General features: G+C 38.5%; 2 protein-coding genes and 1 non-coding gene across 21 annotated transcripts; 2 read left to right on the top strand and 1 right to left on the bottom strand.

Annotated features, from left to right (window-relative positions):
* Window positions 1-50522: 50522 nt before the first annotated feature.
* Window positions 50523-128708, bottom strand: KIF20B (kinesin family member 20B). Of its 12 annotated transcripts, none has more exons than XM_067025064.1 (33): window positions 128676-128708; window positions 121624-121771; window positions 113022-113108; window positions 112805-112921; window positions 112195-112333; window positions 111085-111269; window positions 109265-109301; window positions 108577-108804; window positions 106914-107025; window positions 105820-105891; window positions 105587-105733; window positions 104798-104960; window positions 103947-104237; window positions 101161-101300; window positions 100740-100878; window positions 99423-99651; window positions 98593-98645; window positions 95346-95499; window positions 84698-85934; window positions 84170-84308; window positions 76813-76932; window positions 74486-74546; window positions 69524-69601; window positions 68122-68247; window positions 67363-67490; window positions 65709-65864; window positions 62043-62219; window positions 60172-60282; window positions 58582-58779; window positions 55918-56019; window positions 55361-55511; window positions 51945-52087; window positions 50524-50773 (listed from the first exon to the last, which is right to left on the bottom strand). In XM_067025064.1, exons 2-33 carry the CDS (start codon window positions 121768-121770, stop codon window positions 50696-50698), a joined length of 5445 nt encoding a protein of 1814 aa, XP_066881165.1. In that variant the 5' UTR covers window position 121771; window positions 128676-128708; the 3' UTR covers window positions 50524-50695. The 12 variants fall into 12 exon arrangements, with proteins under 12 accessions (XP_066881170.1, XP_066881166.1, XP_066881175.1 ...); XM_067025067.1 differs by lacking the exon at window positions 128676-128708 and adding an exon at window positions 125048-125140 and having other exon boundaries at window positions 99423-99531; XM_067025063.1 differs by lacking the exon at window positions 128676-128708 and adding an exon at window positions 125048-125140.
* PANK1 (pantothenate kinase 1) lies at window positions 125268-233798 on the top strand. 8 transcript variants are annotated; one of them, XM_067025077.1, is made up of 8 exons: window positions 125268-125764; window positions 131085-131231; window positions 207754-208106; window positions 217047-217300; window positions 222592-222768; window positions 223269-223392; window positions 229158-229283; window positions 232322-233798. In XM_067025077.1, the coding sequence occupies exons 3-8, from the start codon at window positions 207771-207773 to the stop codon at window positions 232379-232381; spliced, it is 1077 nt and encodes a 358-aa protein (XP_066881178.1). In that variant the 5' UTR covers window positions 125268-125764; window positions 131085-131231; window positions 207754-207770; the 3' UTR covers window positions 232382-233798. The 8 variants fall into 8 exon arrangements, with proteins under 8 accessions (XP_066881178.1, XP_066881179.1, XP_066881181.1 ...); XM_059054560.2 differs by having other exon boundaries at window positions 125311-125415; XM_067025078.1 differs by lacking the exon at window positions 207754-208106 and having other exon boundaries at window positions 125275-125764.
* On the top strand, window positions 215106-215213 carry LOC131751763 (U6 spliceosomal RNA). The gene has a single exon (XR_009334320.1). It is a non-coding gene; the product is annotated as a U6 spliceosomal RNA (small nuclear RNA).
* Window positions 233799-262575: the final 28777 nt, after the last annotated feature.

Below are 262575 nucleotides of genomic sequence, written 5' to 3' on the forward strand. Positions count from 1 at the left end.
CTCATCCACTAGGCACAATAGACACAGTGTCAAGGGCCCATGATACCTTTAGGGACTTACAAAAATGTTTTCTTTTTAATTCTTTTAAAATTATGAAAAATTTTAGTAACAGTGAAATACATAATAATGAATCCAGCCTAGATTATATTCATTGTTATATCAATGCAGTTGTAAAGTATAATTTTTATTTTTTATGGAGGAAGGGGCTCACGAAGGCAACACTGCCTAGGATCTACAAAAGTCATAACGTGGCCCTGGCCTCCAGGGAAAACAAGAAATTGGGTAGCTTTATTTGAACAGATGGAATGGTGATTTAGACTTCAGTCAGAATTTGGCAGAATGGACTGGTAATAAGTACACAGAAAAAACTAAGCAAAGAATAAATAAGACAATACATAGTAAAGGGAAGACAAGTCTATAAGAAAGGAGTTGTAATCTTAATATATACTAGATCAGCTGTGAACAATACATTGTCAAAATAAGCACTGAAAATTGATATAATACACATTTCTAGATTAGGAAGACGGGAAAGGGGAATGTGTGTCCAACTGTAAGAAAACCAACCCCTCATCTTCTACGGTAGGAAGGAAAGAGAAAAAATGAATGGAAAAATTAAGGAACAGTATTAGACAAATGAACTTATTTACAAAACAGAAATAGACTCACAGATATAGAAAACAAACTTACGGTTGCCAAAGGCGAAAGGGGGTGGGGAGGGAGGGATAAATGAGGAGTTTGGGATTAACAGATACACACTACTATATATAAAACAGATAAAAAAAAACAAGGACCTACTGTAGAGCACAGGGAACTATATTCAGTATCTTGCAATAACCTATAATGGAAAAGAATCTGAAAAAGATATATATATATACACACACACACACATATATATAAAACTAAATCACTTTGCTGTACACCTGAAACTAACACAACATTGTAAATCAACTATACTTTAAAAACTAAATAGTATTAGAGACATGTTATAGAAATGTGAAGCTAAATAATAGAGGAAACAGTTTAAAAAGAGGTGTAAGTTGTTGCCTTTGGGGACTGAGAATTGCTGGTGGTGAAGACTAGAACAGGGTGTTGGCTTGCATTATGACTTATATAACATTTTACTTCATGATGGAGAACATATGCTACTTTAACGAAACTAAAATTAAAGGAACTACAAGCATTGCTGAGTGTTAATATACTTACTTGAAGAATTTTCTATTTTTCTAAGTATTTGTGTCTTAAATTTGTAAAAGTTTAGAAAGTACAAAAATGACTGAATTGCACATTAGAACACTTAGAACCCATGAAAGATGAGCTCGTGGGACATTAAAGAGACTGTGTAGACTGTGAGGCCAAAATGAAATTCTAACATGATGGAGATGAAGAGAAATACTTCAAAAAGAGGAAAATGACTAAAAATGAGGACAGGGAAAAACGCTGAACCTAATCAAACAGAAGTGCCAGAAACAGCCAATATATTATAGTCAGTATGGAAGAATATAAAATAGGTTATAAATATGAGCTCCCCAAAACAAGACACTGAGGGAAGAGCAAAACAAGAGAATAAATACCATTAATATTTTATGAATGACTATTATGGTCTGTTAAAATGGCATATATTAGGTAGGATATAGTATATCAAAAACCTTGAAGATATTTGAAAATCTATTCCCAGAAAATTACCCTCCCCCCAAAATTCAGAATGTGTCTTTCATGGATTCTTTGAAGTCCTTAACAACTTTCCAACAACAGCATGTTCATACCACAATGCTGTGCACTCATCCATGGATGGGTGGTGAGCTGTGTGATTTTGAAAAGGAAATAAGGAAAAAAGATACTCTGAGCCAAAACAAAAGCAAAGAAAATGGTTCTTCTCTCAGACATGAATAAATAGTTATGTATAAAATAACGAGTGTTTAAAGAAGTCCACGCCACTTTACATAAGTAGGGAAAGAAAATTCTGCACATCATAGCATATTGAAGAGGAAAAAAATCTAGGAAAAGCAGAGAAGAGTTATGATGAAAGTATCAGTGAGCAGTGAGGTACGAGCCAGAAATTTTCAGACCATGCTACCTACAGCACTCAAGGCAATTTGGGACTTCCCAGGGACTGGAATGAATTTAGAGGCCCAGGAGACCCTCAAATGCCGACCAAAATATTAAAAAGTAGTTTTCCTTAATAACCTTTTTTAAGCCAGATAGTAAAAGTCAGTTGCTTATGTACCTTCTTTCTCAGGCCACACCCTCATATTTGAGAATCTGAGGACTGGGTAAATAATAGGCTATCATTAATTGTGTGCTAATTATGGGCCAAGTACATGTATTAGGTCCTTTACTAGTTCAACAAATGTTTATTGAATTTCTTCTAGATGCCAGGCACTGGTACTATAGCTGTGAACAAAACAGACACTATGCCTACTTTCCCGGAGTTGACGGTCTAGTAACTTATAGAATTAGAACTTACACAATAATAGAGGAGCTGAGGAAGGAAAGTCCACACTGAGGAGGGAGAGGAACAGAGAAAAGCCACTGTTGAGTCCTCCCAAAGTAATCACGTGAGGGGCAAGTCAGCACTTGCAGGAAAATCTGGGCAACGGCACATCCAGCTGTAAGAATGGGACACAGACGAGAGCTGGTGAAGAAATCCAACGAAGGCTGTGGCCTCTGCATCTGATGGCGGACTTGGGGTTGCTGTTGGCCAGCAGGGCAGACTGAGAGGAAGAAGCTGGAAGCAAAACAGAGGAGACGGAGAACAAGCTAGAACCCGCTAGCACATCTGCCTCTACCTCTCACTACATCGAAGCTCCACCTACAGCCACTAATGGCTGCGGCTCCACTTCCTCCTCCTAAATCTCGCACAAGTATCTCTCTTGCCAACTCGGACACGGAACCTTAAAGAAAATGTAGTTCCAGCTTAGGCCAGTTGACCATACAATACCAGTGCTGTTCACCCCTTGTCAAATTGGCATCTTACTCACCCCTTTTAGCCATATTTAACTTCCAATAGCAAAATCTAGCTTTCCCCTAAGAGGACGCAGCTATTCTTGATGCAACCAAAAGCACATTAAGCCTCTCCCCAGATTGAGGATATGAAGTCCCACAGGTTACTTTATCTTTAGAAAATGTCCATTCCTTTTCTAGATAAATCACACTCCCTTTTAATATCCTACGAGATAAGCTGAACTACTGTTAACACATTTTATGTTTAATAGGAGAATGGAGGGTGGAAAAAAAGAAAAAGTTGGTATTACATAATTTGCAAAGTAGGTACCCAAATAAAGAACAAATTCTTCTCCCGCAACATTTTATTCTTTTCTGAAAGAAGTTCAAATCGTGACTGGCTTTCGAGACAGCGGTTTGGTAACGTACCAGCATCCTTAACAGCCGCGATGGGCGCCAGTGATGGGGCTGCAGGGCTGTCCACAGGCCTCCAGCCTCGCGCCCACGCCCCCGAGGCTGCGCTTGGAGCCGCAGCTCCCGGTACTGGAGAAGTTGCCAGAGGCCTTGAAGCGCCAGGAGAGACTTTTGCGCTACGACCTACAAGTATTATTTTGAGACTTTATCCTAATGAAATTACCATGAATGTGTAGCTAAATATTGGTTTCTAAAGATGGAAATAACCTAAACAACAGTAAGGGGATCGGTTAAATTATGGTACCTCCAAGTGACAAAATCATACATGCAACCATTAAAAATGATTTTTTAAAATATTGAATGACATAGAAGGATTTCCATTATTAAGTGGGATTAAAAGCAGATACCTAAATAGTATGCATGGTGTGAGCACGTTTTGTAAAATTATGTAGGCAAAGGAAAATAAGGTTCAAAGCCCCAGAAAGTACCTATATTGAATCTATGTAATAAGAAGCCATTACTAATAAAGAGAATAACATTCAGCCATAAAAAAGAAGGAATCCTGCAATTTTTCAACAACATGGATGGACATGGAGGGCCTTACGTTAAGTGAAGTAAGTCAGAGAAAAACAAATAATATGATCTCATATGTGGAATCTAAAGAAAAAACCTCAAAGATACAGAGGACAGACTGATAGTTGAGGGGGGCAGGAATAGGTGGGTGAAATAGGTGAAGGGCGTCAATAGGCCCAAACTCCCAGTTATACAATAAATAAGTCCTGGGGATGTAATGTACAGCATGGTGACTATAGTTAATAACACCGTATTGTCTATTTGAAAGTCACTAAGAGAGTAGATCTTAAAAGTTACATCACAAGAAAAAAATTTGCAAATATGTGCAGTGAGGGAGGTTAACTACACTTACTGTGATTATCACTTTGCAATATATACATATATTGAATCATTATGTTGTACAGTTGAAATTAATATAACCAATTATATGCCAATTATATCTCAATTAAAAAATAATAATAATCTAATTTAATTCAGAAAATGGAATTTACTGTGAGGAAAACAGAAGCAATAAAAGAATAAACAAACTGAGGAAAATATTTGCAAAACGTAACAGATAATCTCTTTAATATATCACAAACTCCTTCAAATCAATAAGAAAAGGATTAACAATGCAATAGCAAAATTGAAGGCATCTATAGAAAAGGAAATAAAACTGATTTTTAAACATATGACATGTTTGATCTCACTCAAAGTAAGAAACACACAAAATGAAACCAAATCTAAGTATGATTTTTTAAGCTATATGCTTGGCAAAGATCAGAAAGTTTAACACATTGAGTTGGCAAGAGTATAGGAAAATAAGCATTCTAATATACTGTTGGTGGGAATATAAATTGCTTAAACCTCCATGAAATGAAAAAGGCAAATCAAAATTTCAAATGCATGTGCCTTTATACCCAACAATTTTACTTAAAGGAATTTCTCCCACAATTATATTCAATCATGTGGTAATGACATGTAAGGACATGCATTACAGCATTTCAGCATTTTTCATAATAGGAAACAACTAGGAACAACTTAGGGACTGGTTAAATTATGGCACAGCTATACAGTATAATATTCTGTGATGGTTAAAAATAGTAAGGTACCTCTTCATACACTTACATGGAAATATCTCTAAGATATATTAAGTGAAAAATTCAAGGTATATAATGGTGTGATAATTGAACACTACCATTTCATAAAAATAAAATTAGAAATGAATGTGCACGTATACTAGTCTAAGTAAGTATGTATACACACAGGTTGTATACACGTTGACACCCACACAACTGTGTGGTCACAGAGCACATCTGGGAGGGTACAACAGCAACAACAAACTGATAAACTGCTTCCCTACAGTGTTGAAGTCAGGGTAGACAAGCTCCCAGAAGTTAATTCTAGTTCTTTGCCTCAAACTTGCCCCTTCTTTCATTTCTTCCTATTCAAAAAGGTGCTACCACTTATCCCACTGATAATGTCAGGAAAGTGGAAATCAGTCTTCTTCCTTCTCTTTCTGTCACCTTCCCTGCATTAAATCAATCATTAAATCCTGCTAATTTTACCTCCAAAACATATCTCAACTTTGTATACTTCCGTGGCAGAAGATGTTAGTTGTCTCCATTGTTCATTGCTCCCTTTGTTCTTAGTCATAAAACCCCAGGTTTTCAACTAGGCCTGTAGTCCTAGAATAATCATTTTATTTCTCAACACTCCTTGCAACCACATGGGGCCATGTGACTAAGTTCTGTCCAACGATCTGTAACTAAAATGTCATGTGTACTTTCTATAAATGCCCTTAAAGGGAGGGGACATAACCTTTTCTTCTCTTCCTCATTCATGTTGACTGTAATTAAAATAACATGGCTGGAATTAGAGCAGCATCTTGGACCAGGAGGTAGAGACTACATGTTGGAAAACAAGATGGAAGGATCTAGTCCCCAGCGATTGGGAAGCCACCAGTCTAATTCTAGGCTAACTATGGGCAGAGTTCAATTATGTGAGCAAGAAATAAACATCTTATCTTCCCAAGCTACTATAATACAGAGTTTTCAGTCACAGCTACTCCTAATTTCAAATGATAAAACATCTCTCCATTTCAACCATCAACCACTTGGTCCAAGCCCAGTCCATCTCACCTGAACTACTGCAATAGCATCCTAACTGTTCCTGCCACATCCAATCTCGACCTCTCTCCATTCAATTCTACACACTCCAAACAGAGTATTCCTATAAAAATATATGTATGACTAAATCACTTTTGTTGACAATCCTTTAATGAATTCCTATTCATTTTAGGACAAGTTTAAAATTCTCAAGACAGCCTATTCAGTCTCACATTGGTCCCTAAAACTTCAGCTCATCCCTCGATATTTCCCATCCCACAATCTGTGCTACTGTTGCATTCATTGTAAATCTCTCCCCAATCCCTATTGCTTAACTAACTCTTACTAATCTTGCAAGTCACTGATAAATTGAAACTTCCTCAGGAATTATAGTGAGGAGCCACTTCCTCATGATATCTTGCACTGTTCTTTTTTTTTTTTGCGGTACGCGGGCCTCTCACTGTTGTGACCTCTCCCGTTGCCGAGCACAGGCTCCGCACGCGCAGGCTCAGCGGCCATGGCTCACGGGCCCAGCCGCTCCACGGCATGTGGGATCTTCCCCGACCGGGGCACGAACCTGTGTCCCCTGCATCGGCAGGCGGACTCTCAACCACTGCGCCACCAGGGAAGCCCTCTTGCACTGTTCTTGATAGTCTTTTTCTCCTTTCCACCTACAGCATTATTTGTGCAATTTTCCTTTAATGTAGAGGGTTCAAATGGTGGATGGGTCTAAAGTGCCTACAGAAAGGTACATCCCATAGAGCACTTTCTTTTTCATTAAACTTGAAACACTTCAGTCAGTAAATCCTCTTTTTGGTTTGTCACAGGTTCCAACAATTCATGTCATGTCACTGACTTAGGTCCCTCTCCTCTATTATCTAGGCCTTTGAATCTCGGGCCTGTCTCCCCCACTGAACAAGAAGTTCCATTAGGGTAAGGATGGTGCTTGTCTTCCACATCATTCTATGCCCTCTACCTTAATATGTTTGGGACATATAGAAATCCTTGTCCAGTGATTGAAGGCAATGAATGAACCACCCTTGCCACCATTTTTAATAGACTTTTTTTCTTTCTTTTTTTTATATCACATACTATAGGGAGTTAAATGTGGGAAGCATCCATTGGGTAATTATTGCATACCAAATTTTGAACAAATTTAGCATTCTGAAATTTAAAAGAAACTTTTCCCTTCTTTTCTACTAGTGGATTAAATAGAAAGTAAAATCATATATTTACACTCTTGAAAGTTTTGAGAAGGACACAAGAACATTTCATCTGGGCCGTTTTAGTTCTGCTCTCAAGCAGTTAGGCACTTGGATGTCAGTGACCCAATTCCACATTGGCTTTTTAAACTCAAGATACTCCGAAATGTGTGTTTCTATAAAGAGTCTGTCCTTGCCAATGGCAACACCAAAAATAAATCCAAATCACATTGCTGAAAATCCTTACCACATCAAACATGGTGCTAAATACAAAACAGGAATTTTTGCTTTATATCAATAGTTTTAAAATGAAGATACAGAATAACACATCCTTGTACTGTCTAGATATTTTATTTTTATGTTTTCTATTTCCTCATCCCTTGAAATGGCAAAAGTTTAAGGATTTGTATTTATTTTCTTATTTTTTGAGGTTACAAAAACTAGAGACTCTTCTAAAGCCCTGGGTCTTCTACATTTTGACAGAGAGCATTGGGGATGAGTTACTTCTAAAAATTATAATTCCATGTTCTACACCCCTACACATCATTATGCATTTTCATTGCTCTGAAAATTTCTTATACCACCTTAACACACACACACACACACACACACACACACACACACACACACACACATTTTGTTAGGTTTTCCTCACTTGGTGAAGTCTGTAATCCTGTTAATATCTCTAAGCATTGTAGAGTTATCTAAGCTCTAGATAAAAATACCAGAATCCTTTTAAAAATTTTCCCCTGTACAGGGGAGGGGGGGAGGAAGGGAGAGAGAGAGAAATCAGTTTAAACTTATAATGTTCAAAATCAAAATTTTAAATGGAATATAAATAGTTTCTTAAAAGATCTGTATAGAAAATATTTCCATAAGCAAAATAGTAAGAATATTTTCTTCCAGTAAAACAAAGTAAATCTAGTGATGTTTATGAAAGTCAATCATAAATGTGACAACTGATGTCATGAGTTGTTTTTTTCATCAGTGTAATATCTTACCAACTATGAAAACCAAAACATCAGACCACTAGTTTTGTTCCATGCTTGTACAAACAGCTAAATGATTTGTCGAAACATTATATATTTTTCTATTTCTCTCCCTCTCCCTTCTACTCATACTTTTTTTGATTTGAAGACCAAAAGTAATCATCTTCTGTAACTTCAGCTCTCCATTTAAAAATATTTCTGGTGGGCCTTCCTTCAACTCATTGGAAAGACAAATCACATTGTCTACAAGTTATAGATTGTGTGCTGCTGTAGCTGTTTCTTTTTTGCTGAGAGCAATCTGCCCAACCACCCTCTGCCCTTCAAAAATGAGTTTCCACAAAACTCATAGGTCTCTAAAATAGCCTCACGACATTTTTCAGATGATTAAGTTGTTCCATATTTCCATTAGATGTCTCAGAAAATCCCAAATCGTTTTGAGTCTGTCACTGATGCAATCACTGGTAATAATAATAACAGCTAGTATTTATTAAGCACTTAGTCTCCTCCAAGTGATGTGTTAAGTATTTTATATGTGCAGACTCATTTTATCTTCTCAATAACCCACCATTAGTCAAGAATCTTTGGGTTGCAAATGGCAAAAGTCCACCTCAAAAATTTTTAAGGAAAAGAAAAGGCATAGGCTTGCGTACCTGGAGGTCTTGGAACATAGTTGGCTAAAGACATGACACAGCCTCACTGATATCATCCAGACACTTTTTTCTCTCAGCTCTACTTCCTTCTAAATTGTTTTATTCTCAGGCTGTCTCTATGTTATTTTGAAATGAATGCCATTAGCTCCATGTTTATATCCTATCAACAAAACAACCTGCTGTGAACTGTCTTGTGTCCCTCCCAACTAAATTCATATGTTGAAGCCCCAACCCCCAATGTGACTATACTGGAGATATAACTGGCTTTAGGAGGCATTTAAGGTTAAATGAAGTTGTAAGGTTGGGGCCCTAATCTGATGGGATTGGTGTCTTTATAAGAGAAGATGAAGACACCAGAGAGTTTGAGCTCTCCACCATGTGGGGACACAGTAAAGAGGCAGCCACCTACAAGCCAGAAAGGATCCTCACCAGACACCGACCCTGCTAGCATCTTGATCTTGGAAGTTTCAGCCTCCAGAACTGTGAGAAATAAATCCCTGTTATTTAAGCCATCCAGTTTATGGTATTTTGTTATGGCAGCCCAGCTGACTAATACACAACCCTCGAAAGGTTTCCCCAGCAACCTCAGCAAAAGTCCCAAAATTGATTCTGATTGGCCTTGTTCAGGTCACAGTCCACCACTGAAACAATCATTGCAGTGAGTGTTCTCTTATTACCGCATCTGGGTCACCTGCTGACTCTTTGAGCTCATTCTGTGAGATAGTCTTGAACTATTCGGATCAAAGTTAAGGGGAGATTATTCTCTATAGGAAAATTATTACCAAAAAAAAAAAAGCAGAAAGTGATACAAAGAAAACCAAAACAGGAGTAGATAGCTGTACATACACTATGGAAAAGGTTATTTCCACTTTGTATAAGAGGAAACAGGCTGAGTTTGATGAAGTTACTTGCTGAAATATTCAAGTCTCGCACATATCAGAGCTGGGTGGGACTCAGACTCTCAAGTCTGAACTCTGAGCCACTGTACTCTTCAACCTTCTTGATGTTGAAGACCTTAGGGAACGATATATAACGCTATTTGAGCCCTCTTCATGGCCACTGCCCTGCTTCCCTTATCACAGGGAAATTTAGCAAGATGCTAAATAAGTAGTATGCCTCTTTCGCTATAATTTTTATCAAAATGATAAAAACAGGGCTTCCCTGGTGGCGCAGTGGTTGGGAGTCCACCTGCCGATGCAGGGCACGCGGGTCCGTGCCCCGGTCCGGAAGGATCCCACGTGCCGTGGAGCGGCTGGGCCCGTGAGCCATGGCCGCTGAGCCTGCACGTCCGGAGCCTGTGCTCCGCAACGGGAGAGGCCACAGCAGTGGGAGGCCCGCGTACCGAAAAAAAAAAAAAGATAAAAACAAAACCCCACAATCCAAACAAAAACAAGAAATGATAACTTTTCTGGATAGGATCAATGGTCCATTTAGTCCAACAGCATCTTCAGCAATACATTTGGGATGTAATTTGCCCCTGATTACAATTTTAACAAGAACAACATTTCCCAAGCATTTCAGGGTCCTTTAATCATGGCTCTTTTAATGGTGAATGTATCAAAATATTTGTAATCTCTTTATAATATTTCTCTCAACTCACTGTCCACCGCAGGAAGTAGTATCTCCTTTTTTTATCCTAAGCATGTCTCACTTAAGCTCCAAAGGAGGCTGCTCTCTCTTGTGTTCAGGATTTGATGAGACAGTTTCTACTGACACCCAGATCAGACTGTTGATCTTATAGATTAGCTGGGATTTTACTTCCCTATGCGCCTCTCCTCTTTCCAGGTTAGATCTTGGGCAGTTAAGCTCATCCTCATGAGCCATCCTCCCATGACATCTTTTCTGAAAAAATGCACTTAGCATTTGAGATATGGCTCATAATCATTTAGGGAAAAGCATGCTCCAAGACAAGGCACCAACAGAGGCAAAGACTAAGCCATCTCAGTCCCTGGTCCAGATCAGAAAGGAACAGAAATCACTGTGCAGTGAGGGAGACAATGGAGAAGCAGGAAAGTGGTTGGTAAGCAGTAGGCAGTTGAAAGAATCCTCATCCATTGGATTTATAATAAAACTAGATTCCACAGCAGACATGTGAGTCTAGAGTGTTCATGAAAACCCTTCAGGCTATGTACTTATGGCCACTGTCACAGTTTATTACAATCTTGCTGCAAGGGCAAAAGCCTTTAGCAAGGGGATCAAAAATGCATTCTTTATAGGAAAATGTTACAGGGAAATACAAAAAGAAAAGAATGTTTGCTGAAGATGCTAGATTGTTGAGGGTCAGGCAGCAGGGTGGATAAGTGACAGGTTTCCCAGAACAAGAATTTGTTCCATTAATTTTTACCAGAAAATTACTTAAGCATTTTATTGGGAATGTTCATTTCTTCCCAGAAAGGAGATTGCAAATTATTATGTCATATACAAAGATTCTTTCCTACACCAGGTTTGGGGCAACTTCTCTTTTATAGTAGCCAGCGTGTTTAAAGGTAACGGCCGTGGGAATTCACGCGACAGTGTTAAGAATTGGAAGCTATATAGCAGAGGGGGGTCTGAGTGTGGGTTTTGCAGCCAGATGGACCTGGGTGTTCAACCTTAAACCTTAGTTTATTCACATGCAAAATGAAGGTGATAATCACTACTTCGTTGAGAAGGGAATATTAATAAATACTATTTTATTCTTATTTTTTTCTCTGAATGTTTATAATTAATCACTTTTATATTGATCATATTCATAATCATTATCATAAACAATAATATTTATTATTACTGTAAAGTCTTCATAGCAACCAGGACCTGTGTTTATATCTACCATGGCCCCTTTCAAGGCCCCGGGGTAACTTGTAAAAAGTTAGAAAATTTGGGCACCAGAATCTTAGGGAATAGTGAACACTGAGTTTTCCGCACTACGGGAATCAGGCAAATTCCTAGCCCAAATCCAATTCTGAGCAAAGTTTTCACACACACACAAATTTGTAAGTAGAACTGTCTCCTCCCAATAGCCCATTGCCATGGTAATCCACTAAATAAAATAGGCTCAAAGGAAATATTTTTAATGCTTTCTTGTTCAGAGGCCTTGGTTCAGAGATCTTGTCTTCTAAATGGATCATCAGCAAGTTCCTGTTGCCCTCTGTCAAATATCAAAAATCCAGAGCAATTCAGGTTTACACATCACATAAGGAAACATACCTTCATCCGCTTCTCCACCTTCAAACTTGTGTCTGGGGACCGCAGCAGACCTGAGGTTTGGTGGCCTGCTTGTTCAACAGTGGAGTCCTCTCCAGCATGAAGGAACAAAGGGAATCCATCTAGCCATTGTCTATTCATTCTGGGAGCCCCCTGAACAGCCAGGACAGAGGCATGGCAAGCCCCCCTTCAAATACATCAGGCCTCTGTATGATTAGTCATATTGCTCCTTGGCAAAAGCAATGTCCGTATTTTAAGATGTAAATTAAAGAAGCATTTAATGAGAATGCAAACATTGCATATTTCAATGCTGGATTAAACCTTTTCTGTTTTACAATCAATAATGCACTTACATCACCTATCTCGGTAATCAACACACTTTAGTGTAATTCCTTGTTTAATCATCTGATGCCCTTACTGGACTGTGAATTGGGGGTTCCGGAGAGAGCTACATCTGCCCTGCTTAGTGCTATACATCTGAAGCCCAATACAGAGCCAGTACATGTGATGAGCCAATGTACAGAGGATAGGTGACTGAATAAAAATTTCAGTTGATTACTTGAAATCGTGAAAAACAAAATGTACTGGACAATTAAGGAGATGATGATTTTATCTAGGTTACTGCAACAGGGAGAATGTTCATTTTGTCAGAGAAAGGGAGGGGGTCTGGGCTTTTACAGAGTTGGATAGAAAAGGGCGTCATCCTCAAGTCTCATGAAGAAGGATGGAGACAGGTCCTACTTTGGCATATGTGAGGGCAGTTAGCCATTTCCCAGAACACAAGATGGGGGGATTTCTCTACTGGTGCTGCTCTCCAGGAACACGGGGCTCAGGTAAAGTTCCACATTGTCAAAATAAAGTAGATAAAGCATTTAGAACAAAGTCTAAAAGCACATAGTAGGCCCTTCTAAGTGGCAGCAATTGTATCAAATCAACAGAAGAGTAAAGGGTATCCTTCCTAAGACACCATCACTGTTTGCTTATCAGCAGCTGTTCCCACCAGTGCCTGAGGTTCTTGGCTGCTTTTCACTCTAGGCTCCTGGTAATTTCAAGGAGCCTCACTGGTTTCCTCCCAACACTTTCATTTATCAGATGAGGCATACTTATCAGTCCATCTCCCTTGGAGGCCTGTTCCTATTCAGCACAGTGCCGAACACACGTTTCGCATAGTAAGTGCTCCATAAACACATAAATCAATGCATGATCAAGAGCCTGAGCTTTAGAAAATCTAACGTCATATTTATGATAACAATTGTCCTTGTTTTCCCTCTCAATAATGCACATATTTGGCTGCAGAAGCTTGTGGGTTTATGTCATTAGGCAAAAATTTACCACGACTCTAGAGTCCTTTTCCTGTCACTTTTTCCTCTCCCGTCGCGGAGCACAGGCTCCGGACACGCAGGCCCAGCCGCCACAGTTCACGGGCTCAGCCGCTCCACGGCACGTTGGATCTTCCCGGACCGGGGCACAAACCCGTGTCCCCTGCATCGGCAGGCGGACTCCCAACCACTGCGCCACCAGGGAAGCCCCCTGTCAGATTTTAGAATCATTCTTTAAAATTTTTTGAATATTCCTGTTCTAAATGCATTACGTTGCCCTTGTCCACACTTAAACTCATCTACCACTTTCCTGCCCATTAGCACAGCCTCCTAAGTCTTCCCTGCTCACCAGGGAACTGGTACTCATCAACTTGGTTTTTCCCTATTCAGAATAATTCAGCAGCATTAGCTGTAGACTTGGAGATTCACAGTACAAACCCTTCTGCAGATCATTTATAAAGGTATTAAATAAGACTGACTCAGACCAACCCCTGAGGAACCCCACTGTGCTTATCCTTTTCCTTCTAAATAAATGTGCATTACTCCCTACTCAGTTTGCTTCCCATCTCTAAGCCAGTACTGAATCTGAGACAAAATACCCTTACCCAATCTACGGTGACAACAGTTCCCATTAAACTGTACTTTGGGGTCTCATAAAGCACAAATTATCACCTGAGGGACAGAGGCAATTCATAGTTTGCCAATATGACAATATCCTCACCACAGTGCCATTTAAGAACTATTTAACCCAAAGGTTAAATGCTGTCCCCATAGAAATTCAGGCACAACAGATGGCCAGCAGAACTGTGGTGCAATGGAATGTTTGAAACCCACATTTCATCAAGAGCATTTATTAGTAGATGGGGTTTCCAAATCCTGAAGACTTCAGCATGAAAATGTGCCCATTTAGGAATGTTGCTACCTTTGAAATGAGGCTTTGTCAGTTGTTTCACAGAAACCTTGAAGGGTTCTTTGTGAACTTAAAATTCTTAATATACATGAGCCAAAATTGCTCTCTTTGGCTCAGTTTGCACCTATGCTAACTTTAACATCTGTTAACTTCAGGAGTCACTAAGAAGGACTCAAAGAGCTCCTCCTGTTCAGAGCCTTCTTCTACTCCTACTGCAACAAGAATGCCTCTCTATCGTTAAACTTCTCACACTGTAATGCAATTATCTGTTTATGTATTTCTTCACTACCAGAACATGACTTGACTTACAGTGGGGATCACATCATATTCATCTCTATGTCACAGGAGCCTAGCACATAGTAGGTACCTACCACATATTCCTTGAATCAATGAATGAATGAATGAATGAATGAATAACCAAACAAGCCACACAGCACTCTTCCCCATCCCCAGCCACTCTACTTGAAACAGGAGCCATGAAATGAAAGCAAGGCTTATTAAGGAAACCAGGCAAGTAGCCAATGTGTTTCACCCCTGCAGAGTGGAAAGAGCACAGGGACCTAGGCAAAAATCCCAGTTAGCACATGACTAAGTTTCAAGCCCATTTTTCTGCCCACTTCCCCTTTTCTCCTGCCAGTTCTACCCAAGACAGGAGCAAAAACTCTCGTGCAAAATACTACCTGTCTGCTAGGGCTGCCACAACAAAATACTATAGACTGGGGGACTTATATAACAGAAATATATTTCTCACATCTAGTTTTGGAGGCTAGAAATCTGAGATCAAGTTGTTGGCAGGTTTGGTTTTTCCTGAGACCTCTCTCCTTGGCTTGCAAAAGGGCCACCTTCTCACCATGTCCTCACACGTCCCTTTCTCTATATGCACACATTTCCTGGTGTCTCTTCCTCTTGTAATGACACCAGTCCTATTGGATTAGGGCCCAACCCTCATGACGTCATATAATTTTAATTATATCTTTAAATGCTCCATCTAAAAATATAGACACAATGGGGATTAAGGCTTCAACATATGAATATGAAGGGGACAAATTCAGTCCATAACCACCCCATGCCCAACTGTGGCCCCAAGGTGGCCTGGGCTCCAGAATGACTTCTTACCCTTTTCCCCCATCAAAGGGTTCCCTCCCAATCCAAATCAAAGCTCCCACTTTCAGGGCATTTTTTAGTCCATTTTCATCCATTCATTCAATAAATATTTATTGAATACCTATTGTGTGCTTGGCCTTTGAAATATATCAGTAAATAAAACAAAAAAAATACCTGATCTTGGGGAACTGCCATGGTGGATAGTGATGACAGACAATAAATGATAAACATAGTAAATTACACAAAATGTTAAAAGCTGTAATTGCCCTGAAAAAAAGAAAAAACAACAGGTAAGGGAGGTTGAGGGTGGAATGAAGAGGCAATTTGAGTATTAAATAGGTTGGTTCAGGTCGGCCTTATTGAGAAAGTGATATTCAAGTAGACATGAAGAAGGTGAGTGATTAGTCCAAGCATACATCTTGGGTGTGAAGAAATGCAAAGGAGACAACCAGGCAAAGAGCCACAGCCAGCATATGCCAGGACTGGAGAAGTAGCAAGAGGCCAGTGTGGCTGGAGAAAGAGATAGGAAGAGTAGTAGGAGATGAGGTCAAGGAGGTAAGAGGTGGGAGTGGGCCATTATAAGCCCTTTGACTTTTACTTTTAGCATAACTGGATTTTGAACAGATAAATGACTTGATCTAACTTTTGTTTTAAAAGATCATGCTTGACATCAAAACATAAAATGTGGCAAGGGGGAGTAGTAAAAGGGTAGAGTTTTTGTATGCCATCAAGGTTAAGTTTTTATCAGCATGAAATAGACTGTTTTATATCTATCTATCTATCTAGATAGATAGATATAGATATATAGAGATATATGCTCAAAGAAAAAACTATCAACCAAGAATACTCTATCCAGCAAAACTGTCTTTCAGAAATAAAGATGAGATAAAGACTTTTCCTGACAAACAAAAGCTGAGGGAGTTCACCACCACTAGACTTGCCTTACAAGAAATGCTGAAAGAAGTTCTTCAAGCTGAATAAAAGAATGTTAATTAGTAATAAGAAAATATATGAATATATACAACACACTGGTAAATGTAAGTATATAATCAAATTTTAAATACTCTAATACTGTAATATGTTGGAGTGTTAAGCACTTAACTGTAGTACAAAGGTTAAAGGATTAAAGTATTAAAAATAACTAGAGCCATAATAATTTGTTAATTAATACACAATATAAAAAGAGGTAAATTGTGACCTCAAAAACATAAAAAGGGGGAAGGAGTAAAAGGGTAGAATTTTTATATGTGATTGAAGTTAAGCTGTTGTCATCATACAACAGACTGTTCTGTCTATAAGATATTTTATGTAAGTTTTGTGGTAACAACAAAGCAAAAACCTACAGTACATAAACAAATTTTGAAAAAGAGAAGGTACTCAAAGCACACCACTACAGAATCATCAACTCATGGAGGAAGGCAACCAGAGAGGATCAAAGGAACAAGGAAACTACAAAACAGCCAGAAAATAATGAGTAAAGTGACATTAGTAAGTTCCTACCTATCAATAATTACTCCAAATGTAAGCAGATTAAATCCACAAATCAAAAGGCATAGAGTGGCTGGATGGATAACAAAACAAGACCCAATTATATACTGCTTCCAAGAGACTCATTTCAGCTTTAAAGACACATGTAAGCTCAAAGTAAACCAATGGAAAAAGATATTCCATGCAGATGGAAACCAAAATATAGCAGGGGTATCTATACTTATATCAGACAAATTAACTTTAGGTGAAAAAAATGTAACAAGAGACAAGGTCATTATATAAAGATAAATGAGTCAATTCATCAAGATGAAGTAACAATTGTTAAATATATATGCACCTAACATTGGAGCACTTAAATATAAATATTAAGCAAATACTGACATATGCAGGCAGAAATAGACAACAATGCAATAACAATAGGAGACTTCAGTATCCCACTTTCAACAATGGATAGATCATCCAGACAGAAAGTCAGTAAGAAACATTGGACCTCACTATACTTTAAACCAAATGGACCTAACAGACATATATAGAACATTTTATCATACAGCAGCACAATACACATTCTTCTCAAGGGCACACAAAGCATTCTAAAGGATAGATGATATGTTAGGTCACAAAACAAGCCTTAAAAAATTTCAAAAGATTGAAATCATGCCAAGTACTTTTTCCAGCCACAATGGTATGAAACTAGAAATCAATAACAGGAGGAAAACTGGAAAATGCACAATATGTGGAAATTAAACAACACACTCCTGAATAACTAATGGATCAAAGAAGAAATCAAAAGAGAAATTTTTTTTAATCTTGAAACAAATGAAAATGGAAACACAACATACCAAAACTTATGGGTTGCAACAGAAGCAATTTTAAGAGAGCTGTTCATAGCTATAAACAACTATATTACTAAAAGAACAAGACCTGCAATAAACAATATAACCTTACACCTCAAAGAATTAGAAAAGAACAAACTAAGTCCAAAGTTAGCAGAAGTAAGGAAAAAAACAAAGGGCAGAACAGAAATAAATGAATAGAGACCAGAAAAACATTATAAAAGATCAACAAAACTAAAAGCTGGTTTTTCAATAAATTTGACAAACCTTCATTTAGACTAACCAAAAAAAAAAAAAAACATAAAAAGAAGACAAATAAAATGAGAAGTGAAACAGGAGACATTTTAACTGATACCACAGAAATGCAAAGGATTATAATGAACTAGTCTAAACAATTTTGTGCCAACAAATTGGATAAACTAGAATAACTGGATAAATTCCTCAAAACATATAACCATACAACCTAGAAACATACAAGACAGAATCATGAAGAAATAGAAAATCTGAACAGACAAATAAAAAGTAAAGAGATTGAATCTGTAATCAAAAACCTATCAATAAAAAAAAAGTCCAGGTCGAGATGATTTCATTGATGAATTCTACCAAGCATTTAAAGATGAATTCAGGGCTTCCCTGGTGGCGCAGTGGTTGAGAATCCGCCTGCCGATGCAGGGGTCACGGGTTCGTGTCCTGGTCCGGGAAGATCCCACATGCCGCGGAGCAACTAAGCCCGTGAGCCATGGCCGCTGGGCCTGCGCATCCGGAGCCTGTGCTCCGCAACGGGAGAGGCCACAGCAGTGAGAGGCCCGCATACCGCAAAAAAAAAAAAAAGATGAATTCACACCGATCCTTCTCAAACTCAACCCAAAAATTGAAGAAGAGGGAACATTCCCAGTCTTATTTTATGGAGCCAGTCTTACCCTGATACAAATCCAAATAAAGACACAACAAGAAAAGAAAACTACAGGCCAATATCCCTGATAAATATAGACGTAAAAATTTTCAACAAAATACAAGCAAACCAAACTCAACAGCATATTAAAAGGATCATACACCATAATCAAGTGGGATTTATCCTTGGGCTGCAAGGATGGTTCAACATACATAAATCAATAAACATGATATACCACATTACTAGAATGAAAGATAAAAATCATCTAAATACATGCAGAAAAAGTATTGGACAAAACTCAACATATTTTCACAATTAAAAATACTCTCAACAAGTTAGGTATAGAAGAAACATACCTCAACATAATATAGGCCCTATATGACAAGCCCAGAGCTAATACCATACTCAATAGTGAAAGGCTGAAAGCTTTTCCTCTAAGATCAGGAACAAGACATGGATGTCCACTTTCACCACTCCTATTCAACATAGTACTGGAAGTCCTAGCTAGAGTAATTAGGCAAGAAAAAGAAATAAAAAACATTAAAATTAAAAAGGAAGAAGTAAAATGGTCTCTATAGATGATATAATCTTGTATATAGAATAATCCTAAAAACTCCACCAAAAAAACCTGTTAGAACTTCTAAATGAATTCAATAAAGTCGTAGGATATAAAATCAACATACACAAATCAGTTGCATTTCTATATACTAACAGTGAACTATTTGGAAAAAGAAAATAAAACAATCCTATCTACAATAGCATCAAAGGATAAAATACTTAGGAATAAATTTAAACAAGGAGGTGAAAAATCTGAACACTGAAAACTACAGGACATTAAAAAAGACACAAATGGAAAGATATCTCATGTTCATGAATTGGAAGAATACTGTTAAAATGTCATTTTACCCAAGGCTGTCTATTAGATTTGATGCAATACTCATCAAAATTCCAGTGGTATTTTACACAGAAAAAGAAAAAACAATCCTCAAATTTGTATGAAACCACCAAAGACCCCAAATAGCAAAAACAATCCTGAGAAAAAAGAACAAAGCTGTAGGCATCACACTTCCTGATTTCAGACTATATCACAAAGCTACAGTAATCAAAATTGTATAATACTATCATAAAAACAGACACATAGAACCATGGAACAGAACTTAAAGCATAGAAATAAACCCATACATATACTGTCAACTAATTTTGACAAAGGAGACAAGAACATGCAATGGGGAAAGGATAGTCTCTTCAACAAATGGTGTTGAGAAAATTGGATAAGTACATGCAGAAAAACGAAATTGGACTCCTATCTTACACCACACACAGAAATTAACTTGAAATGGATTAAAGACATAAACATAAGACCTGATACCATAAAACTCCTAGAAGAAAACATGGGAAAGAAGCTCCTTTATATTGGTCGTGGCAATGAGTTTTTGGATATGACACTAAAAGCACAAGCTACAAAAGCAAAAATAAACAAATGATACTACATCAAACTAAAAAGCTTCTGCACAGCAAAAGAAACAACCAACAAAATTAAAAGGCAATCTATGGAATGGAAGAAGATATTTGCAACTACATATCTGATAAGGGGTTAATATCCAAAAATATAAAGAACTCATACAACTCAATAGCCAAAGAATACAAATAGTCTGATTTTTAAAATGGGAAGAGGATTGAATAGATATTTTTCCAAAGAAGACAAACAAATGGCCAACGGGTACATGAAAAGATGCTCAACATCACTAATCATCAGAGAAATGTAAATCAAAACTACACTGAGATATCACTTCACACCTGTTAGAATGGCTATTATGAAAAAGACAAGAGATAAGTGTTGGTGAGGATAAGGAGAAAAGAGAACGCTTCTGCACTGTTGTTAGGAATGTAAATTGGTGCAGCCACTATGGAAAACTGTATGGAGGTTCCTCAAAAAATTAAAAATAGAACTACTATATTATCCAGCAATCCCACTTCTAGGTACATATCTAAAGGAAATAAAATCATTATCCCATAGAAATATCTGTACCTCCATGTTCATTGCAGCATTATTCACAAGTGCCGAGACATGGAAGCAACATAAGTCCCCATCAATGGATGAAATTAATGGGTAAAAAAACGTGGAATACATATACATTGGAATAGTATATATAATGGAATATTATTCTGCCATAAAATGAGGGAAATTCTGCCATTTGCAACAACATGGATGGACCTGGAGGGCATTAAGCTAAGTGAAATAAGTCAGACAGAGAAAGACAAATGTTGTATATTTTCTCTTACATGGGAAATCTAAAAGAACCCAACTCATAAAGAGTAGAAGAGTGGTTGGCAGGTACTGGGGGGGGGGGGTAGGGGAAATATTGGCTAAGTACAAACTTCCAGTTACAAGAGGAATAAGTTCTGAGTGATCTAATGTATAACATGGTGACTATAGTAAACAAGACTGTATTATATACTTGAAAGTTGCTAAGAAAGTAAATCTGAAATGACCTCACTCCCCCCCAAAAATTGCAATTATGTGAGGTGATGGAGGTGTTAACTATCTTATTGTGATAATCATTTCATAAAACATATGTGTATCAAATTATCATGTTGTGTACCTTAAACTTACACAACGTTATATGTCAATTATATCTTAATCAATCTGAGGGGAAAAGATCACTCTTGCTACTGTGTTCAGGAAACTTTAAGGAGGTATGAGCGGTGGGATAATGCAACTGAATTACTAACTAGCAGCAATTTGGGCATTTACTGCGGGTCTCCTATGTGGGTCAGGCAGCTTGCTAAGAGTCAAAGATTCAAAGGTAATAAGATGTGGTCTCTGACTTCACAGATCTGGTCTTGTGTTGGCTGCGGATAGTTGATTACAGTGCGGAGCGATGCAGAAGCCACGGAGGATGCAGGATGCATAGGAGGAAAAGCACGCCCATGTCTGGAGTCAGATTAGCCCAGGTTTGAATCCTAGCTCCACTCCTTGCTAGCTGGGTGACTTCCCACAAACTGACCTTCCTGAGGTCAGTCCTCACCTGGAAAATAACATCACTTCAGTGCATTCCAGAGATGGTTAAATGAGATCATGCATTTAAAACACCCAGAAAGACACTTGACACAGAGGACTGTTCTCAATAAATGAGGTCATTCCTGTTTCAGGGAATAAGCAGTACACTAACGAGGCTCAGAGGAAGGGGATCCACCCCGATAACCTTCTAATCCTGCCTGGGGAAGAGGGGAAAATGTCGCAGAGGAGGTAACATCTGAGCTGGGTCATGCAAAATTAGAGTTTTCCAGGTAGAGGAAAACAAGATGCTCCAGAAAGAGATTTCTTGAGCTTAGGGTGTCATTTTGAATCCTGCCCAGTCTACCTTCTGGAACAGCTTTTGGCAGTAGCTCGGGGTTTCAGAAAGACCACCTACCTCAGAGGTCAAGAGAGCCAGGACAGCAAAGGTCTTCCTTCCACACACTCTTCAGTATGCAGGAAACACACCCACTGGCCAAAGAGGAGGGGGAGGTTGAAGTAGACATTGGGAGAGATGAAGAGCTGCAACCTTCACCTTGAACAACTCCAGGGGGCATCATTCTTGTAGTACTCTAAGTGCATAGCACCCCCTTGTGGCAGTACAAGGAATAGCCCCTGAGGTGAGGAATACAGCTGCTCTTCAGAGGAGCGCTCACAGCCACCAAGACTCAGAGAAGCCAAGCCATGGGCTCCCTCTGTGCCAAAAAGGTTGAGACCCAGACCCCTGTAGGTCCTGCGCAATGCAGAGCTTTGCAGCAGCAGTGACTTCACCACCAGGTGCCAAGCATTGTGCCTGTGGATACCAAGGTAAACATAAGGGAGTTACACCTAGGAAAGGGAAGAGCTTCACTGGATCTGCATGCAGGTGTGCAAAAAAATGGAATGCTCTAGGCTTCTGTACGTTGAAGGCAAATTTTCACTCAGAGCACACTTCAAAAATGTTTTAAAACCATCTTCCTTTACCCCTTCAAACATTTCCCCTCCCAGCTTCCCTGAGATGGCCACTTGTGTGGGGCTCTTTCTCCACCTTCCCTTTGATCCATTCACTGCTTTGTTTGCAAAGTGGACTGGGTGGGGAGGGTAACCCTACACCTACACCAGAGGAATGAATCACTTTCCGTGTGATTTCCATAGGTGTCTTACCTGTGACAGGGAATTTTTGAACAGGGACTCTTCCCAGTATAACCCAGCTTATGTCAGTTGACACACCTGCATCTACCTGCTTCCAGACCTCAACCCCCTTAACCTGCCCCTCAGCTTGACTAACCTTTAGACTGGTTACTTTCTGACTATAGACCCATTACTGAGCTCCCTTTTCTTAGAGCATTAACTTTAGAAAATTTGTATTGTAAATCCTCTCTGCCCCTTTGCCACTTAGCTCCTGCAACCTAGGAATCATTCTCTAGGAAGCAGGGGTGGGGGGCAGCCGGGAGCAGCCCTTGGAAATGTAATCATCAAAAAAGATTGGGCTCCTGGGCTTCCCTGGTGGCACAGTGGTTGAGAGTCCACCTGCCGATGCAGGGGACACGGGTTCATGCCCCGGTCGGGGAAGATCCCACATGCCGCGGAGCAGCTGGGCCCGTGAGCCATGGCCGCTGAGCCTGCACATCCGGAGCCTAATCTATGGGCAGTAGGAGGCTAACGTCAACAAGCAAACACAGATGGCCTAATCACATCAACCAACCTTCTCCTAACACTCTCCAGTACTTTCCCATTGGCACACTTCAATATTAAAAGCCCTCCAGGCTTTTTATTTTCCCATGGAGTTGAGTTCCCTCCCTTGTTGCATAGTCTTGACCCCTATTGCAATAGTCTCAAATTAAGTCTTCCTTGCCTGTTTAACTCCACCCAGTGCAATTTTTCTTTGCCAACCTTTTCTCTTTTAAGTAGACTCCCTCCTTTTGAGGCTCTGACCATCACCCAGCCTGTTCGCAGCAGGCCGAGGGAAGTCTCAAGCATAGCAATGTTTCCCAGCTGCTACTTTGCAACTTAACAGCAACAGCCTAGGAGACGCGCTTGAGTTCCTTTTGTTATGAGCAAACTGGAGAACATACGCCAAATTGCATTATCTGCATGAGGATGCGCTCTTCCTTTATTTCTTTTTATCCAAACTGTTCCAGTTACCCAAGGCTCAATTTTGCGTACATGTAGAAATAAAATTCCTTTTCTACATTCCTATATCCTAGTCAAAACAAACTGTTTTCTGCCAGCCAAAATCTGGCCAAGGGACAGCATGAAAAAGAGGAAAGAGCATCAAATTCTGGCCACTAACCAGCTGGTTTAATCTTAGGACAACCTTCTCCCTTCTCCAGATATTCTTTCCTCTGAATAGTAAAGAAGCACAACGAGATGGAGGATACTCCATCTTTCATCATTCGTATTCCCACTAATTACCAGGTCAAATACCGTGACTCCCACTGTGAGAGGAACCCAAGGCAACTCTCTCTGAAGAGGATATTTATATAGTTACAGGCCCCCTGTTGCTCTATTTATCATCTTGTGTGTGTTTAAACATTGCAGTGGTAGAGCTGAGAATAATTTTTTTTGCTATCATTTCTAAGCACAAGAAAAATAGTAATTCCATTAGTGGCTGAAATTTTGTAATAATGCCATTAGCATATATGTTATTACTACAGTAAATCTAAAACAAACAATATTTTTAATTGTAGTAGTATTATGTATAGTAATGGGAGGGGAGTGATTAATAGCAATAGGAGATCCAAAATGAATAATCTGTATATAGAGATGTCTTACTGATCCATGAAACTGGGGTTTAAGTTATATAACAGGTGGGAAAAAAATATATTCACATTCTTTTCCCCTCCCCCAACAATTCTGACCATGGCCCTGCCTTTCTCCCTAACTCCCCACCTACCTCTCACTTCTGTGCTTCATTAAGCTGATGGCAAGAATGGTGAGAAGTCAGCAGGAAAGCCTAGATTTCCACAAGAAAGGGAAAAAATAATGATGTGAGAAAAGAAAAGACAGGAGACAGAGAAGTGAGTCTGGATTTGGAAGAATATTTAAAGTTGTGAGTTGAGAGAAAATGAGAGCTTCTGGAAGCAATTTCTGTCCAAGAGGAATATTTCAAGAGAGGCAATGATTGGGACAAGTATTTTAAGTTCTGCTATACATTAGGAATGTTCTTTGCCACCTCGTTAGACTGAGAAAAATTTTTTTATGTTGTTGTTGATATGGGTTTTCTTAAAATCACTACCATGTATGACTGGTGTACTACACCAGAAAGAAGCACAAGAATGCCTTGCTTTATTCCAGTTATGATTACAGACTTTTTTGTCTTAAATCCTGAGTTCCACTATCCTGCAGTCTGTAATTTATATTAAGTGCTTGGCATTATAATCCTGAGGGGTCCATCACCCTAAGGGGAACACCACTCCATAGTTGGCAGCTAGTGTTTGAAAGACTGTGACAGAAAGTGACGCCTCACAGGTGGCTCCTACGATTGTCTCTACCATCCTTACCAATTCCCGGTAGTGATAATGAGGTGTCGTTTTCCACTAGTATGAATGGTCTTCAAGACCGTGGCTAAAAGTATTATGGAATCTCTTCCTGCCCTAGCATGAGCAGTGTAAACAAATCTAGCAAGTGCAGTAGTCTGTATCCTTTGAAATGTACCCCAAGCTTGATTGCAGACAGAACAGTTACTGATTCAGGGGATTTTTGCTGTCAGGGTATAACTGTAAAGTTAGCTGAGTCTAGCCACATTTTCCTCTCACAGAGATATGGTGACAAAGATTTTCTCCTTGACCAAACTCTAATTGGTATCCTCTGAGATCCTTTTCAACTAAGCCCCATCCTTGGGCATGTCCTCAAGAACAAGAATCCTACTAAGTCAGTTTAGTCAGAATCCCCCATCCTCCACATCTAATTAGGGTCTCCAGTCACCCCCATTCCCCAGGTGACATCTGGTCAACCCAGTCTGCCTTCAGCAAGAAGCCCATTAGATCAATTTAGCCAGAATCCCTCCCCTCCCCTTGATGTTTCCTCTTAATAATTTTCCATGCACCAAGTCCTGCACACACACTGTTTCTTGGCTATAAATTCTCACTTTGCCTTGTTGTTTTAAGAGTTGAGCCCAATCTCTCTCCCTTACAGCAAAGCCCCATTACACTAGTCCCTATACCTACCTTCATAGTCCTGAATAAGTTCTGCCTTATTGTTTTAACAAGTATCACAAATAATTTTTTCCTTAACAATAGTCAAAAGACCTCAAAGATCAGATCTGATCATTTGGGGGCCTGCTGGCTACTAAATGTATGTGTGTCAGGTTTGGTCTGAAACTTGCCTCCATCATAATCTAGTAGAAAGTTATATGCAGGAGCTTCTAATCATTGAGAACTACTTACACTTGCCAAAAAGAACCTAATGGTTGTATCAGAGCAAATTAGTTTGGGTCATTTCACAACACCTACCTCAGTGACGATGCAGATTGAGGGAAGATCAGAATCTCAAAGATCTCTCCAGCTACAACATTCCACAATTTCCCTGCAATATGCACAGCATCTACCTCCCATGCCTGGAAGCAGTTATACAACCATGAAAGCGCTCCTTGTCTTTCGATCTTCATTTTCATGTTGATAGAGTCTTATCAAATCCAGAAACTTCAATTACTGCTACACCAATAATTGACCAAGCATGTGATGGGCACTCGGCAATTTTGGAACTGTTTAGGACAAGACTTACTCTGGCAATCCATATGCTTTAGTTTCAAGGAATGTCTATAACATTCCTGATCCTTGAACAGAACAGCAGGGGGAAAGCAGGGTTAATGTCCATGTATCCATGAATAATATATATATTTTTTATCCAGTTTTTCAGTCTTCTGGAAAGTTCATTTCTCCAAAATTACTTATTATGTTGATAGTTTGTTTGATTCTACAATTCCTGATAGGCTCTGAACTTCCAGAGGGCAAGCACTTTCTCATATTCATCTCTGTATCTCCAGTTCTTGGGCATATGGAATCACACTTAACAAATCTGGGCTGGGAAAATGTTATAAATATTAATGGATGCCTCACTTCTTTTCCCCACCAGTTATTACCTGTGACTGCTGCCCTCTTCCTTTGGACAGCTGAGCAGTCTTTCTTGATTTGCTCATTGAACAATGACGAAGCAGATCATGAAAACAAGGAAAAAAAACCTTGAGTCCTGAGATTCATGTTGATTTCATGTTGATCTTTTCCATCAAAGTAAAGAAACTAACTAGGTTTTTCCAAAACCAGCAATTCCTATTTTCAAAGGTGCTATTAAGTAATGATGGCATAATTGATGTTAGCAGTCACTGGAACTCAACAATAAGGCTCCCAGAGAGAGTGAAGTGCATTTGTTCTCCCTTCTACCTGTCCAAGTAGGCTTCTCTCTAAGTCACGCCTCCTGAGGGGAGGTGTTGTTTGAAGAATGAAGCGTCCACTCCTTTCCTTTTTACTTGTCTGGACTGAAAGCCTCTTACTGATGTCTCCTACTGCTCTTTTAATGGAGGGTCCTTTCTCCTATAGCAGGAGTTCTGCCATTGCGGGACAAAACTGGCTGGAGACCAGGAAATGGAATTTTAAACTATTTTGGGTACCTGGCACTGACAGGTAGAGGTGGCTACATGGACTAGTGGTAGAATTTCCATAGAAACATGTAGCAGTTTGGACAGGCAATGTTAGCATTAAGCAGCACTGTTCCATGGACAAGCTCTCTCTCTCTCTCTTTTAAAGAGGAGTCCCAAATTCAATTCAAACCAATATTTTACTGAACACCTACTATGGGCCAAGCACTGTGCTGCTGTGAGTACAAAGGTAAATGAAATAGACATAGTCCTTACCAAAGGCGGAAAGTGGGGCAGGGGGTGGGCGTGCAGTGATGGTGGTGGGATAAATTGGGAGATTGGGATTGACATATATACACTAATATATGTAAAATACATAACAAATAAGAACCTGCTGTGTAATAAATAAATAAATAAGAAAGAAAATATATAGACATAGTCCTTTGCCCTCATGAAACTCCAGTCTAGCAGACTGGAATGTGTTCTGAAAAGAAAGATCCAAGGTATGATAAGAACATAAACCAATCCGATTAAACCATTCCCAGTGTGAGATGTGAAACCTAAAAGATGAGTAGGCATACTAGAGGGAGAGAACTTTTAAAATAGATTCATATACATATGTTGATGATATATATTAAAAAAATGTTTTTCGCTGTTAGGGCTGAGTGGTCAGAAATATATGATGATTCTGCCCGAAAGCAAATGAACCCCAAACCTCACTTCATACTAGAATTTCCCAAGGTGCTTATTAAAAGGACAGATTCCCAGTCCTAAGCCTTAATAATTATGTTTGGTAGATTTGGGGTGAGGTCCAGGAAACTGTTTAATAAGCACTCCAGGTGATTTTGATGAGTCCTGCTCTGCAGACCAGTTCCCTAAAAAACTAATTTTTCTCTGCCTCAAGTCCAGAGGAGGTCTTTGAGCCTAGCCTATATTTCAACTTTGGGTGGGGAGTAGATTTTCTTCATTTCTGTGTTTCGGTGGTATTTGATTATTTTGCTTATTGGTTATTCAAAGTGGCCTCAGTGACCTCCCCAACTTCTGGGTTTCCCCAGTAATTGAAGAGTTGAACTTTGTGAGTCTGGGGGCCAACTTTAAGCAGCCACCTCCCTACCTGACTTCCCTTACTCCTGACCCCAGTCCATACCTCTATAGTTCATTGAGGCTGCCTCTTTCTCAGTGATTTTTCTTGGTCTTTTCCAGGAGGATGACCAACTGTCCTGGTTGGTCCAGGACAGAAAGGTTTACTAGAACTCAGAACTTTCAGTGATATAGCCAGGAAAAGTCCGTCCAGGTAGATGGGCATGAGTTAGTCATTGTAGCAAGAAGCTTGGCTTTCAATAAACAGCTGTGCATTTGAAGAGCTAGAATGGCTACAAATGTGAAAAAAAAAAAGTTAATGCTTCCTAGTAGGGCTGGTTTCTTCACCCAGCCATTTCTAAGCTTTCTTTGTTTTCATCCATCTAACTTCCACCTAGTTCCATGGAAATAGAACTAGAATTTGAAACTCTTGCCAATTTTAGCTGTTGGCTACCTGCAGAGATTTGGAAATGCCAAGTCTTACCTGACCCTCATGCTGTTTAAAGGGGGACAGTAATTAATAAACCAGTGTCCATGTTCATAAGTGTTGTCAGTCAACCCAATCAGCTCCCTCTCTCTCTGGCTCCAGATCATTAGAAGTATGTGCCTTCAGGCCTGTAGCCTGAAGGGTTGCATCGGATCCAAATGACAGTCCTCCTGCAGAGAACTGCTCCGTTCCTTGTAACCTGTGTTAAAGCAAGAATAAGAAAGAGGGTTATGTGAAATCCCTTTCCCTCCAAGTTGAGTGCAGTCCCTGAGAGCCCCAAGCTTGCTAGATTACCCAGAGGGAAAGTGTTAGTTTCTGCTCAAGGAGGAAGAAATGAGCCAATAGTCACTGAGAACCATCTACGTGTTAGGACCCACCATAGCTCTTTTAAAAGCCCATCTCCCTTCATCCTCAAATCAACCCAGAAAGAAGGCATTTAAATACAGTTCCCCTTGACAAATGAGGAACTCAGTACACAGACAATTTTGGGAGCATAGTCAAGGTTACACAGCTATGGAGTGTGTGGAGGTAGAGATCCAAGCACTGGAATTGGACTGAGCAACAGCTTCTCCTTCACCTGGCACACTCTGCTTCTCCCTACAGGGTTCCTGCTCCTTTCCCATGTTCAGTTTAATTAACATGGAGCCAGCAAGGAGGAAGTTTTGCAAAACCCGTATCTCAACAGTGGAAGCTCCCAGCATCCCTCACTTCCTCTGTGCAGCATGCACGCTCTCGACTTTGTCTCCCAAGCAGCAGCCCATTTTGACCCTGATGTTTCCTGACTCCCCAGGGTCTCCTCACTGCCTTTCTCACAGGGTGATCTTCCCCTTGCCTACACTTAGTTTCCTCCCCGCCCCCCGCCCCACAGCTGCTCTCCTAGCTTTTTCAGCAGCTAGATGTTTCCAGAGTGTTCTAACATGGTTCCTCTGCCTCTGAGATGATTCACTTAGAGGCTCCCCATCCATGATGCCTCTTCTTTTCATAAGACTTAAGAAAAAAATGGCATTTCTATCTAATTGACTGATGTGTAGAGAAGCTGATGGGTCTTTCTGTAGCTCACAAGCCATGTACCGTTCATCAGGCTCTAGAGTTTAGTCAGGAATTAAATCTATGCAACCCCACAAACACCACATCCACAGGCTTTCCCTGGCTCTTCATTAGGTAGAGCTTTTGTCCACCAACTCTGAAACTTTCGGTTCACTAACACACTCTCCAAGGAGCTTATCCTCTTCCAGCCGGAAGCCAAACTCAGATACCCACTAAGGAACCTAGAAAACGTTTCCACCTCAGATGTTCCATATCCCTCTTTCCCCAAAAAGCTGAGGCATAATGCAATGGAGGAGGAGCTCTGAGTACCTGCTTATTGTCCCCAGGTAAGTAGGAATATTTAATTTTTAATTATTACCAGAGTTACAATGAAATCAAAACATACATACAAGGTCTTTGTTTCAGTGGTCTCTTTTCTGTCCAGGTTAGATCCTGGGCTTTATAATTAGATGGAGAGCAGAGATTTTCAGATTCTTACTTGTGAGGGCCATGGAGAAGAAAGGCAAGATAAATCCCTACTGGCAAAAATAGAGAAGAAACAAGTATTTTAGATCTCTTTGTTTGTGGACAGTTTATTTTCTGTGATAACATGATAAGGCAGGAAACTAGATGTTAAACCTAATCTAACTCTTAACTCACATTGTTCAAATTTCTAAAAAACAACCTGGCCTTCCCTCTCCCAACACTTGGCAAAAACAATGGCATCAAATTACATGTTCACTATAAATTATCTGCCCCTCTTTTTAACTCAGTTACATCTTTATTAAAGCTGATTGTTTGTGTTAGCAGAAGATGCCCCCAAGGCATATTTGATCTACAAATTCCTTCCTCAGATACATCATCTGCCTAATGGACAGCAATGTTTTATTTCAGACAGCATCCAATTCAGCAAAGATGGCAAAGGCCTACATCCTTAAACCTGCCCCCAAATCACCTACCACAAACCCAAATCCTATAAGTCCATTCTACCACCTCCCCTCTCCCTGCCCTGCCACGTTTCTCCATGACATTTATTCTCCCTCATTGCAAGTCAATAAGCCCTATTCTGTTCGGCAACAGTGTGTTCCTGTGACTTTCCACTGCAGGCACTGAGTAAGCACAGGGGCTCCAGGACCAACACTGCTGCTCAATAACTACATCCTTGAATAAATCGCTCCCTTTCTCTGGGCCTCATTTCTCACCTGAAAGATAGAAGAGCAGATGTGACTTAGACAGCCATAAATAACTATATGCAAGAATAAGATCCACTTTATTTTTATAAATACTTGAATTTTTCTTTCATGAGTTCTCATTCGTTCTCAGAAAAGATGAAACTAAATTTAAGCCAACCTGGAAAACTCGACTCAATCTAGTTATTTTCTTTCTATCATTTCAGGTTTAAAATGTCGCTTTCTTAAGTAACATCATTATCATCAGCCACCATGGACTCCTAAGTCCTCTGCCACCACACCCGACCCCTCCCAGTCTGTGTGTCAGCATCCAGGGAGCTCACCCCGACCCCCATCCCACAAGTCCAAGTCTTGTGGAGGACATCCAAACATCTGGGTGCACAGAGGTGATAAAGACGTTACTCATCAGATTCTTGGTTATTCTTCTGCTAATTTTTTCCCACCTGGTGAGGTGTCCTGGGTGATCCTACAGAAACAGGCCTGTTTCCTCCCCCATCAAACCCTGTGAGCGGCCCTGGCTTGACCCACTGACAGCACAGGCCTCCAGCAGTGGAAAAGTGACCAAACAGTCCCTGCTCCCCACTCACTTCCCAGATCATTCAGGGCCCACAGGAGAACTCAAGTGTGTCTGCCACGTCATGCAGCAGGGACACAGCAGTCCCCTTCCCTCTCTCCCTCGCTCTCTCAGCTGTGCCTCTGCCCGGTCCTCCCCGTCCAGCACTTACAGGGCTCCAAATCAGAAGCAAGCACCAGCCCTTATCTCCAAGTCAACTCCCAACATCTGGGGGATTTTCTTGGGCCCTCCCCATGCCCAGAAGCTGCCTCTTCTCAAAAAGGAGAAAAAGACTGGGCACTTTGGGTTAAGACATGACCTCTGCTTACTTCCGAAAGCCCCTATTACGTTGAGGAAGAATCCAAGGGTCTCACAGAACCCAGCTTGAAAAACTACAGTTTTTCCCTCCTCCACCAAAGAATTTTTATGTCATAACATGAAATGAGCCTTAAGACTTCCTGAAATGACACCCCTTAGTGCCCGACTTTCTTCTCACAGCCAGAGACAGGAACTAGCTCCGCAGTGCTTGATCCAGACTGGCTCTCTGTGCGAGCATCGCTGGGGCCTCGGGGCTGAGGTGAGGGTCTGAGCGGTGCAGTGTGTGTGTGTGTGTATGAGATGAGTCACGCAGCGATCGGAGAGGCTTCCCCAGCACCACCTTACGTGAAGCTCAAGTGGTTAGGGAACTTGTTCATCCTTTTATGTTCCTAAGAAAGAGGCAAGAAAAACAATAACATTGGAAAGAGAAAGGAGTGGGTGGCTCTACTTTCCTTCTACCTGCAGAACTGAAAAACTGAGCAGTGTTCATCAGGTGAAATCTGCTAACACGGGTGTGGTGTAAAGTGAGAGGTGTGTGACTGACAAGGAGGGAAGCAGGTTTTAGGCGGCCAGGAATTGGGTAGCTGCACCATGAGAAAGTTTGACCGAAACACCGAGTGAAATCTGGCTATAAGGTGGGTTAAGTGTAAATACTTCCTCTATGAATTGACCAAAGGGAAAGATAAGTTTAATACATTTCACTGATGTATGTTAAACTTTAGCTCCAATACTGTTCAGGGCAGCATGTTTTTAACAGGGGAAACCTGGGAAACCCAGATGACCAACAAAGTCGGGTAGGCTAAATGAATCATAGCACATCCATCTGATGGAACACTACACAGTCTTTAAGGATATCAAGGGAAAAATATTTAATAAAATCAGAAGATGTTCATTATATATTGTTAAATGAAAAAGCAAGTTACAAAACAGTATGTACATTTTTTTTTCTGTTTTTGTTGAGGAAAAAAATATATAGGCCTAGGGAAAAACATCCAAAAGAATATACCTTAGACATGTTCATCTCCCCCACCTCTCCTCCTGCCCTGGGGAGGTAGAATTACATATGATTTGTATTTACTTTTTTAAAACATTGGCACATGCTTAAATTTTATCAACGGATATTTTGTAGTCCATGGAAGAAAAACAAAAATGTTTTTTAAATACCAAAAGCAAATGAAAAATAATACCTGGCTATTGAGAGCCATGTTAAAATGTTAACATTTGTTCAGATGTGCACCTGGGAATTTTCAGTAGCAGAAAGGCAAGGAAAAAGCAGTGGGTTCAAACAGCTTGCCTTCAGGTGGCCAAGAAGAACTTTTGCTGAGCCGTGAAAAATATTAAAGAGAGGAAGAAAGAGACTTGGGAGAAGACAATAGCCGTGAGGTCAATGCGAGATGACCAGAACTTAAGTGAGGAAGCAGGCCTGGCAGAGGAAGAAAGAAGGAGAAAGCCAGGAATTCTAAAGAGCAAGAAATGGCGAAATTTGATAAGAGCCTCGGCATGTGGATGGGTGAAGATGAGAAGGATGTCCAAAATGACTTCTTCTATTACAGACCCGGGACACGGCATGCTATGGGAGGAGGCTGGCTCTCTGGAATTCCTTTTTTTAAAAAAAAAAAAAAACACATTATAACTTCATCATCCTACACTTAGCAACGGCAGGGCTTCTTAGAAATATCCTAAATCAGGCAGGCAAATTCAGAGGTAAAACAAGTAGAGGAATCATCTCCTCATAGAAAACTATTTGAAAGGAAATAAGGTTGTGATGAAAGCAGGTGGAAAGGAACAAGAATTGTGAGTCAGCCCAATGTTCACGGAAATACTTTTTTAAATTGGAAGCAATAAATGCCTATCACATAGCAAATCTTAATAAGTGCAGATATAGTTACCTGTCACAAGTTTTAGCTCTCCTACTAAATTGAGGCCCTTCTAAAGTTTTCTCTTCATAGTCTCACTCCAAAGTGCCTAATACATGGCCTTGCCTGTAATAAGTACTCAACAAATGTCTGTGGAAAGAATAAATGAAGGCAGTTAATAGTTCTAGTTTGTCCTTCCTAAGTGCCAAAGAAAAGGACAAGGTATGATTAACCACAAACTTGATGATTGCTTCCTGTAAAATGAATTCACCTGGACTCACAGACTCTCACAGGTAGAAGGAATTTTAGAAATCAAGTCCAGTGGTTTTCTACCGCCTTGGGATGGAGAAAGACCCATACTCAGCATCAATCAGAGCAACTCAGCTTTTATCTGTTTTATATATTGAGCTTCTGAATAAAATTTCACTTGTGCAAAGCTTTTGAAGACAAGCAAATTCTCAGAATCTCTGAATCTGAAACCCTCTCATTTCATAAGGTAAGGAAACAGCAGAGGAAAGACGCAGAGCCGTGGCTAGAAACCAGTTCTTCTGACACTTTTCCCAAAGTTCTTCCTAGCACATCAAATGAGCCCCTAATTTGGGGTATGTTTTTTCAAGCCATTTCCATGCAGAGTTGCCAAATGGAACACCTGATGCCCATTACATTTGAATATCAGATAAACAACACAAAATTTTTTTAGTATGTCTCAAATACAGCTGCACTTGTTCAGCTGTCCAAACACCAGGGTCCGTAAATGCTTCATCTTTGAAGTTGCTACATCACCAAGGCTTTCAGTGTATCGCTATCAAAAGACTACTCTCGGACTTTCCTGGTGGCGCAGTGGTTGAGAGTCCGCCTGCCAATGCAGGGGACACGGGTTCGTGCCCCGGTCCGCGAAGATCCCATATGCCACGGAGCAGCTGGGCCCGTGAGCCATGGCCACTGAGCCTGTGCGTCCGGAGCCTGTGCTCCATAACGGGAGAGGCCACAACAGTAAGAGGCCCGTGTACTGCAAAAAAAAATTTTTTTTTAAAGGCTACTCTTGGGCTTCCCTGGTGGCGCAGTGGTTGAGAGTCCGCCTGCTGATGCAGGAGACACGGGTTCGTGCCCCGGTCCGGGAAGATCCCACATGCCGTGGAGCGGCTGGGCCCGTGAGCCATGGCCGCTGAGCCTGCGCGTCCGGAGCCTGTGCTCTGCAACGGGAGAGGCCACAACAGTGAGAGGCCCACGTACCACAAAAATTTAAAAAAAAAAAAAAAGACTACTCTTTTTTTAAAATTTATTTTATTGAAGTGTAGTTGATTTACATTGTGTTAATTTCTGCTGTACAGCAAAGTGATTCAGTTATATGTATATTCTTTTTCACATTCTTTTCCATTATGGCTTATCAGGATATTGAATATAGTTCCCTGTGCTATACAGTAGGACCTTGTTTATCCTTTCTTTATATAATAGTTTTCATCTGCTCATCCCAAACTCCCAATCTATCCCGCACCCACCCCCCGCCCCCTTGGCAACCACAAGTCTGTTCTCTACGTCTGTGAATCTGTTTCTGTTTGGTAGATAAGTTCATTTGTGCCATGTTTTCGATTCCACATATAAGTGATATCATATGGTATTTGTTGAGAGACTATTCTTTAATTCCCAGTTTGAACAATAAAAACCCAGCTCGTAAATCATACTCTCCATGTGCTATTACGGATGCAGCAGCCATTACCTCAACAATCCTGACTTTCATTAGGGTAGATGAAGGCTTTCCTGTCGAAAGTGGAAGACACAACTGGTCAGTGTTACCTTAAAGATAATGACCTCCACATGTTCACAATTCAGTGGATCCAGCAGAATTTGGGACTGATGAGAACATGTGTTTGTGTAAGGGAGTTGTAATATCTGTGTTGCTGACTTATAGGGCCAACTAAACACTCAAGCCATAAATCAGTTGCTTCCTTGTCTTGGGGCATCAAATTATCAATACATTTCTTTCCAGGTAAACAAATATCTTTTCACTCTGATTCCATCCCGTAATGAGCTCCATCACATATGGCATTTACCAAGCATGCTGTTAGACACGAACACAGGTAAAGTAAGACCCCCACACACACACTTGACGTGCCCACATTTTAGAAAGGGAGGTAAATGGGAAATATAATGTAGATCCTGAGTGCTGTAATGAGGGTAAAGAAGCATGAACCACTATGAGCAGAGGAGGGACGTGAGATAGAAGCAAACTGGAAGTTAGGCAAAGATGAGAGGGTGAGTTGCAACCACAGGGACGGGACAGCATGATCAAAGGCACAGAGGCATGAAATGCCAGTGTGCTCAAGGAACTAGGAGTAGTCTGGTGTTGCTCAAGCATAAAGTTCAAGATGAGAAAAAATGACAGGGTTAAAAACCTGACTTGACTTTATAACATAAAATAGAAAACCACTAGGAAAGCTTTAGGCAGGAAAGTGACATGGTCAGGTATAGGTTTGGGGTAAAGCTGTCTGGAGGCAGTATAGAAAGGGATGCAGGGTGAGTTGAAGGGCAAGGGAGAAAATGTAGGAAGCCTGGCATCAAGGAGTCATGCCCGGTCCACATCGAAGATGGAGACAGTCTCAGCTAGGGTAATGAGGAAGGGAAAGAGGAGGTGGGGTTGAGAAATATTCAGGAGGTCAAAGAGGCAAGATGTGGCGGTTGGTTGTATGTAAATGGTAAGAGAGGGAAAGGAGAGGATGATGCCCTGGTGACCAGGTGGGTAATATTCTGCCTAATTAGACAGCAGTCCCCCTGTTGACTCTCAGATATCCCTCTGGTGTCCATTCCTTTGTCATCACAGATTGAAATATGTACTCATTTGTGTGCTTGTTTAGTGGCAGTCTGCCCCTCTAGATTGAAAACACAGTGGGGTAGAATCATGTCTGGTTTGGCTCATCCTTGTACCACCAGCACTAGCAAAGTGAGTGGTACATAATCAGCACTCAATAAATAGTTGTCAAAGAGGAAGACAAATACTGAATACTGTATGGTATTGTATGTGTGGTATATTTTTAAAAAGCGGGGGAGTCTAACTCCTAGAAAGAGACAATAGAAAAGTTATCAGGCTGAGAGGTAGGGAAAATAGGGAGAAGTTGATAAAAGAGTACAAACCTTCAGTTATAAGAAAAGCTAGGTCTAAGGACTTAATGTAGAACATGGCGGCTATAGTTGACAGTACTATTGTATAACTGAAATTTTCTAAGAGAGTAGAACTTAAATGTTCTCATCCAAAAAAAAATTGTAAACATGGGAGATGAAAGATGTGTTCATTAACTTGGTGGGAGGAATCCTTTCACAATGTATACATATATCAAATCATCACATTGTATACCTTAAATATCTTAGTACTTTGTCAATTATACTTTAATAAGGCTAAATAAATAGTTGCCCAAAAATATAGAATGAGAGAATATATAGGAAAAAAGACACTTTTAATGAGTTCCTTTTTGGACACCGTGAGTTTGAAATGACTGCAAAACTCCAGGTGTAGATAACCAGGAAGCAGCTAGAAATGAGTTTGAAACTTGGGGAGATTAGGTTTGGAGATAAAGACTTGAGAGATACACACATATAATAAAAGCCGAAAAGTGAGAAGAGCATCAGCAGCAGACCTGATGAAGTTCAACATTTAAAGGGATTTACTTCCTCCTACTTCTTAGTCAATTACCTTTGCATTTGTCTTCTGGAAGTACACTGTCACCGTCCCCTGGGCAGCTCACAGAGGGAGCATATGGCAGCTCCAGGGGACATGGTTCTATGCTGTGATCCAGGGAGGGCCCAACCTTTATGACCTTTCCAAGGAGACATCATATGCCTATAATATCTTTCCACGTTTTTGCAACTCAGTTCTCCCAAATTCTTTAAACAACCCCCGATTTCCAGGAAAGTCTCTTCCATGAAATCCTCCCACATTGGACCATAGAAAAGCAACTATCCTGAATATCCTGGCCATCAAATAGCAAATTGCCACGCTGCTTTGTTTTTAATTTTTTTTAAATTTATTTTATTTTTGACTGCATTGGGTCTTCATTTTTGCACACGGGCTTTCTCTAGTTGCAGAGAGTGGGGGCTACTCTTCGTTGCAGTGCATGGGCTTCTCACTGCAGTGGCTTCTCTTGTTGCGGAGCATGGGCTCTAGGTGCACAGGCTTCAGTAGTTGCAGCACACGGGCTCAGTAGTTGTGGCTCACAGACTTAGTTGCTCTGCGGCATGTGGGATCTTCCCGGACCAGGGCTTGAACCTGTGTCCCCTGCACTGGCAGGTGGACTCTCAACCACTGCACCACCAGGGAAGTCCCACCACTCTGCTTAATCAAAATGTAGAAATCTTACTCTTTCCCAGTTCTTTTTCAAATTAGATACCTTTTTTTGACTCTACCTTTAATATCAGATTCAGCCTGTCTTGATGTCCTGTTGGTCTATTACTATCTGGTTTCTTGTTTCTAGTTGGTTGACTGTGTTTTGGGCCACAGCAGGGGTCTGTATGCTTTGACCTAGTATGGACCCTAAGAAATCACAGGCTACGTCATTTAAGGTGACCAGACCTCCTGGATTTTTGAGCACCATCCTATTAAAAATATTCACCCTATAGCCAGGTGATACGTCAAACTATGTATTTTGGCTCAGAAAAGGTGGTTGGGGCAGGAATGCTTGGTAAATTGCCTGGTATTTATAATTTTTATGCCTTTTTAGAAATATATATATGCTTTTGAGAAATAACAACTGAAAAAGGAAGTTGGGCTTCTAAATTCCTGGCTTTGTCTAAAGCCCACAGAGCTTCTTTAACTTGAATTTAAAAATACAATAACTAGGGCTTCCCTGGTGGCGCAGTGGTTGAGAATCCGCCTGCCGATGCAGGAGACACGGGTTCGTGCCCTGGTCCGGGAAGATCCCACATGCCGCGGAGCAACTGGGCCCGTGAGCCATGGCCGCCGAGCCTGTGCGTCCGGAGCCTGTGCTCCGCAACGGGAGAGGCCACAACAGTGAGAGGCCCGCATACCGCAAAAAAAAATAAATAAATAAATAAAAATACAATAACTAGAAAGGATAATACCCAAGGTCAATACAATAAATATATTTATGTCTATGTACCACTATATAACTTTTCAGTGATGGGTCAGTTAGGAATGAATTTATCTGCAAATAACAGGAAGCCCTTTTCCCCTTAACAAGTTCAGAGATAGGCAGTCCCTCGCTAGCGTAGCAGCTGCCCAGGACCCATGGAGACCCAGGCTCCTCCTGCCTGTACGCTCTGCCATCCTTAGCAATACTGGCTTTATCATCACACTTGTCATCTCTTGGACGGGGATGGTTGCTCCATCTCCAAGTTTAATGTCCCCAAGAAGATGGAGAAAATGGGGTGATGAAAAGAGAGAAAAGAAACTTCTTTGTCATTTTATTCATGAAGGGAAGCCCTCCCCAGTGATTTTCACCTCCATCTCATTGACCATTTCCAGCTACAAGAGGACAGAGATCAAATTTGTAGCTTTTATGGCTTCTATGATGGAAGTAGGCATGAGATGGGAGAAATGAAAATTGGGAGATGCCAATCAAGTACTTGTAGACTTAAAAATATTTCTAAGTCACATTATTATATCTGCATATTTCCTAAAATCTTGCAAGCATATCTTAAGCTAATTTATTTTTGCTGATGTTGATTTCTATTTGCGAGATTCTTGGAGTGATCTTATGTCAAAATTTCCCACTTTATATGAACAATATTACCCTCTTCTATCATATAGTCTATTTTATCAAAGTGAGGTAGGAAAGGATTGAAAATATTTCTAGATGCTAGTCCAGGTAATTGGGTGAATAAGATATATTTTTAGCCACATTACTTTTAAAATTAGTTTCTGGAATTTTCCCCAGTGATAGCAAGAACTTCTTTGGTTGGCAAGCAACAGTACCAAAGATAATTTTACCTATCTTCCCACATTTTTGCCCTGCTTGGCACATTACATAAATTGGAGTTGATGCAGCTGTGAAGTCAGAGAATGGGTTTTGTTTATGTGGGGGCTTTTTCCTAAAGAAGTGCTTTGTCTCCCTCTGGTGAACAAACTTATCTTTGCAACATCAGCTGTAGTTCTCTGGCCCGGGTACACTTTAGGATCACCAGGATTGCAATAATCCCAATACCCAGGCCCCGTCCCAGACCAATTTAATCAGGTCTGGAATAGGACCCAGCCATCAGTATTTATTTTTAAGATACGTAGGTAATTTTAATGTGCAATTAGGGTTAAGAACCACTGAGTTAAAAGAAGCTCTAAATCAATGATGAATACTGGACATTCATTCCTCCTCTAAGATTGCCACAAAGGAAAAAGAGCGATCTATGTATGCAAATTCTATAATCTTCCAAAGGCCCCTTTACAATTTCTAGAGGGGAAATCACCAAGGACTTGTTAAGAATATGAGAAATTTAAATCTGCACTTCCCTGGTGGCACAGTGGTTAAGAAGCCGCCTGCCAATGCAGGGAACATGGGTTTGAGCCCTGGTCCAGGAAGATACCACATGCCATGGAGCAACTAAGACCGTGTGCCACAACTACTGAGCCTGAGCCCTAGAACCCGTGAGTCACAACTACTGAGCCCCCGTGCCACAACTACTGAAGCCCATGCACCTAGAGCCTGTGCTCCACAATGAAGAGGAGCCACGGCAATGAGAAGCCCAGCACAACAACGAAAAGTAGCTAGCCCCTGCTCACCACAACTAGAAAAAGCCCGTGCACAGCAATGAAGACCCAATGCAGCCAAAAATAAATAAATAAATTTCTTTTTAAGAAAAGGCATATATACAACTACAGAAGTTCTTACACATGTAACATGGAAGCTACATCTTATTTATTCCTTTTTACATATCCTAGAAGACTTCAAATGAAGATATATAGATTGAAACTGGTTGCTGTCTTTTTAAAATTTTGTCAAACTAATTCCCACTGATAATGGCTGTTTTCATCATAATACATACATTATTGGTACAAAATTTAGTTATTAAAAAGGAGACCAGTTCTATTTCTGGTAATATTGGACTAGATGGTTCTGATCAACTCTCTCACTAAGTACTACTTAAACATTATACAAAATATGTATCATTAAAAGAGTGAGAAGAGTGAGAAAAAACATTTGCAACACATGTAAATGACAAAAGAGCTCATATCTAGAAGATACAGAATTCCTAAAAATAAATAAGGAAAAGACTGACAATACAATTTAAAAATGGACAAAGGACTTAGTAAAAGGAGATAGTCAGAGTCAATAAATATATGAAAAGATCTCAACCTCATTAGTAATCAAAGAAATGCAAAATAACACCATAGACTACTAAGTGATTGTGAGCAACTGCAGCTCTCATACCCTGCTGGTGATAATGTACTTTTCTACAAACGTTTTGGTAAACTGTTTGGTAGTATCTTCTAAAGTTGAACATACAAATATATCCTATGACTTAGCAATTTCAATTCCAAGGTATACCCCATAGATATGCATGTTTATGGCAGCATTATTTGTAAATAACAAGAAACTAGAAACCTAAATGTCCATCAATAATAAAATGGATAAATTGTGATATATAATGGAATACCACATAGCAATAAAAGTGAAAAAACTATAAAGAAAAATATGGATAAATCTCACAAGTATAATTTAGCACAAATGGCGTCAGACAGAACAAATGCATACATTTCTTTGCATTCTGTGCTGTTAGAAATTAAGATAGTTGGGACTTCCCTGGCGGTCCAGTGGTTAAGAGTCCTCACTTCCACTGCAGGGGGTCTGGGTTCGAGGATCCCTGGTTGGGGAACTAAGATCCTGTATGCCGAGTGGCACGGCCAAAAAAAAAGATAGTTGGTTACCTTTACCTTTTTTTTTTTAACATCTTTATTGGAGTATAATTGCTTTACAATGTTGTGTTAGTTTTTGCTTTATAACAAAGTGAATCAGCTATACATATATCCCCATATTTCCTCTCTCTTGTGTACCTTTCAGTAATAGGGAGATGTCATGCCTGGGACAGGGAAAGAAAGTAATGATAGAATTTTTTCTTTGAGTTTTCATTAGATAGATGTATTCACTTTGTGATAATTCATTGAGCTGTATATTAAAAATTTTGAAGTACACAAAACTGTATACGTTTTGTGTACTTCAAAATTTTTAAAGATTTTTTAAAACCAGGGTATTAAAAAATAGTTTCGCTAAGAATCAAGTCTTCCTTGTGCTTTTCTCCTTAAGTAGGGGAGTTTTAGTTGATGAGATGTAACTGGCAGTGCTCCTTCAACTTTACTGTACATGACTTATCTGGAGATCCTGTTTAAAAAGACAGCCTTCTTTCCAGGAGTCTAGAGTGGAGCCCAAGATTCTCGCAAGCTTCCAAGTGATTCCTAGGCTGCCGGGCCATTGACTGCACTTTAAGTAACAAGGACCTCGGGCAGTCCTTCCAAACTATGTTCCTCAAAAAGTAATGCGTCACAAATCATTTATAGATGTTATTAAAACTATTAAAATTTTAATCAAATTTACTTTTAAAAATATTACTAAGCACTTTTAGGCTCTTCCTCTTATTTATGATGGACAAACATGTTTGGCACCTTGCGGGATATGTACCAGCTATCAACTGGCATTAGGTATGTTGGACTGTCTACTACAAGAGCCAACAAACTTTTTCTGTGTAGGGCCAAATGGTAAACATTTTAGGGTTTGCAGACCACAAGGTGTCACAACCACTCCACTCTGTCACTATAGTATGAATATAACTATAGATATATAAGTGAAGGGTGTGGCTGTGGTCTACTAAATAGATCCCTGGTCTACTGGATCACTGGTCAACGATATGTACCTTGTCTTCAAATTTCCACTTAATATGTTATCTGAGAGAATATTTTTAATCTCTCATTTATTTTCTATTAAAATCTTCAAAAACTAGTTTTAACTTTTACCACTAATCCATGTGCATATTTTATCTCAAGAACATCATTTTGGTGTTGTAAATGATTATTCATGGTCATTCGTTGCTAAATAAGTTTTAAAATGGTCTTCTAAGGACAAGCAGAGTCCCAAAACAAATGATAAACAGAATGATAACACAGGGGGGCTAAGTGTTAATATATAAATTGTATTCTTGAAGCATACACTGCTAGACTACTGGCCTAACTGCACTAGTTTCGTGGGACTAGCCATCGGTCATCATATTGCTGAATTGGTGTACACATTGCACAGAAATTATATATCTCAATTTAGATTGTATATAGAACCTAGTCATGCCGAGTCCATAGCACGAGGCCCATCTTCCATTTTACATAATCTTATGTTCTCGATGCACATGGAAGGTATAATCAGAGAAAATAAAAAGTGAGTTTTAGAACCAAAGACCAAATTTTTAGCTAACTGTTAATTAGACTAGTCTCTGCTAGCTCAAGCCTTAGGTTCAAAAAGCCACAATGAAGCCTCCCATTTATGAAAGTATAACCTACTTGGCCATGAAATAGGTCTAAGCAAAGCCTAAACTTCCTTTTTATTGCGGGGGGGGGGAAATGTAGATATTTTCTAACTGATTTTAATTTCTAAAATTTTTATTGGAGTATAGTTGATTTACAATGTTGTGTTAGTTTCTGCTGTACAACAGAAGTGCATCAGTTATATGTATGCGCACTCTTTTTTAGATTCTTTTCCCATATAGGCATTACAGAGTATTGACTAGAGTTCCCTGTACTATACAGTAGGTCCTTATTAGTTACCTATTTTATACATAGTATTTCCTTAATTAGTTCCATATTTGGGGAAACTAGGGACTTGACTGTGTGTGCGACACTGAGACAGAGTTCAGATATTGGTTCAAAGCTGCTAGTCACCTATAATAAATGAAAAGCATTGAAGATTCAAATTAGCCAGTAAAATTCCAGTCTAGTGCCCAGTCTGGTCATTCTTTGGAATTTGGCCAAAGCAGATATACTGATAGCTACTATGCTTTACCAGATATGTGGAGGGGCAGGAAAATGCCCGTCTTGACCAAACTGCAATCATAGCAATTACATCTGCAGTGATGGTTGTAGGCAGAGATCAAATATGTAAAGTACAGTACTTTTATCTTGCTCCAAAGTAGTGAAGACGACCAAGATTAGGGAAGCTGGGCAGCCGGGAAGTGAAGCACAATTTGGTAGGGTGGATTATAGTAACCAGAACATCACATTTGTGGGTTCCTCCTTCTGGCTGAGATTCGAGACTCAGATCAGTGAGAATATTCAGAATATTGGACTACGACTTTGCAAAAACTGGTATAATTGGATCAAGTGATGAACAAACCTCTAAAAGCCATAGGGACAAAATATAACAGGCTTGTTTAACATACTACCAATAATATTTTACTAAATTTCTTTGAAGTTGTTCTGTTAACTTTAATATAAAGTCTTTATTTCTCTTGAATGCTACTGAAGACGAAAAAGAACTGTATCCAAAAGGATAACTCAGCAGTATACATCCTCTTTCTATTTTTAGATATATAACATTTGGCTTTCTTCAGTTATGCTTTTAAATAGTATTTATCATCAGCTTTTGATAAGCATTTGCTAACCTGACTTGTAATCACAAATCCGGTATAACTTTACATAAGAAAAATATTTAAACTTATAAAACACATAAATTAGAAACTGATTACCCTAAGTATTAACACTTATTATTTCCTTTACAAAAGGCTTCACAACAAGATTCCTCTAATGATCTCCCCTAGGGCATTTAGAATTAATTCAACTTACACTTGTCTTATATTCCATTTTGAATTCCATCTACACATTTTCAAACTGTCCCTCAAATCTGCTATCAACCACTTCATCAAGTGGAATTATTAATACCTGTATTCTAAAGTGAGCTTTAATAAAATGCTTCAATTATAATTCTATTACTTTTAAGTCACGATACCTTACAGCTCTTTGTCAAAATATGCCTCCAAAACATTTTCCAAAGTATGATCTCTTGCCACCATAAAGAACAAGTGCAGTTACTCTACAGGGGAAAAAAAAAATGTGTTCTTTTAAATATCATGCTAGAAGCCAAAATCTTTCACTTGGTATTGTCCATCTTTCTAATTTTAGCTATTCTAGTCTCCATGGAATGATACCTCATTGCAGTTGTTTTTTGGGATTTTTTTAAACACCTTTATTGGAGTATAATTGCTTTACAATGGTGTGTTAGTTTCTGCTTTACAACAAAGTGAATCAGTTATACATATACATATGTTCCCAATATCTCTTCCCTCTTGTGTCTCCCTCCCTACCACCATCCCTATCCCACCCCTCTAGGTGGTCACAAACCACCTAGCTGATCTCCCTGTGCCATGCGGCTGCTTCCCACTAGCTATCCACCCTACGTTTGGTAGTGTATATATGTCCATGCCACTCTCTCACTTCGTCACAGCTTACCCTTCCCCCTCCCCATATCCTCAAGTCCATGCTCTAGTAGGTCTGTGTTTTATTCCCATCCTACACCTAGTCTCTTCATGACATTTTTTTTTCTTAGATTCCATATGTATGCATTAGCATACGGTATTTGTTTTTCTCCTTCTGACTTACTTCACTCTGTATGACAGACTCCAGGTCCATACACCTCACTACAAATAACTCAGTTTCATTTCTTTTTATGGCTGAGTAATATTCCATTGTATATATGTGCCACATCTTCTTTATCCATTCATCTGTCGATGGACACTTAGGTTGCTTCCACGTCCTGGCAATTGTAAATAGAGCTGCAATGAACATTTTGGTACATGACTCTTTTTGAATTATGGTTTTCTCAGGGTATATGCCCAGTAGTGGGATTGCTGGGTCATATGGTAGTTCTATTTGTAGTTTTTTAAGGAACCTCCATACTGTTCTCCATAGTGGCTGTATCGTTTTACATTCCCACTAGCAATGCAAGAGTGTTCCCTTTTCTCCACACCCTCTCCAGCATTTATTGTTTCTAGATTTTTTGATGATGGCCATTCTGACCAGTGTGAGATGATATCTCATTGTAGTTTTGATTTGCATTTCTCTAATGATTAATGATGTTGAGCATTCTTTCATGTGTTTGTTGGCAATCTGTATATCTTCTTTGGAGAAATATCTATTTAGGTCTTCTGCCCATTTTTGGATTGGGTTGTTTGTTTTTTTGTTATTGAGCTGCATGAGTTGCTAATAAATTTTGGAGATTAATCCTTTGTCAGTTGCTTCACTTGCAAATATTTTCTCCCATTCTGAGGGTTGTCTTTTGGTCTTGTTTATGGTTTCCTTTGCTGTGCAAAAGCTTTTAAGTTTCATTAGGTCCCATTTGTTTATTTTTGTTTTTATTTCCATTTCTCTAGGAGGTGGGTCAAAAAGGATCTTGCTGTGATTTATGTCATAGAGTGTTCTGCCTATGTTTTCCTCTAAGAGTTTGATAGTGTCTGGCCTTACATTTAGGTCATTAACCCATTTTGAGTTTATTTTTGTTTATAGTGTTAGGGAGTGTTCTAATTTCATACTTTTACATGTACCTGTCCAGTATTCCCAGAACCACTTTTTGAAGAGGATATCTTATCTCCATTGTATATTCTTGCCTCCTTTATCAAAGATAAGGTGACCATATGTGTGTGGGTTTATCTCTGGGCTTTCTATCCTGTTCCATTGATCTATATTTCTGTTTTTGTGCCAGTACCATACTGTCTTGATTACTGTAGCTTTTTAGTATAGTCTGAAGTCACGGAGCCTGATTCCTCCAGCTCCATTTTTCATTCTCAAGATTGCTTTGTCTATTCGGGGTCTTTTGTGTTTCCATACAAATTGGGAAATTTTTTGTTCTAGTTCTGTAAAAAATGCCAGTGGTAGTTTGATAGGGATTGCATTGAATCTGTAGATTGCTTTGGATGGTATAGTCATTTTCACAATGTTGATTCTTCCAATCCAAGAACATGGTATATCTCTCCATCTATTTGTATCATCTTTAATTTCTTTCATCAGTGTCTTCTAATTTTCTGCATACAGGTCTTTTGTCTCCTTAGGTAGGTTTATTCCTAGATATTTTATTCTTTTTGTTGCAGTGGTAAATGGGAGTGTTTTCTTAATTTCACTCTCAGATTTTTCATCATTAGTGTATAAGAATGCCAGAGATTTCTGTGCATTAATTTTGTATCCTGCTACTTTACGAAATTCACTGATTAGCTCTAGTAGTTTTCTGGTAGCATCTTTAGGATTCTCTATGTATAGTATCATGTCATCTGCAAACAGTGACAGCTTTACTCCTTCTTTTCCAAATTGGATTCCTTTTATTTCTTTTTCTTCTCTGATTGCTGTGGCTAGAACTTCCAAAATTATGTTGAATAAGAGTGGTAAGAGTGGGCAACCTTGTCTTGTTCCTGATCTTAGTGGAAATGGTTTCAGTTTTTCACCATTGAGGACGATGCTGGCTGTGGGTTTGTCATATATGTCCTTTATTATGTTGAGGAAAGTTCCCTCTATGCCTACTTTCTTCAGGGTTTTTATCATAAATAGGTGTTGAATTTTGTCAAAAGCTTTCTCTGCATCTGTTGAGATGATCATATGGTTTTTCTCCTTCAGTTTGTTGATATGGTGTATCACATTGATTGATTTGTGTATATTGAAGAATCCTTGCATTCCTGGAATAAACCCCACTTGATCATGGTGTATGATCCTTTTAATGTGCTGTTGGATTCTGTTTGCTAGTATTTTGTTGAGGATTTTTGCATCTATGTTCATCAGTGATATTGGCCTGTAGTTTTCTTTCTTTGTGATGTCTTTGTCTGGTTTTGGTATCAGGGTGATGGTGGCCTCATAGAAAGAGTTTGGGAGTGTTCTTCCCTCTGCTATCTTTTGGAAGAGTTTGAGAAGGATAGGTGTTAGCTCTTCTCTAAATGTTTGATAGAATTCGCCTGTGAAGCCATCTGGTCCTGGGCTTTTGTTTGTTGGAAGATTTTTAATCAGTTTCAATTTCAGTGCTTGTGATTGGTCTGTTCATATTTTCTATTTCTTCCTGGTTCAGTCTTGGCAAGTTGTGCATTTCTAAGAATTAGTCCATTTCTTCCAGGTTGTCCATTTTATTGGCATACAGTTGCTTGTAATAATCTCTAATAATCTTTTGTATTTCTGCAGTGTCCGTTGTTACTTCTCCTTTTTCATTTCTAATTCTATTGATTTGAGTCTCTTCCCTTTTTCTCTTGATGAGTCTGGCTAATGGTTTGTCAATTTTGTTTATGTTCTCAAAGAACCAGCTTTTAGTTTTATTGATCTTTGCTATCGTTTCCTTCATTTCTTTTTCATTTATTTCTGAGTTTTTTTAAAATCCTTTTTCCCAGCTTTTTATTGAGGTAAAGTTTCATACAATAAAATTCATTCATTTCAAAGACAATTTTATTTTTAGAAATTGCATACAGAATATAAAACAATCAAGGCATAGAATATAGCCATTTCCCCAAGAAGTTTCCTCATGTCCTCGGATCCCATCTCTTGACCGCAGCCTCAAGGCAATCACTGATCTTCCTTCTCTCACTGAAGTTTTCCTTCTACTTGTGGCTTTAATTTGCCTTCCCATGATAACCAATAACCTTGAGTATCTTTTCATATGTATAGTGACAATATAAAAATACATACAGTATACTGATCACTGCCTGTATCGTCTTTAGTGGAGCACCTATTCAAGTCTTTTACCAGATTTTTGTTGGGTTGGTGTGTTCTCACTAGTTTTAAGAGCTTTTAATATATTTTTAAATATACGTTCTCTGCCTGTACGTACTCCAATATTTTCTCCAGGTCAGCGGCTTACCTGCAACCTGTTGTATTTCTCAAGACTTTGCTTGTTCTATCAAAGTTTTCTCTTTATTGTTGGTTTTTAGTAGTTTGACTATGATTTTCCTAGGTGTACTATTCTTTGGTTTTATCTTCATTGGAGCTCATAGTGCTTCAAAGCCAATGTTTCCTCATAAAATTTGTAAAATGTTTGGCCGTTATGTCTTCAAGTATATTTTTCTGCCCTATTTTCATTCTTTTTGCCTTCTGGATCTCCAGTTACACCTGTTAATCCATTTGATATTGTTCCATAGGACCCTCAGGCCCTGTTCTTTCTCCAATCTCCCTTCTTACCCTCAGATTGGACAATTTTAATTGATCTGTTTTCACGTTCACTGATACTTCCTTCTGACACCTCTAATCTGCTGTTAAATCTATCCAGATTGTTTACATCAGTTATTTTTGTTTTAAAAATTCCACTTGTTTTCTCTATACTTTCCACCTCTCTGCTGAGATTCCCTTTGCCTTACTCATTGAGACAGCATTTCCTTTAAATCTGAACATGTGCACAACAGCTGCTTGAAAGTTTCTGCAAAATTCAACAGTTGTGCCATGTCAAGGTTTATTTTCATGTTTTTTCTTTACTATGGGACTCATTTTCCTGTTTCTTTCCATATATACTAATTTTTGACTGTATGTCACACATTATAAAAGATGTTAAAGAGAATCTGTGCTACACCTTCCTCTGAAGTGTTGATTTTTGTTCCAGTAGGCATTACTGACTGATTGCTTTCAACTTATGCAGACTTGATGTTATGCTTTGTTAGTATAAGCATGTGGAAAGCCCAAGGTATTTCTCAAGCCCTTCCAATTGTCAAACTCTGTCTCCTTTGCAGATGTTGTTGAGGCTTGATTTCAGTCTACATTCTGGGATGTAGACACTTGTTTACAGTATGAGAGCTGAAACAAGAAGCCAGTGTAATCTTGTTCAACCTTAGCTAAGAACATGCATGTTGGGTGACTCAAATTTTTTGCCACTCTGGGGATGTCTGAGAATGACTACAAAAGTGCCTAGGTACTGATTTGGGGGTGACAAATAAATTTTAGCAAATAAGCAAATTTGTAATCATGTAATCTGTGAATAATGAGGATCAGTTATATATATACACATGTGTGTATATATATATGTTATATATATATATATTAGCATGAAACCATGTAGCATAATAAAAACATGTTCATGCTTAAAGAGGTTTTCAGTTTTAAATTAACTATTTTGATGGAAATTTTCCCCAAACACATATAAGCGTCTCCTAAACAAGACACCAAAGATAACTTTTATTCCTGTCTCAGGGGCATGATTAAACAATGCTAAAATCGAATGAAACCTTAAAGGTTTCAGATGCATAAATGTGTGCTCTTAAAAAGACCCAGTTGGCAACAATTCTTGAGGCCTCTGCTTTGTTTTTTGTTTCTTGTTGGTACTTTTTTTAAACCAAAGCTTAATATACGTTAGTTGTGTGATCTTGAAAAAGTAAATTTTATGGGTCTCAGTTTTCTCATCTATAAAATGAGGAAAGTGTATTTCTAAGGTCTCTCCAGGTCTAAAATTCTATCTTCCCTAGATAACAGTATAATTTTTTGGCCTCTAGATGTTATTGCCTCTTCCCTTCTAACTTTTTGCTTCTAATCTTCTGTGCCTTGGAAAAATAAGAAAACCAATTCTATTCAATTATTTAAAAATAAGAGACATTCTAATTAGAGGCCTGAGATCTTTTCTAAATTATGTGCATACATATTTTAGCAACTAGAAGACCTGTACACACTTACTCCCTGAATCTTAGCTATAATCCAAACAGATATGTAAAATTACCTGTATTTTCTAATAGATACAGTAAAAGCAATTCCTAAAACACTGTTAAATATAAGTAAACCAAATATCTGACCTGTGATATCCATGTATAGAAAAACAAACAAAAAATAACAGCATCGTTCCTAGGTTCCTCACTGGTCCCATGCCTGGGATAACAGGAAAATACATACAGTTTGAAAAGAAGCTATTATTTAAAAGCCTTCGAAAAGTAGACAAGCAAACTTACTGTTGACTTATTTTCTTTATTGAATTAAAATTACACTATTATAAAATAGCAATGTACATACAAAGGGATTTGATGCATCATAGTATATACAATTATCTTTAAAAAAGTCAGGATGCAAGTTATAATGATTATGAATATAAATTTTATATTAAAACATTCTCCATAAGTGATTTATTTGACTGTTTTGGTTCGAAGTCGTCGTTTGAGAATCTGATGATCACTTTCTTTCACTCTATGGTCCAGCAAAATCTGAAATTAACAATTTCACAATTTTTTATAAATAAAAATAAAAATGAAAGCTTACTTACAATTAATAAGCTATGTTCATGTTCTTAATAATTGAAATAAGTACATGACAGTACTTTTTTTCCTCCTGGACTGAAGAAATATAATCTTCTATAAAAAAAGCATGCCTAAGGTAGTAGATTTTATAAAAGATTCTTTCAACACTACCTAATTCTGGAATTAAAATAATCCACACTTTTACTGAATTCATAGCTTGAAATAATTACTAAAATATTTGGAGACAAGTGCCTCAATAATTTTTAGGAAATGATTCTTTGTAGTAACAAGTATATAACTTAGAAAGTAGAAACAGCATTATTTTGCAACTAAGAAAAGAAATAACTTCCGCCAAAGGAGAAAATTATGTACTTATCAGACAGATGGAGAAAAGTAACCAAGAGAACAGTATTTCCAAAAGTATGTCCTAATGATCCTAATTCTGTACTACTTGCTTCAAGTGTCTATCTTATATCTGATAGCTACTGTTGCAAAAGGTCTCTCCCAATTTTTCTTGGCCATTTTCTGTTGAAGGCTTTTTCTTTAATTCCTTTTCTATCTTCACTTCCATCCACTAGGCAGATGCAAGCATGATAGAAAATTAGAACGTTCCCTGTAATAGAACAGCCTGTTCTGAGTAAGGAGAATGAGTCATAGAGTCAGGGTGACAAACTATAGTCTTTTCTTAAGAAATTCTGGAAGCCTTAGAGGGAAAGTGGGAGGAAATGACTGAATGTCAATTCTATATTTTTAGTAGGCAGACTTAGGCCCAGATTTGTACAACTCTTGTGATAAAGATAATAAGAAAAATAGATGTTAGAAGCCAATAAATTATTAAATAGTGATAATTCTACTGATGGAATTAAAATTCCTCTTATGACTTTATAAATGCAGATGCATGTGACACTTGTATACTTTAATGTAGCATTTATATTCAATTACTATAAATTTAACACATCCAGTACCAAACGTACATTTGGTACGTACAGTACCAAACAACATTTAAAGCGTGTTTTAAGAGATATGGTCTACAGAATAAAAGTTCAAACCATTATATAATTCAAATTGTTATGAATACTTCAGTATTAAAAAGAACATAAACAGTTTTACTTTTAAGAAAACTTAAATAGTAGCTTACCACTTGGCCAGATATATCAATAGGAGACGAAATTTCATTTGTGTATAATTTCCGTTTGGCCCGTTTTGGTCGAGACACATTTTCGTTACTTACTTCTACATTTGAGAGCTTTGAAGAGCTTATTGTTTCAATTATCTTCTTTGCTATGAAAAAAATACATTAGTTAAATCTTGAAATAATTTTCTAACTGCAAATATTTGAAATCCTTTAAAAAGAAAAGCACTGCAATTTATAAATGGTAAAAGGACACGAATAGAAAACTCACAAAGAAAAAAATTAAATGCCTAATAAACACACAAATTAATGATAAACAGCAAAAATAAAAGGGCAAATAAATAAAATATCACTTCACCTATGTTAAACATATTGAAAAGGTTTGGTAAATTATAGTGCAACCAGTAAAACTCAGACATCTTTAATGACTTGGAAGAGGTTTATACTACATTAAGGTAAAGATCAGGATACGTATATAGTGGACCATGCATCACTAAGAACAGTAAGGTGGTAGAGCTAGCTCAGTACTCACATGTAAAGATGTCCACAATGAATATTAAGTGAAAGTAACTCGTGAGCCCTTTACTTCTAGTTAACAAACGCGTGCACATGCACACATAGAGTAAAAGAAACCAAACTGTTAACAGTTGATTGCTTCTGGTAAGGTGAATAGGAATTTTAAAATTTCTTACTTTGTACATATGCTTTATTTTTTTAATAGACACATAGTGATTTTAACAGAAAACATACTTCCATTTGGGAAAACTTCTGGATAGAAAATCCATGTACATATGATATCAACTATATATTTTTTTTTAATAGAAAACACATTTAAGGAAATATGCTGAACTGAGGTCTACTTGTCAAGGGCTGAGCTGAGCCTGAGAGCTGAGCTACCAGATGTCAGGGTGGCTAATTAAGACAATACGTCAAAATGAAAGTTAAAGCCTTTAACCACTTAACTGCAATTGAATAAGCAAGAGGCTAAACCTGAGAAAGTGCCCACTCCCACCGCCCTTCTACATTCCCCTATGGAATAATGCACAGTCTGGGTCAGGTGGATCAGCACAGAAGTTGGGGTGATCTTATTGCCAAGTGAGCCCTAAACAAAAGGCTTTTGCACTGTTTTATGGACCTTGGTGCTGGAGACCAGGGGGGAGGGCTAGGAGTGGAAAAGTAGAGTCAGAGTGGAGAAAAGTGTCTTCAAGTGTTCCTCCACTTCCCCGTCATAACGTCTTTGGCAGAGATGCCTGAGGACGTTCTCTACTGAAGGCCCCCAATTAACAGGATACAAATGAAGGCACCTAGGCTAGAAATGCAGATATGTGTAAGAGTATGGCTGGCAAGAGACCTGAGTCCTTGACTAACTCCCTTCACAGACTGAGATGCATTGGCTGTGTATCAAGTTTGATGTGGGGGTGGACGGAAGCTTTCCCTCATGAGACCTAACAGGTAAAACCTCTGTAATTGCCTAAGGTCAGCCTGAAACAAATCACGCATAGGATTTTGACCTGGAGCTTCAAAATTCCTCACTACTGTGTGCCAACCACTATACTAAGAGCTGAGTATGTAAACTAGACAGACATTTTGCACTTGTAGAGCTTATATTCTACTGGAAAAGATAATAAGAAAACGAAAAATTATATAGTTTAAATAATTCATTTTGCACTTTGAAAAGATCACTCTGGCTTCCATGTACTGAATGGATAAGAGATAGACAAAAGGGATAAACTGGGAAACCAGCGTTACTGAGTTATGGATTAACAGTAGTTATCAGAGCAGCAGAATTTTAAGCACTAATCTCTGTTTTCTTCTTTCCTCCCTTTATTTCCAAGTGATCAACAACAGACATGTATTGCAGTTACAGTCCCAAACAGGGATACTTTATATTACTAGAAATAAGTTTTCAAAAATTCCACACTGGGTATATAGGTAGGGAAGCCGTTAAGAAGCTGAGTCAACCAAGCAAGGGAGTCATTACCAGGTGGGTACCTCCCTCTCCTTGAAAACATATTTCTTTTTATTATATAAGCAACGGTCAACATAATTTAAATAAAATACAGAAGCATCTAAAATAACAAGTCCCACCTCTCCAAATTTAGACATTTAACAGTCTGCTGTTTGTCTCTCCAGATATTTTCTATGCTTATACAAACAATACCTTTCAAAGAATGCATATATTTTTTGAAAAATATATACAAATGGGTCTAAGTCTGAAGTTCCCAAACTGTGTACCAAGACATGCTGCAGCAAATTCAAAAGAGCAGCTCAGAATATTTTAAATTTTTGAGGAAAACAGTGACAATCAGTAACTCAGGGTAGTTCAGTTTCAAAAAGATATCACATTACCTTCCTTCTGATGATGACATATTTTGGCAACCTGGATTTTCAGGAGCTGAATTTTCAGTGATTGTTTGGCCTTAAGTATTAACGGATGGGACTATTAGGTGTTTCTTTGGGTGAATGGACACAATGAAAAAAATTACTGAGACATTAAGGGCACTGTGAACCAAGAAAGTTCGGGAAGCTCTGTGGTTAAGCTTTTACAGAAAGTATTTTTACACAACCAGTCTGACTAAATTCAACTGTCCCTGCTTTCAGCCCCTTTCCCTCCTCATTCTCCCCACCTCTAGTCTCCAATTTATCCTATTGCTACCATTCAGGTAATCTAATGAAAACTCACTCCTTCCTGCCCCCTTCCTCCCAATAATCTCTCCACATTCTAGATGCCAGATGCATATTGCTACCTGTAATTGCCTGCACATTCCCTACACTTTCCTGGTACTCTATTCGTGTTAAAACTGTTCCCTCTGGTAGATGTGTATATAAATATATATTTATGTCTATGTGTATGGAGAGAATATATATCTTAGCACATATTAATACAAAAGTATTAGTATATCTACATTATAAAGAAAAAAGCATTAAGCAATTAAACCCAATACATATTTATAGAAATATATGCTTTTGATATATATGATTAGGTAATGTTTATACATGCAGAGAAAAAAACAGTAGAAGAAAATATACCATAATACTAACAGTGGTTATCTCTAGGAGGTATAATCTTCCAACATTTCAACATCCATGTTAAATCCCATCTCTTCTATAAAATCTTCCCATAGCCCCCAAACAAACAGCTCTCTTCCTCCAATACTACCATGCACTTTCCTTGTATCTCTACAACTATTACATTAAGCAGGCTTCTCTGCATCAATTACTTAAATACAGATCTTTCTCTTCCATTACACAGTGAACACCAAGGCATATCATCCTTTCATGTTTCCTCCCTAAATACCTAACATAAGACACTTGTTTATTGGAAATATAATAGTCACTGTTGTTGAGTTTATACACCAATCAGATATTAGAAAACACCATATATCTAATGTAAAAGGTCATTTAATTAATATTCTGCAAACCTTTTGATTGAAGAATAGTTGGAGAATGTTGTAAGAAATCTCCAAATTTCTGTAGCGTTCCTTCTTTTTTCTTAGTAGGCACGTTTATACTAATTGTGGATGCCTGACTCCGTAAAGAATACGTTTTCTTAGATGATGGGCGTGTGGAAACCTAATAAACAAACACTTCTTGTTATTGTTGATTAGAAATGTTAGAAGGAAACAGTTATAGCCATAGTTGAATTAAAGAGGCCAGGTACAGGTTATGAATTCTCAGGCAGGGAACTTAGGATTAAGAATATAAGGAGAGGGATGAAAGGGCCAGAGAATGAGTATGATAGAATGACAAGTCAGAGGTGAACACATCAAGGGGTACCTGCTACTTGCCAAATGCCAAAGGTTATATATTCAGAGTTAAATTAGATGAATAGAAAATGAAAGATAAATAAGTTATAACTGGACAAAACCCAACTTCTGAATAATTATTACTAATCAAATTTGACATTTTTATTTTCATCTTCTACTTTATAAATGTAAGTTATGAAAATGGTCAATTTTGGACAAATTAGAAGACAAACCTTTTGTTCCTTTTTGACAGAAGAATTTCTATGCTCAGAAACAGGGGACTTCAAATTAGTTCTGGGTGTAGCATTCTTCTTATTTTCAAATTTCACAAAGTCCTAAAAATAATGAATTTCAGCACTGATTAATTCCTTGACAGTGTTTTCTTTCTCTCTCTAGACTCCAGGGGAGGAAAAAAAAGAACAAAAGCAAACTAACAAACAAACAACAACAAAACAAGAAAATGGTTCTTAACCAGGGGCAGTTCTGATGCCAGGGGACATTGGCATTGTCTGAAGACATTTTTGGCTGTCACTGCTGGGGATAAGGGGCAGGTTTAATGGAAACTAGTGGGTATAGGCCAGGAATACTGCTAAAAACCCCTTAAAATGTATAGGGCATTGAACTCTCCAAAACAAAGAAATACCTGGCTGAAAATGTCAATCACGCTGAAGTTGAGAAACCCTGACTGAAGGTACAATGTTTTTTGCCAACTTCACTGAAATATTACTCATATATAACATATGTAAGTTAAGTGCACATGATGATGCAATACATGTTTTTATCACAAAATGATTGAAGGTATGAATTTTTAACATGCATCATGATGAAATTACATTAGTTAAATGAAGGGATAACATCTTTTATTTGAACCCCATCTTGACAATGCAACATAGCAATATATTTATCTACCCTTTTCCCAACTCCCAAATAATGCTGAGCATAACCTCTAATTGATACTTAGTGACACTGAAAACAAAACAAAAATCTGCAGTATAAGCACAGGTAAAATGTGAAAGTTAAGAAATACAATCTGTTTTTGCTACTAAAAAGGCATGACATCTCACTCTTCTTTTCCCCACTTAATCTTAAGACAAAGTCTTTTGTAGTACATTAACTGAACTGAGCTTGTGCAAATACTAATCATACTAAAGATTATAAGCATAAGAGGAAAAAAAAAAAGGCAAGAACAGAAGCAGAGAGATCACGACTGAACCTCAGAATTCAAGTTACCAAGTAAAGTCTTAAGGATCACACGAAGAAGATTTCATAAAAGAGGAAAGACAGATAGATGGTAATCAGGGGAAGCAAAGGAAGAAAGATTGTAACTCCATCATACTTGTAGTGTTCAATAAAGAGCTCTTTGGCATCTTCACTAGATTAGAATATAGCACTGTATAAATTATTTTCCTGAGGACTTTACAACACTCAGTTTATTACAGCAGTAAAGAACTAGCAAAATCAGTTAAAACTTTTAAGTTTCTACATGGTTTACCCTAAAACAATCTGTGTATCTATTCTGAAATTGGGAGTATATGCTGGCAGTAAAATGAATAAAATAATTTTATCTTATCCCTTTGAGTATACAACCAATTTTTCCTTTTCCTTTGAAAAAAATGAATCAAGTCAACATAGATGTTAGTCACCATGTTAACAAAGATGATGAAATTAAACTACTTATAGTACAGTTGGCCCTTGAACAAAACAGGTTTGAAATGCATGAGTCTGCTTATACACTGATTTTTTTCAATAGTAAATACTACATAACTACATGATCTGTAGTTGGTTGAATCCCTAGATGAGGAACCTCACATATTGAGGGCCGACTGTAAGTTACACAAGATTTTTCTGCGCTGCGGCTGGCACCTAACCCTCATGTCGTTCAAGGGTCAACTGTATCTTAATGGTATCTAAAGTGTACTCAATATAAATTAAATAAATATAGACTAAAAGTTAACTAAGGCTCTCCAAAACAATCACTAAAGGTGTTCTATGTGTAGAAGGAAATATGCTAAATAATATTCATTCAGCAAATGTATTACCTGACAGAGAGCCTCAGGAGTATGGTTAATATTATATCTGCTCTTCCAGCAACTTGAAAATATACTACTCTTTAAAGGAGTGAAAAAGACAAGTTGGGAAAAAAGTTATTGTGCTAGAGAGTTTATAATTATAGTTTTAAACATAAATATTTCTGTTAACATAAACATTGCCATTTATTATGTATCTACCACATGTGGAACAAAAGCAAAACATTTTAAACATATTATATCTAATTCTTTATTTCCAAAAGGAGGAAAGTGAGGATCGGAAAGTTTATGTGACTGGCTAGAATATGATGGAAGGTTTATGGTAACCCCACGATCAGAAAGCTGCAGCAGGAAGAAGTAAATCGTTCTTGGCCTACCACTAAATTGAGACCCAAATTTTAATACTGGCTCATAGAAAAAGAATTTCTCTTCTGAAACCTACTATGATCATAGAGACCTAAGATTTTAGTTAAATGACAAAGATTATATTCAAGCAAGTTAGTTGTTTCAGTTTCTCTAATTCCTTTTATCAACCCTTTTTCTCTTCCATTGGAGGGAAAGTGACTAAGTTTGAACAGGACTGGTATACTGAAATAGCTCGCTACTAAAATTCACCACCATTTGACCTGTCATAGCTTCACTAAAAAAAGAATAATCTATATTTTAAAAATCTATAAGCTTTTTGTTTGAGGACTATTCACCACAGTAATATTCTTAAAACAGTATTAAATATACCATAAACTATGATTTTGGTCTCTAATAGCAGTGCTTATGAAGAGGAGGGCAATGTAACAGAGTTTAACTATATATTATCACTGAGCTTAATAATAAGGTTTACTTGTTTAATTCACTTAATAGTTAAGTATTTACCTCCTCCATTTCATTACTCTTCCTCTTCCGGGCCTTGGGAATCTTAACCGTCACTGGTGAGGTACAACCCAGGTGTTTCACTGCCATTTTGTTTGGCTGTAAAGGTGTAAATTGAATCTCTAACTCAGGTTTTGGAAATCGAGTACTTTGATTATTTTCTGTTGACACTTCACAAGAGTCAAGGACTACAGATCCATCCTACAACAGAAGTTAAAAGGAAAACAAATCTTATTTGCAGAATATGAATTTCTAAATTGCCAAAAATTAACTCTCTCACATACCTACTAAAAACAATAAATTGGAAAAGATAAAAAGTCTGCTGGATCAAATTTGCTACAGCAAGGACAGAAAGACTCAGTTATCGTCTACTTTCTCCAGGTTTATACATGGTATGTTAAAATTGAGAGAAACTTAGAGATCAGTATTTCCCAAACCTGTGTCATCATAATTATCTACAGAAATGGTTTAAAAGATTCTTGGACCCTACCACAAACCTACTAAATCAGAACTCTCCAAGGAAAGAGTTAAGGATTTTTAATAAGCACCCTAGTTATGGTAAACTGAAGATTGCTGTAAATTCTTTACTGTTCTTCCCATTGAGAGATAGAGTCTCATTCCCCTTCCTTGAATTGGGGCTGGCCTTAATAGCTTCCATGACTAATAGCACGTGGTAGAAGTAACATGATTCTTCTGAAGCCTTGTTAGGAATGGCTTGTGTTATTTCCCCAGATCAAAATGCCCTTCTCTTCCCATTCTCTGCTTGGTAAACTATTCACCTTCAAGACCCAGTACGATGTTACTTTTTCTAATCCACGTCCACAACCACTCAGGCAAAATTCATCATATCCTCCACATCAGTGTTCCTTCTTAGCACTCTCTTTATAACACTTAGTCCATAAGGTGAAACAAGATAGTCATTAAATACCTGTCTTATTAGACTTCTTATTCCTTGAGGATGGTGATCATATCTTACTTATGACTTTATCCTTAGTGCAAGGTTCCCAACAATGAATGCTCCCAATAAATTTGTTTATAAAATAAATATTTTAAAAGTAATTTTATTTTTAAAAAGTGACATAGAATTTTTATCTATTTCATAGGCAATCTGAGAAACTATGTTATCCAATGCAAGTCACAGAACCCTAAGCCCACTTCAAACTAAGGAAACTCATTGTGAGGTTATTGGGATTTGGTGATAAAGTTATAAAATGGGTAAAATTTCCAAAAAATACTATTTACTAGAATGCTTATTAAATGGACCACTTATGAGGGAGAATAATCATCCATATTTTATCTTTTGTAGGATTTCCTATTTCTGACCATCAAACTTGTTTATAATCAAAGATCTGTTTGAGATCAGTATCATTTTGAGAGGAAATTAATACCATTTGGGGATCAAATTTCCCCCAAAGAATTGCATCTCCCCTCAAAAGCTTTCAGTTTTCCTTTCCATAGCCAAGAGCACACACAACTAACTGTACAGCAAGATACCTACAACAACTGATTAAATTATACTTGCAAGTGTTATTTAGTAATTAATGGTCATTGGTAAAGAGGGTTAAAAAGTGGACTGTGTTATTAAATACCCACTTCTACTTCATCCCTGGAAATTTCAAAACTTGTTGACTGAGGTTCAGTTTCAACCCTGCCAGGATCCATTGAACTCATATGTCTGGGCTGGATATCCATGGTCTGTTTTTCCTAAAGTAAGGAAATATTAGAGTAACAAGCCACCATAACCGAATATACATTAAAATACTTCACCTAAAGAATATAATATCAAGATTTGAGTGAATTAAATAGTGGAAGTAATTAAAGACTTCTTCAATGACCAACTAACTCTCCTTATTCTTCTCTTTCAGCCTCAGAGTTAGGAAAAGCTGGGCAATTTTCCGCCTCTTCTGAATCTGATCTCAAGAGAAATTTGAAAGATTACTTTCAACTTCCAAGGTGTTTTACATATATTCTCTCATTTTACTTTCACTGCAACTCTGAGATTTGGCAAGAATTGTTATTCCTACTTTCCAGATGAAGAAATAGAGAGAAATTAAATAACATGACCACGGTCTGTACTGACTTGGAGCTTGAACCCCCCAAATCACTTTGATAACACAATTTTGAAAAACTAGAGGTGTCTTAGGAATGCAAGTACAGCATTAGAGTAGAAAAGACCATACTGATAACTAAACCTTTCCTTGCTGCACACTCTTCATCCCACTTAATCAGTCATAGGGTATGCTCTATTCCTAAACCCTACTTAAGCGATCTATAAAAAAATCAGAATACATTTTTAAACTTGAGAAATTCCAACGTGCACCTTCTAATCACTACCATCAAAATCAAAAGTCAAATACACCTCTTATGTCACCTACCCATAACTGTCAAATAAAAAAGATCCTATTGCATTCATAATGGGGAAAGCAACTAGCATTACTGACTTCCACTGTGGTAATAACTGTGCCAATTGTTTTACAAATGCTCTCGATTAATTTTCACAATTCTATTAGAAAGACATCATCATCTCTGTTTTAAAGTTTGGAAATGTTAAGTAATTTTCCTAAAGGTCCCAAAACCACACTGACAGCAGTTGATACCTAGTTTTTCTAACTTTCTATTCTGCGCAATTTATACCACATGCTAATACCTCTGTTTTGAGCAGTCTTTCTCTTAGAATCATGAAGTCTTTTGATGTAAGAGACATAGACACAAAACACATTTAATTTTATTATTGTCTGAAGGCTGTAGAACAGCAGATTTTCAAATGCAGATTATTTACTCTGGAAAGACTAGCTTCAGATGTACCCTGATTCAATTTACCTGGGAAATAGCTATCTGTAAAATGCAATACTTTCTTTATCTAGGGTTCCTAGCCCCGATGCAATATTACAAAAGTAGCTCCTGGGCATTCCCTGGTGGTCCAGTGGTTAGGACTCGGTGCTCTCACTGCCGGGGCCTGGGTTTGATCCCTGGTCGGGGAACTAAGATCCCTGCAAGCCGTGTGGTGCAGCCAGAGGGGGTAAAAAAAAAAGTAGCTCCTGAATGACTCACATCTCCTCACCATTGTGCTTATTTTCAAAAACAATTTGTATCTTTATCATAAATTTAGGATGGGTTCAAGTATTTAAATATCACTAAGCATTCAGGCTGAGTCACATTTCCACATTTTAAAGGCAGATTAGGGACTAAATCATCAGTTGTTTATTTTTTAATAATTCTATCTGAGAGATATGACCAAAATATTGGAGAAAGAACTATTTCTCAATTAGTCATTGATGAGTCAACCATAATGATAAACTCTGAAAACTCAAAATTCATGACAAATATCCAAATAATTTTTTCAAACTATGATTCCCCACTGATCTACTTACATTTTTATTCTTTAGAAGTTAATCAATTAAATAATTTTGAAAACTTCCTATTTTTAATTTTAAAAGGCATAGAAAGAACATGGTTCTACTGACTGTTTTAGAAGTTTCTGATGTGATCTTTTTTAATTGTTCAATTTCATTATCTTTCTGTATGTTACTGGAGATCAGTGTTTTCAGCTGTATTTCTAAAGCTGCAACCAGCTGATCGCGTTCTTCCCGCCACTGTTGGAGGTTACCATCTTTCTCAGCCAACTGTGCTTTAAGCATTTCCTAAACAGAATATGGACAAAATGTTAAAATAAACCTTGCAAAATTATGAATCTAATAATTTTTTGAAGTTATTATAAATAACACAATAAATACAACTGTGAACAGGATATATAACAAATTACGTAGTCAAGTCTCGATCAAATATTTACTTATAAAGCCAAACACATAATGCCTTCATATATCTTAAATGTCCACATTGGGCACTTCTTTCAATAAAAAATTACAGCTTTTAAACTAATTCTAGCATTTCCCCCAATTTTTGAGAAATGAGATGGTAAAATTACAATAAAACAAATGACAAAACTAATAGCAACAAACAATAGAGAAATGAAAATTTAAAATACCATTTTCACTGGGTTCAAAAATCATGAAATAGTTAGTGGCAAATTAAAGGAATTATGTGCAAGACCTAAACATGACAAACTACAAAACACTGCTGAAAGAAATAAAAGAACATTTAAATAAACAAAGAGAGAATCTGTGTTCAAGGATCAAAAGATTCAATATTGTTAAGATGCCAGGTCTCCCCCAAAAGATCTAGAGTCAAAGCAACTTCAAAATCCAAGCAAGCGCATGCACATGCGTGCATGTGTTGATAGAACTAAAAAAGCTGACTCTAAAAATAACATGAAAATGCAAATGACATAACAGTCAAAATTATGTTGAAAATGAAGAACAAAGTAGGAGCAATCACACTACATCATTTTAAGCCTACTATAATAATAATAATCAAGACCGTGATATTGGCGTAAGGATACACAGACATCAGAAAGCAGAGAATAGCATCCACAAATATTATGGTCAATTGCTATTCTATAAAAATGCCAAAGAATTTCAATGGAGGAAAGGACAGTCTTTTCAACAAAGAGTGACGGAATAACTGAATAGCCAAATGGAAAAAAAGAAAAAACCTAATCTTAATCTCACACAATGTATGAAAGTTAACGCTTGGACAACTGATTTATGACAAAAGTTGCACAGCAGTACAAAAGAAACAGTTTCTTCAATATGTTCTACCAGGTCGATCGTTAATACACATTTACAATGACAACAACAGCTTTTACCCCATCTCACTCCAACACAAAAATTAATTCTAGGATCTAAATATGAAAGGTAAAACCCCGAACCTTTCAGTAATAATGTAAGAAAACATCTTCATGCCCTTGAGGTTTATAAAGAAAAGACTGGGAAAATGAATTAAAATACCTAAGAATTTCTGTTCTAAAAAGGCAACAGGAGAGTAAAACAGTAAACCAGAGATTGAAAGAAGGTAACTGCAACACGCTCCTATCCAGAAAGTATAAGGAACTCCTATTAAAAAAAAAAAAAAAAAAAAAAGGTAGTCCAATAGAAGATAAGCAAAGGGACTTGGATAGGCAGAGCCAATAAACTAAACATCCAAAAATACTAGTTGGAGTATAAATGGATACAACTATTTTGAAAATCAGTCTGGCATTCTACTAGAGTTCCACATATGTTTACCCTATCAACTAGCAATTCTATTCTTGGTTATATAGGCAATAGAAATGTATGCACATGTGCACTAAGAGAAATATATAAAAATGTTAACAGGAGATCTTATACATTAACAGCCCCAAACAGGAAACAATCCACATCTATTCAACTTTAAATTGAATAGACTGAGGTATACTTATACACCAAAATATTCAGCAACGAGAATAGACTAACTCCAACTACCTGCAACAGTATAGATGATCCTCACAAAACATAAGCCAGCCACAAAAAATGCATTCTATATATTTATCCATTTTCATTTATATAAAATTCATAAATGAGCAAAACTGAAGTTTAACATTAAAAGATAGAACAGTTATTACCATTCAGAAGAGGGCTCTATTTTTTAAACTCGGTGGTAGTTAGGTGGGGGCTGGCTTTATAATAATAATTCATTGAACTATATGTTTATTTTGTTTACTTACTGTGTTAGGTACGTTACAATTTTAAAAGCTTAAAAAAATCAACAATTTATTTCTTCAATATCATAGACATATATCCTAGATATGATTGTAAAGAAATATATGGGAGAAAGGAGAAAGCTAGCTTTCTCTAGGATTAAAAACTCAAAGGAGGTTTACTTGCTGGCACTGCTGCTAGAGGGACTACTGATTAGGAAAAGAAAGTAGGCCCATTCCTGGGTTGGAGGTAGAGTGACTGACTATGACAGCCAACAGCTTTGATTTCACTTCTTGCCTCTTATTACTGTCCAGGAAGGTTGAATGGGCTATGGACAGAAAGAGAACCAGCAGCAACATTTCCTCCTTTTAAGATAAATGCAGCATTACAATCTTGCTCAACCCAACACTTCCTGAAGGTACCTCCAGCCATGTGGAGTTCGCACATGAAGTGAAATATATTGCCATCTCATTGCTGTAGTAATGACAAGTATTAGTCTCATATAACTCGTCACATGACAGAGAGTCAAGACTCTAAGGAAACACAACAACTAAATGGAACGTAGTATCCTAGATTAGATCCTATATCCAGAGAAAAAAAACAGTGGGAAAGCTGGTGAAATTCTAGTAAGGTCCATAAGTTAGCTAACAGTACTATAATAATATTGATTTGTTGGTTTTGATCATTGTACTGTTGTTATGTAAGATCTAACATCAGAAGTTGGGTGATAGGTATACAGAAATTCCCTGTACTAGTTTTGTAACTTTTCTGGAAATAAAATGATTTCAAAATAAAAAGATAAAAAATTTTTTTAAATCATTGGAAAAAATCATCCATAACTTATTGAAAATTAACATTCCTGTTTGTACAGGAAAGTTTAGCTGGTATAAGTAAAATTCTGTCATTAACAAAGGAAATGCCAACAGATGACAATGTGATACTGCCACGTTACTATTACTGTAAATAGAGAACTAGTTTTTCATTTAAAAATAATGTTAATGTATTACTCAACAGCTTTCCTAGGATCAATGATGACTTTAAACTTCTTTTTCCTGATTGAGTGTCCAACAGACTAAGTTGTCAATTTAAATAGGAGGAAAAAAGACAAGCTAAGATAGAATCACTTAAGAACTAGAGCCAGTCAATGTAAAACTGAAAGTTATTTCTACCTATAGTCTTCTAGAAACTAGTTAGTCGACTTAAAAAAAAAAGACCTGATAAAATCAGCTTATGAGGTAAAATATAAACACCATGTTAGTAGAATCTACAGTTCAAAATGTAAATGTTTTACAATACAGTAGGGATAATCCTGTGGCAGTCAAAAGAAGAGAGTTTTAAGTTCTGAATCTAAATATTGAGATATAATTATTTTCCCAACAATAAGAACTTCAAGATAAAATGGGCTAGAAAAGTCATCTTACAAACAGACAAACTGCCTTTGAAAAAAAAGACACAAAAAACAAAACCACGCAACCATGTAGATACCAATAAAAATATAAGAATCCCAGGGAAAAATTTAAGAAAGCAAAGAAAGCAGGCAAAACACATAGAAGAGAAAGTATAATTGTTACCGACCATTTCATTTTGTTGCTTCAAACAATGCTCTCTGTCTTCAGCATATTTTTTCATCTCTTTGTTTCGTAGATTCTCAGCTTCTTTTGCTTGAGTGAGAAGCATCATTTTTTCTTCTAACCATTTTTTTCTATCAGCTTTATATTTCTGTTCAGATTCCTATATGTATAAATAGTGTAAGTAACTATCATATGCTTCAAAAGCAGTTAATAATTCTTTATTTATAACATTTCCATGTAATCCAGCACTTTTCATTTTACCTCTTCAAAAAGTTAAAAACAAGTGTTTTTCTTTAAATAATGACAAGATTTGAGTTTATTTCAGATTATCAAAAGAACATTGTTAGTTTGCTTTCCTAAATAGTTACTTCATTTATAAACTTTATTTTGCTATAAAGTGCATTTGAGGACTTTCCATCATCAGTGAGCTTAAGAAGAATCAGCTGAAATTTCTGAAAGAGTTACAGAGAACCAAGCCTTCTTAAATGCCAGATTTTTTTTAAAAATTGGTTTATGGTAGTCATTTCTAATTGTATGGTTCCAAAAATAAAATTTTCCTGGGTATACAGGATGCCAAATAAAGAATAACTTGTGCAACAGGGCAAACATTTATTAGTTTAAGGAACATTGGGAACAGCTGGACAGAAAATATAGTTGATCAGTAAATTTCAAAGAGGTTTCCATAGATCCTTTGGGTTCAAAAATGTCTAATTTATACATTCAAAATTCAAGTAAAACTACATTTGAAACAAAAACAGTAACACCACATTAAAAGCTATGTATTTAAAAATCCCATTTATTATCTAAGATATGTGATCACATTATTTTAGAACAATGTAGAACATACCGGTATTCCTTAATATGAACATTCTCAATGTAATTAACATTATTTTTTTCATAATTAATGGAGTGGAAAGGGTAAATTCTAAAGTATATAATTAATAGTTACAAAAGAAAGTAACTGATTTCTTTTGTATTTGTTCAGTATCTGATTATATACAGCCTGCATTTAAGAAAATAATTTAGATGCAGTCTTTTCAAAATCACTGTTTTCTTCAATCCCAAAACTACAGTTGGATTGCAACTTCCAATAAATAAAAATACTACGTAAAATTTTGTACATTTTAAGTCCCATTAAAAAAATATTTCCCCCATATGTTGTATTCTACACATAGTATGTGAAAGTTAAACATGGAAAAACATATAAACACAAAACAGAATATCTTCTCTGTAGTAGTATAGTTTCAAATGTATTCCAGTGGTCAGACATTCAACTCTATTCTTTTCCAGATTAATAATTAAATTTAAAATAATTTTCCTAATAGTCATCTCCTCCACAGCAGTATTCGATGAGTTAGAAGTTTAAAGTGTAGAAAAATAGGTACAAAGACATAAGAAGTGATGATTTAAAAATTAAATACAAAAAACTGAAGACCCAACCACTGCATTTTCATTGGCACTTACTTAGTAGCTTGTATCTTGGGAATTTCTTCCCTGTGTCACTTGAGTATATACTGAAAAATTATATATTAACATTTCCCAGCTATTGGTTCATCCATATCTAAATTAATTATAACATATTTACTAAATTATCCTTTTATGAGAAATATAATGAATATATATAAAGATACAATTATATATATAGATAAAAATCATACCTGTAACTCATCTTGAAGCTTACTGAGCTTTATATTAAGTACATCTGTGTTATCCTCAAGTTCTTTATTTGACCTTTGATTGCTTTTGGTTTCCAAATCTTTGCATTTTTCCTTCCATTTTTCCAATTCTGATTTGAAAACATTAAATTATTTTTAAAGTACATGCAAAAGTTATACCACATAGAACTATATGTGGCATGGGATACAGACAAGAATCAGCAGAGCTCAGAAGCAGAAGTACACAGACCAAGATAGAACCGAGACCATTCTAAGAGCTTACCAAATTCTTAAAGAACTACAAAAACCTCAATAACCCACTGAATAGTATTCTGAGTATACAGTATAAATGCATGCCAATATACAGGAAACTTCATGTTCTCAAAAATTAAAAACAAGAACAACCCACTGATGGTATTCTGAACGATAGAGTCAGAGTATTTATTGAGATAAACATGTAAGATGATACCAGTTGCTATACAGAGGTGAAACTCAGTTGAAAGTTTATTCTTAACATCTGGGGAACACTGCAAGCTATCATCCACTTATTATGAAAGTGTCCTTATTCCTTCTCTGACTTAGGTACAACAATTTTCATTATAATGAAAAATGACAAGTGACAGGATGTTCCAAAAACACACCAAATACGTTTTCATTATGAATTATTATAAACACTAAACTATGTTTAAAAAGGAAAGAAATCTAGGAAAATAAAGAAAATGAAAGAGTATGCTTTGAGATATTTAAGCAATCTTGTTTCACCTGTGGCCAGTCTTTCAGTTTCCTTTAATTTAGCCTCAAGCACTTGATCTTGTTCTACTTGAGTTTGTTCTTGTTCTTCTAGGGTCATTTGCATGTCTTCAATTATTTTCTCTTTAATGCTTAGATCTAAAAATTTGGAAAGAACATTTTAAAAATTACTAACATCTACATCTAGATATCCAACTTTTATTTTGAGTTCTTCTAAAATTAAAATACACTTTTATTAACTATAATAGAATATGAGTTCCACATAGACAGAAACTTTGTCCTGTTCACTGCTATATTTTCAATGTCTAGAACAGTACTGGCATATATGAAGGATCAAATAAATAACTAATGTACAGATGGATGCTTGGATGAATGCAAGAATAAATGGATGGAAAAGGAATCTTTTCAGATACAACTTACAATTTTAAATATAATTAAACTATTAATAAAAATAATAAAAACTATTATTTTACTGTACTTTGCTTTATTGTGCTTAACATATACTGTGTTTTTTACAAATTGAAGGTTTGTGGCAACCCTGCATTAAGCAAGTCTATCAGTGCCATTTTCTAACAGCATTTGCTCACTTCCTGCCTCTGTATCACATTTTAGTAATTCTTGCAATAATTCAAACTGTTTCATTATTGTTGTATTTGTTACAGTGATCTATGATCACTGATCTTTATGTTACTCCTGTCATTGTTTTGGGACACTATGAACTACACCCACGTAAGACAGCAAGCTTAATCCATAAACACTGTGTGTGCTGTGACTGCTCCAATGACCAGCTGTGCCCTGTCCCTCCCTCTCCTCGCGCCTCCCTGTTCCCTGAGACACAACAATTCTGAAATTAGTCTCATTAGTAACACTACAGTAACCTCTAAGCATTCAAGTGAAAGGAAGAGTCACACGTCTCTCACTTTAAATCAAAAGCTAGAAATGAAAGGATTAAGCTAAATTTAGTAAGGAAGGCATGTCCAAAGCCGTGACTGGCCAAAAGCTAGCCCTCTTGCACCAAACAGCCAAGTTGTGAATGCAAAGTAAAGTTCCTGAAGAGACTTTAAAGTGCTACTCTAGTGAATACTCAAATGATAAGAAAGCAAAACAAACTTATTGCTGATATGGAGAAAGTTTCAGTGGCCTAGATAGAAGATCAAAACGAACCACAACATCCCCTTAAGCCACAGCCTAATCTAGAGCAAGGCCCTAATTCTCTCCAATTCTACGAAGGCTGAGAGAGGTAAGGAAGCTGCAGAAGAAAAGTTTCAAGCTAGCAGAGGTTAGTTCATGAGGTTTAAGGAAAGAAGCTGTCTTCAAAACAAAAGTGCAAGGTGAAGCAGCCAAGTGCTAATGTAGAAGCTGCAGCAAGTTATCCAGAAGACGTGACTGAACTGCTGCAATTTCATGATAAAACCTGAACAGATGACGAGTTGCTTCTTATGGATGAACAAGGAAAGTGGTTTCTTGAGACGCGATCTACTTTTGGTGAAGACTGTTGAAATGACAACAAAGGATTCAGAATATAGCATAAACTTAGTTGATAAAAGGATTCAGAATATAGCATAAACTTAGTTGATAAAGCAGTGGCAGAGTCTGAGAGGCCTGACTCCAATTTTGAAAGAAATTCTACTGTGGGTAAAATGCTATCAATCAGCATAGCATGCTACAGAGAAATTGTTCATGAAAGGAAGAGTCAACTGATGCAGCAAATCTCCTCATCTTACTTAAAGAAACTGCTGCAGCCACCCCAACCTTCAGCCACCACCGCCCTGATCAGCCAGCAGCCTTCAGCATCGAGGCCGGGCCCTCCCTCCATCAGCAAAAAGATTACAACTACCTGAAGGCTCAGGTGATGGTTAGCATTTTTTAGCAATAAAGTATTTTTTCATTAGGTATGAGCACTGGTTTTTTAGACATAATACTATTGCACTCTTAACAGACCACAATATAGTGTGAACATAACTTTTTTTTTTTTTTTTTGCGATACGCAGGCCTCTCACTGTTGTGGCCTCTCCCGTTGCGGAGCACAGGCTCCGGACGCACAGGCTCAGTGGCCATGGCTCACGGGCCTAGCTGCTCCACGGCATGTGGGATCTTCCTGGACCGGGGCACAAGCCCATATCCCCTGCATTGGCAGGCGGACTCTCAACCACTGCGCCACCAGGGAAGCCCTGAACATAACTTTTATATGCACTGGAAAACCAAAAACATATTGTGCGACTTGCTTCACTATGATCTGCACTTTATTGTGGTGGTCTGGAACCAAATATGAAACATCTCTGAGGTATGCCCGTACTAATAACACAGATCTTGGGATTTAGAAAAAACATTATTTGTCAAAGCACTTATTTTTAGTGTTAATATTCTCAAACCAAAACTAAAACTTCTACCTCCTAAAAACAATAAATTCTCAATCCCAAATTTAATTTTTAAATCTCAAGTAATTATTTTTTCTAGAAAAATTTTCAAAGCCAAATATTTACTTCTAGTGTTTTTAAAACCAGCTCATCAGGAATAACTGTACTATTATTACCTTACCAAAACTGTTTCTGGCCCTTGAAAAATGACTACAATAATGGCTTATAAACAATTCGATTCTAATCCTGCCTGATAGAAAGAGATAAGGAGGAAAGATTGGTTTATCGTCTCTGGTGATAGACACATAGTAGCAGGGCTCACTTCTGACACCTCTTACCAAGACTGCTATAAATGTCAGAGGTGATGAATCTATAAATGCATAGCTCAAACTCGGGGCACTAAAAGTGACAAAAAAATGACACAAACATCAAAAGATGGTTCCCTTAAAAATGCTTAATATAAAGTAATCTTAAAACAAAACAATGAGAAAAAATTTTAACGAGTAATTTTCAGTATTTCTGTTCACTGATGTAAGCTGCCAGGAGAGCTAATGAAACAGAATTCCTCTTTAGGATTAAAGGAGTACTGGTAGTCTATCTAAAACTTTTCCTTTCAAAAAGCATGATTTGCAAATATATTCAGATTATATAATTAATTATAATTTTATTCAAAGAATCTGTTCCTTTTACACCCTATCTTTTGCTCTAAATTAGAGGGCTCAAAAGAAGGAGTTTAAGTACCTAGATAGCAATCAGTAAAGCCCCAGGACACCAATGTTAACTTCGCTAATGGCTATCCACCTATTATTTGAAAGGTAGGAATAGTAAAAGAAACAAGAGCATTATTATATCAGTCATTGCCTCCAATAACTTACATTTTATCTCAGGAAAGAATCCAGAAATATGCAACAAATAAAACAGAAAAAAAAGCAACATAAAGACAGGAATGAGATATCTCATCAAAGCTATCGAAAGATATCTATGCACTACCATAGCTAAATAAATGCCTGGCAAATGAACAAGCAATCAAGTGTTTAACATTCAGGGGAGAGGATCACTGAAAGCTATATAAAGAAATGACACACGAATGTCAGGCAAAACTCTGGATTAGAAATACTCAATGACTGGGAATTCCCTGGCGGTCCAGTGGTTAGGACACTGCACTCTCACTGCCAGGGCCCCAGGTTCGATCCCTGGTTGGGGAACTAAGATCCCACAAGCCACCTGGTGTGGCCAAAAACAAAACAAAAAAATATTCAGTGATAGTTCAAATTTATTTCAGAATACCAGTATACCAGACATGCACAAGTACAAAAGATTGAGACCATGTGATACCTTGTTTCACTTATCACACTGGCTATAAGTTTAAAGTGTGATAACACCTAATACTGGCAAAAATGTGGGGAAATGGGCACTCTGTACACTATTATTGAAAATATAAACTGGTACAATGACTTTAGGGAGCAGTTTAGCAACATTCATCAAAATTTTAAACACAACATTTGGGCCAACAATTACACTGTTAGGAATTTCCCATACAAATACATTTACATGTGTGCCCAAAGACTTTTATACAAATATATTCATGTTAATGTCTATAATAAAAAATAATGTCTGAAATAACCAATAAAATTCTTTGTTAATAAAAGGGGTCATATTACTGGAGAGTAGATTAGAAGATATGTTGATTGTCACTCCCTGTGAATATGACCTTACTTGGAAACAGAGGCTTTGCAAATATAATCAAGTTAAGAATAAGGTCACACTGGATTAGAGTAGGCCCTAAATCCAATATGACTGGTGTCCTTATAAGAAGAGGGAAATTTGGACAGAGACAGATAGGGTGAAGACACAGACACATTCAGAGGGAAGATGTCCATGTTAAGACAGAGGCAGAGATTGGAGTTATCGCAGAAGTGTGAATGGGGAGTGATTGCTAATGGGTACAGGGTTTCTTTCTAGGGTGATGAAAATGTTCTGGAATTAGATAGTGGTAGTGGTTGTACGAGCTTGTGAATTTACTAAAATCCACCATACTGTACACTTTTAAAGGGTAAATTTTATGGTATGTATATCTCCATTTTAAAAAATTAATAAGATAGCTAAGTGAATGGCATTCAGTATTTAAATAGAAATGTAGGGCTTCCCTGGTGGCGCAGTGGTTGAGGATCCGCCTGTCGAGGCAGGGGACACGGGTTCGTGCCCCGGTCCAGGAAGATTCCACATGCCGCGGAGCGGCTGGGCCCGTGAGCCATGGCCACTGAGCCTGCGCGTCCGGAGCCTGTGCTCCGCAACGGGAGGGGCCACAACAGTGAGAGGCCCGCGTACCACAAAAATAAATAAATAAATAGAAATGTAGAATCCAGGGAAAGCCTCAAGAGCTAAAAATGCACTTTTTTGTTTGTCAGGGAATGTCTCATACATACTTAAAATCATAAGAGTGAATGAACTCTCAAGAGAGAAAATAAAAAGAAAAAAAACGATGATGGCTTAATCAGGAAATTTGTCAAAGTGGCTGAGGCTCATTCTGAGAGAAAGGCAGTAACCCTAAGAATAGATCAAAAAAGCCGAGGTAAGAGTTTCAAAAGAGGGCAAGCTACGCCTTACCTTTATATTTAGAAAAATTATGGTCATACACAATAAATACTACTTAAAAAATGAATATGAAAGAAATTGAGTAGACAATAATTCAAAATAATTAAAAAATAAAGGAAAGATTGCAAAAAGCTAAAAGATTTGAAAATATGTAGGTTACAAGTGATCTGGGAGAAAGTTTAAAGAGCATGGAGAAGATGGAAGATTAAAAGTACTCAAGATGGGCCTATGCCACACGTCTCAATATCTGGCAAAGAAAGAAAAAATTAAAATACGATAAAAACTATATCCTGGTCCAAAGAACGCTTTTCAGAATATCTATTCACATCTACCAACAATGACAAAGGAGCCAAAGTAAAGGGAAACTGCAAAAAGATTATGGAAATAGGAGATGTTAGAGGACAGTGGCCTAAAAAGGTAGGAGAAAATAGGACTGTGTGCAGAGATTTATTTTCACATCCAAGTTACTGATCCAAGTGAATCCCACAAAAGTCCAAGTCATCTAAATAAGTAATAATCTTGTTGTCTTACACCTGCTCTTTAGTTGGCCAAGTACAAATGGCATGAATTAGTGAAGACAGTCTGGAACTTAAGACTGAAACAGACATGGGTTCAAATCCCAGCTCTACTACTCACACAGCTAAGAAGTTAAGTGGTGACTGATGGGAAGGAGAGAAATCTGCATAATTTTATGAACAGAAATATGTATATATCATCTACAAAGATTATTTTGTAATATTTCAAATTAAAAAATCAATACAAATTGAGAAAAAAAAATTTAGCACATACAATTAGAATCTAAAGTATTAGTTTTTAAAAACATTTTAGGGCTTCCCTGGTGGCGCAGTGTTTGAGAGTCCGCCTGCCGATGCAGGGACACGGGTACGTGCCCCGGGCCGGGAAGATCCCACATGCCGCGGAGCGGCTGGGCCCGTGAGCCGTGGCCACTGAGCCTGTGCGTCCGGAGCCTGTGCTCCGCAAAGGGAGAGGCCGCAACAGTGAGAGGCCCGCGTACCGCAAAAAAAAAATAAAATAAAAATAAAAAATAAAAACATTTTAAAAATATTTTTTAATGTTAAAGATATTTTAACTGAAGTATAACCTTTATATTATTTTGACTAGAAACCCATTCTATTCATTGTGACCTATATAACTTTAATTTTATTTTTCACAAAATACTGGCCATTACCTAGAAATCAATGTTGCTTTGACTGAAAATTTCTTAATGTTTTACTTCTCCAAGGATAAACTTTATGGTACTAAGTTACTCTTTAGAATCAATGCTTTTCTCTTTTAATAAAGTTACATCTTATGCTGCCCTTATTTAACTTTACAATTTTCAACTGAAAATATTAAACCAATTGTTATTCTAACTACTTATTTTGCAGTCATTTTAGTACTGGAAGTAGAGGTTTGTTTCTCACCTTTGCACACTCTCTCATACTGCTGTATAGCTTCTTCCACTTTCTGATTACTTAACTGCTCCTGCAAAATGAAAGAACACGAATTAAATGCAAATGTAACTTAACTACACACCATTATTTAATAGTGGGACTTGAAAACAGGGCTTAATATTAAGTTTGAAATCTGTCTCCTAGAAGGCTAATAGTCAGAAGCTCCCAAGTTTGTTGCACCTCAGAGAAAAGGGCAGGGTGAGAGTGGTAATAAGAAAAAACAAAACAAAACCCCCAAACTTTAAACCTTTAATCTACCAAAAATGCTAAATCATCTTCTTCACTCAACATTTCAAGCTAGCATTTATGTTCTCTTACACAAAACAAAAAGCATAAAGAGAGAGAAATGAAAGTTTACTATGTATTTAATATGGGAAGAACAAAGAAAACCATAAATAAATTCCTTAACAGTAAACTCAAAATGAAGACAAAATAGGATCCCCACATGCCCTATATGTAAAAAGTAGTTGGGAGGTTTGAAAAGGACGCGAAGTTAATTTCTGGGCACTGGAAATCCTTCAATTCTAGTTTTAACCTGCCAGGTAATCCAACCTTCACTCCTCTCATCTAACTTCAGCAATATCTTCTCATTTTATAAGTTTTAGAATAATCATTACATAACCTGGAAATCTCTGAATACTATTAGGAAATAAGCTGGAGATGGAAAGACGGTGAAGAGACAAAGAATGAAGGAGGAAAACGACGACAGAGAACTACGGACGTGGACGGACAGAGACGGAAACAGACGGAGAACGAAGGAGGTGGACGGATGGGGACAGAAAAAAAGAAGAAACAGAGGTGGACGGACGGGGAGGGAAACAGACGGAGAGCGACGGAGGTGCTCGTACAGTGATGGAAAGAACCTATCAACACATGGTGTCTGGCTACATAGGGGTGCACTGTAACAGGTTTTCAATCTGTTTTGAAACCTGACCATACCTTTGGGTTGACACTGAAATCATGTTATCACCAAGTACTCATAGCTGTTCCCCAAAGTCCCCAAAGGTGTTGGAATTGTGAAATAATTGTCTTCCTGAAAGTAGGATTTTTTTTAAATTAATAATTTTATTTATTTTTGGCTGCATTGGGTCTTTGTTGCTGCGTGGGCTTTTCTCTAGTTGCGGTGAGTGGGGGCTGCTCTTCGTTGCGGTGCGCGGGTTTCTCATTGCGGTGGCTTCTCCTGTTGTGGAGCACGGGCTCTGCTGCTCCGCAGCATGTGGGATCTTACTGGACCCTTAAGTCTCTAGGATATTTTTAACAGCTTTTTTTCCTAAAGGCTTCCAAAAAGTCTCCTGAAAACATCATGACTCTTGTTCTGTGGGTGTAGGGGAACATGCAGGCAGACTAGGAGACAGTCCCCCAGAAACCCTGCTCCCGAGGACTGGAAATCTCCCTAAACCTTGGGACGTCCTATTGCAGCGACAGATGGAGAGAGGGTTGGTCTGAGACCCAGAAGCAGGGGTTTGTGGAGTCGGCTCCACTGAGGAGAGGGTGCGGTGCTTGGGAGCCGCAGCCCACACTTTGCAGCCACCTGCTGTCCAGACGGTGCCCAGGACACCGAAATCCAGGATGGGTGGGGGGGCCTTGAACTCGGGCACTGTGGGCAGGACTCCACAGCTAACCCTGATCCCGGCAGAGCTGGGGCTGTAGGGCCCTTCCCTGACCGCAAATGCAAACGCACCTCCGCTGCAACCCCAGCAGTGCTGTGCAACCTGACCGGACAACTGGGCTGGGTTTACCACCTGAGAGTTCTCACTGAGTTGTGATAAAACAAAACATTTTTAAGGCAGGATAAGGAAAAAAAAAATTTTTTTTCAAATATAAAGTTCTCTCTGTGCCCACCCCCTACCCCACTTTAGTGTGCATTATGCATCTGCATTAACCCTTCCTTAGAAGACACAGCAATGCCTGCTGGATTGTAAAGAGCTATTTTCTCCTGGTGCCAGCAAGATAACCCTTAGGAGATAACCTTCCTTCTTATGGTGAAAGGGGCCATGACTACCCACTACTCCCTTTGTACTGCAGATCTGGATTGTGTAAACTGTCAACAATATACCATTTGATGTATAACCCTTTGTCTCAAAAGGTTATGTAAACCCTGCTTTGATCTCTAATGGGTAGAACAGGCTTAAGAGCTTTCTGAAAGACTGTCTCCCAGGTTATAATCCTCAGATTGGCTCAAATAAAACTATCCATTTCTTACTTAAAAAAAACAAAAAAGAACTGATATATTTAATTAAACACTAAAATATACCAACAGAATCTACTAAAATCACCTTTAAAAACAAGACTGTTACCTTAAGTTGCTGAATCGTTCGCTGTTTCATATCTATTTCCTGAGAACACTGGTTTTTCTTTTTCTCCAGTTCATTAATTTTAATCCTCAACAATTTCTCCTCATAACGCATTACAGATACCTACAAAGTAATAAATCAAATTAAATATTTCTAGAAATACTAATTGCTTTTTGTTTAAGATTCATGGCCACTCGTTCAAAGATTCAAGTCCTTAAATCACATTAGAAAAATTACAGATTCTAACATACATGATATGGCTTCACATTATCAGAAAATTTCTTGATATGATATGGCTTCAGATAATCAGAAAATTTCTTGATACTCCAAGGGAGATACATATGAAGAAGCCACTTTCTTTTTACAATATTTTAAGACTCTCAAATCCTGTAAGTGCTCTCAAAAAAGAAACAACATAGGGGCTTCCCTGGTGGCGCAGTGGTTGAGAGTCCGCCCGCCGATGCAGGGGACGCGGGTTCGTGCCCCGGTCCGGGAAGATCCCACATGCCGCAGAGTGGCTGGGCCCGTGAGCCATGGCCGCTGCGCCTGCGCGTCCGGAGCCTGTGCTCCGCAACGGGAGAGGCCACAACAGTGAGAGGCCTGCGTACCGGAAAAAAAAAAAAAAAAAAAAAAAAAGAAACAACATAGACCCTTGCATGCAACAGCAAAATCATTATCATGGAAAAACCAATAGAAATACTCTAGGGGGAAAAACACTGGCTCAGATTTCCAAGATCTATTAAGTAACGTGATCCAGTAATATAAGAAATACTTCAAAAGCTAATAATGGCACATAGAGAATGAAAATGGAACAATTACAAGATCAAAAGGTACCCATGCAAGTGAAGGTCAATTGATTTTTGCTATTACTGGTAATTTAATTCTATAAACCTATTAAAGAAATCAAAAAGCACTATGAATTAGTATGCAAATATTAGAGGAGAGGAGGAGAGAGGAGGGGAAAGGGAAGGGGAAGGATGGAGAGATAGCAGGTAATCTATGTACACCTTTAGTCCAATTTCCATGATACCAATCCTAGAGATCTCAAAAACTGAAGGAAGTTAAGTGAACAAAGTTCCCCTTCATAAAAAGCATGGTATCTCCATGCTTTTTATAATAATAAAATAATAAAAATAAATAATAGTAGTTCTGAGGGGTTTGGTTTCAGGTGATTTTTACACCTCTTTTTAGGCTTTCTGTATATTCCAAATTTACTACAATAAATATATATTCCTTTTATAATCATACATTAATAATATTTATTTTTATTGGCTTATTTTGTTCAAAAATATGGGACTTCCAGTAATAAACACCATCTTCATCAATTTTACAGATATAAACTGTCTGCCAATAATATACAGAAACTATGTGTTGCACCAAGATGCACATAAGGACTGCTTCAGTTTCCATCCTGGCTCTAACATTTACTGGCCAAGTGAACCTGGACAAGTTCTCTCTCAATGCCTACTTCCTTAGTCATAAAATGGAAATTTTTAAAATGCCTATCCCTAATATTTGTGTGAAAATTAAATGAGATGATACATGTAAACTCAGAACAACCAATCCAGACTATGCTCCTATTATTATTAGCATTGACATCATACATTGCTTATTTTGAAAAACAGAAAACACTATTAATACCCACCCTTAGAGGAATGTTAAATAGTCATCTATACAATAAAACATTACTTAAAAAGAGATACCTCCTAAATTCTGCTATAAAAAAATCTTAAAATTATAATATATTTTAAAAGCAATTATTTATATATAGTTGATCCCATTTATAAAATTAAAACCATACAAGCACTATTTACATATATTTATTATGTAAAATGCATATAAAAAGATCTACAAGAACACAGAAGGACTGACTGTCAAGAGTGGTCATATTTAAGAAGAGAGAAATGAGATTGGGGAGGAGGCTTTCACTTTTACCTTCATATCTTAAAAAATATTTCCTGGGCTTCCCTCGTGGTTCAGTGGTTAAGAATCCGCCTGCCAATGCAGGGGACATGGGTTTGAGCCCTGGTCTGGGAAGATCCCACATGCCATGGAGCAACTAAGCCCGTGTGCCACTTTGCGCTCTAGAGCCCGCGAGCCATGACTCCTGAGCCCATGAGCCACAGCTCCTGCAGCCCACATGCCTAGAGCCCATGCTCCGCAACAAGACAAGCCACCGCAATGAGAAGCTCGTGCACCACAACAAAGAGTAGCTCCCGCTCGCCACAACTAGAGAAAGCCTGCGTGCAGCAAGGAAGACCCAACGCAGCCAAAAATAAATAAACTTTAAAAAAATTTCCTAATAATGTATTATAATGAAAAGTTTTTAATTGGAAAAAGAACCCATTTTTAAAGAACTGAGTAACTAGCTCCATATGAACACAAGTCAATTATACCATGTTTGATAATGCTTACTGATCATCATGGTGTTCAGAAATAGTATCTTAAACCAGGAAGTTTCTATACTCCAAGAATCTTCAGCCAGGATATCACTTAACAGAAAAAAACAACCTACATTATAACAATCTAAGACAAAAAACATTTTAAGAGGACTCCCCCAGGGGCTTCTCTGGTGGCACAGTGGTTGAGAGTCTGCCTGCGGATGCGGGGGGCGTGGGTTCGTGCCCTGGTCCGGGAGGGTCCCACGTGCTGCGGAGCGGCTGGGCCCGTGAGCCATGGCCGTTGAGACTGTGCTCCGCAAGAGGAGAGGCCACAGCAGTGAGAGGCCCGCGTACCAGCAAAAAAAAAAAAAAAGAGGACTTCCCTGGTGGAGCAGTGGTTAAGAATAAGCCTGCCAATGCAGGGGACACAGGTTCGATCCCTGGTCCAGGAAGATCCCACATGTTGCAGAACAACTAAGCCTGTGAGCCACAACTACTGAGCATGCATGCTGCAACTACTGAAGCCCGCGTGTCTAGAGCCCGAGCTCTGCAACAAGAGAAGCCACTGCAATGAGAAACCCACGTACCGCAACGAACAGTAGCCCCCACTCACCACAACTAGAGAGAAAGCCCGTGCGCAGCAACCAAGACCCAACACAGCCAAAAAAAAAAATGTTTTTTTAAATAGATCAGAAAAGACAAAGGAATGGTGTTCTAGGCTTTCCTGTAGTAAAGTCAAGAGAGGTAGACCAGATCTCACAATCAGAAATTCAAAATCAAACTGCACAGGCCTTGCTCATACATTACATTTGATAGAAATGAGGAAAATGTATGAAGGCTTAAATACAGCCTAATGGTTATTTCCTTATTTGTTTTGTTGAGGATACTGTGAACAACATGTGGACTGATAATAGGAATGTAAATCCAAAGTTCCCTCTGGACTACTTAGCTAAGTGAAAGGAACCTAACAAAAGGCAATAAGGTGCATAGGGCTAGGACTGCAGTTTATATTTTGGAGTAATTTAATCCATTTACCTGTCATTTGCCCAGAATTTATAAAGCTTTCAAACCTATCTACCACCTATAGAAACTCCAGTCTTGATCCTGAGGTGTTAAAACTGCAATGTCATTCGAAATTTATTTTACAAGTTCAGAATCTACACTAAATCTACAAAGGTAAGTAAACTATATCCAATGAGGGGAGAAACAAAGGCTATTCTGGCCAAAATTACATCCCTAGAAAGCAAACAATCCAAAAATTACATTCCTAGAAAGCAAACAATTCAGGCTTCTGAATGACACACAAGTGCTTTTCCAAATTATGATTAACTTGCTGATCTGACTAAACATTTTCCTATGCCTAATTACAGTTTAGGTCATCTTTACTGTCTTACATTTCTAACCTAGTCCACTTTGAAATACTTGTTGAATGGCCTGGAAACTTTTTGTGTATAATTATCAGAAAAAACATATATTTTGCATTTTATCTATGGTGGTATTTTTGGATTTTTCTTCCATTAATCAAAAATTTTATTACATTTCCCTTATTATGAATGAATACATATCCATTATAAGAAATAATGCAATAAGTAGACCTTTTAAAAAATTACCTAGATTGCCATTACCTAAAATAATCAAAATATATATTTTTATATTTCCTTGCAGTCTATATTATTATACAAATTGTTTGCAAAAATTTAATCCTATTATAATATAAAATTGGGTCTGGTTTTTATTACTTAACATTATAACACAAGCATATTCCCATATTATCATAAAAACTTAGTACTTATCACTGTACTTAAATCAAAATCCTGCTAAATATATACACTAACAATGAATCAGGAACTTAACCACTAATAAAACAGTGGAAAACACAATTTAAATGATCTGTACAAATCATTATAAATGATAAAAAGGTCTTAGGCCAAAGCTTCCAGGTATCAGAGTGCTTAAGAAGCTGGCAGGGAAAAAAAAAACCTCTGCTCACAGAAAAAGGAGATGGACGCAGAGGGTACCAGGTCCACAGCAGGAGCTTCTCCTTTACCAGTATAGGCCTAATAGTCATGAAAATTATAATTTATTTAATCAAAAAGTTCATACCCATTTTTTCCATTCATTTTAATTTACATTAATGCTATACTACTGTGAGAGTTTTCTTATGCTAAATAAAAAATTATTCCAGGACTTCAGTGTCGGGTAGTTTAGAAGAAAGTAACCAATCCTCTGTTGAAAACAACAAAAAATGCTGTATAAAAAAATGTTTTAAATCTTTTTAAAAGCACCGAGGAACTAACAAAAAAATAGGAAATACTGAGATAACAAAAAAATTAAGTGAAAAAAGAATCACAGGAATAAGTGGAGCACTGACTGGCTTTTATTTTGAGGACATTCATAGAAAGAGGAGGCCTGACTTTCAACAGGTAAACTAGAAGGTATTTGCAATATATTTTACTGACAAAGAATTAGAACCAAGAATAAAGAAATCCAACACAATAATAAGTTTTTTAAAAGGACAGCAAAATTAAAAGAAAATATGAACAAATGGATTTCACAGAGTGAAAACTGGAACAGACATATAGTGAATAAAAACATAGACACTCCATTTCATTAATTATCAGAGGAATACAACTTAAAACCATAAGATACCCATTTACATTCTCTGACCCAACAATTCCACCCCTTGTTATACAAATTCTTGCACATGTGTACCAAGAGCATGTATAAAATAGGATCACTGTTTCTAAGAGCAAAGAACGGAAATATCTAAATGGTCAATAGAATAGATAACTAAATTGTATAGTCACAAACGGAGTATTACACAGCAGTGAAAGTGATCAATTATAACCATACATAAATGTCAGGAATATGATGTGAAAATGTCTCAGAACACGACATAATGTTTAGAGATAAAAAAACAAATATGATTTAACTTATATTTTCAAAAGATTAATAAAAGATAAACACAAAACATTCATTACAGTAACCTCAGTGGGGGTAGGAAACATAGAAAATGAATGAGACCCACAAGCATTTGTTGTATCAATATTCTTCAGAGCTTACACATTTTGTAACTAACTCAAAGTAATGAAAAATATTTAAAATTACTTCAGCTTTTTAAAAAAGTCTAATTATGATACAAAATCCAACAGTCATAAAAGAAAAATAAGTTGCTCCAAGGCCAAAAAAGGAACATAATCAAAATTAAGAAAAATGTCAATGTGGGGGAGAGATAGGGGAATATCTACAATTAATATCCTTCAAAAGTTAATTTCCAGAAAATATACAAAACAATTTTCACTGCAAAGTAAAGGAGCTGTTACAGTGGAGGATTACTGGACTGAATGTCAATATTATGACATAGAAAAAAATATATATATATGTATGTGTCAACTTGGGCATGTTACTTAACTTCTTGTCTCATATGTAAAATGGGATATAGTAGTATTGTTGAGAAATTATGTGAGATAGTATACGTAATGTAAAGCACTTAGAATGGTATATGGTTCAACCAAAGACTATATATGTGTTTGCTTTCTTCATGGTATTTTATTGTGTACATGCAATATAATTAATTTAACTAGTTTCCCATTGATCAATGTATAGCATTTTCAATTCCTCTGCTATTCCAATGTTGTTGTCAATATCCTTACATATCCATTACCACTGGGAAAAAAATAAAAAAAGATAGTCTCCTTATTTTTCTCCTAAAAGATTAGCTTTTCATATTTAGATTTTCATTATTCTTATGGTTGTTTGATTTTTGTATTTGGTTTGTATTAGAAATCTATGACTATTCCCACTGCCACCCTTAAGTAAAATAAATCATCCTTAAATAAAAAAAAAAAGTTAATTTCCTAAGTATGCAACAAGCTCCCACAAAGCAATAATAAAAAGAAAAACAATAACCCAAGCTAAAATACAAAGAATATGATATACAGACCACAGGAACAAAAAATACAAATGAATTTTAAACCAAAAAATGTTTACCCATAATTAGAGATATGCAAGTTAGAATTATAGTTGAGATACACTATTTACATGTCAAATTAGCAAATATCAAAGAAATATGATAAAATACTACTTTGTGGATAAGAGTATAGAGAAAAATACTCTCTTGTTCTCATACATTAGTTCTGGTGAGCAAACTGGCATAATCTCTAAAAAGCATAAGTATCAAAATTATACATGTACAAACCAGTGAACCATAAATTCCACTTTTAGGGATTTATAACCAGAGGAAGACTTGCATATGTTCAAAATGACATCACTGCATGATTAACAGAAGACTGGAAATTACCTTAATTGTCCAACAATATGGGGCTGATTAATGGTAAATAAATGTTCAGAGTCATAAAAAAGAAAAAAGCTCATCTGGAGACTGTATCCTGAGATGGAAATATTGAGTGGAAAAAACCAAGGTTCACATAGTGTTTATAGGATGTTTCCATTTTTTTATAGGAAGAGAAGGAAGGAAAAACAGGGAGAGGGAGAAGTGAAGAGAAAAAATATAGTTGGTAACATCTGACGCTTTGGAGGAAAACTTGATGGCTGGGAGGCAGTTTTTTCCCTCACTATACATATTTTCATATATTTTAAATTTGGAATCATGTGATTATATTTCCTATTTTTAAATCAAATTATAATAAAAACTTGTTACAATTGCACTACATACTCTCCTAAATACTATCTGCAAACAAAAGTTTGCTATTTACTTTTCTGGGGGGACTTGAACTTAGCAGCCCTTAAAAGAAAAAAAAAGGTTCTAATCTTACATAAGGCACATTATTTTTCTTAATATTAGACATCCTTCAGTTTGTTTAATCTAAATTTTCTTTTGTGAAAGAACTTTTCTCATCATTTAAGAAAAAGTATGGAGTTGACAAATGTTCTGGTCAATACTAAGTGTCTAAACTTGATATATAAGGAAAACAATCTTTATCATTTTAATTGGCCACACACCTTTTCAAATAACCTACCTCTTTCTGTACTTGCTCAATTTGCTTTTTGGCATCTGCCAGTTTCTCTTTCAGCTCAGCATAATCTTCTTCCTTCTTCTGAAGATCAGCTTTCAGATTCTGGGCAAGAGCAGTGCTTGCAGAGAGCTCCTCTTTCAACCTAAAAAAAAAAAAAAATCACTTATCTATAGTGACATATCACTAATCACTTAGAAAAAAATCACTTATCTATAGTGACATATCACTAATCACTTAGAATCATATGCATGAACTACTAATAATCTACAAAATTAGATCTTTTCACAAATTTGGAATGTCCAAACCCTGAAGAAATCCTTCAAGGAGGATCTCAGGAGATTTTATAAACAGATCTTTGCATATAACATTTGGTTCCAAAGGTTTATATAAACAAAATTGAAGTTCTTCAGTCATCATACATGTTATACTTAACCAGATTAAGATATGCCCACCCAAATTCTTTAAAAGCTACACAGAAAAATCAATAAATGATTTCCATATTTTCAAATATTTTAATAACTTTTAGCTTACTTTTCTGTTTCTTGCCAGTTTGTTTCTTTTTCTTCTTCCTTTAATTGAAGTGAATGCTTTGCATCTTGCAAATTGTTTGTTAATTTTGTGATTTCTTCTTTCAGTGTGACTTCCCTTTCACTTAAATCTTTGGCGTTTTTGATAGAATCTTGAAGATTTGCTTGAAATTCCTTCAGATTTCTTTCTTGCTTTAAAATAATAGATTCCTTTTCCATAATTTCTTGTTCTAACTTGGCTGAACGACTACATTCATCTTTCTGAGTTTCTAATATTGCTTCAAGTTCCTTTATTTTCACCTTATAGCAAGTAACATCTTGTGTAAGTTCTGAAAGTGCTCTCTTTCCTTCAACTACATGCTGTACTTGAATATCAAGACCAACAGTTTTTTCTCGCAATTCTTCCTTCAGCTGCTGTATAAGACTTTCTTTTTCTTTTAGTAGATCTTGATTTTTATTCTCCCTCTCCTCTGTTTTTAGTCTATTGTTTGCATCTTTACAATCTTTTACTTCTGCCTGTAATTTTTCAATTTGTTGTTCCAGTTCCTGGATCTGATGTCTTTTTTTGGAGGAACTCTTTACAATCTCCTTACATTCTTCCCAAATGGCTTCAACAGTAGAGTGGAAAGACCTTTCCCTACCAAGTTCTTGAATACCATTTTCTTTCACTTGCTTACTTATCAAATAATCATTATCCAAAAGATGTAACTGTGTATTTGGCAAATTATCCTCTTGAGAACCATTTGACAGATCCCTGAGACTGAGTAAATCTATGTTTGAGATCTGAGAAACTGAATCAAGTGTACGCAATTCATCTATTTTTGCTTGCATTAATTTTATTTGTGAAACATTATTTGTGATGTTTCTTCTAGCAGTTTCTATCTCCTTTGACAATTTCATAATCCTCTCCTCCTGTTCTTGATTTATACCTCTCTGCACATGTAATTCAGAAATCGCATTGTCATAATTCGACTGAATTTGTTGGACCTCTACACTAAAACTACAACTCTTTTTTTCAGAAGAAGAGAGTTCCTGCTGCAAACTAACAATGTGTTTATTTAACTCTGCTTTTTCTTCCTTTTCACTTTTAAGTTCATTCTCAACAATGAGTAAACGTGTTTTCAGCTCTTCATTATTTTCTTGTAAAACTCTAATGTTTTCCTCATCTTCCTCAATGCTCTCTTGCATTTCTTCAGTTTTCTTTTGGTCTTCAGTGATGGTTGGACTAACATGTGTAGGTCCTTTAAAAATAAAACCAATTATTATTAATCTAGCAAACCTTAATAAAAATTTAAAAGTTATCATATAAGCCAATATTCAAACATAGGAAACATATGAAAGCATACTTTTAATGAAAAACAGAAATAAGCTATTGAGTAAAAAAGAAAAAAATCAGGTTGCAAAACATACATAGCACACACCAATTTATGTAAAAATTGTAGTTCCATTAAGTCACAGCAGAAAAAGTTAGCAAAGGATGTGCAAGAAAATCCTGGTAACTACTTCTGAGTGGGATTACTAGTTACTTCTACTTTCTTTTTATAGCTTTTGTTATTTAAATTGTCTACCACAAATCTTTATTATTACTATGAGATAGAAGGTAGGGAATTGTACCCTAAGGCAGACTAAAGAACAGTTTTAAAGTACAATTATACTATACATCTACTAAATTAGTGATTTGCAAACTGAGTACCTTATACTTTCACAGGTAAAATTAGGAGAAAAATGGTTAAATTTACGCCAAGTCTAATGTAGCCCTACCCTTCCCTAGCTGCATAACTGTCAATAAACTGCTTGACCCCATGGCTGCTTCCTCATATGGAAAATGGAAAATAATAGCAATAACGCACCTATCTCAGAGTTATTGTGAAGATCAAGATAATCAACGAGTTTAGAACACTGTGCTTGGGATATAGTTAGATATTATTAGAAACTGAAAATTTGTACAGAAGAGTTCAGCTAATTAAAAATAAATAAAAGTTTGTCTTTTTCAGCCTTAATATCTACATTTCTAAAATAAGGATATTTCTACCTGACCTAGTTACTACAGGATAGTGTTAAGAGGGCCAAGTAAGTTAATATGTAATGTATGTTAAAGCATTTTGTAAATGTTATATAAGTACAAGAACATAGTTGGTATAGATTAAACTATGTCCAGAGAAGATGCACTATTAGCTAAAACTTAATTCTTAATATTTGACAAATTAACTCATCTCACACAACTGTCCAGTATAAACTATGTTCAAATTTTTCTCACAGATTACATGATTAACTCTTGAAACATAATTCTCAATTCTCCAGATACACAAATTTATCTTTTTATGTCTTCATACAATTTCCATTGATATAATAACTGATATGATGAGTGTCTCATATCCTAGGAAAATTACTTCAAAACATATAAGAATCTGATTCTTTGGTTTTTAAATTTTTTTCCTGTTCTATTTCACTTCATGGTTTGATGTTTATATGTGTGAACTTTATATACACAACTCTAATACAAGTTTTATGAATTTTCTACACAATACTGTACTGATATAATCAACTCAACATGTCCTTTGACCTTCATTCACTCCCTCACTGGCCACTTATCTGTCAATTTCACCTATATTTTTATTTGGTAGTCTCACTAAGCACGTTGAGAATCGAATTCCTCATGCTTAAAGGCCCCAGATATAATATGAAATCCATAAGAGCAGAAGACAGTTATAAGGGAGAGATGGATTGAAATTCTCACTAAAAAACTTGTTACTTTCAGTTGGTAACTGTCCAATGAATCTTTAAAAAGTGTATTTTATAGTTTTCTTTTTAGTGCGTGCCACCATATTATCTTATGCATCTGAGCACATTAGATTATACTGAAATAATATGTTTACTTGCCACTCTCATTTACTAGATTCCAAACTTCCCGACAGCAGACTCTCTGCGTCTAATGCATCTTTATATACATGAACAATAATCCTAAATGAACTTTTAAAAATATTTATTTATTTGTTTTGGCTGCGCCAGGTCTTATTTGCAGCATGCAGGCTTCTTAGTTGCGGCATGCGGGGCTTCTTAGTTGCAGCATGCGGACTGTTAGTTGCAGCATGCATGCAGGATCTAGTTCCCTGACCAGGTATTGAACCCAGGCCCCCTGCATTGGGACTGCAGAGTCTTACCCACTGGACCACCATGGAGGTCCCTATAAATGAATTATTTTTGAAATTTAGCTACATCGCTTATGTTCTCCTTTTCTACCTCTAAGACATATCATTATATCAGAAAAACACAACTTTTGTCAACAGTAAACTATTCTGGTTCTAGATATGTGGAAATTTATAATCTAACATGCCTTAGTTATATTAACTCGGTTACTTTAGTGCAATTTTATGTTTTAAATTTTAAGCTTTTCTCTTTACAGTGCCTTTTTTATAACAGTGGTTCTCTAGTTTTAGAGAACTGGCCAAAGAGTTTATAATGTAGATTCCTGAGAACAAATACCAAACATACTGACTTGATAAATCTGGAATGTATTGTACATGCAAACACTTTGAGGGTACATGCACACTGCTCCAGGAATTTATTTTTCTAAATTTCTGGAAGAGCTTGACAGTCACCCCTATAATAACATTTGGGATCTAAACATATCAGTTTGCTTCATTACTAAACCCCTATATGGCAGCCCTACATGTTACTGTTCCATAAAGAGATAAATGTCAAATCTCACATAGTAATGACATACAAGCCCTTACGTTTTTCCTCCTGCCTGTGGCAGGCTCTCATGCATCCTAGATGAGAGATGATAGTACCCTATGTAATGAATCTGTTCAATTAAGAAGGCATTTTCAAGATCATAAAAAGATCTTTAAAATTAAATCTACTATCCTACATACAAATAGGTTTCTATCTTCTTATATGCTAATCACAGTTGACATTGTGAGAAAAATAAAGAAAAAGCACAAGCATTTATGAAAGGTCTTTCAGATACTATTATATAATGTGGGGAAAAAACTTAAGTGACTGTACAAGATTTTTAATCTTATGATCCTATTTGATAAATTAAAATCACAGCTCTCTCCCAGCATTACCCAGATAAAAAAGCTAGACAAGGACACTAGAAAAAAGAAAATTACAAGTCAATATCACTGATGAACATAGATGGAAACATCCTCAACAAAATATCAGCAAATCGAATTCAACAGCACATTAAAAGAATCATACACAATGAACAAAGGGGATTTATCCCAGGGATGCAAGGACAGTTCAACATATGCAAATCAGTAAATGTGATATACTCTATTAATAAAATGAAGAATAAAAATAAAGAATAAAAATCATATGATCACTTTACTAGATGCAGAAAGATTATTTAACAAAATTCAACATCCTTCATGATAAAAACTCTCAACAGACTAGAGAGGGAACATACCTTAACATAATAAAAGCCATATACGACAAACCCACAGCTAATGTTATCCTCAACCATGAAAACCTGAAAGCTTTTCCTCTAAGATCAAGAACAAAACAAGTATGTCCACTCTCACCATTTCTATTTAACATTAGTACTGGAAGTATGAGCCAGAGAATCAGGCAAGGAAAAGAAACAAACTGTATCCAAATTGGTAAGGAAAAAGTAAACTGTCCATTTACAGATGACAGAATTTTAAATTATAGAAAACCCTAAAGACTCCACCAGAAAACCTTTAGAATACAGAAATTCACTAAAGTTGGAGAATACAAAATCAATATACAAGAAACACTATACAAAACAAAAAACTGTACACTAACAACAAACTATCAGAAAGAGAAAATAAGAAAAAAAAAACCTATTTACAATAGCATAAAAAAGAATAAAATATTAAGGAATAACTTTAACCAAGGTGGTGAAAAACCTATACATTGAAAACTATAACACACTGGTGAAAGAAAATGAAAAAAGACATACAAAATAAGGAAAGATATTCCATGTTCATGGATTATAAGAATTAATATTGTTAAAATGTCCATATTACCCAAAGTAATCTACAAATTCAATTCAATACCTATCAAATTTCCAATGGCATTTTTCACAAAAATAGAACAACAATCTAAAAATTCACATGGAACCACAAAAGACTCTGAATAGCAAAAGCAATCTTGAGAAAGAACAAGGTTGGAGGCATCACATGTTCTAATTTCAACTATACTATAAAGCTACAGTAATCAAAACAGTATGGTACTGGAATAAAACCAGATTCATAGACCAGTGAAATAGTTTCAAAAGCCCCAAAATAAACCCCCACACACATGTCCAACTTATTTAACAAGAAAGCCAAGAATACTCAATGGAAAAGGACAGTCTCTTCAATACTGTGTTGGGAAAACTGGATATCCACATGCAAAAGAATAAAATTGAACTCCTATATTACTCCACTTATAAAAATTAACTCAAAATGGATGAAGGACTTAAAACATAGCACCTGAAACCATAAAACTCCCAGAAGAAAATATAGGGGAAAAGCTCCTTGACACTGGACTATGCAACAGGTTTTAGATATTACACCAAAAGCATGAGCATCAAAAGCAAAAAATAAATAAGTGAAACTATATCAAACTAAATTAATCAGTCAACAAAATGAAAAGGCAACCCATGGAATGGGAGAAAATATTTGCAAACCATCTATCTGACAAGGGGTTAATATCCAAAATACATAGGGAACTCATACAACTCAACAGCCAAAAACCAAACAATCCAATTAAAAAATGGGCAGAGAAACTAAACAGACACTTTTCCAAGGAAGACATACAAATAATCAACAGATACAGGAAAAGGTGTTCAACATCACTAATCATTAGGGAAATGCAAATCAAAACTACAGTGAGATATTACTTAACACTTGTTAGGATGTCTATTATCAAAAAGAGATAACAAGTGCTGGCAAGGATGAGGGGAAAAGGGAATCTGCACACTGTAGATGGGAATATAAAGTAGTACAACCACTAGAAAAACAGTATAAAGGTTCCTCAAAAAATTAAATATAGAACTATCTTATGAGCTAACAATCCCACTTCTGAGTGTATATCTAAAGGAAATTAAATTACTATCTCAAAGTTCATGCAAGTTCATGCTCTATATTCATTGCAACATTTTGTACAATAGCCAGGACATGGAAACAACCTAAGTGTCCATGGATGGATGTATGGATTTTAAAATGTGGAATAAATATGTATACAATGGAATATTATTATTCAGCCTAAATAAGAAGGAAATCCTGCCATTTGCAATGACATGGATGATCCTGGAGGGCATTATGTGAAATAAGTGAAATAAGCCCCACAGAGAAAGAAAAATACTGTATGGTATCAATACGAGGAGAAAAAAAGATCCAACTCATAGAAACAGAGAGTAGAACGGTGGTTGTCAGGGGATGAGGGGTGATGGAAGTAGGGAGAGGCTTGTGAAAGGGTATAATTTTTCAGTTTAAGATGAATAAGGTCATAGGATCTAAGTATAATATGGTGACTATAATTGATAACATTGTATTGTATAATTGAAACTTGCCTAGAGAGTATAACTTAACTGTGCTCACCAAAAAAGAAAAAAGAGGGGGAAAATAGGTGAATAAGTGAGGTGACAGATGTATTAATTAATGGTGAGAAGGTGGGAAACTTTTTACAATGTATATCAAATCATGTTAAACATTTTAAATATATTACAAAATTATTGGTCAATTGTACCTCAATAAGGCTGAGAAAAAAAATCCCAGTCCTCTCAAGATACTGATGTCCCCAGTGAGAGTATCCCCTCACTCCCAAAATCACTATATAATCTGGGAATCTCAGCTCCCTACTCTATCCAAGAATTTATCCAGTTTTACATTCAGTGGTATAAATGTAAAAGCAAGCTTTATTTGTAAGTTTCCATTTTTCAAATACAATCCATATTCTTTTCCTTCACCCAATTGTTTAAATGCTCTTGGGCAGCAGTAATTGTGTAATCCCATAACAGGATTCCAAGATTTCTTTAACAGAATAACTTTAAAAGTTCATTGGACAAGGTTTTATTACTTATAACTAACATTGTCTCTCCTGCCTCAAAAAGGAGAGGAAAAACATGGCATTACCCCTGTTCTATAGCCTGCTTTCTGAACAGCTGATGAGTTTATTTTTGATGATTTTCCTATGTTTGTAGTTACATTTTCCTAATTTAGTTCCTTCAGATTCTCCGTTTATTCTAAGGAGTCCATCTACTCTGGAGACTTAGAGATTTACCCCTATTTACATTTACAACAAACTTGCCCATTTACCCTTATGAATTTTTAAAAATAATGTTCAACCAGTGCATTATTTTTTATCAGATTGTCTCCTAACATCTTACAAAGCTGTGGAAAGTCATCCCAAAGTGGAATAACTGGCTTTTCCACTGATTCATACCTCTGTTCTACTTTCCCTTTAAGTAATTCTGAACTTATCATGTAATTTTCTCACCTATGACTTCATCAGTGGAAATGACTAATCCTTTTGCCCTTTACGAAGACAAGTTATAAAGATGTCTGAACCCTTTATCAGGAAAGATGGTATCTAAGCAAGTTAAAAATGACAACAATCAGAAATTCAGAGCTCACAAATAAATCCTGAATATCCTGAAAGAAGAGATTTGAGTCATGCATACTATATGGATATAGTCCCTAAACCCTGAAGTGAATTACAGTAAGTGCAAAAAAGCTTTTGTGATCAAGTAATGTTGCTATCTTAATTTTACTGTATTTCAATAACCAGGATAGGACTTCCCTGGTGGTGCAGTGGTTAAGAATCTGCCTGCCAATGCAGGAGACACGGGTTCAAGCCCTGGTCCAGGAAGATCCCACTTGCCGTGGAGCAACTAAGCCCGTGAGCCACAACTACTGAGCCCATGTGCCACAACTACCGAAGCCTGCGTGCCTAGACCCTGTGCTCCACAACAAGATAAGCCACCGCAATGAGAAGCCCACACACCGCAACTAGAGAAAGCATGTGCACAGCGACAAAGACCCAATGCAGCCAAAAATAAATAAATAAATTTATAAAAATAAAAACTAGGGCTTCCCTGGTAGCGCAGTGGTTGAGAGTCCGCCTGCTGATGCAGGGGACACGGGTTCGTGTCCCAGTCCGGGAAGATCCCACATGCCATGGAGCAGCTAGGCCCGTGAGCCATGGCCGGTAAGACTGCGCGTCCAGAGCCTGTGCTCCGCAACGGGAGAAGCCACAACAGTGAGAGGCCCGCATACCACACAATAAAATAAAAAATTTAAAAAATTAAAAAAAATAAAAACTAGGATAATTACATAACATAACGTACTTCTGATAATTTGTTTTGCACCTGATTTTCTTGTGCAGATATTCATATTATTCTTTCAGAAATTTTTATGTTTATATTAAAAGATTCATAGAACATATTCAGAACAGCCTTGTCAGTGAGAAATTAAAGCATTAGTCTAGCAATAAAGATGAAATAGGTTTTACTGTATATAAACCTAATATAGGTTAACTTATAAAAAGTAAACATAAATAGAAAGATAATTACTTTAATTCAATATTTCTATCACATTCAACCTATACATATACTGCTTAACCTATATTTTGCTACAAAAATTAGTTTTGGTTGAAAAGTTACAGGTAAGCAGATTGCAGCATATCTCTGGTTTGTCTCCTTTATCACTATTCTGAAGGCTTATTTCTTGAACCATTTATATGGTTATCAGCTTCCCAAAGTACAGATACAGTGATCTCAAACAAGTAAATTCACTTTCATAGGGAAATGGCTTTGCATTCCCTTTAAGAACAGAAAACATACATCCAGTAAAACTATCACCCCCCCTAATCCTATCCTAGTATTTATAGGAGTCACATATTTTGTTCTGGAGATTTTTTTAGTAGCAAGTAGAGGGGAAGAAGGGTGGTTATAGCTAACAATTTTCTTATGATCCTTTATGTAGTCCCTTTAGTCTCTAACAACAAATAATTGAGAAATAGCCACAGTGGTTACTCATTTAAGGAGGAAAATATATATATACTTTGTTACCTAAACTTACTTAAATCTACCTACAGCCAAATTATTTGTCGCTAACAACTAGAGTTACTATACAATCATCTTCTTCATGAATGGGTTACCCTTAGGATTAGTCATACCATGTAGATCACTCGCTCCTGCCAACTTTCACTTCCACTTCCTAGTGATCTACTGTTCCTGCATTCTCAACTACCCTATATTCTCAACAACTCTATGGCACCAATCAAGGTGAAAAAATAGAGTAACAGTGCTATGGAAATCATAACAAGGTTATACTCCCTGTAGCTAAGGCGCCACTCCTTCAATGATAACAGAAGGTGACCATGCATATTAGTCTCAATCTATTAGCTCACACTTTATTGGATTAATATATCTAGCACTATATTATCCTTTAAGTTATCTACTTTTGAAAACATTAATTTTCCTGAGGTTCTATGAAGTGTTTATTATATTGGTGTATGACCCAATTGTTTTTATTCTTAACAACCTCAGGAGGCAGGTATATTTAACTTATTTTACTAATGACCAAAGAAAGACTTAATTTATCCATTTTTCTCAAGGTGAAGCAGCTAAATAGGTTTTTTTTTTTTTGGTTCATAATTCATAATATATTATTACTCATAAATATTAATAACATTCTAAATCCATCTTTAAAAAATTATTGGGGTGTAGTTGCTTTACAATGTTGTGTTAGTTTATACTGTACAGCAAAGTGAATCAGCTATATGTATACATATATCCCCTCTTCTTTGAATTTCCTTCTCATTTAGGTCACCAGAGAGCACTGAGTAGAGTTCCCTGTGCTATACAGTAGATTCACATTAGTTATGTGTTTTATATATATAGTATCAGTAGTGTATATATGTCAATCCCAATCTCCCAATTCAACCCACACACCCCTTCCCCCTTGGTATCCATATGTTTGTTCTCTACGTCTGTGTTTCTATTTCTGCTTTGTAAATAAGGTCGTCTAGAGCAATTTTTTCAGATTCCACATATATGCATTAATATACGATGTTTGTTTTTCTCTTTCTGCTAATTAGGTTTCTAAAGCTAATGCACCTTCTCTTAGAAAGGCCTCCCTCCCTATATCAGACTGTAAAAGTTTTCCAAAACACAGAATGAATAGCTTAGAGACAAGGTGAAAGCTGCCATGTTCTTCCATATAACCAGGGATGTATAGTATAGAGAAGCATGTGCCCACTTTTTTTTTTTTGGAATTTCATAGAAAACAAAACTTGACCACATTTGTCTTTAGTAATGTTTAGCTCAAAGTCTTACTGTCAAATGGCTTTTTCTTCAAATGAAAAAATAATGTGGAGAAATTTTGGCAGAAAATGTACTATAATCATGAAGATGAAAGTGATGACTTTTAACTACTATAGACACAGAAGTAAAAGAATTATTGTCATGTTAAAGTGATAAAAGCACAATATCTTAAAACATACTTATTAAAATAAAGGCAGCTTTAAATATACCCATCCTCTAGAGAGTTTATAACATGTTAGTGTAAAACTTAAGGACATTTATATTTTCTGTTTTTTTACTTAGATGTAAATTTCCTTCTCTTTACAACTCTTCTGTTTCCTGGTTTAGGAGTTAGCTTTCTTAAGAAAGCCTCCTGCTAGCAGCTGAAGAGTACCTTTCTTTGCTGGTGGTTCATCTTGTTGAAGTTCAATTTCATTTAATCTTTTTCTTCCTGAATAGGTTTTAGTTTTGCTGTCCTTAGACATTTCAATCATTTCATTACAAACCAATTTATTCTTTATTATTAAAGTAGATGTACCAGCACTGTCCTAAAGTAAAATAAATTACAATTAGTTCACATATAGAAAGCTATAATACATTTAAGAACTATATAAATTATGATTCAATACTGTATCATAAAAATTTTATTTTCAAGTTTATTGAAACATTTTCTAAGTTATTTCTTAAATCTCACCCTAAAATAACCAATGACTCTAGGAAGTGAGCAATATTAACTAACTTGTACATTCACTAAGGAGGACAAAAAAAAAACTTAAGTGTGTAGTTTCACCCCATACTAAAAACAAATTCATCTTTAGATTTTCTAAGGGAATCAGGTGGGTTAGAGACTTATTTGCAGATAACCACAGAACCCTAAAACACTTACCTCTAAGTCATAAAATATGCTTTGAAAAGAAAAATATATGAAAACACTATGACAAAATTGTTTCTTATAGGTACTTTTACTTAAAATCTTGAGTAATCTTGAGTAACTGGAGAAACTCATCGTTTTACAACCAAAGCTTCTCAAAGTAACAATGTCTTTGTTACTTTGTTCACAAGTCACAGAAAAGGTTCTAGCCTTAGCTTCTAGCTTATGTATATCAAAGATACACAGTCTACACACAGCTTTAAAAGTGAGCTCCTAGCATTACCTCCCATGACAACACCTTCAGGAGCTCCCGAGGCACATGCATCTGTGAGCCTACCCCTGGGCTGCCTACCCAAGGTCCACCTCTTCCCACAGTCCTGTATAGGAGTCAAGCAAACAGGATGTCTCTGGGCCCTTGTCTCCAGCGAGCTGGCCGAGGGTTGCCCGCCAACCTGGCTCCATCAACCCTGCATGACCAACTGATAGCTGGCAAGCTCTGCTACCCAGTCCCTCTGCTACCTCCCACCCTACCACCTGGCAAGGGATGGGCCCTCTTCTGTGCATTGACTACCTGTGGAAATGTGACCAGGTAGTATAAAATGCTTGTTTAGGAAATGTTAGGTACTGTATTTGAACCAATAAATGTGAATCCTTCTGCACGTGGAAACAAACAAACAAAAAAACAAAAAAAAAATGAGTTCCTAGTTTATCTAGATGATAAAAGTCATTTAGATTTTTATATTTTAAGGCAAAGACTATGCCTTCCTAAAAGGACAGCAGAAGAAAATGTACCCAGAAAGAGGAAGGGTGAAACCTTAGCAGTTAAGTGTATGTTTATAAAGTAATTAAAGGTATGGTAAAGGCAGAGATTTTTTTAAAGGCAGAGATTAATTAAATCCCTACATACTGGTAGCAATCCATTTTGGGGGGGAAAAAAACAATATGAGAAAACAAAACATCATTTTACATCGTAAAATCAGCAAATGTTCTTAAGAGATATAGATAAAATGACTTTAAGTCAAAAAGTAATGGATTATTACAAAAAAAAAAAAAAAAAAAGCAGTCTTTTTAGATATCCCTAAACAAAGGGTATCATGAAGAACAACCTCCATGCTTTTTCACAATTACTCCCTTGGTATCACTGATAAATGACAAAATTCTGGGATAGAGGGATCAGAGCTCTGACCAAGTTTGAGTTTTCAAACAGACCATGACAATTTCAAGTTGTCTCCTCTTCCACTCTCAGACCTATCATAATCACCTAGTCATTTTTTTCCTCCTTCAAATTATATAATCTTCACCAAGAAAATCCATCCTCCACAAATCTCAGTTATTTAAAGAAATGTTTTCTGCCTAGGGTATGCTTGGTAGGAAGGATGCTAAAGAACCATGCAAAACAAACTTTTTTTTTTTTTTTTTTTTTAAAAACAAACTTTTAATCATTAAAAGAGTCTGCTTTCAAAACAGTTAATCTGCACCATGTAGTTAAGTTCTCTTAACCCTAGGCAAGTTATTTGACACCTCCATAAAAATAAAAAATAACAGTATCTACATCATAAGATTATTCTAATATTTAAACAAGTAAATATATGTAAAGAACTGAAAAGAGTTCATAGTAAATGTTCTATAAAAATGCATATATATAAAAGTCTCAAAGAGCTACCAGCCAAGTTGGTTTTGTTTTTGATGTAAGAGAGACATTATGGGGTAGTATTGTACTTCTACTTTACACAGTCTAATATAGCTGAATTTTTACAACTAGCAGCTATTTTTGTAACTAGAAAAAATAAAGGAAAAGATCACGAATTGTCTAAACAATAGCTGTAATGTCTTGTACTAAGTACATTATTTTGGTTACCTTTTTAAGTACTGGGTATTAGATACCACGATCTTGAATTATTTATGTCTGATCATATGTTAAAATATTCAGCTCTTTAGAAGGACAAATGTAAGTTAAGAGAAGGTCAGAAAAAATATTAAGTTTAGAATTTTAAATTCACTTCACCTCTATGTATACCTGCAGTTTCATATTTAGATCTATCAATGTCAAATTCATCTACAACCATTTAGAGTAATTATCCGATCTGAAGGTACAAAGTGCTACAGATTTTCAGGATTCCAATGCTGCACACTGCTCAGGCCATGTCCTAAATTTTAAAACACTCAGTAACTTCAGAAAAAATAAACACCATTTAAATATATCTAATCAGGGCTTCCCTGGTGGCGCAGTGATTGAGAGTGCGCCTGCCGATGCAGGGGACACGGGTTCATGCCCCAGTCCAGGAAGATACCACATGGGGCCCGTGAGCCATGGCCGCTGAGCCTGCGCGTCCGGAGCCTGTGCTCCGCAGCGGGAGAGGCCACAACAGTGAGAGGCCCGCATACCGCAAAAAAAAAAAAAAAAAAAAAATTAAATATATCTAATCAACACAATGCACCTAGTAAAAGAATGACATAGATCTGTATATGCTGCCATAGAATTATCTCTAAGATGTCTTCTAAGGGAAGAAAACAAGACACAGAACTACACACACACACACACACACACACACACACACACAAATCTTTTCTGGAAAGACTAAAGAAACTTTCCAGAGGCCATCTTTGGAAAGAGGTATGAGGGTGAAGGCATTTATGCTCGTTAATTTTTTTATCATAGTCATTTATTACTTTATTTTTAAAATAAACATACCTAGTCATAATTCATGCTGCTTATTTTATTTAATTATTAATTTCCTTATCAAGACAAAATAAAGCTTAAAAGTATTACCTTAATAGATTTCTCAAGCTCTCGAACCAATGAATTTAAATTAATTTCTGATTCTGAAAAAATAAGAATATTTAAAATAAATATCTAAGCACCTAAAAAAATATATCACTGAATAATCATGAAACATAAGCTGCTATAGTAGACACTTTATTGTTATACTCAGGAAAAAGAATTTTCACAGCACTAGAAGCATACAAGCACTTAGCTACAAATTCTACCACCAGAGAGTAATGTTTCTGAAAAACCCACTTTCAAAACTCAGGGTAAAAATTAATGATGTATGCTCAATAGTAAAAAAATTCTGGTATAATGTCAGAAAAGAATTAGCTGGTACCTTTCTGATACACTTCAGAATGAGACATCACTTACCTGTTATTTCCACCCATCTTGTTTCGCACAGAAAAGGGCAGAGTACTTCATCTAACACTTGAAACCCAGATGTGACAAACAATCCATATATTTATTTATTTATAAAATAAATGTATAATATATATATTTATATATAAGTAAATATATAATATATATATAAACAAAATTTACAGCTTTACAAATTCCTATGAGATTTCTTAATTTGCTGATAAAGCTATACTTAGTTTTTGGTTTTTTTTGAGAAGTCTGTTTTCTAGTAATATTGGTCTAAAAGTAAAGAAAAGCAAAAAAATATTTTTACTAGTAAGTTACTATAAACTCACACAAATGGTAAAATATTAAATACATTACCACCATCATTTTCTGGCCACTTGGTAAATAAACTGCATAAATCTCATACTTACCAACTGTCTTTTTATGAATTTATAACATCTACATAGGGGTAAAATACATCCACTTACCATTTTCTCTCTTTTTTAACTCTTCCTGGGTTTTGATTAATTCTTCTTTGGTTTTAGCTAATTCAGCTTTAACTTGATTAAACTTTAATTCTAAACAAGCAATAGCTTCCTGGGGGTCAGCAAGAGATGCAATACATAAGTGAGCAATTTCAGCCTGTTTCTTAATATCAGTGACATCATCTTGAAGAGAACCAATAATATCTTCAATTCCTACATAATTCTGTCCTTCCTAAAAACAGCAAAAACCACATACCTAATGTTAACAGTGGCTTTCACTATTTCAGTGTGGTATCATCTGATTGAGATAGTTCTAAAAATAAACAGCAAAAAATTTCACAACTTAAACATTTTTAAATAGATTATATAGAACTACCTCCACTTATGAAAAAGTTGTGCTCCATTACTCATTTTCTGTTCTATGGAACATGAAACATTATGTGTCCCTGACATAGTTTGGGGTTTGGTCTGAATTATGAAAATGGGAATTTGTTTCCTCAGCTAGCCGAGCAAAGCCTTTAAAGGCTCATTATATAACTGAAAGTATACCTGAACTAGGTAATCGTAATTGTTCTGTAATGACTTATCATAGTTTATGACATTGTTTTTATGGAGAAATAATGTTTCAGGTATACTTTCAGTTATATAATGAGCCTTTAAAGGCTTTGCTCGGCTAGCTGAGGAAACAAATTCCCATTTTCATAATTCAGACCAAACCCCAAACTATGTCAGGGACACATAATGATAGTTTGAAAGCAAGAGCCTGGACATCACCATCCCAGACCCCCTGAACTGAGTAATTAAAAAGCCAAGGAAAACAAAAACAAACTTTCCAAAAAGATGAGATTAATTTCCGCTTCAGTAGGAGCAGCAGGAAAGAATAATGTTTCCTCAACAGTAGGGAATGGTCAGTCAGCCAAGCAAGAGTGATCTTTCTCTACATAAATGTTTTTGTTTTAATCATAACAGAACTAAATGACCCTTTAGGTCTCTCAGCCATTTAAAATTTTTTAAGTTTAAGACAAATCTGAGAGGGATATCCCATAATCAGACAAAAAGGAATCTACCTACAATTAACACAATGACTCAATCAATACCAAACTGAGATATAAATGTAACAGATATATATTTTTCTAAGTTTAATAGCTGTATTTAAACTATTTGTGCTTACATTCCTAACAAAGCATGCTGAATTATAATAAAGCTACATATTAAGTTTTTTGTTTTAATTCTAAAGTATATTAATGTTTCTCATCATTGATGTGGTACACTAAATCCTGGTACCTAAACCTCATGGATTTAGTATTTCAGTTAACATACTTCAGTTTCAGCTTTCACGGCATGATCTTCATTGTTTGGTTCTTCCCGAGTGTCACATTTACCAATCAAATCCTTGAAGATAGCCAAGCGACATTCAGCATTTTCTTCTAATATCTCTCGTTCCTGAAGTAGAGTTTCCCTTCATAACAGAAATTAATCCCATTAAGAAACAGAAAAAGCACTACTTTGTGTTTTTATTTTAAATTTCTAAGATTCAGTACATTATAAATTAAAAGTCAGTTTAAATAATCATTCATGTATAATTCACAGTCACCATGGGGATTAGTAACAGCTATTTTCAAGCCTGCATGAAGGTCAGAATTCAGAAGTCACCTAATATAAAATAAAAAGCCAAAAAAAAAAATTTAAACAAGTAAAGAAAATTCTCAATTTTTACCAGGACATGAATGAAAAAACTTACTTAAAGTCAGCTTCCCGTTGAGCCAAATACTGAGTAAACTCCTGTGTAACTTCTTCACGGATTTTAAATTCCAATGTTAACTTTTCTTTTCTTTCATTTATTAGTTTTTTCTTCAAGTCTTCTATTAAATCCAAAAGTTTCTAAAATATAAAAATTTAAAAAACAAATATATTCCAAGAGAAAGACTGTCCAAGCGTTCAAAAATAAAACTGTTTTCATTTAGATTATAATTATGCACACTTTTATTAGAGATGATATTTTCACTGAAGATTATGTATTTGCAAAGATTCACTAATCTGAAAAATCAAGTACGCCTCTCCACATTTGAGAAACAGACATACAGTAATTCAAATGTCTCACTAGCTACACAAAGAAAGAAGAGAAAATAAAATTTGATCATTATCTACCAGAAACTACTTTGGGGAGTTCATATTTTATTTCATTTAATCCACATAACCCTCTGTAAGCTTGGTAGCAACATGCACATTTCTTAGGTGGAGAAAGTAAAGACCAGGTCTGTGGTACATGCTTAAGTTTGAGTTTAAAATTAGTCTGTCAAAATATAAAGTTGGAGGCTTCCCTGGTGGCACAGTGGTTGAGAGTCCGCCTGCTCATGCAGGGGACACGGGTTCATGCCCCGGTCCGGGAAGATCCACATGCCGCGGAGCGGCTAGGCCCGTGAGCCATGGCCGCTGAGCCTGCGCGTCCGGAGCCTGTGCTCCGCAATGGGAGAGGCCACAACAGTGAGATGCCCGTGTACCAAAGAAAAAAAAAAAATTAGAAAAAAACTTCGATGAAATTTTAATTTTAAAGTACCTAGTCATAAAATAAATAAAGTACCTAGTCAACATTATAAGATATGCATTTACACTATATAATCCTTTATAAACTACAGCATTATTTTTCCCTAATAAATTCTGAAATTCTACTAACATTTTAAGTTTAATGGACATTCTATATAAACTTCAGTTTTGAGAAGATCAATAAAAACTAAAATAGGACTATTAACGGCTCATTTTGTCACTGAGGGAAGTACTACATTACAGAGATCCAAGGTAAACAAGGTCCAATCACATAGTAACCAGATAAATTGAGACTAGTGGCATCTGAAGCTTTTATTTTCATTTCCAAACAACACAGGCACAACTATAGCTTTCAGGTACACTGAAATGAACTATTAAAATGAGAGTATTTAACTCAATACATCATCCATCTACTTAGACTTCTACAGTCCAAGAGAGTACTAAGATGTCAGATGTGGCAATACCACTGAAGCACATCCATGAGCACAGGGTTACCAGTGTTCCTGTGACACTGGTAAGAAGACTCTATGTATACATACGTAATAGTTATGACCAGTTAATGAGGGGAACTGGTACTATGGATATGATCTACATTTCAGGATTAATACAACTTAAATATATGTGTGAATTGTATTTGGACAGAGGATAAAAGAACTGCCACTGGGCTTCCCTGGTGGCGCAGTGGTTAAGAATCCACCTGCCAAGGCAGGGGACACTGATTCAAGCCCGGGTCCGGGAAGATCCCACATGCCATGGAGCAACTAAGCCTGTAAGCCACAACTACTGAGCCTGTGCTCTAGAGCCCGTGAGACATAACTACTGAGTCCGTGAGCCTAGAGTCCATGCTCTGCAACAAGAGAAGCTACCGCAATAAGCCCACACACCACAACTAAGAGTAGCCCCCACTCGCCACAACTAAAGAAAGCCCACATGCAGCAACCAAGACAAAACACAGTCAAAAATAAATTAATTAATTTTTTAAAAAAAAGAACCACCATTAAATCTTATTTGTTTACCATAAATACAAGACAACCAAACAATTTTTGTTGTTGAATAAATAGGATAATCGGTACTGGGCAGACATTTTGCACAATTGTACTTAAGACTGAAAAGTAAAAGTTTGGTGGAGTATGCTAAAATCACTGGGTGAAAGGATACTAGGGAATAAGATATTCATTCACATGGTGTCAAAGCATCTTCACAGATGATACGCTTTTACAATGAAGAGAGATCTAAACACAAAACCTTAACCAAATGAGCAAAATTTAGCATCACCAAAAATGGGGAAATCAGACATCAGCTGCCTCCTGATGTGATGTAATGGGAAATTCACGACTTCACCTATATAATAGGCTTACCTAAAGTGTTAAACCTGAATCAGGAAATAAGACAAATCCAGACTGGAGATATTCTACAAGACAACTAACCACAATTTTTCAAAAACATCTACACTAGATTAGAGATTAACTAAAGAAACATGATAATCAAGAGCAATGTATTAACTTTGGTTGTAGATCAATAACAAAGTGGCTATAAAGGAAATACCACTGGATAAATCTCAATATGGACAATATAACATTATGTTATTGTATCAATGTGAAATTGCTTAGGTATGAAAATGGTCTTTTGATCATGAGGAAAATGTTCACGTTCTTGGGAAACATGCTGAAGTAGTTATTTGTAAGGTGTCATTATGTCTGCATCTTGTTTTCAAATTATGTACCAAAAAGATGTGTATTCACACACTCACAGAAAGAAAGTAAATACGGTAAAATGTTAACAACTGGCAAATTCAGGTGAAGTGCAAATGTGTATTCATTGTACTATTCTTTTTGTGGATGTGAACATTTTCAAAACATGAAGATGAAAGACAAAATTAGTGTATTGTTAAAAAAAATGAGAGAAACAGCCTTAAGAATTATTAACCCTAACTTCAGAATAATAAATAAGCCAACTTTAGAAGTATGAGTTCTTAATACATACTCTCTTCTCCTCTTGGCTACCGAAAGCCTTATCATCCTCTAATGTTTTATCTAGATCTTCATCAGTAAATTCACTTTCCACATTTTGCTTTTCTTCAGCTTCTTCTAGATCCTCAACCAAATCTTCATCTTCCACCACATCTTCTAGACTACTTTCCCATGAAATTGTGGATCTTTTTTCATTTAGTATTTTATTATCTGAACTATTAATATCTAGTGATACATCTTGAGAAGATTTGACAGGTCCAAATGATTTCTCTTGAGAGGAATTTAAAGTGTCTGGAACACAAACCTGTTAAAATATTCAATGTAACTTTTAAAACAGAAAAGGCAAAAACTGTCCACACAAAACAAAAATTTTATAAATTTAAGTCAAATGACAACTTGAGAATTAAAAAACAAAAACAATGCAAACAAACATACAAGAATGAATTAGCATCCTTAAATAAATATTTGATAATAAAAAAGCTAATTATATATGTATACTACAGATAAATTTACTTTCCTGGGTTAAGTTCTTAGTATCAATACTATTCCTAGCAGAGGGTTTCCTGATTAGTGGCCTGATTAGCCACTAAATGAACCAGATGGACAGCAGAGCTGACAATTTGCTGCAAGAACTACTCGAAATTTGTAATGGGTAAGTTTATTTATTACTGAGGTCATTTTAAGCAGGGGTTACTTTCAATATTTTTCCTATGTCCTACTACTTGATCAAATATTACATTTTAAATTTTCAATTATTTTCTAGGTTTAGAGCTAGTGCAAAGTGTATTACCTACTCCAAGAAAAAAATAATTAATACTCTGATAAGAAACTTAATAAATTGTGCAGAAATTTAATTATATTTACTTTTTGTGCAATGGCTGAGAACTTCAACACATTGAGCGTCTCGTCATAGGCAAGAAAACATTGGCTGATGTTGACAATCATACATATTTTCCCTTTACCACTGAAAAAACTTTGAAAATAGTGGGTCAGTTTACTTTCCCTGAAAGGCACATGCTGTTGAAACCTATGGAAAAATTTTTCAGAAAATTATAAGTTAAAACAAATCTCATGAAGTCAGTATGCTGGTAAATTTTACAAAGAAATAATATAGCTATCATGGACTTATATTCTAGGTTAATAATTAGTTCCACCTATAATAATCATTTTCTGTTTATTCATGTTGTTTTCTTTAAATACTACTACTAGTTATAATAGTAATTCTAATACTAGGCAAAATGTAAAGAAAGTCACATTGAATTGGGTTGTGTTTTCTAGTGTAGGCCAATTATGCAATACAATATATACACCTTAACTAGAAATGGTATCGGCTGATTCATAATTAATGCATTAATAAGAATAACATGATATTAGATGCTAAACCAGCATCATCAGAAGCTTACTATCCAAGATGTCTGTTAATATGTATTTGCTATGGAAAATATTGTGTTTACTTGATGAGCCACTGGCATTGACTGACATTTTTTTTTCTATCATTTTTTTTAATCCAAGATCTCTAAGTAATTTTAATTACAACCCATATATAGTCATAAGAAGCAAGTTAAAAACAAGAGAACTTTCTAAAACCAGCAAAGCTGAAGGTCTAAATATTGTAATACTTAATATGCTAATAACATGTTCAGCAACTCTTACTTTGACTTTTCACTGTTCTTCAAAACATTGATACACTTTCCCAGAGTCAATAAAGAAGTGTTGATGTTCCCAGTCTCTCTTAACCTTTCACCTTCATTCTGTGTCTTCATGCTTCGTTCTGAACCAGCAAGATCACATAAAGACAATCTTAAAAAAAAAAAAAAAAAACTTTAAAAAATTCTTCAGAACAAAACAATTCAGAATAATTACAATTTAAAGAATGCTTAACTTACTCACTGACTCGCATTACACGAGGCATTTCCGATTCTTCAATCTGTAATATTCTAATAGTGAATACGCTGTGACTAAAAGAAGTAAACAAAGATCAAATATTATCATTCACTTTTAATTTCTGCATTCTAAATAGGAAAGACAAGCATCTAAATCAACATCTATTTATATCCTAATACTAGCCATAGCTACAGGGCTGCATTCTCCAACTAGCTGTCAGATATTTCAATTCAGTGCTCCGCTATCACCTACATACCACCCAACTACCTAAAACCAAATATCTTATCTTTCTTGCACTTAGCCCCAAATCCTTCAAACCTACTCCTCTTCTTATTTCTATTAATGAAATCATTTATAATAAAGTCTCAATTTGCTTGCAAAGATATTACTAGTTAAAATGGTATTATTTACAGGTAATCTACTTTGAATATATACCTAAAGCAAAGTATACATCTGGCCTAAATACAGGCTTATCTGGATTATATATTTATTACCTTCACTCCACACATGGGGGACAGGGCTCTTTCCCCCTTAAGAGAAAACCTGTTTTAAGTATAAACTTAAAATTATTTTCTTTTGTCTCTCATCCACCTATCCCTTCCATCAAAAACATCCTTCCTTTTTTTTTTAGCTATACATAAACATATATCATACATATATATGATATGTATATCACAAATGATATATGATACATGATATGTATATATCATATATCATAAACATTAAAAAAAATCCTTCCATAGCCCTTTGAGATTTTGGCCCAACTCAGTATGCATACAGTGTCTGTGTTCATGCGGTAGGTAGGAAAAACACAGAGAAAAGTCCACCGTTACAGGCAATTAAAATACTGAGCTTAGATATTTACATACAGAAAGAGTAAAGATACCTCAGACTGAGTGTAAATTAGTAAATCTTATGTTAGAACAAGAAACAGTCCTGATAATCTTATGTGTTTAGTGCTCTTCAGTTTACAGAATGTTTTTATGCCTATGAATTCATTTAATATATCAGAGAACCTACTATCCACTTTAATCTTAAATTAGTTGTGTTTAAATTAGCACACCTCAGGCTTACACCACAGGGTTTTACTCCTTACCTTCTACTGGAAGCATTGTTCAGTTTTGTGAAAGCAACACTCTGGTGCTTTATTCCTAGTTTTAAAAGTCTATACGCTTCTTTGGAATCAGATACTTGAACCCACTGTAGATCTTTAAAAAATAAAGAGGACACATATCAATTTATAAAAACACAGCATTTGCAGTACAATGTAATCTCTTTGAAGATATGTAATCTCTTTCCCAAAGACATATAATAAAATCTTTCTTTTAATAACATGCCCTAGGTATAGTCAACTCAGCTATGCCATACTCCATTAGAAAAGAAGTACACAAGGGACTTCTCTGGTGGTGTAGTGGTTAAGAATCCACCTTCCAATGCAGGAGACACGGTTTCGATCTCTGGTCGGGGGACTCAGATCCCACATACCATGGGGCAACTAAGCCCGCATGCTCTACAGCCCACGCGCCACAACTAGAGAGAAGCCCACGCGTTGCAGTGAAGATCCCGCATGCTGCAACTAAGACCCAATGCAGCCAAATAAATAAATAAATATATTTTAAAAAGAAGTATGCAAAAAGAGGATATTATAATGATTTTCCAGTATTTAAGTAGTACAAACACAGAAAGTAACTGTTCTTAAACAGAATCTGCCAAAGGGAAAATTAAAAATAGGTAAGATTCCTTAGAATTAGACATCCAGAAAAAAAAAAAAAGACAAAATACATTACAGATTAAACCTAGAAAATTACCTAGCTATGAGACATTATAGACTGCAACTCATTTGTGAGTCATGAAGTCAAATTTATTGAGTCACAACTAGCATTTTGTAAAAATGAAGTACAAAATAGAAAACAACAAAGCGCATTCCTTGTAGTAAGGGTAAGTATAATTAATGAAACTTTTCAGTTGTATACATGCATATATATACATATGCAGGTACAGTATCATGATGTTATTAATATGTATTTCCTACTGTGGGGTGTAGTGATTTTTAAAAGGTTGGAAAAACAGCACTATGGAACAGAAACATTTATTGATACATGGCTCCGAAGTTTGAATACTGTTACAAAGCAGCAGAATAATGTGAATACCCACACACACAGCTTTTCCCATCCCCGAAAATCCAATCATTAATACTCTAGCAAATACAACGTTAAACTAGACCCCTTTACCTTCAAGTTTAATTAACATACCAAAACATACTTTCAAAGCACAAACTATTATCTTCATGTTAATAATCAGTATACAGGACTTCCCTGGTGGTGTGGTGGTTAAGAATCCGCCTGACAATGCAGGGGATACGGGTTCGAGCCCTGGTCCGGGAAGATCCCACATGCCACAGAGCAACTAAGCCTGTGCGCCACAACTACTGAGCCTGTGCTCTAGAGCCCACAAGCCACAACTACTGAGCCCGTGTGCCACAACTATGGAAGCCCATGTGCCTAGAGCCCGTGCTCTGCAACAAGAGAAGCCACCTCAATGAGAAACCCATGCACTGCAACGAAGAGCAGCCCCTGCTCGCCACAACTAGAGAAAGCCCGTGCACAGCAACGAAGACCCAACACAGCCAAAAATAGATAAAAAAATAAGAAAATAAAAAATAATTAGTATAAAAATTTTCAATTTCCAGTCTGCTTTCCTATAACAAAGCCTAGAAAGGAATTTCAGAGCAATAAAGTAAAAAATACTCATTAGTATACCTTTTATAAAAGAATAGCCCTTTACATCTTGGGAAAGGCGTAGCATCTTTCTCTTTTGGAATTTAGATGAGACAGGAACAAACAAATCATAAATACATTCATTGTAAATCTCAAAGAAAGAAACCCACACAGAAAATTTTATATTATTATCCATATTCAAGCTCGCATTTTCACAGTCTCTCATGGACTCTTCCAACTCTGGGATATTCAAAGAGTTTGTTAAACTTCCTACAGAAAATAAAAAAGATAATCACAAAATTAAATGAGACAATAGGATAGATCAAGACTCCTGGACTTGAAAAACTAAGTATCCTTAATCTTTTGACCAGCAATGTTAAAAACTTTTTGGACCAAAGCAGATATAAATATTTGCATTAACCACAATCCGCTTATTTTTCTTTTCTTTTCTGCAAATATGCTAATAAAACGTAAAAATAATTTTACGTAAAAATTAAACATAAAGGACAAAGGAAAAATAGTGTCTCTCTCGAAACAACATGAAAGTTAACAACCAGTGAAAGGCACTTATTTATTAAGTCCAATACAACGACTGATATTTCATATAGTTATGTACCATTTTCCAAGTATTACTGTTTATTAAAGAAATTAAATCACCAGAAGTGATTCAAAAATTAAAAGCTTTTCAAATAATCAACATTTTAAAAGTAAATGAGAAAGGAAACCTTACCATAAAGAGTATCATAACTGTCATTATGCATAACAACCTGAAAAAGATTTTTTTTTAAGTTAAAAAACATTGTTAGTTAAGATTAAATAACAAGTTTTTTAATTACTTATCCAAGTAAGTCACCTGCCTTTCATCTACTCAATTCAACGACCTCTATTAATTTCCTTCCTAGTGAAATAATACATTCTAATAACAGGAAATTTGGGAAACTACAGAAAATATTAAAAAGAATATCATCATATATAATCACTGCCACTCAGAGGCAATTCCTAGTAAAATTTCAATGTATTCCCTTCTATATTTTCCCCCATACTTATTCCATTGTAAGCTTTTTCTCTCTATTATTAAAAATTATTTGTAAACATTTGGTGGCTGCCTAACTGAAGAGATGTGATGTGAAATGACTTAACTAAATAATACTAAGATAAACATCTTAATATATTATTTTTTTCTTCTGTAATTTAATTGTTCCCTTAGGCTATATACCTAAATCTGAATTGGTGGATGAAAATATGAACTTTTTTTAAAGTTCTCACTCTTAGTATAGTATTGCCAAATTGCTTTGGAGAGACACATTGTACAATCAATATATGAAAGTGAAAGTGTGTATCTCACATCGTACACCTGAAACTTCTATAATATTGTACATCGACTATACCTCAATAAAAAGAACTTTTTAAAAAGTGCATATCTCAAGTTTTTAAAATTTTAATAATTTCATAGGCAAAATAATATTTTGTTTTAACTAGGTAACTTGTTAGGGAACTTTTTTTCATTATTAATGACTTTAATTTCCTCTATGAATTATCCATGCAATTATCCACCAATCTCCATAAATTTTGTTAAAATACTCACTATTTTACTTGCAGAGACCATAATCATGGATTCTGAGGTTTGCTCTCCACTGAGCAACGATATTTTACTACCTTGAAACACTGATTTCTAAATTACTTTAAGAAGAAAATCCCCATCAGTGTTTTTGAATATATTTATAAAGACTGTTAGTAGTTTTTAACAATTTTAAATAGATAAAATAAATGTCTGAAAGCATAACACAAAATCCACAAGGCAAAGAAGGAATAAATAGACACGTATACTTTATTAAAAAAATTTTTTAATAAAAAAACTATTAAAAAGAAGAAAGAAAAGAGGAAAAAACATAACCTAACAGATAAGACACGTGAATTAAGGTAGTAAGAGATTTACGACATGTTAAATGAAAGAGCAAGTTACAGAATGTCTGTATAATAAAATCTCATTTTTGTTAAAAAAAAAAGACCATATCCTACATATAGAGAAAAAGATATGAAGACATATGCAACTATATATGACTATGTTTGTGTGTGTATATATAGACACATACAGAAAGCTCTGTACATAGATTTTTTTGTGTGTACAGAGAGAAAAAGATCAAAAAGGATATTTCATATCTGCTAATATTGGTTTTCTCTTCAGGAATGGAATTATAGGAAATTTTCACTTTTATTTTTCACATCCTCTTGTTTAGATTTTGTGTATACATGTTACTTTTACGATTAGAAAAAAGAATTTTTAAAAATCATTATATAGAAAGTTGCTGTTTCTACAGCAACCAAAAAAGATTTAAGAACCATTTACATTTGTATTGTTTAAACATTTCTGCTGTTTGTACAGTATGAAATAAGAAGAGAGGACTTCAAAAAAGCTTTTAATACTTTTCTCAAAAAGAAAAGACAATAGCCACAAGCACCACAAAACAGTCCAATATAGGCTGAAACAAACTAAAGAGATACTAAAAGGTCAGGATTATGTATATTTTACATACTAAAATACTCCCATACCTCTTTAATTTGCCGAAGCAATGCAATTTTGCTAGCTACTTCTTCTTTCTCTTGGTCTGGTGATAAACGTAAGTATTCTCTGGACCTATGTGGTTTAAGGGTCATCTTTGTACACAGTCTTTCCTTAAGACTATCAAATAATACATTTAAAGTTCGAGGTAGAATGCCAATATTTTCTTCTGTGCCTATGAAAAGAATTTTTGTTTTATACTCTCTTAGAGTACAAGAAAAGAGGAAAAAAACATTCTTGAACTACCAAGGCTCCTTTTATACCACTAACAGGCAAGAGTAAAAAGCTGAGACAAAAGTGAGAGAAGTTGAAGAATGATTACTCCGTTTTCCATCATTTTGGTCTTCACTGTATAATTGACATTTTATCAACTATTATTCTGATGCAAAACCTGAAATTTTACATTCAGATCAGGTTTTAAGATTGGCTATCATTCACTATCACAAAGTATAAAAGTAAAATAAAATATAAAGTGTTTCCCTGGTTATCCATGCTTAATTCCCTATGTCACATCAATCCTTTTTCTGAGGTTTTTTTTAAAAATTTATTTATTTATTTATTTTTGGCTGCGTCAGGTCTTCGTTGCTGCACACGGGCTTTCTCTAGTTGCAACAAGAGGGGGTTACTCTTCATTGTGGTGCGTGGGCTTCTCACTGCAGTGGCTTCTCTTGCTGCAGGGCATGGGCTCTAGGCGCGTGGGCTTCCGTAGTTGTGGCACACAGGCTCAGTAGTTGTGGCTCACAGACTCTACAGCGCAGCCTCAGTAGTTGTGGTGCACAGGCTTAGCTGCTTCGTGGCATGTGGGATCTTCCCAGACCAGGGCTCGAACCCGTGTCCCCTGCATTGGCAGGCGGATTCTTAACCACTGCACCACCAGGGAAGCCCCCTTCTGAGTTTTTATCATCATGTAATTCTCTACATATGGGTAAAGTAGTCAATCTGAATTAAAAACCATTGGCAATACACATTCAATATGCTATTACTATTGAAAATGGAGCAAATGTGCTAGGCAATGGAAACATAACTATAAGAAGTATTATGAAAATGAGTACATTATTAGTGCCTCTTTTTTCCTTTCTAGCAAAAATAAAACTATTTACCTTGAAATGTATAAGTCTTTCCTGAATTGGTTAGCCCATAAGTAAAAATCAGCCGACTTTGTCCTTTCAAGAGGTCTTTAACTGGCTGTAGAATGCAACCCTGGAAGAATTCCTTCTGTGTAGTTTCTGGGCCAAAAACCTAAATAAGCATTTTTTTAAAAAACTCTTTTTAGAATATTCAAGTTATTATTCACAATGAGTTCTACCCTTTCATGTTTTTAATATTTAAAAGATTTGTCCTACAAGATTAATTCTTAAAATAGTTGCCATATCCCCAATTCCTACAAATACACCTGCTAGTTTAACTACTTTCAAAAAGCTTTCAAGATAGAAATCTGACCCAACGAATAACTTTTCATCTAGATTTTGAAAAGGATACTTCCCTCCACCAAAAAAAAGATTTCAAGAACTCTACAAAGATTTTCTCACTTCCAATTACACACCTGAAATTTGAGTCCTACCATTGAGAAAAAAAATATCAGTACCTAAGATCTAAGTTTCACAAGCACAAGATGTATATAGTTCATTATATACAGTTAGGTAGCAATTTAGCCTAAGCCAAGTTTCTTTTCCTGAAAAGAAAAATCTTCCATTTCACATGGGTACCTACCTTGGAAAAACTGAATGTCTGTGCCATCTGCCCAGAGCTTTTCTCACTCAACCGACCAAGGATACTTTGAGGATCCTTCAGCACAACGGTCTGTGAATCCTGAATATACACACAGCCCTAGAACACAAATAAATAAAAACTAACAATAAGTAAATTAAAACAATGGTATTTTGCCCATTTAATGGAAGTAAAACATAATATTAAATTCAACACAAACCTCAGACTCATGTTCTTTTTCTGACTGTGTGAATGGTCTTACTCGAAGACAAACCTGGAGATAATCTTTGGATTCCAAACTGTTTGCCTTAAAAGGAGAAAATATTTTAAAAATAAAAAATATGGCTTTTCAGAGATCATCTTTCTTTAAAGTGCCTGATTGCTATAAAACAATCTGAGATTATACAAAACCTCTAAGCAAACAGTGACTCTTCTGTTTTTAACCATTTTATATGTTTAAAGAAAAACAAATCTGTTTTAAAATAACAAAAATACCACTAAAGACTCAATTTCCTCTGCCTTCTATATTTATACTTGAAGTTTACAATATGCTTCTTTGTCATAAGATACTAACCTTTAAAACCAATACAAATATCAAGGCTCTAAGTCACTAAAACACAGAAGTGTAGAATAAATCACAAGTAACCAGAATAGTCTATTAACCCAAATGCTCAATTCCATCATGCACTTAGAATTTTTTTTGCTGTATGGCATTCTCTTTACTGCTTCCTTTGAGGAAGAAATGAGCTTAGTTCATTTTAAAAAAATAATTTTAAATAAATGTTTTAATGGTTTTTTTAAAAAGGAAACAATGATTTGAAAAACACAACTCACCAAACAAGACACAAGAAGTAGACAATTTGAATAACCCTATATCTATTAAAGAAATTAAATTTACGTTCAAACAAAATAATCCCACAAAAAAACTCCAAACCCTGGTAATTCATTGGTAAATTCTCTCAAACATTTAAGGATATAATCACACAAATTAAAGACAAACTGTTTAAGAAAATAAAGGGAGAGAGAACACTTTTCAGCGAATTTTGAGTTTGCCATAAACTGGTCACCACAACCTGACAAAGATATCCTCAGAAAAAAATTACAAAACAATATCCCTAATTAAGATAGAGGCAAAATGTTCTCCAAAGTGGTTGTACCATCTTCAATTCCTAAAAGCAATGGACGAACATTCTAGTTGCTCTGCATGCTCACCAGTGGGTGGTGTGGCCAGTCTTCTTCATTATAGCCATTCTAGTGGGTGTGAGGGTGGTATCTGATTGTGGTTTTAATTTATGCATTTCCCTTTTGACTAATGATGTTGAGCACCTTTTCAGGTGCATATTGACCCTACGTATATCTTCTTTTGTGAAGTGTCTGTTCAAATCTTTTGTCCATTTTTATTAGATTGTTTTCGTATTATTAACGTGTAATTGTTTTAAATATATTCTGGATAAAAATTCTCTGTCAGAATAAAAAAGAGGCAAAAATCCCCTAACAAAATATTAGCTAATATGTAAAACAGGATAGTACATCCTAACAAAAAATGGTTTATCCCAGAAAAGCAAGGTCAATTTGGCATTCAAAAATCAATTAGGGGGGCTTCCCAGGTGGCACAGTGGTTGAGAGTCCGCCTGCCAATGCAGGGGACACAGGTTTGCGCCCCAGTCCGGGAAGATCCCACATGCCGCAGAGCTGCTGGGCCCATGAGCCAGAGCTGCTGAGCCTGTGCGTCCGGAGTCTGTGCTCTGCAACAGGAGAGGCCACAACAGAGAGAGGCCCGCGTACCGCAAAAAAATAAATAAATTAGGGTACTCAAAAACATTAAAAGAATGAGAAGAAACTTTTATCTCTAATAGATGCAAAAAAAGTGCATTTGAATGATGACATGAATTTGATATATGAAATCAACATCCATTCATAATAAGAATTCTTAGCAAACTGGAATACAAGGGAAATTCCTTAGCCTGATAAGGCTAAGGAATTCCTTAGCATTTATAAGAAACCTATAGGTAACATCATACTTAATGATAAAAGACTGAATCAAAGATGAGTAGCAAGATGAGTAACAACCCAGGGATTTCTGCTCTCACTTCTATTCAACACTGTACTAGTGGTTCTAGAGGTTTTAGCCAATGTAATCAGGTGAAAGGAGGTGGGGGAAGAGGAGGAAGGGGGGGAAGAGAGAGACAGGGAAGAGGAGGAGGAGGAAAAGAAAAAAAAAAAAAGGAAAAGCAACCAGAATGGGAAGGTAGAAATAAAATCATCTTTATTCACAGACAACATGAACATCTACATACAAAAATCTGACATCTTCAACTAGAACTATTAAATGAGTTTAGCAACGTAGCATGATTGGAGATCAAAATGCAAAAATCAATTGTTTTTCTATATGCTGGGAAGAAATAGAAGTTGATTTTAAAGGGCAATACCATTTATGATAACCTCAAAAATTATGAACTACTTAGAGAAAAATCTTACAAAAGATATGAAACACCTATATACTGAAAACTAAAAAACAGTGCTCAGAGAAAGTAAAGGAGACCAAAATAAATGGATATACACCTTGTTCATTATTTGGTAGACTCAATGTTGTTAATATGTCAATTCTTCCAAAACTGATCAATAGATTCAATGGAATTGCAATCAAAACCACAGGAGGCTTTTTTTTTTGGTAGAAACTGACAAGCTCATTTAAAAACTCATAGAGAAATACAAAGTACCTAGGACAGTCAAAACAATTCCGAAAAAAGAAGAAATTTGGTAGGCTAACACTACTACCTGATTTCAAAACTTATTTTAAAGCTACAGTAATCAAAACAGTGGTGTATTGGCAGCCAGACAAAAAGATCAATGAAACAGAATACATAGAGTATTCAAAAGTAAACCTCCACATACAAGGGCATTTAATTTATGACAAAGGTGCAAAGGAAATACAGTACAGAAAGGATAGCTTTTTCAACAAATTGTGCTAGAACAACTGGATATCTAGATGCAATTAACAAAATAGGAATTTTGCTAATTTTGTTAAAATTTTGTTAATTTGTCACATTATATAAAAAATTGATTCTAAATGGATCATAGACCTAAATATAAAATTAAAACTGTGAAACTTCTGAAAGAAAACATAGAAGAAAATCTTTGTGGCCTTGAGTTAGGTAAAGATTTCTTAGATACACCACAAACAGCACAATAAGTAACAGAACAAACTGGTAAAATGGATTTCATCAAAATTAAAAACTTCTCTTCCAAAAACACTTAAGGGATGAAAAGACAAGCCATAGAGGAAATGTTTGCAAAGGATATATCTGACAGACAGATGTATCTGGAAAACATAAAGAACACTTAAGATTCAATAAGAAAACAATCCAATTTTATTTAATGGGCAAAAGATTTAAATCAACATTTCTCCAAAGATATACAAAAGGCAAATAACCACATGAAAACATATTCAACATCTTTAGACATTAGGTAAATGTAAATATCAATTTGATACCAATACATACCTATTAGAATGACTAAAAATAAAAAGATGACCCATAATAACCTGCATAAAATTGAAAGAATAAAGTTGGAGGACTGACAATACCCTACTTCAAGACATATTATAAAGCTACCGTAATCAAGATAGTGTAGCACTGGCAAAAGAACAGAAGCAATGGAACAGAAGAGAGCCTAGGAATAGATCCACATGAATATAGACAACTGATGTTTGACAAAGAAGCAAAGGCAATACAATGGAGCAGACAGTCTCTTCAACAAATGGTGCTGGAACAACTGGACATCCACATGCAAAAAAATTAACCTAGACATAGACTTTACACCCTTCACAAAAATAACTTAAAATATCTGGATGACCTTGGGTTTGGCAATGACTTTCGTGATTCAATGCCAAAGGAATGATCTATGAAAGAAATATTTGATAAGTTAGGCTTCGTTAAAATTAAAGTTTTCTGCTTTGTGAAAGACATAGTCAAGAGAATGAAAAGACAAGCCACAGACTGGGAGAAAATATGTGCAAAAATATATATCAAATAAAGGACTATTACCAAAATATACAAAGAACTCTTAAAATTCAACAATAAGAACACAAACTGATTAAAATGGGCCAAATACCCTACCAGACACCTTACCAAATAAGATATACAGAAGACAAATAGCATATAAAAAGATGTTCCACATTGTATGTCATCAGAAAAATGCAAATTAAAAAGAGATATCACTACACACCTATTAGAATGGCCAAAGTCTGAACACTGACAACACCAAATGCTGTTGAGGATATGGATCAACAAGAACTCTCATTCACTGCTGGTGGGAATGCAAAATGTTACACCCGTTTTGGAAGATAGTATGACAATTTCTAACAAAATTAAACATATTAGTACCATACACTCCAGCAATCACGTTCCTTGGTACTTAACCAAAGGAATTGAAAACTTAACATGAACACAAAACCTGCACGTGAATGCTCATAACTACTTTATTCACAGTTCCCAAAACGTGGAAGCAACCAAGATGCCCTTCAATAGGTGAATAAATAACCACATGAAAACATATTCAACATCTTTAGACATTAGGTAAATGCAAATATCTATTTGATACCAATACATAAAAATATCCATACAATGGATACAGTACATCCATACAATGGAATATAGTTTAGAACTAAGAGCAAATGAACCATCAAGCCATGACAAGACATGGAGGATGCCATGACAAGACGTTAGATGCCTATTGCTTAGTGAAAGAAGCCAATCTGAAATAGCTACTGTATAATCCCAGCTATATGATACTCTGGAAAAGGCAACAATTTGAAGACAGTTAAAAGATCAGTGGTTACTGGGGGTGAGGGAGAGACAAACAGGTGAAACACATGAATTTTAGAGCAGTGAAAATACACTGTATGATACCATAATGATGGCTACCTGTCATTACACATTTGTTCAAACCTACAGAATGTACAACACCAAGAGTGAACCACAATGTAACTATATAGCAAGGACTCTGGGTGATTATCATGTGTCAAAGTAGATTCATCAGTTGTAACAAATGCACCACTCTGGTAGGAGATGTTAATAATGAGGGAGGCTATATGGGGGTAGAGGGTATATGGAAAATCACTGTACCTTCTGCTCATTTTTGCTGTCAACATAAAACTGTTCTAAAAAACAGTTTGTTTAAAAGCAAATAAATAAATAAATAGATTGACAACACCAAGTGTTGGTGAGGACGTGGAGAAACTCAACTCTCCTACAGTGCTGCTGAGAATATAAAATGCTATTATTACTTGGGAAAAGTTTGGTAGTTCCTTAAAAATGATCCAGCCATTCCAATCCTAGGTATTTCTCCAAGGGAAAAAAAATAAAGGAAATATATGTCCGTATAAAGATTTGTACACAAAAGTTCCTAGAAGCTTTGTAATAGCCAGAAACTATCAACACAAATGTCCATCGGCAAGTGAACGGATAAACGAATTGTGGCATATCTAAACAATGGACAATAAAAAGGAATTACCTATTGATACATACAACACGCATAAAACTCAAAATAATTATGCTTAGTAAAAAAAGAGTACATACTTTATGATTACATTTATATAAAGCTCTAGAAGTACAAACTAATGTTTGATCAGCGGTTACTTGGAGGTGTGATGGGAGGGAGGGATTACAAGGAGGCACAAAGACTTTTAGGAGTAATGGAAATATTCACTATCTTGACTGTAGTGACAGTCTCACAAACATATGCATTATGTCAAAACTTGTCAAAGACGATACTTCAAATATGTACAGTTTATTGTATCTTAATTTTACTTCAATAAAGCTGTTAAAAATATAATTTACAATAGCATCAAATGCCATGAAATGCTTAAGAATACATTTAACAAAAGATATTGAAGGCCCCTACAATGGCCTTCAACAAAAGAAGTATAAAACATTGCTAAAACCTTAAAGACCTAAAGAAATTGAGAAATATACCACAATCATGAATTAAAACTCTCTAATATTATTAAAATATCAATTCTCTCCAAATTGATTCATAGATTCAATGCAATCCCAGTCAAAAATCCCAGTAGGCTGTTTTGTAGAAACTGGTAAGTCAATTCTAAAATTTATGAATATACTTACAAAGAACCTAGAAAAGGCAAAATATTCCTAAAAAAGAAAAGCAAAGTTAGAGAATTCATACTACCTGATATCACGTATTATTATAAACCTACAGAAATAGACAGTATAGGCATAAGGATAAGCAAATAGATCAACGAAAAAGAATAATCCAGAAATAGATCCACACATAGATACCCAGCCATTTGATTATCAATAAAGACACCAAAACAATTTAATGGGGAAAAGAAAGTCTTTTCAACACATAATGTTAAAGTAACTAGATAAATGGAGGTTAAAAAAAAAAAATCAACCAACCAATCAACCTGGATCCCTACATCAACTATACACAAAAACTAATTCAAGATGGATAACAAATATAACCATTAAAACAAACGCTCTAACCATTTCTAGAAGAAAATGTTTTAAAAAACCTTCACCACCTTGGGCAAAGATTTCTTAGGACTTACAAAAGAAATCACTGTAAACAAAAAAAAGTTAAATTAGACTTCTTTAAAATTAAAAACCTCTATTAATCAAGACACTATTGATCTGATAAAGGATATGTATCTACAATGCATGAAGAACTCTCACAAATCAGTAATAAGACAAACAACCTAATTTTTTTAAGTAGGGAAATTATTTGAAGAGACATTTTACAAGAGAAGGTATAGGAATAGCCAAGAAATACTTGAAAAAGTGCTTATTTCGGGACATGCAGACTAGAACCATAACAAGGTACTACTACACACTCATAAAATTACCAAGTGTTGGCAAAGAGGTGGAAGAACTGGAACCTGCATACATTGCTGGTACCGGTACAGTCGCTTTGAAAAACAGTTTCAGTTTTCTTATGAAGTTAAATATGCACTTACCATGTGACCCACAATTACTCCTAAGTATCTACCCAAGAGAAATGAAAACATAAGTTCACAGAGAGGCTTGCACATAAATGTTCAGAGAAGCATTATTTATAATGGCCCCAAAATGGAAATCACTCATATGTCCATCAAACTGTAAATGGATATGTGGCATATCTGCACAATGAACTACTATTCAGCAATAAAATGTAACAAATTACTGACACATGATGCGTGATGAATCTCAAAAACGTCATGCTAAGTAGGGATCAGCAAATTTTTTGTGTGTAAAGAAACACTTAATATTTTAGGCTCTACAGGCCCTACAATTTGTCACAACTACTCAGCTCTGCCACTCTGTTGCAAAAGCAGACCTAGAAAATAAGTAAACCAATGAATATGACTTGTGATATTTGAATTTCATATAATTTTTACATCATGAAACATGATTTTTTTTTGATTTTTTTTCTTCAACCATTTAAAAATATAAAAACCATTCTTAACTTGTAAGCAATACAAAAACAGGCAGTGCAAAACCAGGCCATTATTTACCAACCCTTGTAGTGTGAAGGAAGTCTACTAATGTATAATTCTAGCCTAGTAATGTATAATTACGAGTAATGTATAATAATAGTAATGTATAATTATATAGTAATGTATAATTCCATTTATATACCAAGAAGCATTTATCCCTTCCTCTCTTCTTTTCTTTATCTATGATTAAATGAGCTGAAGTAAAAGAGCCTAGAACATGATGGGTATTAAATAATTATTATCCTTTTACCTATGTTCCCTATACTCCTCTTTCCCCCTCCATCTTTCTTTATAAAATGGGTTAGTCCATCTCTCTAAGGCATCGAAATTAATAATCTAATCTGTAATAAATAGAATATAAATGGATTGAAAGTAAATGTATAAGAAAAAGTCTATAAACACAGCAAACATAGTGACAGTGGGTACGGTAGTAGAAAGACTTATTTCTTAAACACTACTAAGTTAATTTTTTTAATCTGCATTATTTTTTAAACTGAGGCCTGCAATTCCTAGGGCCATAGTGGAATATTTTACATTTCTGAGGGGACCACAGCAGTACTTGACCCATGTTGAACACCACAAACTATTAGCTTGAAGAAGTTCAGTTTCAACCTTAGATCACACTATTTCTTTTGATGATGTCATATCTTAGTGAAGCTGGATTTTCCAGTGGTGGTTGTTATAAAAAGCAAGTACCGGGGCTTCCCTGGTGGCGCAGTGGTTGAGAATCCGCCTGCCGATGCAGGAGACACGGGTTCGTGCCCTGGTCCGGGAAGATCCCACATGCCGCGGAGCAACTAAGCCTGTGAGCCATGGCCGCTAGGCCTGCGCGTCCGGAGCCTGTGCTCCGCAACGGGAGAGGCCACAACAGTGAGAGGCCCGCGTACCGCAAAAAAAAAAAAAAAAAAAAAAGCAAGTACGACCCCAAAACAATGAAGAACAGGAAATGTAGGTGGCAGTGTCTAATTTGATTCCAAAGCTTGAGAAGTTATGCAGCACCCAAATGCACACATAGCCCATTAGTAAGTAACCATGGTTATTGAAAACTAATATTTAAAAATTTCATAAGTTATTTTTTTCTCAAATGGCTACTAGGTCAGGGCATAAATAGTCATTAAGATGTCTGCACCTACTATGTGAAAAGGAATTGTTATGTATTTAGGGCACCATGAAAAAATTGCTGAGATAGAAGTTTGCCTTAAACCTACAAAGTTTGGAAAGCTCTGCTTTAGTTGTACCTGTCCACGTGTGTGTGTGTGTGTGTGTGTGTGTGTGTGTGCCCATTTGCACTCAATCATGATAATCAGCATACTTTTCTTGTACTTACCTCAGTGCTTGAAGCAACTAAGGAAAATTCACGAGAGAGGTCAAGCTTAATGCCATCAAAATTTATTTCCGAAGGCCTTGCAACTGGGTCAGCACTGAAAACGTAAGATGGCCTAGGCACCCCATCTTGATTTACATTAGATTCCATTCTGCAAGAATAACAGTAACTTCCTTAGATAACCTTAATAAATCAGCATATAAGCTATTCATAGTTTATAAAGGCTGTGAGTCCAGACCACTACTTCTTGACATGTAACTACATTTCCAAAAGGAAAACATTAGACTATTTCATCTATAACATGATGACCCATGGAAAAGACAAAAGACAATTATTTACAGATTCTAAATCAAATAATACTGGATATAGCCTACCACTACTATTCATGTGCTGCAACTTATGGGTAGATTCAGCCAAAGGGATTTCATGAGTAAAGGTAACCCATAAAGTAAGAGAGTATAAAACATTCAGACTCTGTCTGAAATCCTCTCAGAAATCATATAGTAAGGGCGGAGTAAATTATAACCCTGTGTTATTTTAGTTATTTAGTGTCTTCTGAAGAATGTTACTTACAGACTTTGTAATGTTTTAGCAATTAGGAGTCAGTAATCTGGACAATTACTTTCAACTGAATTCTTCCAAATAATGCAAGTAAAAAGTTAAATAACGTATGTGAACATATTCAAAACAGTACCTTATACATCACAGGTCTTAAAAATTAAGGTGAACATGGAATAATGCATCAGTAAACTATTACAACCAAATTAAACATCAAGTCACTAAAATTAAAGGTAAACTTAGGAGTAACCTTCACTGATAAAATATTAACAGTAAAATATTTACTGAGAATCTACTAGGTGCACAATACCAGGGGAGAAATGGAGAGAGCACTCTATTCTTTGAATATTATGAAATATTCAGAACAGCGACTGCCCACTAGAGTTCCTGGTTCAAGAAGGTAGTTAGTAATGGGCAACCATGGGGGTTAAATAAATGAGCCAAAGACGGCCCCTGTATACTGGCCCTGCATTTACTTCTTCACAGCAGGCCAAGATCATTAGTTCAAAAACCCACTGAGGCGTCAAACTCAAATTTTTACGCATCTGTTTGCTTTACATATAGCCAAAATAAGCTCATTTTTAGTCATTTAGAGCCCAACTGGTTCCCACATCCCATGAAACTGCACCCAACCATCTGCTAGCCACAGATAAAATCCAGGACTATAAGACCCCAAGCCACTGCTACCCTTTGCAGTTCTCTCACATAGTGACTCCCTACTGTGCTGCTGAGCAATATCACTTACACAGAGCTCCCTCTCCTATTACCCCCACCCCTCCCCAATTCCCTTACCCTCTTCCCCTTCTAGGTGACTGGCCCTTCACTCTAGTCTCTGGAAAGTCTCATGCGGTGGGCAACTTCCCAAGCACGCAATCCTGTCAAAGTGCTACCCCAGTAAAGCTCCACGTATGTTACTGCCACCTTGCGGTGTATCTTTTTCCTTGATCAGTCCTGAAACCCCCATATTCAATACAACAGAGCTGTTTTTGATTTTTTCCTAAATTGCAAAAAGAGTTAAAGAAATTACACATTTACCTTCAACAAAACCCAGCAAACTACAAGATCACCCAATCATATAATTAAGTTTAATATCTTTATTGTTTTTATTGTACAATCAGTGATGTAATCAAAATGAGAAAATTACTTAAATGCAGTTTGATAGAGTATTTCAAACATGCAATTTATGGGTGAAAATTAAGAAAAAAGGTGATAGAATAAAAAATAATCACTGATCTAGAATATGGGAGAAAAGTGTGCAAAAATAGGAAAGTACTGCCTTGACATTTCATAACTCAAATTACATAGAAATGTCCAGGAAACTGGAAGGTAAGCTTCAATCTTTGCCTTCAATTAATTTTTGGTTAAAAAGAAAACATACTGATAAATCTTTTATGAAATTACTAAGTTAAAAAGAATATTGTACCTCCTTAAAAAATTAAGGTCACAGTAGTTTGTACGTGCTCATATGTTCAGTTTTCAATGAATAAACTGCCTCTTAACAATTATAAAATTAATGATGTACTATCACTTCCTGTACTTTTAGTTAACATCCACTTATGTGTGGCCTCCCTAACTAGACTAGAAACTTCTTGAGGGCAAGGGCCTTGTCTTATACTACTCTGTATCCCCTACAACAAATTCAGAGATTTATGTAGTGATAAAAACTCCCTGTATAGTGGCTTAATAATAATAAATAAAATCCTCTCTGCAAAAAAAAAAAAAAAAATGGTCTTACTCTTTTCTGATATCATTTTTAGCAACAGCAAGGTTCAAGACCTCATTTCTCATTTCGGAAGGCTGTTCCCACGACTGAGAAACAGAATCTTTTATCTTCTCTCCAGTGAGATTTCATGGTTGAAGACGGATGAAAAATAAAATCTGCTACTGAATGACGTTTCTGAATGTCATCCACAGAATATAGTCTCAAAAAAAGTCTTCACAACTGATAAGTCCTTTACATTATTTTGCAAGCTAAAGTCTCAGGTCTTGGATATCTAATAAAAAGTACACACTGTTATGCTGCTTCGGGGTGAACATGCTACCTTGTTTTAAGAACAAAAACAAACCTGAGTTTGATCACCTTGGGGATTAAAAACAAGCTAACCTATAAGGCATGACCTTTTGTCAATTAGTCCTTCAGTAAGGAATATTAAAGAGCTACACCAGGCAGGAATCACTGAGCCAAAAAGTAGAACGAGATGGGGGAAACCTCCCAAACTGGGGGATGACAGCAGTCATTGCACTCGTCACACACACACCCTTCCGCTTAGCACTGCAAAGCCCAAGAAGGACGAGCCCCCGGGCACCGGCAGCAGCCTGTAAATAACCGCACAGACGGCCACCACAGGGCCCCAATCCCTCCCAAATAACAGCACGTCACTTGCCGAGCAAACTGTTCACCTTAGGGATTCAGGACACCAGATTTGGCAATGGAGGCCTGATCCTCCACGCTAACAGCAGCAACGATAATAAAAATCTTAATGATTGCAAATACTTAGCGCCTACTATACACCGGCACTTTCTAACAGGTTTACATATTATCATTTTATCTTCATAACAGCCCGAAGAGTAGGTTCTATTACCCCCTCTTACAGATGAGGAAACTGGCCCAGGAAGATTAAAGACGTTGCCCTGCGTCACACAACCAATAAGCGGCAGAGACCAGATTTAAATCCTAAAGCGAGCACAACGGCTCAACCCCCAAAGCGCAGCCGGTGGCCGAGGCGTCTTCATTGCTCCGCAACCCAGGTCCTGAGAGTAACCTCAGGGGTGTCCCGAGGCCCGTCGGAAGGTGCTCACACTGCCTGAGACCTTTCCTCACCTCACCTGGTATGTGCGCAGTCCCCCACCTCCTTCCGCGTACCCTCACCTGCAAACGCTGCCCTGCCCAACCTGGGAGCAGCACCGAGTTATTTTCGTTTTCAAATTCAAACGGAATGCTGGGAGTGGGCGGAGCTTCCGGAACGACACCCTGGAGCGCCGCCGGCTAGAGCTGTGGGCTTCCCACCCGCTCCCGGGAGAAGCTTTCAAATTTGGGGGCGGGTCTCGGAATGCCGGGCGACCAATGGGCGGAAGCCGCCTGGTGAGCGGCCAGTGGGCGGAGCTCCCCTGGGGCTCTGCTTGCAGGGCTGGGTAGGGCGCTTCCTCGGGGCTGCGGTGGGTACCACCCTCTGTAGGCGGCGGCGCGGATCTCGGATTCCATCCTGGAGACAATAAAGACGTGGCGGAGGCTCCGAGGTGAGGTAGCTGCCACACTTAGCCCCGCGACTACACTAGGGACCAGCCAGCGAATGGCGGGCCTTGTCCTTGCGGGCCGGAATGGGCTCCGCATCGGGAGAGTCACTTAGAATGAGCGCTGCCCGCCCTCGGATGGTCACTTCCTTCGCTGCATGATCCTACCTGTCGTCCACAGCGGCCGTCGTGGACGAGATACATTTTTCCCAGAAAAGATTTTCAAAAGCATTCGTTCTATTTTTGTTTTTTTGTTTTTGCCATTCTGAAAATATAAAGCAACTACCGGCGTGAGGCGCTGTATTGTGACAGTCTGTCTTCCATGCATAGGCAAGGTCTTTGCAGTACCCGAAATGTAAGTGCCAGTACATCTTATCTGCTTCTTTAAAAGTGATCCTCTTCTTTTGATGCGGTGTTATTACAGTCTAATGACAAGTATTTACTACTTAGGCCATCTCTCCCTGCTGTACTTCATTTTAAAGAAAAGTAACTGCTAACGTTAACTGAGCATTTACCTTGTGCCAGTCATGGTGCTAAGCATTTAAAACTGATTGTCGTACTGATCCTGAGAACAACCCTGTGAGGTAGGTACTGTTATTATGCCCCTTTTATAGGTTTCGAGGAAACTGAGTCCATATGATTAAGTAATTTGCTCAAAGGCATACAGCTATTAATGGTGGAACTGGGATTTTAAACTCAGCTGAATGACTTCAAGACCCACCCTCTCACATGTGATCTTATTTTTGACTCTTTTACTTGGTTAGTAGCATTTGTAGAATAGTACCTGGTTTGATGAGCTTACCGTCTTCCTTTTCTTATTCTATATTTATATTTCCCATAACCCCCCCTTCCTTCTCTAACTTCCCACTGGCTACTTATTCAGTTTGCCTTCTTTATCCACAAAAAAAATCATATTTGTGGTGAGCCAGTTTGGAGTAGAGAAGAGGATGCAGGACCAGGAGTAAAAATAAACAGAGAAAGTAGGTGTAAAAGGGAAGAAAAGAGGGAAGATAGAATAAAACTGTGTTTTACTGTTCAGGTTGGAATTTAAGTCTTTAGGGGCCTCTGTGTCAAAGTCTCCATTTCTCCTTCAGGCACTTCTACCCCTAAATCTGCCCTTCCTGCCATACTTCATAATGCCTTTATTGCTTTTACTAGCTGTTACTGATTTCCAGCTCCAGGTGCTACATTTATTTATGTTCAACAGATAGTTATTGAAAACCTTCCATGTGCCAAACACTAGGCTAGGAGTCAGTTGAAACAGTGGAGGAGAGCTAGCAAAACAGACCCTAAACCTCCAGGAGCTTATATTCTAATAAAAAAGACAAATAATTGAGAAATTACAACTGTACTGAGTGGTTTGAAAGAAATGTTTAGAGCTGTAAGACTATGTCACAGGGGAACCTGAGCAAATAATGTTTGATCTGGATCTCCAAGGGTCATTCGGCATTAACTAGGTTTAAAAAAAGAGAGGAGTAAGCACTCCAGGCATAGAAAATGTAATACCAGGCACAGGGGCAGGATAAATACTATACAAAATCCAATGGATTCTCTGTCTTATTTCATTCTAGCTCCCGGAAGCATTCCACACAGTTTGTTTCATCCACACAGTTAAATGTTTCAGCCTTGAAACTTCACTTGGCCTCTGGGTCAGCAAAAGGTCCTTCTCTCCTTGTTTACTCTTAACCTTACTAGCTGCCCAGCTTAGTCTCCTTTTCTGTCTCTTCTACCTAAGCTCTAAATTATGGGAATCCTCAGAGCTTGGTTTTGAGCTTCCCCTCTCCCCCACCTTTTTATCTCCTCTACAGTATTCCTCTTGGCAAACTCATCAGCTCCCATGGATTTAAATATCTTTATACTGATAACTCCTAAATTCCTTATCCTCCCCAGACCTCTCCTCTGAACTTCAACCAAATGCAAATATCTCATTATCCACTTACCATCTCCACTTGGATGTATAGCAGACATCTCTAACTTAACATATTCAGTATGGGACCTTGATTTTTCATTCCAAAACTTAAAGCCTCTCCTCCCAAATCTCTGTCTCAGTAAATGACACCACCATGTATCTATGCAGTTACTCATGAGAAAGAATCATTTTTGAGTCCTCCTTTTCCCTCACCACTCTCATCCAGCTCATAAATGTATCTGTTGTACTTTTGTGTTATAAGTGAAATAAATACTCCTTTCCCTTTTCATTGCTCCGACCACTGCAGCCTCCCATCTGGTTTACCTGCTTCAGGTCCTGTTCTCCATTCTTTATAGGGTAGGGCAACGAAACCAGTCTTAAAATGGAAATGATCATGTCAGTCCCTAGCTTAAAGCCCTTCAATGAATTTTTAGAATAAAATGATATTTATATGGTTCAATGAAGAAAAGGTGCAAAGAATATACAAAGTATATTTTGTTTAAGCAAGAAGGAGAAATGAGAGTCTACATACTTATATGTATGTATACCACACACCCATTTTTGGCCTATTTTTGAAGGTAGAAATACAAAAACTATAAAACAGAAAATTAGGGCTTCCCTGGTGGCGCAGTGATTGAGAGTCCGCCTGCCAATACAGGGGACACGGGTTCGTGCCCCGGTCAACAAAGATCCCATATGCCGCGGAGCAGCTAGGCCCGTGAGCCAGGGCCACTGAGCCTGAGCGTCCGGAGCCTGTGCTCTGCAACGGGAGAGGCCACAACAGTGAGAGGCCCGCGTACCACAAAAAAAAACAACAACAGAAAATTAGTTGAAAATGGTTATCTATAGGGGATGGGAATATTTTGCAAGGATTAATGATGGGAGTGTGGCTCTCTGAATAAACTTCTTTTTTAAAAAAAGAGGACTTCCCTGGTGGCGTGGTGGTTAAGAATTCACCTGCCAATGCAGGGTACATGGGTTCAATCCCTGGTCTGGGAAGATCCCACATGCCACAAAGCAGCTAAGCCCATGCACCAAAACTACTGAGCCTGCGCTCTAGAGCCCGCAAGCCACTACTGAGCCCATGTGCCACAACTACTGAAGCCCGTGTGCCTAGACCCTGTGCTCCAAAACAAGAGAAGCCACTGCATTGAGAAGCCCAAGCACTGCAATGAAGAGTAGCTCCTGCTTGCCACAACTAGAGAAAGCCCACGTGCAGCAACGAAGACCCAATGCAGTCAAAAATAAATAAAATAAATTTTTAAAAAAGAATTTTGCCTTTTCAAAAAATTAAATCTAAAACAATGGAAATAAAAGCAAGCCCTAAAATTTAACACAAAGAAAGAGATGAACTTACCTGTATATCAAATTGTCAGCATAGCCACACAGAGAGAACTTGTTCAATTAAGTTGAGCGTAGTACTCTATATACTGGAGTTAGGAGTTGTGGGATCCAATGTAAGAGCAAAAGAAGTGCAAAGAAATCAATAACTTGGTTTAGTAGGTTTGATGTTGAAAGTGGTATTGGTTTAGTAATTTTGAATCTGTTATACATGTGTTATAGAAAAAAATCAAAGGAGTAAATATATTCATGTTGTTTGATACCAGGGTTCTCACTGTGGGAGAAGGGAAATAACAAATATGGTATGACAGAAAGTAAGGAAGAACCTCATGATAATGGATTTGAGTTGGTAGTAGAATGACATTATTATTATTTTTTTTTATCTTAATTGGGTCCACTGAGAGGGCCTGAAGGTCTGGAAGCCCTGGCACCCCAGTAACAATGAGCACCCCTAGGACCAAGCCACCCAAATGGTTTCTAAATACCATTTATCACTAAAAGGAACCAGTACTCCTTGGAGAAAAGGCTGATTCCAGGACTGGAGCAGGGAAATTATAAAGTGAGCCTAGAACATTCTTGTCAGAAAGCAAAGAAGTCCTTAGAGATTAATAGGGTCATTTCCAAAGGACACTGGATCTGGCCTAAAGGGGCTTCCACTAACCATGCTTGGAACAATTTGAACATCAAAAAGAATAATGATGGTAATAGATTAAAACAGGTTTACTTTTTTAAGTCCTCTTCGTTAGTGGGGTCAATGGGGGAGAAAAGGACTAACAATGAAAAGCTATTCTTTACACAAGAATGCCAGATAACGAATGCAAAAATAATAATAAAATATTCCCCATATTGCAACTCCCATTGTAAAAACTGACATAGATTAAGCTTATCAAAGAATACTAAAACAATGGATAAAGAATGCTAAACCATTGGCTAAAAGGTTGTTGAGGAGCAGGATATTAACACTATCACAAAGAATCACCCTAGAGATTAACTCTTAATTAGGGGAAAAGGTAACTTTACAATGTAGAGATTTATTTATGAGACATACCTTAATCAAGTGAGGAAACAACATCACCAGTAATGAGACTATCTGTCACCTGGTACTATTTGTGCCAGCAATGTTTAACCTGAATCTAATCATGAGGAAACAATCAGAAGGTAGAGCATCTTACGAGACAACAAACCCAGGCTCTTCAAAAATGTCGGTGTTCGGGAAAGAGAAAATCAAAAGGTGGTGGATTGCTTTAGTCAGGAGACAGATGTTGCTAAATGAAATTCATGAATCTTGATTGGTTCATAGATTTTTTTTAAAGTAACTGCAAAAAACAATTTGTGGACAATTGTGGAAATATAAATATGGACTACAATGTAGATGATACTGAATCAGTATTAAAATTTGGATGTGTGACAATTTGGGACTATGTAGAAGCATGTCTTTGTTTTGGGAATATGTGTGCTTCAGTATTTAGCAGCAAAGTGCCACAGTGTCTGCAACTACTTACCTTCAGAATATTTGGGGAAAAAAATAAAACAAAAACAAAATAGAAAGATGTTAGGGAGAACAAAAGAACAGAGAACAGAGAAAATAGAACCAAAAAAGCAAATGTGGCAAAAGTTAATAATTTGTGGATCTAAATAAAGGGTATAGTGATGAACATTGTGTCACTCTTTCAACTTTTAAAAACAGCTTGGAGCTTTTCTAAAATAAAAAGAAGAGGGAAAAAACTTCCTAATTCTTTACAATGGCCTACCAGTCCCTACAGGACCAGGCGCCAGCCAATCTCACTCCCTACTTTCTTGCCTTTGTGCAGTGAGTTGATCTACTCTGGGTACCTCAAACACACCAGCCTGTTTCCAGCGTATGTGAACCTTTGCAATGGGTTCTGTCCACCTGAATTCTCTCCTCCCCATTCATCATGTTGCTCACTTCTCTTCCTCCTTTACTCTCATCTATATAATATTACCTGCTTAGAGAAGACTTTCTGTCCATCTTATCTCAAATGACCCTCTTTTTTTAATTTACGGGCTCAATTCCATTTTCCTACGTTTTACAACCAGCAATTATTATATTTTTATATTTTTTATAATAATTATTTTATGTCTGGTTTTTGTTGCCATTGTTGTTCTCCCACCTCCTAAAGGTAAGTTCTATGAGTACAAAAACTGTGTTTCTCTTTGTCACTGATGTATCCTCAATGACTCCATAAATACATGGTGATCAAACAAATATTTTCTGAACAATGAACAAAAGCTGATGTGCCTGGGGTGGGTAGATACCACGGAGAGGGACAGGCCAAGGCTAGATCCCACAAGACTTAGTCAGCTCAGTTACTGATTTGGGTCCTTATTCTAAGAACAATGAGAAATCAATGGACTGTTGTAAGCGTGCTCACTATACGATACAATTTGCCTGTGTTTTGAAAAGGTTAATCTGGAACAGAGAATAGAGGCAGCCAAGGAGAATGCCGTTGAACCAGCTAGGAGGCTATTGCAGGCATCCCAGCAAGAGATGACAATAATGTGGACTTGGGAGATGCCGGAGCAGATTCAGAAGACTGGACGGATTTCAGAGGTATTTTTTTCCTATGTTTTCCATTTCAGCACCAGCCACGGGGTTTTCCCGGAGAAACATAGAGCCAGCTTGACTGGGAGATGCTTAAGATTTAATCCCCGTTCCCAGTAATTCCCTTGAAGTGAACATTAGCATAAGATGAAAAAATTGTCAAGTTACGTCAAGCCGATGGTCACAGCCTCTACTGGTAGTAATAGCTAACTTTTTATGTGCCAGATACTATTCTAAGCACTTTACACTCATTCAATCCTATATACCCTATATTTTGTTATTAGTATCCTGCATTTAACTGAGGAGAAAACTGAGACATGGCACTATTGAGGAATAGTAAAGGTATCTGCTACATGGAGGTGTTAGGTTTAGTTCAGGTAATGTTTGTAAAGTACTTATGAAAGTGGCTGGCACATGTTAAATAATAATTTCTTGTATAAACAGTAAACAATGGAATTGGAATTGGATTCTGGGTAGTTTGGCTGTAGAGTCTGTGCAATTAACCACTGCATTCTACTGCCTCTTAAAGTTTGGACTGAACACCCTTGGAATTCTATTAAAAAGACTGGGCTTCCCTGGTGGCGCAGTGGTTGAGAGTCCGCCTGCCAATGCAGGGGACATGGGTTCGTGCCCCGGTCCGGGAGGATCCCACGTGCCGCGGAGCGGCTGGGCCTGTGAGCCGTGGCCGCTGGGCCTGCGCGTCCGGAGCCTGTGCTTCGCGACGGGAGAGGCCACAGCAGTGAGAGGCCCGCATATCACAAAAAAAAAAAAAAAAAAAAGACTGAGTGCCTAGCTCCTGCTGCAAAGCCACCTTCAAACGCAGGACTAACAGGTTTTCAACCCCAAAACTCAGTATGTATTGATTACAAAGGTTTGAATAACAGGTTCAGTGAACATTTATCGAGCACCCGTTACACAACCGGTATCTCTACCCTTAAGACGTCTTCAGTTTAGAGCAAGCCTTTCTCAGTCTGAGATTTCAAGAGTTAATCCCTAATTCCCTAAGGCACCCACTGTATGTAATGCATTAACTTCACTCCTGTGTCTCTAGAATGGTATTACTTCTGTACCATCCTGAGAAAATTGAAAAAATAGTCACACAAATAATTCTTTTATGTCCTGTGGTTTATGTGGGGAACTCCATGCACGGTTTCAAAACAGTATGACAAATGTTATGGTAGAAGTGTACAAGGAGTAATAGCTGAAGAATGAGTATGATTTAAGAGTGACACCTCTGAAGTTAGACAGGTTTGAGTTTGAATGTAAGCTCAGCCACTTACAGGAAGTGACCTCAGGAAAGATATTTAACTTCTTAAAGTCCCATAAAGGTGTGAGGATTAAAATAGCATTTGTGAGTTATTTAGTATAGTCCTGACACATTGTGTGTTTCATCATGGTGGTTAATTTTATTAAGTCTGCTTATTAAGTCACTGGAATGCAAGCTCATGAATGTCTGTCTAGGACCACTATAGCCCTGATACCTAGAACAGTGCCTTGCATATAACAGCCATTGAATAAATATTTTTTGTATTTAATTAATAAATGGCGTCCAGCAAGGAAGATCTCATAAATTGGCATGTAGGCTAAAATGAACGAATGGGATTTGCCAGTGAATTGCAGAGGGAAGCCCTTCCTGGCAATGAAAACATATGAGGCAATGAGAAAAAAGACAAGAGCACACAAAAGTTTACAAAAACTGTAAGTACATAGTTCAGTAAAACTGTGAGTATAGCGAAAGTGGATAATGTCAGGAGATGAAAAAAGTAGGTGGGACCTAGAGCATGAAGAGCCCTGTATAACTGCTAAAAAGAGTTGAACTACTCAGGTTTATAGGGCATAGGAGGCTGTACCCAGCAGAGACATGGAGGGAAAAGTGGAGGAAGAGAAGCAGCAGAAAGAATTAGGTCTGTAATATCTCAGTTTCATGATCTGGGAGTCAAGATATGAAGGGACAAGACATAGAGGTTTATTATTTATAGGTGCAAAGGTAACCAGTAGAGGCAGAAAAATAACCATAATTCTCTTGGCTAAATGCTTCTCTGTCATTGTAGGAAGTAAATAGATAATATCTATAATTGATACATGAAGAAATAACATTTAGGAGCATGCTATATTCAAAGATACGTCAAAAGAACCAAAAGTAAATTATTAGGGTGATTGCTTCAAGGAAGCAGGGCTGGAGTTGGGGGCAGGGGAAGCTTTTCGTTATAAACTCTTTTTAAATTTGTAGTAAACATTTTCTAATGTAATGTGTCAGAGCAAAGACACATTTCTTTATTAAGCACTTACTCTGTGTCAGCTGTAAGACCCCATCATCTTAGTGAAGGAGGCTCCCCACTCCTGAGTCTGCAGAGGTTGCATCTTTTGCCATCTTTCTAAAACATGCTAAACTACTATGTGCCTGAGAGCTTCTGCACTTTCTGTTCCCTCTATCTGTTCCTTCCAAATGTCTCTGCATGACTAAGTCCTCCTCATTATTCAGTGTTACCCTCCCCAAAGAGGCTGTCTTTGCCCACCCTCCCTGCAGTTACTCCCTTCACCCTCCAACCAGTCACTTTCTATCCAATTGGCCTCTTTTACTTTCTTCATGACACTTGCAGTAACTGAAATTTCCGTATTTATCTGTTTATACTATGTCTTCCCCCACCACAGTGCAAGCTTATGAGACAGAGACCTCATCCATCTTGTTTACTATGTCCCTAGTACCTAGGACAGTGCCTGGCACATAGTAGGTGCTCAATAAATATTCATTAGGTATTCAATAACATTTTATTAATTAGATGTATAGATGAATTAGTACTGTGCATTTTCCTATATGCCATCTCATTTAGTCTTAAGACCCTAATACTTCTCCAGTATAAATATATACACACACACACATACACCAGAGATGGGTTTCCCAGTCCAGACTCTTCCAAGTGCCAAAACTGTGGCTTCTCTTTCTTCTTCATTTTCAATGTCCTCTGGTGGTGAAGGATCACACATTATTTTGAAAAGATGTTTTGTGTCCTGTTAACAAGGGTAAAATTAACAGACAGCAGTTCATGTGGGAGGCTACCAAAGTCGTAGGACACAGGTGGACATCCTTCACCTGGATGAGCTAAGAGGCCGAGTGCAGGTGCTGTGATGACCTGACGGTGATGACAGTAGCACCTGTGGCTCTTCTACACAAAGAAGCATGCTCACTTGAATGGTGGGGATGGGCTGCAGTTACTGGCCTCCCTTCCACGTAGCTCTCCAGGGTTGGTCAGCAACCATCTCACATGGGCTCCCTCCCCTACTCTGCCCTTTTGTGGAAGTCAGTCAATTGAATACTAAATGTCTCTTTCCCTTTGAATCCCTAACCTAACAATCTCAGTTGTCCACAAGTCAGCATGGGTACATGTAACTACACGGAAGTGTGGGGCAAGAAAGAACAACACAGCACTAATATTTCAGGACCTTTTCTCACTGCAAATACGAAAAACCACAACATTCTGTTACCAAAATGGAAATATTTAAAACCAAAATAGTACTATTTATACATCATATCTTGCATTGTTTTATAAATAGCACAAGGCGGTGCTAATGGACCTCACATAACATATTTTTTAACAACAATTATAGCCTTTCTGGTCAACTTTTCTATTCTAAAGACTTCTGTTTCTGATGAGCTATTTCAAGATTCTAGCTTCCTCAAAAGGAGGAAGCAGGATCGTGCCAATATCATCTTTATTATATGCTTTTCAGATTTCAATTACTAGGGAGAGTAATGATGTCATGAATAGTTTGATTATTTTTTGGTTGAGGGAAGCCAATGAATTACTGTAATTAATTGATACGTAATGAGACCAATTTTAGTAAATCCCTCAAAACATACAATCTTTGCTCTATGCCAACAGGGCCTTAGTGATATTGGGAGGGAAGAAGGAAAATGAGAAAGGGGAAAAAGAGGAAATGCATATTTGGATACTTTTCGTTTTCAGTCATCTAAAGGAATATTTCTGAGTCTTTAGTCACAGAGTTATAGAATATTAGAGACGTAAGGGGGCCTGCAAATGATGTGGTTCAACTTTCACATTTTATAGGGAAAAAAAGAAACCAAGGCCCTGAAAAGTTAAGCAACATATCCAAGCTCTTATCAAAGGTGAGTGGCAGAGCCAGAATACGAATACATAGAACGTAGAATACAACCAATACATAGAGTATATAGAACATAACCAATTTTTTAAAAATAGATGCACAAGAAAAAATATCATGTTATAAATAATTAGAGTATGATCGCATGTTAGCAACTTTGAGACTAGCACACATTTTTTTAAAATACATGAACTCTTCTTTAGCAATCAGAAAATAAGCGTTGTTTCTTTTTATTTCCTGAACTCCTTTGCATTCCATTTCCCCCAGTTTTTCACCCTAATATAAGTTTTTTACCGTAATGTAGAAGTGTTTATGCTCAAGAAGTCTTTCATTGATCACCTTATGATGTGTCTCAAGCAAAAGTACTGATATAGATTTTAATTTTTTTAGTTCCCTCTAAGTTAAAAAGAGTACTTCTGTAGTTATAATTATTATTGTTAATACAAGTGGTAAAACAATATAAATATATTAAATATTTTTTATAATTGCCAAACACATAAGTAGAAATTTTCAGGGATGTACCTCTTATTGAAATTAATGGGGATTTATTTTTCCATTAGTTCAGGTACTCATGGAAGAATATTAATTATGTCTAAAATGGGACAGAGTACCACTTCTATTCTATTGCTGTTTTTCACAATAATAATATAAGAATAGAAAATTTAATTATGGAAATGTCACCCAATTCTTTGAAATTTTGTCAAATTAGATGTCAAAAATAATAGAGTGATTTATTATCCAGAATTACTTAAAAGATTTATCAGCTAATAATTCAATTAGGTCCTCTTTTCAGTTTTGTTGAAAGCTATGAATTAGAAGCCATCTGACTTATAAAGGGTTTAATTAGACAGACATTAGAGTCTCAGTCTCTGAAACTGTACCAAAAAGGCTTTGTCACAAATTATCAAGTGAATATTAATTATATCTTCTATTCTTTCACCCAGCAGCACTTCATTTAAATTTTTACTCAGTAAAAATTGGAGATATTTATTTCAGTATCTGTGGTAGTACAATATTTTTTACAAACTTCTTTTATCATGTTTTAAATATAGTTATATCTAAACTTAAAGCTTTCTTTCATTGAATACATGGAAAGTGTTTCTATCCTGTGGTCAACCAGACCACAAATGACAAAACCATATGACCTAATTGACAAAGCCAGTCCACATTTGCAAGCTAATCACTAAAATCTGACTTACTTTCTGTCAAAAAAAGTCATTTTATTTTTCAGTTCAGATGTGTTAATATTTATTTTAAGGAATAGTATCAAAAACACTGAGAAGTAAGTTATAGAATCCATGTTGTACAATATATTTCTAAAAGCAATCAAGATTAAAATGATATAACACATATAATTAATCTTATATTAGTTAAATGAAACAAAGTAATACATTTTTCATTACTTAATTTGCAGTAATACAATGTAGTATCCAGCTAAGAGTAGAAGTTATGTATGAGTCAAGACCTATGAGAGTAGGTATGATATTCTTTAGGAAACATACAATACATGATTCAAAATCTGAAATGCTTAATAAAAGTATACACTGTTTATATTAATCAGGGTAATTAAAGCTAACTGCTGTAAAAAAAATAAAATAACTCCACACTGGTTTTTTTCTTAATTTTTTTAAAAATAAATTTATTTTATTTTTGGCTGCTGCTCACAGGCTTTCTCTAGTTGCAGCGAGCAGGGGCTACCCTTCACTGCGGTGCACAGGCTTCTCATTGCGGTGGCCCGTTGCAGAGCACGGGCTCTAGGCACATGGGCTTCAGTAGTTGTGGCACGCGGTCTCAGTAGTTGTGGTCGCGTGCTCTAGAGTGCAGGCTCAGTAGTTGTGGCGCACGGGCTTTGTTGCTCTGTGGCATGTGGGATCTTCCTGGACCAGGGCTCGAACCCATGTCCCCTGCACTGGCAGGTGGATTCTTAACCACTGCACCACCAGGGAAGCCCCACACTATTTTATTTGTCATTCATTTCATAGCCCCAGTGAGAGTAGGGTGACTCCGGGGCAGCTGTCTTCAAAACAGCGTCTTGGTTCCTTTCATCTGGTAATCTGCAATATTGACCTCCATGGGCCCAGCAGAAGGGAAAGAGAGAGCTTGAATAATGGTGCTGGGGCAGTTTATAACTAGGCCTGGAAAGTGGTGTCCATTACTTCTGCTTATGTTCCTGTGATAGGAACCCAGGCACGTGGCCTCAATCTAAGTGCAGGGGAGAAAGGGAAATGTGGTTTCCTACACACTCAGGAAGAAGAAGGACAGCTGATGATCACATAGCCCATCCCTGTCACATAGCTAATAACTAATTGGTCCAGCAGCTAGCAAATTCACGTGTTGTTATTAGGAGATAGTAAAATAATTCAGAAGATGAAATAAAAAGGGAATGTACTATAATCGGAATAAATATCTCATGATCTAGATTTGATAAAATAGGGTTTAGCTCCCTTATTGGATGATATACAACTAATCTGAGAAAAATCTTACCTGTGGGTGTTAATCAATGTGTCTTTAGAAAGTTGGTATTCCTAAAAAATCCAGTTACACTGAAAAATAATCAGCATCGCTACCACCACTGTTCATAGGCTATTTGAAGGTGCTTTTCTTCCTAGCTAATGACAAGTGCCAGGATGAGTATTTTTTAAATAATCTGAAAAGAATTGCTTTCCTTTAAAAAATTTTCGATGCTGTGTTTGCTTTGCTCTCATAGAATTTTCAAGGGCATAGCATTCTTTGATTGCAGTCCAAAAAGGGCAGAAGTACAGTCATCCCCACTACCCATTCTGATTTAATTCAGAATATCCCAACATCAGCTAAAATACCCTGGTTCTAAAGCAACATTTTGCTCTTACCAGAAATATGTATAAGGAAGACAAGCATTGGGCAGTTTTTTTATGTGCTTTGATTAATTATTCAAGGAGGCTTCCCCAGTCATTTGAATTGTCCCTGTCTTAGGTAACCAGAAGATTTTTACTTCTTGGGACAATGCACCATAAGAAGATTCCAGATAAGTGAGTGTATGCCTTTCTTTTCTAAAGTAGGAGAATGGACCATAGTAAAGGGAGAGGTGGGAACATAGAATGTATGCTCAAGACAGAGGAAAGAGTATGTTTAAGTTGGGGGAAAAATAGGGCTTTATGGTCAAGTAGATGGGTCAGTTCCAGGCTCTGTCACTTAGAAGTTTGTGATACTGGGCAAGGTCAACGGACCTTTCTGAGTCTGATGCTTCTTTCTTTTTTTTTTTTTTTTCTTTTCTTATTGGAGTATAGTTGCTTTACAGTGTTGTGTTAGTTACTGCTGTACAGCGAAGTGAATCAGCTATACGTATACATAAACCCCCTCCCTCTTGGAACCCCCTCCCACTCCTCCCGCCATCCCACCCATCTAGGTCATCAAATGCCAGCTTCTCTTGGGTACAGAAGGTACCAATAAATGGTAGTTATTATTACAATCTTACAGGAGAGAGCAATGTAGAAAAATAACGAGAATGGCCTAGATCATAACAAATATGATCTTTTCCTCTCCTGAGGGAGAGAATCCCCATTGGATTTTATACATTTCTCATATTTATTTACTAGATTTTTTTTAACATCTTTATTTGAGTATAACTGTTTTACAATAGTGTGTTAGTTTCTTCTTTACAACAAAGTGAGTCAGTTATACATATACATATGTTCCCATATCTCTTCCCTCTTGTGTCACCCTCCCTCCCACCCTCCCTATCCCACCCCTCTAGGTGGTCACAAAGCACAGAGGTGAACTCCCTGTGCTATGCGGCTGCTTCCCACTAGCTATCTAATTTACATTTGGTAGTGTGTATATGTCCCTGCCACTCTCTCACATCGTCACAGCTTACCCTTCCCCCTCCCCATATCCTCAAGTCCATGCTCTAGTAGGTCTGTGTTTTATTCCCATCCTACCACTAATCTCTTCATGACATTTTTTTTTTTTAGATTCCATATATATGTGTTAGCATACGGTATTTGTTTTTATCCTTCTGACTTACTTCACTCTGTATGACAGACTCCAGGTCTATCCACCTCGTTACAAATAACTCAGTTTCATTTCTTTTTATGGCTGAGTAATATTCCATTGTATATATGTGCCACATCTTCTTTATCCATTCATCTGTTGATGGACACTTAGGTTGCTTCCATGTCCGGGCTATCGTAAATAGAGCTGCAATAAACATTTTGGTACATGACTCTTTTTGAATTATGGTTTTCTCAGGGTATATGCCCAGTAGTGGGATTGCTGGGTCATATGGTAGTTCTATTTGTAGTTTTTTAAGGAACCTCCATACTGTTCTCCATAGTGGCTGTATCGTTTTACATTCCCACCAGCAGTGCAAGAGTGTTTCCTTTTCTCCACACCCTCTCCAGCATTTATTGTTTCTAGAGTTTTTGATGATGGCCAATCTGACCGGTGTGAGATGATATCTCATTGTAGTTTTGATTTGCATTTCTCTAATGATTAATGATGTTGAGCATTCTTTCATGTGTTTGTTGGCAATCTGTATATCTTCTTTGGAGAAATATCTATTTAGTTCTTCTGCCCATTTTTGGATTGGGTTGTTTGTTTTTTTGTTATTGAGCTGCATGAGTTGCTTATAAATTTTGGATATTAATACTTTGTCAGTTGCTTCATTTGCAAATATTTTCTCCCATTCTGAGGGTTGTCTTTTGGTCTTGTTTATGGTATCCTTTGCTGTGCAAAAGCTTTTAAGTTTCATTAGATCCCATTTGTTTATTTTTGTTTTTATTTCCATTTCTCTAGGAGATGGGTCAAAAAGGATCTTGCTGTGATTGATGTCATAGAGTGTTCTGCCTATGTTTTCCTCTAAGAGTTTGATAGTGTCTGGCCTTACATTTAGGTCTTTAACCCATTTTGAGTTTATTTTTGTGTATGGTGTTAGGGAGTGTTCTAATTTCATACTTCTACAGGTAGCTGTCCAGTTTTCCCAGCACCACTTATTGAAGAGGCTGTCTTTTCTCCACTGTGTATCCTTCTATTTACTAGATTTTAAACACTTCCGGGTTTACAGGAACTGTGCTTTACTCATTTTTGTAAACTCCTCAGTCCTAAGGACTGCTCTTGCACCTAATGGAAAAAGACGAAAGACTTGGGACTGAATCAACAATCTTCAGTTCATATTAGATGTTCGATGAAGATCTGAACAAATATGATGAGAGGATGATAAGAATGAGGGAGAAAAGCTGGCTCTCCAAAAAGAACTCCTAAAATAACACATGGTATAGGGCCCAAACCACAAACGCTTAAAAGGCATTCAAAATTCTAATGAATTATTTCTAAGTTGAAGGAAATATTTTAGTAGAATGTCTAAAATACGTTTTTAATTCTGAACTTGATTAACAATAATTCTGAGTCACAGTTGGGATGTACAATTTGTGGAGATGTTAAAAAAAAAAACCATTCAAATGAGTGGATATTTAGGGGATATTTGTAGGAGTGTTTGAGACAGATCTGAAATGGGTTGTTTTATTTCATTTGTTCTGATTACTCATTGTGGGGCAATAACTAACTAGGCAGATTAAGTACCAAACAGATCATTTGGAACAAAAAGAAACATCTATATTTTAAAAAATTTTTAGAGAATCAACAGCAGTTGAGCACCTACTAAACATACGCAGGCACTCTCCCAGTCCCTCACATGTTAACCTGGTTTAATCCTTACAGTGATGCTATGAGGCAAGTGTTTGATCTCCAGGATATAATGAAGAAATAGGAGCTCAGACAGACATAGCAGGAATATACACAAATTCAAATGAGTAAGAAATGTCCAGTTATTTTATTTTCTTAAATTTAATTAAAACTAACTCCTAGCATGACTCCACTAGAATGGCAGGAAATGACATGTCAGCTATTCAGGGACCTGACTTGGGAGAGGGCCTGTCCTGTCCTGTCTCTTGCAACTGCGTGTATATCTGCTGGATGCCCATTTTCTGAACTAGAAAAGTTTCCTCTGGAGTGAGCCACTCCGTGGCTTCTGTGTGACTTGCGATGTCGAGGATCTTTGAGGGGTTGGGGCAGGTCAAGGTACATCTCACCTCACAGCTGTTCTCTCTGAGCACTAGCGTCCTCCTCTGGCCACTGCACCGAGGCTACTCAGATCTCAGGAATCCTCCCATCCACAGACCCCTGTTTTTAGTGACAGGTATATTTGTCTTTTTCTTCTTGCTGCCCTGAAGAGTCTCCCGTTCTCTTTCTAAGAATCCATAGGGGGCTTCCCTGGTGGCGCAGTGGTTAATAAGACTCTGCGTTCCCAATGCCAGGGCCCAGGTTCAGTCCCTGGTCAGGGAACTCGATCCCACATGCATGCCACAACTAAGAGTTGGCATGCCACAATTAAGGAGTCCTCGAGCTACAACTAAGGAGCCTACATGCCACAACTAAGACCCAATGCAACCAAATAAATAAATATTTTTTTAAAAAAGAATGTGTAGAAGACTCTAGCAGAGTTTGAACTTTAACAAAACAAAAAGTGATCCATAGAAATGTCTGCTTTCCTTGCGCAAAAAAAACCTCAAGGCAAGAAATACCATGAGCCTTTTGCTGAGAAAGGGAGTGGCGAGCACAGGATATAGGGAATATGAAAAATTGATTCTCAGTAAGTTTTCCTGCCTCAAAAATTAAGTCACTGATTGACCCAAAGCCCCACAGTAGTAAGAGGCAGACCAACACCACCTGACTAGGACATGCATGGGTAGACCAAGCTCCAGTCGCTGCAGGGCAGGTGCTCCTGGGCAGGGGAGAGCAGCAGCTGCAGATTCTAGCTCAGAGTGGACCTCTAAGCACATTGATGGAGATCACAAGTGGATGAGACCCAGGGACTAGAGTCTTAGCAGAGTCTGCAGTCCGAGCCAAGAGCTGACTCATCTACAGGGACATTCCATCATCTTACACTAGACAAACAGTGTGTCCCAAGGATAGAATCTAAATTATTCTAATCTTAGAATTTCTGCATCTTTAGGCTTATGTAAAGCTTTGCTTGCCAGAAACAGAATGACAACACTATTAAAAAGCATTTAAATGGAACAAACCCAGGCACTTTCTCAGATTTTAGTTACATGCATCATGTAAGGGAGAATTAAAAGGAAATGAATTTTTTACACATAAATGTGCTTACAGATGTTTGAATTATATCCCTTTGAACAATAATTTCATATTTTTAGATGAAAGACTTTTAATCCTTTTTCAAACAACCAAGAATTTAATTTTGTTCTAAATTAACTTACTTGCAATGCTAATAAGAATAGTTTATCATTACTCAGATATAAAATGTTAAATGGTCAAGGAATTAAATCACAGAGAAAACTGAACAACTTAATTTTGGATCTATCTTTATTTTTATGTATACAGTGGTATTTTTATATTGACCTCAACTGTCAAAAACACATTAAAAATAAAAAAGCAGGGATGTGGGAGGTGGTACAATTCCTCTGACAGCCAAAATAGTGGTTATAATGTTTATGGTTTCATAAATGAGACCCTTGGACCCACGATTTTTGTGTTTACCCCAGTTCACTTTTCCTTTACTGAACATTCTAGATGTGTTGTAAATTATGGAAAAAACAGACAAACAAACAAAAACAAGAAAATTGAAAGTTCAAAGAAAAACTCTCCTGAAGATGCACCAGCCAAAGGCTACCACCGTTAACATTTTCATCGGTTTCTTTTGGGGTGTTTTCCTATACATGTGTTTCAGATTCCCACTATTGTTACTGTAACTTCTTTCTTTTATAATCATGGTCAGCATTGCATTCTCTTTTTTCTTTTTTACTTATTATTGTAAAATAAGTATTTCCCCCATTTAAAAAGTAGACTCTTCATAAGCCTTTTTAATGGCTAATAGTCTATCATATGGCTGCATTACAATTCACTTAAGTAGAGGGATTGTCTTCCAGAAAATCCATTCCTCTGGATTACATAACTTGCTTCTCAAATGTGGCTAAGTGCCAGGGGTTTCTGGATGCCACAGGATAAATACCTTCTTAAAGTAACCAATTTCTGACAAAATTGGAAGAGGAGATTCATTCTAGATAAACCCAGTCCAGACATTATGGAATAGAACAAGAAATGTATATGATTCTTAAGATAAAGCAGGAAAAGGATTTTTAAAATTAAATGTGGTAGAAGAGAAAGTATTAACATTTGTGAAATGTCATTGCATCCTGCAATGTGATGGTCTTTTGTGATGCATACAATATTTGTCTTTTTGCAACTGGCTTATTTCACTTAGCATAATGTCCTTAAGGTTCATCCATGTTGTAGCTTGTGATAGGATTTCCTTCCTTTTTATGGGTGGATAATAATATTCCTGTAAACCAAATTTTGTTTATCTATTCATCCATTGATGTACATTTGTGTTGCTTCTACCTCTTGGTTATTGTGAACAGTGCTGTCATGGACACGGGTGTGAAAATATCTCTTTGAGATCCTGCATTCAACTTCTTTGGATATATACCCAAATATATATCCCAGTGGGATCGCTGGATCATATGATGGCTCTATTTTTAATATTTTGAGGACCCTCCATGTTATTTTCCATAGTGGTATAACCCATTTAAAAAGGAAGAAGACACACAAAGAAACATCCTATTTGTAGAAGGTCATGTTGGACCAACATTCTTGATTCACAAGGGGCAGGAATTCACTTCCCCACGTCAACTGTCCCCATTCCTTTCCCTGACAAAGCCTGGGTTTTTGTTCAGGTATCCACTCTTTCTTCAGAAGGCCCATTACTCAAAGAAATTTAACCTCATCGCCAGCTTTGGGAGTATATCTTGCTTACTCTAAACCACTCATGGGAATCCCACAACCTTGCCACTAAATGGTTTAGGAACTCAGACTTCAATCATTCACGGCACAGCTCTTTCTTGGGGAGTGTTACTGGCAGAGGAGTGGGTATGTGACCTAAGTTGGCCCAGTCAGACTGAAGGGAAAAGTTTCTGTGGTGGTACAATGGGTAAAAGGTCTTTTTCTCCTACAGAACATGAACAAAGAAATGTGTGTCCCTATTTGTTCCTGTAAGCCATTTATTAACAGTGAACACCCTGATCTGGAGACAAAACTGATACACAAAGGAATACTGAACCAAGAGAATATCAAAGAAATGGATTGCAGCCCTTATGACATTGGGCCTGGAGCCCTTTTGAGCTCTGGACTGCCTGTTAATAAATTTCTTCACAGTGTAAGCTAGTCTGAACTGGGTTTTCTGTTACTTGCAGCCCAAAGCATCCTACCTGATATAACTCTTCTCTGCTATTCAGGAAACTTTGGGGAAAAGTTTGAGAATCACCTATCCATCTTACAACTCTGAGGTCTAACTGCTCCTGCTGCATTTCCTCTTTACACATGGGCTGGTCAGTGTCATCTTCCCACCACCAACCTGGGGATGTCGCACCCTGGGACATTTTAAAATCTAAGAGAAAGTTCCATTTTGTAGCTGAAGGAGAGATGAGGAAAGGGGATATACCTCCTTCAGGAGATGGCCTATGACTAGATCTAATCTAGAAGAGAGGTTGTACCCTGCTGGTGACTTTGAAGGGAATGGAGTGCAGGGCTACTGCTAACCCGTACTATGAATTAGAAAAAAAGTGCCCTTCCCAAGACACTTTACTTCCGTATGGTGGTAAACTGTCACAATATATTGATTGTGTTAGCACAAAATATTTTTCTCTCATTTGCCAGAAAGTTGTCATAATGAATATACAAATGTATGCTATCTAGGGTGTAAATAGTTCTCTCTTAGATCTGGCACCACTGAGCATGGTACCATCTGGACAAAGAGCAGGGCATCCTCTTAGAGACAGAACACAGAATGCCGAGCAGATGAGAAAGCTGGTGGAGATGTACTTGCAGTCCATTGACTTGTAGTTCAGACATAATTTTGATAAGTAAACACCTTTACCAGGTGAACTGGGATAGATAAGGGTTTTTTTAATTTTTCATTTTAAAATAATTTCAGACTTACAAAAAGATGCAAGAAAAAGTCACCAAGAAACAAAAATCAGTTATATATCCTTCACCTAGTTTCCAAATGTACACAATTATGTAATGATAGTACAATTATGAAAAACAGAAAATTTACTTGGATACTATACTATTAACTGATATATAGATCTTATTCAAATTTTCCTAGTTGTCACACTAATGACTTTTTATGGTCCTTGATCCAATCCAGGATCACATATTTCATCTAGTTGTCATATTTTCTGTCTTCTTCAGGCTAAGACAGTTCCTCAGCTTTTCTTTGTCTTTCATGACATTGATACTTTTGGGGAATATTGGCCAGTTACTTTGTAGAATGTCCTTCAAGCTGGGTGTGTCTGAGGTCCTCATGATTAAATTTAGCTTATGCATTTTTGGAAAGAATACTACAGAATTGATGCTGTGTCCTTCTCAGGGTGTCATTTCAGGAGTCAGGTGATGTTGGTGTATCTCATTACTAGTGACATTAACTTTGATTACTTGGTTACGGTGTTGTGAGCCTGATTTCGCCCTAGCTGCGCCGCGGCATGTGGGATCTTCCCGGAACGGGACATGAACCCGTGTCCCCTGCATCGGCAGGTGGACTCTCAACCACTGCGCCACCAGGGAAGCCCCCCCCTTTTTTTTTTTTTTTTATTTTATTTTTGGCTGTGTCAGGTCTTCATTGCTGTGCATGGGTTTTCTCTAGTTGTGGCGAGTGGGGGCTACTCTTCATTGCAGTGCGCAGGCTTCTCATTACGGTGGCTTCTCTTGTGGAGCAAGGGCTCTAGGCATGCGGGCATTAGTAGTTGTGGCACGTGGGTTCAGTAGTTGTGGTTCACGGGCTCTAGAGCGCAGGCTCAGTAATTGTGGTGCATGGGCTTAGTTGCTCTGGGGCATGTGGGATCATCCCAGACCAGTGCTCGAACCAGTGTCCCCTGCATTGGCAGGGGGATTCTCAATGACTGTGCCACCAGGGAAGCCCCTGTTATTCTCTTTATAATTAATAAGTATCTCGTGTGGAGATACTTTTAAAATATGCATATATCCTGTTTCTCATCAAATTTTGTCCCACTAATTTGATGAGTCTTAACCTACAGCAATTATTACTGTGGTATTGGCCAAATGTGAGGCCAAGATTTGGGCTTTAGAATAAAATTGGAAAGAGTCTCCAGAAGTAGGTGAGGAATATCTCGCAATCTGACAGGTGATAAAGAGCAGTTTGGAATCAGACAGATTCACATTCAAATATTGGGTCCACTGTGTATTAGCTGTGTGGTTTTAAGCAGTCTACCTTATAGAGTTTTTATGAGGGTTATAATGAATAGAAATAACTTTGCACAGTCTCTGGTACACCATAAATGCTCAGTAAATTTTTAGCTATTATCATTATGATTTGGGTTATTGTAAGAATCTTCAATAAAAAGAAAACCCAGAGGTACTTTCTTGCCATAGTTCCTTACGTAAAAAGTGCCCTTTCTTTTTTCTTTCTTTCTTTCTTTTTTTAAAAAAATTTTTAGCCTTTTATTAAATCTCACTGGGAAGAAAATACTTCTGATGTAATAGTTAAATGAGCAAGAAAGCACACTGAATATACACACACGCGTGCGCGCGCGTGCCATATGCCCAGCACTTTGGATGTAATGACAAAGGAGAGAGACTAGCTGAGATTAAAAGTATTATAAACATAATATCCAGGATTATTGAGCACTTTAGCAGATACTGCTGGGTTTATTAAAGCCAGGAGCCAATCTCCCATTCATAGTAGAACTCTGCTGTATGAGTATGTGGAAATGTTATGGGCTAAAAAAAATTTATTTCCCAAGTTCCCTTGCAGTCAGAGGTGGCGAATATGGCCAGTAAACAAAAGTCTGCTAGAGGTGACTTCAAGGAAAGCTGCTGATTTTGATAAAAGAGACACAGCTGACATGTGCCTTTTCACCTTCATTCTCCCCGCTTCTTCCTGCCTGGAATTCATAAGCAATGCTTGTAGATGCAACAGCCAGCTTGCAAGCTAGGGGCAGAAAGCCACATACTAAAGATGGCAGGGCAGGAAGATTAAAGGAGCCTGGTTCCTTCTGCACCCGGTCTTCTCTTTTTATAAATGAGGAAACTGAAGCTCAGAGATGTTAAGCAAATTATCCATGGTCAGTTAGCTCTTAAGCAGTGCAGCTGAGATTCAAATCTATGTCTATATGACTCCAGAGGCATCTATTTTCTACTACAGTACAAAGCTTCCTGAACATATTCAGATCTCTTTCTCCCCACATTCACACAGTATGATGGACAACGCAAAGCGTGATGGGCAAAACAAAGCGTCCAATGTCTGACGGCAGAGCCACAAATATTACTTACTCGTTCTCTTCGTTGACTACCAGCAACCCCAGTCTGATAAGCAAACATGACCACTGATACTTCATCTTCTACTCATGCCAGTAAATAAGGCATCAAACCGTGATAAGCAACTCCTGATGAGTGTCACCAGCAAGTAGTTGCAACCCACAGAGCACATCCGAAACATCATGGCCTAATAAGTCAGAGGTCGCAAAGAAATGGTAGGTGTGTTTTGATTAGTCAGCTTGGATGCTTAATTAATTGCCTGAGCTAAGAAATATCCCATAATAATTGAGATTTCTTGCTGCTCTTACGAAACCGTGGCCTGAATTCCTAGATGGCACCATTTGACTGGAGGTGCCCCTACTCCAGTACACCATTCCATTCCATACTGCTTCTCTGATGCTAAGCCAGAGTATCTGTTTGCAATTATCATCAGGTTTGTTCTCTTCTTAACGTCGACTGAAAAAAAAAATGCACGACATGAGAATTGTGAGTTAAGTTTTATCTGGGGCAAAATGAAGACTGTAGCCTGGGAGACAGCATCTCAGATAGCTCTGAGGAACTGCTCCAAAGAGGGAAGGGGGAGAGGTCAGTATATATATATATGTGATTTTGGTGAAGAGGGATACATGCAGTCAAGCACACATTTTGGCAGAAGGTTACTGCTGGTCACAAGGAGGTTGCTGCTCGTCACAAGGAGCAGATGTCTCCGGTAATGATTTTACTGCTTTTCTAGATATGAGGAGATGCAAGAAATCAGGCTCATAAAATCTCCTGAAAATATCTAATTATGGGAAGACCTGTTCTGCCAGTTTTTCCCAAAGCACAGAGTACCTCATTCCTGATCTCCATGCTGAACTCCTTTCAGGGTAAGCAGGTCAACGACTGCAGTGGCTGGTGACCTAATCCTTGCAGAGGCAGATGGCAAGTGACAATTTTTAGTTGGCATTATAATAAAAAAATTTTCTCTCTATTAAATATTTGATCTTTATCTAAAACAAAAATTGATAGATAGAGCTGTTCCTTATACCTGGCCCACTTAAGGCATTTCATTTACTTACCAGGAGGCACAGAACTGAAAGAACACTCAGACGTGTGCTTTCTAAGTCTGTTTTCAGATTAACACCCCTTCTAGGTCATTCACGGTAACCCCATTCCATGTGTGTTACTTTAGCAAGCCTTACCAGCAACTGTCAAAGTATTATCTTTCTTATCAGGATAGGATAGGTTAGATGATTTTTCAGAGACCTTGGGTAATTACTGTGTCGGTTAGCATTTTGACTGCTATTTTGTTGGTTTGCAAAGTTGTTTTCTCTGAGTACCCTTTTTGGAAAACAGGAATGGGTGAATAGGTAGACCAGTGGACCTTTGTTTCATCTAAATTGGTGACATCATTGCTTCTTCACTACCCTCTTCCTTAGCATTATAAAATGAGCTAATTATTATTATTTTTATTATTATTATTATTATTATTATTATATATTTTTTGCGGTACGCGGGCCTCTCACCGTTGTGGCCTCTCCCGTCGCGGAGCACAGGCTCCGGACGCGCAGGCTCGGCGGCCATGGCTCACGGGCCCAGCTGCTCCGCGGCATGTGGGATCTTCCCGGACTGGGGCACGAACCCGTGTCCCCTGCATCGGCCGGCGGACTCTCAACCACTGCGCCACCAGGGAAGCCCGAGCTAATTATTATTGAACACTCTGTGTCAGGCACAGTGCTAAGGGATTCACATGCATTGATTTGTTTATTCATCATAACAACACTCTGATATCTGTCAAAGGGTAAATTTTTTTAAGTTGAATCATGACTCACATACAAATATAAAATAAACATATGTCTCTGGTTTTATTTAACATATCAATTAATGATATAATAACTAAGATGTTACAGCCAGTCCAAATGAGAATCCACAGAACAAATACATTAAGCCATCAGGAATGCTTAAATGAACTTAACTTTATTGGTGTAAAACTGATCTGTATCCATGGGACAGTAATCAGTTGCGTACCAGTAGACACAGTTTGCATTTCTATGAATAAGAACATTTGCATTACTCTGTTTTCTACAAATTATAGAGTTGTGAAATAACTCAAAGACAGTGAAATGCAGAGATAATCTGGATGAATAAACTAGATAGGACACCCACTAATCTTTTCTTCTGTTGTTATTCCTCTTTTCCAAATAAGGAAATTGTAGCCAAAAGAGGGTAAGTAAATTTTCCAAGGTCTCATAACTAGTAAGTAGTGGAGTCGTGTTTGAACACAAGTCTTCCTGAATCTGGCAAAAGTAATGCAGTTTATTAAATCATTTTTCCTCTTGGATTTATGATGCTTGAAAAGTTCATTTCAAAGCAAGCAAGAATCAGAAAATGGAAGCCCACTGTTTCTTGCTTTCTTCTCTATAGATATTATAAACTGGTAGCCTGAATTCAGCAGAAGGAAATTTTTTTATACACAATGTTTAACTTTAAAAAAATTTTTAAGTGAGTTATGAGCATTATCAGTTACCTACTGCTGAGCAACAAAATAAATTAATAAAATAAATTAATAAAATAAATTTAAAAAATAGTGGCTTAAAACAACAATAAGAATCTATTATCTCAGTGTCTTAGCTGGGTGGTTCTATCTCATGGTCACCTGTGAGATTGCAGATGTAATGTTGTCTGCAGCTGTATCATCTGAAGGCTTGACTAGGGACGGGTGATTCACTTTCAAGGTGGCTTACTCACATGATTGGCATGATGGTGCTGACTGTTGATGGGAGATCTCAGTTATACCCCATGTAGACTGCTTGACTGTCTTCATTTCACAGTGGCTGACCTCCCCCAGTGTGAGTAATCCCAGAGAAAGCAAGACAGTCTTTCATATGTTTTATGACCTAGCCTTGGAAGTAGGTCACATATCATCAATCCCGTCATATTTTATCGGTCACTCAGACCAGCCCTGACACAATGATATACATTGTGTAAGTGACTACCCAAGGACATAAATACTATAGCCAGAAGATCATTGGAGATCATCTCAGGGACTGTCTATCACATGAACATTTAAACATCACAAGACTTCACATAGGAATCTGGATTTCTGGCTGCTCTAGAAAGATCAGATCTGGCAACCCTGCATTCCCACAGGACAATAATTAGTTGGAGTTGAATGGCTACCACTCACTTAGAAAGAATATGCACTTCCTGAATTCATCCTGGTTCCCATTCAACTCACTTATGTAACCTACTGAGCTCTTGTGCCATATCACTGATATTTGACAAATGAAACGTATGCAGAGTGATGCACCGCTTACAGACCTAACTCCTAAAGCATCCATGTGATTGTCCACGCTCTCTGCCCTCTTCCAGCTGCTGGCTGGATAGCCATACTCAGAGCACCTTTGGGAGTCATGCACTGAAGACGGTAGAGCCTCTGTTAGCCTCATCTCTGACTGCACGGTGCAGAGTTCCCTCTGTCCACACTCGCCCTCACCCCTACTCTGGACTGTGGAGTGAGAAATGAATTTGATTGCGTTTGCTGTCTTAAGGTATTGGGATTGAGATTTGGAAGTTCTTTTTACGCAACTAGCAATAATACTATAACAAAAGCCACAAATGGGACCTTGAAATGGGGTACTCCTAAAAAGAAAACCCCAAAACCTAAAATAAGTGGCACTGGCTTAGCATGCCAGTTGTGGGAAGAAAGGAAACTGATCCCAGAGGCAGAAAAGGTGGCAATCCATGCTGTGCATGGCAAAGCACTTGGCAAAAATTCTCGCTTGAGAGGCAGGCCATATGCTTACAGACGGCTGGCTCCAAGAGAAGCAGTTGGAAGGAATCAAACTGTTAGTGCATTTTGGCCACAAGTGACTGGCAAGTTTTGGCAGTTTGCAGCAAGAAATGAAAGAAAATAGGAAAATTACATAAATTGGGGGTCTTGAAGTAGACTATTTCTAGACCCCAAATAGTAGAAAATAAGAGTGACAAAGCTGTGAGCAACACAGGACTGCTCAGTCACCACTACCTCTTGGCACGAGCCACTTCACACGTGGCTTTCCCTTTCAACCTGATAGCATCAAGGTGGCTACCAGTAACAAGAGGGAGGCATGAGGTTAAGGGAACAAAGACAGAAAGGATATTGAGAACTATGTCTAGGAAAGTGTTTGGGCTGTAGTTTGTGGCATAGGAACTGTCTAGAAGGAAATCAATGGGAAGCCTGTTAGGTTTCTGAGGAAATAGTATTTCCAAAGAAAACAGAAGTCTGGGACAAAGACCAGTCAAGGCAGGAAACAATAACCAGCTTTGGACTCCCAGGTTTCCATGAGAAGGAAGCAGACTCCAAAATCTGCATAGTCCCAGAGATAATTTACCCCCTATCACCCACTCCAGATATTGCCACAGAGGATAATGAACAACGAAGAGAATTCCTGAAGAGTGGAACCAGGGGTCACAGAAAAATATGGACAAAACAATGCCTCTCATAGAGGAGAAACAGAGTCCAGTCAAAGACATTTCCCAGTGCTTCCTGGTCAGGGAGATATCACAGTGCCTGACCTACTGCTTTGGACCACTGTCAGCTTTCTTTTTTTGTTTGTTTGTTTGTTTTTTTGTTTTTGTTTTTTGCAGTACGCGGGCCTCTCACTGTTGTGGCCTCTCCCGTTGTGGAGCACAGGCTCCGGACGCGCAGGCTCAGCGGCCATGGCTCACGGGCCCAGCCGCTCCGCGGCATGTGGGATCCTCCCGGACCGGGGCACGAACCCGTGTCCCCTGCATTGTCAGGTGGACTCTCAACCACTGCGCCACCAGGGAAGCCCCACTGTCAGCTTTCTGTCTTTCATTTCTTCCCTTTCCATATGGGACACTGAAGTTCCTTGTCTCTGCTTACCAGTGTATATTTGGGGATGAGAAAGGAGCAGGGGGCAGATGACTCCTCTTTTTAGTTTATAAATTACTCAACCAAAAAGAACCACATGTGAACCAGATAGAGCTGACTGAGCATCACCCAGGGCTTTGAGCTGGATTCAGTGACTTCGGATAACGTTCTAGCAAGTGGGGTGGGGAGGAGTTTATTCTAAAAGTGAGAGGAAAAATGAAATGAAAAGTTATTGGCCAAAAGGGAAAATAGTGGCAAAGACTGACCATGTGTTTTCCAAGGTCATTTCTTTTTCTTCCTAGGCATTAATTTAAACTATATTTCTCAGTCTCTCCTGCAATTGGGGTGGGTGTGCGGAGGGGCACATGACTGAGTTCTGGCCAATGAGATGTGGACAAAGTTGATGTATGCTGTTTCCAATCTTGGTTCCTAAAACATCTCCACAATCCTCTCTGTTGTCCCTCATCTGCTAGCTGATGTCAACATCTAGGGCAACACCAGTTTCCTAATTCACTGCACAGAGCAGACACCCCCAGCTGACAACATTGAACTCTTTGTGAACAACAAATACACTTTTATCGTATTAAGTCGCTGAGATTTGGGGTTTATTTATTACAGAACCTAGTATTAAGTATGCTGACTAATAAAATTTCCACTGTACTAATTTAACATGCTAAATGTTATTATGACCAATGGGCAGCTTAAGGTTTATTCGGAGATTCCAGACCTTTTAAATACATTATTCCAGCTGTTGGATGACTGCAGACGAGCTGATCTGATAAATAAATTTTAATTTTCTGGGGGTTGCATTGATGACACAAATATGCATTGATGACCCATCCGTAATGGAATAATGAATGTCATATTTAAACATTCCTGAAGGGTGGACCAGAAACGGATGCCAAGGAAAGTGGTTAAAACTATTTTCAGGTATGGTCCTAGGCCCCATCCTAAGTCAATATCACAGATGGTCTATCGTGAAACATCCCTCAAAAGAGAGGGTTGGTATAGGAAAGAAGAGGCAGAGAAGCTAATCAGAGGACAGCGAGGCAGCACAGACTTTAGCAACAGCAAGAAGCCACCACCATCCTTAGGCTGGCAAGACGCAGGGAGAAGGTGGTATCATCAGATCCCAGGAGTTACGAGCAGCCAGCAGAAGACAAAGTCAAGGCAGGCATGTCCCATACTTGCTGGAGACCTCAGAAGAGGGGCAGCAGCTTTGGGGAGATGCCTCCCAAGGCAGCAAGGGAAGGAGAAGACAACTCTGCTATTCTCACCAGCGCCTCCCATTGACTAAGCCAGCTGGAAGACAGCTGACCCTGGATCCTGAGAGAGCCAGCCTTCAGGAGCCAGCAGCAGGGTAGAGGTACGGCAGGCAAAGGATCTGAGCACATAAGCATAGGACCCACAGAATCTGGTAAGAGCAGGAAGAGATATAGAACATTCGATTCTCAATAAAATCAAAGCTCAAGTGTTAGAGCAACTTAAAAGAGTGTTGCAATCAAAGGTGGGATATTTTTAAATTTCTTGCTTTTCAGAGGTCCTGTTCTAGTTGTGATTTGAGTCATCACTTTTTTTCATTTTTTATTTTAGGCCATGGAAGACCCAGCATGTGGGGGAACTTCTTTATTCTGTGTCCAAATATGAAATCTGTACAGGTGTAGCTTCTTTCTCCCTCAATTTTTGTAAGCAAATTGGATTAAGCATTTGAAAACTGCAGAGGTAAAAGGTGGAAGAAATTCTGCCTCTGCCAATTGGCAGCTCTGTGATATTGGACAATCCATACAACCAAACTATGCAGGTATAAATCCTCATATCTAAAATGGACACAGTAATATCTTCTTACTTATCTCACTGGCTTATCGAAATGATCATAGTTTTTGTTTGCTTTATTGAGAAAATGTATGTGAAGATATTGGTATACAGAAAAGCATTATATATTGTTGAAACATTATATATATTCATATGCCTCCAAATCTGTCCCCCTACTATTCTATCCTTTATAATAGGGGGTTGGCTTTACTGAGATATAATTTGAATACAAATACATCTAAGTGTACAATTTAATGAGTTTTGACCAATATATACAGTTATGTAACCACTACCACAATCATGATATAGAATATATCCATTACCCCCCAAAATTATCCCTCATCCCTCTGTGCATTTTTATACTTTGAAACTCAATATGAGGGAATTCCCTGGCGGTCCAGTGGTTAGGACTCCGCGCTTTCACTGCCAAGGGCCAAGGTTCAGTTCCTGGTTGGGGAACTAAGATTCTGCAAGCCACGGGCCCAGCCAAAAGAAAAGTCAATAGGTACCCACACAAAAACTTGTGCATAAATGTTCACAGCAGCATTATTTGTAATAGCTCAAGAGTGGCTATTAAAAAAATAAAAATACTATTATACTATTCTATAATATGAATATAGAATATACAACATGAATATACATGTTTCAAGCCAGCCACCACATAAGTCTGACTACCCTGAGACTGCCATGTTGTGAGGAAGCCCAAACCAGCCCAGCAGACTTATGTGGAAAGAGAATGATGACCAGCCAGCCCAGGCTGCTCCATCCACCCCAACCTAGGTGCCAGACATGGAAGTGAGGAAGTCATCCTGGACATTTCAGCTCCAGCAGACACGATGGGGAGAAAAACTGAGGAGCTAAACTGCAATCAGAATTAAGTCCTCCCAATCATCGAGTCATCATGAAATAGACAAGCTATTTTCCCTGAGCCCTGTCCTACTTCCAGATCCACAAAATCAGGAGCATAATGCATGCTCTTTAATGCCACTAAACAAACGAAACCTTCTTTTATCCACCATGGAATTTGAAAAAGGTATTTGAATGAGAAACACTGGCTGAAAATAAGGGCCATCCCTACCCTAGCTGCTGAATTGGCTCCTATGTACAGAAACATAGTAGCTCGTTATTGGCATTGACTTTGATTCAAAGTCATATGTGTGACCTCTGCAGAGCAGCAACAGGGATGGCATCTGAAAACTTACCCTGGCAGAATTTTCTTCAACTGCTTTAACTCAGAGGATCAGGAGTGATTTGTGAAAGCTGGTGTTCCTCCAACGTCCAGAGGGTGCTCCAGACATTCTACAGCTAGATATGACAACGCTACCTCAGCTTACCTGGTTTGGTGGGGGAGGCTCTGGCTTTTATGGGTACCCAGTCTGGGTTCAAATGCCACTCCACCGCCTAAACCAGTGTATGATTCTGGACAACTTAATGAATTTGGGGACACGGAATTTTCTCTTTGAAATGAGGATAATAACACCTAACTTTGTAGGTATGTTGTTAGGGTTAAATGAGCCTTACTTAACTGGCATTTTAGAATAATGATAGCTTGTATTTACTGAGCATCTCACAAATAACTTTAAATCCTTCATCACCATCCTCAGGAGGTCTGTCAACACTGCCTGGCAATTTCAGAAGTAAGCTGAATTTGCACTATTTTATACCCTTCCTCTCTCTTCACACCTTCCCCAGACCCTCTTTCCCTCACTTTAAGCTGATGACTTCACATCATATTTCACCGATGAAAGAGAAGGACACTACGTCATCTTTTAGTCACCAAATCTAGACTTCTCCCTGCATCTCCATCTACTTCTCCATTGCTCTTTCAACCATGGAGGAAGTGCCCCTCCTCCCATTAAAGACCAGTCCTTCATTTGTGTTCTAAATCCCATCACCTCTTACTCTCACTAATGGATCATTCTATCGGCATTCAGATAGGCTCCACTATCTCTCTGTCTTTGAAAACTTTACCTTGACACCTAAAGTCCCTCCAGTTACTGCCTTGTTTCTCTGCTCCCTTTATGGCAGGTTCTCAGGAAAGTTTCTATACACACCATCTCTCCTTCGTCACCCATTTACTCTCAGCTCATCCAGATTTGGATTCCAGCTCCACCACTCTTCTGAGATTGTTCTTGTCAGGCTCACCAATGACCTTCTTACTATCAACAGCAGTGTCTCTCCTTTATTGTTTTCTTCTTTTTTCACTTCTCAGCAACATGAGGCCCACTTGGACTATGAAATATTCCCTGCTCTTAATTTCTGGGATACCTTACGGTCAACCAAACCAGATTATCACCTGGTTTTCCTTCTCCTTTATGAGAGTCTCCATCCTCAGTCTTTTTTCCTTTCTCAGCTTCATGTGTCAATGTTAGTATTTCTCAAGATTCGATCCTGGGTCCTGTTTTCTTCTGTACCTACACTGTTTCCCTAGGTAATCCCATCCATCACAAGCTTTAAATGCAATATTATGCTGATGGCTTCCAAATGTATATCTATAGTTCAGGCCTCTCTTACCATCTCCATACTCAACATCCCTACTGCCTAATTCCCATACCTACTAGGATATCCAACTGGCATATGAGGTTTACCTCTTCCAATTCTACTTTATTGCTAAAACCAGAAAACTAGGAGCCACCCTTGACTTTTCCCCTTTCCTAATTTTATAAATTTATTTAATAATTTCTGTTGATTTTACTTCCAAAATAGGTCTCAAAACTGCCCACTTCTATCCATCTCTACTGCCAGACTTCCATCATCTTTCATCTGGATGGCTGCCTCCAGGCTTTCCCACTTGCCCCTGCCCTTGTCCTTTCTCTGTATAGCAGCCAGTTATCTTTCTAAACATAAATAAATCAGTTACTGTCACGTGACTGCTTCAAAACTGTCACGGGTTTCCCATTATGCTTAGAATAATCCAAAGTGCTTACCAGAGACTACCGTGCCTCAAGCCTTCAAGCCCTTGTCTACACCTTCAGCCTCATCTTACCCTACTCTTCTTCTCCCTCATCATGCTGTAGTCACACAGGCCTCCTTTGAATTCCAAATTCTTAACTATCCCAGGGTCTTCTGACTGTGATGCCCTCTGCTTTGCTCTTCACCTAGATTGCTCCTTCTCATATTTTGGATCTTAACAGTATGATCTAAGAACGGTCTTGCCCGCAAATCCAAGAGGGGTTGAAACATGCAGAGGTTTGTTTATCTCTTATAACAAAATTTCCAGAAGTAGGCATTCTAGGGCTGGCACAACAGCTCCATGAGCTTATAGGGACTCAGCCTCTTTCTATCTTTCAGCTCTACCATCCTTCATATATGGCCCTTCTCATGTCTGACCTCATACTTGCTGCCTCATGGTCACAGATGGCTGGTACACCTTAAGGCCCTAACTCTATCTTCAAGGCAAAATAAGAGGAGAGTAAAGGAGCAAAGCCCACTTTTGCTTTAACTTTTTATTATGCAGAATTCCAAACATAACAAAGAGAATGATGTGAAGACACTCCCCATCCGTGGATCCATTATGCAACTACAATAATATCAATCTGTGGCCAGTCATATTTCATCTATACCCTCTGCACACATGCTCCCTCTCCCCTTATTATTTTGAAGCAAATCCTAGACACTATCATTTTCCCCAAATATTTCACTATGTATCTCTAAAAGATAAAACTCTTCCTTTTTAAACAAAACCACAATAGCATTATCACACAAAAATTAGCAGTTCATTAATATCATCAAATATCCAGTATTCAAATTTCCAAGTGTCCCATAAAAGTCATATTTTTTATAGTTTAAAGTATCCAAATAAGACTACTACTTATAATTGATACATCCTTGAAGTCCCTTTTGATCTGTAGGATCCCCTTTTGTTTTCTCTCAATTTATTTTTTAAAGAAACCAGGTCATTTGCCTTGTAGAGTTTCCTACAATCTGGATTTTCCTAATCGCATCTGGATGGTGTCCTCTGTCTTCCATATCTTATAAGTTCATAGTTGGAACTACAGATTTGATTAGATTCAGGTTTGTTTTTTGTTATGTTCTGCTATCTGAAAGCATCTAATGTCTGATTGTTTCTCTTTGTGATAATAGCAGCTTTTGATGATTACTGCCTAGGTCCATTAATTATGTTATAAAATGGTGATGTTTTAATTATATCATTCCTCCTTCATTTATTAGCTGGAATACTTCTATAAAGAGAAACTTCCTGCCTTTATTATTAGGTTACTCAATGGGTACAGAAAATAAAGGAAAGATAAATGCTTGATTCTTTTCCTAAGTTTACCAGTTTTCAAAATAATGACTTGATTCACACTAGTGTCGTCCTATGATAACCAGTCAGCCTTTTTAAAAATGTTGTCTTTATGAACTTTTGGATTTAAACGTATTTGATGAGTTTCAACACATTGCAGTTATTATCCTTATTAATGCTCAAATTGTCTCATCTTTGCCCTTTGGGAGTGTCCTCAAATTGGTTCACCAGTTCCTTTGCTATGAAAAAAACCCAAATCTTTGATGAAACATCGTTTGGCTCATTTCCACTTCTGTCCCGCTGGCCAGAGTTGTGTCACATGGCTACACTGAGCTGGAAGGTAGTGGTAGTTTAGATCATTCACCATCTCTTGAAAGAGGTTTCCTCTCATGCCTCATCTAAAGAATGCACCCCCTATTATTCTGTAAAGCTCTATCTTGCTTACTTCCTTTATACTACTAACTGTAAACTGTAGTTATTTTATTTGTTCACCTGTTAAATGGGTCTGATTGCCTTACTGGTTGTAAGCTTCATGATGTTCTCCCTAGCACAATACCTGTAGGTGCTCACAGAAGATACTCTGTAAGTATTTGTTCAATAAATAAGTAAATGAGGTAGACACCACTGTTATCCCCATTGTATACATTGCTGCCCAATACGGTAGCTAGTGGCCACATGTTACTATTTAAATTTAAATAGTACAGCTACTATGGAAAACAATATGGAGGTTCTCCAAAAACTTAAAAAACAGAACTACCATATGATCCAGCAATCCCGCTTCTGGGATTATATATAGAGAGGAATTGATCTCAGGATCTTGAAGAGATATCTGCACCCCCATGTCAATTACAACATTCTTCACTGTAGCCAAGACATTGAAGCAACCTAGATGTCCATCAATGGATGAATGGATAAAAAAAAGATGTGGTATGTACGTGTAATGGAATATTATTCAGCTTTTATAAAAGAGGAAATCCTGACATTTGCAACATATGGATGAACCTAGAGGACATTATGCAAACTGAAATAAACCGGACACAAAAGGACAAATACTACATGATACCACTTATATGAGGAATCTAAAATACTCCAACTCATAGAAGCAGAGAGTAGAACCGTGATTGCCAGGGGCTGGAGGGAGAGGAAAATGGGGAGGTATTAGTCAAAGGGTACAAAGTTTCATTTATGCAAGCTAAGTCTTTGAGATCTACTGTACAACATAATGCCTATACTTAATAATAGCGTGTACTTACAAATTTGCTAAGATGGTAGATCTCATGTTAAGTGTTCCTATCATCATCGTCATCATAATGTAATAGTAGGGAAAGAGAGCAAAAGGAAACTTTTGGAAGTGATGGATAAGTTTGTGCCAAAACTTGTGGTGAAAAATTGTGGTGATGGTTTCACAGGTATATGCTTATCTCTAAACTCATCAAGTGGTATACATTAAATATATACAGTTTTTTATATGTCAGTCATAGCTCAATAAAGTGGTTTTTAAAATAAGTTAATTTTTTAAAAACGTAAATTAATTAAAACAAAAATACAATTTAAAATCCAGTTCTTTTGTCACATTAGCCACGTCTCAAGTACTCAAAAACCACTCATGCTAGTGACTGCCACCGCAGTGTAGATATAGTGCATTTACCCCACCACAGAATTCTGTTGGAAAGTGCTGGATAAAAGAAGAAGCTGGCTAAGAGGAGGAGCTGGGATTCAAACCTATGTCTGAGTGACTTCAGGGATAGAACTGTTTTATTTTTTTTTTAGTTAATTCTTATCGGAGTATAGTTGCTTTACAATGTTGTGTTAGTTTCTAGTGTATAGCAAAATGAATCAGCTATACGTATACATATATCCCCTCTTTTTTGGATTTCCTTCCCATTTAGGTCACCACAGTGCATTAAGTAGAGTTCCCTGTGCTGTACAGTAGGTTCTCATTAGTAATCTATTTTATACATAGTACCACTAGCGTATCTGTGTCAATCCCAATCTCCCAATTCCTCCAACCCCCCACAGATAGAACTCCTAACAACATATGGTATGTAATATCATTGTTGTTATTACTTGCTTAGTCCTTTCAATTTCAGCCCCTCTGAAAGAATTTACAGGGAGCTTCAAGCCTGGCTACCTCATAGGGTAACCAACTGTCCTAGGGAGTTTCCAGGATGCAGAAAAGTCCCGGGCAAACCATGCTACCTAATTTTCAGAATTCTCTATTGAGTTTTGTGGTAGGCAAATAGATGGGCTCACTTAACTCCATTTCAACCCCTTGTAATATGCCATATTGTGCACTACACATGAGAAAACTGCATACTTCATTTCCCAGACTCCCTTAAGAACTTGGGTCCTGTACAGGGCTTTGCCCAGCCAAGCAGATGCACCTGGGCAGCATCTGGAAGGCCAGATTGAGGAGGAGGCTGCACTTCCGCTGTTTTGTCTGGTGGGTGGTGCCATGGCAGCAGGGGTCCCAGTGTCTTGTCTTGGACATCATAGATTTGGAGAGACAGAATACAGGACAAGAATTTTGTAGGTTTCCATTCAGCCTGAGACAGTCAGTCCTGGACCCGGCGGTAGGAGCAGTGACTCCCTGATTTCTTGGTTTACTGTTGTACAAGAAGTAGCAGTTCCCTTACAGAAGTTCCCTTAGGAAGCTGATCCTGTGGTGGGATTCTGGGATTCATTACTGGGAGCCCAGCCTAGAGGCTGTTCCTTCAAACTTTCCAGTGATTTTTATTTACCCAATTCCCTGCACTAATTCATTTTATGAGGAGATGAGTTAAAGTGGCTTTTATCACTTGCAGCTGAAGAAACTTCAGTATTCATAGGGGACTTCACCCAGAAAACAGGGAAGCTATATGACAAATTTGAATGCCCTGAATGCTGAGACCCTAATCGAAGCCTGTCCCTTCCACTGATATCATTCCCAAAGGAATGTGCATACCCCCTCTTCACCAGCATCCCCCCAAATATTGGAACTTTGGTGATGAAGAGATGAATACATACACACACACACACACACACATACACAGAGATGTAGATATGGATATGGATATAGATACAGATATAGATACACATTTTTTTTTGCCTCTTCCATATGCTGGAATGCTCTTCCAAATCTCTCTACATGATACTTCACACCTCAGACTCTCAACCTTCAGGAACCAGTATCAATGTGGTTTCCTCAACTACCCCCATGTAAACTGGTTCCTTTCTTCCAATATTTCTCTTTCACATCATTTGATTTGATTTTTATGTTACTTAACACAGTCTGTATTTATTTATTTAATTGTTTATTTTCTGACTTCTCCTGCCCCCTTCCCCAGAGGAAGGTGTGCTCCAGGATGGGAGGGACTTTTTACCTTGCTTATCACTGTAACTGGGAACAGTGGATTATACGTGGTAGCATCATTTAAAAATATTAGTTGAATAAGTATATAAAATAGAGAATGATAATAACTAGGACTTTTTTTATAAAAAGGGAAACAAAGACCCAGTGCAGCCAAAAAATAATTAATTAATTAATTTTTAAAAAGAAGAAGATGTGGCACATATATACAATGGAATATTACTCAGCCATAAAAAGAAATGAAACTGAGTTATTTGTAATGAGGTGGATAGACCTGGAGTCTGTCATACAGAGTGAAGTAAGTCAGAAGGAGAAAAACAAATACTGTATGCTAACACATATATATGGACTCTAAGAAAAAAAATGTCATGAAGAGATTAGTGGCAGGATGGGAATAAAACACAGACCTAGAGCATGGACTTGAGGATATGGGGAGGGGGAAGGGTAAGCTGTGACGATGTGAGAGAGTGGCAGGGACATATACACACTACCAAATGTAAATTAGATAGCTAGTGGGAAGCAGCCGCATAGCACAGGGAGTTCACCTCTGTGCTTTGTGACCACCTAGAGGGGTGGGATAGGGAGGGTGGGAGGGAGGGTGACGCAAGAGGGAAGAGATATGGGAACATATGTATATGTATAACTGATTCACTTTGTTGTAAAGGAAAAACCAACACACTATTGTAAAACAGTTTTACTCCAATAAAGATGTTAAAAAAAAAAAAAAAAAAAAAAAAAAAAAAAAGGACAGACTTCCCTGGTGGCGAAGTGGTTAAGAATCCGCCTGCCAACACAGGGATACGGGTTCGAACCCTGGTCCAGGAAGATCCCACATGCTGCGGAGCAACTAAGGCCATGCACCACAACTACTGAGCCCATGTGCCTCAACTACTGAGCCTGCGTGCCTAGAACCTGCGCTCCGCAACAAAGAGAAGCCACCGCAATGAGAAGCATGCGTACCGCAATGAAGAGTAGCCCCTGCTTGCCACAACTAGAGAAAGCCCGCGGGCAGCAACGAAGACCCAAAGCAGCCATAAATAAATAAATTTTTAAAATAAAAAGGGGAAAAAAGGCTCTTTGGGAGTCAAAACTCTAAGATACTAGACTGCAAAAACATTTCAGTGAGAAATAAAGGGACCCAATAATTGTTATGAAGAGCAATGCTGTGTGGGCAGTGGAATACTGTATCAGGTATTCGCAACCATGGCGTAAAGTCTACAGGTGACCGGAGATACGCCACCTTTTGGGAGGCACTGTGGCTGAGTTATGAAATGTGCAGGTTCTAGGGCCACCCAGACCTGACTTCAAATGTCTGTTATACATTTCCTGCTGTGTTAAAGTGGGCAAGTTAACCTCTAACCTCTAGTTCTCTCCTTCAAAATATGAGGATAATAACAGTACCCAACTCACGTGACTACTGTGCTAATTAAAAAAGATGACAATAGTGTGCTTAGTAGAGTGTATGGCATGTAAGAACTCAATAAATGTTAGATAAGAAGACTACTATCATTTTGCTAAACCCAGCTCCATTCCTAAACTTCTGCCCAGTACTTGGGGTCGCTCTGATTATAGCTTATCAAATTTCTAGGCAGCCACACTCCACCTCCCTTCACCAAATCATAATTGGTAGCTGTTCAGAAAATATTAGTGACTGACAGGAAGTTGGCTCATGTGAGGTGTGCTACATTCCTGTACACACGGTTATTACTGGTAGTGGCAGCTGCTAATGATATGTTTTTCCACCTCTGTTGACCAAAAACAAAACAAAAACAAAAACAACCCAACAACAAAAAACTAAAATAGGCAACAATAGTACCGAGTAGAAAATGCTCCATCAACCCATATAGAAAAACAGTAAAGAGAATGGGATTGGCCTGAACCCTCTCCAATGGTTTGTTCCAGTGAATAATAATCTTCCTTACTTTTGATTTGCCCTATTGAGAGGGACAGGGTCAATTCATCCTGTCAGTCAGCAAGTGCCTACCATATTTATGGTAAGAATACCTCCTCCACCTCCACCCCCACCTTAGTTAACTTCGATTCGATATTCAGAATTCAACTTAAATATCATTTCAGCTACTAAAGTTTAAGACTAGGCCAGGTCCCCCTGGTGTGCGCCCTCATGGCACTGGAAATCTTACCCTTTTTTTTTTTTTTTTTTTTTTTTTGCTGTATGCGGGCCCTTATTGTTGTGGCCTCTCCCGTTGCGGAGCACAGGCTCCGGACGCGCAGGCTCAGCGGCCATGGCTCACGGGCCCAGCCGCTCCGCGGCATGTGGGATCTTCCCGGACCGGGGCACGAACCCGTGTCCCCTGCATCGGCAGGCGGACTCTCAACCACTGCGCCACCGGGGAAGCCCCGTCTTACCCTTTTTTTGCACTTCACGGGAAGCACTTACAGTTTTGCTCTTGTGGTGATTATGTGCCTAAGGCTTGTCTTTTCTGTAATCTAGATAAGGACAGGGACTTGGTTTTTTCTTAAGAGTGTATCCCTGGTACTTAGCTTGGTGCCTGCTGTGTAGTAGCTGCTCAATTCTGAAGAAAGGAAAAGAGGGAGGCGCTGATGCAGGGGTCATCAGGATCTCCCCATAGTACATTACTCACCAGAGCAGCGTTTGTTTGCTTTTGCTGGCCCCTGACTGCCTGGGGCAGCGCTCCTCCCCAGGGCCCTGAAGAAAGCAGCATGAGAAACAGGGTCATTGAGAACAGCGCTGTCCTCGAAAATAGTGTCTCATGTGAGGTGCCCCATGCAAATCTCTAAGAAAGGTACCAATGCCGATAGCAAAATGGCAAAAAAGCAAAACAAGTCATTTTGGGTCGATATAATTCTGGCAGTTAAAGTTCTAGTAATTCTTTTTAAACTATGTCTTGAAGAGTACCCTTTCTCCGAGCTCATACTGTCATCCGTGTGGCTATTAAGGGGGTAGAAACTTGGGCAAATTTGGCTTTATTTCCATTTTAGCAAGGAACTAGAATTTCTATAGTGATAATGTGTAATGATGGCATGGTGGACAGGTTTTATCTGTGTCTTCAAAAAATAACAGTAAATTACAAGTCTTTAATTTAGAGTAATAAAAAACTAGTACTGATGTCCCTTTTTATGGGAGGGAGGGAGGGAGAGGGAGAGAGGAAGGAAGGAAGGAAGGAAGGAAAGGGGAGGAGAGGAAGGGTTGAGTTAGACAAATATTGATATGGCTTACATATCAATGTAAGTTTAAGTACAAGAATGTCATGATAAGATCTATATTTTTAAAGGATCACCCTTTTTAAAGTATAAAACCCAAAGAGAATATAGGCAGAAAATCGCTCCTTTTCTGCATATTTTATCTTGCATGCTGAAACCACCACATTCCCAGTTGCCCAAACTAGAAACACAGAAATTATCCTAGCCTTACCTCTCCCTCACCCTGCAATTAGCCACTAAATTCTATAGATTCTTTAAATAATTTTTAAATCCACCCGATGATCTCATTCTGAATGGTGTGTCCTTCACTCAGTCCCTTCTCACCTCTTTCCTGGTTGTTTCCAGTAGTCTTCCATCCAGTCTTTCCAACTAGGAACTTCCTCTCCTATTTTATTCTCCAGACTGCTGCCAGAGATCCTTCCAGGATGCAAATCTAGTAGTTTTTCCACAACCTAAAACTCTTCAGTGGTTTCTCATGGCCTTCAGGAAAAAGTCCAAATTGTTTCCTGTGGTGCAGAAAGCCATATGAGATTTGGACCCCATCTAACCTTTTTGGCCATCACTCACCTCCTCCCTTCGCAGGTTGTGTTTCAGCCTTGTTGAACTCCTGGCAGGTTCCCAAACATGCCAGATGGTTTCAAAAACACCGGCAGATCTCCACTCCCACAGTTCTGAATGGAATTCCTTCCACCTTCCATGATGAAATCCCATTATTGTTCAAAATGCAGTTTACGGGTCATTTCCTCTCTGAAGCATGTCTTAACGTCCATCTCAGCACCATCTTCCTCCTCTGTCCTCCTATTCCATCATTGCTCACTCTCTGGAGTGCTCTGGAGTCCTCTAGAATTCCCTTCCATGGCATTGGTGACATACTTTGTTTCATTCATTGTTGCTCCAAGGAAGGACCATCTGCATTTTTTTTTTAATCCTGTTTTTAAAAAAGTTACTGTTAGTGTTTTGTTTCTTTAATTTAAAAAATCTTTATCATCATCATCACCATCATCACCATGCAGACTCCTGTGCTCCAAACGTACTGAAGTTCTATGAACCTCGGCCCAAAATTGGCTCTTAAAAATTCTCCTAGGTGACTGGTCATGTCCTGTTTGTTGATCAGGTGCTGGCTACACAGCATGTTCATTTGTGCAAAATTCACTGAGCTCTACCGTTAGGGTATGTGTACATTTCTGTATGTATGTTATTTTCAACACTAAGTTTAAAAGGAAAAAGCTCCCTAGGTTATTCTTATGATGGAGAACCATTGACTTTCCTCTCCCTCTCTCTCTGAATTGTAAGCCCCTAGAGGACAACGAAGGCATTTATTTTGGCTTTGTACTCCCTGCATTTGTTTTACTGCCTACAATATAGTACATGCTTAATAAATGATTAGTAAATTTTAAAATGAACAGAGGGAGAGAGTGCCTTGTGGCACTCTCCTGCCTCCTTCTCTTCAAAACATTATCTGTTCAACTCCCCTGCTGGAGCACATGATAGCTCATGCCTCAAAATTACTCCTCCGAAACCACCCCCTGCCCCCATAAACCTGTGAGATGCCTCCTGGCATCCTCTCTACCACATTCAGGGTGTAACACATCCAGGGCACCAGCCTGATGACGATGAGAGAAAGGAAGCAGGTGGAGGACTTTCTGTCCCCAAACCAGTACTTCTGCCCTACCTGGGTCTGAGCCACCTGGCTCAGGCCTTCCTCACCATGCCTGGGAATCAAGCTAGGGAGAATATGTCCTTGGAGATACTGCATTGCTAAATCTTCTATTTGCATTTCTGATGTAATGTGCTTCCTAAACTACTCGGCTTAAATTATGTAGGAATTTGAAAACTTTATGTTTGAATATTTAGGTGTAACAATGGAGGTTTTTGTTGTTGTTGCTTTGTTGTTTATAGCAAATTTACAGTAGAAAGTGAGAGACAGCCTAGGTGAAATATCACCAAAGTCATTTATTCAGTCACAAATGATTACCAAGAGCTTCCTAGGGATACAATGGTGAATGAGAGTCATCTGCCTTAATGCAGATTACAGTGTAGTGGAGGGAGACAATCAAATAATATCTAACTTTTTCATAGCACCTATGATGTGCTGTGGACACTTTACATATGTATTCATTTCATCACTGTAACAACTCAGTGATGTTCTATGATTACCCCCATTGTAGCATTGCAGACCTATAGAGTCATGAAGGTCAAGTGTAGGAGGAGAGAGCCCTAATCTTGTCCTAAGGATCAGGGAAGATTTCTTTAAATATAAGCAGATGAAGCAGAGATTTGAGGATTGAGCTGGAACCTAGTAGACAAAGAGGTCTGGGAACAGGCAATGGAAACAGCAGTTGCAACGGGATATTCGTGTGTTTGAGGAACTGAAAGGTTTCTCTGTAGAGGGAGCATCAGGAGCTCAAGACGAGGCAGGGAGGGGCCAGATCACCTAGGTTTTTTCTCCACATCTTCAAAAGTATAATAAGGTCAGGGAAGCAAATATAGGAGAATAAGGTTTATTTTTAGCTTTGTTCTTAATAACTTCAGCCATCCCTCTGTGGCTTCGTTTCCTTATCTGAAAAAATGTGTGAATGGACCAAAGCACCCAAGTGGTCATGGGTTCTAAAGCTTTGATTCTAGGTCAGGCTTTGCTGGAAGGAATTCCGAACAAGGTGCAGGCCCTGGCTGCTGCTGAATGCACCGAGGCCTCTGACTCCTCGGTAGATTAAGTAAGTAACAGATGATGGAGAACATCACACACAATAAGTTACACAGTAAATATGGCTGTGAGTATGGTGTATTCCCCTTGTTAGAAATGAAGGGTGATCTGCTAATAATAACAGTATAATAAGGATAACCACCTCTTGTGGGCATTTAACTGTGTGCCAGGACTCTACCAGGTACTTTCAGATAGATTTCGCATGACAGCTCCTAGTTAGATTCAAAAGCTGAGGCCTCCACAGGATTACACAGCTTTAGGAAGGTCCTCACCACCCAAATTTGTCCTGCCTACTGAGCGTGTCCAGTCCTGTTCCCTGTCACCAGGTGTGTTAACTTGAGCAATGGCTTTCTCTTGGTTTGATCAGGGGCTGAATTGGAATTTGAACCCAGCTCCGACTCCAGAGCCTATGGGTGGGGTCGTCTACCCTGCGATGCTGCCTTCCCTTCTTAAAACACAGGCAACTCCTTACTCTATAAATAGAGTGACATTGTCTCTTAAACGTCCTTTCTGGGTGAGGAAAGTGCTGTTTATAGCTTGGGACTGCTTCTGTTTACTTGGTCTCTTCCAGCACTGGTTAATCCCGCCTACATCTGTGACCTTCACTGTCCTTACACTGAATTCCTAGGTTTCCTCCCTGCAAAAGACAACTCCGCGAGGCCAGTGGTGTCTGTGAGTGCCAGCAAAGAAATTACAATCCTCTCCCTCTCCAAATCCGCCTACCTTTCTATAAATAATCGTTCTCCTTCCCCTCAGGCCTGTGAGTAGTTGGTCACTTCACTAAACACACACACACACACACACACACACACACACACACACACACTCACAAAGGTTTCGGGGAGGAGGGCACGACGTGAATGACCTTGCAAAGGTATCTAGCTCACTGGGGACAGGATTAGCAAACCCAAACCTCTCTTGTCTTCCCCCTGCATTCCTCCCGAAGCTGCTCGCTCCTCTCGCGCCGGCCTCGCCCAGTCCCCTCTCGGCTCGCTCCGCCATACAAAGCCCAACCCGCCCATCTCTCCTTTGCAAAGCCAGAGAACTTCAGTCCCCATGTTGAAGCTCGGCGGTGGCGGGCAGGACTGGGCATGCTCAGTAGCGGGGACAGGTCTGGGAGGCGAGGAAGCCGCGTTTGAAGTCGCGCGGCTGGGGGATCCGGGGAAGGCGGGCTGCCAGGGCCCCGGCTGGGGGTGCGCTGGTATCCCCGATTCCGCGCCGGGAGTGGGCATGCTCCAGGCCGGCGCCGGGGGGCCGGCGCGCGGGGGGCAGGGCGTGGAGGAGGTTGGAGCGCCGACGGGAGGAGGGGAGGAGCGCCCGGCTCGCCATCCCCCGGCGCCGGCTCTGCGGCTGTTGAATCGGAAGCCGCAAGGAGGATCCGGGGAAATAAAGACGCCCGAGAATGACCTCCAGCGAGGCCGCCTGAGCCGGGCCCCGCGCGCCGCACCACCAGCCCCTGGCATGGGCGACCACGGCGGGCAGCCGGAGCGCTCGGCCCCGCATGCCCCGGGGACGTCCGCCAGCGCTGGCGCTGCAGCCGTGAACGGAGTGCTGCACAACGGCTTCCACCCGTCTCCCATCCAGCCGCCGCACCTCTGCAGCCGGAGCCTCCCGGGCGGCGGCGACGCGGCACCCCGGCGCCTCCCGCTCCAGCCAGAGCTCCAGCCACAGCCGCCGCCCCCTCTGCACGACTCCCCGGCCAAGAAATGCCGGCTGCGGAGGAGGATGGACTCGGGGAGGAAGAACAGGCCGCGTAAGTCCCTCCGGGAGGGGAGCGCGGGCGCCAGGCAGGCGCAGCGCGGGGTCCGGCACCCGGGAGCGGCGGGCCAGGCACGGAAGCTCGCGTCGTGCACACCAGCGCCCACCGTCGGCGGACCACTCTGAGGGGGCGCAAGCACTACAGATCGTTGCCCTAAGCCTGACCCTTGCTTGCTTCCATCTGTAGAATAGGCCGATTGGACTCGGAGTCTGATCTGCTCCTCAGGTCACGGCTCTATGGAAGGCAAACGCACTGGCCACCTTACTAATTTGTCGGTGGGGAAATGCACGTGTGTCAACATTTGGTGGGGTCCGGGAGTAGGGGTAGAGCAGCGGCGGGTGGAGAGCCTGAGTTACCCTCGTTCTTCTCCTCGCCCCTTTCCCTTATGAGAGCTCGTCTTTCTGGGTTGGCGCTCAGGCAGTCAGCTTGCCCTTTGAATCGCAGAGAAGCCGCCAGCTCCCTGGGCCTATTCGCAAGCGCGAGGTCTGGAGGCGTGGAGTTTGACAGCCCCGGAAAATCACAGCCTATTAAACGCTGTTTCCTCGCAGCCAATGAGAGCACCTGTGGGGAGGGACACACCCACTGATACCATGTGGGCCGGAACTATGTGGACCAATGAAGATTGGAGGTTAATTTTTTCGCGGAGTGGGGAGGTGGAGTTGAGGTTTCTAATAGTACTGTACAGTGCAGAATGCTGAAATGCGTTATTTCACAATCTAAAGCTTGTATATATGTTACTTTGTGAAGAGTCCCTTCCCCGCTGGAATTCGATGCAAATTGTAGATCGAGTTTACAACAGGTTTTTCTATCTGAGCTGAACTTAATTCAATTTGTTACCTCTTTCTGGGTCTCCTTAATGAAGCTTATAAATGGCAGAAAGCAAAGTAAGTAGAATGCATGCTAATAAGTGATTGCATTCAAACATGCACCTTTTGCATATAGGTTATTCTGTTTCACATAGGGAAATTGCTAGATATGCTTTGGATTCGTCTGTAGAAGCTTGATATTTGGCAAACAGCTTCACTTTTTTCTGTTTCTGTTTATCAACTTAGACTCTTAGCTTTTCTGCATTCAGTTAAAGTCTCTGAGACTTTGGAAAGCATTTTAACTCGACTGTGGGACGCGGTAACTCTGATACTTGTGTTTTGTAGGTCTGAAATATTTCGGTTGAAAGTTAACGTGTTGTCGGGAACTTTGAACCCATACAGCAGATTGGCTACGGTTGTAAGGAAGGCATCTAACACCTGAATTTCTGTTTACTTTTGTTTTTGAGTCTTGTTAGAAAATGACTTTCTTTATGGATTTAGCATTGATTCCTAATGATTTATTAACCTGTTTTGCTTCTTTTGAAGCCACATTTTAGTTATTTCTCTGATTTACATTAACAAACTGTATGAGAATTCACAATGTAAATAGCTAAAATATAACGAAAGAGAACTGCTTTGAGTATTTAGTATTGCTAGCTTAAATGATCTGTGTTTAACTGAGTGTATAATACCTCTTGAAGTAATTTTTGAGGAATTGAAAATACACTCTATTAACAATAGCATGAAGGCAGAAAAAAAATAACCTTGAGCCTTAACTTTTGCTTGCAATCTACAGGAAGTATTATTCTAGAATACAAGAAAGTATAACTTTATGCCTGTGTGCTTTGTCAGGTATTAGTGTTGTATTTTCTTAATGAAAACCATAGTTATTTTAAGTTTAGCGATCATACTTATTTATCAACTTTTTAAAAGAATTCATCAAAATTGACTTTTCAATATCCTATCATGTTTTTTTTTCTCAAATTTGAACAAACATTTCTGAAATAAATTTTACATGTTCTGAGCCACATCTACTGTGTTGACTACCAAAATCTCTGTTAAAACTAGGCTTAATTTAGTATCTTTATACCTTGCCTATTAGCATTCAAGTATCTTCTTACCAAAAAAAGAAAAAAAAAACCTGCCCAATCAGTTGATATTTAGGTAATCTAAGACAACTCTACTTAGACTCAAGCACATCCCTATTTTCTGATGACTGATAGGTTTTTACATAAGCAATTATTACAAAGAGTGTTTACATGCTTTAAATGAAATTTGAGTATGTGATTTATAAAAGCATCAAAGCTGGACAAATAATTAAGTCCTACTTACAGTTTGCAACTTCAGACTCCTGCTTCTGTCCAAACCAGAGGTGTTTTAGGGCAGCCAGATATCACTTCTGTCAGATAGGCACCTGGATTGCATATATGAGTAGGTATGTTTCTATTTGCTAATATTTTGGGTAGAGCGCAATAAACATTAAAATACTTCATGTTTAAAAACAATGAATGGAATGAAACAAACAATTCAGTAGTTTTTTATTATTTAAAAAATTTAAATCTTTTCCCTCAATGCAAGGACTATTCACAATCTTGTAATCTAAAAATCAGAATAGTGGCAGGTTGATTTTGCTAAATCAGGAAATCTTGTCCGTCCACTCTTTTTATCAAAAGATCACCTCACTCACTGTGCTTATCCTTGGAAAGCTTTTCCAAGACTTAATTGCTTCTTCAAGCTTTCTTGGTTACTTTAGCAACTGGGTGCCCTCAACCAAGTTAGCTCTCCTCTTGGAATGCTGGAGTCGGCTAGATGATCTTCAGTATTGTTTCTTATACTGTACCTTCAGATTCTAAGGTACTTCAGAGCTGACGGTTCTTTCTACATGACTTCTACACTAGTTATCCAGTCTGCCACATAGCTTAGCATTTTATTATTTTTTTTTTAAAGTTTTTATTTTTGCCTTGTGCTGATTGTTCCATGTATGTTATTGGTCTTTTCTCCGCAATTAAGTTGGAAGTCTTATTAGAGATGGTAGTTTTTTTCATACGCTGTGCAACACGGGTACAGATATTTGAGTGTTTGATTGATGTTGATGAAAAAGGTACAGATGACATCATCACCACCTCATTGAAGTAGCCATTTCCATCTGTACGACAGATGATGGCGATATTCCTTCAGTGGAGTTTCCATGAGGTCTCTATAGGGAGATTCCTTTTGCATGCTCCTTGGTACTCTGATTTTTTTGAAGCATACATAAGTAGCTGACTCCGTATGGAGTCAGCTCATATATCAAATATTTCTAAACTAATGATAGTCCTAGTAAAATGCCAAGAGCCTAATGTTTGTAAATGGTGTAGTTATTCAAACTCTGGAGGGCTTGAGTTTGAATTGCAGCTGGATGACCTGGGGCCATTTATTTAACCTCTATGCTTCAGTTTCAGTATTGGTAAGATGGAGCTAATCATACAACCTCATCAGGTTGATGTGAGGATTAAATAAGATAATATGTACATAAAGAACTAGATTCCTGCTTGGCATATAGCAGTTATTCAGTAAATGCCAGCTGTCATCACCGCCATACAGAACACTGTCCACCACTAACCCACAGGACAAGACGACTGAGCTGGCAGAGACACCTCAGAATGACTTCCTTACTTAAAAAGGAGGGAGGGGCTACAATAAGAAAGACCGAAAAGTTTTATTTGATTAGCTATGACACTCCTAGCCCCACAATTACCTTTTCCCCCCTTCCCCCCCAAAATATTGGGTAATACGAAAATGGAGGAAAAAAGCAGGAAAAAGTACTCACAGTACCGTCACTCAGAGAAAATGACTGTTTAAAATGTGCTAACGGTAATTTTGGATCACACTAAGATAAGATTTTGATAACTTCTTTTCATTGGACTGTATTTGATTCACAATGTTGTATTAGTTTCAGGTGTATAGCAAAGTGATTCAGTTATACATATACATATATCTATTCTTTTTCAAATTCTTTTCTCATTTAGATTATTACAGAATATTGAGCAGAATTCCCTATGCTATACAGTAGGTCCTTGTTGATTATCTATTTTAAATATTGTAGTTTGTATATGTCAGTCCCAAACTCCCAATTTATCCTTTTTTATTTAAAAATTTTAGCCAAAGCATTTTCTTACAGCATTAAAGCATCATTTGTAATGGTTGTATTATATTCCTAATGTTCCATTAAATAGATATACCATAATTTATTTAACCTGTCTCTCATAGCTTTAGGCTGCAGCTAGAGTCTCTAAACATCATAAACAGTTCTGCAGCAACAACTTTGTACATAACTCTTTATTTTTGATGAAATTGGTGAATATATACTTTTTGGAGAAGAAACAGAAATGGCACAAAAGAGTATATAAATGTTGCCTTGAAATCCTGGATATTTTATTCATTTATTTATTTTCTTTTTTCAGCTTTATTGAGGTATAATTGACATTTAAAATTGCAATATATTTAAAGTATAGAACATGATGATTTGATATATGCATGCATTGTGACAAGATTCCCATCATCAAGTTAAGAAATACATCCATCACCTCATATATTTACTTTTTTATGAAAACACTTAATTCTGCTTTCTTAGCAAATTTCAGTTATACAATACAGTGTTATCAACTATAGTTACCATGTTTACATTAAATCCTCAGAACTTATTCATCTTATAACTGAAAGTTTGTACCCTTTTACCGGGCTCTCCCTATTTCCCTCACTACCACCACCCCAGTCCCTGGCAACCATTGTTATTCGACTCTGTTTCTATGAGTTCCACTTATTTTTTTTTTTTAAGTTTCCATATATAAATGATACCACACACTGTTTGTCTTTCTCTGTCTGGCTTATTTCACTTAGCATAATGCCCTCCAGCTTTATCCATGTTGTTGTAAATGACAGGATTTCCTTCTTTCTCATGGCTGAATAATATTCTATTGTGCACATATATGCCACACTTTATTCATTCATCCATCAGCAGACACTTAGGTTGTTTCCGTACCTGGATATTTTAGACTCTAAGGATACTTGGAGACAAGCCACACTAGTGAAGAGAGGAGAAAAATGCAAAGCAGGTAATTGTTTGAGCCAGCAAACACTATGCTGCAGAAAGGTAAATATCTGAGTACCATCAGAAGACTCAAGGATGTGAGCTGTGCTCTTCCTTCCCAGTGTGTGGCAACAGGCAAGAATAAGGGCTGGATCGGTGCCTGCAGCCTCCTGGTGGAAGTTCCGAATTCTGAGATTCTCCAGATAGAACACTAGCAGAAGATGGGTGAGAGTTCATTATGCATGTAACGCATTCGTGGGTACAAACTGAAGAAACCCTAACCTGTTACCGGTTTTAGCTAGCCACCATTGTCAAAGTGTAAGGCTTCACTTTTCTAAATATTGGGATATTTACCTTTGGCACTTAGAATTTCCCCTACTTCTGAGTCAGGCTAATTAGAAAACCCAGGATAAAAAGATAAACAGGTAGAATTTTCTGGTTGTATCTGCATAGAGTGTGAATATATATGCATTTTTAAAAACATAATCAGAACTTCTAGATGGACAGGGAGCTTTGCGAATTGAGAACAAAAGACTAAAATGGAAAGCGAGGGCACATTCTAGATTGCTCCCTTCTAGGGTGTGGTCAGATTTCTAAGTTTGTCCATGAAGTTATGAATTGTACAATTGCACATTTGAACTGAAGATTTAAGAATTTAACGGCCCAAGTGTTCAGTGTCTAAGTGGTTAAGTCAGGTATCAGGATTTATTAGGGACATGAACACCACTTTTCCCCAAAAGGCCAGTAATTGAATTTCAACGTTAATACAAAGCATATTTTGTTTGGCATAGTAACAAAAGATGGAAAAAGTACTGTTACTATTTAACATGTGGGACATTCAACAAGTGAATAAAACAGATTCCAGCCTGGTGTTTGGAGACAAAATTCGTAGGGAAACAAAGAGAACTGGTTTTAATTAACAGATTTGGGGTTGGTTTTTTTATCTGTCTAATAGCCTGACTTTTAATAGTGTGTATTATGTTTTCATACAAACCAATTACCATGAAAATCAATCAAGGTTTGACTTCCATTTTATTCAATTATGTGCTTTAGCTTTACTGTGTAGGCCAGTGTTCACCTTGAGATGACAATATTCTGAATCACATAAGGCACACAGAATTTCTTTAGTTTTTTTTAACATCTTTATTGGAGTATAATTCCTTTACAGTGGTGTGTTAGTTTCTGGTTTATAACAAACAGAATCAGCTATACATATACATATATCTGCATATCTCCTCCCTCTTGCATCTCCCTCCCACCCCTCTAGGCAGTCACAGAGCACCGAGCTGATCTCCTTGTGCTATACGGCTGCTTCCCACTATCTGTTTTACATTTGGTAGTGTATATATGTCAATGCTACTCTCTCACTTTGTCCCACTTTACCCTTCCCACTCCCCGTGTCAAGTCCATTCTCTACATCTGCGTATTTATTCCTGTCCTGCCCCTAGGTTCCTTATAACGTGTTTTTTTTTTTTGATTCCACGTATATGTGTTAGATACGGTATTTGGTTTTCTCTTTCTGACTTACTTCACTCTGTATGACAGACTCTAGGTCCACCCACCTCACTACAAATAACTCAGTTTCGTTCCTTTTTATGGCTGAGTAATATTCCATTGTATATATGTGCCACATCTCCTTTACCATTCATCTGTCAGTGGACACTTAGATTGCTTCCATGTCCTGGCTATTGTAAATAGAGCTGCAATGAACATTTTGGTACATGACTCTTTTTGAATTATGGTTTTCTCAGGGTATATGCCAGTAGTGGGATTGCTGGGTGGTATGGTACTTCTACTTTTAATTTCTTAAGGAAGCTCCATACTGTTCTCCATAGTGGCTGTATCAATTTATATGCTTACCAACAGTGCAAGAGGGTTCCCTTTTCTCCACAACCTCTCCAGAATTTACTGATGGTAGATTTTTTGATGATGGCCATTCTAACTGGTGTGAGTTGATACCTCATTGTAGTTTTGATTTGCATTTCTCTAATGATTAGTGATGTTGAGCATCCTTTTATGTGTTTGTTGGCCATCTGTATGTCTTCTTTGGAGAAATGTCTATTTAGGTCTTTGGCCCATGTTTGGATTGGGTTGTTTGTTTTTTTGATATTGAGCTACATGAGCTGCTTGTAAATTTTGGAGATTAATCCTTTGTCAGTTGCTTCATTTGCAAATATTTTCTCCCATTCTGTAGGTTGTCTTTTTGTCTTGTTTATGGTTTCCTTTGCTGTGCAAAAGCTTTTAAGTTTCATTAGGTCCCATTTGCTTATTTTTGTTTTTATTTCCATTTCTCTAGGAGGTGGGTAAAAAAGGATCTTGCTATGATTTATGTCATAGAGTGTTCTGCCTGTTTTCCTCTAACAGTTTTATTGTGTCTGGCCTTACATTTATGTTGTTAATCCATTTTGAGTTTATTTTTGTGTATGGTGTTAGGGAGTGTTCTAATTTCATCCTTTCACATGTAGCTGTCCAGTTTTCCCAGCACCACTTATTGAAGAGGCTGTCTTTTCTCCATGGTATATTCATGCTTCCTTTATCAAAAATAAGGTGAGCATATATGCGTGGGTTTATTTCTGGGCTTTCTATCCTGTTCCATTGATATATATTTCTGTTTTTGTGCCAGTACCATTCTATCTTGATTACTGTAGCTTCATAGTATAGTCTGCAGTCAGGGAGCCTGATTCCTCCAGCTCTGTTTTTCTTTCTCAAGATTGCTTTGGCTATTCGGGGTCTTTTGTGTTTCCATACAAATTGTGAAATTTTTTGTTCTAATTCTATGAAAAATATCATTGGTAGTTTGATAGGGATTGCATTGAATCTGTAGATTGCTTTGGATAATATAGTCGTTTTCACAATGTTGATTCTTCCAGTCCAAGAATATGGTATATCTCTCCATCTGTTTGTATCATCTTTAATTTCTTTCATCAGTGTCTTATAGTTTTCTGCATACAGGTCTTTTTTCTCCTTAGGTAGGTTTATTTCTGGGTATTTTATTCTTTTTGTTGCAGTGGTAAATGGAAGTATTTCCTTAATTTCTCTTTCTGATTTTTCATCATTAGTGTGTAGTAATGCAAGAGATTTCTATGCATTCATTTTGTATCCTGCTACTTTACGAAATTCATTGATTAGCTCTAGTAGTTTTCTGGTAACATCTTTAGGATTCTCTATGTATAGTATCATGTCATCCACAAACAGTGACAGCTTTACTTCTTCTTTTCTGATTTGGATTCCTTTTATTTCTTTTTCTTCTGATTGCTGTGGCTAAAACTTCCAAAACAATGTTGAATAATAGTGGTGAGTGGACAACCTTGTCTTGTTCCTGATCTTAGAGAAAATGATTTCAGTTTTTCACCATTGAGAATGATGTTGGCTGTGGGTTTGTCATATATGGCCTTCATTATGTTGAGGTAAGTTCCCTCTATGCCTACTTTCTGCAGGGTTTTTATCATAAATGGATATTGAATTCTGTCAGAAGCTTTTTCTGCATCTATTGAGATGATCATACAGTTTTTCTTTAATTTGTTATTATGGTTTATCACATTGATTGATTTGCATATATTGAAGAATCCTTGCACTCCTGGGATAAACCCCACTTGATCATGGTGTATGATCCTTTTAATGTGCTGTTAGATTCTGTTTGCTAGTATTTTGTTGAGGATTTTTGCATCTATGTTCATCAGTGATATTGGCCTGTAGTTTTGTTTCTTTGTGACATCTTTGTCTGATTTTGATATTGAGGTGATGGTGGCCTAAAAGAATGAGTTTGGGAGTGTTCCTCCCTCTATTATATCTTGGAAGAGTTAGAGAAGGATAGGTGTTAGCTCTTCTCTAAATGTTTGATAGAATTCACCTGTGAAGCCATCTGGTCTTTTGTTTGTTGGAAGATTTTTAATCACAGTCTCAATTTCAGTGCTTGTGATTGGTCTGTTTATATTTTCTATTTCTTCCTATCTCAGCCTCGGAAGGTTGTGCTTTTCTAAGAATTAGTCCATTTCTTCCAGGTTGTCCATTTTATTGGCATATAGTTGCGTGTAGTAATCTCTCATGATCCTTTGTATTTCTGCAGTGTCAGTTGTTACTTCTCGTTTTTCATTTCTAATTCTACTGATTTGAGTCTTTTGCCTTTTTTTCTTGATGAGTCTGGCTAATGGTTTATCAATTTTGTTTATCTTCTCAAAGAACCAACTTTTAGTTTTATTGATCTTTGCTATTGTTTCCTTCGTATCGTTTTCATTTATTTCTGATCTGATCTTTATGATTTCTTTCCTTCTGCTACCTTTGGGATTTTTTTGTTCTTCTTTCTCTAATTGCTTTAAGTGTAAGGTTAGGTTGTTTATTTGAGATGTTTCTTATTTCTTGAGGTAGGATTGTATTGCTATAAACTTCCCTCTTAGAACTGCTTTTGCTGCATCCCATAGGTTTTGGATTGTCATGTTTTCATTGTCATTTGTTTCTAAGTATTTTTTGATTTCCTCTTTGATTTCTTCAGTGGTCTTTTGGTTATTTAGTAGTGTATTGTTTAGCCTCCATGTGTTTGCATTTTTTACAGATTTTTTTCCTGTAATTGATATCTAGTCTCATAGCGTTGTGGTCAGAAAAGATACATGATACAATTTCAATTTTCTTAAATTTACCAAGGCTTGATTTGTGACCCAAGATCTGATCGATCCTGCAGAATGTTCCATGAGCACTTGAGAAGAAAGTGTATTCGGTTGTTTTTGGATGGGATGTCCTATAAATATCAATTAAGTCCATCTGGTCTAATGTATCATTGAAAGCTTGTGTTTCCTTATTTATTTTCATTTTGGATGATCTGTCCATTGGTGAAAGTGGGGTGTTAAAGTCCCCTACTACGATTATGTTACTGTAGATTTCCCTTTTTATGGCTGTCAGCATTTGCCTTATGTATTGAGGTGCTCCTATGTTGGGTGCATAAATATTTGCAATTGTTATATCTTTTTTGGATTGATCCCTTGATCATTGTGCCCTGTCCTTCTTTGTCTCTTGTAATAGTCTTTATTTTAAAGTCTGTTTTGTCTGATATCAGAATTTCTACTCCAGCTTTCTTCTGATTTCCATTTACATGGAATATCTTTTTCCATCCCCTCACTCTCAGTCTGTATGTGTTCCAAGGTCTGAAGTGGGTCTCTTGTCAACAGCATATATACGGGTCTTGTTTTTGTATCCATTCAGCCGGTCTATGTCTTTTGGTTGGAGCATTTAATGCATTTACATTTAAGGTAGTTATCGATATGTATGTTCCTATTCCCATTTTCTTAATTGTTTTGGGTTTGTTATCGTAGGTGTTTTCCTTCTCTTGTGTTTCCTGCCTAGGAAGTTCCTTTAGCGTTTGTTGTAAAGCTGGTTTGGTGGTGCTGAATTCTCAAAGCTTTTGCTTGTCTGTAAAGGTTTTAATTTCTCCATCAAATCTGAATGAGATCCTTGATGGGTAGAGTAATCTTGGTTGTAGGTTTTTCCCTTTCATCCCTTTAAATATGTCCCGCCACTCTCTTCTGTCTTGCAGAGTTTCTGCTGAAAGATCTGCTGTTAACCTTATGGGGATTCACTTGTATGTTATTTGTTGCTTTTCCCTTGCTGCTTTTATCTTTGCAATTAATTTTTGATAGTTTGATTAATATGTGTCTTGGTGTGTTTCTCCTTGGATTTATCCTGTGTGGGACTCTCTGTGCTTCCTGGGCTTGATTGACTATTTCCTTTCTCATTTTAGGGAAGTTTTCAACTATAATCTCTTCAAATATTTTCTCAGTCCCTTTCTTTTTCTGTTCTTCTTTGGGACCACTATAATTCGAATGTTGGTGCGTTTAATGTTGTCCCAGAGGTCTCTGAGACTGTCCTCAATTCTTTTCATTCTTTTTTCTTTATTCTGCTCTGTGGTAGTTATTTCTACTATTTTATCTTCCAGGTCACTTATCTGTTTTTCTGCCTCAGTTATTCTGCTATTGATTCCTTCTAGAGAATTTTAAATTTCATTTATTGTGTTGTTCATCATTATTTGTTTGCTCTTTAGTTTTTCTAGGTCCTTGTTAAACGTTTCTTGTATTTTCTCTATTCTGTTTCCAAGATTTTGGATCATTTTTACTGTCATTACTCTGAATTTTTTTTCATGTAGACTGCCTACTTCCTCTTCATTTATTTGGTCTGGTGGGTTTTAACCTTGCTCCTTCATCTGCTGTGTGTTTCTCTGTCTTGTCATTTTGCTTCACTGACTGTTTGGGGTCTCCTTTTCGCAGGCTGCAGGTTCATAGTTCCCATTGTTTTTGGTGTCTGCCCACAGTGGCTAAGGTTGATTCAGTGGGTTGTGTAGGCTTCCTGGTGGAGGGGCCTGGTGCCTGTGTTCTGGTGGACAACGCTGGATCTTGTCTTTCTGGTGTGCAGGACCATGTCTGGTGGTGTGTTTGGGGTGTCTGTGACCTTATTATGATTTTAGGCAGCCTCTCTGCTAATGGGTGTGGTTGTGTTCCTGTCTTGCTCATTGTTTGGCATAGGGTGTCCAGCACTGTAGCTTGCTCGTCATTGAGTGGAGCTGGGTCTTAGCATTGAGATGGAGATCTCTGGGAGAGTTTTCGCCATTTGATACTACATGGAGCCGGGAGTTCTCTGATGGACCAATGTCCTGAACTTGGTTCTCCCACCTCAGAGGCACAGGCCTGACACCTGGCTGGAGCACCAAGACCTTGTCAGCTACACGACTCAGAAGAAAAGGGAGAGAAAAAGAAAGCAAGAAAGAAACGACAAGGAAAGAAAAGAAAGTTATTAAAATAAAAAATAAATTATTAAAAATAAGAAAAATTTAAAAGTAATAAAGTAAAAGAAAGAAGAGAGCAACCAAACCAAAAAACAAGTCCACCAATGATAACAAGCCCTAAAAACTATACAAAAAAAAAAAAAAAATGAAAAAAAACAAACAGACAGAACCCTAGGACAAATGGTAAAAGCAAAGCTATACGGACAAAATCACACAAAGAAGTATACACACTCACAAAAAGATAAAAAGGAAATATATATCTATATCTGTATATTTTTTTAAAAAAAGAAAGAGAGCAACCAAATCAATAAACAAATCTACCAATGATAATAAACTCTAAATACTAAACTAAGATAAACCTAAAACCAGAAACAAATTAGGTGCCGAAAGCAAACCCCAATTTACAATTGCTTCCAAAGCCCACCACCTCAATTTTGGGATGATTCATTGTCTATTTAGGTATTCCACAGATGCAGGGTACATCAAGTTGATTGTGGAGATTTATTCCACTGCTCCTGAGGCTGCTGGGAGAGATTTCCCTTTCTCTTCTTTGTTGGAACAGCTCCTGTGGTTCAGCTTTGGATTAGCCACACCTCTGTGTCTAGGTCGCCTGAGGGCATCTGTTCCTGCCCAGACAGGACAGGGTTAAAGTAGCAGCTGATTCTGGGGCTTTGACTCACTCAGGCCAGGGGGAGGGAGGGGTACTGAATGCCGGGCGAGCCCGCGGTGGCATAGGCCAGCATGACACTGCAGCAGCCTGAGGAGCACCGTGTGTTCTCCCAGGGATGTTGTTCCTGTATCACGGGACCCTGGCAGTGGCAGCCTGCCCAGACTCCTGGAAGGGGAGGTGTGGATAGTGACCTGTTCTTGCACACAGGCTTCTTGGTGGCTACAGCAGCAGCCTTAGCATCTCATTCCTGTCTCTGGTGTCTGAGCTGATAGCCACAGCTCGTGCCCGTTTGTGGAGCTCGTTTAGGCGGTACTCTGATTCCCCTCTCCTCGTGCACCCCAAAACAATCATCTCTTGCCTCTTAGGCAGTTCTAGACTTTTTCCCGGACTCCCTCCCAATTAGCTGTGACGCACTAGCCCCCTTCAGGCTGTGTTAACGCAGCCAACCCCAGTCCTCTCCCTGGGATCCGCCCGAAGCCCAAGCCTCAGCTCCCAGCCCCCACCTGCCCCAGCGGATGAGCAGACAATCCTCTCGGGCTGTTAAGTGCTGGTCCGCAGCGATCCTTTCTGCGGGAATCTCTCTGCTTTGCCCTCTGCACCCCTGTTGCTTTGCTCTCCTCTGTGACTCCAAAGCTTCCACCTGCCACCCCCTGTCTCCGCCAGTGAAGGGGCTTCCTAGTGTGTGGAAACTTTTCCTCCTTCACAGCTCCCTCCCAGTGGTGCAGGTCCCGTCCCTATTCTTTTGTCTCTGTTTTTTCTTTTTTCTTTTTCCCTACCGTGGTATGTGGGGAGTTTCTTGCCTTTTGGGAAGTCTCAGGTCTTCTGCCAGCATTCAGTAGTTGTTCTGTAGGAGTTGTTCCACATGTAGATGTATTTCTAATCTATTTGTGGGGAGGAAGGTGATCTCCACATCTTACTCCTCTGGCATCTTAAAGGTCCCCCCAGAATTTCTAAGTAGACCTTTTCTCTAGATCTTGCAGCTGTCAATGGTAATGTATCTCATTACTTAATTTATGACATCTTTTATATGCTTAGAGTTGTTTAATCTTACATGTGTACATGTGGGACTGTTTTTTGTCCTTGGGAATGTATTTGAACACAGCCGATGATTCTACGGCGTAAGAGAATGTTATTTTTAGGGGCAGTTACATCAAAATAATGATCTGGGCCTCTAACAGATTTCTCTGTGGTTTGGAAAGAGGGTGAAAAGACTCATGACAGTAGTGGGTACTTATGGTAGTCACTTTGATTGACCGAGTAATTAGCATAGCTATTATTTTGCAACTATGTGTCCCATTGCTCTTTACATGTCTTTACAAAAACATGTGATTACCACTCCCACACTCCATCTTACAGATGGAGAAAGCAAGGCCCAGAGAAGTGAAGCAACCTGCCTGAAGTCTGAATGGCAGAGCCAGAATTCAAAAACAAGTCTAGGGCTTCCCTATTGGTGCAGTGTTTGAGAACCTGCCTGCCAATGCAGGGGACACAGGTTTGTGCCCTGGTCCGGGAGGATCCCACGTGCCGCGGAGCGGCTGGGCCTGTGAGCCAGGGCCGCTGAGCCTGCGCGTCCTGAGCCTGCGCTCCGCAACGGGAGAGGCCACAGCAGTGAGAAGCCTGCGTAATGCAAAAAAAAAAAAAAAAGTCTAACTCCTTTGCCAGCTAGCCAGCTTTCTTTTATGCCACATTCAGCCTATCATTTTGTGAAAAAGAAGTGCATTCTGTAAAACTTGTAAAAGAGATAAGTGTGTGCAATTGGTACTCCTTTGGCAAAAAGCTCATTCATGTATTTGTGGAAGTAACAGTAGCCGACATTTAGAGATGCTTACTCTGTGCCAGGAAGCTAAATACTTTACATGGATTATCTCATGCAACACTCCCAGCACCCTGTGAGATAGGTACTGCTCTAGATTGAATGTTTGTGTCCCCCCAAAATTCAGATATTGTAATCCTAACCCCCAAGGTAATGGTATTAAGAAGTGGGGCCTTTGGGAAGTAATGAGGTCACGAGGGTGAGACCAGAGAGTTCTCTAGAGGTTACAGCAATAAAGAGACAGCTGTCTAGGAATCGGGCTCTCACCAGACACCGAATCTGCCAGTGCCTTGATCTTGGATTGCAGTACTGTGAGAAACAAATTTCTGTTATTTATAAGCTACCCAGTTTCTGTGGCAGCAACCTGAACAGCCTGAGACAGGTACCATCATGATCTTCCTTCTGCAGATGAAGAAACTGTGCGAGGGCTCCAGGACTTGGGAAAACGGAGCTCAGGTTTGGACTCTGCTGGGCCAGGGCACCAGATTCAGGACCCTAGTGGATTCCTAGGATGTATTGGTAGTGTTTTGTAGTGGAAGGAGTTTTGGAGCCACCAGATCTGTATTCAGAGCCTCATTCTACTACTTACTAACAGTGTAGCCTCAGTTGAGATGCTTAACTTCTCAGAGGCTCACTTTGTTGACTAGAAATAACTGGTGTCCATCTTATCAGTCGTGAGGACCAAACATCGAAAATGTAGATAAAGTCTATAGGAGAATGCCTAGACCCTGATATGTGCATAGTAAAAGATATTTTACTATTAATACTAGCTGCTATTCATAAAGGGTATTTAATATTAATATTTTTGCTATTGTTTAGTCACAGAAGCTTTCAAAACTTTCTGAAATCTCAGGATTTTCATCAACTCATCTTGCTGCAACTGAGAACTTTTGGGGGGCTTCCCTGGTGGCGCAGTGGTTGGGAGTCCACCTGCCGATGCAGGGGACACGGGTTCGTGCCCCAGTCCGGGAAGATCCCACATGCCGCAGAGCAGCTGGGCCCGTGAGCCATGGCCGCTGAGCCTGCGCGTCCGGAGCCTGTGCTCCGCAACGGGAGAGGCCACAACAGTGAGAGGCCCGCGTACCGCAAAAAAAAGAGAGAACCTTTGGGTACTGGGTTTCAGGGTATCCTCCAACCTAATCTGACATCACCTCCTGAATGGAAGCTTCCCTAATTCCCTCTGAGGTTTCTGGAGGCAGGACACATGGCCTGTGTGTCGGGTCTTTATCTCATTGTCACTTTCATAGATTGCTCCATTGCAACTCCTGAGACCAAGTACAAGCATGCCCTGCCTGAGAGTGATGTTGGCAATTTTGTGAATAAGAAAACTGTGTAATTTATTTTACTGCTAATCTAGTGTCAGGACAAAGTTATTTTTAAAACAGGAAGTATTGGGGCTTCCCTGGTGGTGCAGTGGTTGAGAGTCTACCAGCCAATGCAGGGGATACGGGTTCGTGCCCTGGTCTGGGAAGATCCCACATGCCGCGGAGCGGCTGGGCCCATGAGCCATGGCCTCTGAGCCTGCGCGTCTGGAGCCTGTGCTTCGCAATGGGAGAGGCCACAACAGTGAGAGGCCTGCGTACAGCAAAAAAAAAAACAAAAAAAACAGGAAGTATTTTTCTTCGATCTTTACTGTTTGATATCTCAGCCCTTGAGTAAGGCAGATAGGCACTAAAGAGAGGAGAAAGATTAGGAAAGGGAGCCTTTTCCTTTATAAAATCTGCATGAGTTGAACTAGGCTTCAGAATTCAGAACAGCCACATCTAGTTCTTAGGGTGTTTTTTTTCTATTTTATCTTTTTATTTTATTTTTTTTTAAACATCTTAATTGGAGTACACTTGCTTTACAATGCTGTGTTAGTTTCTGCTTTATAACAAAGTGAATCAGCTATACATATACATACATCCCCGTATCTCCTTCCCCTTGTCTCCCTATCCAACGCCTCTAGGTGGACACAAAGCACAGAGCTGATCTCCCTGTGCTATGCAGCTGCTTCCCACTAGCTATCTAGTTTACCCTTGGTAGTGTATATATGTCCATGCCACTCTCTCATACTTCGTCCCAGCTTACCCTTCCCATTCCCTGTGTCCTCAAGTCCATTCTCTACGTCTGTGTCTTTATTCTTGTCCTGCCTCTAGGTTCTTCATATCCTTTTTTTTTTTTTTTTAGATTCCATATATATGTGTTAACATACCATATTTGTTTTTCTCTTTCTAACTTATTTCACTCTGTATGACAGACTCTAGGTCCATCCACCTCACTACAAATAACTCAATTTCGTTTCTTTTTATGGCTGAGTAATATTCCATTGTATATATGTACCACATCTTCTTTATCCATTCATCTGTCAATGGACCCTCAGCCTAGCAAACTTTGTTCTGGCAGATGATAAAATGGATATTTCTGGGTGCTTCTTGCCCTCAAGATCAGCACATGAACCTTCTGCTGTGCCTAGCCTTGACTCTACACTGAATCTGAGGCCACAGAACTTTAGATAGAGATTCAGGACAGTCTGGACCTGCATGGACCTCTGTGAGCTGAGGCCAGTCTGGGCAGTGCCAGTTACTGGAAATCCTCTGGGGCTTCTGGACAAACAACTCCTTTGCAGCCTGATGTAGGCAGTTCAGGAGTGAAAGAGGCAGAGATGGACTTAGTTGGCTTGAAACTCAGTATGTGTCAGTAGGATGGTGAATCTTCCATCAAAACATCAGCACTCAATAAAAATTATGGGAGGGTTTCCTTAGATGTCCTTCCTTATACTAAATCAAAATCTGCCTCATAATTTCTACCGTGTTCTCTGACAGTACAGTACATCTAATTTATCTTATATATGGCAGCTCATTAGATATTTAAAGACAGCTATTTTATTTTGACTTTTCCTTGGGGTCCTACCCTCTGAAGAACCAAGAGCCGTGCTCTCACCTGCCAGACTCCATCACCCATGTGATTCAGTACAGGTTGTATTGAAATACTAGAAAGTATTAGTTTAGACTGCAGGGTGGCTTCTTTGGGTTGTCATAAAGGACATCAGGTAAGTATTGACCTGGGTGACCTTGAACACTGAGATTTAATACTCCCCGTGGGTCGCACAGGGGCTAGTCAGTTTTTATTCCTTTGGGCCAAGGCACCGTGCTAGACCCTGGGTGTAATACTTGGTTTCATGCGATTCCAAGCTGTAGTGTAGCCTGAAGCCAGTTACATGACTTGATTTTACTCAAATGCTATGGCAGTTCCTTTAAGTCATTAAATGGGATGTTTGAGTCAGAAGCCTTGAACATAGTTGAGGCTGTTTACCATTCATATTTCCCCTACTACCTACATTTGATGAAAAACACCTAAAGAAATACTATATGTTTCGGGGAAGGAAGGTAGTATTAGTTTAGTCAAGGAGATATCACATCTTACCTTTTATGGAAGCTTTCTACTATGAAGAAGTGGCCCAAATGTGATTTATTCTTTGGAGTGACCACATAGTGTTGTATCAGCAATCTTAAAAGGTGGTAGAGGGTAACATTAATAATTATGCCAGGACCATCTTGGGCAAACCAGGAGTTCCAGTGGTGTGCTGGATCCGGCTCCTACAGGCTCTGGGAGCTGGTTGTACACATTACTTCCCAACTCTGCATTTGATGTCCTTGTGTTGGTAGCTTGAAATTGGCCACTGTGGGTGTATTTACACGGTGGAAATTGGCAAATGCTGAAAATCAGGGGTTTATTTTCAGAGTGCTAATTGTGAAATACTTACCAGTGCACCACTGTGGCCTGCAATACATGTCACTTGTCACTCATAGAAAAGTCCCAGAGGGCATCAGTAATACAAACTGAATTATTAAAGCATTTGGGGCAGAGAATGGGAGAAAAAGCTCAACATACCCTCTGATACGTAGGACAGTGCCAGAAGATGAGATGTTAGATGATGGAGCCTCATTCTCAGGAAAGAAAGTATCCTACAAATTTTTGAGAGCCCACTCTAGTATAAGGGTAGAATTTAGAATCACATTACTTTCAGCCCTCTGTATCTGCTGATTCTGCATCTGCGGATTCAACCAACTACAGATCAAAAATATTTGAAAAAAACATTCCAGAAAGTTCCAAAAAGCAAAACTTGAATTTGCCATGCACTGGCAACTATTTACATAGCATTTACATTGTATTATGTATTATAAGTAATCTAGAGATGATTTAAAGTATATAGGATGGGCTTCCCTGGTGGCGCACTGGTTGAGAGTCCACCTGCCGATGAAGGGGACACGGGTTCGTGACCCAGTCCGGGAAGATCCCACATGCCGCGGAGCAGCTGGGCCTGTGAGCCATGGCCGTTGAGCCTGCACGTCTGGAGCCTGTGCTCCGCAACGGGAGAGGACACAACAGTGAGAGGCCCGCATACCGAAAAAAAAAAAAAAAGTGTGTATATATATATATATATATATATATATATATATATATATATATATATATATATATATGCCGCCAGCCGCGGCGGGTCCTCAAAGTACAGCAACAATCGACGAGAGGGGGTAGGGAACGGAAAGCACCAAGGTATGGGATCAGAAGGGCACAAGCAACTGATGGTTGCAAGGCAAATTTAATAACAAAGCACAGCCATATATATACCCCTAAAGCAGGGACTTTGCATAGTCATTGTTCTATAGAACTAGTCTTTCATCTTAGGCTTAGTCGCCACCATATCTGCATCAGCGGGTTTATAGTCTCTCGGTTTAGTTGCCACCTTATCTGCATCAGCGGGTCTATCGCTTGTTCCACTAAGGCACCAATTTCCCCTCCACGGTTGCTTTTCCTAGCTTTAGGGAACAACCAGGGACTCTGATTAACTGAGCAGGTCCCTGGAGCGATCTGGCCAAAGGCCATCTCCTTTTTTACGTTCATACCATAAAGTCCAGGATGCATACCAAGGAGGGTACAATCGGGCCCTGAGGCTTATGAGGGTCTTAATGGCTTATTCCTCAGAGGGCAATGTTCGCCACATATATATGGGAGGACATGTGTAGGTTATATGCAAATACGATGCCATTTTACATAAGGGACTTGAGCATCCGAAGATTTTGGTATCTGCTGGGCGGGGAGGGGTTCAGGGTTCTGGAACGAATCCCCCTCGGATTTTGATGGACAACTATTATCTGCCACCCTTTTTCCCTCTAAAATTCCTACACCAGGAATAGTTGGGCTCAGTGCTGGATAACCCAATAGGTAGAACAAACAGGTGTTAGTGTACCAGCAATCCAGCATGGGAACCACGGAAAGGAGAAGATAACATACATGTCTTTATATGTGTGTATACACACATACACACACACACACACACACACACACACATGGTTTCACCCAAGTATTAATCATAGGAAAATCATAACCTTGGACTTCTTTATACTTATTTCACAATTCACTATTGTTTTTATTTTGAATGACAAATTATTTTGAGTTACACTCATTGCTTATAGATGGGGGAACAGCATAATTTTTTCTTTAAATAGGTGTAAATCTGGCCCCAGTTGAGCCTTGCAGCTTTGTAAGATGATTTAGAATTTACTGCTGCTGAAACAGCAGGGTGGAGTTGCCAGAATATCTTCATTTCATGTTTATGGTTAGGGTGGGAAGGTTGAGATTTGTCCCAGCCAAGAGGAGAAGGAACTTGGTGTGTATGTTTGTTTCCAAAACAGGATCTCTCAGGAGGGCTTCCCCAGTTCATACCCCTTTGCATTTTACTCTAAAGGTAACTCATTCTTCTCCATTTATTCTCTCACTGTCCTGAAGAAATGTTCAGAGAGTGTTGGGATTTTTTTTAAAAATCTTTTTATTTGGAAAATTTCAAACATTATACAAAACTAGGGTGTATGGTAAGACTAACTGCTAATTACTCATCACTCAGCTTCTATAATTATCAACTCATGTCCAATCTTATTTTATTTTGCCTATTACATGCAAACCTTCCCCTCCCAAACTGGATGATGTTGAAGCAAGTCTCAGATATCATAACATTTCAATGGTAAATATTTTCATATATATATCTAAAAGATAAGAACTCTTTAAAAAAACATAACCATAATCTGTTATTTGTTAAAAACATTAACAACATATTATATCCAGTTGAGACAATAGTATTTTATGATGCACAATTAGATGTAGAAATTCAGTTATCTAACCACAGTTAAAATTGTTACATCCTGTTTGTTGATAGATGAAAATCTGATAACATGGTGCCCTGGAGGATTCCTTTGTTTGCCAGTACCTTTTATTGTTTGTTTATGATTAATTTTCAACCATTTCTTTATGGTCTGAGATTTTGAAACCTCATTCTTGTAATGAAATGGTCCTGTACCCCAAAATAGGTGCTTTGGGATCACCCCAAAATCTCTGAACTAGAAGCGATTGTTATCTCCTACACAGTTTTTGTCTTGAGATTGAGAGATTAGGAACAATCTTAAAAGAATTCCACCCCTCTCCTTTCCTCTGGAGTCAGTAGGGTGGGAACAGGCAAGCTAGCATTCAGTTTGAAGATGAAGACAGTTGGGATGTAGTTCTGGACTCAGGCCTGGGAATCTGGAGGTGCTAGATTCAGGGTTGAACCAACAGGGTTATTGCTGAAATTTGTGAGATATTCGGGATTCTCCACAATCGATCTACCTATGACTCTGTATTTCAAGTTAACCATAAAAGCAAAGAAAAAGATCCTGAATCTATCTAATACCACTCTTGTTTTGTCAGTTTTATGACTTTATCAGTTCTATGAAAAAAGTGCTTCAAATGCATTTTATATGCCCCTGCCTTCTTTGATGGAGTAATGAGTGTCATTTAATATCTTCTAACAATCTAGGGACATTATTAATATCATTTTTTATGCTGAGTTGTAAAAGTAATGGCATACGAAGTGTTTGCATTTGCTCTTTTGTTTTTCAGTCAATGGATGTTTGTTATACATCAGTTTTGGGGTTTTTTTGGGGGGGAGTTTTGTTTGCTTTGGTTTTTGGGTTTTGGTTTTTTTTGCGGTACGCGGGCCTCTCACTGTTGTGGCCTCTCCCCTTGCGGAGCACAGGCTCCGGATGCACAGGCTCAGTGGCCATGGCTCACGGGCCCAGCCGCTCCGCAGCACGTGGGATCTTCCCGGACCGGGGCACGAACCCGCGTCCCCTGCATCGGCAGGCGGACTCTCAACCACTGCGCCACCAGGGCAGCCCATACACCAGTTTTATACAAGACAGAACTTTTAGGGGATCCAAATATTTCATTCAAAATTCTTCTTTAAAAATATTTTTGTCTATTTAAAAGCTGTAATTCAAAAGGTGGAGATCACCCAACTTAATGTTTGGCTAGGTTCCTTAACCTCTCTGAGCCTCAGTTTCGTCATCTGTAAAATGAGCAGAATAACAGTGCCTACCTCATTGGGTTATGGGAATTAAATTAAATATTACCTGTGAAGGTCCTAGCACAGCACCAGCCACAAAGTAAACCCTTAATGTTAGTTGGTACAATGCTGCTGCATTTTTTATAGACCCTGGAATAAGCTTCTTCTGAATTCTTATAAGCAGTCCCTTGATTGGCAGTTGTGCAGCTCTGAAGTATTTTTTGAAGTTTGGCCTGTGCCTCTACATCCACATAAACTTACACAAGCTAATACATCACTTCAGCACACGTTTACCACACTCGATTAAATTTTGGGCAAGGCTTAGGCATATTTGCTTTTGGCAAATGCTCTAACAAGTAAATGGCTAACCTGTCAAGTCCTGATTATGTTGTCTTAGAAATTTTAGCACTTCTTATAACGTTTTGATGCTTTTTGTTTGATTTTTATATTTATTACAAGCAAACTGAGGAGTTGTTAGATATTTTAGTATTCAGCTTTCTGTGAAAATTTTCCAGTAAATCTTTTCAAGCTACTGCATCCGTTTTGATTCAAGAAATCTCTGAGATTGTGAGGAAAGCTATTCAAGAAAACAGGTAGGATTTGTACCTACTCTCTGCGAATCAAGCTTGTCTCCATATTGTGTAACCCAAACAAGGTACAGAAATAAATTGGATGCTGAGGTTTGAAACTGCAGTTATCGTCCATAAAAGACAGTTAACCAGCCTTTATGTTCATCGAAACAGCATCATTCTTACTGGTTAACTTTACATTAAATGTGTGATATGTTTTTAAAATAAACCAATTTAAATAAGATGTTGCTTTTATCTCTTTCAAATGTGAGGTCCAGAGTTAAAGTGTAAAAAATAAAGGTTCCAGTGCTAAAGAGTTTGAAAATCTCTTAGTGATAGAGAAGGGCAGTGTGCCCCCAGACTAAATGGTGCCAGATAAATAAAATATTTTGAATACTCATATTTATATTTGTAAAGTTTTCATCTCTTTTCCCAATTAGATATTAAATCTGGCTGTGCCTTTGATAAAAATTGTTACAGTAAAATAAACAGTTGTTACTAATCACAGTGATCATCATTTCTGGCATCTTGGCAGCAATAACCCAGAAGGCAGCTGAGAACCTAGAGGGAAGCAAACACTTCTGAGCCACCAAAAATCACTGTTGGAAAGTAGATAAAATTGGAGATGCTCATGCATTTTACACTTGGAGTACTTCCTGGGCTCTCTCTGAGTCTATTTACTCTTACCAAAGTCACAGCTTTACCAGACTTGATTTTTCTGGTTTCTCTGCAATCATACATAGCAAGTTCAGGATAGACATCGCAGTACACTGACAGCAGCCAAGAAATTAACAGTGTTAGCTTCTAAAAAGCAAGGCACAGAAAGCTATAACAGAGACAGAAGAATACGCAAACCTAGCAGCCTGAGAAGCACAAGTTTATGTGGTTCCTGAGGGCATCAGTATATAGTGGGTACGGTAATTGATTCTTACATGACTCCAAGTCATCAGAAAGAGCTAAGATTTTCTTCTATTTTCTTTAAGAATATGAGAAGGTAGGTCATGCATTTTAGGAAGATTTCCTTCAAAAACAATTTATAACTTGGCATTTATATCTTAAAGGTCATTTATAAAAGGCAGGGATTGGGCCAGAGCTTTATATATGTTATAAATTCTTCTTTACTGAGATGTAATTCACATAGAATTCACCCATTTAAAGTGTACAGTTCAGTGTTTTTTAGTATATTCAGAGTGCAACCATCACCACAATTAAGTTTAGACTACATCATCACCCCCCAAAGAACCTTATTAGCAATCACTCCCCTTTTCCCCCATACCTGTAACTCCCAACCCTAGACAACTACTAATCTTTTTGTCTCTGTAGACTTGCCTATTGTGGATATTTCATATAAATGGAATCATATAATACCTGGTCTTTTGTGATTGACTCCTTTCACTTAGCGTAGTATTTTCAAGGCTCACCCATGTCTTAGTATGCATCAGTATGTCATTCCTTTTTACTGCCAAATAATATTTCATGTTATTTATCCATTCATCAATTGATGGACATTTGTATTTTTTCCACTTTTTGGCTATTATGAGTAATACTGCTCTGATCATTCACATCCAAATTTTTGTGGGGGCATATATTTTCATTTCTCTTGGGTGTATACCTGAGGCTGAACTTGCTAGATCATATACTAGCTTATGTCTAACCTCTTGCAGAACTGCCAGACTGTTTTCCAAAGTGACTGTACTATTTTATATTCCAACCAGTGGTGTAGGAGGGTTCCAGTTTCTTCCATCCTCACCAACACTTGTTATTTTCCGTGCTTTAAATATAGTCATCCTAGTGTGCTTGAAGTAGTACCTCATTGTGGTTTTGATGTGCATTTCCCTAAAGTGTGTCTTACATCCCTCAAACACTAACATCCTTGCGATTTTGAAACTTTCTGTAGGTTCAAACTTTATATCCAGTTTAATTAGAAGGTTCTTGAATGGGGACTTCCCTGGTGGCACAGTAGTTAAGAATCCGCCTGCCAGTGCAGGAGACATGGGTTCGAGCCGTGGTCCAGGAAGACCCCACGTGACACGAAGCAACTAAGCCAGTGTGTCGCAACTACTGAGCCTGCGCTCTAGAGCCTGCAAGCCACAACTACTGAGCCCACATGCCACAACGATGGAAGCCCACACACCTAGAGCCCATGCTCTGCAACAAGAGAAGCCACCACAATGAGAAGCCCACACACTGCAACAAAGACGAGCCCCCACTCGCCGCAACTAGAGCCCACGCGCAGTAACGAGGACCCACCACAGCCAAAAATAAAAACTAACTAAATAAATAAATTTATTTTTTTAAAAAATCCCAGGACTTTAAAAAAGAAAAAGAAGGTTCTTGAATGGCTAGGAAGTGGTGTCAGGCTTTACTTTGTGATAGTTACTGTGCTCAGAAGGGAACCCTGCAAAGAGCTGCTGCCATTTGTAAATATTAAAGGATTGTTTTAGCTAAGTAGTGTCTGGTACAAGGACAATGTGAATTTAACTCATAGCAGAGTTTTCACTCCTTCTCTTCAGACTGTTTTGGTTTTTTTTAAACTTTTTATTTTATGTTGGAGTATAGTTGATTAACAGCGTTGTGTTAGTTTCAGGTTACAACAAAGTGACTCAGCCATATATATACATGTATCTATTCTTTTTCAAATTCTTTTCCCAATTAGGTTGTTACAGAATATTGAGCAGAGTACCCTGTGCTATACAGTAGGTCCTTGTTGGTTATCCATTTTAAATATAGCAGTGTGGACATGTCAATCCCAAACTCCCTAACTATCTCTCCCACCTCCCCTTCCCCCCTGGTAACCATAAATTCATTCTCTAAGTCTGTGAGTCCAGACTGTTCTTGATTAACGATCAGTCCTTGCAGACGAGAATGTTAGTGCCAGGGGAGCAGGTTCATTGCTGCGTCCTCACTCTGCCACAGTGGCTCCCACTGTCTATAGGAACAAAATATCTGATTAATGATTCATTGGAGGCATAAGCATGTGGCTTGGTCTCAGATTATTGGAGGAGGGTCGTTGTGATCTCTTTATTGCAGCTTGCATTGCCATGTGAGCAGTTGGCACATCTTTTCTTGGTCCCCACCCATCTTGACTTGAAAGATTTGCCAGGCTTTCACAGCTAAAATAAATGAACAAAGCCCATTTCTGGTAGCCCTGTTGTTCTGCCCTGCAGTCCCGCCTAGCAATGCTGTTCTCCCTGAAGCCTCTTTCATTAACCACTCCCTGGTATTAAATTGTCAATAGCATCCCTAGAGTAAGTAAGCATGCTCTGGTGGCTTGTCAAGACAGAAAGCTAAACCTCTTGGTGGTTTATTCTGGGATTTGTTTAAGTAGGTAATGAGATTACCATCTTGAGCCTCGGTGCAGGGCATTAGGTAGCTGGAAGAACCATTCCTGGGTGGATGCTGGGATCAGCTCTGGTGGCTGAAACTCTCACACTGGTGACAGTCGCACAGGTGCACTGTACTCAGGTCCCCGTGGCATATCTCTGCATGGTCAAAACGGTGGAATCTTTTTAGTCCACGGACTGTATTTCTTATGAATAAGGTGGTGTAGTTAAAGGTGAGAAGCACATGGAAAGTTGATACTCACCTTCCGTTGCCTCTAGACTGGGCGGGACAGGCAGCTTCTGGGTGAGAAATAGGGACGATGACCGTAACTGTCTGTAATTGTGTTTTCCTCACCCCTCACCCCTGCTCCCCTGCTTAACCTGAGAACATTGCTGTGGAATGGGAAACAAATTTCATCTGCCTCTCATTTTCCCTCCTTAAGACCTGGAACAGAAATTCAGGGGTTGACTGCAGGAGTGAGGGGGAGAAGATGAGCTCGGTGGTCTCTCTGCTCTGATTTCTCTCATAAGAAGTTGGCACAGAGAGGCTCCGGGACCTTGGGAAAGAAACTGCACCTCACTGAGCCTCTCAGGGACTTGAGGAAAAGTTTGTTTTAACCTCATGGCTTTGACATTTTGGGTCCCCTCATGTCTGCCTCCAACTTGGCCCTGCTAACTCCTGGCCCAGACTCAAGCTAAGAATACATTTACTGGTGCCACCAGAATGGCACCCTGCAAGACCTTTTGTTCCTCCCAAATCTTAACCTACAAAAAAAAAAAAAAGTGACATAGCTTTTATGTCGATGTATCTGTTTCTTCTTCTGATTTCATGTGGTTGTCTATGCCATGGGTTGCAAATCAAAGAATATCTGCCTGCCTGACCCAAATACATGAGTACTGTTGCCAAAGCACACTTCTTTATGGAAGAATGCCTGGTTGCCCTTAAATGGGAGTCACTGGGAGAGATTGGTTCAAGATGGCGGAGTAGAAGGACGTGCACTCACTCCCTCTTGCAAGAGCACTGGAATCACAACTAACTGCTGAAGAATCATCAACAGGAAGACACTGGAACTCACCAAAAAGATACCCCATGTCCAAAGATGAAGGAGAAGCCGCAGTGAGATGGTAGGACAGCCGCAATCACAATAAAATCAAATCCCTTAACTGCTGGGTGAGAGACTCACAAACTGGCGAACAATTATACCACAGAAGTCCACCCACGGGAGTGAAGGTTCTGAGCCCCACGTCAGGTTTCCCAACCTGGGGGTCCAGCAACAGGAGGAGGAATTCCTAGCGAATCAGACTTTGAAGGCTAGTGGGACTTGATTGCAGGACTTCCAACAGGACTGGGGGAAACAGAGACTCCACTCTTGGAGGGCACACACAAAGCAGTGTGCACATCGGGACCCAGGGGAAGGAGCAGTGACCCCATGGGAGACTGAACCAGACCTACCTGCTAGTGTTGGAGGGTCTCCTGCAAAGGAGGGTTGTGGCTGTGGCTCACCATGAGGACAAGGACACTGGCAGCAGAAGTTCTGGGAAGTACTGCTTGGTGTGAGCCCTGCCAGAGTCTGCCATTAGCCCCACCAAAGAGCCCAGGTAGCCTCCAGTACTGGGTCACCTCAGGCTAAAAAACCAACAGGGAGGGAACCCAGCCCCACCCATCAGGAAACAAGTGGATTGAAGTTTTACTGAGCTCTGCCCACCACCAGTCCCTCCCATCAGGAAGCTTGCACAAGCCTCTTAGATAGCCTCATCCACCAGAGAGCAGACAGCAGAAGCAAGAAGAACTACATTCTGCAGCCTGTGGAATGAGAACAACATTCACAGAAAGATAGACAAAATGAAAAGGCAGAGGACTAGGTACCAAATAAAGGAACAAGATAAAACCCCACAAAAACAACTAAATAAACTGGAGATCGGCAACTTTCCAGAAAAAGAATTCAGAACAATGATAGTGAAGATGATCCAGGACCTCGGAAAAAGAATGAAGGCAAAGATCAAGAAGATGCAAGAAATGTTTAACAAAGACTTAGAAGAATTAAAGAACCAACCCCTAGAAGAATTAAAGAACAAACAAACAGAGATGAACAATGCAATAACTGAAATGAAGAATACACTAGAAGGAATCAATACCAGAATAACTGACGCAGAAGAACGGATAAGTGACCTGCAAGACAGAATGGTGGAATTCACTGCTGTGGAACAGAATAAAGAAAAAAGAATGAAAAGAAATGAAGACAGCCAAGGAGACCTCTGGGACAACATTAAATACAACAACATTCATATTATAGGGGTTCCAGAAGTAGAAGAGAGAGAGAAAGGACCAGAGAAAATATTTGAAGAGATTATAGTCAAAAACTTCCCTAACATGGGAAAGGAAATAGCCACCCAAGTCCAGAAAGTGCAGCAAGTCCCATACAGGATAAATCCAAGGAGAAACATGCTGAGACACATAGTAATCAAACTGGTAAAAATTAAAGACAAAGAAAAATTATTAAAAGCAACAAGTGAAAAATGACAAATAACATACAAGGGAACTCCCATAAGGTTAACAGCCGATTTCTCAGCAGAAACTCTACAGGCCAGAAGGGAGAGGCACAATATATTTGAAGTAATGAAAGGGAAGAACCTACAACCAAGATTACTCTACCCGGCAAAGATCTCTTTCAGATTCAACAGAAAGCTTTACAGACAAGCAAAAACCAAGAGAATTCAGCACCACCAAACCAGCTCTACAACAAATGCTAAAGGAACTTCTCTAAGTGGGAAACACAAGAGAAGAAAAAAACCTACAAAAACAAACCCAAAACAATTATGAAAATGGTAATAGGAACATACATATTGATAATTACCTTAAACGTGAATGGATTAAATGCTCCAACCAAAAGACACCAGCTCACTGAATGGATACAAAAACAAGACCCATATATATGCTGTCTACAAGAGACCCATTTCAGACCTACGGACAAAGACAGACTGAAAGTGAGGAGATGGAAAAAGATATTCCGTACAAATGGAAATCAAAAGAAAGCTGGAGTAGCAATACTCATATCAGATAAAATAGACTTTAAAATAAAGAATGTTACAAGAGACAAGGAAGGACACTACATAATGATCAAGGGATCAATCCAAGAAGAAGATATAACAATTATAAATATATATGCACTCAACATAGGAGCACCTCAATACATAAGGCAAGTGCTAACAGCTATAAAAGAGGAAATCGATGGTAACACAATAATAGTGGGGGACTTTAACACCTCACTTACACCAATGGTCAGATCATCCAGACAGAAAATTAAAGGAAACACAAGCTTTAAATCACACAATAGACCAGATAGATTTAATTGATATTTATAGGACATTCCATCCCCAAACAGCAGATTACACTTTCTTGTCAAGTGCACATGGAACATTCTCCAGGATAGATCATATCTTGGGTCACAAATCAAGCTTCAGTAAGTTTAAGAAAATTGAAATAATATCAAGCATCTTTTCTGACCACAGTGCTATGAGATTAGAAATCAATTACAGGGAAAAAAATGTAAAAAACACAAACACATGGAGGCTAAACAATACGTTACTAAATAACCAAGAGATCACTGAAGAACTCAAAGAGGAAATCAAAAAAAATTTTGATTATAATTGCTGGAGACAAATTATAACAAAAACACGATGATCCAAAACCTATGGGATGCAGCAAAAGCAATTCTAAGAGGGAAGTTTATACTAATAAAATCCTACCTAAAGAAACAAGAAAAATCTCAAATAAGCAATCTAACCTTACACCTAAAGGAACTAGGGAAAGAAGAATAAACAAAACCCAAAATTAATAGAAGGAAATCATAAAGATCAGAGCAGAAATAAATGAAACAGAAACAAAGAAAACAATAGCAAGAATCAACAAAACTAAAAGCTGGTTCTCTGAAAGGATAAACAAAATTGATAAATCTTTACCAGACTCATCAAGAAAAAGAGGGAGAGGATGCAAATCAATAAAATTAGAAATGAAAAGGGAGAAGTTACAGTGGACACCGCAGAAATACAAAGCTCATAAGAGACTACTACAAGCAACTCTATGCCAATAAAATGGATAACCTGGAAGAAATGGACAAATTCTTAGAAAGGTATAACCTTCCAAGACTGAACCAGGAAGAAATAGAAAATATGAACAGACCAGTCAAAAGTAATGAAATTGAAACTGTGATTAAAAATCTTCCAGTGCAAGGCTTCCCTGGTGGCGCAGTGGTTGAGAGCTCGCCTGCTGATGCAGGGGATGCGTGTTCGTGCCCCGGTTCGGGAAGATCCCACATGCCACGGAGCAGCTGGGCCCGTGAGCCATGGCCGCTGAGCCTGCACATCCGGAGCCTGTGCTCTGCAACGGGAGAGGCCACAACAGTGAGAGGCCTGCGTACCACAAAAAAAAAAAAAAAAAAAAAAAAAAAAAAAGCTATAGGCACCGAGCCTATTGTGCGTAACAGTTAATTTGGGCCTGCACGGCAGAGGTGGTGAAATCCAGAAGTTAGTTCTGGAGGCTGATGTGATAATACTTGTCTCAGGAGTTCTGAAAGGAGTCCTCACTATCTTTTTTTTTTTTTTTTCGGTGTGCGGGCCTCTCACTGTTGTGGCCTCTCCCGTTGCCAAGCACAGGCTCCGGACGCGCAGGCTCAACGGCCATGGCTCACGGGCCCAGCTGCTCCACGGCATATGGGATCTTCCCGGACCAGGGCACGAACCCGTGTCCCCTGCATCGGCAGGCAGATTCTCAACCACTGCGCCACCAGGGAAGCCCCTCACTATCTTTTTGCTCTTTCTCATGTGAGACTATGATCAGCCTTTTTGTTCCCATCCCCCCCCCCACCTTGTCTGGGTGAGAGGGAGAAAGTTGAAGGGTATCTGAGGCTGTGTCACTGGAAGAAGGGTTACTGTCACACGGGGGTATGTAGCCTTTCCCATGGTGATCCGTTCCCACAAACGTACTTCCTTAACTGTGTTTTGAATTGCCAAGTTTAACATACAGGTTTTGCCTTGACAGTAAGGGAGTAATTCAGGTCTCTTCCTACTTGAAGGAGCCCTGGTGATGTCAAGCATCTAACTGGCTAAAGGACTCTGCTCTTGGGTGTCAGGCTTCCCCTGTCATTCTTTTTTTTTCTTTTTTAAACTTTTTAAATTGAAGTATAGTTGCTGTACAATATTATATAAGTTGCAGGTATACACTATAGTGATTCACAATTTTTAAAGGTTGTAGTCCATTTATAGTTATTACAAGATATTGGCTATATTCCATGTGTTGTACAATATATCCTTGTAGCTTATTTTATACCTAATAGTTTGTAGCTTTCACTTCCCTACCCCTGTCTTACCCCTCTTCCCTTCCATCTCCCCACTGGTAACCACTAGTTTGTCCTCTATATCTGTGAGTCTGTTTCTTTTTTTTATATTCACTAGTTTTATTTTTTAGATTCCACATTTGATAGCATACAGTATTTGTCTTTCTCTGTTTTACTTATTTCACTAAACATAATACCCTCCAAGTCCATCCATGTTGTTGCAAATGGCAAAATTTAATTCTTTTTTTATGACTGAGTAGTATGCCATTGTATATATGTACCACATCTTCTTTTTTTTTTTTTTTTTTTTTTTGTGGTACGCGGGCCTCTCACTGTTGTGGCCTCTCCCATTGTGGAGGGCAGGCTCCGGACGCGCAGGCTCAGCGGCCATGGCTCACGGGCCCAGCCGCTCCACGGCACGTGGGATCCTCCCAGACTGGGGCACGAACCCGTGTCCCCTGCATCGGCAGGCGGATTCTCAACCACTGCGCCACCAGGGAAGCCCACCACATCTTCTTTATATTGCCATCTTGGATTTCAGTAACAGGCTTGAGATGGGCAGAATATTGCTTGAGAAAGGAAGAAACTGTTGAGATGAGGAATGCAGACATACTTTTTTTCATGGGCAAGACCACAGATCTGCTCTCTGCTCACTGAAGCAAAATTAAAACAGTTTTTTCTTTTGCATCATTACAGAGAAGTGTTTGATTGAGAATTCTAAAATAACTCTGATTATGAAGATTCAACATATTGACTGTAAAAAATTGAAAAACATCATATCAGCAAAGCCAGAAGAAGAAAACAACCTTAATCCACTATACATAATGCCTGTTAACATTTTGGCCTGAAGTTTCTAGTCTTGTTTACTGCAAACAATAGCTGTTTAATTTTTATACAAAATTGTAATCCTACAAAATGTACCATTTAATCACCCACACTTTTCACCTAACAATATATGATGAACATTCTCCTTACATCATTAATTGCCATCCTGCAAAATGATTTTAATGGTGATGTATTGTTCCTTTGTGTTAGTGGGTAATCATTTATTTAACCAGCCTTCTATTTTTGGACATTACATTTCACATCCTCATTATTAGTAGTAAAACTTTAATGATTTTTGTAAGATAAATTTTTAAATGCATGCATAATTATTTCTTTAGGGTAAAGTGGAACTAATGTATCAAAGGGCATAGGAATCTGGAACTTTTTGCTGTATATTTCCAAATGGTCCAGAGGAAGGATTGCAACAGTTTATATTCCCATTGGTACTCTGTAAGCACTTGTGTTCTTGTATCCTTGCCATGTGACTAAACTATAAACTAAAGAAATCTGGTATGCATTAATTTGAAAGAAACCATGATTCAGGTTTCTTTGCATAAGAGTATTTAATGTTTAGCAGATTGCTGTGTGTGCAGTAATTATGGGTTTCTTCACAATGTTATGGAAACCCTTTTATTAAATTTTACATTTACCATTTTCTTCAAGGTCCTTAAATAGTTCAAAGGGTCTCAACTGTTATGTTTTATGCTGTTAAAAGTACTGTTTTGGAGAACTTTGTGTGTGTGTATTTAGGATGATAGAATATGAGAACCAGACAGAACTTTAGTTAGTTGGGTTAGTCTACCTCCATCTTACAGATTAGTAAATGGCTCAAGAAAGAAACTTGCCCACAATCATTCTATCTCTTGCAAGTGACAGACAACTCAGACTAACCGAGCGAAATGGGGAATTTGTTGCTTATGAAACTAAAAATAGGTTCTGTTACCTGCTGTGGCTGACCTTGGGTAATTCCTTGATCTTTCTAAACCTTGATTTTCTTATCTGTAAACAGGGTGTTGGACTCCACCAAAGGTCCCTTCTACCTCTTAAAGTTCAATGTTTCTATGAATATATTAGCAAAGAATTTCATTATACTATCAACCAAATTTAGACACAGTGAAGGGAAGGCTAGCGCTCAGGAAATTTTTAAAGAAATACAGTTTGTATTACACACTTGGATCTAAGTTGAAGTTGTTGTGGTTGTTTTTTTGTTTGTTTGTTTTGTTGTTTGTATTTTTTGCGGTACGCGGGCCTCTCACCGTTGTGGCCTCTCCCGCTGCGGAGCACAGGCTCCAGACGTGCAGGCTCAGCGGCCATGGCTCACGGGCGTAGCCGCTCCGCGACATGTGCGATCTTCCCGGACCCAGGGCACGAACCCACGTCCCCTGCATCGACAGGCGGACTCTGAACCACTGCGCCACTAGGGAAGCCCTGTTGTGGTTGTTTTTAATTTGCAGAGATCCTTAGGCAACTTGAACATAGTCAGTATTCACATAGTGTAAAAATATCTCCAAAGTGCTTGAAAAGTCTCTTTTCTCTGTTGATCACACATCATCTTCAAACATGTTTTCCACCTATTTATTAGTTTGCTTAACAAAGCAATTAACAAATAGTGGGGAAAGAAATTCAGGCCGTTTACTCCCTGTTCACAACTGTTATAACAAATTTCAACTTGGTGAACTTAGGGAGAACTGTCCATGACAGCAGCAGGTTGCTGAGTTAGACCCGTGCACAGGGGAGCTAATCTTGAGCACTGGGCACCTACTTTACACACAGGAAGACATACCGATGGTAGGGAAACTTGCCACACTAGGAACACCCTACAGCTCTGTGGCTGGTTGTTTGAGAGGAGGTAGATTTTCTCATGTCAGGCTCCCTTAGCTCTTTAAGATTGTTTCCTTGACTGGTAGGAAACCTTTTCTCTCTGTTTGTGAGTGGTTGTTTCGTTTTTGATTTTGGTTTTGGTTTTTTCTCAGTCTTTACTCATTTATGCTATTTGGAATTCACTATGTAACCCTTGAAATTTACTGCAAGAAGCATAAGTGTCCCTCATTGTGAAGCAATTATACTCCAGTAAAGATGTTATATATATTTAAGTGCCCCTTAGAGACTATTCTAGTGTTCTGAAAAGGTATTTAAGAAACAGGCTTTGTCTTAAAGCCATTGACTACCAATAAAATTTTTAAATATTTTCACCACACTATGTAGAATACAGGTTTATTTCAGGGTTTTAACTACTATCAGATTGCCAATTCAGGTTTGTGTTTCCAGAAATTTTTACACAAATAAATGCAACAGAGCCTACGTACCCTTATATTAACACTCAGCTACCACATGATTATCAGCGATACTGGCAGTCCCTGGATCTGGTTCTGCAGGAGAGGGAAGGTTCCAGGGGAAAAAACAGCCAGATTTTAATGGAAAGTATACTAGTCAGGACAGGCAAGATCATCCTGCAGTAACAACCTCCAAATCTCAGTACCTTAAAACCACAAAGGTTTATTTCTCCTTCACACTGTAAGTTCATTGGTGGGCAGCTGGGGTTCCAATACGGCTCGTCTTGACTCTGCATCCTGGCTGATGGAGCAGTCATTATCTTTAATTTTGGTGGTTACGGTAACAGAGAAAGTTCTGCAAGGTCTGACACTAGCTGTAAGTGCTCTTGCCTGAAAGTGACACACACCATTTCCGTTCCTAACTCACTGTCCAGATTAAGCACATTGCCCAGCTCCATTCACAAATGGCCAGGAGCTGCAGTCTGACCCCATGGGCCAGAAAGGAAGGGAAGCAGCAGCTCTAGTGACTACCACAATTTGCTCTTCTGATTACCAGATACTTGGCTCTCTGTCCCTCCTGCAGGTGAAATACTCATCCCCTCCCCAAAGGAGAGAATCCCGCAGTCCCACCCAGTCACAGCATCTGGATGATGCACAGTTGGCACGAAATTAGGGGGTCATTTTGACATTAACCCTGGATGTGGGTCCTCTTGATCAAGAGACTTCTGAACTAAAAAAGGCATCTGGGTTTAAAAGGGAGGAGTAAAGGGTGAATGCAGACATTCTGTATCTAGAACGAGCATTACTTCTGGCAAACACAGAACAGGCTCTTCGTGGTTCAGCTGAATTTAATCAAAGCATCTGCATACCCTGGATTAAAGAAAATGTGAGTCATGGATTATAGCTGCATTGGGATTTCTTCTTTCCCCTCCTCTTCTATCTCCATCCACAGCTTGTATACGGGAAGAGTAGTTTAGGTAGACCTTGATATCAGGAAGATAAATAAAACTGAACATTTAAAATATGACAGTGTCCTATAAAAGCATTAAAATGTGAATAGAAGAGCATTTAATTTTTCATGAAGGTAAGAAATGAATATAGGTAAGTGAAAGCAATTTCTATCGCCATTCAAACTATAGTTTTCCGGTCCTTGCTCCCTTTTACCTTAACCCAAACTGCTGATATGACATTTAACCGAATTTCCAAAACTCTACACTTTTCCCCCCTGTTTTGCTGAGTTGCTAACAAAAGATTTGAAATGGCTCAAAACAGCGCAGGAGGTGAAGCAGGAAGAAGAAACTGGAATTGTAAATAACTTACAAAATGCTTAGCTGTCCCCTGACACATTTTAAAAAGTGAGACCCCTTTTCAGTTTCCTGTACTTAACAATATCCAACCAGATAAAGGCCATGTAGGGGCTTTTTTGGGTTACACACAACTTATTCTGTCCATTCTGTGCTAAGGTGTCTCCTATTTTCCGTTATCACTGAATTCTTATTTTTTTACTTCTTTATATACTGAAAGTTCTAAGTATAGAATTTTCTCATACTCTCCCCTGACTTCTAACCTCTACCTATAAAACCTGTTTATCCTGCCACCCTCTGACAATATTAACAACCTGAAGGGGTGGCCCTCTGTACCTTCCTGTGGGGTCATAAAATCATAAACACTTAAGGGTCTTCTTTCCACCTGCCTGCCTGCTGTCCTTCTTTCCTCCCTTCCTCCCCTAGTTTTTTTTCAAACCAGATGGAGTTAATAAATTATTTACACTTCTAGGTATCTCTTGCTTTTCTCATTAACAGAAGATTGGGGGTGTATCCCTCCAGGCAGTTAGTATAGATCTCATTCATTCTTTTTAATGCCTGCCTAATATTCCATGGTTTGGAAGTCATACTTTATTGAAGTTTCTCTGTTAAAGGGCATGCACGTTGTTTCCAATTTGTTTTGATCTTGCTTTTTTGTTTTTCTTAAATTTGGCCACTGTAAGGGGTGCAGTGAACTTCCTTATACCCATCCTCGAATACTGGTCCTTTTTCTAATATGGTCCAAGAGAAGGATTAACTGCATTTAAAATCTATGTGCACTTTTAATTTTAACAGATGTTGCTAGATGTTTAATAGATGTTGTTGTCTTTCAAAAATAGTTATCCTAGCAATGTTCCAGAATACCCTTCCCCCATCCTATCCAGTAGTACGTGTCTTTCCTACTTTGATGAGAATGGATTACACCTGCAACCCCAATTGCATAGCCTGGGCACCTGTTGACATACTATAGCGTTTTTCAGTGGGGTTTAAAACTAGGGCTCTAGATGGCCTGTGTGATTAGGGGTAGTTGCGATTTTTTGTGTGTGTTTCTTAAAAAAGTCCATGGAAAGTTTATGGGAGGGAGGGAACTGGAGGCCATTCTTACGCAGTCCACTCCTTTCACAGATAAGGAAATTGAGATCCAGGGAGGTGGAGGGAGTTAATGTGAGCTAGTTACTGGCTCACGCTTCTGGGAAGCAATTGGTCTGGATTCTAAATCAGGGATTTACCTACTACCCACACTGTGGGCCATGCTGACAGTAATTTTTAGAGACTGGACCAAGAAATGTCATCTGTGAGGTAGGGATAAGCTGTTTCCAGTATTCTATTCTCTCCTGCTAGGATAAGCAAGCTTCCCACCCTACACTGGGCTGTGTGGGATTTGCTTTGCAAACTTCTGCAAAGATAATAGGACATTTGTTAAATGGGTCTTGTCAGTGGAACTTGCTGCTCTTAATCTTTTTGGGAGTTTGAGGTTTTATTTTTCTATACCATTAGCGTTACTGCTTACTAAGTGTGGAGCAGCTGGCTTGGATCACAGCTAACATGACAACAGGGAAGCACAGGAGAGAAGATTCTGTTCAGGAATGGCTTCCTCCTATGTACTCCTTCCTCCTACCTTCCCAGTGTACCCGTGAAGAGAGCCTAATAGTGGGGCTGCCTAGAAAAAAGAAGCCCTCTAGGTCCCAGGTATGTTCCTGGCAATGTAATCTCTAGGTGTAATGTGCACAGTTTGACCAGGGCTCACATGGATGTTCTCTAGGGCTGAATAAAATAAGCTTTTTGAAAGAAGCCACTTTTACTTCTTGAGTCTTTAAACTCAGTTTTAATAAAAGTTTCAGCTTTAGCCCATGGAGTCTGCTGAGGAAGATGAAAACGGAGACTCCAAATTTTGGATTCCCACTCGGGTTTGCCGTGTGTTCATTACAGAACCTCTGACAGCCCAGCGTTAACTTTCCAGGTTGCCTCTAAATAAAGTCAGCCTGTTCAGGGAGCTCAGCCCGTTCTCTTAATAACAATGAAAATAATGATGATGGAAATTCATTTTGTTATAGATAAGCCTCTCCAGCAGATTAAATATAAATATATATTTATATATAAAAATATAACACAAAACATGCCTTTGTGTTGCAGACCTAGTCAGGGGCTATGCTTATTTGTGGGCTTGACTCTCAGTGGTCACAGTTCTTGTGGCTTAGCAGTTTACAAGCCTGCAAGTTGGAACCTCTGGGGAACGTAAAAAAAAAAAAAAAATGCTCATGCCTAGATCCTCCCTCAGAATTAAATCAGAATCTGTGGCAGAGGACACATGGCTGAGGTGAGGACTTCTGGGCGGGCCATTTGAGATGGAGAGAGTATCTCTCCTTAAAAAAGAAGGAAATGAGTTGTAGCTCCAGCTGTTCTTTCGAGAATTATGTCGCCATAAGGATCATGATGTGTGCCCCTCAGCTCTCACAGGCCACTCTCTCTCCTTTCTCCTTCCTATTTATTCTGTAGATTAAAGCTGTGGAGTCATGTCATATAAAGTCAGCTCATGAAGGCCAAAACAGAATGCTGTGAAAATGATTATAGAAGAATGAGCTAGGAAGACACCGTGAGGCATAGAGGTCAACATACCGTCTCTTGGTACACTTAGCGTAGCCAACGTTTCCTCTGGCATCAGAACAGATCACTGTTTTCTTTGGCTGGGATTCTGATAAAATAGCATTTGGGAGCCAGAGTGTATGCGAAATATGTATCTTTAAGTATTGGAGTTAACTCTATTTGGTGAGATTCTGGAGCCCTGAGAACCACGTGGGAATTGAGACTGGCTTAGGGAATCTTATTCTCGTCTCATAGTCAATTCTGAGGCCGATTCTGAATGAAATGTAGTCAGAATCATGGACACCATTTAAAGTGTGAATTTCTCCTCGCCTGTCTCTTCTTTTAGGCACCTGTAGTTCAATTCAGGTAAACTGCATGGTAAATGCAGCTATAGATGCAACACCACTGCATTTCATTATTGACTATTCAAAGACGGCCCATTTCTTTGTGCAGAATTCAAGGGCACTCTGTCTTTCTGTCCGCTAGCGTTCCCGTGGTTCGGCATGGATATCGGTGGGACGCTGGTTAAATTGGTCTACTTTGAACCGAAGGATATTACAGCTGAAGAGGAGCAGGAGGAAGTGGAGAACCTGAAGAGCATCAGAAAGTATTTGACTTCTAACACGGCTTATGGGAAAACCGGGATCCGAGACGTTCACCTGGAACTGAAAAACTTGACCATGTGTGGGCGGAAGGGGAACCTGCATTTCATCCGCTTTCCCAGCTGCGCGATGCACAGGTTCATCCAGATGGGCAGCGAGAAGAACTTCTCCAGCCTGCACACCACTCTCTGTGCCACGGGAGGCGGGGCTTTTAAGTTCGAAGAGGACTTCAGAACGGTAGGTCTGCTTTACCCCCCCTGCAAACAACAAAACCACCTCTTAGAGAAAGAAAGAAAACCTGTCCCATGGCCATGATCATGGCATGTCTTATGGAAGAACCTGACCACTAGGCTTGGGACTTTGGACAAGCTTACTTCACCACTCTGTGCCTCAGTTTCCTCATCTATAGGAGAATAAAAATAGTTTCTGCCTCATAGGGCTGTTACATGAAGGATTGAATGAGATAGTATGTACCTGGCACTTAGTGCTCAATAAATATTGGCTGTCCTCCTCATCATTTTTGTTGCAATTACTTCTGCACAATATGCCAAAGACAAGGTGATGTGAATCCCCTTCGAAGGATTTTAGTTTTCCACAGACTCTTAAGTTTCATGAAAAGCATAATCATTGTGCCAGTTTCATAGATATATAGACTGAGGCCTGCAGGAAAGGCTTTCTACACATCTTACTAAAAATGATTACTTCTTTCTACCCATTTGCTCTGTATCTTTTTTGTTTTATGAATGTCCTTCAGAAGTTTTGCTCACAAACAAAAATGAAATCTTTGACATTATTTAGAGGTGAATTCCTTTATTGATGAATATGATTTAGGGAGTATGGCTCTACATAATAAGAATAATACTATAGGCTGACTGGCAATGTTGCTCATTTAGATTTGACAAAGTTGGCTAAGTGGAAGATATGGATGAGTGACGTGGAATCCTAACCTTTTTATTAAGCAATCCCTAACACTCATGTGTTCCAATTTCCCCATTTCTACAGTCAAGATAATCTCTATACTGTCTAGCTTCATCTCACAGGGAATAAAATGAGAAAGAGAAACAATAGATAGAGAAAATAAAGAAAATTAAATTAACAGTAGTGATTGAACATAGGAGAAGGAAGGGTTGGAAGATTTGGCGATTAGTCTTGCCAGAAAGTTTATCCTCAATGAATAAATTAATCAATGCATTATTCATGGTACTTAATAAAGCTATAATTGCACATTTTATTTGCATCATCAAAAGTAACATCATTTATCTCATGATATGTAGTTTCTACAAGAGCTGGCAATAGAGCCTTAGAGCATCATATTAAGTCAGATTGATTATATTCAGGTTTTGGCTTTTCCTCTTGTGTCCCCTTTCCCTTGCCAGCAGAATGTGACACTGCCACTTACTTAAATGATCCATGGGACCTTTTTCCCACTGAAGGGACCCAATGATTGACGGGTTTTGAAACTGAGAAAGGTGAGATCCAGGGGCATGAAAATTAAGTTCAAGTTCATAAATGAAAAAGCACTGATCCTGAATTCTAGTGCTGTTTCTGCATTTAACTAGCTGGGTGACTGGGCAAGACATGTCCCTCCTGTGGGCCTCGGTTTCATCATTTTCAGGAAGTGGCAGTATACACTACCAAACATAAAGTAGATAGCTAGTGGGAAGCAGCCACGTAGCACAGGGAGATCAGCTCGGTGCCTTGTGACCACCTAGAGGGGTGGAATAGGGAGGGTGGGAGGGAGGGAGATGCAAGAGGGAAGAGATATGGGGACATATGTATATGTATAACTGATTCACTTTGCTATAAAGCAGAAACTAACACACCATTGTAAAGCAGTTATACTCCAATAAAGATGTTTTTAAAATAAATAAATAAATAATTTTTAAAAAGAGAAAGTGGCAGTATACGTGTTTAGGCGGATAAGAAAACTAAAGCTAAAGAGAGATGAAGAGGTGCTAAATACCATCCCCTAGGTAAGAGCTGGGTGTCGGCTCAATTCTGATTCAGGAAATGCTGACCCACCCCTAGTGCTGTGAGCTCCCCAGGTCCCTCAAGGATGTCCTCTGTGTCCATCTCCACTAGGGAGCCTGAAGTGTACCAAGGTGACCTGGGACATTTAAGCAAGCTCATCAAAGTCTCCATCCCTCCTCTTGGGTAATGCCCTGGATTCCAGAAAGTTACTCAATCTGTGTTGGCCACGAGCAAGTGTGTTTCTCAAGTTTCTGAACTGAGAAAGGTCATATCTTATTACAGCCAAGATAAAGAAGCCTCTGCTCCTTCAGGAGGCTTCTGGAGCCTAATGAACAGACTGGTACAAGGAGCAAGTTTGGAGTGTTTGCCTAACAGCCTGGCCATCTATAAAAGAAAAAGAAATATCTATAAAATCTCTAAAAGAAAGTCTTATATGGCCTGCCTTCTGCTTCCATGCTCAGTCCCGGCCAAAGTGAAGACAATTGAAGACAGATCTCTTCCTGTAGCCCGTCTGTCAGTAAGTGATATGCCCTGATCCTTCCCAAGTTTGTGAGGATGAATAGGTTTTATCATTCTCTTTCCTAAGCATTCATTCTCATTCAACAAGTATTTATCATATTCTATCAATGCAACAAGTACTGTTATGGACAAAACAAAGCCCCAGCCTTCCTGGAGCTTACATTCTAGTGCAGGGAGACGGTCAATAATCAAATAAGTGATTATAGAGTATATCAAATGGCAATAAGTGGGGAAAAGAAATAGGTAAGGGGGATAGGAAGTGCTGTGCAGGTCTTTGTGTGATGAGGTAACATTGGAGTAGGAACCCGAAGAAGAAATAGAGCAAACCAGGCTGGTATGGGGAAGAGTTAGTGTTAGTAAGTGCTAAGGCCCTTAGGTATAATGTATCCAAGCTCTTCCCTTTTCCAGAATGGGAAATTGAAGGTGCACACCAAGTTGTAAAGGATCAGTATATACTACTATACTATGTAGTAAACAATCTGGCAAATAATAAAGCAGTGCATATACATACCTGTAAAGTCCTGTCATTGTTATATAAAATCAGTCTTTTGATCATAATACAAGTTTGCAGACATGTATTTTAAAAACCTGAGTAACTAGGGCTATCTAAATGATGTTCAGCCGACCCTGAATAGTTAGCAATTGTTATGTCTGATAACTGTGTCCTTTTCATATATAGTAAATGTACTTAAATCCTTAGATAATGTTAACTAGTCTTCATCAATTTAGAATGTACGAGAAAGAGTTACAAAGCCACGAGACAAGCATTAAACTAGACCACTGTGTAGAATACTTTCAGTTGAACAAAGCTGTATCTCTTTCTTCCTTTTTCTTTCTTTTTTTCCATCCTCCTTCTTCTTTTCCCCTTTTCCTTCCTTCCTTTCTTCCTCCCTCCCTCCCTCTCTTCCTTCCTTCCTTCAACATTTTAGGATCACTGTCACAAACAAATTTCTGGCTGGCAAAAGTTTGCCTTCAAAATTAATGATTCAACAAAATGAGACACAAAAGAAAAACTTAAACAACATATGCTCCAAAAGATTGGTAGGCCAATGAAGAATCCTACCATTTGAGAAAGTGATTCTTCTCAAAGGGGAGGCTCCCATGTGGCTGTATACCAGGGCACTTAATCTTGTAGATTTCATTTAACTTTGTGTTTCTCCCCACTGTTTATGTTCTGCGAGTGTTGTTTTAAAGAACCTACCAGAATATTTTATGTACCAAATCTAGTATTTTCATCCACAAGTATACTTCCCAACTTCAACAGGAGCCCTCTTTAAAATGCAGAGTATTCTAATGAGAGAAAATTTTTAGAAAAAAGTCATCCTTTTTGTCCACTTAGCTCTTCATTACAAGAGATACTTTTCCTTGTAAATTTTGTTCAGTCCAAGACTAATATTTATTTGAAGTTAGAAGTGACTCTTTTCATTTTTTAGAAGAAAACAAATACCTACCTTCTAAACAAGCAGGATATAACAACAATCTTACTGGGTTTACATGAGATTTAGGGAACAGTAAAAGATTCTCTTATTGCTTCACCACATTTTTTTCAAGGTGTGAGGACTTAAGAATTGGCCTTCATTAAGCCAGAAATCTCCAAGGACAACCAAAAAAAGTTAATAATGATGGAAAAATCATCAGGAGGGCATAATAAGGTAATTGTGGATGTGTGAAATTCTAAATCTAAGTAGACCATTCATTATTAGCTGGGTTCCTATTATTAATCCAGGAACTGATTTGTGATATTGCAGGAGCATAAGCTTTGTAGATACCATCATCCTCCACTTCATTCTGGCTTGACCCTTTTGGCCATTCATGTACTCCTTTTATCATTGGGTGCCAGGAAGAAGAAGCCATCTTTGAGGTTTTGTTATTTTTCTCACGCAGAACATATCTGAAATTCATCTCTCTCTCAGGTCTCAGTTAGCTGTCCTGTGTGAAGAGAAAAGAGCCCCGAGTGTAATTTATAATTGAGAGTCAACCATTTTATATGCAAATTGTTCTTGGTTTAGTAAGATAACCTTTTCTACCACTTCCATTATGATTTATGGAGCCAGGGTCAGCAAAAGCACCTTGGGAAGTGTGGGGTATCATACAGATGTGTATTTTATTCATTTTGTGCTAAACAATTTGGTGACTCATTTCTCAAGCACAGGAGAGTGATGGAACTGGTTTGGGGTAGGTCCATAGGGAGTAGGTATGGAACCTCCTGGGATGGTTTTTACCAGATTTATTTACTCAGCTATTTATTTAGTTACTTTTTAAGTTTATCTTATTGAAGTCTAGTTGGTTTACAATGTTGCATTAATTTCTGCTATACAGCAGAGTGATTCAGTTATACATATATATACCTTCTTTTTCATATTCTTTTCCATTATGGTTTATCACAGGTATTGAATATAGTTCCCTGTGCTATACAGTAGGACCTTGTTGTTTAGCCATCTTATATATAATAGTATTTATTTTTGACAGACTGAAGCACAAAAGGAGAACCTCTTACAGTTGTATCCTGAACATGTGTTTAGAATCCATATTTTTTCTAATTTAATCATACAGGGAATCACTGAATTCCTTTGAGAAATTAGAATTTTTGGTTTGGAAATGATGTTTCCAAATGTATTTCAACTTGAGATAAGAAGACCTGAATTATTTTACTTCTTATATAAAATTCACGTATAACTCATGTTTTCAAAGCATGTTCACATGGCCATCTCTCTGCATTCTTGAAAACAGCCCTGCAGATTAGCCAAGGCAGCTGCTATTGGGGAGGGTAGGTGATTTTATTGAAGGCCCGTTGTCACTGTACTGGAGTGGGGTCATGCATTAATCCCAGCTCTTCAGCTCCGACGTCTGTGTGGTCCTAGAACTAGCAGCATCAGTGTCACCTGGGATATTGTTAGACATGCAATCAGAAACTCTGGGAGGGGGACCCAGCGATCTGTGATTTAACAAACCCTCCGGGTGATTCTGATGGCACCTAAAATTTGAGAACCCCACTGCACCCATGCTTGCTTGGGTGACTTTGGGACTAGGCAAAGCAAAGTTAGTTTATCATAGTAGTAGTTGGAAAAAAAAAATTATTTTTTTTACTTTATTTCTTCCCCTACTTCCATTATTTAGAGATTGAGTCTTAGGGCAAGTTTGATTTGTTGGTGTTAAGTTTGGGGAATAGTTTAAGCTTAATGATTTAGGAATTGGCAGAACTCATACTTTCCAAAAGTGCTCCGGAGAGTCACAAGCAGTGGGGTGCTGAAGTCACCTCCTGCTGGCTCACGAGAGCCCATTGTGTGCACGAGAGCGCATTGTGTCTTCCCAATGCTGTGTTTAGCGACATCGTGTTGGTAGCTTGAAGTTGGCTATGGTGGGAGTGATTATGCCATGGAAATTGGTAAATGCTATAAACCAGGGCATTTGCTCCCAGAGAGCTGGTTGTTAAACATTTACCAGCACACCTTGGTGACAAGGTTATGTTCACATTAGCTGAAGCTTCATCTGCATGTTGGCTGGATCTGATATTTTTTTTAAAATTTATAACTAGCTGCCAGCATTTAAAAATTGGAAGTTTTCACATAAAAATCTGGGTTTCCAGCTCTTGAGAGATAGAATCATTTGGCAACATTCAGGCCCCATTACCACATGGCAACAACAGGCTGCAGTGAATTTTAAATATGTGTGGATTGTCTTGTGTGCCACAATCCCCATCATTCTGTTACTTTAACATTTAGTCAAGGGACTTCACTCCTTTATTGGCTCCTGCAGCATTTGCTTTTATTACCCTGGTATAAAGAAAACTAAACCCAAAGAAAGCGTGTGTCTCCATAGCTGGGATCTGAACATACTGTCCAAGTAATGATTTGACTCATCGCTTACACTTGGGAGCCTGTCCCTATTCCTGGTTGGAAAAGACCTTTGAGGGAGGTAGGTCTCCATAGGTCTCAATGAAAGTGACTTTTGGGGGATGCATGACCTCAGGCTTCAGAAATATCCATCCCTCAGTAAAATGTTATAGAAGAGATGTTTGTTTGCTGCTAGCACTTTATTTGAAAGTGATTTTGAGGGGAAAGGTGAGATCTTTCCCTTCAGAGCAAAGCTACGTGCTTTGTTTACTTGCCCTGACAGATTTTTCTTTTTCCCGAACATAGTTTCAGGATGTCACCTGAACAGACGGTGTCACTGTTCATGTTTGTGATGTTGTTTCTGGGCACTGCTGTCAATATTGTTGATGGACCTCCGATTAATTTTTAAGCAGGTGAACCTATGGCCCCAAGACTGGGTGATGAAATCTCTACCTTTCAGTTTGTGGTGATCCAGGAGGGGCCAGTTTTCCCTGTTCCATTTAAGAAATGTTTATTAAGCCATTATTATGGACAGGCCTTTGAGCATGGTGCTCAGGGGCACCCACTGAACCAAAAACAAGCCAGAATGTGACCCACGCTGTGAGTGCATTGGAAGACATTGATAGGGCCAGGGAATCCCAGAGGATGAGAAGATAGCATTTACATGGCTGTGTCACTATAGTGTTTAGGTCTCCAGATAGCCTTATACCTATAGTATTACCCCCTGAACACGTGAATCATGACATGCATCTCACGTGAATCATGACATGAACACGTGAATCATGACATGCATCTCACCCAAAAGTTCCACTTGGTGAAAAATGAAATGTTCAAAATCACTTATGAGATAGATATACTTTATCACCAAGTGTCATTTAGAATGATTGTTTTCTATGTATCAAGAAAACATCTAGTGCTCGTTTCGGCAGCACATATGCTGAAAATTGGAATGATACAGAGAAGATTAGCATGGCCCCTGTGCAAGGATGACGCGCAAATTTGTGAAGCGTTCCATATTTTTAAAGATGTTAAAAAAAAGAAAACGTCTACCACCTTGCTGGTAACCTATTCTAACTAATTCTGCTCTGCAGGTAGAGCTTCAGTGGATTTTGTTGAATGGGACATTCAGATGAGTGACAAAATGTCAGAAGTCTTCTTCTAGCTATTAACTTTTATAATGAAGATGACGCTTTTGGGGCAAAATATCTAAGTATGGTAGTTGTGTAGGTGGTTTCCAGACCCCAGAAGCAGGACTCATGACTGAAGACAAGAGAAGAACAGCAAGTTATTAGGAGGCATTTGCTAGTTGTATCACTTAGGGAAAATTATTTAAGCTCTATGAGTCTTAACCTTAGAGTTAGGATAATAATACCTCCTCATAGGGTTTTTGTGAGAATTAAATGATCTAGTACAGGTGCTTGGCATACAGTAAATAATAAATACCAGTTATTATTTTCTTAGGGAGATCTTTTTAAATTTAAATTAGAACTTAAAAGTGATCTTCCATCATTGGTTCAGTTTCATGTCGGTGAATGTTAGATTTTATTTTTTTATTTTTATTTTTTGGACCAGCAGTAGTATCACTCTTGAGGATGGTGAATAAATGTTTGAGGATGCAAAGTACCCATGCTCCGCTAAGGCTAGCCCTCAGCCAGCTTATTCCCCTTTACTTTTTTCCCCCGTACCTAGGAGAATAGGAGTTTTTGTTTCATAGGAACATGGGACCATGCTCTGGGACCACCTCAGCTATTAATAAAAGAGTCAGTATTTTTTGAGTCATTTGCACCTGCCAAGCCCCGTGTCAGCATTTTACATATATTATTATCATGTAACCTTCACAATACTGCACTGTGGGTATTATTCCCATTTTACAGAGGAGGAAACTGAGGCTTGAGAAGTTAAGTAACTTGCCCCACATCCCTCAATTAGGTAAGTGTTGGAGTTATAGCATTCAAAGCCACGTCTGTCAAACTCCAAAGCCCAGGCTTGGGAAAAGGAGAGTTGGGCTGTGTGGACTCAGAGGAGATTGTCCCCAGCTCCCAGGCTCACGTGCCTCCCTCAAGACCCCGTGTCCTGCCAAGAAGTGTAGGAGCCTTTCTGCTTTCAGAACATTCTCACTCGCCTCACCCTGAGGTATGCTGGGTTAGCTTCCTGTGACTGCTCTAACAAATTACCACAAACCTAGCAGCTTAAAACAATGGAAATTTACTCAGTCATAGTTCTGGAGGCCAGAGGGCTGAAATCAAGGTGTTGACAGGACCACACTTCCTTCAGAGACTCCTGGGCGGAATCCATTCTTTGCCTCTCCCAGCGTCTGGTGGCCATCGGCCTTCCTTGGCCTGTGGTGCAGCTCTCCAAGCTCTGCCTCCCATCTTTACACAGCCTTCTCCTCTGTGTCTGTCAGATCTTTCCTGTGTCTCGTAAGGAAACTGTCAGTGGACTTAGGGCCCACCCAGATAACCCAGGATGCCCTCTGCATCTCAAGATTATTCACTGAATCACACCTGCAAAGACCCTTTTTCCAAATAAGGCAGCATGCACAGGTTCTGAAAATTAGGACATGGACGTAACTTTCAGGGGCAACCCTTCTGCCTACCCCACGTGCTAGTGGCTGCCTTGCCAGCTATCAGGTAGGGTCGTGTCTCTCGGCAGGCACCATGGGTAGACACGACGTCCGGTAAAGGCTGCCTTTCCAGCGGGATGACTGGTTCTCCACAAGATTTCACAGCGTGGTACTTGAAGGATGTTTCCATGCTTTTCCTGTTCATGATACGTGTTAAGTTCAGCTGAAAGCTTACGGGGGCTTCCCCTGAGGTGGTAGTGGTCTCTCTCACAAGGGCTCCTTCTCTTTCAGATTGCTGACCTGCAGCTCCACAAACTGGACGAACTGGACTGTCTGATTCAGGGCCTGCTTTACGTTGACTCTGTTGGCTTCAACGGCAAGCCGGAATGTTACTATTTTGAAAATCCCACAAATCCCGAATTGTGTCAAAAAAGGCCATACTGTCTGGATAACCCGTACCCTATGTTGCTGGTGAACATGGGCTCAGGTGTCAGCATCCTAGCAGTGTACTCCAAGGACAACTATAAAAGAGTTACAGGGACCAGGTAAACGTGGTTTCCACTAGAAGAACCTTTTTTCTGCTTAAACCCAGGCCTCTTCCTTGAAGACCACTTTCTGAAAATGTTACTTATATGTAATACATTTTTAAAAGAAAGATCTTACCCTCCTCAGCCAACCAGAAAGGATCTATTGGATACGTTACACAAGGTGATTTGTAGAAAGGTTAATAAAACACGGCCTTCGTTGGAAACTGGTCAGGTTGTGGGAAAAAAGTGTTGCACATACCAGAAATTTTCCCAAAGGCAGACATGTTAAGTGCCAGGTGAACGGCAGGGACCACAGGCACAGTCGAATCCAGGTGGAAGGATGCTTGGGATGGTCAAGGAGGGCTTCCTTTTGGAAGTACCTTGGTGCCTAGCACAGGAAGAATTGCTTGAAATAGTCGTTCCAATCAGTGAGCCGGATTGGGTTCACCAAGAGTGTATTTTACCCTCAGCTCCAGCCGCAAACTGGAATAGTCAGCACACCTCACAGGGAATCTGGGAGTGCAGTGGACAGGAAAACAGCCCTGCAACTAGAGCAGAGCAGAGTACCATGTTTCTTAATGTACACAGTCCCCAAGGGCACGTGGGCTCAGCTTCCTGTTAATGGGGATTCAACACGGGAAAAAGATCCAGGGTCAGAAGTCTTCGAGAAATTGTAGTATAAACAAAATTAACCAGGTTTTCCTTACTTATAAGAAGATTCGGTGTGAAGTGTTTCTTCAACTTATTGCACCACAGAACCCAGTTTTGAAGGAACTAGTGTTGTGTGGTGTGTGCTTTGCAACATGGTATTGAAACCCTTGTTTTTGATAGATGAAGATATCATGTAACTTCTCTGGGCCTCAGTTTCCTTGTTTGTGCCATGAAGTGAGTGAGTTGTTTCTTAGTTTCTACAAGCTTTTCCAGTACTGAAATTCTGCGGTTCTACTCACCCGGTAGGAGGAGAGCACTGCTTTTCTCCCGTATTGACATGACTTGTGATGGGTTCTGCATACATCAGTGGTTCACCACCGGGGAAGGGAAGATTGATGCCCCAGGGGACGTTTGGCAACGTCTGGAGACATTTTTTGGTTGTCACAACTGGAGGTGCAGTGATAATGGCATCTAGTAACCAGAGGCTAGGGATGCTGCTAAGTATCCTGCAGTGCGTTGGTCAGTCCCCCGCAGCAAAAAAGTATCAAGCCCCAAATGTTAACAGTTAGTGGTGTTAAGAAACCCTGAACCACACATTCTGACTGATCCTGCTTGTGTCCAGAATATAGGCTTTGGTGTGTACGTTAATTGCTGCTAGTGAATACATTTTCTCACTGAGAATGCAGCACTAACCTTACTTGCTCACATGCGAATCACAGCTGGCCCCATGGCCTCATTAGGACTGTCAGAACTATCCGAGACAAATGAAGAATTCGGCTGAGCTGGTTTTACTTTAAGAGAGTGATCTCCTGAGAAAGGTGTAATTTTTAAGAAACTACAAACTGCTTCCCCAAAGGAGCCATCGAACTGGTAGAGTTAGTCTCAAGGTAACAACAAGCTAAACATTTTCCAGAATTACAGATCTTTATAATTTTGTTCATTGACACTTAACAAATTCATGAATTATATCACAGGTACACTCTCTCCAACTTGGGGGTTCCAAGGATCTGGGTTGTCTTTGAATAATGAGCCAAATTGTGACATTTGGCATCTGTCACATGTGCAATAATGCCTGTCCATTCCAGTTATTGGTAATGCCAGTTAATGATCACTGATTTGCAATCATCAACAAATCCTGTGTGGATACCCAAGCTTCCTTACAAGCTCTCTTTAACCAGTAGTTTTGGAAAGGTGCTACAGGAGACTGAAGGTTACTAGAGAGCCCTTTCTGGGGCTGCCACAGGTAGGGGAGGGGAATGAAATATCAAGTCTCTGGGCCCCAGATCTTCCTTGTCCAACAAGAGTTGTTCTGCCAAAGGGTTTTTTTTTTTTTTTTGATCCAAGTTAGAAAACCACTGATCTAAACTACAGGCATACCTCGGAGATAATGCAGGTTCCATTCCAGACCGCCGCAATAAGCGAGTATCACAATAAGGCGAATTACACAAATTTTTTGGTTTCCCAGTGCATATAAATTGTTGTATTTACACTGTATTGTAGTCTATTAAGTGTGCAATAGAATTATGTTTTAAAAATGTATCAAAACAAAAAACAAAACAAAACAACAAAAAAACCCAAGGGCTTCCCTGGTGGCGCAGTGGTTGAGAATCCGCCTGCCGATGCAGGGGACACGGGTTCGTGCCCCGGTCTGGGAAGATCCCACATGCCGCGGAGCGGCTGGGCCCGTGAGCCATGGCCGCTGAGCCTGCGCGTCCGGAGCCTGTGCTCCGCAATGGGAGAGGCCACAACAGTGAGAGGCCCGCCTAGCACCAAAAAATAAATAAATAAATAAATAAATAAAATAAAAATTAAAATGTATATGCCTTTATTAAAAAATGTTATTGCTAATAAATGCTAACCATCATCTAAGCCTTCAGTGGGTAATAATCCTTATGCGATGGTAGCACCAAAGATCACAGATCACCATAACAAATATAATAATAATTTTAAAATTTGAAATATTGGGAGAATTACCCAAAATGTGACACAGAGACACGAAGTGAGCAAATGTTGTTGGAAAAATGGCACCGATAGACTTGCGGATGCAGGATTGCTGCAAACCTTCAGTTTGTAAAAAATGCACTATCTGCCAAGTGTAATAAAGGGCAGCACGGGAAAATGAGGTGTGCCTGTATTTTGGTCAGCAGTGAACATCAGTGTATGCAATACACTGTGGGAATCACTGATTTAAGCAAATGGCTTCAGTTTTAATTTTGTTACTCCTACTGTGATAGCTATAACTCTAGGTTTTTTGTTATTCTCGTATACCCTATTTTCCCATTAAGCATTTTTATTTTTAGGAAGCCACATCGTTACAGGATATCAGTTTTCTTTTAAGCATATGATTTTAAATGGTTTGTTTCAGTGTTGTGTGTAACTTTACTGCATCCTAGATTAGTAGCAACATTTCTGTTGACCAACTCCAATTTTATTATAGAAGTCAACTGAAAAAACAGAACGTAACAGCTAACATTGTTAGAATGTGTAATCTATTAAAAGAGGAATGAACAGAATTTTAAAACTTCAGTGAAATGAACAGTGCAGCTTATTTCATTCTTTTGGAATCAATTTTAAGGGCATGAACATTCAGTAACTGGATTCTTCTACTTCTTCCTAAAATTCCTCACGACAAGTTTGTTGGGTTTAAAAAAAAAAAATCATGTTTTGGTCTCTGATTTGCTGAGGATCTTGCTGTGTGTCTGCTGAAGCAAACATGTATCTGATTGTGAGCGAGAGAATCACTAGAGAGTGGTTAGCAGGTTGAGGATGTCAATAAAGTGCTCTTCTGCAACCGTGCATTCTTTCCTCCTATCTGCAGTGCTCCAGCTGTGCCAATTCATGCTCGCTTTCTCCATTCAGTTCCGATTCTTTGTCTGGAGTCACCTGTCACTTTCCAGTCATACAAAGCCCGTGTCCTTTTTCACTCATACCAACACATCAGATGATGAGTTGCCTTCTTTCTAAGTCAGCCAGTGTCTTCAGGTGCCTATGTTTGGAGTTGGTTGTTGAACACCTTGATGAAAACAAATACCTGATATTCAAAGAAAGGTTATTAGTGTGGATGAAAGGTAGAAACTAGAAATGTGAGCCAAGCCTTTTAAAAGAATATAAAGAGAGAAAACAAGGCAAATTCAGATGACACGCAAACCACAAAGTGTTCCCATTAAACCACGCTAGCTTTCTAGGGTAGACGGAAACTAACAACGTCGCGTGAGGTGCCATGTTAAATGTAAACGAAGACAAACGTTCTTAGAGGGAATCCAAAATTTCTACTGTGACTGAGGTGTCAAGGCAATAATGCCCACGGAGCTCTTTTTGTCCTTGTGGTACCGCACCTACAGTTTGGATATTGTGACTTGTGCCTAGCTACCTAATCTTCCATGAGAACCCATCATTTCTATCAAGTATGTATTTTTGTAAGAATCACTATTTAAGAAATATCACAGTTACTCCTTAGATGTGATTTAAAGAACCCTGTGTCTATAATCTGGTGCCTTCTTGGTAACAGTTATTGACAGTCAGTATAATTTACCCTAAATTTTCTTCTTTCAAATTTAAGTTTTGAAAATAACCTCGATCTCAACTTGAATTTTCTCTTAAAAGCCAGTAGCCAAACACATGTGGAATTCCCAGGGCTAGCAGCTCTTGAGGCTTCAGAACAAATTGATGTGCATTTGCTCTTCTGTCTGGTAGGTAAAGAGTAAGGCCCATTCATGGCCGTATCAGTGCTCTTTCCTTCCAGGAGCTCACTGGTGACAGCTTTACTCTGAATCTGCTTTTCTTCCCCTCAGGTAACTTTGATATTAATACACAATTGAGTTCACTCTCAACTATCATAATTAGTTTCTAATTTTGTCTCAAAAGACTATTTTAGAAGAATTTCCCCCCAAACAACTGAAAGCTTTTAAAACATGGTTCGAGCACTGAAACCATTTTAAGATCTTTGTTACTATTTTTTGACTATTGGGTGGTAAGTAAAGTACTAATAACCCTTTCTAGAGTTTACTAGAAAAAAATCCACTATGAGATCCATTGGTGGTTTCCTTTTTGAAATTTTTGAGGAGCTTAAATGAACTTATTTCTGCTAGAGAAGCAAGGTCAGATGAAAGATACAGCTTGGGGGCCAGCTATTCCGGGCAGCATCCCAGTTCAGTTTTGTCACCACAGAGTTTGTCTCTATAGATATGAACTGTGCTTCAGGTACACACAGTTTCTTTTTCTAAGTATTTGTTTAGCTACATATGTTTGTATTTTTTCTTTTTAATAGAGGTCATTTCTCTGGTTATTTGCTGCTTTCAGACCACCCAAATAAGGGAGACAGATCATGATTTGGCCCCATTTTATAGGTGGGAAGATTGCATGAAGCACTTAGGTCAGTGGCTAGTTCAAGGTCTCACAACGGAAATCAGTGAGAGTCTTTCTCTGGTTTTGTTCTTAAACTTCAGGGCGAGTTTTCCTTGATGTTTCTTTTAGTCTCTGCCCTCTTTTTTTTATCCAATCTACCCTAAAGCTCTTTTTCACCCAGCACTTTGATTCAAGTGCCCCTTTGTTTTTCTTCTGTTCTTATTAACCCATATTAGTGATATTGATGTAGTTGGGGACTTGGATGGGCATCTCTTAAAGTAAAACTTAAAAAATAAACCTTATTGTTCCTTCAGTCTTGGAGGTGGAACATTCCTAGGCCTATGTTGCTTGCTGACTGGTTGTGAGACCTTTGAAGAAGCTCTGGAAATGGCAGCTAAAGGCGACAGCACCAATGTTGATAAGCTGGTGAAGGACATTTACGGAGGAGACTATGAACGATTTGGCCTTCAAGGATCTGCGGTAGCATCAAGGTAGTGACTAAGTAGCTAGGAGCAGTAGTGATTAAACACAAGGCAACCTCTCCACCCTGGCTGTTCATTTAGTTGTTTTTTAAAATGTCAACCCACCAGCCTGGTGCAAGGATCTACGGTATTGGAGCTCAGACTTGATCTCCTGCCCTTGATGAAGCACTGAGATATTTAGCTCTTGATGCTTGTGCTTAAAATAAGGCAGCTTTGAAAGAAGGTTCTGGAAAACTGCAACAGTTTCCCCCGTTCCATTCTTGTCCAGATATCTGGAGGCATTTAAAAAATTTTTTTCCCTGTTACTAGCCATGCTACTTCATCCCTATTAAGAAAAGGGCAGCCAACCATTCATACCGTAATCCTGTCTGCTTGTAAACCATGGTAGCCAAATCAGGTCATTTGAGCTCAATCAGAGTTATTCATAAAGCTTTCCACGGTACTTTGGTGGAAGCATGGGGCCTGCCTAAGGATGATTTTGAACACTCTCGCTAATATTTCCAACATAGCTTTGGCAACATGATGAGTAAGGAAAAGCGAGATTCCATCAGCAAGGAAGACCTCGCCCGAGCCACCCTGGTCACCATCACCAACAACATTGGCTCCATTGCTCGGATGTGTGCATTGAATGAGGTAAGGCCTTAACCTAGGGAAAGCCATGTGTCATTCATAAACATCGTTTGGCAGTGCAATAACTGTTGACCCTCACAAAACCACAGATCCTTAGGAAACCTGCCCTTCCTCGCAGTCACACCTGGTAGAACATGAGGGGCGTGTATTGCAGGGAGGGAGAGGAGTATGTTTTAGTTTTAAGTAGGCACTAGGTGATGACAAACAAAACCATCTAACTGTGGAAACATGGTAAAAATGACAATCTATACCATAACCTCTGCAACCTCATGGACACACACCTAATGAAGGGTGGTGAAAATCTCTCTGCATCCTTGCAAATAATTGCAGGTAAAACAATTCCACTTGCAATATTCGATATTCTCTCTGCTTTCAGCTTCTTTACAGTGTTGCCTTGTGGCATGGAGTTCAAGCAGCATTGTACAGGGCTATCAAAGCACAGAGAGCTTGCTACAGCTGAGGCCAGCCAGAGCCCCAGGCACAAGAAAGGGTGGACCTGATGACAGACCAAGCTTTGGTACCATGTTTTAAAACACTGCAAAATTCCTTTGGAAAGAACGGAACCCTTTTCTGAAATACAAGATGTGTAAAGTAGATGTGTAATACAACTCAGTTGTATTAGAAAGACAAGAAAGAGGGGGCATGGAATAGGTAATAGTAGAAGCACTAAAGAATCTAGTAGCACCAGTAATAGTTTTTTTTAATATAAATTTTAAGAGAAATATGACATACATACAGAAGAGGGCTCAAATCACAAGTGTACAGCCTGACGAATTTTCACACACACACACACACACACACACACACACCTAATACCCACCACACAGATCAAGAATTAGAACATTACAGGTACTGCAGAAACCCTTTCCAATCCCCTTCTAGTTGAATAGTGGACTGTTAAACAGGGTATGAGGCAGTCTTTATAATAGGTGGATGGCAGCCCTGCCTTTGAACTCTGGGGTTACAAGAGAGACATGCTCCTTTCACAATATTTTCTTTTCACATCTTTATTGGAGTATAAATGCTTTACAATGTTGTGTTAGTTTCTGCTGTACAACAAAGTGAATCAGCTATATGTATACATATATCCCCATATCCCCTCCCTCTTGAGCCTCCCTCCCACCCTCCCTATCCCATCCTTCAAGGTCATCACAAAGCATCGAGTTGATCTCGTGCTATGCAGCAGCTTCCCACTAGCCATCCATTTTACATTTGGTAGTGTATATAATGTCCATGCCACTCTCTCACTTCGTCCCAGCTTCCCCTTCCCCCCCTGTGCCCTCAAGTCTGTCCTCTACGTCTGCATTCTGCATCTTTATTCCTGCCCTGCCACTAGGTTCATCAGTACCACATTTTAAAATTCCATATATATGCGTTAGCATACAGTATTTGTTTTTCTCTTTCTGAGTTACTTCACTCTATATGACAGACTCTAGGTCCATCCACCTCACTTTCGTTTCTTTTCATGGCTGAGTAATATTCCATTGTATATATGTGCCACATCTTCTTTATCCATTCATATGTTGATGGACACTTAGGTTGCTTCCATGTCCTGGCTATTGTAAATAGTGCTGCAATGAACATTTTGGTACATGACTCTTTTTGAATTATGGTTTTCTCAGGGTATATGCCCAGTAGTGGGATTCCTGGATCATATGATAGTTCTATTTTTAGTTTTTTAAGGAACCTCCATACTGTTCTCCATAGTGGCTGTATCAATTTACATTCCCACCAACAGTGCAGGAGGGTTCCCTTTTCTCTACACCCTCTCCAGTATTTATTGTTTGTAGAATTTTTGATGATGGCCATTTTGACCAGTGTGAGGTTATACCTCATTGTGGTTTTGATTTGCATTTCTCTAATGATTAGTGATGTTGAGCATCATTTCGTGTATTTATTGGCCATCGGTATGTCTTCTTTGGAGAAATGTCTATTTAGATCTTCCACCCATTTTTGGATTAGGTTGTTTGTTTTTTGATATTGAGCTGCATGAGCAGCTTGTATATTTTGGAGATTAATCCTTTGTCAGTTGCTTCATTTGCAAATATTTTCTCCCATTCTGAGGGTTGTCTTTTCATCTTGTTTATGGTTTCCTTTGCTGTGCAAAAGCTTTTAAGTTTCATTAGGTACCATTTGTTTATTTTTGTTTTTATTTCCATTACCCTAGGAGGTGGGTCAATTAAGATCTTGCTGTGATTTATTTCATAGAGTTTTCTTCCTATATTTTCCTCTAAGAGTTTTATAGTGTCTGGCCTTATATTTAGGTCTTTAATCCATTTTGAGTTTATTTTTGTGTATGGTGTTAGGGAGTGTTCTAATTTCATTCTTTTACATGTAGCTGTCCAGTTTTCCCAACACCACTTACTGAAGAGGCTGTCTTTTCTCCATTGTCTATTCTTGCCTCCTTTGTCAAAGATAAGGGGACGATATGTGTGGGGATTTATCTCTGGGCTTTCTATCCTGTTCCATTGATCTATATTTCTGTTTTTGTGCCAGTACCATATTGTCTTAATTACTGTAGCTTTGTAATGGAGTCTGAAGTCAGGGAGCCTGATTCCTCCAGCTCCATTTTTCTTTCTCAAGATGGCTTTGGCTATTCACGGTCTTTTGTGTTGCCATACAAATTGTAAAATTTCTTGTTCTAGTTCTGTGAAAAATGCCATTGGTAACTTGACAGGGATTGCATTGAACCTGTAGCTTGCTTTGGGTAGTATAGTCATTTTCACAATATTGATTCTTCCAATCCAGGAGCATGATATATCTCTCCATCTGTTTATGTTATCTTTGATTTCTTTCATCAGTGTTTTATATTTTCTGAGTACAGATCTTTTGCCTCCTTACGTAGGTTTTTTCCTAGGTATTTTATTCTTTTTGTTGCAGTGGTAAATGGGATTGTTTCCTTAATTTCTCTTTCTGATCTTTCATTGTTAGTGTATAGGAATGCAAGAGATTTCTGTGCATTAATTTTGTATCCTGCAACCTTACCAAATTCATTGATTAGCTCTAGTAGTTTTCTGGTGGCATCTCCAGAAGGGCCACTCCCTTCTGGCTTGCAGAGTTTCTGCTGAAAGATCAGCTGTTAACCTTATGGGGATCCCCTTGTGTGTTATTTGTTGCTTTTCCTTTGCTGCTTTTAATAATTTTTCTTTGTATTTAATTTTTGATAGTTTGATTAATATGTGTCTCGACATGTTTCTCTTTGGGTTTATACTGTATGGACTCTCTGCACTTTCTGGACTTGATTGACTATTTCCTTTCCCATGTTAGGGTAGTTTTCAACTATAATGTCTTCAAATATTGTCTCAGACCCTTTCTCTTTCTCTTCTTCTTCTGGGACCCCTATAATTCGAATGTTGGTGTGTTTAATGTTGTCCCAGAGGTCTCTGAGACTGTCCTCAACTCTTTTCATTCTTTCTTCTTTATTCTGCTCCCTGGCAGTTATTTCCACCATTTTATCTTCCAGCTCATTTATCCATTCTTCTGCCTCAGTTATTCTGCTAGTGATTTCTTCTAGAGTATTTTTAATTTCAGTTATTGTGTTGTTCATCATTGTTTGTTTGCTCTTTAGTTCTTCTAGATCCTTGTCTTGTCAAACGTTTCTGGTATTTTCTCCACTCTGTTTCCGAGATTTTTGATCATCTTTACTATCATTACTCTGAATTCTTTTTCAGGAAGTTGCCTATTTCGTCTTCATTTATTTGGTCTTGTAGGTTTTTACCATGCTCTTTCATCTGTAACATATTTTTGTCTGGCCTGAGGCATCCACACTGGAGTTTGTAGGCAGTTGGGTAGAGCTGGGTCTTGGTGCTGAAATGAGGACCTCTGGGAGTCCTCACTCTGATTAATATTCCCTGGAGTCTGAGGTTCTCAGTTAGTCCAGCGGTTTGGACTTAGTGCTCCCACCACAGGAGCTCAGGCCCAACCTCCAGCCTGGGAACCAAGATCCCGCAAGCCACATGGTGTGGCAAAAAAAAAAAAAAAGAAAGAAAGAGAAAAAAAGGAGCAGTTCAATAACAAAGAATAAAAAATAAAATAAAATTAGAAAGATAAAAAATATATTAGGAAAAATAAAAATATAATTGAAACAAATACAACAGGGTAAAACAAATCCACCACAGAAAAAAGGAAAGAAAAAAAGGAGGGGGAACAAGCCAAAAGGAGCAGAATAGTAACAAAGTATAAAGAATAAAATAAAATTCTAAAAATAAAAGAATTATAAAAAAAATGAAAATATAAATGAATCAACTACAAGGTGAAACAGAACCCCAATCTAAAAGAGGAAAAAAAAATGCCTTGGCTATGGGGGGCAGAGTTTAGGCAGGGGGTGGAACTTAGGCAGGGGCGATGCTCAAGCGTGGGTCAGGGCCTCTGCTTAGGACCTGCACAGCAGGGGAGAGGCAGCACGTCCAAATGGGGGCCTCTGGAGTGTGGAGTTCCAGAGTTTGGAGGTAAGGCCCTGGGTGAGAGTGTTTGGCTGGGGTTTATGCTCAGCATGTTGGAGGGGGTCTCAGAGGGGGTCTCCGAGTGCAGAGGTGGGGCCGTGGGGGGGGGTGTGGGGTGAGGCTTGGGTTCTGCAGGGTAGGAGGAAGGCTCCAGGGCAGAGGATTAGGCCTGGGAGCCCAACAGCCTCCCCAGTGCCTAAGTGGACATGGAAAGCACTGGCCATGTTCCCTTCCCTTCCTCCATGCCTCCCCCACTCAGGGTCTCCCTTGTCCCTGCTGGACCCCTAATCGTGGGTCCACCTCCCACCCCTCTACCCAGGGAAAATTTTCACAGTGGTTAATGGGTTCATGTATTGTTAAAGCTTGAGACAGTTAGTAGGCGATGTTCCCAGACCCTGGTTGCTCTTGATATACTGAACAGAAAATAATGCCAGCTCCCAAGACTCTCTTCCCTTTGATATGAGTGACCATAGCAACTGGCTCTGTGAGTGAGTGAGGAGTGAGCGGTGTCTGTGTGGCAGATAGGCTGAGCTCAGTGTGAGGGGTGTGTTCAGAATACAAATCTGTATCCGTGACAACAAAAATATAAATGTATTTTTTGTTATCATATTGTAACCCACATACTGACCAAACAGGATATTTCACCATATATCCTAAAGGTAGAGACTGGGTATTGTTTCTTTTTTGTATTCCCGGTATTTGGCACAGAGCAACCTGACCAAAGTTGTTAGATGAATAACCATGCCGTAGCCATTTAATTTATTGAGTTGGTTGGGAGTTCCCTGGTGGCCTAGTGGTTGGGGTTTGGAGCTGTCATTGCCATGGCCCAGATTCGATCCCTGGTTGGGGAACTGAGATCCCATGAGCCCCGTGGCATGGCCAACATTTTTTTTTTAATTTTTTAAATAAATAAATAAAATTTTTAAAATAATTTATGAGTTGGTAATAATATATTTTATAGTTGGAAGTTTGGGGGATTTAAGGAATACACAGGCAAATTTAGATGAACCCCAATTTTAACTTCATGTGTGAATGTTGGGAGCTGAATTTCATATCAGATCTAAGGCAGCCTAACATAATACCTGTAAATGAGCCCAGTATCAGTCTCAGCCTCCCCCCAGCCAAATTCTCCCCTTCATGTTCCTGTGGAATGCATTCTGAGGTTTGTTTGACTTCATCTTGGAAATCCTGAAATAATTCCACTTTAAAAAAAAAATTCACTCTGCAAGGTCCTGGAGTACAGTGATACACAGCACATTGGGTCTGTTGCTAAATGCTATTTTTATGTCATGGTTCAATTGTTTTTCTTTCATTTTTTTTTTCCAGAATATTGACAGAGTTGTGTTTGTTGGGAATTTTCTCAGAATCAATATGGTCTCCATGAAGCTGCTAGCATATGCCATGGATTTTTGGTCCAAAGGACAGCTAAAAGCTCTGTTTTTGGAACATGAGGTAGGTTGAGTTCACATGGACTTAATTGTCCTACATGGAAGTTTTTGGGTTGTCTAACATATGAGCGGGTTCCTTAGTTTGCATTTATGCAAAAGATAAGGAAGAACATTATATAAAATGGGAGCTCTGTTATCTAACAATCAGGACTAGTAGATGGTTAATTAAAAAAAAAAAGTTTAAATGGGTAATCATGGAAAAATATCTCCCTACTTTTACCATTCTATTTTAATATAAAATGTATAAGTGTTCATTCACTCACCAATTTCTTGATGTAGGACCGAGACCTATTTTTGAGCATGGGTTCTGATCAGAGCTTCGTAATTGTCTTTTTTTCCCCATAATCCACAAGTATTATGCACCTTTTATGATTTCTGGTTTGTTTCTTTAAAGTAGATCAAGAAATTAAAGATACTTATGAAGCAATTTGGTTGCAGAGTCATTCTAGATTTTCCCAATCTTTCATATGTAGGATCCACCTAAATAGAGGACAGTGGTTTGTGACTACCTTTGTCAATCTTTGTTTCATTTTTTTTCCATTTTTATTGAGTTATAATTGGCATATAACATTGTATAAGTTTAAGGTACACAACAATGATTTGATATATGTATATACTGTAAAATGGTTATCAGTGTAAGTTTAGTTATCGTCCATCACCACACATTGTTACAAAGGTTTTTTTTTTCCTTGTGATGAGAACTTTTAAGATCTACTCTCCTAGCAACTTTCACTTGTTAACTAGCATTTTAATCTTTCTCAAGAATTTAACTGGATTTTCAAAGAGGTGACCATTCATCTTGTACTCTTTTTATTGGTTTAGGTGGCATATAATTACATTAGATTACTACATTAACAATCAAACTGTCATAAACAAATTTGAGGATAAACACAGGTGACTCTTGGCAAGTAAACAACTCAGCTGGTGAGCACAGAAGTGCTTGGGCTGCTCAGAGTAGCCTGGTGGCCTTGAGAGGCTGGTGTGCTAGCTATTAGGCAGCCTGTTTACAGAAGAAGTGGAGCGCTCCGGTTAATGCAAAGAGTCCCTTATATCCAGTTTCTACACTAATACAAATAGGAGGTTTCTAAGCCTGAGTGAGGAGCCCTCACCTCTTCCCACCTCTTCTATCCCCCTTTAAAATCAATATTGTAGAGAGCAGCTGTTTATCACAGGAGGTACCCAAAGCCTTGGGTATATTGCAGCAGAAAGAACATTGGGAGAATGAGTGTCATAAATTTTAATTGTAATGAATAACTACTGTGGCATTTTTCTCATCTCCAAGCTGAATTATTTATTTGAAAAGTTGCTGATGCATTTATAAATTATTTAGAGCTCTCTGAGCCTGTTTTGTTTTATTAAAGCATCTAAAACAATACGAACTTAAATACCAAATAGTTAACTATTTAACTATACTAAAGAAAGTTTTTGTTTTTGTCTTTTTAAGGAGGCTAAGGCATGAAGTGATATAACTTTTTTGTGGGGGGCGAGGGCGGTGGTGTCTCAGAATTTTCACTCCCCTTCCTCCAACCAGAGCAGCTCCTTTTTTAATCTGCTTAGTTACCAATTTCCCTTGTAAGATTTTGTTTAAAAAAATAATTAAAATGAAAAAGAAGACCACTCTTCTAGCCCATCTGGTGTTGCCATATTTAGCGATTAAAAATATAGGACACAGTTATTTTACCTGGCATTTATCTGGCAACCCTAAGTTTAGATCCTCTTGGACTAAGGTAGAAAACAAACCCTGGAAGCCGTCAGGGATTAAAAGCCATCTGCAAGGGCACACAGGTAGTTAGTTGATGGTAAGATAAGGAAAAAGAGCCAGCATTTCGGGGAAACCTACTTCTCTGGATAAAAAGGCATATCCCTTTGTACAATCTTAGGACTCTGTGAATGATGGCTTTGGTTTGTTACTAAGTATCATAACTCAGTCTCTATGGCCAATGAAAGTAGAGCAATTGTATATCTCCTTGTAGGTGTTTCTCAAAATTCTCTACCTTCTTAGGTTCATTCTCGCTTAGGCAGGTCTTCCTGGAGGATGTTATGGAGAGAGGACTTTTGGGAGTCCTCACTCACTCAGTCCCACTCATTCCACTTATCTAAGTGCGTGTCTCCTAAGAGAAGTAGTCTAGCCAAGCCGTTGAGAGCACAGGCTCTCCCTGACTTGGAGACCTTAGGCAATGACTCTACCTCTCCATTTCTGTTTTAGCTTTTGTGAAATGGGGTGATAATATTATTTGTCTCATAAAGTTACTGTGATGATTAAGTGAGGAAATCCATGTAAATTTCTAGCATATAGTGAGCCCTCAGAGGTTAGCTGGCAGTGGAGGCAAAGATCCTACCACGTAGTGTTCTAATAGATGCCACCCATTTCGCAGTAAGTAATGTTGAGTCAGGCAAATACCAGAGGAGTAGAGTCTCTTGCCTTTTGGAAAGCAGCTTCTCTAAACATTTCCATTTTTCAGCTTCCTTCATTTTCACAGATACGTGGGCTTTTCCTTTACAGATGAGCAAAGGGCAACTTGAGCTGATTTAGATGCCTTTCCAGGATCTACTGAGGGAAGCTTAGAGCTATACCTTGTGAGACATTACAACTTTGAAGTCAGATAGATTTGCGATTGAACCCTGGCGCAACTCATGTGACCTTGAAAGGGTAATTTACTTCATTACCTCCCATTTCTCATCTGTGGAATGGGAGTAATAATGTGAATTTTGCCATGACAAGGATTAAAATGAAATAATCATAATCCTAAAAATCCTAAAAATTGCCAACACTGATGTAGTATACACTGTGGTGCCAGACATTTTTCTACGCACTTTACATCAGTTAATTTATTTAATGTATATAAACAAATAGATATCCAATGCATTTATTATTATTATTATTATTATCATTATATCATCATGTTTCATGCCAGAGGTCAGGTTTTAAGTTTCTTGTAGCTATAGCATTAGGGGGCAGCATTCCTCGAATTATGAAAAACAGTAGGTATTGGACTAAGGTTTGGAGATAATCATACAGAAGTTTTCTCATTGTTGCTGTAGGGTTATTTTGGAGCTGTTGGGGCACTGCTGGAACTGTTCAAAATGACTGATGAGCAGTAGAGATGGGCCACAGATGGACCAGCCTGCTGTGAGAACAGCGATTCAAGCTCTGCGGCTGGAGAGGGTGAAGCCACTGTGGGATGGAAGCCAAGCCATTATGGCAGATGAACCTGCTGGATTTGTAAATAATTAAAATCCTTCTAGCTGATCTTTTACTCTTGGGTTTTGAGCTTATGATTCAAAATGGGGAATACAAGAGTTTTTTCTGTATACTGTATTTTTTAAAAAAATATTTGTGCAGCGTGGCCAAACCTACCAATTTTATGCATTGACTTTGAAAAAATTGTATGATGTTTAAGAAGGACCTGAAATGTAAGTGCTGTTTATTTTTCTTCTGGGGTTTACTGATCAGTGTGGTAATTTTAACTTCATTTAGTAATTACTCTAGGAGATTTTACCTTGACTTATATTTTTCATGACGTTTCATGATTTGCTGTTGGTTTCAAATGAAACTACAAATCTGTCATGTTTTACTGTGAACACTATTTTGTTTGTTTACCTTTTGGGGTCTTGTTTTTTCTGTTTGAATGTCTTAGGGAAAAAGAGAGTCCTTCCCCCTGTTTCTGTCCTCGGATGACTCCCCGTCCCCCCTCCAATACCGTTCTTTAATGTAATTGTTCACATCACTCAAGGTGCTGACCAACTCAATACAAAGTTAAGCACGAGATCTAAAGCTCTCAAAAGTGCCCTTGAAGAGAAAACTCTGAAAGAGTGTTCATGAATTTAGTGAATCTGGCAAAAGTTGAAAATTATATGCAATTTTGTCATATCCCTTATGAACATACAGTTAGATTTATTTTATGTTAGGTTATGTTAAATTGAAATGTTCTCTGATGAAGTGTCCTCATCCATGCACAGCGTATGAATGGCAACAAATCCTTGTGCAAGATGTTGGGATTTACAGGGGAAAGTCTCCCGGTAGATTAACTGTTCACATTGGGATGTTTAGGAGGTCATGGGTTGAGATGTCATGTGGTAATATCTGTGTTTTGTACATGTATGTAGCTAGGAGCTTTGTAACAAGGCATCTTAAATAATAATAAAGTTGTATTTTATTTGAAATATTTTAAACTGGATTTCAATCCCACTTTCTAAAATTAAAAAAATATGATACTGATCTATAAATATTTTTTCTGTTTGAAAGATATCATTGGGACTGATGGGTAACTTTCAAATGCGAGTCTTGTACAAATACTGAAACACATGAGATCGAATGATTTAGAACTAATTCATCTTTTGAATTGAGCATATTGCTGAAAGGGATTTTTGAAGGGCAGTACAATTGCTCCATGATGAAACTTTCCTTCTCTGCCTTCTGGGCACTATCTTTAATTTCCATGTCTTCAGGTCTTGAAGAAGTTGATGTTAATGGAAGTATTCACTTGTCTGGTTGAAATAAAGCCTGTTTCTGTTGTGATTTTTTTTTTTTAGTGTATATGTTCTTTTCATTTCTTAACCTTTATGTCCATCTTATCTGCTTTTGTATCATAAAATGAATATGTGTTGTATTTTTGCTACTCTACATTTCATAATTTGAAGCTTTCACATAAGCATGGTAAGGTCCAAAACACTGTGTCTTCAGTTGAAGCTGTAGCCCTATGCAGGTTTTTTTTTTTTAATGTAGTTTTATTGTTCTTATACAACTAACTCCTTATTCCCAAAAGATCACTACTATATTTTGTAATTCTGAAAGAGTTCCAAAATTTGGTCATCACAATTATATTTGATCAACTTCTGCCTGGCTTAAAAAAATGCAAGCAATTAAGATGCTCTTGAAAAAGGTAAGTGTGAAAATCCAAATATCCTCTGTGATAGTACCTTTTTTAGATTGTTCTCTTCTGCCATTCCTCCTCTCATCTGTTAGGGAATAGCACCCCTTGGATTATATTTCTGCAAAAAAATAAAATCAGGGCAAGTGAGTGTGACTACATAATTTTTTAATTATCTGGAATTACTTGATCTCTCATTACAAATGTTTAAAACATTGGTTTAGCTGAGGAGATAAATTACTCCATTATACAAATATCAGTTAAATGTTTGTTACTTATAGCCAGCATTTTTTTTTTTTTTTAATGAGGGAGTTATAGCCTGAGGAATTTTTTTACATTCACTTGAATTATAGAAATTTTCCTTTGGCTCAACATCATGAAGAAACTTGGCAAGACTAAAGAATTTTCATTTTGAACTCCATGAAGTCAGGGTGACCAGGTGGTCCAGAACATGACTTTTGGTTCTGAGACAGCTGCAGTTTTGATCCAGCTCAGCTATTGACAAGCTTTGTGGACAAGTTGCTAACCCTCTCTCTAAACCCTAATTTTCTCACTCATAAAATGGGGCAAATAGTAGTTTTTACCTATGTATTTAAAAAGCTTGGCACAAGGGCTAACACATAGGAGAAGCTTCATTAATGCTAGGTATGCTGGAAAAAAAATAGCTGTTTTTAAATTAATGCATTAAATCAATGATTTCTAAACTGGAATGTGGGGAATCCATTTTAGCATAAAACATCACACAGATCTGCATATGCCAGTACACATCTACAGCCCCATATCCACACTTCCAAAATCCCAAACTCTTAACATTTCTCTTGACAGAAAAATTCACGACAGAAAAAGTTGATTTGAGCATTATTTATCATGCTTTGGAGGGCTCTTCACATGTTTTGTTGCAAAGCTATTAATGAGTTTGATTACAGCGTCTGCCCCAGACCCTACCAGAGGTGTTAATTAAGTAGGAAACAAGTCTGAATCTTAAAACAGAAGTAGTCTCAAGAGTTTCAGATAAAGGGCTCGTGGAAAGATTTACTTGTATTCTTCAGCTTATGTATACTTCCATATTCCGTATTTACATGGATTCAGAGTCCCTTTGTTGGGAACCATTATTACAGGTAATTTATATTTGACATCATTCAGTCATACAAGGAATATTAAGAAGTTATATTTTGTGCCAGGAAGGAGCACTGAGTAAACTAGGAGGACTAGGATACAACCCCTGCTGTCCAGTGCGGGGGAAGACAGAAGTCTTAAACCAACACATATAATTAAGTGTCACAGGTGTCATTCATTCATTCATTCACAAATATTCACAGCAGTGAACAAAACAGACCCATCCTCACAGACCTTACATTCTGGAAGGGAAGACAGATACATTCCTAATTACATAATGTTACATCGGTACTACAAAGAGAAAAAGTAAGGTAGAGTGGCCTCAGAAGGAGGTAATTCTGTTTAGAAAATGAAAAGGGGATTGAAACTTCTTTGATTAGAGTGCTCAAAGACGATCTCTCTTAGGAGGTGACGTTGGAGCAGAGGTGAATAAAGCTGAGAACACACCGTGGAAATACCTGGGGAAAATACTTTTACTCCTGGAAAATGAGAGTGGAGGTTGTGAAGACCTGTAAGGAGGCCAGTATGCCTGGAGTAAACAATGGGCAGAGTAGTGGGAAATGCAGTTTTAGGAGCAGCCGTGGACCAGGTCCTATACAAAGTCCCCCAAGTGAGGGTAGAAAACTGCCCTTGAAGGAGGCATTGGTCCCCTCTCCTGGAGGAGGGTGCAGGATCTTCACCAAGTAGAGACCACCGAGTGGAGCAGGAGGGGAGGGCTGCCCAAGCAGAGAGAGCAGGCTGGGAGAAGAGACAGCCTGGCTTATTCGGGACGCCGTTTCCTTCAGCCAGAGCGTGGTTAGTCGGAGAGAAACCAGATACGAGGAGAGAAGAAAACAGATTATGGAAGGACTCGTATTCCATGTAAAAGATGTCTCTGTAGTCAGTGTGAAGCCATCAAAGAGTGTCAAGTAAAGTGAAACTAGAATTAATCTGGCTTCAAAGTGATAATAGAGCAAAATGATTCCGCTTATATAAAATGTCTAGAATAGGCAAAGAGACAGAAATTTGATTAGTGGTTTCCCAGGGCTGGGGATCTGGAAAAAATGAGGACTTACTGCTAATAGTTATGAGGCTTCTTTTTTGGTGATGAAAAGGTTCTAAAATTGATTGAAGTGATGATTGTACAACTCAACTAGAAACCACTGAATTAATTAAATGGTATGTGAATTATATTTCAGTAGAGCTACTTTTCAATAATAAGTTAAATTTGCAGGTTGAGAAAATCCTTTAAATACAGCACAAAAGTGAAATTAGGTATGTTAATTGGATATTCTTCTTTATTTTAACCTAACTGGGACCATTTTCAGTTTTGTAAAATATTCTACTCATTGTATTTGATTTTCTACCTTCTTTCTCCTGTACATTCCTTGAACATTTTTAGACACAACAACCAAGTGCATTTAGTCAAATGTGTATGGCAGAGTTGATGTGGTTACAATAATAAATAATAAATGCCAGCAGCCTCAGCCCCAGTTGTGTAAGGTTTCTTTTTTTGAACAAATGGATTTCCTTTTTAATTTTTGCAGTTATAGCTTAAGAAGAGTTTTAATTTTCCCCTCGCTTTAAAACAACTAGAAAGAATTGGACTTTTTTCGTATTAGACTTTTTCTTCTCTCTTCTCTTCCTCTCCTTCACTCTGTTCATGAAATTTGCTGTTGCTATTTTAACCAGGTTCAGCATCTAAAGAATTCATGCCATTTGGCTGCCATAATGTGGCTAATGAAGTGTCTATTTTAGTTCCAGAGTGAGGCAGGTGGTCTGTGTCTTCTTGTGTACCTTTAAGAGATTACTTAAATTGTAATTTTAAAGAAAACTTAAATTTTAAAATAATTGTTTTCCATTGACTACTCAAGTTTACTTACCCTGACTTATTAAATATTTTGTCATGGTATGTTCTCAGACTATATTTTCTAGCATTTTTCTTGTGTTTGCATGCTTGTGTGAGTGTGTATACATGGTGCATTGAGGAAGAGATAAACCCCAAGTTAATCCTGCAAGTAATGCATCTGGAGTTTATATGAGAACTATAATTTATGCAGAATGTATTTTTAAATTCAGTACTTGAACAGTTTGTCAAATGTTACATTATTTTAAATGTAGGCCAAGAGTGTTTCTGTGTTAAGCTCCACAAGTGTGTGGCTTAAAATTAGGCAAGTTAAATGGGATTGTGAATGTTAAACAGGAATATTTTTAAGCATTCTTCTTTGGGGTTTGATTACTATTTATATTGGATTTATAAATTTTGAAAGAAGCAGTCTCTCTTGTCTGTTCACGTGCCAACATCAACATTGAATTTATCAAGTCATTATTTATGCAATGTTTAGACAGGCAAAATGAAATGGAGGAGGGAGCCAATTATCTGTGGATCCTACCCACACAGTTTTCAGCAACTGCAGAGAAAATGGGTTGGTTGTCAAGAACAACTGTTTTGTTGACTCTGCCCTGAACACTTAGTTAATTATGCAATTCTTCCTGTCCTTTAGCCTGTGTTTCCACATTCCATGCCTGGCCTCAGCTGTCCCAGGCAGTCATGACTGTGGTCGTTAATTAACCATGCCGACTGCCTCAGCAAAATCAAGCTGGAGGAATCCCTGTCCATTACAAAGCTTGGTCTCAGGGAACCTTAAGGACCATTTCACCTGTGGCATAATCTATTTTAGTGGCCATCGAGAAAGATACTACCAAGATGTAACCACCCTTAGATATAAGAAATTAACCTTTTTAAAAGGGTATATGACATTAAGATTTGCTTTAAAAAGAAAACGCCAAACTGAGTCTCCTTTTCGGATCCCACGCAAATTCCAAACACACTGGCATGCAAACTTTAAGATTTATTAATTCATTATATAATGTTAACTATCGATTAATTAGTTAATTAAAGCTCATGTTTTAATGTCAGCTTTTACTTACTGATCCAGTGCTGCAAAAGAGAATTTGGAAGCAATGATGGAGTCTTACATTTCAACTCAGGGGAAATCAGATTTGATCATTTCAATTGGTAAGTTGCAAAACTGTGCTAAAAGCTTTGCCCAAAGCAAGGTTACCAAGTATGAGAAGTGGAAATTATACTTTTTGCTTTTGTTCTAATTTTTAAATTTCTAAATAAATGTGAACAACTGTTTAGGAAATATCAGTTAGGAAGGAGCCAACTTATTAGCCTGCTTTAAACTCTCTTGAACTCTCACAGGTTCTGACCTGCCACAGGATGAAGAAGGAGGGCTTGGAACAGAGAAGACCTTTAACATTCTTCCAAACCTGCATTTCTGTGATTCTAAGAATTGGGCGTTGAGCGTGCCCTTTATAAAGTTATCTATCACATGAGAATAAATGGTGTTTACATGGAAAAGAGCTCATAACAGTGACAGCTCTGAGGGATTAAGCCTTTCATGTGCTTGGCATTCCGTGTACATAACCTCCTTTAATCTACCCAGCAAATGAACACGGTGGGGATTCCTGTCTCCGTTTTACAGAAAAGACTGAGGTTTGGAGAGGTAAAGGAGCATGCCCACGATACCAATCACCAGGAATCTTGAAATGGCCTTTGGGAAAAATCAAGGCTTCTTTGAGTCCAAATGATCCAGATATTTGCTTCCATTTTCCAAAAGGGATTGTAAATAGACACAATATCTGACTGTGTAACTATCACTCCTATCATTCATCTCATTGAAATTTCTTCATACCCAGGCTCAATATTTCACATTGGCTGGTCTGAGGTCCTAGCTCAAGGGGCTTCCTTCTGTTATTTGGTTAATATTAACATTCCCCCGCCTGGCCTTCTCTCTTTCTTCTTTAGTCACACTTCAACCACACGCTATACAAGCATTGATGCTAGACTTGCACATACTAGACTGCTTATAAAACAGACAGAAAACAAAGCTTATTGACTAAACTTCTATGCAGTTAAAATAATCTATATTTCATCTTGTCCAAGAAGAAATACTTGAGTCTACAAAATACTGGCTTTTTGTGAAGACCCATGCCAAACGTATTTTTGCAAAATGGAATAATTATTGACTTCTGTACCAATTTTCACTATTATAATTTGAAATAATTTCTATTTTAGTCAATAACTTATACTTCTGAGCTCTGATATTACTTTTGAAAATTTATTCTTCTCATGAAACAGTTCATCTTGATGTGATTTTTAATTAATCTTTCAATTCTTAAATTTTGAAAGAGTATATAGAAATTATGGTATTTAGTTTTTAAGTGTTTCTCACTAGATTTTAAATTTTTAGTAGTTATGCAATTTTTAGTATCAGAAAATAAACCTCTTTTCAATAGTTAATTAATATTTAAATGACCTATCATTTTATCTTGATTATGATTTTTATTAGGAAGAGCGTGTCTTCTAAATCCACTGTCATCCTCAAAGATAGAAGAAGAGTTCGTTATTGAGTTATTTTTATTCCTGTTCAATTTTTTTTTTTGTCCCTAGAAATGATGTAAGTCAAAGACAGTTTTCTTTTTCAAAGGGAATCCTATGTTGTCAATAACTTAGCACAGAGTTAAATTGCTTAAATACTCACAGCATCTCAGATGTCAGATGACTTTAACAGAAGGAGATGCTCAGGATACAGAATATCTTACATTGTGGTATAGGCCAACATGCCTCAGAATAACCTGGAGAGTTTGTTTAACACGACTATTTGGGGACCTCTCCCTGGACCATCTGTATCTGAATCTCTAAGATTGGGGTCTCAGAATGCATGAAAAAAGATCTTCTCAAATAATCCTTAAAAACCTAAAATTTGAGAATCACTGTCTTAAAGGTTGTATTACTACTAACATTAAAAATCATATCCACATTTAAATGAACCTTCCTGATTCTCTGGCAGGTCACACCCAATTTCAGGAAAGCAACATTGTTCGATGATCAACTACTGATTAAATAAACCCAACTGTCTCTGTTAAAAATGATGGCACCACATAGACACTAATCAACCATGACCACTACATAATGACTGACATCCTTCAAAACAATAGACACAAATAGCACAGTTTTATAACTTGGTTTTCAATTTCTGTTCCATTCCCACATTTTTCTGATACCTCTTTTGGTGTTTTGAATTTAGTTTGTAGGGAAGAAGGAATCTCTTAGCTGGGCAGTTACTCTGCTTGAGATTGTCTGAGGTTCATCTCGGATGAGCCACTAGTCTCTCTCCAAGTATGGAAGCAACAAAAGACATCTTCATAAGGTCAGCCTGCACTTACTACTGCTGTCATCTCTGGTTACTAAATAAACACTTTGCATTTTTGAAGTGCTCTGCAAACACACCGGAAACTTTAAGGACAATTTGCACAGAAACTTAAAGATTCCACATCTGGGGCTCCCCTTGTTGGGCAGTGGTTAAGAATCCGCCTGCCAATGTAGGGGACACGGGTTCAAGCCCTGGTCCGGGAAGATCCCACATGCCGCGAAGCAACTAAGCCCATGCAACACAACTACTGAGCTTGCACCCTAGAGCTCGCGTGCTCTACTGAAGCCCACATGCCTACAGCCCTTGCTCTGCAACAAGAGAAGCCACCACAATGAGAACCCCGTACACCGCAACAAAGAGTAGCCCCAGCTCGTCACAACTAGAGAAAACCCGTGTGCAGCAACCAGGACCCAGTGCAGTCAAAAATAAATAAATTAATTAATTCATTTTTTAAAAAATAAAAAATAATAAATTCTTCAGGCTCAGGAAGAGGAGTTCCTCTAAATTCCCAATGACTGCAAGCCACTTATTCACCTAGGTATTTAGGTATATTTATTAATATACCTAATTATTTAGGTATATTATTCACCTAGGTATTTAGGTGTATTAATTTCCAACATATCCTGAAATGCTGTTATTTTGAAAAACCTGTACCATATTAAATTAAAGATCATTAAAATAAACATATTTTCTTCACTCTTAACTAAGTTGCTACAACTGTTCTCCCCGGGGTCATTTAATTTATCTAAAACTAAAGCATGTTTTTTTTCCCACTTAAGGAGGTGATGATGAAGTGAAAATATAAAGGGAAAAAACCCCACTTTTTGTTTTTGCTTTGTATACACTCTATTATTCTGAAAGGTCCATCTTTTTTTTTTTTTTTTTTTTTTTTTGTGGTACGCGGGTCTCTCACTGTTGCCTCTCCCCTTGCGGAGCGCAGGCTCAGCGGCCATGGCTCACGGGCCCAGCCCCTCCGCTCGGCATGTGGGATCTTCCCGGACTGGGGCATGAACCCATGTCCCCTGCATCGGCAGGCGGACTCTCAACCACTGCGCCACCAGGGAAGCCCGATCCATCATTTTGAAAGCTTAAGGTATATGAATCATTTCACTGCAAAGGTATATACATATATCTACATCTACGTCTATACAGCTGTTTCATGACTTTCAATATGTATTCATAGATTGCTATTATATCTTATCATAAATAAACATTTATATTATATTAAAAACTCTAAAAAAAGATACAAATGAACTTATTTCCAAAACAAAAAGAGACTCACAGATATAGAAAACAAACTTATGGGGCTTCCCTGGTGGCGCAGTGGTTGAGAGTCCGCCTGCCGATGCGGGGGACACGGGTTCGTGCCCCGGTCCGGGAAGATCCCACGTGCCGCGGAGCGGCTGGGCCCGTGAGCCATGGCCGCTGAGCCTGTGCGTCCGGAGCCTGTGCTCCGCAACGGGAGAGGCCACACAGTGAGAGGACCGCGTACGGCAAAAAAAAAAAAAAAAAAAGAAAAGAAAAAAGAAAACAAACTTATGGTTACCAAAGGGAAAAGGAGGGCAGGGAGAGGGATAAATTAGGAGGTTGGGATTAACATATACACACTACTATACATAAAATAGTTAACCAACAGTATATAGCACAGGGAACTCTACTCAATATTTTGCAATAACCTATAAGGGAAAAGAATCTGAAAATATATCTATATAAACATTTGTGTGTATAACTGAATCACTGTGCTGTACACCTGAAATTAACATGATACTGTAAATCAACTGTACTTCAATGAAAACCATTTTTAAAATTTTAAACAACTCTATTCAAAGCAAGCTTTTACTAATTGTTGTATTTCATGTAATTATGACCTCCTAGAGCTTCCTTGTAGCACTTAAACAGAGTCAACAGGGGGTATACAAAATCCCCAAATGATTTTGATATTTGGACCAATCACATCACTTGAGCCAAGACTCTTTGTTCTTAAAATCTCAGCTGGCTGTTCTAATGGCTGGCTACCCACCCGGCCCAACCAAGCAGCGTTGTTTGTCAAGACTTTGAGGCACATATTCTGCTTCCAGAATCAACACTGCATAGTGATTATTTCTCTCTCTTTTTTGTTTCCTTGCCCTCAATACTTTATTTTCAATAATCTTCACTTTCCTGAATAACTGATTTGGGGAATGGGGACAACTCTTTCAAAAAAAAAAGGTAAAGTTAGTATTTTAATCCCCCAAAGGCAGGGACTATAAAGAACATTCCAATCACATGACTGCACCACATTTTTGTGTTTAAATTAAGTCAGGGTTATGACGGCGATTAATAACACACACTGACTCAAAAAGTCAGCTGGCATGATTAGGAAGGGCAAACTTTTCTGGTTTTAGTAGAGAAACAAAATAAGCATATAATTGACCTTTGCATTCCATTCTACTTGAAAAAGGCTTTCCAGCCTTTTAAAAAATCTTCATAATTCTGTTCCATATCACACGCGGAATTAGATACTTTAAAAATATGCCATTAACCAAATTTTGTCTTGGCAGCTGGTTTAAATATTTATTTAAGATATGTAGCAGTTGCGGCACTTAGAATTTAAAACAGATGGAAGGACTATATTGGCACTGCATTACTGGCAGAAGTGGACCATTTGAACTTTCTTAAAGTTTTGCAGCTTTGAAGTTTGAGGGGACATAATTGACCCTCTTTTCCTCTGTCCTTAGGGGAGCACAGAATTGGTTAGGGATGCTAACTCAGAAATCATGACACTGAAGATGTGTGCAGCTGCTTAGGAGAGTGAATGTAAGAGGCAGGTACCCATAGGATTCTCGCCTCCCCTCCCCTTCCAGCTCACTTATTCTGTCTCCTTGTTAGGACATTTACTTCATTTTCTGGGTCTCTGGAGACCTATTGCTGGCACACATTCCCACACTGAGACAATTCATTTTCCTCATCAGGAAAGATTAAGAAAATAGAAGACTGTGTGGAGGCAAAATGCAAAGTCCAGCATTTCTCTGCTGACCTCAGCTATTAATAACCCAAAAGTCCATATCTTGGTAGAATCTTAAAGATTCTAAGAGTTTAGCACAGGGTCTGGCACATAGTAGGTACTCAGTAAATCTTGAACAATGGAATGTTTCCTCCAGCTAGACTTCCCTCAGCCTTTTTGTGTTTTTAAAATTGAAGTATAGTTGATTTACAATGTTGTGTTACTTCAAGTGTACAGCAAAGTGATTCAGTTACACACATATATACTTTTTCAGTCTTTTCTATTATAGGTTATTACAAGATATTGAATATATTTTCCTGTGCTATAACATGGATGGACCTAGAGATGATCATACTAAGTGAAGTAAGCCAGAAAGAGAAAGACAAATACCATATGATATCATTTATATGTGAATCTAAAAGACAACATAAATGAACTTATCTATGAAACAGAAGCAGAATCACAGACATAGAGACCAGACTTGTAGTTGCCAAGGCGGGGAGGTGGGGAGGGATGGATTGGCAGTTTGGGATAAGCAGATGCAAACTATTACATATACATATAACTGAATCACTTTGCTGTACACCAGAAACTAATACAGCATTGTAAATCAACTACACTTTAATCAAATAAATTTTTAAAAAATAAAGCATGTTTCTTTGTTTTGCTGATTTAAAAATTATAAAACTAACACAACCTCCATGTAATAACTCAATAACACATCAAATGAGAGTCCCACTTTACTCTTACCTATTTCCACTCTTCCTGTCTCCCCAGAAGTAAGCACTGATGTCAGTTCGGTACATACATCCCCAATTTTTTCCTATTCATTTGCATTTATAGGTACTCATGGAAATATATCATTTTAATAACATATTAGCTATGGATGCATACTTCTATATTAGACATATAAAAATATGCATGGAAATAATAAACATGAAGTTCAAGATAAGGTTATGAAAGAGCTGCCCTCTGCTTTCAGTCACAACAGAGTGTGAGAGTTCCCTTCCAGCTATTTGTCTAGTGCCCATAGGTGAGAGCTGCCTTTCAGAATATTAGCGCCTGGATCTCACTGCTAGAACAGGCATCAATGAGATGCACAGTGCTACACCGGTTGGGCTTCATGGCAGCGTGTTTAAATTTAAGCTGAGTTTTCTGCAGTGTGTTGGTTTCCATCAAACTCCAGATCTGAAGCCAACTTCTCCAGGAGGCTTCCTGCACTGCCCCACCCCGCCTTGGCCCCCATTGTGAAGTGTGACGCCCTTCTCCAGTTGGCAGAGTACAGGCACGCCTCGTTTTGTTGTGCTTCACTTTATTGCACTTCACAGATGTATTTTTCTTTCTTTTTTTTTTTTTTTTTTTTTTTTTTTTTTGCAGTACGCGGGCCTCTCACTGTTGTGGCCTCTCCCGTTGTGGAGCACAGGCTCCGGACGCGCAGGCTCAGCGGCCATGGCTCACGGGCTCAGCCGCTCCGCGGCATGTGGGATCCTCCCGGACAGGGGCACGAACCCGTGTCCCCTGCATCGGCAGGCAGACTCCCAACCACTGCGCCACCAGGGAAGCCCCACAGATGTATTTTTTAAGAACCGAAGGTTTGTGGCAACCCTGCAATGAGCAAGTACTATTGGTGCCATTTTTCCAACAGAATTTGCTCATTTGATGTCTCTGGGTCACATTTTGGTAATTCTCACAATACTTCGAACATTTTTATTATTATGATGTTTGTTATGGTGATCTGTGGTCACTGATCTTTGATGATACTATTGTCATCGTTTGGGGGCACCAACTGAGAACTTTATCAATAAATGTTGTGTGTGTTCTGACAGCGTTACTGACCGGCCATTCTCCATCTCTCTCCCTCTCCTTGGGCCTCCCTGTTCCCTGAGACACAATATTGAAATTAGGCCAATTTAAAACCCTACAATGGCCTCTAAGTGAAAGGAAGGGTGCACATCTCTCACTTCATTTTTTTCTGCTGAGCAGCTTGCAGGATCTTAGTTCCCCAACCAGGTATGGAATCTGGGCCATGGCAGTCAAAGTGTGGAGTCCTAACCACTAGACCGCTAGGGAATTCCCAAGAGATGCACGTCTCTCACTTTAAATCAAAAGCTAGAAATAATTGAGCTTAATGAGGGAGGCATGTTAAAAGCTACATAGGTTGAAAGCTAGGTCTCTTGCTCCGTTCAGGCAAGCTGTGAATGCAAAGGAAAAGGTTTGTTTTTTTTTTTTTTAATTTTTATTGGCATACAGCTGATTTAAAAATGCTGTGTTAGTTTCACGTGTGCAGCAAAGTGAATCAGTTATACGTATATGTATATCCCCTCTTTTTTTCTTTTTAGATTCTTTTCCCATATAGGCCATTACAGAGTATTGAGTAGAGTTCCCTGTGCTATACAGTAAGTCTTTATTAGTTATCTATTTTATAGTAGTGTGTATATGTCAGTAGTATAGTGTGTATATGTCAGTCCCAATCTCCGAATTTATCTCTTCCCCCTCCCAGGAAAAGTTCTCGAAGGAAATTAAAAGTGTTACTCCAGTGAACACAGGAATGAAAAGAAAGTAAAACAGCCTAATTACTGATATGGAGAAAGTTTTAGTGGTCTGGATAGAAGATCAAACCAGCCACAACATTCCCATAGGCCAAGGCCTAATCCAGAGCAAGGCCCTAATTCTCTTCAATTCTAAAAAGGCTAAGAAAGGTAAGGAAGCTGCAGAAAAGTTTGGAGCTAGCAGGGGTTTTGGTTCATGAGGCTTAAGGGGAAAAGCTGCCTCCACAAGTTTGACAGGCAAGGTGAAGCAGCAAGGGCTGATGTAGAAGCTGCAGCAAGTTACCTAGAAGATATAGCTATGATAATGAATGAAGGTGACTACACTAAACAACAGATTTTCAATGTAGATAAAACAGCCTTCTGTTACAAGAAGATGTCAGTTAGGACTTTCATAGCTAGAGAGGAGAAGCCAATACCTCACTTCAAAGCTTCAAAGGACAGGCTGACTATCCTGTTACAGGCTAATGCAGCTCATCACACAATAAGTTAGAGCCAATGCTCATTTGCCATTCCAAAATCCTGGAGCCCTTAAGAACTATGCTAAATCTACGCTGCCTGTGCTCTATAAATGAAACAGCAAGCCTGGATATAGCATGTGTGCTTACAACATAGTTTACTGAATATTTTAAGCCCACTGTTAAGAACTACCGCTTCAGAAAAAGAGATTCCTTTCAAAATATTACTGCTCATTGACAAAACTCCGGGTCACCTAAGAGCTCTGATGGAGATATACAATGAGATTAATATTGTTTTAATGGCTGATAACACAACATCTATTCTGCAGCCCAGGGATCAAGGAATCATTTCAACTGTCTTATTATTGAAGAAACACATTCCATAAGGCTACAGCTGCCATAGATAGTGATTCCTCTGATGGGTGTGGGCAAAGTCAACTGAAAGCCTTCTGGAAAGAATTCACCATTCTAGATGCCATTAAGGACATTCTTATGGGAATAGGTCAAGATATCAACATTAACAGGAATTTGGATGAAGTTGATTCTAGCCCTCATGGATGCCTTTCAGGGGTTCAGGACTCCAGCAGAGGAAGTAACTGCAGATGTAGTGGAGATAACAAGAGAACTAGAATCAGAAGTGGAACCTGAAGATGTGACTGAATTGCTGCAATCTCATGATAAAACTTTTGCAGATGAGGAGTTGCTTCTCACGGATGAGTGAAGAAAGTGATTTCTTGAGATGGAATCTACTCCTGGTGACGATGCTGTGAAGACTGTTGAAATGACAACAAAGGATTTAGAATAGCACATAAACATAGTTGACAAAGCAGTGGCAGGGTTTGAGAGTATTAACTTCAATTTGGATCTACTGTGGGTAAAATGCTATCAAACAGCAGTGCATGCTGCAGAGAAAAGATCGTTCATGAAAAGAAGAGTCAATTGATGAAGCAAACTCACTGTTGTCTTATTTTAAGAAACTGCCGCAGCCACCCCAGCCTTCAGAAACCACCACCCTGATCAGTCAGCAGCCTTCAGCATCGAGGCCAGGCCCTCCACCAGCAAAAAGATTACAAATAACTGAAAGTTCCAATGATGGTTAACATTTTTTAGCAATAAAGTATTTTTAAATTAAAGTATGTAGGACTTCCCTGGTGGCGCGGTGGTTAAGAATCCACCTGCCAGTGCAGGGGACACGGGTTTGAGTCCTGGTCTGGGAAGATTCCACATGCTGTGGAGCAACGAAGCCCATGCGCCACGACTACTGAGCCTGCGCTCTGGAGCCTGCGAGCCCCAACTACTGAGCCCAAGCGCTGCAACTACTGAAGCCTGCGTGCCTAGAGCCCGTGTGCCACAACAAGAGAAGCCACCACAATAAGAAGCCCATGCACCGCAACGAAGAGTAGCCCCTGCTCACTGCAACTAGAGAAAACCTGCACTCAGCAACAAAGACCCAACGCACCCAAAAATAAAATAAAATTTTGTTTAATAAAGTATGTATATATTTTTTAGACATAATGCTATTGCAGTCTTAAAAGACTTCAGTATATTGTAAATTAACTTTTATATGCGCTGGAAAACCAAAAAATTCATGTGACTTGCTTTATTGCCATGGTCTCCAACAAAACCCACAATATCTCTGAGGTATGCCTGTAGTTATCTCTTCTCTCCCTTATGCCACTTACCACGTTCCACCATCTAGTCCTGTTTTTTGAACGTACAACCCTTCACCACTAACTTGTAGCTTTTAAGGATAGAAACTGGATTATGCATCTTCGTATTCTCTTTGTGCCTAGAACATTGCCTCAGTCAACAAATGACAGGACACATATGGTTTAACACTCGTTTTGTATAAATGAAGGTATTACAGATTAATACATTCTATATATTTATTTTATTTAAAACATTTTAAAATTAGGCAAGGGCTTCCCTGGTGGCGCAGTGGTTGAGAATCCGCCTGCCGATGCAGGAGACACGGGTTCGTGCCCTGGTCCGGGAAGATCCCACATGCCGCGGAGCAACTAAGCCCGTGAGCCATGGCCGCTAGGCCTGCGCGTCCAGAGCCTGTGCTCCGCAACGGGAGAGGCCACAACAGTGAGAGGCCCGCATACCGCAAAAAAAAAAAAAAAAAAAAAAAAAAAAAATTAGGCAAAATTCACTTAATGGCATCTAGAATGGTGAATCCTTTCCAGAAGTGTTTCAATTGACTTTGCCCATTTTAAAGAGAGCAATTCAGGGGCATTTAATATATTCACAACCTTATGCATCTACTCTCTAGTTCCAAAACATCTTCATCACCCCAAAAGAAAGCCCCCTGCCCATAAAGCAGTTACTTCCTCAGCCCCTGGCAAACACTAATGTGCTTCCTGTCTCTATGGATCTACCTATTCTGGATATTTCATATAAATGGAATCATACAGTACAGTCTGGATTCTTTGACTTAGCACAATATTTTCAAGATTCATCCATGATGTAGCACGTATTAATATTTCATTCCTTTTTATGGTTAAATAAACTACTCTATATATTTTATTTGCAATTTGTTGCAGGTATATGTCATCTGCCTGATTTTACCTCTAGATGGCATTATTTTCTTGGGAATTTCCTGGTCTGTCCCAATACTAGTTAGTGAAATTAACTAAATTACACTGTAAAATTATATCAATTCAAGAACTGCTTTCACTGCAAAGCCAAATGAGTCCTAATGAATCAGCCATTATGGTTGCTTTGACACTACAGCATACAATATGTCGTGGATCTGGCCATTACATGCTGTTATAAGCAACAGTGGCTTCTGGGTAAGTAGGGATTACTTTTCAGATGTGTTTTTAAAATATCTATTTCATACTGAATTATTGTAGCTTGAATCTTTTTATTAAGCTGGCAGTAAATAATAATACCCCAGTCAAGACTGGAATAACAAAATACTATAGGGAATTTTGTAATGTCATTGTGAAATCTCATAAAACCCTTGTGGGGTTTTATGAGTATCAAATGAAAAATGACTGTGAAAATGCACTGTAATCTGGGAAGCACTATGCTAATTGTTACTAATTTTGAGGACATAAAGATTCATACTCATCGGTGTTTATATTATGCATAAAAATGTTATTCTCTTTAAGGTAGTGTCATTAAGCTCAGGGCTTCTCAAGAATTTTAACAGTTTAAAAAACAATTCCATTTTGAGTATCTTCCTGAGACTATCATCAGAGAGCGTGGTCCGAGAAGATTCTGTGAGGAAATTACAGCACTTTTAAGTAAGTGATCTCTGTACTGGATACTCCTAGTTTGTTTAGTTTAGTTAGGTGAGGTAACTTTGACTTGAAATATATTTTAGTATGAGAAGCATTTGTCCTGTCTGGTGATAAGAGTTCAGAGCTTCTTTGTACCTTTAGTGCCCAAGAGAATTTGACATATAATAACCCTTAAATATATAATGACAAATAAGTGAGTTCCATTTCCTATATTTCTCCTTTATTTGACTAGGAGTTTATTTAGGGTAACAATAATTTTATTGTTTATTGAATTCTCATTACCAAATAGTGCCTGGCGGTCAAAAAAACCCAAAAAACAAAAAAAGAAGCCTTTGTTGTATGCAAAATGAATAAATTACTGAATACAAATATTACTACTAAAGATGCAGAAAATATAGGTTTAAAATAGTTCATGTTTTAAATTATTAACAGCTTATTTCAAAGTGGTGCATTCTCCCCTAGTTGACCCAGTTGCTTAATTAAAGCTGCCCAAGCAGTTAACACCTGGAGCATCTTTTGACAGACAAAAAATCAAAGCAAGTAAGTGGTGTTTATAGGTAGGTCCACAAATGATTCATGTGCCCTAAAGTTCTTAAAACATAAGGAATACAGAGTTCTTTGTATGTGTAGGAAGCACCGGGGTCTTGAAAACAGAATGGGCAGAGGCTTGGAGACAAATGGATGAAAGGAGATAATACAAAGCATTCAATTCAGTACTTGGCTCCCAGCACCTTTGTGCTAATTAGGTAAAGACCTCTCTGGACAGATGCAGCCCTGCAGGCATGCAGTTTGGCAAGCTGAGTGGGGATTGGATTACTGTTCCCAAGCTCCCTTGGGCAACAACCTTGCACAATGAACAACCTGCAGAACAATTTTTGGAGGCCCTCCGGCTAACTGTTGCCATCGAGAGACAGCATGACAGAGTGAGTAGTCAGCCTCCCCAGCTTACCAGTGGGTACCTCGTAACAGAGTAATCTTTCCGTGGCTTGGTTACTCACTTGTAAAATGAGACAATACTAATATTCCCCTCGCTGGGTCATTATGCAGAGTGAATGACTGAATGTATGTAAAACATAGAACAGTGCATGGCAAATGTATATATTCCATAAAATGTTAGGTATTGTTATCAATATTAGACTAGTAGTTCTCAATAACAGACAAGGCAAAGTGGTATCAACTCTTTGACAGTCTTGAGGCATGGGGTTTAGGATGGTAAGGCTTTGAAGGAAGGGTGGTCTTCGGCACAAAGCTCCCTGTATTGCAGAGAAGTAGGAGCATTTAAACCCTACAAAGAACCATCCAAATTTAGGTGTGTGGAATTCTTCCTTGGAACTCCATGATCTTATACACCACCTCCATTCCAATGACTTCCATCTAGATGTTCAATACGTATTTGTTGGTGGGTTTTTAAAGTAATTTTAAATGTCTAAAATCTTTGCTCTCCATCCAGCGCTGCCAGCTGGTTTGTTAGGATTGCTAGTTTATACTGAAGTCAAATGAGGCAGTTTTCTCAATCTCTTCCTCTGAGAAGATTATTTATGTGTACTTTTCCAAATACTGCAGCATTCTTTTCTTTTAGCTTTCCAGATTTAACTTTTAATTAATTCATTAATTTAATTGAAGTACAGCTGATTTACAGTATTAGTTTCAGGTGATCAACATAGTGATTGAGTATTTTTATAGATTATATTCCACTTAAAATTATTACAAAATAATGGCTATATTTCCCTGTACTGTACAATATATCCTTGTTGCTTATTTATTTTGTACATTGAAGTTTGTATCTCTTAATCTTCTACCCCTATCTTGCTCCTCCCCCTTCCCTCTCCTCTCTGGAAACCACTAGTTTGCTCTCCGTATCTGTGTGGTCACTTAGGTTGTAAGTTCTAATACTAAACACAAGGGGGCAGCGTTCTGCCACCTATCCCCGCCCTGGCTCCGTTCAGACACCTGATTTTCATGAAGCGCTCTTTTTTAAGCCTACCTTAGCTAAGGAGGCAAATCCTTATTCCTTTAAGACTCAGACTTGCTGTTTTTCTTCACTACTGCCTGGAATATATACCTACCCTTCTGTAGAAATAAAATTGAAATCTAAAAGCCTGACTATGTTTATACCCAGGACATGTTAATAGGGAGTTTAAAAAAACAACAAAATACTTAAACCAAAGCATTTTAGGCTGGCTATCCCTCTCTACTGGGTAACATAAAATATAATGATATTGCCATTAAGATGATTGTCTGGGCTCTCTTAAACACTAATTTGCTCTGTTAATCACCAAAGATACTTTCCAAAGGTAATTGCTAACCCTGAATACTTCATTCCACAAATATTTACTAAGTGCCTTCTATATTTTTCTGGGGATTTAATGGAACCCAGACAAGGGTTGTATCTTTGTGTTTAGACTGGTGATATTCTGTCAGGAGAGGGAGGGAGGGATATACCTGTCTGAAGAGGCTCGGCCCCTTTGAAAGAATATCTTTAAAACGTTTAGGTTTGTTAAGATGGAAGGGGATTTAGAGATTACCTAGTGGAAACTCAGATGCCTACAGTGGCCCGACAGATAAATAAATAAAATGGGCCAGTTGGGGTCTGCAATTAAGTGAAGAGCAGGTGTCTTATTTAAAGACCACTCTCTCCCAATAAGCTCAGGCTAGAATTTTCTTCTCTCTTTTTTTTTTAAACCCAAAACAAGACCTGCTCCCCTCAACACACACACATCTTCTCCTAAAGTTACCAAACAGAAAGAACTGTTTTAAGGAAGGTGGATTCACAGAACCAGGAAGGGCAAGGGGTCAAGATAAATCACCTTGTCCTCCACCCCACCCCTCCTCCCAAATTTGTTTGTTTGTTTGTTTTGGGTTTTTTTTGTGTGTGTGTGGTACGCGGGCCTCTCACTGCTGTGGCCCCTCCCCAAATTTTTTAAACAAATGTATTAACCCAAACCATGATAAATATTGAGCAATGCAAGACCACAACATGAACAGTGGCCAAAGGCTACGGTATAGGTGAGGTCGCTGTCTTTCTCTTTCCTCAAGGAATTTTCTAGGCCATTAAGAGAGCTTCCCTTTCTGAGTCTGGTTTTTCTAAGTATCCTGTTAGGTTTCAGCAGGAACAGGGCATGCGCTGTAACCATCTTCAGGTGCTATCAGAAGAGAAATGCGAGGGGCTAGCTGTGTCTTCCTCCCCTGTCACTAGTGAATGTGAGAAGGATGTGAGATGGAGGCAAGGAGTCTCTGGGGCCAGATTTGTCAAGGGAATTCAGATGCTGATCTTTCAAAGAGAAGACAGAAATCTGGAGTTTCATGGGAAATCTCCCAATTTTAGAGAGCTGCCAATGAATTATCTCAATGCTGTGAAGGCCATTCCAAGCTCATCTGAGAGCTAAATTTGCCTCATTGTCCAGCAGCTCAACCTCTAACCTAATTAAATCCTCTAATTCTACAGATTAAATAACAGGCTCAGAGAAGTTAATGACTTGCCCAACATCATCACATAATCTATATTTTTTCCTCTAAGTCATAAAATAGCTGAAAAAAGTGGAGGAAATGTCTTACAACGAGTGAGACAACTATTGTCAACTTAAATAAGAGGTAGGTGCGAAATGAGCCAGCTACTTGGCAATGTTGGTGCTGAGACAATTCAGAAGAATATGATTTACACTTACAATGAATGTAGTACCTCATGTGGAAAATGATGATTATTGCAGAGGGGCTAATGAGAAAATAAAAGATGCTCTGGCTGCCATGAGTTACAAACCAGCACCATGATGGTTCTATCAAATTTGAGTGAGTAACTATGAACACAACAGGGTATTGGAAGACAGCTGCAGGCTTACATATCAAGAAATTCTGGAAAGTCAGACATTCCATTATTTCATAAATCTAATAAGAGAATTGCATATGGATTTTACTATTAAATTAAGAAAAAAAATGGCTCAATATCACACAGGAAATACAATAAACATGTAGGTATTGCTAAAGAGCTCAAACAAATGAGGGGATGAAGGAACATTTAAGTGAAGCCAGTTGGGACTTCAAATTCCGGGGCCATTTCAAACATGTCCAGTGGTCATGTTTTTTATATAGGGGCTAGAAATATTTTATACCATTTAAGAAAGTGCTATTTTTTTTTAAAGGGCACTGGTAGCTGATGAGGCAAGGAGGAATTTTTTTTTTAAGATGTAGGGGGTAGGAGTTTATTAATTTTATTTATTCATTTTTGGCTGTGTTGGGTCATCGTTTCTGTGCGAGGGCTTTCTCTAGTTGTGGCGAGTGGGGACCACTCTTCATCGCGGTGCGCAGGCCTCTCACTATCGCAGCCTCTCTTGTTGCGGAGCACCGGCTCCAGACGCGCAGGCTCAGTAGTTGTGGCTCACGGGCCTACTTGCTCCGCAGCACGTGGGATCCTCCCAAACCAGGGCTCGACCCCGTGTGCCCTGCATTAGCAGGCGGATTCTCAACCACTGCGCCACCAGGGAAGCCCAGTGCTATTTTTTTGATTGTTCATTACACGTGGCTAATTCTTGTGCCAAACTGACATCCCAAGAGGACAGCCAAGTGCTGACTGATGTCACCATCTGGTTTTACCAAGTCGTGTTCACCTCTCACTGACCGTCTCCAGATTCTGTTAGGGCAGAGTGGATGTCTAAATTGTTCACAATCATGCTCCCAGCTCAGTTCCTGGCACTCAGAAGGCCCTCAATCACTGCTTAGTTAGGCTGAATTGGCTCAGCTGGAATTGAAGAATCAGAAGCAGTTGGAAGGGAGCTTAGAGCTAGTTCTCATCATCCTCATCTATTCCACCCCTCCCAGCACGATACCAGCCCCTCCTCTTCCACATCCCCCTCCATCAGTGATGGGAAGTACAATGTGCTATTAGCAAGCCGTCAAATCTACTTCAGTAACCCTGCCTTAGACCCTCTCCAGATGATGCTAACGCCAAACTAGACAGTCATAATGTTCTTGGCCAAAAGCCTATACTTTAAAAATGAGATTACCTGAGATTCATGAGTTTTAATATAACCATAATAAGTATTAATAATGCATGCTGTATAATCAACTGGCATTCTCCCCCAAAGAGCTCAAATTCTTATTTCTTATTGTGATAAATTTGTACTTACAGATAAACAGGAATACATCTGTCTTCCTAAGGGGCAAAACAACCTTTTAGCTTCATAGAAGTTTCCCAACAATCATGTGATCTAGCTCCACTAGGCTGCAAGAGCATGGGCTTGAGAATTGCAGATCACTGGTCACCAGTATAACTCTGGAATGGAATTTAATTTCTAAATGCACACTCCCACCCCAACCAAAATGTCTAACTTGTCTATCTCAGGGACTCCACACCTTGAAAACTTCGAATCCTTTTAACCATTCATTCATCCAATAACTGAGTTCCTGATATATGCCAAGCACCATGCTAGGTACCAGGTTCACAATGGTGAACACGATGGGCATGGTTCCTCTTCTCATTGAGCTTTTAGTTTAGGGCCAAACAAAATGAAAGCAAATAGCAACAAAAAACTCAAGTTGAGATAAAAATTATGAAGGAGAAAGGAAGTGCTAAGATGGAGAATAATGGAGGAGAGAGATTGAGCTTAAATAGAATGGTCTTAGAAGACCTCTGGGGAGGTGATATTTAAGTTGAGTTCTTTGCAATTAAAAAAAAAAAAGATGAAGAGCTTTCCAGGCAGGAGGAAGAACAGATGTAAAGACTCTATGTCCCTGGCTTGATGCTAAGAAAAAATAACAGACATGGGGAATGTGACACAAGATGATGCAGGGATAGGCAGGGGCATGACACACTTATGGGCCATGGTCAGAGGAGCCCAGATTGGTGCTTTGGGAGCCGTAGAAAAGTTATAAGCTGTGAGGCAATGTGATCTAATTTAAGTTTTTTTTTTTTTTTTTTTTCCCCCGGTACGCGGGCCTCTCGCCGCTGCGGCCTCTCCCGCTGCGGCGCACAGGCTCCGGACGCGCAGGCTCAGCGGCCATGGCTCACGGGCCCAGCCGCTCCGCGGCATGTGGGATCTTCCCGGACCGGGGCACGAACCCGTGTTCCCTGCATCAGCAGGCGGACTCCCAACCTCTGCGCCACCAGGGAAGCCCTAATTTAAGTTTTGAGAAAAAAATTCTTGGTGTTCTCATGAGAATGGACTGGCAGAGGCTTAGAGCAAAAACAAGTAGATGGGTTAGGATGCTATGACAGGAGTAGGCAAGAGAAGGCGGCAAGCAGGATTAGGGTGTTGGAAATGCAGATGGAAAAAAGGGAGGCAGATTTTGAGCTAGATTTTGATGAGTTCATTGACAGGACTTGCAGATGGGTTGATGTGGGAGGTAAGGGACGACTCTTAGATTTCTGGCTTGATGAATGGAATGGATTGGAAGCCCAACACGATAACATCATAGAGGAGAGCTGCTCTGCTTAAAGAAGGAGAAAAGGAAAGGGGGAGGTCTGGGTCCTGTCCACTGGGGCGCCTTCCCAACTATCCTTGGGTCTCCCTAGGATACCTAGGTCATGATTCTTAAATATTAGGGTGCTGAGCCACTTGGAAAGCCTATTAACATACCGGTTCCTACATGTAGTGTTTCTGGAACAGAGCACTTGGAGTTTAATGTAACCAGAAGGTTAATGTTGATGTGTCTGCTTACAAGATACACTGCTTTCAACTAACCTTCAGATTGATTGGAAACACTTAAAGCAAATGGCAAGCCGTTTGCTGGCAGACTTATGGCTCCTTTATATAAATGTATAAAAACCAAGGTAGCCTTTTTTTTCCACTTCGTGTTTTTCCACTTTTCACACTCTACTGAAATAAAATAGAACCAATGGCTATTATTTATATTGCTAGAAACTCTTTGAGTGGTTCTTCCAGTGGTTGGGAGGAATTGTATTTTCTTCACTTAATGATGCTATCATGTCATCGACGATAATCACGAGGACTAATTCATATGAATGTATAAATGTGTCTCTGCTGAAAAAGACTGATACAATAGTACCCAGTATGTGTTAATTTGTGTTACAATTAAGATATACTTTAGCACAGAAACTAAAAGGGCATTTGGCCATTGTTCTTTTACCTTGATGCCTTATTTATTTGGATTGGCTTTATCCTCATCAAATACTTGCTTCAATTTGCACTTTCTGAATTTATCAAAAATGAATAAAGGTGAAGCAGAAACTTGCTAATTAATCCATTAAGAAGATCAACACAGAGAGTCAAAAAGGGTAAATCAGCCCCAAACAAAGCTGGCTGATTTTTTTTTTTTTTTTTTTTTTTGCAAATAAAGTCTAATCAGCCTTCCCTGTGTTTCTGATGCTAGCAGGTGAGCTGTCTAGCTGGAACCATGCATCCCTTCAAATGACTTACAGAAGCCGTCTGGTCCTGCTGTGAGCAGGCCCTGCTCATTATCACTCATTCTTCTCTTGAAAGAGAGTGTTTCTGCTCTGCTGGTGTACACCTCTCTCCTGCCTCCGAATGGCTATCACACTTACGGGACTCCTGAGGCACTCGTTCCATCCCGCTTAGCAGTCAGCTGTGCGTCTTTCCTATCTCCCCCACTAGACATTGCGAGCATTCCCCAAGGTCCAGGCCTTGTCCTGCTCTGGTTTCATCTCAGCTCTCTTGCTCTGAAGATTTTCGAGCCTTATCTCTAACTTTGACCTTTTCCCTTGGCCCCTGACCTAAATTTCCAACAGTCTGCTGGGTATTTCACTCCCATCTCAAGCTCCACGTGTCATATATTGAATTGTTCACCAACTGCTACCTCTTAACTCCTCTCTCTGTTAATTATCACCATCCTCCCGGCTGAAGACACACATGCTTCTCGTGTCTCTTTCACTCCCTATCTAATCAGTCACTTTGTCCTATTGATTTTCCCTGTTCTCATCAAAACGACTTATTTACTCACTGCCAAATACACCTTGCACTTTCCCACTGCTAATATTATTACCTGCAGTTTCACCTACCTTGAGAGCCTTCTTATCTGCTTATTGACATGCTCCAAGGAGTTCCAAGCTCACCTGTAAAGTCAGCCTTTACCTTAAGCAGCATCTGTCCCAAGCATTTAGCTTCTCCTCTGAATTCTAGCAGGTGTTGACTTCCTTTATCAAAATGATCATGCATCTTTTCTTTTTGAAATGCTAGATTGTGGTGACTGGTGTTTTTTGAAATCTTTTATTGTTATTCAGCTTCTCTCATTTGCATGGTTACCTCAACTAGATTGTAAATTCCTTGAAGACAGGGACTCAGTCTTAAATACTATTGTACTGCGCACAGGCTAGACACTCAAAAATACTGGTTGATTTGATTGCGCTGGATTTGTCTGATGATAGGGATGGAGAGACACGCACTGTAGTTCAGTCTGCAATTCAGTCGCTCATCAAGTTGGCCCATTAAACACAAATAATTTATCTTCTCTTCTAATATATTGCTCACGACACTTTTTTTTTCCCTTGAGTCATTGAAAAGAACATACTAACACAATAAAAACTGGGAAAAAAAGACTTCTGATAGATGTGTTTGCAAAAACTTTTCTCTTATACTCTTCTAAAGTAAATACAAGATCTGCAGACACTGAATTTATAGTAGTTGTCTCTTGGCTAAATAACGCTGCATGACAAACCACAACAACCCTGCAGTGGCTACAACAGGAAACCTTTATTTTTGTGCATGAGCGTGTAGGTTGGCTGGGCAGTTCTGCTGATCTGAGCTGGTCTAGGTGGGCTCACTCATGGCCCTGAAGCCTGCCATGGGGGTAGCAGCCAGCTCTGCTAATGTTGGTCTGGCTCTCCTGGTGTCTGGGGCCTTGGCTGGGGTGACTGAGCTGACTGAGCTTGGCCCCATGTGTTCACTCATCTTCCAGCAGGCTAGCTAAGGCTCATTCTCATGGTGATGCAGGGTACTGAGAGAGAGCCAGTGGTGGCATGGCCCCCTAATATCTAGACTCAGCACTGGCCCACCACTGTTCCTCTTCCCCACTGATTCAACAGCTGTTGGGGGGGGGAGGCCCCACTTCCCGATGGGCCGAGCTAATTCACATTGCAAAGGATATGGAAACAGAGATGGAGAACCCCAGCTGTTCTTGTAATCAACCTATCCCAGAGTAGACAGACCTGATTTCATATACCAGCACAGTTTTCTAGTTGCATAATATTGGGCAATTTATTTAACCACTCTGAGCCACTTTCCCTCAGTTGGAAAATAGGTCCTGTGAGACTCAAAGGAAATCTATACACAGGGCCTGGGACATTATAGGAACTCATTAAATAACTCACAGCTCTCCCAACAGCTGTTTAGAGAAGGGAAACAGGTGTACATCATCTCTTAACATAATGAAAATTAAATAATTTTATTTAAATTTGATTTGAAGAAACCAAATGCTAAACCCAAATGCATAATTCAGGAAAAAATGACATAAAAGTTTGAGCAGTCATTTGAAAGATTTTGAAGAAATTAACTGGGAAACAAAGCTCAATGTTATTAAAATCAGTAGGACCTTTGTGCTGATCCTATGGGAGCAAGAAAGGGCAGGTCACAAAGTCTGTGGGGCAGACCATGGGGACTTTCTCATCGTTTTGGGGGTCATACTCCACATCTGGTTGGGTGACAAAACCAGCAGTTTCTCTCTCTTTCCCATTCTGCATGTAAACTTTCTTATCGCCGATGTGTTCTCGGAAGGAGTCCTAGCTGGGTCAGAGAACTCTCAAACTGCACAGCAGCCCTGAACTAGGAAGAAAGTCATAGTGTGGGGCTATCTTGGTCCTGCCCACGGTTGCTGACTTAGCTCAGAATAAATGTCATAAATCCTAATCGAATGAATCTATAAGAGGAAGAATCACAGAGGTGACAGCAAAGGTGATGAGTAACTAACATTCACTCATTCCACAAAGATTTATTGAAGTTCCTACTCTGTCAGCATTGGGGGAACAGTAAATGAGACTGAGAAGTTGTCTGCCATCAAATAGCTTATATTCTATGGGGTCAAGGGAAGAGTATTTGTATTTGCTGTATTTTCAGCTAACATTTATTTTATTTTTAATTTCCCCTCAACTTTATTGAGGCATAAGTGACAAATAAAAACTCTATATACTTGAAGTGTACAGCGTGGTGATTTGATATAGGTATACATTGTGAAATACCACAACCAAGCTAATTGAAACCCCCATCACCTAATATAGTTACCTTTTTGTGTGTGTGTGGTGAGAATACTTAAGATCTACTCACTTTGAAAATTTCAGTATACAATACAGTATTATTAACTATAGTCACCATGCTGTACATTAGATCCGTAGAATTTATGCATCTTATAAGTAAAAGTTCATACCCTTTGACCCCATTTCCCACAACACCCAGGCCCTGGCAACCACTGTTCTATTCTCTGCTTCTGTGAATTTAAATTTTTTAGATTCCACATATAAGTGAGATCATACAGTATTTGTCTTTCTGAGTCTGGCTTATTCACATAGCATTATGTCCTCCAGGTTCATCCATGTTGTTGCAAATGGCAGGATCTTCTTGTTTTACGACTGAATAATATTCCATTGTGTTTATATCTGCACATATATATGTATATATATATAGATCACATCGCCTTTGGTTTCCATATCTTGTGAATCATCCTGCTAACACTGATTAAGTACTTACTATGCATTAGCTACTGTGCTAGGCACTTCACACATATATGTCTCATTTAACCTTTACAATAGCCCTGGAAGGAAGGTGTTGTTATTTTGCTTGTTTCATAAGTGAGGAAACTGAAGTTTTGAGTTGTTATGTAACTTATCCAAGGTCACCCAGCTAGCAAGTTCCTGATAGGTCAACATTCGAAGTGATGGGGTGGAGAGGATTTAAGTGACAATATCCACTGGGGGTCTGGTGATAAACGGAGTTCAGAGAGAGGTCAGAATTGGAAATGCACTGCTTCTGGCAGGCAGGTGTTAGCCACAGTCATGACAAGAGGGGGATCAGGATTTGGGCAAAGAAGGGAAAGCAGAGAAATAGGAGCTAAATCCTAAGTAAACCCTCATAAGAAAAGAAATGATGTGATGAGAAAGGAACCAAGGAAGACAGTAAAGAAAGTGGAATCTGAAAGGTGCCCATAGGATGTGATCTTATTAAAGAAGTCAGAAGAACAGGAATTTGAGAAGAAGTTTATTCAGAAATCTGTTTCTTGGTGTCCTGGGAAGAATCACAATTTTCCATTCCGTGTATTGCCCTCATTTGTATAACTGACAGCATAATATACTTGCATCTTTTTTATGCTGTTTGTAGTTATCCTTAGAATCTCTATTAGCCATGGAAATAAACTTTCAAATTCTATTTAGGCAAAAGCTTCACATTTCCATTCCCTACCCCCAACCTTCTGGTAGCTTCCAGTCTGACGTGGACACCCCAAATATTACTTATCTGGAGCCAATGTTCTCGTTTCTCTCTGCTGAGTCCACACATCTTTGTTTGACCAAATAACAGGAACAAACAATTCCTTCTATAATGGATGTACCCTAAGGTGCTATGCTTCTGAGAATCTCATCTGAAAATTGATTCCCCTGAACCATGGTGCGTGTGATTTTAGTTCACACACTTGTTATTTATTGGTTACAAATGGTAGGGATTTGACTAGGTATGCTGTGTCTCTAGGCCAGAACAGTACAGGTAGTGTCCAACTCAGAGAGGGGAGGAAGAAGTTAGGGGAGGGGGTTGGAGCACAGCCATAAATGGCAGTTGAGGTACCAGGGTAGCTGACCACATTAGCAAAAGGTTATTTAACTAATAACGATCCAACTGTAATATCATGTCCCCTCCAACTTTTAAAAATGTAAAATTATTATTAACACTAATACTGGTAAGACTTCTTGCACATTTACTATGTGCAGGGCATGGCATCCAGAACATTCTATGGATTATCCCATTTTGACTCTTACAAGGACTCAATGGCTTAGGTTTAATGATCAATTCCTCCACTTCCCTTAGGACAGATGAGGTTCTAAGTAGAATTAGGAAAAGCTGAAATATCTGGGCTCACCTCTTCACCAAAATCCTGGCCTCTAGCCACCACTGTCCAATAGAACTTCCTGTGATGAAGGGAACGTTTTATATGCTGTCCAGTATGGCAGCTACGAGCTGCACATCAATGTAGAGCACTTGAAATGTGATTACTGCAACAGACTCGCACTAAGAAACAAACACAAAAACCCTGGATTTTAATTAAAATTTAAATGTAAATAGCCACATTTCATAGTCGTTTTGGACTGTGCCAATATAGAACATTTCCAACATTGCAGAAAATTCTATTGGATAGAACTGTCTAGGAGAAATGCTGCATTTCCCCCTTCCTCCCTGGTTGGATTCCAAGGCAAGCAAAGGGGTTTCTTCTCCCCTTCCCAGCTCCTCCAACCCTCCAGCCTTAGAGAAAGGAGATTCCTCATTCCGCCTTCTCCTACTTCACCTCCACACTGCCCACCCCACGGCACCAGCTTGTTCTACAGCCTTGAGTTCTGGGAGCCCCAAAGGGGGAAGCAGATGGGAGTGACCTTCTCTATCAGCAGCATCATCAACAATCCACTGTTACTCGCCTCTCAAAAGATGAAAATCATTCTGCCAGAGACAGAATCAGCCGAGCTAAATCTGAACAAACAAACACACAGCATTTAACGACATAAACAAAAGAATTGCTCTGTGCTTTGCTAGAGTCTCTATAACTGGTGACTTAGATGGAAGAAAGCCTGTGAGGTTTTCTTTCTCTTCTTCAAAACTTTAAAAAATAACTGGTTGGAAGAGAGACCTTCAAGATGGCAGAGGAGTAAGACGAAGAGATCACCTTCCTCCCCACAAATATATCAGAAATACATCTACATGTGGAACTTCTCCT

Source organism: Kogia breviceps, chromosome 2, assembly GCF_026419965.1.
Source record: "Kogia breviceps isolate mKogBre1 chromosome 2, mKogBre1 haplotype 1, whole genome shotgun sequence".
Taxonomy (NCBI): domain Eukaryota; kingdom Metazoa; phylum Chordata; class Mammalia; order Artiodactyla; family Physeteridae; genus Kogia; species Kogia breviceps.

What these genes read in the sequence shown, in the direction of transcription:
- KIF20B (XM_067025064.1), bottom strand. Translation starts at nt 121,770, where the DNA reads ATGGAATCTAATGTAAATCAAGATGGGGTGCCTAGGCCATCTTACGTT. An exon ending in GGGCTATTCTTTTATAAAAG is followed by an intron (nt 107,026 to 108,576) that starts GTATACTAATGA and finishes TATTTTTTAAAG; the next exon opens with ATCTACAGTGGGTTCAAGTA. An exon ending in GTAGCCAAGAGGAGAAGAGA is followed by an intron (nt 101,301 to 103,946) that starts GTATGTATTAAG and finishes TTTATATTTTAG; the next exon opens with AAACTTTTGGATTTAATAGA.
- PANK1 (XM_059054556.2), top strand. Translation starts at nt 168,871, where the DNA reads ATGTTGAAGCTCGGCGGTGGCGGGCAGGACTGGGCATGCTCAGTAGCG. An exon ending in GGATCTGCGGTAGCATCAAG is followed by an intron (nt 222,769 to 223,268) that starts GTAGTGACTAAG and finishes TTTCCAACATAG; the next exon opens with CTTTGGCAACATGATGAGTA. An exon ending in CTCTGTTTTTGGAACATGAG is followed by an intron (nt 229,284 to 232,321) that starts GTAGGTTGAGTT and finishes TTGTTGCTGTAG; the next exon opens with GGTTATTTTGGAGCTGTTGG.